This window comes from Anomaloglossus baeobatrachus, chromosome 2, assembly GCF_048569485.1.
Source record: "Anomaloglossus baeobatrachus isolate aAnoBae1 chromosome 2, aAnoBae1.hap1, whole genome shotgun sequence".
NCBI classification, from domain to species: Eukaryota; Metazoa; Chordata; class Amphibia; order Anura; family Aromobatidae; genus Anomaloglossus; species Anomaloglossus baeobatrachus.
In genome coordinates, this window is record NC_134354.1 from 794,520,420 (window position 1) to 794,808,777 (window position 288,358).

General features: G+C 53.2%; 3 protein-coding genes across 5 annotated transcripts in view; 2 read left to right on the forward strand and 1 right to left on the reverse strand.

Annotated features, from left to right (window-relative positions):
* The window catches only part of NUP98 (nucleoporin 98 and 96 precursor), an 82,672-nt gene extending 47,012 nt beyond the window's left edge, over positions 1–35,660 (forward strand). The window contains 11 exon segments of the mRNA XM_075337699.1: positions 29,383–29,806; positions 29,901–30,115; positions 30,196–30,465; positions 30,550–30,707; positions 30,785–30,928; positions 31,005–31,150; positions 31,415–31,636; positions 32,157–32,398; positions 32,565–32,719; positions 33,307–33,418; positions 35,303–35,660. Of these exon segments, the coding sequence (XP_075193814.1) occupies positions 29,383–29,806; positions 29,901–30,115; positions 30,196–30,465; positions 30,550–30,707; positions 30,785–30,928; positions 31,005–31,150; positions 31,415–31,636; positions 32,157–32,398; positions 32,565–32,719; positions 33,307–33,418; positions 35,303–35,511 (2,297 nt within the window). The 3' untranslated portion in view covers positions 35,512–35,660.
* A 40,858-nt stretch (positions 35,661–76,518) lies between these two features.
* On the reverse strand, positions 76,519–214,106 carry RHOG (ras homolog family member G). 3 transcript variants are annotated; one of them, XM_075337702.1, is made up of 2 exons: positions 213,389–214,106; positions 76,519–79,631 (listed from the first exon to the last, which is right to left on the reverse strand). In XM_075337702.1, the coding sequence occupies exon 2, from the start codon at positions 79,601–79,603 to the stop codon at positions 79,028–79,030; it is 576 nt and encodes a 191-aa protein (XP_075193817.1). In that variant the 5' UTR covers positions 79,604–79,631; positions 213,389–214,106; the 3' UTR covers positions 76,519–79,027. The 3 variants fall into 3 exon arrangements, with proteins under 3 accessions (XP_075193817.1, XP_075193815.1, XP_075193816.1); XM_075337700.1 differs by lacking the exon at positions 213,389–214,106 and adding an exon at positions 162,869–163,952; XM_075337701.1 differs by lacking the exon at positions 213,389–214,106 and adding an exon at positions 95,073–95,174.
* Positions 214,107–260,494: 46,388 nt separating this feature from the next.
* The window catches only part of STIM1 (stromal interaction molecule 1), a 56,535-nt gene continuing 28,671 nt past the window's right edge, over positions 260,495–288,358 (forward strand). Inside the window, 1 exon segment of the mRNA XM_075334035.1 lies at positions 260,495–260,924. Coding sequence (XP_075190150.1) covers positions 260,816–260,924 — 109 coding nt within the window. The 5' untranslated portion in view covers positions 260,495–260,815.

Genomic DNA, 288,358 nt, shown 5'->3' on the forward strand with positions numbered 1-288,358 from the left:
CCGCACCGAGGCCGAAGTCACTGGCGTCGGTCTGTACTACAAACGGCCGCGTGAAGTCGGCTGCCTGTAGCACGGGCGGGCTGGACAGGGCGTCCTTTAGGGCCCGGAAGGCTGTCTCGCAGTCCATTGTCCAATCGACTGCAGAGGGCAGCTTCTTCTTGGTGAGGTCCGTCAAGGGCTTTGCCAGGCTACTATAGCATGGAACAAACCTCCTATAGTACCCAGCGGTCCCCAAGAAGGACATCACCTGCTTCTTGGTCCTGGGGGTGGGCCAGGATGCGATGGCTTCCACTTTCTCAGGCTCGGGCTTCAGTGTTCTCCCACCTACCCGGTGACCGAGGTACTGGACCTCGCTCATGGCCAGCTGACACTTTCCCGGCTTGATGGTCAAACCTGCCCGGTGGATCCGCCTGAGCACCTGTGCTAGATGCTCTAGGTGGTCCTCCCAGGTGGGACTGAAGACGGCAATGTCATCCAGGTACGCGGCCGCGTACCCTTCAAGTCCCTTGAGCAGGGTGTTGACCATCCGCTGGAAAGTGGCAGGGGCATTCCTCATCCCGAATGGCATCACCGTGGACTCGTACAGTCCAAATGGGGTAATAAAGGCAGAGCGTTCCCTGGCCTTGCGAGTCAGGGGGATCTGCCAATATCCCCGGCTCAGGTCCATGATGGTCAGGTACTGAGCCCCGGCCAACTGATCGAGCAGGTCATCGATGCGTGGCATTGGGTACGCATCGGCGACCGTGACCGCATTGAGCCCCCTGTAGTCCACGCAGAACCGAGTGGTTCGGTCCTTCTTAGGGACGAGGACTACAGGCGAGGCCCAAGCGCTGTTGGATGCCTGGATCACCCCCAGCTTCAGCATCTCGTCAATCTCCTGGCGCATGTGTTGCTGCACCTCCAGGGAGACCCGATATGCTGAACGCCGGATCGGGGGATGATCCCCAGTGTCCACGTGATGGACAGCCAAGTCAGTCCTTCCGGGCTGGTTGGTAAACAACCCCCGGAAGGGGAGGAGGGTGGCCCACAGCTGGGACCGTTGGTCTTCCAGGAGCTGGTGGCCAACCTCCACATCCTCAATGGATCCGCCTGCCCTAACCTGGGCTAGCATATCCAAGAGGGTTTCCGCTTCTCCCTCCTCGGGCAGGTTGCACACGGGGAGCGCACATGCCTCCCGCTCATGATGTGCCTTCATCATGTTCACATGGAAGGGCTTCCGCCTTCCACGGGCAGGGTCCAGGGTGACCAGGTACGTCACAGGGTTGAGCTGCTGGTACACGAGGTATGGGCCTTCCCAGGCTGCCTGAAGCTTGTCCTGTGGTACGGGGACCAGTACCCACACCTTTTGACCCACTTGGTAGGTCCTCTCACAAGCGTTCTGGTCGTACCAACGCTTCTGATCGGCCTGGGCTTGAGCCATATTGTCGTGTACCAGTTGCGTCAAGGCCTGCATTTTGTCCCGGAAGCGCATGACATACTCGATAACCGACACTCCAGGGGTGGCCAAATCCCCTTCCCAAGCCTCTTTCACCAGAGCCAGGGGGCCCCGCACACGTCGCCCGTACAGGAGCTCAAACGGTGAGAATCCTGTTGAGGCCTGTGGAACCTCCCGGTAAGCAAATAACAGGTGTGGGAGATACCGCTCCCAGTCACGCCCATGGGAGTCGACCAACATCTTAAGCATCTGCTTTAAGGTGCCATTGAACCGCTCGCACAGGCCATTAGTCTGTGGATGGTACGGGCTGGCCACCAGATGTCGCACCTGGACTTGCTTACAGAGGGCCTCCATCAGCTGGGACATGAATTGGGTCCCCCGGTCAGTGAGCATTTCCTGGGGAAAACCCACTCGGGAGAAAATCTCCAGCAATGCGGTGGCCACCTTGTCAGCCCGAATGGACGACAAGGCCACTGCTTCTGGGTACCGGGTGGCATAGTCCACTACCGTCAGTATGAAGCGTTTCCCGGAGCTGCTGGGGATGGCCAGCGGGCCGACCAGATCCACAGCCACCCTCCTGAAAGGCTCATCGATGATTGGCAGAGATACTAGTGGGGCTTTGGGGCGTGGCCCCGCCTTCCCCACTCTCTGACAGGTTTCACACGAACGGCAGTAGGCAGCCACATCGGCCCCCATTTTTGGCCAGTAGAAATGCTGGTTTAACCTGGCCTTGGTCTTAGCGATCCCTAGGTGTCCGGCCATCGGAATCTCATGTGCGATCCGCAACAACTCCGTCCGGAACGGATAGGGTACCACCAACTGTCGGTCCCTGGGCCACGCCTCCGGTGAACCCTGCTGGACCGTGGCCCGGTACAGCCGTCCTTGGTCCCAGACCACTCGCTCCGGGTCCGAGTCCGAGGGAGGCTGTGCCGCCTGCTCCTTAAGAGCTTTCAGGCTGTCGTCAGCTTCTAACGCTGCCTGAAACCCCTGACTAGATGTGGCCAGAATCGACGAGACTGTCACATCTTCAGTCAGTACCCCGGGACCTGTGTCCTGGCCTCCACCTGACTCGGCTGCCACTTGGTCAGAAGGGGAAGAGCTATCGGACCTCCGGGAGGCCCCTTGGCTTCCAGCACTCCCACTGCGGGTGACAGCGGCCACAGCCGCTGCGACCGTGGGTCGTGCCTGCTCCTCCTCCGTTCCTGACCAAGTCGCCGGTTCAGGCAGACCTACCTGGCTTCCTGACACCCCGGTTGTGGGGGAACCATGCACCGAGATCTTACCTGGGAGCACTTCCGCTCCTGGACCGGCCCCAATCTCACCTGCCTGTTCCCCCCCTGCAGCAACAGAACCCCGCTGTGAAATCTCTGGGGACCCCACATTTGCTGTGGTAGCCCCCACCCCACACACTGGTCCTCCCCCTGCAGCACCCTGCTCTCTGCTTATCCCTTCAGAGGGCAACAGATCCCAGCTCACAGGCTGATTACTTGTAGAGGCATTGTCACACCTTTCTCTGACCCCCTCCCCTGTCACAGCTGCAGCTGAGTGTGTGTCTATGGTGTCTATGCAAGCAGAAATATCAGAGTTCACTCCCTCCTCCCTTACATCATTCATAGATAACACATTAACATTGTCCGGAGTCATGTCAGTACGGGCTGAAGGTTCAGCCCTTGGGGGGGGCCCAAACTGGGAGGTTATCTGCCCCAAATCTGTCCCAAGTAGCACGTTTGCAGGGATCCGATCAGTTACCCCCACCTCCCTCACCCCTCGCCCTGCGCCCCAGTCCACATAAATGTCAGCAACAGGCAGCGCCGGGTCAATGCCTCCAATCCCGGAGACAGCGAGGGTTTTTCCAGGGATCAAGTCTTGGGGGGACACCATCTCAGGCCGCACCAGAGTCACCTCCGAGGCGCTGTCTCGCAGTCCTATGGTCACAGACCGGCCGACGGTGACAGGTTGGAAGCTGTCCAGGGACCTACCACCACCCCCACCCACACAATACACCTTGGGCGGCCCTTGGGACGGGGACGGAGCCGGGGCCTTGGGACGCTGAGGGCACATGGCCTTGAAGTGTCCAGGTAGGTTGCACTGGTGGCACAGTCTTGGTTCTGCCACGGGCCTGGAGAGGGGAGTTGAGGGGGACACCCCCTGCAGTCTAGGGGCAGGTGGGGCAGTCGCAGAATTCATCTTACCCCCTCTCCAGGTGCTGCTGGTGGCTGCTCTCCTGGCTTCAGGAGCCCGATTGTTGGTGTAGACATCGGCCAGGGCAGCTGTAGCCGTGGACCCCTTTGGCTTCTGGTCTCGGATGAACTGGCGGAGATCCTCAGGGCAGTTCCACAAGAGTTGCTCCGTGATGAACAAGTCCAGGATCTCCGGTCCGGTGGAAAGCTGCAGGCCTTGGGTCCAGTGGTCGGCAGCTCGGGCAAGTGCCCGCCTGTGGTCAGCCCAGGAGTCCTTTGGTCCCTTCTGTAGGCTCCGGAACTTCTTGCGGTAGGACTCTGGAGTGAGGTTGTACTGTTGGATCAGGGCCCGCTTGATGGTGTCGTAGCCCTGATCTGCCTCAGCAGGCAAGTCCCCAAGGATATCCAGGGCCTTACCCCTTAAACGGGGGGTCAGGTATTTGGCCCACTGGTCCTTGTCCAGATGGTGCTGCAAGCAAGTCCGTTCAAAAGCAGTCAAGAAAGAGTCCAAGTCTCCATCCTTCTCCAGCACTGGGAAGTCCTCAACACGGACCTTTGGAAGTTTGGTGTCTTGAAGGTCACGTGTGGCTGATGAGGGCTGGAGCTTGGCTAGATGCAGCTGGTAGTCACGGTCTGCCTGTCGCTCCGCAGCCTCACGCTCTGCCTGGCGCTCTTCACGCGCTGCTTGCCGCTCCGCAGCCTCAGCATCACGCGCTGCCTGCCGCTCTGCCCTGCGCTCTGCCAGGAGTTCCTTGTAGCCTTTCTGGTCTCCAGCCTGGAGAAGGGCCATAGCCATTTGAAGAAGGCTATCCGAGCCTCCCAGGCTCGGTGGAATGGCACGTGGTGATCTGCGGCCCGCTGCGGAGCCTGGTGCTTCACTGTCCATTGCAGAGCGGAGGGCTGGCATCTGGCTCGTTGAGGACCCTTGGGTGAGCTGCTCCTCATCTTGTCCATAATTGCTAGGTTGTGCAATGTCCTCTGCAGAGCTGTTTTCTGGCGTCGAGCTCCTGGAGGACTCGTGGGCAACCTCCTCATTACTGTCCACAGCACCGTCCTCCCTCTCTTCGGCTCCTGCCTTAGCATTGGCCAGTTGCATAGCTCTGCTCCTGGTGCCATCAGCCATTCTTGCAGACTTTTGGTCACTGACACAGAACTGACACCTGATGCCTCCACACACCTTACAGTATCTGCACTCTGACACTCTAGTGTTGAGCTGGTCTGAAGACCCCAGCAGCCACAGCTGCTGCAGGCAGTCTTTAGTGTCTGGGAGTATGGGTCTCACACTCACACACACTATTATCTCGATCCCACCGCTATGCCACCAATATGTCACAAACCACCGGGGGGGTCACTCAGAAATCCCCCGCGCTGGCTACCAGTACGTCACAATCGGGGGGGTAACAAGTGGGGGTCACCCCTCCTTTATACCTCCCGACCGACAGACAGAGCACGTGACGCGCTCTCTAGCGCCCCTCTTATAGTCAGGCCAATTATGGAATTGCCCGACCATAAGCAAGGAGGCCGCTATACTACTTATGCCGATTATTGAAGGGTCCCCGGTGAGAGTAAGGTATATATTCCCCCGACCTCCGCGGGCGGAATATATAAAATCTCCCCGAATCTCACTGGCCTCCCCACAATAATCCTTGGCACAATTCGCTGCCACCAACCGCTTCACGGTAACTATTAGCCGAACACACAGACGTGGGATTCAAGATCGAGATAACAGAACAGCCCAAGATTAATTATATAATTTAATCAGCCTAAAGCACACTAGAAACTACAATATATACAATAGGGAATCTACAGAATATACATATGTCAGAGTACAGTTACAGATAAAGCATGGTTTACAAACAGGTATGCAATTTGATCAGTTACCTTGTGCGTCTGGCCACAGGGGGGCGCTGTAGACCAGGTTTCTAGGAACTCCCGCAGATGTTTCCTGCACGTGACCCCCAGCGAAAGAACACTGGAAAATGGCCGAAGTAGGGTTATCAAGCTGGGCAAATCCAGGTCCCCTCCTACCTTAGTGACCTCACAGGGAAGCACTGCCACTCCCCCTGCATGGATCAGAATTATCCAGCAAAGGGGATATTGGCCATAACTTTGCCTGGGAGCGTCGTAGGCAGACGCCAATGCTCTCATTGTGACAGTTATGAATTTAGCTACAGAACGAGGGGACTCATGACCTGTCTGCCAGTTCCCCATTGGCTGATATCACGCCTGGGGCATTTCCCAATGTCCTGCTCCCATAAAAAGGGTGTGCCGGCATCGTCCGCCTGCGGAGACACCATTTTTATGGTTGCCATATTTATCGGAAATATGGCTTGCGAGATATGAACCATTTTTTACTGGAGTCGTTCTGTCTGCTAGTTCCATAGCCTTGCTAATGAGATACCACTCTTGTTACAGGGTGACGGCAGGGAGTCATCCTGTGTCCATTGTTCCCACACCACCTCATTTCCATATCACAGGACATGGCCATGGAGGTGTAACACCTTCACAGATGCTGGACATTGAGAACAAGAAGGGAGGGGGCACTGCCAGGGAGTGATGAGAGATTATGACTGGAGTCATAATTCATCTTCATATCCCGGGATTTGCCTCACATATGGTGAACCCTCAAGTAACATTAAATGAAGGTCAATGGACACAGGTGGCTGAATTAAAGGAATTGCTTAATCACCCATTTACCGTGACTAAAAAATTACAAGCTGAGGATTTAACTCCTGGCATTTTCATAAGGGAGTGGAAGAACTTGCTATTTTGCCTGTCCCAAAGAGGAGGTTTAATCGCAGATGGCATTTCTGCTTCAATGAAATGGAGAGAGACACAGCTATTGGAAAATAAAATTCTTCTGGCCGGTGTTTATGTGGACCCAAGTCATCGTATACTGCTTGATGATCAACAGCTTACTAACGGAAAAGAAGCTGTGACTGAGGTAGCAGTTAGGATGTGCAGCTACAGGACTGCCAGGCGTAAGAGAACTTGGGGCCTGACAGTGCTACTGCTGCCATATCTTCATTCTCATCAGATGAGGAGTTTAACTTTGACAAGTATTTGGATGACATGGAGCAGGCAAAGTGTTGCTGCAAGGAAAAAGATGTCACTCCGTCTCCTATAGCAGCAGATTGACCAGATTTCAGCAACATTTTTCACTTGCTCTCAAAGAAATAGAAAAATTCAACCATTCATCAAAACTGATGGAGCCAATTCTATTTCTTTCAACAAAATCATAGACTGCACAAATGTTATTTAGTATGTTTTTGTTGAAAACTGTTTTTTGCCACTTACATAGTGTATTACATAGTGTTTTTTATATGTATAACACTATGTAATACACTATGTAAGTGGCAAAAAACAGTTTTCAACAAAAACATACTAAATAATATTTAGTATAATGCTTATATTTAAGTGAAAAAATTATTGTAGTGCAATGTGAATATCAGACATTTAATAATTTTTATGATACAATAATCAAGATATTTATATAGAGTATAGTGTATTACATATTTACAATTTATTAGTTTTTTGTGTTCTAAAGTTGTATCCAATAAATATATTGTATGTTCTATCCAAATATCTTGTTTATTGTATCAGGAAAATGATTAAATGTCTGATGTTCACATACACATATTCATGTATTACAATACATTTTTCACTTAACTATAAGCAATATATGTAGAAGTCGGAGTCGGTGCAAGGGAAATTTCAAGAGTCTGAGTCGGAGGTTTGGCTTACCGACTCCACAGCCCTGCCACTGGCTCCTGTTCTGTTCTGAAAATGGTGGCTGCTGACCTGCTTCTCCGCTCCCTCATACACATTCATTATGAGTCTGTACTCTACACTACCACAGGGGGCGCTGCTGGGCTCCCTCATACACATTCATTATGTCAGTACTCTACACTACGACAGGGGGCGCTGCTGGGCTCCCTCATACACATTCATTATGAGTCTGTACTCTACACTACCACCACTACCACAGGGGGCGCTGCTGGGCTCCCTCATACACATTCATTATGGGTCAGTACTCTACACTACCACAGGGGGCGCTGCTGGGCTCCCTCATACACATTCATTAAGACAGTACTCTACACTACGACAGGAGGCGCTGCTGGGCTCCCTCATACACATTCATTATGTCAGTACTCTACACTACCACAGGAGGCGCTGCTGGGCTCCCTCATACACATTCATTATGGGTCAGTACTCTACACTACCACAGGGGGCGCTGCTGGGCTCTCTCATACACATTCATTATGGGTCAGTACTCTACACTACCACAGGGGGCGCTGCTGGGCTCTCTCATACACATTCATTATGGGTCAGTACTCTACACTACCACAGGGGGCGCTGCTGGGCTCTCTCATACACATTCATTATGGGTCAGTACTCTACACTACCACAGGGGGCGCTGCTGGGCTCCCTCATACACATTCATTATGGGTCAGTACTCTACACTACCACAGGGGGCGCTGCTGGGCTCCCTCATACACATTCATTATGGGTCAGTACTCTACACTACCACAGGGGGCGCTGCTGGGCTCCCTCATACACATTCATTATGGGTCAGTACTCTACACTACCACAGGGGGCGCTGCTGGGCTCCCTCATACACATTCATTATGGGTCAGTACTCTACACTACCACAGGGGGCGCTGCTGGGCTCCTCATACACATTCATTATGGGTCAGTACTCTACACTACCACAGGGGGCGCTGCTGGGCTCCTCATACACATTCATTATGGGTCAGTACTCTATACTACCACAGGGGGCGCTGCTGGGCTCCCTCATACACATTCATTATGGGTCAGTACTCTACACTACCACAGGGGGCGCTGCTGGGCTCCCTCATACACATTCATTATGGGTCAGTACTCTACACTACCACAGGGGGCGCTGCTGGGCTCCCTCATACACATTCATTATGGGTCAGTACTCTACACTACCACAGGGGGCGCTGCTGGGCTCCCTCATACACATTCATTATGGGTCAGTACTCTACACTACCACAGGGGACGCTGCTGGGCTCTCTCATACACATTCATTATGGGTCAGTACTCTACACTACCACAGGTGGCGCTGCTGGGCTCCTCATACACATTCATTATGGGTCAGTACTCTACACTACCACAGGGGGCGCTGCTGGGCTCCCTCATACACATTCATTATGGGTCAGTACTCTACACTACCACAGGGGGCGCTGCTGGGCTCCATCATACACATTCATTATGGGTCAGTACTCTACACTACCACAGGGGGCGCTGCTGGGCTCCCTCATACACATTCATTATGGGTCAGTACTCTACACTACCACAGGGGGCGCTGCTGGGCTCCCTCATACACATTCATTATGGGTCAGTACTCTACACTACCACAGGAGGCGCTGCTGGGCTCCCTCATACACATTCATTATGGGTCAGTACTCTACACTACCACAGGGGGCGCTGCTGGGCTCCCTCATACACATTCATTATGGGTCAGTACTCTACACTACCACAGGGGGCGCTGCTGGGCTCCTCATACACATTCATTATGGGTCAGTACTCTACACTACCACAGGGGGCGCTGCTGGGCTCCATCATACACATTCATTATGGGTCAGTACTCTACACTACCACAGGGGGCGCTGCTGGGCTCCATCATACACATTCATTATGGGTCAGTACTCTACACTACCACAGGGGGCGCTGCTGGGCTCCCTCATACACATTCATTATGGGTCAGTACTCTACACTACCACAGGGGGCGCTGCTGGGCTCCCTCATACACATTCATTATGGGTCAGTACTCTACACTACCACAGGGGGCGCTGCTGGGCTCCCTCATACACATTCATTATGGGTCAGTACTCTACACTACCACAGGGGGCGCTGCTGGGCTCCCTCATACACATTCATTATGGGTCAGTACTCTACACTACCACAGGGGGCGCTGATGGGCTCTCTCATACACATTCATTATGGGTCAGTACTCTACACTACCACAGGGGGCGCTGCTGGGCTCCCTCATACACATTCATTATGGGTCAGTACTCTACACTACCACAGGGGGCGCTGCTGGGCTCCCTCATACACATTCATTATGGGTCAGTACTCTACACTACCACAGGGGGCGCTGCTGGGCTCCCTCATACACATTCATTATGGGTCAGTACTCTACACTACCACAGGGGGCGCTGCTGGGCTCCCTCATACACATTCATTATGGGTCAGTACTCTACACTACCACAGGGGGCGCTGCTGGGCTCTCTCATACACATTCATTATGGGTCAGTACTCTACACTACCACAGGAGGCGCTGCTGGGCTCCCTCATACACATTCATTATGGGTCAGTACTCTACACTACCACAGGAGGTGCTGCTGGGCTCCCTCATACACATTCATTATGGGTCAGTACTCTACACTACCACAGGGGGCGCTGCTGGGCTCCCTCATACACATTCATTATGGGTCAGTACTCTACACTACCACAGGGGGCGCTGCTGGGCTCTCTCATACACATTCATTATGGGTCAGTACTCTACACTACCACAGGGGGCGCTGCTGGGCTCCCTCATACACATTCATTATGGGTCAGTACTCTACACTACCACAGGGGGCGCTGCTGGGCTCTCTCATACACATTCATTATGGGTCAGTACTCTACACTACCACAGGGGGCGCTGCTGGGCTCTCTCATACACATTCATTATGGGTCAGTACTCTACACTACCACAAGGGGCGCTGCTGGGCTCTCTCATACACATTCATTATGGGTCAGTACTCTACACTACCACAGGGGGCGCTGCTGGGCTCTCTCATACACATTCATTATGGGTCAGTACTCTACACTACCACAAGGGGCGCTGCTGGGCTCCCTCATACACATTCATTATGGGTCAGTACTCTACACTACCACAGGGGGCGCTGCTGGGCTCTCTCATACACATTCATTATGGGTCAGTACTCTACACTACCACAGGGGGCGCTGCTGGGCTCCCTCATACACATTCATTATGGGTCAGTACTCTACACTACCACAGGGGGCGCTGCTGGGCTCCCTCATACACATTCATTATGGGTCAGTACTCTACACTACCACAGGGGGCGCTGCTGGGCTCCATCATACACATTCATTATGGGTCAGTACTCTACACTACCACAGGGGGCGCTGCTGGGCTCCCTCATACACATTCATTATGGGTCAGTACTCTACACTACCACAGGGGGCGCTGCTGGGCTCCCTCATACACATTCATTATGGGTCAGTACTCTACACTACCACAGGGGGCGCTGCTGGGCTCCCTCATACACATTCATTATGGGTCAGTACTCTACACTACCACAGGGGGCGCTGCTGGGCTCCATCATACACATTCATTATGGGTCAGTACTCTACACTACCACAGGGGGCGCTGCTGGGCTCCCTCATACACATTCATTATGGGTCAGTACTCTACACTACCACAGGGGGCGCTGCTGGGCTCTCTCATACACATTCATTATGGGTCAGTACTCTACACTACCACAGGGGGTGCTGCTGGGCTCCTCATACACATTCATTATGGGTCAGTACTCTACACTACCACAGGGGGCGCAGCTGGGCTCCCTCATACACATTCATTATGGGTCAGTACTCTACACTACCACAAGGGGCGCTGCTGGGCTCCCTCATACACATTCATTATGGGTCAGTACTCTACACTACCACAGGGGGCGCAGCTGGGCTGAGTGAGATGCATCAGATTGAACTAGGCTCTCCTGATTCATTCTCAATACAACATTGAGCTCACAGGTCACATGATGCATTTCCTATCGGCTCCTCGCAGGATAGGGTGGAGAATTATCAGGCTCTTATAGGAAGATTTTCTTTGCCCCATAATAACATGGTCAGCTTTCTGATATTGTGCTGTGACAAGTGAAATCTGAGCTGTATGCGGAAGCCATGTCATCTTCCCGGTACTCCTCATTGCTGTATGCGGGAAGCCATGTCATCTTCCCGGTACTCCTCATTGCTGTATGCGGGAAGCCATGTCATCTTCCCGGTACTCCTCATTGCTGTATGCGGAAGCCATGTCATCTTCCCAGTACTCCTCACTGCTGTATGCGGAAGCCATGTCATCTTCCCGGTACTCCTCATTGCTGTATGCGGGAAGCCATGTCATCTTCCCGGTACTCCTCATTGCTGTATGCGGGAAGCCATGTCATCTTCCCGGTACTCCTCATTGCTGTATGCGGAAGCCATGTCATCTTCCCAGTACTCCTCACTGCTGTATGCGGGAGCCATGTCATCTTCCCGGTACTCCTCACTGCTGTATGCGGGAAGCCATGTCATCTTCCCAGTACTCCTCACTGCTGTATGCGGGAAGCCATGTCATCTTCCCAGTACTCCTCACCGCTGTATGCGGAAGCCATGTCATCTTCCCGGTACTTCTCACTGCTGTATGCGGAAGCCATGTCATCTTCCCGGTACTTCTCACCGCTGTATGCGGAAGCCATGTCATCTTCCCGGTACTTCTCACTGCTGTATGCGGAAGCCATGTCATCTTCCCAGTACTCCTCACTGCTGTATGCGGAAGCCATGTCATCTTCCCGGTACTTCTCACTGCTGTATGCGGGAAGCCATGTCATCTTCCCGGTACTCCTCACTGCTGTATGCGGAAGCCATGTCATCTTCCCGGTACTCCTCACTGCTGTATGCGGGAAGCCATGTCATCTTCCCAGTACTTCTCACTGCTGTATGCCGGAAGCCATGTCATCTTCCCGGTACTCCTCACTGCTGTATGCGGAAGCCATGTCATCTTCCCGGTACTTCTCACTGCTGTATGCGGAAGCCATGTCATCTTCCCAGTACTCCTCACTGCTGTATGCGGGAAGCCATGTCATCTTCCCAGTACTTCTCATTGCTGTATGCGGAAGCCATGTCATCTTCCCGGTACTTCTCACTGCTGTATGCGGGAAGCCATGTCATCTTCCCGGTACTCCTCACTGCTGTATGCGGAAGCCATGTCATCTTCCCAGTACTCCTCACTGCTGTATGCGGGAAGCCATGTCATCTTCCCGGTACTTCTCACTGCTGTATGCGGAAGCCATGTCATCTTCCCGGTACTCCTCACTGCTGTATGCGGGAAGCCATGTCATCTTCCCAGTACTCCTCACTGCTGTATGCGGGAAGCCATGTCATCTTCCCGGTACTCCTCACTGCTGTATGCGGAAGCCATGTCATCTTCCCGGTACTCCTCACTGCTGTATGCGGGAAGCCATGTCATCTTCCCAGTACTCCTCACTGCTGTATGCGGAAGCCATGTCATCTTCCCAGTTCTCCTCACTGCTGTATGCGGAAGCCATGTCATCTTCCCAGTACTCCTCACTGCTGTATGCGGAAGCCATGTCATCTTCCCAGTACTTCTCACTGCTGTATGCGGGAAGCCATGTCATCTTCCCAGTACTCCTCACTGCTGTATGCGGGAAGCCATGTCATCTTCCCAGTACTCCTCACTGCTGTATGCGGAAGCCATGTCATCTTCCCGGTACTTCTCACTGCTGTATGCGGAAGCCATGTCATCTTCCCAGTACTCCTCACTGCTGTATGCGGGAAGCCATGTCATCTTCCCGGTACTCCTCACTGCTGTATGCGGAAGCCATGTCATCTTCCCGGTACTCCTCACTGCTGTATGCGGGAGCCATGTCATCTTCCCAGTACTCCTCACTGCTGTATGCGGGAAGCCATGTCATCTTCCCGGTACTCCTCACTGCTGTATGCGGAAGCCATGTCATCTTCCCAGTACTCCTCACCGCTGTATGCGGGAAGCCATGTCATCTTCCCAGTACTCCTCACTGCTGTATGCGGAAGCCATGTCATCTTCCCAGTACTCCTCACTGCTGTATGCGGAAGCCATGTCATCTTCCCGGTACTCCTCACTGCTGTATGCGGAAGCCATGTCATCTTCCCGGTACTTCTCACTGCTGTATGCGGAAGCCATGTCATCTTCCCGGTACTCCTCACTGCTGTATGCGGAAGCCATGTCATCTTCCCGGTACTCCTCACTGCTGTATGCGGAAGCCATGTCATCTTCCCGGTACTTCTCACTGCTGTATGCGGAAGCCATGTCATCTTCCCGGTACTCCTCACCGCTGTATGCGGAAGCCATGTCATCTTCCCAGTACTCCTCACTGCTGTATGCGGGAAGCCATGTCATCTTCCCGGTACTTCTCACTGCTGTATGCGGAAGCCATGTCATCTTCCCAGTACTCCTCACTGCTGTATGCGGAAGCCATGTCATCTTCCCAGTACTCCTCACTGCTGTATGCGGAAGCCATGTCATCTTCCCAGTACTTCTCACTGCTGTATGCGGGAGCCATGTCATCTTCCCGGTACTCCTCACTGCTGTATGCGGAAGCCATGTCATCTTCCCAGTACTCCTCACTGCTGTATGCGGAAGCCATGTCATCTTCCCGGTACTTCTCACTGCTGTATGCGGAAGCCATGTCATCTTCCCAGTACTTCTCACTGCTGTATGCGGGAAGCCATGTCATCTTCCCAGTACTCCTCACTGCTGTATGCGGAAGCCATGTCATCTTCCCAGTACTTCTCACTGCTGTATGCGGGAGCCATGTCATCTTCCCGGTACTCCTCACTGCTGTATGCGGAAGCCATGTCATCTTCCCAGTACTCCTCACCGCTGTATGCGGGAAGCCATGTCATCTTCCCAGTACTTCTCACTGCTGTATGCGGGAAGCCATGTCATCTTCCCGGTACTCCTCACTGCTGTATGCGGGAAGCCATGTCATCTTCCCGGTACTCCTCACTGCTGTATGCGGGAAGCCATGTCATCTTCCCGGTACTCCTCACTGCTGTATGCGGAAGCCATGTCATCTTCCCGGTACTCCTCACTGCTGTATGCGGGAGCCATGTCATCTTCCCAGTACTCCTCACTGCTGTATGCTGGAAGCCATGTCATCTTCCCAGTACTCCTCACTGCTGTATGCGGAAGCCATGTCATCTTCCCGGTACTCCTCACTGCTGTATGCTGGAAGCCATGTCATCTTCCCAGTACTCCTCACTGCTGTATGCTGGAAGCCATGTCATCTTCCCGGTACTCCTCACTGCTGTATGCGGAAGCCATGTCATCTTCCCGATAATTTTCAGCCGCTGTATGCGGAAGCCATGTCATCTTCCCGGTACTCCTCACTGCTGTATGCTGGAAGCCATGTCATCTTCCCAGTACTCCTCACTGCTGTATGCTGGAAGCCATGTCATCTTCCCGGTACTCCTCACTGCTGTATGCGGAAGCCATGTCATCTTCCCGATAATTTTCAGCCGCTGTATGCGGAACCCATGTCATCTTCCCGGTACTCCTCACTGCTGTATGCGGAAGCCATGTCATCTTCCCAGTACTCCTCACTGCTGTATGCGGAAGCCATGTCATCTTCCCGGTACTCCTCACTGCTGTATGCGGAAGCCATGTCATCTTCCCGGTACTCCTCACTGCTGTATGCTGGAAGCCATGTCATCTTCCCAGTACTCCTCACTGCTGTATGCGGAAGCCATGTCATCTTCCCGGTACTCCTCACTGCTGTATGCGGGAAGCCATGTCATCTTCCCAGTACTCCTCACTGCTGTATGCGGAAGCCATGTCATCTTCCCGGTACTCCTCACTGCTGTATGCGGGAAGCCATGTCATCTTCCCGGTACTCCTCACTGCTGTATGCGGGAAGCCATGTCATCTTCCCAGTACTTCTCAGCCGCTGTATGCGGGAAGCCATGTCATCTTCCCAGTACTTCTCACTGCTGTATGCGGGAAGCCATGTCATCTTCCCAGTACTTCTCAGCCGCTGTATGCGGGAAGCCATGTCATCTTCCCAGTACTTCTCACTGCTGTATGCGGGAAGCCATGTCATCTTCCCGGTACTCCTCACTGCTGTATGCGGAAGCCATGTCATCTTCCCAGTACTTCTCACTGCTGTATGCGGAAGCCATGTCATCTTCCCGGTACTCCTCACTGCTGTATGCGGAAGCCATGTCATCTTCCCAGTACTCCTCACTGCTGTATGCGGAAGCCATGTCATCTTCCCGGTACTTCTCACTGCTGTATGCGGAAGCCATGTCATCTTCCCAGTACTTCTCACTGCTGTATGCTGGAAGCCATGTCATCTTCCCGGTACTTCTCAGCCGCTGTATGCGGGAAGCCATGTCATCTTCCAGGTACTTCTCACTGCTGTATGCCGGAAGCCATGTCACCTTCCCGGTACTCCTCACTGCTGTATGCGGGAAGCCATGTCATCTTCCCGGTACTTCTCACTGCTGTATGCGGAAGCCATGTCATCTTCCCGGTACTTCTCACTGCTGTATGCGGAAGCCATGTCATCTTCCCGGTACTTCTCACTGCTGTATGCGGAAGCCATGTCATCTTCCCGGTACTCCTCACTGCTGTATGCGGAAGCCATGTCATCTTCCCGGTACTTCTCACTGCTGTATGCGGAAGCCATGTCATCTTCCCGGTACTTCTCACTGCTGTATGCTGGAAGCCATGTCATCTTCCCAGTACTTCTCACTGCTGTATGCTGGAAGCCATGTCATCTTCCCAGTACTTCTCACTGCTGTATGCTGGAAGCCATGTCATCTTCCCAGTACTTCTCACTGCTGTATGCTGGAAGCCATGTCATCTTCCCAGTACTTCTCACTGCTGTATGCTGGAAGCCATGTCATCTTCCCAGTACTCCTCACTGCTGTATGCGGAAGCCATGTCATCTTCCCAGTACTTCTCACTGCTGTATGCGGGAAGCCATGTCATCTTCCCGGTACTCCTCACTGCTGTATGCGGAAGCCATGTCATCTTCCCGGTACTCCTCACTGCTGTATGTGGGAAGCCATGTCATCTTCCCAGTACTCCTCACTGCAGTATGCTGGAAGCCATGTCATCTTCCCAGTACTCCTCACTGCTGTATGCAGGAAGCCATGTCATCTTCCCGGTACTCCTCACTGCTGTATGCGGAAGCCATGTCATCTTCCCGGTACTCCTCACTGCTGTATGCAGGAAGCCATGTCATCTTCCCGGTACTTCTCAGCCGCTGTATGCGGAAGCCATGTCATCTTCCCAGTACTCCTCACTGCTGTATGCTGGAAGCCATGTCATCTTCCCAGTACTTCTCACTGCTGTATGCGGGAAGCCATGTCATCTTCCCAGTACTTCTCACTGCTGTATGCGGAAGCCATGTAATCTTCCCGGTACTTCTCACTGCTGTATGCGGAAGCCATGTCATCTTCCCAGTACTTCTCACTGCTGTATGCGGGAGCCATGTCATCTTCCCAGTACTCCTCACTGCTGTATGCGGAAGCCATGTCATCTTCCCAGTACTCCTCACTGCTGTATGCGGAAGCCATGTAATCTTCCCGGTACTTCTCACTGCTGTATGCGGAAGCCATGTCATCTTCCCGGTACTTCTCACTGCTGTATGCGGAAGCCATGTCATCTTCCCAGTACTCCTCACTGCTGTATGCGGGAAGCCATGTCATCTTCCCGGTACTTCTCACTGCTGTATGCTGGAAGCCATGTCATCTTCCCAGTACTTCTCACTGCTGTATGCGGGAAGCCATGTCATCTTCCCAGTACTTCTCACTGCTGTATGCGGGAAGCCATGTCATCTTCCCAGTACTTCTCACTGCTGTATGCGGGAAGCCATGTCATCTTCCCAGTACTTCTCACTGCTGTATGCGGGAAGCCATGTCATCTTCCCAGTACTTCTCACTGCTGTATGCGGGAAGCCATGTCATCTTCCCAGTACTTCTCACTGCTGTATGCTGGAAGCCATGTCATCTTCCCAGTACTTCTCACTGCTGTATGCTGGAAGCCATGTCATCTTCCCAGTACTTCTCACTGCTGTATGCGGGAAGCCATGTCATCTTCCCGGTACTCCTCACTGCTGTATGCGGAAGCCATGTCATCTTCCCAGTACTTCTCACTGCTGTATGCGGGAAGCCATGTCATCTTCCCGGTACTCCTCACTGCTGTATGTGGGAAGCCATGTCATCTTCCCAGTACTCCTCACTGCAGTATGCTGGAAGCCATGTCATCTTCCCAGTACTCCTCACTGCTGTATGCAGGAAGCCATGTCATCTTCCCGGTACTCCTCACTGCTGTATGCGGAAGCCATGTCATCTTCCCGGTACTCCTCACTGCTGTATGCAGGAAGCCATGTCATCTTCCCGGTACTTCTCAGCCGCTGTATGCGGAAGCCATGTCATCTTCCCAGTACTCCTCACTGCTGTATGCTGGAAGCCATGTCATCTTCCCAGTACTTCTCACTGCTGTATGCGGGAAGCCATGTCATCTTCCCAGTACTTCTCACTGCTGTATGCGGAAGCCATGTAATCTTCCCGGTACTTCTCACTGCTGTATGCGGAAGCCATGTCATCTTCCCAGTACTTCTCACTGCTGTATGCGGGAAGCCATGTCATCTTCCCAGTACTTCTCACTGCTGTATGCGGGAGCCATGTCATCTTCCCAGTACTCCTCACTGCTGTATGCGGAAGCCATGTCATCTTCCCAGTACTCCTCACTGCTGTATGCGGAAGCCATGTAATCTTCCCGGTACTTCTCACTGCTGTATGCGGAAGCCATGTCATCTTCCCAGTACTTCTCACTGCTGTATGCGGGAAGCCATGTCATCTTCCCAGTACTTCTCACTGCTGTATGCGGGAGCCATGTCATCTTCCCAGTACTCCTCACTGCTGTATGCGGAAGCCATGTCATCTTCCCAGTACTCCTCACTGCTGTATGCGGAAGCCATGTCATCTTCCCGGTACTCCTCACTGCTGTATGCGGAAGCCATGTCATCTTCCCAGTACTCCTCACTGCTGTATGCGGGAGCCATGTCATCTTCCCAGTACTTCTCACTGCTGTATGCGGGAAGCCATGTCATCTTCCCAGTACTCCTCACTGCTGTATGCGGAAGCCATGTCATCTTCCCAGTACTCCTCACTGCTGTATGCAGGAAGCCATGTCATCTTCCCAGTACTTCTCACTGCTGTATGCGGAAGCCATGTCATCTTCCCGGTACTTCTCACTGCTGTATGCGGGAGCCATGTCATCTTCCCAGTACTCCTCACTGCTGTATGCGGAAGCCATGTCATCTTCCCGATACTTTTCAGCCGCTGTATGCAGAAGCCATGTCATCTTCCCGGTACTCCTCACTGCTGTATGCGGGAAGCCATGTCATCTTCCCGGTACTCCTCACTGCTGTATGCGGAAGCCATGTCATCTTCCCAGTACTCCTCACTGCTGTATGCGGAAGCCATGTCATCTTCCCAGTACTCCTCACTGCTGTATGCGGAAGCCATGTCATCTTCCCGATACTTTTCAGCCGCTGTATGCGGAAGCCATGTCATCTTCCCGGTACTCCTCACTGCTGTATGCTGGAAGCCATGTCATCTTCCCGGTACTCCTCACTGCTGTATGTGGGAAGCCATGTCATCTTCCCAGTACTTCTCACTGCTGTATGCGGGAGCCATGTCATCTTCCCAGTACTTCTCATTGCTGTATGCGGAAGCCATGTCATCTTCCCGGTACTCCTCACTGCTGTATGTGGGAAGCCATGTCATCTTCCCAGTACTTCTCACTGCTGTATGCGGGAGCCATGTCATCTTCCCAGTACTTCTCATTGCTGTATGCGGAAGCCATGTCATCTTCCCAGTACTTCTCAGCCACTGTATGCGGAAGCCATGTCATCTTCCCAGTACTTCTCACTGCTGTATGCGGAAGCCATGTCATCTTCCCAGTACTCCTCACTGCTGTATGCGGGAAGCCATGTCATCTTCCCGGTACTTCTCAGCCGCTGTATGCGGAAGCCATGTCATCTTCCCAGTACTTCTCACTGCTGTATGCGGAAGCCATGTCATCTTCCCGATACTTCTCACTGCTGTATGCGGGAAGCCATGTCATCTTCCCAGTACTCCTCACTGCTGTATGCGGAAGCCATGTCATCTTCCCGGTACTCCTCACTGCTGTATGCGGAAGCCATGTCATCTTCCCGGTACTTCTCACTGCTGTATGCGGAAGCCATGTCATCTTCCCAGTACTCCTCACTGCTGTATGCGGAAGCCATGTCATCTTCCCGATACTTTTCAGCCGCTGTATGCGGAAGCCATGTCATCTTCCCAGTACTCCTCACTGCTGTATGCGGGAAGCCATGTCATCTTCCCAGTACTCCTCACTGCTGTATGCGGGAAGCCATGTCATCTTCCCAGTACTTCTCACTGCTGTATGCGGAAGCCATGTCATCTTCCCGGTACTCCTCACTGCTGTATGCGGAAGCCATGTCATCTTCCCGGTACTCCTCACTGCTGTATGCGGAAGCCATGTCATCTTCCCAGTACTCCTCACTGCTGTATGCGGAAGCCATGTCATCTTCCCAGTACTTCTCACTGCTGTATGCGGAAGCCATGTCATCTTCCCGGTACTCCTCACTGCTGTATGTGGGAAGCCATGTCATCTTCCCAGTACTTCTCACTGCTGTATGCGGGAAGCCATGTCATCTTCCCAGTACTTCTCACTGCTGTATGCGGAAGCCATGTCATCTTCCCGGTACTTCTCACTGCTGTATGCGGGAAGCCATGTCATCTTCCCGGTACTCCTCACTGCTGTATGCAGGAAGCCATGTCATCTTCCCGGTACTTCTCACTGCTGTATGCGGAAGCCATGTCATCTTCCCAGTACTCCTCACTGCTGTATGCGGAAGCCATGTCATCTTCCCGGTACTTCTCACTGCTGTATGCGGAAGCCATGTCATCTTCCCGGTACTCCTCACTGCTGTATGCGGAAGCCATGTCATCTTCCCGGTACTCCTCACTGCTGTATGCGGAAGCCATGTCATCTTCCCGGTACTTCTCACTGCTGTATGCGGAAGCCATGTCATCTTCCCGATACTTCTCACTGCTGTATGCGGAAGCCATGTCATCTTCCCGGTACTTCTCACTGCTGTATGCGGAAGCCATGTCATCTTCCCGATACTTCTCACTGCTGTATGCGGGAAGCCATGTCATCTTCCCGATACTTCTCACTGCTGTATGCGGAAGCCATGTCATCTTCCCGGTACTCCTCACTGCTGTATGCGGGAGCCATGTCATCTTCCCAGTACTCCTCACTGCTGTATGCGGAAGCCATGTCATCTTCCCAGTACTCCTCACTGCTGTATGCGGGAAGCCATGTCATCTTCCCAGTACTTCTCACTGCTGTATGCGGAAGCCATGTCATCTTCCCGGTACTCCTCACTGCTGTATGCGGAAGCCATGTCATCTTCCCGGTACTTCTCACTGCTGTATGCGGAAGCCATGTCATCTTCCCGGTACTTCTCACTGCTGTATGTGGAAGCCATGTCATCTTCCCGGTACTCCTCACTGCTGTATGCGGAAGCCATGTCATCTTCCCAGTACTTCTCACTGCTGTATGCCGGAAGCCATGTCATCTTCCCGGTACTCCTCACTGCTGTATGCGGAAGCCATGTCCTCTTCCCAGTACTCCTCACTGCTGTATGCGGGAAGCCATGTCATCTTCCCGGTACTCCTCACTGCTGTATGCGGAAGCCATGTCATCTTCCCGGTACTTCTCACTGCCGTATGCGGAAGCCATGTCATCTTCCCAGTACTTCTCACTGCTGTATGCGGGAAGCCATGTCATCTTCCCAGTACTTCTCATTGCTGTATGCGGAAGCCATGTCATCTTCCCAGTACTCCTCACTGCTGTATGCGGAAGCCATGTCATCTTCCCAGTACTCCTCACTGCTGTATGCGGGAGCCATGTCATCTTCCCAGTACTCCTCACTGCTGTATGCGGGAAGCCATGTCATCTTCCCGGTACTTCTCACTGCTGTATGCGGGAAGCCATGTCATCTTCCCAGTACTTCTCACTGCTGTATGCGGAAGCCATGTCATCTTCCCAGTACTTCTCACTGCTGTATGCGGAAGCCATGTCATCTTCCCAGTACTTCTCACTGCTGTATGCGGAAGCCATGTCATCTTCCCAGTACTCCTCACTGCTGTATGCGGAAGCCATGTCATCTTCCCGGTACTTCTCACTGCTGTATGCGGAAGCCATGTCATCTTCCCAGTGCTTCTCACTGCTGTATGCGGAAGCCATGTCATCTTCCCGGTACTTCTCACTGCTGTATGCGGGAAGCCATGTCATCTTCCCGGTACTCCTCACTGCTGTATGCTGGAAGCCATGTCATCTTCCCGGTACTCCTCACTGCTGTATGCGGAAGCCATGTCATCTTCCCAGTACTCCTCACTGCTGTATGCGGAAGCCATGTCATCTTCCCGGTACTTTTCAGCCGCTGTATGTGGAAGCCATGTCATCTTCCCAGTACTCCTCACTGCTGTATGCGGAAGCCATGTCATCTTCCCGGTACTCCTCACTGCTGTATGCGGGAAGCCATGTCATCTTCCCGGTACTCCTCACTGCTGTATGCGGAAGCCATGTCATCTTCCCGATAATTTTCAGCCGCTGTATGCGGAAGCCATGTCATCTTCCCGGTACTCCTCACTGCTGTATGCTGGAAGCCATGTCATCTTCCCAGTACTCCTCACTGCTGTATGCTGGAAGCCATGTCATCTTCCCGGTACTCCTCACTGCTGTATGCGGAAGCCATGTCATCTTCCCGATAATTTTCAGCCGCTGTATGCGGAAGCCATGTCATCTTCCCGGTACTCCTCACTGCTGTATGCGGGAAGCCATGTCATCTTCCCAGTACTCCTCACTGCTGTATGCTGGAAGCCATGTCATCTTCCCAGTACTCCTCACTGCTGTATGCGGAAGCCATGTCATCTTCCCGGTACTCCTCACTGCTGTATGCGGGAAGCCATGTCATCTTCCCAGTACTTCTCACTGCTGTATGCGGAAGCCATGTAATCTTCCCGGTACTCCTCACTGCTGTATGCGGAAGCCATGTAATCTTCCCGGTACTTCTCACTGCTGTATGCGGAAGCCATGTCATCTTCCCGGTACTTCTCACTGCTGTATGCGGGAGCCATGTCATCTTCCCGGTACTCCTCACTGCTGTATGCGGGAAGCCATGTCATCTTCCCGGTACTCCTCACTGCTGTATGCGGGAAGCCATGTCATCTTCCCAGTACTTCTCACTGCTGTATGCGGGAAGCCATGTCATCTTCCCAGTACTTCTCAGCCGCTGTATGCGGGAAGCCATGTCATCTTCCCAGTACTTCTCACTGCTGTATGCGGGAAGCCATGTCATCTTCCCGGTACTCCTCACTGCTGTATGCGGAAGCCATGTCATCTTCCCACTACTCCTCACTGCTGTATGCGGAAGCCATGTCATCTTCCCGGTACTTCTCACTGCTGTATGCGGAAGCCATGTCATCTTCCCAGTACTCCTCACTGCTGTATGCGGGAAGCCATGTCATCTTCCCAGTACTTCTCACTGCTGTATGCGGAAGCCATGTCATCTTCCCGGTACTCCTCACTGCTGTATGCTGAAGCCATGTCATCTTCCCGGTACTCCTCACTGCTGTATGTGGGAAGCCATGTCATCTTCCCAGTACTCCTCACTGCAGTATGCTGGAAGCCATGTCATCTTCCCAGTACTCCTCACTGCTGTATGCAGGAAGCCATGTCATCTTCCCGGTACTCCTCACTGCTGTATGTGGGAAGCCATGTCATCTTCCCAGTACTCCTCACTGCAGTATGCTGGAAGCCATGTCATCTTCCCAGTACTCCTCACTGCTGTATGCGGAAGCCATGTCATCTTCCCGGTACTCCTCACTGCTGTATGCAGGAAGCCATGTCATCTTCTCGGTACTTCTCAGCCGCTGTATGCGGGAAGCCATGTCATCTTCCCGGTACTTCTCACTGCTGTATGCGGAAGCCATGTCATCTTCCCAGTACTTCTCACTGCTGTATGCGGGAAGCCATGTCATCTTCCCAGTACTCCTCACTGCTGTATGCTGGAAGCCATGTCATCTTCCCAGTACTCCTCACTGCTGTATGCGGAAGCCATGTCATCTTCCCGGTACTCCTCACTGCTGTATGCAGGAAGCCATGTCATCTTCTCGGTACTTCTCAGCCGCTGTATGCGGAAGCCATGTCATCTTCCCAGTATTCCTCACTGCTGTATGCGGGAGCCATGTCATCTTCCCAGTACTCCTCACTGCTGTATGCGGAAGCCATGTCATCTTCCCAGTACTCCTCACTGCTGTATGCCGGAAGCCATGTCATCTTCCCAGTACTTCTCACTGCTGTATGCGGGAAGCCATGTCATCTTCCCAGTACTTCTCACTGCTGTATGCGGAAGCCATGTAATCTTCCCGGTACTCCTCACTGCTGTATGCGGAAGCCATGTAATCTTCCCGGTACTTCTCACTGCTGTATGCGGAAGCCATGTCATCTTCCCGGTACTTCTCACTGCTGTATGCGGGAGCCATGTCATCTTCCCGGTACTCCTCACTGCTGTATGCGGGAAGCCATGTCATCTTCCCGGTACTCCTCACTGCTGTATGCGGAAGCCATGTCATCTTCCCGGTACTTCTCACTGCTGTATGCGGAAGCCATGTAATCTTCCCGGTACTTCTCACTGCTGTATGCGGAAGCCATGTCATCTTCCCGGTACTTCTCACTGCTGTATGCGGGAGCCATGTCATCTTCCCGGTACTTCTCACTGCTGTATGCGGGAAGCCATGTCATCTTCCCGGTACTTCTCACTGCTGTATGCGGGAGCCATGTCATCTTCCCGGTACTTCTCACTGCTGTATGTGGGAAGCCATGTCATCTTCCCAGTACTTCTCACTGCTGTATGCGGGAGCCATGTCATCTTCCCGGTACTCCTCACTGCTGTATGCGGGAAGCCATGTCATCTTCCCGGTACTCCTCACTGCTGTATGCGGAAGCCATGTCATCTTCCCGGTACTTCTCACTGCTGTATGCGGGAAGTCATGTCATCTTCCCGGTACTTCTCACTGCTGTATGCGGGAGCCATGTCATCTTCCCAGTACTCCTCACTGCTGTATGCGGGAGCCATGTCATCTTCCCAGTACTCCTCACTGCTGTATGCCGGAAGCCATGTCATCTTCCCAGTACTCCTCACTGCTGTATGCGGGAAGCCATGTCATCTTCCCAGTACTCCTCACTGCTGTATGCGGAAGCCATGTCATCTTCCCAGTACTCCTCACTGCTGTATGCGGAAGCCATGTCATCTTCGCAGTACTCCTCACTGCTGTATGCGGAAGCCATGTCATCTTCCCAGTACTCCTCACTGCTGTATGCGGAAGCCATGTCATCTTCCCAGTACTTCTCACTGCTGTATGCGGAAGCCATGTCATCTTCCCAGTACTTCTCACTGCTGTATGCGGAAGCCATGTCATCTTCCCAGTACTCCTCACTGCTGTATGCGGAAGCCATGTCATCTTCCCGGTACTCCTCACTGCTGTATGCGGAAGCCATGTCATCTTCCCGGTACTCCTCACTGCTGTATGCGGAAGCCATGTCATCTTCCCGGTACTCCTCACTGCTGTATGCGGAAGCCATGTCATCTTCCCGGTACTCCTCACTGCTGTATGCGGAAGCCATGTCATCTTCCCGGTACTCCTCACTGCTGTATGCGGAAGCCATGTCATCTTCCTGGTACTCCTCACTGCTGTATGCGGAAGCCATGTCATCTTCCCGGTACTTCTCACTGCTGTATGCGGAAGCCATGTCATCTTCCCGGTACTTCTCACCGCTGTATGCGGAAGCCATGTCATCTTCCCGGTACTTCTCACTGCTGTATGCGGAAGCCATGTCATCTTCCCGGTACTCCTCACTGCTGTATGCGGGAAGCCATGTCATCTTCCCGGTACTCCTCACTGCTGTATGCGGGAAGCCATGTCATCTTCCCGGTACTTCTCACTGCTGTATGCGGGAAGCCATGTCATCTTCCCAGTACTCCTCACTGCTGTATGCGGAAGCCATGTCATCTTCCCGGTACTTCTCACTGCTGTATGTGGAAGCCATGTCATCTTCCCGGTACTCCTCACTGCTGTATGCGGAAGCCATGTCATCTTCCCGGTACTCCTCACTGCTGTATGTGGAAGCCATGTCATCTTCCCGGTACTCCTCACTGCTGTATGTGGAAGCCATGTCATCTTCCCGGTACTCCTCACTGCTGTATGCGGGAGCCATGTCATCTTCCCGGTACTCCTCACTGCTGTATGTGGAAGCCATGTCATCTTCCCGGTACTCCTCACTGCTGTATGCGGAAGCCATGTCATCTTCCCGGTACTCCTCACTGCTGTATGCGGAAGCCATGTCATCTTCCCGGTACTTCTCACTGCTGTATGCGGAAGCCATGTCATCTTCCCAGTACTTCTCACTGCTGTATGCGGAAGCCATGTCATCTTCCCAGTACTTCTCACTGCTGTATGCGGAAGCCATGTCATCTTCCCGGTACTTCTCACTGCTGTATGCGGGAAGCCATGTCATCTTCCCGGTACTCCTCACTGCTGTATGCGGAAGCCATGTCATCTTCCCGGTACTCCTCACTGCTGTATGCGGAAGCCATGTCATCTTCCCAGTACTTCTCACTGCTGTATGCGGGAAGCCATGTCATCTTCCCGGTACTCCTCACTGCTGTATGCGGAAGCCATGTCATCTTCCCGATACTTCTCACTGCTGTATGCGGAAGCCATGTCATCTTCCCGGTACTTCTCACTGCTGTATGCGGAAGCCATGTCATCTTCCCAGTACTTCTCACTGCTGTATGCGGAAGCCATGTCATCTTCCCAGTACTTCTCACTGCTGTATGCGGGAAGCCATGTCATCTTCCCGGGCTGACACAGAGCTCCTGCAGCATGACATTCTGTGGACATACAGCAGCTGAGCAGTATTGGGAGACTTGAATATTTAAAAAAGAAGTAATTTCCATTTTTTAACTTGAATAAATAACGTTTGCACTTTTTTCTCCAGAGCGCCCCTTTAGCCCCTTTATCAAGAGCTTGTTATATAATGATCAGATGTATTAACTATTTCTGATCATTTTAACAAAACTATAAGGCTCTGTGCGCACTAGAAATGTGAAGTTTCTCAAGAAAATTTCTTGAGAAACTTCTGGGAGTGAAAGATTTCCGCACCTGCGGAAAAATCCGCGGCAAAAACGCATGCGGATTTGCCGCGGATTTGCCGCGGATTTGCCGCGGATTTACCGCGGATTTACCGCGGGTTTGTCCCTGCAATATATAATAAAGATAATCGATAGACAGATAATGGATAGAGGGAAAGATGGATAGATGAATAGATAGATAGATAGAGGGATAGATAGATAGATGGATGGATAGATAGATAGATAGAGGGATAGATGGATAGATAGAGGGTTAGATGGATAGATAGAGGGTTAGATGGATAGATAGAGGGATAGATGGATAGAGGGATAGATAGATGGATAGATAGAGGGATAGATAGATAGATAGATATATGAGAAAAACCTATATAATATTCCACCTCCCTGCATTTTCTAAGCTGGCACCCTTTAGTGACTTTCATGTGGCACTAAAGGGTGCTTAGCCTTGTATTTAGCCATAAAATAAATAAATAATTTAAAAAAAACGACGTGGGGTCCCCCCATTTTTTGTAGCCAGCTAGGGTAAAGCAGACGGCTGCAGCCTGCAGACTACAGCTGGCAGCTTTACCTTGGCTGGTAATCCAAAACAGAGGGCACCCCACGCTGTTATTTTAAATTATATAAATAATTTAAAACAAAAAACGTGGGGTCCCCCCCAAATTGAATCACCAGCCAAGGTAAAGCGGACAGCTGGGGTCTGATATTCTCAGACTAGGGAGGTCCACTGTTATTGGACACTCCCCAGCCTAAGAATAGCAGGCCGCATCCGCCCCAGAAGTGGCGCATCCATTAGACGTGCCAATCCTGGTGCTTCACCCCAGCTCATCCCGCGCCCTGGTGCGTTGGCAAACGGGGTAATATGTGGGGTTGATGCCAGATGTGTAATGTCACCTGGCATCAAGCCCTGGGGTTGGTGAGGTCAGGCGTCTATCAGATACCCGACATCACCAACCCAGTCAGTAAGAAATAAAAATAGACAACAAAAAAAGTTTTATTTGAAAAAACACTCCCCACATAGCCTCTTTAACCAATTTATTGAAAAGAACTATCAATCCACGTCCGGCGTAATCCAATAAGGGGGGGGGGGTCCCACGGCGATCCATACCATAGTCACTGTCCCAGTCAATGAAGAACAGAATGTTCCCCATTGGCTGGGAGAGCAATGCAGTGACCTGAGCTAACATCAATAGGTCAGCTCAGGTCACTGCAGGGGATGCCGAGCGCTGCTGTCAGGAGGATAGGTGAGATCATTACCATCTGTGATCATCTCCTGTACTGCTGACGTCACCGCTGTCACTGACTCTCACGTTGTCAGAAGTATCGCGAGAGCCCGTGACGTCACCGATAGTGACAGTCTCGGACCGCCCGCGAGACGGCCATAGACAGCAGTGACCGCGGTGACGTCAGGAGGCAGGAGATCGTCACAGCAGGTAATGATCTCACCTCCTGACAGCAGCGATCGTCATCCCCGCGGCTCCCAGCACTGCAGGGTGTCAGTGTCTGCCTGTGTCAGTGTCTGCCTGCGCTGCCGGGTGACAGGCTGCTGACACTGCGGGCAGGCACTGACACCCTGCAGTGCAGGCAGCCGCGAGGCTGGAGCGGGACACAGACTCACGGGCACCTGGAGGTCGCACGGAAGTGCTTCTGTGCGGCGTCCAGGGAGTGTGACGTCTGTGTTTACTCTCTCCGCTTCCTCTTCCTGGCATAATGACATCGCTTCCTGCAAAACCGCAGGGAGCGATGAGCATTACCGCAGGTAATTCGCGGCTATTCCGGTGGTATACCGCACATCATTGCTACCTGCGGAATACCCCCGGAATACCCCCGGTACCTGCGGAAATTAATGGACATGCACATTTTCTCAAGAAAGTTTCTCGAGAAAATTTTCTCAAGAAATTTTCTTGAGAAAAATCCGCACAGTGCGCACAGCTATTTTTTTTTCTCATAGGATTTCATGGGAAATGTCTGCACAAAGATTGCAGACATTTCTCAAGAAATTTCCGCGGCAAATCCGCGGGTAAATCCGCGGGTATTTTGCTCTAGTGCGCACATAGCCTAACTCCTCCTGGAGCCGCAGCTTCTGTGCAGCCAACTAGAGCGGATCAATGTCTTCTCCGCAGAAGATTCCGGAGAAATACTCAACTAATGAACTCCCCAAAATGAGCTGATGCCCCATCACCGGTCCTCACTGTGAAGAGAAATCCCGCTCTATTGCGGCCAATCCAAACCGCCCGTACCACAGACAGGCCGGCCAATCACAGCGCTGCTGTGCTTCTGTTACCGTGCGTCTGGATAAGGGCAGGATCTCCTCATGAGGACGCCTCATGGACACTCTGCACCTCAGTCACACACAAACCAATAATAACAAGCCTCTTATCGATTAATAGGGTCCACAATCCCACGCCACCCATCTGTAGGGCCTGTGCCATAATGGCAGTGCCATTGTGTAGTGCCCGGGCCATACACAGTGGTACCACTGTACGGAGCGGTGTCCAGTCATACACGGCGGTGCCATTTGTGTGGTAGAAAATGTTTATGTTGTGGTTAGTTGGGTCCGGCTCGTGTGGTGCGGGGCCGGGGGGTCCGGCTCATCTGTGGGGCGGGAGCGGGAGTCCTACTCGTGTGTGGTGCGGAGCAGCTTCGTGTCCTGGACTGACTATTCCTCTCTTCTTCCCTGTAGTCGGCGGTCTGCTGCAGTCACGCTTCTCCAGACCCACAGGGCTGAAGCACAAGGAGTCTCCGCTCGGCTCTCAGAGCCCCCGTTCATCCCCCGCTCCGTGGCCCGCCTCGTCCTCTGCTCCATGGCCGCCTCTGACTTCGGTTTTCGTCATGCCATCCCCGGTCCCGGAAACGCAGCTGAGGACAGTGGGGACCCGCCGGCAGCAGGGACTGGTGCCGCTGGAGACGTCTGTGTCTGCAGGCAAGGGCAAGCTGCTGCTGGACATGGCGCTGTTCATGGGGCGCTCCTTCTGTGTCGGCTGGGGCCCCAACTGGACGCTGGCCCACAGCGGGGACTTGCTGTGCGGCTCCAAGGAGTGGGCAGAGGCCAGCGACACGGAGGAAATGGACTACAGCTACCTGCCCAATCCCATCTCTGCCAAATCGTAAGTGAACCGATAGAAAAGGCCGCCGTGTTCCCCTCCCCTTGACCCTCCACCATTAGAGAATAATCCTCCTTGTCTTCTGTTTCCTCCGCAGCCTGGCAGAGTCCCCCTTTAAGGTTCATCTGGAGAAGCTGAGTCTGGAGCAGCGGGGCCGGGATCTTCAGTCCTACCTGATCCCCCTGGAGATCGCCCTGAAGAACAGCTCTGTGCAGAGTGATCGCTGCCCGCGGCTCGTGCCTAACCCCGGGAACGCCGCCATCCACGACTATGCCGGATGGGCCAGCGAGTTCTGCCAGGAGTCTGTGGAGCGTGAGTGACTGTCACCGCTGCCTCCGCCGCTCTGCTCGCTTGTCTCTGTACTCAAGCTCCTCCGTCTGTGTCCTCCGCAGCTGTGGTGAAGCAGTGGTGCCTGACGTGGACCCTGTGCCAGGCCCTGTGGGGGCAGCTCCGCGAGCTGGAGGCCCGTCTGGATGACGACAACAAGTATGTGGAGCGGCTGCAGCGCAGGAAGGCCTTCTCTCATTGGCTGGCCGACACAGCGGCGGAGCACATCGAAGAGGAGGTGGCGCTGCACCGCCACGAGCGGCCCATCCAGGCCGTGTTCAGCTTCCTCACCGGTTGTCGCATCAGCGAGGCGTGCCAGCTGGCGCAGAAGTCCGGTGAGTAGTGCTGAGCGCAGACTGTGTCCCCGCGTCCTGTGCACCTGTCCCCGACCACAGATAACAGACGCGCTGTCTCCGCAGGCGATCACCGTCTGGCCATGTTGCTGTCTCAGCTGGTGGGCAGTCGGCAGGTGGTGGACCTCAATGTCATGCAGCTGGTGGACTGGAGGAACCTGCAGGTGGACGTCTTCATCCCGGAGGAGAGGCTGAAGGTTTACGCCTTGTTGTCTGCCACTCCGGTGAGTGCAGAGAGATGCGGTGTATAGTGACCGCTGCTCGATGACCGGCCGTCATGTTACCTGTCCCCTCCCCCCAGGTCTGGCAGTCCTCTGATAAGAGGAGCATCAATGTCTGCTCGGAGCTGGACTGGAAGCGAGCGCTGGCCGTCCATCTGTGGTACATGCTACCGCCCACCGCCTCCATCCCCCAGGCGCTGCAGCAGTACCAGGCCGCCTTCCAGGTAATCACCGCTGCTTGTGGTCTTCACCGCTTCAATCGCTGCTCTCGTCCTTGACCTTTTGCTCTGTATTGATCAGGAGTCGGAGGACGGTACCCGCTATGCCGCGTACCCGCTGCCGGCCTACCTGGAGGGACACGGCCTCCGCCTGGAAGCCATCGACGCTGATACTTCCTCGATCCGGAGAGACGTCTGCTTCCACCTGCTGAAGCTTTACAGTGACCGGTAAACTGCGGGGGCACTTAGTAGCCTTTATCCCATTTTATTAGCTTGGTCCCCATCCCCCGGGCTGCCCCCTCAAGTCTCATGACCCAAAGTCGCAGCCTCAGGGGCTCATACAATGCTGCTATTTTGGGTCCGGAGACTTGTGGGTGGTCCGGACACAGTGCCCGGTACTGGAATGAGCGCCTGCACCTTCCCTCTATATGATCTGTCACTGGTCGGATCACACGGAGTTAACCCTCTGTAACCCTCCTCATTTCTCTGCAGGTGTTACGATCTCCGGCAGCTCTTAGACCCCAGAAGTGTGACCCCGGACCCCCTGGACTATCGCCTGAGCTGGCATCTGTGGATGGTGCTGCAGGCGCTGAACTACACGCACCTCTCCGGCCAGAGCCAAGGACTCCTGCACGCCAGCTACGCCGAGCAGCTGGAGAACGTGGGGCTGTGGGAGTGGGCCGTATTCGTGATCCTCCACGTCCCCGACGCCGTGTAAGTGCAGAGCGGGCGAGTACAGCTCACCGCCGCCAACATCTGTGCCATGTGCAGCCTGGCCCTGCGGGGTCATGGCCGTCCCTCCTGTCCTGCACCACAGGGGAGACTGTGTGACCCCACCTGGTCCAGCCCCTGAGGAGGTGATCCCCAACCCCCACCTGGTACAGCCCCCCCCCCTTCCCGGTACAGTCCCTGAGGAGGTGATTTTCCCCCCCACCTGCTACAGCCCCTCAGGCGGTGACCCAGCTGTTCAGACTCCTGCATGTCAGCCCTTCCCACTGCACAATTGGGGTGGGATGTGTTGTAGCCCTTTCCTCATACATTGGGCTGTATATGGGGGAAGGTTTCTGCTGTATATGGGGGGGTCTCTGCTGTATATGCGGGGTCTCTGCTGTATATGGGGGGAGGGTCTCTGCTGTATGTGGGGGGAGGGGGGCTCTGCTGTATGTGGGGGGAGGGGGGCTCTGCTGTATATCTGCTCCTTCTCGGGGAGTATAACTCCCATTTATGTGTCCAGTATACGGGAGGCGTCGGTGCGTGAGCTGCTGACCAGACACTGCGCCCTGCGGGAGACCCCCGAGACACTGAGGAAGGAGAAGTTCCTGGTGGAGAAGCTCCGCATCAACGCCGAGTGGATCTACGAAGCCAAAGCCATCCGCGCTCGGAGGGACGGAGACCGCCACAGGGAGGCGCTGTACCTACTGCGCGCCAGACACTGGAACCAGTGCCACAAGCTGGTGTGCCGCCACCTGGCGTCAGGTAAGCCCTCGCCGAGGATCCGTCCCACAGCTCAGATGGTTTGTTACAGTGTATCAGTGCAGACAGTCCGCCGTGTCAGAGGAGTGGGTCGGCCTTCTTTTTATCCGATCGGTCTTTATCTGTGAGAGCAGAGCATGCTGGGAACGTCTCCGGTTTTGTCTTCCAGACGCCATCATTAATGAGAATTACTCGTACCTGCGCAGCTTCCTGGACGAGCTGTCGAGGCCGGAGAACTGTGCGCACATCCAGGGCTGGGACACGGCCGGCCAGGTCTACCTGGACTACATCAGCGTGATCGAGATGCTGGAGCACATCCGACAGGTGAGGGGGTGCGGACCCTCAGAGCGCCACTCTAGGGTCTATAGGGGTATTGCACCGCTGGAGTGGCGCTGTAAATCTAATCCTGGCCCCCTGGATTATACTCCCCTTCCTCCATCTTCACCTTTTTCCAGCGCACTCCATACAAGTCTATGAGAGCCTCATCCTTACCTCGCTCTCTGTACTGCAATACCAAACAGTCCCAGGGTCACATCCTACAGGAATCGGAGGAGTGCGGCTCCAGCTCCGCTACATTCACTGACTATGGGACGCCCAAGAAAGCCACACACAGTTTGGGGGTATTTCTGACAATCCCTGTGACAGCAGATGGTGATGGGGGAGCACGAGCCCCTCCACTCCATGCTGCAGACTCGGGATGAAGGATCAGGGGGTCACAGGGGGGTCTTCAATAAGCCACAAGTTGTGTGATAGGTACAATGTACCAGTTTGAGGAAAAACTCCATTTCAGAGTCAATTTCTACGGCAGCTGTAGATGAATGGTGGCCGGGGAGGAGGGGGATGAAGCTGCAGGAGAGGGGGGAGACGTCTGATCTCAGAATCCTGGTGTCACATTTTATTTTCTTCCGCAGAACGAGTCCTCCGGCTGTGAACTCGAGCGGCTGCACACGAAAGTGACATTTGTCTGTAACCGGGTGGATCAGATCCACTGCTGCACCTCCAAAGACCGTTTGGCGCAGTCCGGTGAGTGCTGAGGATCATGGTTTGGGCTCTGCCTGGTGGTCCGGTCCGATCACATGTTACGTGTACGGTTCCGTGCTATTCCCTGGAGCACAGGCTCCGCCATAGAAAGGGGGGTGCAGTCCTCTGTATCCGAACATCCGCTGTACTGTAGATGCCTCCTTGTGTGTACCAGGCACAGTGTTCCCAGGATGCAGCCTGCAGTGTAAAGAATGGAGGTCCTCCATACCTGTGGAGCTTTTGTGCTTGTAACAATCCATACATCACTGAACAAAACCCTTCATGCTTTACACTGCAGGCTGCAGTCTGACAAGGTAAATGGTAGAACAAGGTGGCATTACAAGCCTTACATATTCTATTACCCGACTGCTTTGTAAAGTCCCGCGCTGAGATACAGTGAGCATTGCGTCCTGGACCAAGTGACTGCCGGCAGTGCACACTGGGTAATGGTGGGGTGACTGTCCCTTCTCCTAGGTCTGGGCTCCTCGATGGCTTATTAGTAGCGATTGGTGAGCGTGCACACACGGGGTTATGGTGTGGTGTCCCTCATAGGTCTGGACACCTCAGTGGTGATTGTCGGCAGCACACAGGGTGATTTAGCGGGGTGTCCATCTTCCTAGGTCTTGGCTCCTCTGGCGGCCGCACATATTAGGTGAAGGTGGGGCCAGTTGTCCCTCCTAGGTTTTGGCTCCTCGGCAGCTTGCGGGGTGTAGGTGGGCCAAGGTGTGTCTCCGTCTGGGTTCCTTGGTGGCACACGGTGGTGATTGGCGGCAGCAGAACACCTGGAGCGATGGTAGCCCGGGGGTTCCTCTGTCTAGGTCTTGGCTCCTCGATGCTCGTGGGTGTGGGGTGTCCCTCCACCTAGGTCTGGGCTCCTCGATAGTGATTGTCAGCAGTGAATGCGGGGGTGATGATGGCACCGGGTGTTCATCCGACTAGGTCTGGGCTCCTTGGGGGTGATGATGGGGCCGGGTGTCCTTCCGCCTAGGTCTGGGCTCCTCGGGGGTGATGATGGGGCCGGGTGTCCTTTCGCCTAGGTCTGGGCTCCTCGGTGGTGATGATGGGGCCGGGGTGTCCTTCCGCCTAGGTCTGGGCTCCTCGGGGGTGATGATGGGGCCGGGGTGTCCTTCCGTCAAGGTCTGGGCTCCTCGGGGGTGATGATGGGGCCGGGGTGTCCTTCCGCCTAGGTCTGGGCTCCTCGGGGGTGATGATGGGGCCGGGTGTCCTTCCGCCTAGGTCTGGGCTCCTCGGGGGTGATGATGGGGCCGGGTGTCCTTCCGCCTAGGTCTGGGCTCCTCGGGGGTGATGATGGGGCCGGGTGTCCTTTCGCCTAGGTCTGGGCTCCTCGGTGGTGATGATGGGGCCGGGGTGTCCTTCCGCCTAGGTCTGGGCTCCTCGGGGGTGATGATGGGGCCGGGGTGTCCTTCCGTCAAGGTCTGGGCTCCTCGGGGGTGATGATGGGGCCGGGGTGTCCTTCCGCCTAGGTCTGGGCTCCTCGGGGGTGATGATGGGGCCGGGTGTCCTTCCGCCTAGGTCTGGGCTCCTCGGGGGTGATGATGGGGCCGGGTGTCCTTCCGCCTAGGTCTGGGCTCCTCAGGGGTGATGATGGGGCCGGGGTGTCCTTCCGCCTAGGTCTGGGCTCCTCGGGGGTGATGATGGGGCCGGGGTGTTTTTCCGCCTAGGTCTGGGCTCCTCGGGTGATGATGGGGCCGGGTGTCCTTCCGCCTAGGTCTGGGCTCCTCGGGGGTGATGATGGGGCCGGGTGGTTCCTCGGGGATGATGATGGGGCTGGGTGTCCTTCTGCCTAGGTCTGTTATCCTTGGCCGGTCACGATTTGCCGGTGTGACCTGCCTCCGCACTTCACTGATGGCCTTTGTTTCCTTGCAGAAATGGCAAAGCGCGTGGCGAACATCCTGCGCGTGGTCCTGCGCCTCCAGCACTCCCCAGAATCCGATGACTCTGACCTCCTGCGCATCCCGCTCAGACTGCTGGCCCCCCACATTGGACGGCTACCGATGCCCGAGGACTATGCCCTAGAGGAGCTGCACAGCCTCACCCAGTCCTATCTACGGGAGCTGACTGTCGGCGGCCAATAGTCCGGTGCAGCTACCATGGCGGACACTTGTCTATAGCGGCGTGCTGTCCTGTGCAGGAGCCGACATGGCGGACAGTCCATCCGCAGCCTGTGAAAGGCATCAGCTTCTCCTTCATCTGCACAGAATTCTCATATGTACAGAATTTGCCCTGGGGTGGGGGTGGGGGGTGGGGGCGGGATCTCAGTAATTTTCGGTGGACACGTCTCCGGCAGGTGAGCAGCGCGATCTGTGGATTGTCGATGTCCAAGCCTCATGGTATTTCTTCTACCTGGGGGCAGCGCTGCCCTCGCACTGGCTCCTCCGCACCTCCCTGCTGATGGTTTCCCTCCTGGACTCGTCAGCAGTCGTTGGTCGAGCAGCACAGACCGGCGATGCCCCCTGCTGGCCAGCGTGTGTGTGACAGGCTGTATCCGGCGGTGTCTGAGTGTTTGCATGAATTTGGTCACGTGGTTTTTATCCAGAGATTATACAGACGCAGAATGTTAATAAAGATTCTACTTTTTTTGTTTGATTTTTTTTTTTTTTTTTTTTCCTGAGACTTTTAATAAAATGTTTATAATTTGGATTTCTGCAGTTTTTGTTTTTATTTTTGCTATTACTGAAATACTCTGCGCTGCTGGAGGGCCCTGCGCTTCGTAGTTTGATGCTTCATTTTTAGAATTCGTTGTGCCCAAAAGTTTACACACCCCTGCAGATTTTTTGCTTTCTTGGCCCTACTTCAGAGAATATGAATGATAACAATTGTTTTTTCCGCTCATGGTCCGTGTCGGGTGAAGCCATTTATTGTCATCTACTGAGTTTTCTCTATATAAATCATAATGACAACAAAAAACATCCAAATGATCCTGATGAAAAGTTCTCACACCCCGGTGATTGTGGCTGATAACATGCACAGAAGGTGACACACATGGGTGTGAATGGCTATTAGAGGTGACGTCCTCACCTGTGACCTGTCTGCTTGTGATCAGTGTGCGCATAAAAGCTGAGTGATTTCTGGGATCCAGACAGACTCGTGCATCTTTATTCCAGACACTGACGTTTCTGGATTGTGAGTCATGGGAAAAGCAAAAGAATTGTCAATGGAAAAGATAGTAGAACTGTATAAAACAGGAAAGGGATACAAAAATATATACAAGGAATTGATAATGCCAGTCAGCAGGGTTCAATCCGTGATTAACAAATGGAAAATCAGGGGCTCTGTAAAAACCAAACCACGATCAGGTAGAACAACAAAAATATCAGCCACAACTGCCAGGAAAAGTGTTCAGGACGCAAAGCAAGCCCCACAAATAACATCACCTGAAATCCAGGAGTCACTGAAAACTAGCGGTGCGGCTGCTTCAAGATGCACAATAAGGAGGCACGTGAATAAAAATGTGCTGAATGGTCGAATCACCAGAAGAAAGCCATTACTGTGGAAATGCGACAAAGTATCTCACCTACAATACACCAAACGGCCCGGGGACGGGCCTCCCGACGGCCCGGGGACGGGCCTCCCGACGGCCCGGGGACGGGCCTCCCGACGGCCCGGGGACGGGCCTCCCGACGGCCCGGGGACGGGCCTCCCGACGGCCCGGGGACGGGCCTCCCGACGGCCCGGGGACGGGCCTCCCGACGGCCCGGGGACGGGCCTCCCGACGGCCCGGGGACGGGCCTCCCGACGGCCCGGGGACGGGCCTCCCGACGGCCCGGGGACGGGCCTCCCGACGGCCCGGGGACGGGCCTCCCGACGGCCCGGGGACGGGCCTCCCGACGGCCCGGGGACGGGCCTCCCAAACTTCTGGAACAAGGTAATTTGGAGTGATGAGGCCATGATTGAAGTTTTTGGCCACAACCATAAACCTTACATTTCTGAGAGGTGTCAACAAGGCCTATAATGAAAGGAACACCATTCCTACAGTAAAACACGGAGGTGGATCGCTGGTGATGTGAGGATGTGTGAGCTGCAAAGGCACAGGAAACGTGGTCCGAAGGAAAGATGAATGCAGCACGTTATCAAAGTACTGGAGATAAATTTGCACTCATCAGCCCGGGAGCTGCACATGGGACATACCTGGACATTCCTACATGACAACGATCCAAAACACAAGGCCAAGTCGACCTGTCATTGGCTACAGCAGAACATTGTGAAGGTTCTGGAGTGGCTATCTCAGTCTCCTGACCTCAATATGATTTAGCCACTCTGGGGAGAACTCGAGTACAGTTCATGCAAGAAAGCCCAGGAATTTACAGGAACTGGAGGCGCCAAGAAGGATGGGCAGCTTAACCATTTGACCAAGAAGAATGGGCAGCTTAACCATTTGACCAAGAAGAATGGGCAGCTTTACCATCTGAGAAAATAAAGAGCCTCATTCACAACTACCATACAAGACTCAAGCTGCCATTGATGTTCCCTCTGCTACTTTTGCTAATACCTGGTATGTTTAATCAGGCACCCTACTTTCCCAATTAATCTGACCTGTTCTTTCTTTGCTTCAATATCTCTGTGATTTTATGACCCTTGTTTACTATGCCCTATGTAATGTTGCATCTGGTTTGTTTGAGCGATTAAGAGGTTCTCCCCCCCCTTCACAGCTGATTGCACTTGTATGACCATATAATGCATTGAATTCAATTATGCATTGAATTAGGCCGGAAGGTAACTGGATACATAGTCACTTTAAACAATGTTTGTGTTTTCTTCACTTTCACCCCTATAATACTTAACTTTCTTCAGCGCTCTATTGGGAGACCCAGACGATTGGGGTATAGCTACTGCCCTCCGGAGGCCACACAAAGCACTACACTAAAAAGTGCAAGGCCCCTCCCCTTCTGGCTATACCCCCCCGTGATATCACGGGTTCTCCAGTTTTAGCTTTGTGTGCGAAGGAGGTCAGACATCCATGCATAGCTCCACAGATTTTAGTCAGCAGTAGCTGCTGACTATTTCGGATGGAAGAAAAGAGGGCCCATATAGGGCCCCCAGCATGCTCCCTTCTCACCCGTGGATGGTGTTGTAAGGTTGAGGTACTTATTGCTAGTACAGAGGCCGGAGCCCACATGCTGTTTTCCTTCCCCATCCCCATGAGGGGCTCTGGGTGAAGTGGGATCTTACCGGTCTCCAGGCACAGAGACCAAGCTCCATCCACAGACCCAAAAGAACCTGCTGGATATGGAGCTGAGTATCGTCAGGGACAGGGCCCTGCTACATCAAGGTACTCTGTGTTCCCATGCACATCGCGCCCACACACACCAGCATTGCTGGGAGTGTTAGTGCGCCGGGGACAACAGCGCGGAGCGCTGGTGCTATTATTCACTGCAGCTTTGCTGAGTGAATTTATGTATTGAAAACGGCCGCGCCGGCCGCTGCTGGTTGTTTTTTACATTGTGGCGCGGCTGGGACTTGTGGTGCGCCGGGGGACTTCGGCGTCGGCCGTGCACATGGGACGGCCGCGCTTATTACTAGAGTCCCCGGCTTTGCGGCCTAGTTTTCGTTTCGTTCCCGCCCCAGCCCTGCCAGTCAGAGGAGGGGCGGGACGCTGTACAGTAGCTCAGCGCAGGGAGCTGGAGTCTGCTTTGCATTCTCCAGCCCCCTCTCACTGAACACAGTGAGACGCCGGGTTCCCGCTCTTGGCTGGGGCTCGCCCACGGCCCGCCCCTCTGCACAGGACGGGGAAGAGAAGCCGGCAGCCATTATGGTTTCCACTCTGGGAGAACGGAACCAGTCACAGGTTTTTGGGCGACCTCGCACCCGCTCTTGTGCGGGCGGTAAGCAACTGACACCACTAATGCTGAAGTGGGCTTTTGGGCTGTGTGCTGATATGCTATGCACTGTACTGTACTGTCGCTATTCTGGGCAACAGCAGCAAATAAGCAATGCTGCTGAGGCACAAGCTTTCAATGCTTCTTCGTTTGCATGTGCTGCAGTGTTTACTGTCAGATTGGGCAACAGCAGCAGTAGAGCAATTTGTGCTAAGGCACAAGCTTTCAATGCTGCTTCGCTTGCATGTGCTGCACGGTTTATTGTTATGATATACATTCACTGTATGTCGCTATTCTTGGCTAATGCGCCCAGATAAACAGACAAAAGCAGCAGTAGAGCAATGGTGCTACGGCACAAGTTTTCAATGCTGCTTGACTTGCATGGGCTGCAGTGTTTACTGTCATGCTTGTATGCTATACATTCACTGTATGTCGCTATCCTTGGCTAATGTTCCTGGATAAATAGACAACAGCAGCAGAAAGGCTAGGGTGCTAACGCGCAAGCTTTCAATGCTGCTTGGATTGCATGGGCTGCAGTGTTTACTGTCATGCTGTATGCTATACATTCACTGTATGTCGCTATCCTTGTCTCATGCTCCTAGATAAATAGACAACAGCAGCAGAAGAGCAAATGTGCCAAGCCACAAGTTTTCAATGCTGCGTGTACTACATGTGCTGAAGTGTTTATTTGTACTTCATGCTTGTATGACTATTCACTGTACGGTCGCTATCCTCGGCTAGGCTCTTAGATAGCTAGACAACAACAGCAGAAAAAGACAAGTTGCCAATGCACGGGCTTTCTATGCTGCTTGTACTGCATGTCATACGGTTCCAGGACCCCCAGTGCGTGCAATTGCTCAACCGGGGTCTCTGCTATATGTGGCCAAAGGAACCACCTGTGATCTCTGTCCAGAGACAGGGACGAAGTTGCAGTTTTTCCGCTGATATATTGTCTGTGACTATGACTGACATCTTACAGACTTTGCACCCCAAGCAGACCGTGGGCAATATGGTTGCAATGACCCTGGCCGCCCTGATCTGGAGCATCTCAAGGCGCCAGAGTGATTCCAGGCATCCCAGAGAGCAGGCATCCGACACGGTCGACAGTCCCAGATGGCCTAAGCGGGCTCGCTGGCATTAGCCCTCGACTACATCACTGGGCAAGGTCCCAGCGGGAGTACTCTCTGTACGATGAGGCAGACGTAGCTGTTCAGGACTCTGTTCCTGAGACCGCTCTCAATCCGGATACACCGGATGGTGACGCTATAGTGAATAATCTTATTGCGTCCATCAACGAAAGGTTGGGTATTTCTCCCTCAACTCCTCCAGTGGAGGGGTCAGCTTCACAGCAAGAGAAATCTCTATATATTGAGTATTTGTTTAGCACTCTGACTCCAGAGACGCAGTCCAGAAACGACACGCTTATCACGATAAGCGTTTCTCCGACCGTATTAATGAGACACGTGTCGCTCCCCCTGACGTGGTCAAGCGCTAGACCCAGTATCCAAATGTGGATCCCCCAATCTATAGTTGTAGTGGTGGATAGGACTTCACTTCAAAAGGCCATTGACAGGCAGATTGGCCTCTGGTTGCAATCTGTCTATGAAGCTATCGGCAGGTCGGCTGCTCCGGCAGTCGCAGCCGTGAAGGCACTCCAAGCTATTTCAGCTAGTATTGCGCAGAGGGTCGCTGTCACAGGTACTCTCGGTCCCAGCAGCGTCTTTAACTCGCAATGTCGGCATGGCGAATCATGCTGTTATTGCTGTCCGAGACTCTACGAGCCGGACGTCAGTGGCATCCGCCAACTCCGTGTTTTTACGCAGAGGCTAGTAGTTGAGAGATTGGAACAGAGGCTGCTTCCAACGAAGTGCTTAACCAGGTTGCCTTTATCTAGTGATAGTCTGTTGGTAAGGGTTGAATGAAATCATTCAACTATCCAAGACGACTCAAAAAGCCCAGAAGGGCATAGATTCCTAGCGGGCTCAATTCACGCCCGGGGAAGGCAGCCGGAGGATCCGCTACCAAAGCGTTTTCCTCATAATTTTCAGCCCTCTCACTCCGCAACCGCGGGGGGGCAGACTCCCCCGCTTTAGCGGCATTTACCTACCGCAGGTTGAGGGCCTGTGAGTGAGAGTCAGTTTGTTTTCAAACTACCGCACCGACCGAGCCGAGGCTCTTCTGCAGGCGGAAAGAGCCGTAATCCCTGTTCCTCTTCAGGAACCAGATACGCATTTTGCCCCGACCTGGTCGTGGTGCCAAAATAGGACGGCTCCTTCCGTCCCGTTCGGGACTTTATACTGCTTAACGAGCACGTGAAAACCAGGCGGTTCCGGATGACATCACTCCGCTCCGTCATTGCCTCTCTGTCTCAAGGAGTTTTCCTAGCTTCAATAGACATCAGGATGCTTATCTACACGTGCCGATTGCTCCGAGGCACCGGCGTTGGCTACGATTCGTTATTAAAGACGAGAATATTTCGTTTCGTAGCCATACCCTTTGGCTGGCGACAGCCCTACGGGTGTTCACCAAGTTCGTGGCAGCAGAGGGAGCAGTCCCGCGCTCTCACGGTCACTCTGTGATCCTTTACTTGGGCAATCTACTGGTCAAGGCACTCTCCTTTACAAGCATGCCAACACAACCTGAACATGGCGCTGGACCCTTCCCAGAGTTTCGGGTGGGTCTTCAACTTGTCAAGGTTGAACCCAATCGCTGGCATCTCCTGGAGAGTTTTCACACTCTCTCAGCGATAGTGAAGCTTCCGCTGGACAAACAGCGTTCACTACAGACGAGGGGACAGTCTCTCCTTCAAGGAGGCGCCTCATCCAGAGGCGAGTTTTAGCTTTTCCAGACGGTCAAAGACCATCTTCAGAGGAGTCCACTCTTCAACTCAGTGGTCTGGAGCTCTGGGCAGTGTATCTTGCACTGCAAGCCTTCCTGCAGTGGCTGGAATGCAAATAGATCCGAATTCAGTCGGACTATCCACAGTGGTGGCATACACCAACCACCAAGGCGGACTACGCAGTCGACAAGACTCCCAAGAGGTCCGGCGGATTCTGCTATGGGTAGAAGACAGAGCATACACCATATCAGCTGTTCACATCCCGGGCGTACGACACTAGGAAGCAGACTTCCTCAGTCGCCAGGGCGTGGACGCAGGGGAATGGGCTCTGCACCCGTTTGTTTGCAAGAATTCTGTAGACGCAGGATGAAGACGGACGTCGACGTCATGGCTTCTCGGCAACAACAGGGTCCCGATTTTCATGACGCGGTCTTACGATCAAAGAGCTCTGGCGACAGGCGCCTTGGCTCAGGATTGGTCACAGTTCCAGCTACCGATTGCTGCCACACCATCCTCGTCGCCCCAGACTGGCCGGGGAGGTCGTGGTACCGTGATCTGTGGCATCTCACCGTCGGTCGACCGTGAGCACGACGTCATTGCCACCATGAGACGGGCTAGCCAGCCGCGGTCTGCCAAGATCTACCACAACTCGTGGAAGATATTCTTATCTTAGTGTTCTGCTCAGGGAGGGTCTCCCTGGCCATCGGCATTGCCTACTTTGCCTTCCCTCCTGCAATCTGGTTGGGAAAGAGGTTGGTCGCTCGGCTCCCTTTAAGGGCAAGTCTCGGCGCTATCCGTGTTCTTTTCAGAAGCGTCTAGCACGTCTTCCTAAGGTGCGCACGTTACTACAGGGGGTTTGTCATATTGTGCCCCCGTACAAGCGGCCGTTAGATCCATGGGATCTGAACAGGGTACTAGTTGCTCTCCAGAAGCCGCATTTCGAGCCTCTGAGGGAAGTTTCCCTTTCGCGCCTGTCACAGAAAGTGGCCTTTCTGGTTGCGATCACGTCGCTTCGGCGAGTGTCTAAGCTGGCGGCTCTGTCATTCAAGGCTCCCTTCCTAGTGTTCCACCAGGACAAGGTAGTGCTGCGCCCTATTCAGGAGTTTCTCCCTAAGGTTGTATCCGCGTTTCTTCTTAATCGGGATATACCCTTTCCTTCCTTTTGTTCTCATCCGGTTCTCCGGTATGAAAAGGATTTACAGTTGTTAGTTCTGGTGAGAGCACTCAGAGTCTACATTTCCCGCACGGCGCCCATGCGCCGCTCTGATGCATTTTTTGTCCTTGTCGCTGGTACGCGCAAGGGGTTGCAGGTTTCTAAAGCCACCATGGCTCGATGGATCAAAGAACCAATTCTTGAAGACTACCGTTCTGCGGGGCTTCCGGTTCCTTCAGGGCTGAAGGTCCATTCTACCAGAGCCGTAGGTGCGTTTTGGGCATTACGACACCAGGCTACGGCTCAACAGGTGTGCCAGGCAGCTACCTGGTCGAGCCTGCACATTTTTTCACCAAACATTATCAGGTGCATACCTATGCTTCGGCGGACGCCAGCCTAGGTAGAAGAGCCCTGCAGGCGGCAGTTGCCTCCCCATAGGGGAGGGCTGTCTTGCAGCTCTAACATGAGGTATTTCTTTACCCACCCAGGGACAGCTTTTGGACGTCCCAATCGTCTGGGTCTCCCAATAGAGCGCTGAAGAAGAAGGGAATTTTGTTACTTACCGTAAATTCCTTTTCTTCTAGCTCTTATTGGGAGACCCAGCACCCGCCCTGTTGTCCTTCGGGATTTTTTTGTTGTTTGCGGGTACACATGTTGTTCATGTTGAACGGTTTTTCAGTTCTCCGATGTTACTCGGAGTTAATTTGTTTAAACCAGTTATTGGCTTTCCTCCTTCTTGCTTTGGCACTAAAACTGGAGAACCCGTGATATCACGGGGGGGTATAGCCAGAAGGGGAGGGGCCTTGCACTTTTTAGTGTAGTGCTTTGTGTGGCCTCCGGAGGGCAGTAGCTATACCCCAATCGTCTGGGTCTCCCAATAAGAGCTAGAAGAAAAGGAATTTACGGTAAGTAACAAAATTCCCTTCTTCGACTGCCCCCTCTGATCCCTACACCCAGTAATGAGCTATTCATCTCCCCACCCATCTCACCTTCCCCTCAGATCTGTTCCACCTACTAACACTCTCTCTGCTTCTCCTCACTGCTGGGGATATCTCTCCAAATCTTGGCCCTCCTCACCACATCCTCATTGTCACTTTGAACCCTCATCCACAATCTATGACAAATTTTCGCAACCCTTCTAACCTCATACCCAGCCCCTGCTCCCCCAGTCCCTCTAACAGCAGCTCTATGGAATGCTCGCTCTGTGTGTAATAAGCTTTCCTACATTCATAATCTTTTCATCACTAATAAACTTTCTTTCCTCAGCCTCTCCTGGCTCACCCCCTCTGACACAGCCTCTCCTGGCTCACCCCCTCTGACACAGCCTCTCCTGGCTCACCCCCTCTGACACAGCCTCTCCTGGCTCACCCCCTCTGACACAGCCTCTCCTGGCTCACCCCCTCTGACACAGCCTCTCCTGGCTCACCCCCTCTGACACCGCCTCTCCTGGCTCCCCCCTCTCACACAGCCTCTCCTGGCTCACCCCCTCTGACACAGCCTCTCCTGGCTCACCCCCTCTGACACTGCCTCTCCTGGCTCATCCCCTCTGACACTGCCTCTCCTGGCTCACCCCCTCTGACACTGCCTCTCCTGGCTCACCCCCTCTGACACTGGCTCACCCCCTCTGACACCGCCTCTCCCGGCTCACCCCCTCTGCCGCTGCCTCTCCCGGCTCACCCCCTCTGACACTGCCTCTCGTGGCTCACCCCCTCTGACACTGCCTCTCCTGGCTCACCCCCTCTGATACCGCCTCTCCCGGCTCACCCCCTCTGACGCTGCCTCTCGTGGCTCACCCCCTCTGACGCTGCCTCACCTGGCTCACCCCCTCTGACGCTGCCTCTCGTGGCTCACCCCCTCTGACGCTGCCTCTCGTGGCTCACCCCCTCTGACGCTGCCTCTCGTGGCTCACCCCCTCTGACGCTGCCTCTCCCGGCTCACCCCCTCTGACGCTGCCTCTCGTGGCTCACCCCCTCTGACGCTGCCTCTCGTGGCTCACCCCCTCTGACGCTGCCTCTCGTGGCTCACCCCCTCTGACGCTGCCTCTCGTGGCTCACCCCCTCTGACGCTGCCTCTCGTGGCTCACCCCCTCTGACGCTGCCTCTCGTGGCTCACCCCCTCTGACGCTGCCTCTCCTGGCTCACCCCCTCTGACACTGCCTCTCCTGGCTCACCCCTCTGACACTGCCTCTCCTGGCTCACCCCCTCTGACACTGCCTCTCCTGGCTCACCCCCTCTGACACTGCCTCTCCTGGCTCACCCCCTCTGACGCTGCCTCTCCCGGCTCACCCCCTCTGACGCTGCCTCTCCCGGCTCACCCCCTCTGACGCTGCCTCTCCCGGCTCACCCCCTCTGACGCTGCCTCTCCTGGCTCACCCCCTCTGATGCCGCCTCTCCTGGCTCACCCCCTCTGATGCCGCCTCTCCCGGCTCACCCCCTCTGACGCCGCCTCTCCCGGCTCACCCCCTCTGACGCTGCCTCTCCCGGCTCACCCCCTCTGACGCTGCCTCTCCCGGCTCACCCCCTCTGACGCTGCCTCTCGTGGCTCACCCCCTCTGACACTGCCTCTCCTGGCTCACCCCCTCTGATACCGCCTCTCCCGGCTCACCCCCTCTGACGCTGCCTCTCGTGGCTCACCCCCTCTGACGCTGCCTCTCGTGGCTCACCCCCTCTGACGCTGCCTCTCGTGGCTCACCCCCTCTGACGCTGCCTCTCCCGGCTCACCCCCTCTGACGCTGCCTCTCCCGGCTCACCCCCTCTGACGCTGCCTCTCGTGGCTCACCCCCTCTGACGCTGCCTCTCGTGGCTCACCCCCTCTGACGCTGCCTCTCGTGCCTTTTTTGACCATTTCACCACCTGGCTACTACACTTCCTTTCCACCGACATCCCCACCATCATCATGGGAGACTTCAACATCCCCATTGACACTTCTCACTCATCTGTCTCTAAACTTCTAACACTTGCTTCCTCCTTCGGCCTCACCCAATGGTCCTCTGCAGCTACTCACAAAGATGGCCACGCGCTGGACCTAATCTTCACTCGTCACTGTTCCTTATCTAACCTCTCTAACGCGCTTCTTCCCCTGTCTGACCACAACCTACTCACATTCTGTTCCCTCTCTTCTGCAAATACACAATCCCCCCCTTCAAAAACTTCTGCAACCTCGCAGAAATCTCAATCACCTTGATTTACACGCACTTTCTCAGTCCCTTCTCCCTCTCACAGACATTGCTTCCTTACATGACGCAGATGCTGCTGCCACTTTATACAACACCACCATCTCTGCAGCTTTCGAATCAGCTGCCCCCCCTCACACACCAAAATCCACACAATCAACAGGCAACCCTGGCACACCAGTCAGACTAAAGAACTAAGACTGGCTTCCAGAATTGCTGAGCGCAGATGGAAGAGGTCTCATTCCACTGAGCACTTCGTTACATATAAAGAGTCCCTCACCACCTTCTAGTCCACACTCACTGCTGCAAAACAAACCTACTTCTCATCCCTCATATCCGCTCTGTCTCACAACCTTAAACAGCTATTCAACACTTTCAATTCTTTCCTCCGTCCTCCAGCACCACCTTCCTCTCCTCTCCTCCGTCCTCCAGCACCACCTCCCTCTCCTCTCCTCCGTCCTCCAGCACCACCTCCCTCTCCTCTCCTCCGTCCTCCAGCACCACCTCCCTCTCCTCTCCTCCGTCCTCCAGCACCACCTCCCTCTCCTCTCCTCCGTCCTCCAGCACCACCTCCCTCTCCTCTCCTCCGTCCTCCAACACCACCTCTGTCTCCTCTCCTCCGTCCTCCAGCACCACCTCCCTCTCCTCTCCTCCGTCCTCCAGCACCACCTCTGTCTCCTCTCCTCCGTCCTCCAGCACCACCTCCCTCTCCTCTCCTCCGTCCTCCAGCACCACCTCCCTCTCCTCCGTCCTCCAGCACCACCTCCCTCTCCTCTCCTCCGTCCTCCAGCACCACCTCCCTCTCCTCTCCTCCGTCCTCCAGCACCACCTCCCTCTCCTCTCCTCCGTCCTCCAGCACCACCTCCCTCTCCTCTCCTCCGTCCTCCGGCACCACCTCCCTCTCCTCTCCTCCGTCCTCCGGCACCACCTCCCTCTCTCCTCCGTCCTCCGTCACCACCTCCCTCTCCTCTCCTCCGTCCCCCGGCACCACCTCCCCCTTCTCTCCTCCGTCCTCCGTCACCACCTCCCTCTCCTCTCCTCTCATCTGAAGACTTTGCCTCTTTCTTCAAGCAGAAGACTGACAACATCAGAGCAAGCTTTGGCCCACAATCACCACAGTCCCTCATCATCGCTACTCAGCCTTCTTCCTCCAAATCCAGCTTCTCCACCATGACAGAAAACAATCTCTCCACTCTACTCTCTAGATCACATCTAACAACCTGTGCACTGGACCCGCTCCCGTCCCACCTCATCCCCAACATCACCGCAGTCCTCATCCCAGCCCTAACCCATCTCTTCAACCTATCACTAACAAGTGGTGTATTCCCTTCATGCTTTAAACATGCTTCGATCACACCCATCCTCAAAAAGCCCTCCCTTGACCCATTCTCTGTGTCTAGCTACCGCCCCATATCCCTTCTCACCTACGCCTCAAAACTACTGGAACAGCACGTCCATCTTGAATTGTCCTCATACCTCTCCTCCTGATCCCTCCTTGACCGGCTACAATCTGGCTTCCGACCCCATCACTCCACTGAAACTGCCCTGACTAAAGTCACTAACGACCTACTAACCGCCAAAGCCAAGTGACACTACTCTATCCTCCTCCTCCTGTACTTGTCCTCTACCTTAGAACAAAACCAATAGAAAAGGTAGCCAAGGACAATACAATTTAAAATATAAAATTTTATTAAAGATAATAGTAAAAACAGTACATGCAAGGGTAAGTAATGAACAAAGTGCCGAGGCACCACAAGACTCAGCAAATGGGTTTGCAAACAGAAAATCAATAGATCACATAGGGATACAGGTATATATTACATTCTAAATAACTGTCCCCATCATGGGTATAGCAGTCATTTAGATGGATGCGATCTACAGGCAGATCATATAATATAATTAACTGTTCGCATATCACTAAAAAGCATAAACACAGGCAGAAAAAACCAAGGAGAAATACCAAGGAAATCCCATCATAGGGGTAGATTACCTGTCACCATTAGCCAATGCTGAGCCACACCAACACGTGTTTCGGCCGTAGCCTTCGCCAGGGAGGTGTGGTCACCTGTGATCCTGTGATCTGCCTGTAGATCGCATCCATCTAAATGACTGCTATACCCATGATGGGGACAATTATTTAGAATGTAATATATACCTGTATCCCTATGTGATCTATTGATTTTCTGTTTGCAAACCCATTTGCTGAGTCTTGTGGTGCCTCGGCACTTTGTTCATTACTTACCCTTGCATGTACTGTTTTTACTATTATCTTTAATAAAATTTTAGATTTTATATTGTATTGTCCTTGGCTACCTTTTCTATTGGTTTTGTTCTGGCGTAGTAGCCTGACTCCATTTTGGAGATTACTTATTCATTATTTATTAATTTTCTTTATTTATTTGCATATATCTCCTTGTGGTGACACATTTTGGTATTCATTGTCCTCTACCTTCTACACTACTCTGTCCTCCTCCTCCTGGACCTGTCCTCTACCTTCTACACTACTCTGTCCTCCTCCTCCTGGACCTGTCCTCTACATTACTCTGTCCTCCTCCTCCTGGACCTGTCCTCTACCTTCTACACTACTCTGTCCTCCTCCTCCTGGACCTGTCCTCTACCTTCTACACTACTCTGTCCTCCTCCTCCTGGACCTGTCCTCTGCCCTCTACACTACTCTATCCTCCTCCTCCTGGACCTGTCCTCTGCCTTCGACACAGTAGACCATTCCCTCCTACTACAGATCCTCTCATCTCTGGGCATCACAGACTTGGCCCTATCTTGGATCTCCTCATACCTAACCGACCGAACTTTCAGCGTCTCGCATTCTCACACCACTTCCTCATCTCGCCCTCTATCTGTCGGTGTCCCCCAAGGCTCAGTTCTTGGACCCCTGCTGTTCTCCATCTACACCTTCGGCCTGGGACAGCTCATAGAGTCCACGGCTTCCAGTATCATCTCTATGCCGATGACACACAGATCTACCTCTCTGGACCTGACATTACCTCTCTACTAACCAGAATCCCACAATGTCTCTCTGCTATTTCATCCTTCTTCTCTGCGCGATTCCTAAAACTTAACATGGACAAAACAGAGTTCATTGTCTTTCCTCCTCCTCACTCATCTCCTCCAACAAGCCTTTCCATCAAACTTGATGGTTGCTCACTCACCCCAGTCTCACAAGCACGTTGCCTTGGAGTAACCCTCGACTCTGCTCTATCCTTCAAGCCACACATCCAAGCCCTCTTCAACTCATGCCGATTACAACTCAAAAATATCTCCCGGATCCGTGCTTTCCTTAACCAAGAAGCTGCAAAAACATTAGTGCATGCCCTCATCATTTCCCGCCTCGACTACTGCAACCTCCTGCTCTCTGGCCTCCCTTCCAACACTCTTGCACCCCTCCAATCTATCCTAAACTCTACAGCCCGCTTAATCCACCTCTCCCCTCGCTACTCCCCAGCCTCGCCACTCTGCCAATCCCTCCACTGGCTTCCCATCGCCCAGCGACTGCAGTTCAAAACATTAACCATGACCTACAAAGCCATCCACAACCTGTCTCCTCCCTACATCTGTGACCTAGTCTCCTGGTACCTACCTGCATGCCACCTTAGATCCTCACAAGATCTTCTCTACTCCTCTCTTATCTCGTCTTCCCACAATCGCGTACAAGATTTCTCCCGTGCTGCCCCATTACTCTGGAATGCTCTACCTCAGCATATCAGACTCTCCCCTACCGTGGAAAGCTTCAAGAGGAACCTGAAGACCCATCTCTTCCAACAATCCTACAACCTACAATAACCCTCAGTCCAGGACACCACTGCACAACCAGCTCTGTCCTCACCTATTGTACCCTCACCCATTCCCTGTAGACTGTGAGCAGTCGTGGGCAAGTCCTTCTCTCCTCCTGTAGACTGTGAGCCCTCGCGGGCAGGGTCCTCTCTCCTCCTGTAGACTGTGAGCCCTCGCGGGCAGGGTCCTCTCTCCTCCTGTAGACTTTGAGCCCTCGCGGGCAGGGACCTCTCTCCTCCTGTAGACTGTGAGCCCTCGCGGGCAGGGTCCTCTCTCCTCCTGTAGACTGTGAGCCCTCGCGGGCAGGGTGCTCTCTCCTCCTGTAGACTGTGAGCCCTCGCGGGCAGGGTCCTCTCTCCTCCTGTAGACTGTGAGCCCTCGCGGGCAGTGACCTCTCTCCTCCTGTAGACTGTGAGCCTCGCGGGCAGGGTCCTCTCTCCTCCTGTAGACTGTGAGCCCTCGCGGGCAGGGTCCTCTCTCCTCCTGTAGACTGTGAGCCCTCGCGGGCAGGGTCCTCTCTCCTCCTGTAGACTGTGAGCCCTCGCGGGCAGGGTCCTCTCTCCTCCTGTAGACTGTGAGCCCTCGCGGGCAGGGTCCTCTCTCCTCCTGTAGACTGTGAGCCCTCGCGGGCAGGGTCCTCTCTCCTCCTGTAGACTGTGAGCCCTCGCGGGCAGCGTCCTCTCTCCTCCTGTAGACTGTGAGCCCTCGCGGGCAGGGTCCTCTCTCCTCCTATACCAGTCTGTTTTGTACTGTTAATGATTGTTGTACTAGTTTTTATGTATACCCTATTCCACTTGTAAAGCGCCATGGAATTAATGGCGCTATAATAATAATAATAATAATAATAATAATAATGTTAGAGGGGGCAATACACGATATTAAGGACCGGGGGATGTGAACTTTTCATCAGGGTCATTTGGATGTTTTTTGTTGTCATTATGATGTAGAAAAGAAAAAAACTAAGTAGAGGACAATAAATGTCTTCCCCCGACCACTAACTGTGAGTAGAAAAAAGATTGTGTTATCATTCATAATCTATGAAAAAAGGCCAAGAAAGCAAAAAATTTCCAGGGTTGTGTAAACTTTAGAGCACAACTGTACACAGGATTAGATGCAGAGTATCACATGAAGAATGGGATTAGATGCAGCCGCTCGATTTCCACAATTACCAGGAACTTGTCGCCGCTGCTGTCAGGGTAATAAGAGAACGAATCGGGAAATGAAGATTGCAGCGTCCGGTAGGAAGATGACAGCTGCGCCGCGCTGCCTCCAGCTATTGTGTAACTACAAGTCTCAGCACGATGGCGCCACACGTCCTTGCCCACTGTCAGGATCAGCACAGAGCCTGCAGTCCCCACCAGGGGGCGCTGTATGAACAGCTCTCTACACCATCTCCTGGCATGACTGCACATCTCCCCCTAGTGGTGACTGCAGTGTATGTGAGGGGGCGTCATGTAAAGGCACAGGGCCTCTTTATAATGCTTATTTCCCTCCCTACTCCATACTGACAGGGGTGATTGTTTAGGTCGCTTGTAGTTTAATTATTCCCCTCATCGGCAGAGCTGTAGTGTAAAGCATGAGGGACGTGATATACTGCAGCGGCCTAAATCTCCACAAGACATTAATGCAAACTAATACTCGAAAAAAGTGCAGCAATGATGAAGGGACTGACTTTAAGCGAATGTGCCCAAGATCAGGACTCACTGCGTCCTCGACGCAGCGGGTCCTGACCTGCGGGACCGCGAGTCTCCTCCACAGGAGAACACAGGAGACCGCAGCTGCTCGTACCCATGATCAGGGTTCAGTCCTAGGCCCCCTCCTCTTACTGTCGGGGTTCCTCAGGGTTCAGTCCTAGGTCTTCTCTTACTGTCGGGGTTCCTCAGGGTTCAGTCCTAGGTCTTCTCTTACTGTCGGGGTTCTTCAGGGTTCAGTCCTAGGTCTTCTCTTACTGTCGGGTTTCCTCAGGGTTCAGTCCTAGGTCTTCTCTTACTGTCGGGGTTCCTCAGGGTTCAGTCCTAGGTCTTCTCTTACTGTCGGGGTTCCTCAGGGCTCAGTCCTAGGTCTTCTCTTACTGTCGGGGTTCCTCAGGGTTCAGTCCTAGGTCTTCTCTTACTGTCAGGGTTCCTCAGGGTTCAGTCCTAGGTCTTCTCTTACTGTCGGGGTTCTTCAGGGTTCAGTCCTAGGTCTTCTCTTACTGTCGGGTTTCCTCAGGGTTCAGTCCTAGGTCTTCTCTTACTGTCGGGGTTCCTCAGGGCTCAGTCCTAGGTCCCCTCCTCTTACTGTCGGGGTTTTTCAAGGATCAGTCCTAGGCCCCCTCCTCTAACTGTCAAGGTTCCTCAGGGTTCAGTCCTAGGTCTTCTCTTACTGTCGGGGTTCCTCAGGGTTCAGTCCTAGGTCTTCTCTTACTGTCGGGGTTCTTCAGGGTTCAGTCCTAGGTCTTCTCTTACTGTCGGGTTTCCTCAGGGTTCAGTCCTAGGTCTTCTCTTACTGTCGGGGTTCCTCAGGGTTCAGTCCTAGGTCTTCTCTTACTGTCGGGGTTCCTCAGGGCTCAGTCCTAGGTCTTCTCTTACTGTCGGGGTTCCTCAGGGTTCAGTCCTAGGTCTTCTCTTACTGTCAGGGTTCCTCAGGGTTCAGTCCTAGGTCTTCTCTTACTGTCGGGGTTCTTCAGGGTTCAGTCCTAGGTCTTCTCTTACTGTCAGGTTTCCTCAGGGTTCAGTCCTAGGTCTTCTCTTACTGTCGGGGTTCCTCAGGGCTCAGTCCTAGGTCCCCTCCTCTTACTGTCGGGGTTTTTCAAGGATCAGTCCTAGGCCCCCTCCTCTAACTGTCGGGGTTCTTTAGAGCTCAGTCCTAGGCCCCCCTGTTGTCGGAGCTCTTCAGGGATCAGTCCTAGGTCCCCTCCTCTTACTGTCGGGGTTCCTCAGGGTTCAGTCCTAGGTCTTCTCTTACTGTCGGGGTTCCTCAGGGTTCAGTCCTAGGTCTTCTCTTACTGTCGGGGTTCCTCAGGGTTCAGTCCTAGGTCTTCTCTTACTGTCGGGGTTCCTCAGGGCTCAGTCCTAGGTCTTCTCTTACTGTCGGGGTTCCTCAGGGTTCAGTCCTAGGTCTTCTCTTACTGTCGGGGTTCCTCAGGGTTCAGTCCTAGGTCTTCTCTTACTGTCGGGGTTCCTCAGGGCTCAGTCCTAGGTCCCCTCCTCTTACTGTCGGGGTTTTTCAAGGATCAGTCCTAGGCCCCCTCCTCTAACTGTCGGGGTTCTTTAGAGCTCAGTCCTAGGCCCCCCTGTTGTCGGGGCTCTTCAGGGATCAGTCCTAGGTCCCCTCCTCTTACTGTTGGGGTTCCTCAGGGCTAAGTCCTAGAGTCCTAGGCCTCCTCTTACTGCCTGGGTTCCTTAGGGTTCAGTCATAGGCCCCCTCCTCTTACTGTCGGGGTTCCTCAGGGCTCAGTCCTAGGCGCCCTCCTCTTACTGTCAGGATTCTTCAGGCTTCAGTCTTAGGCCCCCTCCTCTTACTGTCTGGGTTCAGTTCTGGGTCCCCTCCTCTTACTGTCGGGGTTCCTTAGGGTTCAGTGCTAGGCCCCCTCATATTACTGTCGGGGTTCCTCAGGGCACAGTCCTACGCCTCCTTTTACTGTCTGGGTTCTTCAGGGTTCAGTTCTGGGTCCCCTCCTCTTACTGTCAGGGTTCCTTTTGGATTCAGTGCTAGGCCCCCTCCTCTGACTGTCGGGGTTCCTCAGGGCACAGTCCTAGGCTCCCTCCTCTTACTGTCGGGGTTCATCAGGGTTCAGTCCTATGCCTCCTCTTACTGTCGGGGTTCCTCAGGGCTCAGTCCTAGGCTCCCTCCTCTTACTGTCGGGGTTCCTCAGGGCTCAGTCCTAGGCTCCCTCCTCTTACTGTCGGGGTTCCTCAGGGCTCAGTCCTAGGTGCCCTCCTTTTACTGTCGGGATTCTTCAGGCTTCAGTCTTAGCCCCCTCCTTTTACTGTCAGGGTTCCTCAGGGTTTATGCTACACTCTCTGCGGGATCCATTAGTCGTGTCTGCTCTGTACGGGACGATGCTACACTCCCTGCAGGATCCATTAGTTGTGTCTGCTCTGTACAGGACGATGCTACACTCCCTGCGGGATCCATTAGTCGTGTCTGTTCTTTACAGGACGATGCTACACTCCCTGCGGGATCCATTAGTCGTATCTGCTCTGTACAGGATGATGCTACACTCCCTGCGGGATCCATTAGTCGTGTCTGTTCTGTACAGGACGATGCTACACTCCCTGCGGGATCCATTAGTCGTATCTGCTCTGTACAGGACGATGCTACACTCCCTGCGGGATCTATTAGTCGTGTCTGTTCTGTACAGGACGATGCTACACTCCCTGCAGGATCCATTAGTTGTGTCTGCTCTGTACAGGACGATGCTACACTCCCTGCGGGATCCATTAGTCGTGTCTGTTCTGTACAGGACGATGCTACACTCCCTACGGGATCCATTAGTTGTGTCTGTTCTGTACAGGACGAAGCTACACTCCCTGCGGGATCCATTAGTCGTGTCTGTTCTGTACAGGACGATGCTACACTCCCTGCGGGATCCATTAGTCGTGTCTGTTCTGTACAGGATGATACTACACTCCCTGCAGGATCCATTAGTCGTGTCTGTTCTGTACAGGATGATACTACACTCCCTGCAGGATCCATTAGTCCTGTCTGCTCTGTACAGGACGATGCTACACTCCCTGCAGGATCCATTAGTCATATCTGCTCTGTACAGGATGATACTACACTCCCTGCGGGATCCAATAGTTGTGTCTGCTCTGTACAGGACGATACTACACTCCCTGCGGGATCCATTAGTCGTGTCTGTTCTGTACAGGATGATACTACACTCCCTGTGGGATCCATTAGTTGTGTCTGTTCTGTACAGGATGATACTACACTCCCTGTGGGATCCATTAGTTGCGTCTGCTCTGTACAGGATGATACTACACTCCCTGCGGGATCCATCAGTCGTGTCTGCTCTGTACAGGATGATACTACACTCCCTGTGGGATCCATTAGTTGTGTCTGTTCTGTACAGGATGATACTACACTCCCTGCGGGATCCATTAGTCGTGTCTGTTCTGTACAGGACGATGCTACACTCCCTGCGGGATCCATTAGTCGTGTCTGCTCTGTACAGGACGATGCTACACTCCCTGCAGGATCCATTAGTCATGTCTGCTTTGTACAAGCCGATACTACACTCCCTGCAGGATCCATTAGTCGTGTCTGCTCTGTACAGGACGATACTACACTCCCTGCGGGATCCATTAGTTGAGTCTGCTCTGTACAGGACAATACTACACTCCCTGTGGGATCCATTAGTCGTGTCTGCTCTGTACAGGACGATACTACACTCCCTGCGGGATCCATTAGTTGAGTCTGCTCTGTACAGGACAATACTACACTCCCTGCAGGATCCATTAGTCATGTCTGCTCTGTACAGGACGACACTATGTATTCTCATGGGGTCCTTCTCCGGTATCAGAACAATCAACAGAGCGAGATTTGAGTCCCAAGAACCTTTATTCTATGCAAACAAGAAGGTCCATAACACAATCCACCACACAGAGGGTAAAATAGTCCAGGCACATGGATATGTGCCGCCCCCACATCAGCAGCCGGGCTTCTCGGATCCGGATCTGCGGTGGCTCGAGGGGCGTCCGGACCCGGGGGTCGTGCGGCCACTCAAATAAAGGGGGTATTTAAAGGGGATTGTATATTTAAAGTTCGTGATGCCACCCGTGGTGGTTGGTAAGGTGAAGTACCACCACTGCAGCTGGGAGTACCCGGGGGTGATGGAGTGGGCAACTAGGTGTTTTAACCCTTCCGATGGTGTTGGGGAGTGCCGTCGGGGGTGAAAGGGTCACTTGCGTACTCACTCAGTCCAATAACACTGACATCGACAACTGAGGTAAACCAAAGTTCTGGGCACCGCTGCCGCTGAGGGGAGCTAGTCTGGGTCCCGTCCCCACTGGTGTTGCCTGGTGATCCGTGACCTTCCTCCTGGCACTAAGTTCACTTGTCAGTTGGTCCCGGTAGTGTAGAACTAGTCGGGTCCCGCTCCCCAGTGTGGCTAACTGAGGGAGCTTGCTCTTAGGGTTCATGCTTGGGATTTTCTGGACCGTTATTGTGGAAATTCCTATCCCCCTCATTGCGCTAGTACCCCGATTTTGGAGCGGGTTGAGAGCAGATCTTGAAGGCTCCGTTCTCGTCGGGTAAATTGTCAGGTTGTCTGAAGCTACTCCCTGACCTAGAGTCCACGTACCCCGTTGTGCCCTGGTCCCAGCCTGGTGATGGTACAAGGCAGCCGGCTGTCCTCCTCGACAGTTCCGTGCCCTTTGTCACGATCCCCTGTGACCGGGGGTCCAGCTCCTACTAGGCACAGACCACCGTCTGCTACCTAGTGACTTCCAAGGAGCCCGGCTCCTAACCTCCTCTCTCCTTCACTCCTACACTTCCTTTCTCCTTCTGACCTACTCCTGATAGTCCTGACCTCACCTTACCAACCCCCCAAGTGAGCAACCCTATTCCACTGAGGCCGTCCAATGGTGTGTCTGGTGGGTGTGGTGCAGAGTGTTCCTAGGATTTTGATTGGGTGATGTTGGCAACACCATTAGTTGGGGACCTGTAACCAAGGAGATGGTGGATATTGCACAGAAGAGCAGATTGCACAATACCCTGTGACGACCTGATAGGCCAGGGCGTCACATTCCCCCTTGGTTAAACGTAGCTCGTCCTCGAGCTACAGGACATCAGATGGTTTGGTTTTTTTTTAACTGCAAAAGTGGAAAATGGAAAAAGAAACATTTTTATTTACAAATACTTCCCAAATAAGGAGGCTGGACACTTGAACATTACGCAATTTTTAGAGTTCATCGTTTCAACGATGGGATGCTACCAGTTTCAGTAGTAGCGGAGGCTCAACCTGCTCCGTTGCAGCCTCTTCCGTTCAACAGTCCAGTCCCAATGTCCCGGATCCCATTAACCCGCCACCCAAACAACCTGACCCGCTGCATACCTATGGTGGGACAGTGACCAGGTTAAGGTCCCAGGTGTTGTAGTAGATGACTCGTAGAAGTCCTGAGCCATTGCCCCTTGCGCCAACCCCCACCGGGGCCTCCTGGTGCTGTCTACCAGCACTGCATCGTCCAAGGCCCTGATGGCCTTTTTCCCAGAACAAAGGGTGGGAAAAGGTTCAACAAGGAGGGCGCAGTCTAATTATAGCAGAACTTTCCTGTCACTTTCCATCAGGAAGCCTTCAGCCGGTCCCCGACAGCCTCCTCCATTTGAACACTGGAGAACGTTCAACAAAGGTGACAGTCCATATACAGTTAGGTCCAGAAATATTTGGACAGTGACACAAGTTTTGTTATTTTAGCTGTTTACAAAAACATGTTCAGAAATACAATTATATATATAATATGGGCTGAAAGTGCACACTCCCAGCTGCAATATGAGAGTTTTCACATCCAAATCGGAGAAAGGGTTTAGGAATCATAGCTCTGTAATGCATAGCCTCCTCTTTTTCAAGGGACCAAAAGTAATTGGACAAGGGACTCTAAGGGCTGCAATTAACTCTGAAGGCGTCTCCCTCGTTAACCTGTAATCAATGAAGTAGTTAAAAGGTCTGGGGTTGATTACAGGTGTGTGGTTTTGCATTTGGAAGCTGTTGCTGTGACCAGACAACATGCGGTCTAAGGAACTCTCAATTGAGGTGAAGCAGAACATCCTGAGGCTGAAAAAAAAGAAAAAATCCATCAGAGAGATAGCAGACATGCTTGGAGTAGCAAAATCAACAGTCGGGTACATTCTGAGAAAAAAGGAATTGACTGGTGAGCTTGGGAACTCAAAAAGGCCTGGGCGTCCACGGATGACAACAGTGGTGGATGATCGCCGCATACTTTCTTTGGTGAAGAAGAACCCATTCACAACATCAACTGAAGTCCAGAACACTCTCAGTGAAGTAGGTGTATCTGTCTCTAAGTCAACAGTAAAGAGAAGACTCCATGAAAGTAAATACAAAGGGTTCACATCTAGATGCAAACCATTCATCAATTCCAAAAATAGACAGGCCAGAGTTAAATTTGTTGAAAAACACCTCATGAAGCCAGCTCAGTTCTGGAAAAGTATTCTATGGACAGATGAGACCAAGATCAACCTGTACCAGAATGATGGGAAGAAAAAAGTTTGGAGAAGAAAGGGAACGGCACATGATCCAAGGCACACCACATCCTCTGTAAAACATGGTGGAGGCAACGTGATGGCATGGGCATGCATGGCTTTCAATGGCACTGGGTCACTTGTGTTTATTGATGACATAACAGCAGACAAGAGTAGCCGGATGAATTCTGAAGTGTACCGGGATATACTTTCAGCCCAGATTCAGCCAAATGCCGCAAAGTTGATCGGACGGCGCTTCATAGTACAGATGGACAATGACCCCAAGCATACAGCCAAAGCTACCCAGGAGTTCATGAGTGCAAAAAAGTGGAACATTCTGCAATGGCCAAGTCAATCACCAGATCTTAACCCAATTGAGCATGCATTTCACTTGCTCAAATCCAGACTTAAGACGGAAAGACCCACAAACAAGCAAGACCTGAAGGCTGCGGCTGTAAAGGCCTGGCAAAGCATTAAGAAGGAGGAAACCCAGCGTTTGGTGATGTCCATGGGTTCCAGACTTAAGGCAGTGATTGCCTGCAAAGGATTCGCAACAAAATATTGAAAATAAAAATATTTTGTTTGGGTTTGGTTTATTTGTCCAATTACTTTTGACCTCCTAAAATGTGGAGTGTTTGTAAAGAAATGTGACAATTCCTACAATTTCTATCAGATATTTTTGTTCAAACCTTCAAATTAAATGTTACAATCTGCACTTGAATTCTGTTGTAGAGATTTCATTTCAAATCCAATGTGGTGGCACGCAGAGCCCAACTCACGAAAATTGTGTCACTGTCCAAAGATTTCTGGACCTAACTGTAAAACTTTAAAACATGCAGGTTCTGGTCTCTTTAGCGTCGGGCACCTCCTGGACACACTCTTGCAAAGTGCCCTGGCAAACCACAGCGACGGCAGATAGGCACTACTTCTTCCATAGTATGACACATAAACAATTGGGCAATGCACATCTCGTATTTAATGCAAATGCCACTCCATAAGGGACATTCAGAAAAAAGATTGAGAAAAGGAGTTTTCAGGCTGACTATTCATTGACTATTATTTAAAACCTTTGGTGGAGACCCTTCCATCCTATGTGAAAGACACGACCGAGGTTTTGAACAGGCTAGATGGGATCCAGGTGGACCCGGGGACCCTCTTGGTTGTGGCAGATATTGAATCCCTGTACACTTGCATTAGTCATGATGATGGCCTGAGAGCAGCTCGTTTCTTCCTTGGTATGAGCAATTGGGATGGATGAACCTGTGAGCTGGTCCTCGAGCTCCTTGACTATGTACTCACCCACAATTTCTTCGTCTTCAAGGATAGATTCTATCTGCAGAGGCGGGGGACCGCTATGGGCGCGGCCTGTGCACCTTCGTATGCAAACCTCTTTCTCGGATATTGGGAGAGGGGTTTGTTTGTTGATGGAGGCGCATGGGCCGCCCCCATGGTGTCAATGTGGGTGAGATACATTGATGATCTTCTGATCATCTGGCAGGGTACCATCTCTCAACTCGGGGAGTTCATGGATCAGCTCAATAGAAACAATTTTAATACCAAACTAACATACAATTACAGCGACAGTGGAGTTGAATTTTTGGATATTAAGATCATTGCAGATGAGTTTGGCACTTTACAGACAGATGTCTATAGAAAACCAACATCAGTTAACGCTCTACTACACGCCACCTCTGCCCATACCAGCTCCACTGTACGCGCCATCCCGATTGGTCAGTACCTTAGGGTGAGACGACTCTGCTCTCAGGACAATGTTTTTGAACACCAAGCAGATGATTTGAGAATGAGGTTTAAAAATAGAGGCTATAGTAATCGCTCCCTTAAAAGAGCTTACCAGAGAGCAAGGTCGGTGTCTAGGAATGAATTATTACACGGGAGAAGAGATGAAGGTGTACCCCCACAAAATACAAGGTTTATCTCCACATTTAACGAAAAATGGTCAGAAATGAGAGGGATTCTGACCAAGTTTTGGCCAATACTCCAATCTGATTCTGTATTAAAGTCACATTTGCCCCCCGTGCTACTTATGACTGCAAAACGATGCAGAAATCTTAAGGATTTCTTGGTTAGGAGCCATTATGTTTTACCCACGGCTCCTGGCCTATTCGGCTCCTCTGGACCCCTTAAGGGTTGCTTCCCATGTGGTCGCTGTGTCTCCTGCCCCAATGTCTCTCGCTGCTCCACCTTTCATGCCAGTGATGGCATTAAAACTTTTTCAATTAAAGAACATATCTCTTGCACCACCATGAATGTCATCTATCATGCTACATGTGGTTGCAACAAAATCTACATTGGCATGACAACAAGAGAACTTAGAGTACGGGTAAGAGAGCATGTGAGGGATATTGGGGCGGCAGTAACAGTGACCAACATGGCGGAATTAAAAACTATTCCCCGCCACTTCAAGATGGTTCATGGGTGTAACCCTAAATCTTTCAGAGTAAAGGGGATTGACATAGTCCATTGTGGCATATGAGGGGGCAACGTTAAGAAACTTTTGGCCCAACGTGAGATGAAATGGATCACGATATTAGATATAGTGACACCAAAGGGCCTTAATGAGGCATTGAATTTCGCTCCTTTTCTCTAGTTCTCTTATACAGAATGCACCATTTCTTTCTTTTTATTGCTTGATTTTAATATATATTTTTTTGTTCCCCTGTTCCCAGTTTCTAAAGTTACAATGTTTTGCCGTTTTAGGACCTTTGTCTTATTCAAATTGTGTGATGCAATTACAGTGAGGTCCAGAAATCTTTGGCCAGTGACACAATTTTGGCGAGTTGGGCTCTGCATGCCACCACATTGGATTTGAAATGAAACCTCTACAACAGAATTCAAGTGCAGATTGTAACGTTTAATTTGAAGGTTTGAACAAGAATATCTGATAGAAATTGTAGGAATTGTCACATTTCTTTACAAACACTCCACATTTTAGGAGGTCAAAAGTAATTGGACAAATAAACCAAACCCAAACAAAATATTTTTATTTTCAATATTTTGTTGCGAATCCTTTGGAGGCAATCACTGCCTTAAGTCTGGAACCCATGGACATCACCAAACGCTGGGTTTCCTCCTTCTTAATGCTTTGCCAGGCCTTTACACCCGCAGCCTTCAGGTCTTGCTTGTTTGTGGGTCTTTCCGTCTTAAGTCTGGATTTGAGCAAGTGAAATGCATGCTCAATTGGGTTAAGATCTGGTGATTGACTTGGCCATTGCAGAATGTTCCACTTTTTTGCACTCATGAACTCCTGGGTAGCTTTGGCTGTATGCTTGGGGTCATTGTCCATCTGTACTATGAAGCGCCGTCCGATCAACTTTGCGGCATTTGGCTGAATCTGGGCTGAAAGTATATCCCGGTACACTTCAGAATTCATCCGGCTACTCTTGTCTGCTGTTATGTCATCAATAAACACAAGTGACCCAGTGCCATTGAAAGCCATGCATGCCCATGCCATCACGTTGCCTCCACCATGTTTTACAGAGGATGTGGTGAGCCTTGGATCATGTGCCGTTCCCTTTCTTCTCCACACTTTTTTCTTCCCATCATTCTGGTACAGGTTGATCTTGGTCTCATCTGTCCATAGAATACTTTTCCAGAACTGAGCCGGCTTCATGAGGTGTTTTTCAGCAAATTTAACTCTGGCCTGTCTATTTTTGGAATTGATGAATGGTTTGCATCTAGATGTGAACCCTTTGTATTTACTTTCATGGAGTCTTCTCTTTACTGTTGACTTAGAGACAGATACACCTACTTCACTGAGAGTGTTCTGGACTTCAGTTGATGTTGTGAACGGGTTCTTCTTCACCAAAGAAAGTATGCGGCGATCATCCACCACTGTTGTCATCCGTGGACGCCCAGGCCTTTTTGAGTTCCCAAGCTCACCAGTCAATTCCTTTTTTCTCAGAATGTACCCGACTGTTGATTTTGCTACTCCAAGCATGTCTGCTATCTCTCTGATGGATTTTTTCTTTTTTTTTCAGCCTCAGGATGTTCTGCTTCACCTCAATTGAGAGTTCCTTAGACCGCATGTTGTCTAGTCACAGCAACAGCTTCCAAATGCAAAACCACACACCTGTAATCAACCCCAGACCTTTTAACTACTTCATTGATTACAGGTTAACGAGGGAGACGCCTTCAGAGTTAATTGCGGCCCTTAGAGTCCCTTGTCCAATTACTTTTGGTCCCTTGAAAAAGAGGAGGCTATGCATTACAGAGCTATGATTCCTAAACCCTTTCTCCGATTTGGATGTGAAAACTCTCATATTGCAGCTGGGAGTGTGCACTTTCAGCCCATATTATATATAGAATTGTATTTCTGAACATGTTTTTGTAAACAGCTAAAATAACAAAACTTGTGTCACTGTCCAAATATTTCTGGACCTAACTGTATATTGGATCTGCTATGAACAACTGAATGAGAAAATTTCTTCTGTGATTATGGATGCACTGTCACTTTAAGAAGATCACATCAAAAAGAAACTACCTCGATTATGCTTAATATGTTTTATGATGTGATATATGTATATTGGCACTTTGCCAAAACGTCTATATGTTTATATTCTGGTTCATGTTTATATTCCTCAGCCATTTGTGTGTCCCGCCCTCTAGCTGCTGTGCGCGTCTGTGCCGTGCGGTGACTTGTCCGCATCGTCAGCTCAGCATCCTTATGCGGTGAGGGGGTTGCTGGGGGGTCCCTCTCTATGAGGGGTTCCGTGCTCCTCTCCCCCCGCTGGATTGCCGGGTGACAGATGCGTACTCTTACCGCGCGGTGCGCATGCGCCGCTAAATGCAGCCCGACTGGCTGAGAGACACACTCTGGCCGGGGGGTTGTGTCCCGTCCTCTGGTCCCTGTGCGCGCCGCGCGTCCCCTCGCCCGCCCCACTGGCCTTGTTTGGTGGGCGGGGGCGCCCGGCGTCCATAGTTACTGTGGGCTCCGTGCGCCTCCTCCCATTGGACGGCTGGGGGGCGTGTGATGTGGGACGCGCTGCGCGCATGCGCCTGAGCGGTGACCCGATTGGCCGGGACACAATTGATAGGTCCCTGCAGATCCAATGCGGTCACATGACCGCTTATTTATGGTCCTTTTACTGCCTTATTTAGTATACCTTCCCTGAAGAAGCCTTTAACATCTGATAATCCGCGAAACGCGCGTTGGAGGGTCCTGTTGCTGCTGTGAGGCGTCCAGGCGACCACCTTAGCTATGTGTAAGTCCTAGGACATTATTTTTCTTAACCCTATGCTGACTCGTTTTGTTGCCTTCTGCATAGAAATAGCCTGACACTGGTCAGTGATAACCTAATTCATCTATTATCTCTTTGAATATGCATGAGGGCTCATCACCTGTCAGCTATTATGGGACTATATTGTTATTGTTATTGAGTCCTGCTTTTCTGGACTTTCCACTCCTTGGGTGTTCTTGCCTGGGCTTTCTCACTAGCATGTGGGTTTCTCACCCATTATTTTGCACCTTGATATTGTAATTATATAAACTGAATTTCTTTTAAATTTTCATATCAAATAAAGTTGTTATATTTTATAATCAGCCTGAAAACTCCTTTTCTCAATCTTTTTTCTGATTCTTCCATAGTATCAACTGAGACCTCTTCATCCGAAGTGGACTCTGCTTCCACCTCCATTATCTCTAATGCCATTAGTGATTGCAATGATAGTCATCCGACAGCCGTTTCCTCCAAAACGTGGTACCCATGCAGTTTTTGGGGTACTGGAACCTGAATCGCCTTCCTCCATCCCCTCCGGTTCCGAGTCCATGGTAACCAGGTCAATCTGGTCAGAGGCCGCAGACTGGTTATCTCTCTCAGGAGTCGAGGGATCTGCTGCCGGTATTGCGGGCAGCGCCTCGGGGTCAGCCGTGGTAGAGGGCGGAGGCGATGGTGGCTGGGTGCTTACCGTGAGCGGGGGCGGCTCGGATCCCACAGCCGCATGGGCCGGATTAGTGAAATCAACTGGGACTGGGTAACCGCTTACCCGCTCCTCTCGTGGGACTCCAATCTCACGGGTTTGCACCGCCGCAGCCATCCTCCACGTCTCCGTGAAGCTGCTCCGGGAGCTGTATCCTCTACTGCACAGCCGCGCCTTTCTGTCATCTTGACTCTGTGCTGTCCAAGAACGTTATGGCAGAGTCCTGGCGTCCCTGCTCCTCTTCCGCTGCTGCTACATGCCGTCACACCTCATCAGTTTTCACTCAGCACTCTCCTCGATGCTGTGGCCCTCTGGGAACTTCCGGTTCCGGCTTCTCTCTCAGGACAAAGGGCGGGGCTACTGCTTTGCGCGCTTTTGTGGGGAAGATGGCGTTTTGGCGCCAAAAGATGGCAGAAGATGGCGGAATTGGTGGGAAACAGGGTTTTTGACTTGTGGTTTCGGTCTTCAAGGCGCACGTCACCCAGGTAAGTGGGTCCTGCTCATATCCTGTTCGTATGAAGTGAAAGCTGCACACCAAATTCAGAGAAATATGAACAAGCAGAACTGCTTTATGATACATAAAGAATGAAAAATACAACTAGCCATATGAAAAATGGAAAAAAAAATTTTTTGTGATATTGCATAACTGCTGAGGATCATTTTGAAAAAAAAGAGATATTTAGCTAATGTATTGATCAATTTATTACTGCCCCATAACCACTTCACGGTAATCTCTTATTTATGGGGTCCCTAACCAAATGTTCATATTTCTCTAAATTTGGTGTGCAGCTTTCACTTCATATAGATTGTGTATTTTTTGGCTAGCACCCTGTTCACATTTACAATGGTGTTCCAGCAGTCATTTTGATTGTTATTCATATCCTGTTCGTGACGCCAGGAATTTGAGGTATGCCGCCCCCACATCAGCAGCCGGGCTGCTCGGATCCGGATCCGCGGTGGCTCGAGGGAGCGTCCAGACCTGGGGGTTGTGCGGCCACTCAAATAAAGGGGTATTTACAGGGAATTGTATATTTAAAATTCGTGACGCCACCGCTGCAGCTGGGAGTACCTGGGGGTGATGGAGTGGGAAGCTAGGTGTTTTAACCCCTCCATGGGTAGGGGGGATGCCCCGGGACTCGTGATGGTGTTGGGGAGTGCTGTTGGGGGTGAAAAGGTCACTTGCGTACTCACTCAGTCCATAAAGCTGACACCGACAACTGGATAAACCAAAGTTCTGGACACCGCTGCCACTGAGGGGAGCTAGTCTGGGTCCCGTCCCCAATGGTGCTGCCTGGTGATCCGTGACCTTCCTCCTGGCACTAAGTTCACTTGTCAGTTGGTCCCGGTAGTGTAGAACTAGTCGGGTCCCGCTCCCCACTATGGCTAACAGAGGGAGCTTGCTCTCAGGGTTCACGCTTGTGATTTTCTGGACCGTTTTGTGGAAAGTCCTATCCCCCTCGTTGCGCTAGTACCCCAATTTTGGAGCGGGTGGAGAGCGGATCTTGAAGGCTCCATTTTCGTCGGTTAAATTGTCAGGTTGCCTGAAGCGTTTTCCTGACCTCCACGTACCCTGTCATGCCCTGCTCCCAGCCCGGTGATGGTACATGGCCGCCGGCTATCCTCCTAGACAGTTCTGTGCCCCTTGTCACGATCCCCTGTGACCGGGGGTCCAGCTCCTACTAGGCCCAGACCAACGTCTGCTACCTAGTGACTTCCAAGGAGCCCGGCTTCTGACCTCCTCTCTCCTTCACTCCTACACTTCCTCTCTCCTTCTGACTTACTCCTGACACTCCTGACCTCCCCTTACCAACCCCCCAAATGGGCGACCCTATTCCACTCAGGCCGTCCACTGGTGTGTCTGGTGGGTGTGTTGCAGAGTGTTCCTAGGATTTTGATTGGCTGATGTTGGCAACACCATTTGTTGGGAACTTATAACCAAGGAGGAGGTGGATACTGCACAGAAGGGCAGATTGCACAATACCCTGTGACCACCTGATAGTCCAGGGCGTCACAGATATAGTCCTGGGATAAATGCGTGGAGATGAGAGTCACACTCCTCCAGATGTCTTCTCTAGAATAATCAGGGTTTCTCCCAGTCTCTCTGGGGTACAGGCCTTAGCGTCCCACAAAGGATGAATCTTATTTCTCCCCTTGTCCTCCTCAGGGCCTCTGCTTATATCCAGGGGTAGGCAGGCAGGTTGGATGGTTTTCAGACCCCCCAGACGGGTTCCTGACTGAGCGGTCAGGCTGAGAAGACCAGACGATGGCTAGCCGTGCAGTACTTAGTGATGTGAACCAGTCCCTACATAGGACTGTGTTGCTAGTGGGACAGTCTATCAATCGGCCGCTGATATTTTTGCAGTACACGTGTGTCGCTCAGTTAGAGACAGTGACAGACACAGGAGCCTGACGGCCGTGTAATCCGGGGTACTGGTAGTGTACACCGCTGTCCGCTCTATGTGTTCACATACGTGTTCATGTTTATTATACATGGAAGCCGATTCTCTGTGACCGCCATATTATATACTGATCCTGTCACAGCCGGATCCTAGGTTAACAATACATATAATTGTCAGTCTGCGCTCCCCTCCTCTGTGCTGACCGCTTTCTTCATATGTGTGGATATCTCTGTATGAAGTGTACCCCGGGATACGTCCTGATCTCCCTCTGCCCATATATCTATAGGAGCAGCTATTCCAGCGTGCGGAGCCACATTCCCGGGGTCTTCACTCTTCTGGCAGAGACGATTGTGTTATGTAGTGTTCTCTTTCTTCTGGTGCCAAGATCCGGTGGATCACACAGAGCTTCCAATGTATGGCCAGAGAAGGGCAATGCATAAGCCGGAGGGCACTGAGGCGAGGGTGCGGGCACTGAGACAAGGAAATGGGGCGGGATGGGAAGGGTCAAGGGATACAGGGAATGTAGTATCATCCCGACTAATGGATCCCGCAGGGAGTGTAGTATCATCCCGACTAATAGATCCCGCAGGGAGTGTAGCATCGTCCTGTACAGAGCAGACATGACTAATGGATCCCGCAGGGAGTGTAGCATCATCCTGTACAGAGCAGAAACGACTAATGGATCCCGCAGGGAGTGTAGCATCGTCCTGTACAGAGCAGACACGACTAATGGATCCCGCAGGGAGTGTAGTATCGTCCTGTACAGAGCAGACACGACTAATGGATCCCGCAGGGAGTGTAGCATCGTCCTGTACAGAGCAGACATGACTAATGGATCCCGCAGGGAGTGTAGCATCGTCCTGTATAGAGCAGACACGACTAATGGATCCCGCAGGGAGTGTAGCATCGTCCTGTACAGAGCAGACACGACTAATGGATCCCGCAGGGAGTGTAGTATCGTCCTGTACAGAGCAGACATGACTAATGGATCCCGCAGGGAGTGTAGTATCGTCCTGTACAGAGCAGACACGACTAATGGATCCCGCAGGGAGTGTAGTATCGTCCTGTACAGAGCAGACACGGCTAATGGATCCTACAGGGAGTGTAGTATCATCCTGTACAGCGCAGATACGACTAATGGATCCCGCAGGGAGTGTAGTATCGTCCTATACAGAGCAGACATGACTAATGGATCCCGCAGGGAGTGTAGTATCGTCCTGTACAGAGCAGATACGACTAATGGATCCCGCAGGGAGTGTAGTATCATCCCAACTAATAGATCCCGCAGGGAGTGTAGCATCGTCCTGTACAGAGCAGACACAACTAATAATGGATCCCACAGGGAGTGTAGCATCGTCCTATATAAAGCAGACACGACTAATGGATTCTGCAGGGAGTGTAGTATCGTCCTGTACAGAGCAGACACGGCTAATGGATCCTGCAGGGAGTGTAGCATCGTCCTGTATAAAGCAGACATGACTAATAGATCCCACAGGGAGTGTAGCATCGTCCTGTACAGAGCAGACATGACTAATGGATCCTGCAGGGAGTGTAGCATCGTCCTATATAAAGCAGACATGACTAATGGATCCTGCAGGGAGTGTAGTTTCGTCCTATACAGAGCAGACATGACTAATGGATTCTGCAGGGAGTGTAGCATCATCCTATATAAAGCAGACATGACTAATGGATTCTGCAGGGAGTGTAGCATCGTCCTATATAAAGCAGACATGACTAATGGATCCTGCAGGGAGTGTAGTATCGTCCTGTACAGAGCAGACACGGCTAATGGATTCTGCAGGGAGTGTAGTATCGTCCTGTACAGAGCAGACACGGTTAATGGATTCTGCAGGGAGTGTAGTATCATCCTGTACAGAGCAGACACGGCTAATGGATCCCGCAGGGAGTGTAGCATCGTCCTGTACAGAGCAGATACGACTAATGGATCCCGCAGGGAGTGTAGTATCGTCCTGTACAGAGCAGACATGACTAATAGATCCTGCAGGGAGTGTAGTATCGTCCTGTACAGAGCAGACACGGCTAATGGATCCTGCAGGGAGTGTAGCATTGTCCTGTACTGGGCAGACACGAATAATAATGGATCCCGCAGGGAGTGTAGTATCATCCTGTACAGAGGAGATACGAATAATGGATCCTGCAGGGAGTGTAGTATCGTCCTGTACAGAGCAGACACAACTAATAATAGATCCCGCAGGGAGTGTAGCATCGTCCTGTACAGACCGGACACAACTAATGGATCCCGCAGGGAGTGTAGTGTGACGATCTGCGGTAACCAGGTGTCAATCAGCGTATTCCCCTGTGTATCAACACATCCACTGCTGTGTAGGAAGCCTGAGATAGGAATGTATGAAGAACGGTATATAGTATTCATGGACGTCGTAAGTGTGTCCTCATTACACAGCAGGGGAGGTGGGAAAAGGATTCAGATTGGAGCTGGCCAGTCCAATTAGAGCACTGTGTATACATAAAGAAAAAAAAAACGGGGAAGAAGAAATTGTTTTTTTCCTGCAGGAGCTGAAGGATTGTAAGAAGTTGTGTAAAGTTGTCTGGTTACCTCTGGGAGGAAAAGTTGCAGCCCAGTACGATGGACATGGGTAGTGTAAAGAATCTATGATGAGATTGTGGAGTGATCACTCCTTAGTTTAGTTTTTAAAATGCTCGTAACAGGGATCATTCTAACAAAGAAATGCTGAAGCAAAAACAGACATCACTGCCCCCACATGTGGAAAGGTGGGGGCTAGGCAGCTGAGGAGTTGAGGAGGGAAAAAAAACTTTGACCGAGTGTTGAATGTACATGTAATTGTGCTAGATTTTCTATCTTAAAGCACTTTTTGATAATTGGAAGATTTTTGAGATTCTTTTAGCCTGGTGAAAATTGAGAGTTTACAAGTACATAATTTGTTACTTTGAACCCCAGAAGTGTGGACCCTTATTTTGTCTCGCGTAGGAATCATGCATAAATGTAGGATTTTATTAAATAGTAGCCAATTAGCAAAGCGCATAAATGCATAACAATGTAGACACTCCCAGTATACACCCAGCTTAGCCAGGCCTCTCTCAATGGTTTTTTGTTCCAAAGTTTAAACCCCATCCACTTTTAAACTTTTTTTTTTTCTTTTTAGGGGAAAGAGGTGTATTCTGGTATAAACGTCTAATACATTTAAATAAGTATAAAATAGTATATTTGCCTACTCAGCTATCCAATAAATGCAAGTCAGAGATAAATTAGTGAACATCTTGAAGAATTGGTAAATAGAAAGATGTAACTACCCACATAAAACAATTGGTATTTTAGAAGTCCAGCAGCATTATATCTTAAAATAGAATAGAGGCAGGTAAATACATATCTTTGTACCGTGTTAGTTCATCTAAAAATCTTAAAATACTTACCCCAATGATGTCAGAAGGTGTTATATCCATTTGTGAAAGAATTAAAGAATACATCCAACAGAGATGTGTATTATAGAAAGCAAAGTTCCAGAGCCGCTCTCGGACTTCTCAGGTAGTATCCCCCTTTTGTACTGATAAGGATGGAATGTGGCAGCTCCCAAATGTTGAAGCAAGCTTTGTTTAACCCTTAAGGCCGCTTTACACGCTACGATTTATCTGACGATATGTCTTCGGGGTCACAGTTTTCGTGACGCACTTCCATCATCGTTAGCGACGTCGTTGCGTGTGACACCTACATGCGACTCCGAACGATCGCAAATAGGGTGAAAATCGTTAATCGTTGACACGTCGTTCAGTTTCAAAATATTGTTTGTCGTTTGGAACGCAGCAGACACATTGCAACGTTTGACTCCCTGCTGACGAACAACATCCACACGACCGCCTTGGTCAAACAATATATCGCTGAACGATGTTGCGTCGTTTCTGAGATGTGTACGTGTGACCGCTACAAAATGACCTATGAGCGATCTCGGCAAATCGTAACAACGATCTGGGCGTGTCACATCGCTAACGAGATCGTTGTGTGTAAAGCAGCCTTTAGAGTTCAGGATTTCACAAATAAAATTATTTTGTTCCAGCTCATACCTAAATGATTAAATTAACTTTGCAAGGAAAATTAGATTTCTTAAGATATGCAAATTAGTTTTTTCTCTTTTGTTTTTATGGTGATTTATTTGGACAATATATTTTTACTTTGTAACTCTGCATACAGACTGCCAGTATTTTATTAACATTTTATTTGGGTTTTCCTTTTTTTCATGGATATTAGTGTACAGTATATACTAACCGTGTTATGTATCGTAAGGTCTCAAAATTCCCTAGCTGTGTATATTGTTGCAGGGACATAGGTTATATCCAATGTTTTTCTTGTTCGAGTTTTATAGTAATTTATTGCCTGCTGTTTTATTTTCCTTTTAGTGAGTAACAGCATAAAACTGAACTTTGCTAGATTGGTACACAAAAAACAAAAACAAAAAGAAAAAAAACGGGGAAGAAGTCATCTATTATATTTTTCCAGCAGTAGAGGGCGCAGCAGACCTATTAGATAAGCTCTGAAGCTGGCCTTCCCCAGTAAAAGTCATACTCACTGGATTACACTGGATTACTATGAAGCATCTCTGCTAACTGAAGCAGGAAAATCTTGTCCCATATGTTATTTATTTATTTATGTATTTAGTATTTTCAACCATGTAAGGTATAGATGACCACTAACTGTATCATGGTCAGAGTTAAAGTTATAAGAATGATCTAATGTATATTTTTAGTTTTTGTTTTCATAGATGGAAAAAGATGTTGGTTGGTTCTACACTGGATATGCTATGGTTTACACAACACGAGGTAATGAAAATTTAAACCACTCCCTCCCCTCCTATCGGTACAGGAGGCAGTGATGTATTGATGCCCTCTCTGGATGGGTAGAACAGAAGTGGGTAAGATAGTCAAATGTGTATGCAGGTTGTAGATCTTTCCTGTTGTCAAATGAGCCAGGTATACTGAAGATAAAGTCTCATGTACAGCACCATGGAATCAATGGTGCTCTATAAATAAATAATAATATTGTCCATCTTGAATTGTCCTCATACCGCTCTTCAAGCTCCCTCTCTGACCGGCAACAATCTGGCTTCCGACTGCATGATTATACTGAAACTGCCCTAACTAAAGTCCCCAATGACCTACTGACCGCCAAAGCCAAATGACTCAACTCTGTCCTCCTACTCCTGGACCTGTCCTCTGCCCTCTACACTACTCTGTCCTCCTCCTAGACCTGTCCTGTGCCTTCTACATTACTCTGTCCTCCTCCTCCTGGACCTGTCCTCTGCCTTTGACACAGTAGACCATTCCCTTCTACTACAGATTCTCTCATCTCTGGGCATCACAGACTTGGCCCTATCTTTGGATCTCCTCATACCTAACAGACCGAACTTTCAGCGTCTCCCACTCTCACACCACTTCCTCATCTCGTCCCCTATCTGTCGGGGTCCCCCAAGGTTCAGTTCTTGGACTCCTGCTGTTCTCCATTTACACCTTCGGCTTGGGACAGCTCATAGAGTCCCACGGCTTTCAGTATCACCTCTACGCTGATGATACGCAGATCTACCTCTCTGGACCTGACATTACCTCTCTACTAACCAGAATCCCACAATGTCTGTCTGCTATTTCAGCTTTTTTCTCTGCTCGATTTCTAAAACTTAACGTGGACAAAACAGAATTCATTATCTTTCCTCCTCCTCACTCAACCCCCCACCTGACCTATCCATGAAAGTCAATGGCTGCTCACTCTCCCCAGTCCCACGTGCTCGCTGCCTGGGGGTGACTCTCAATTCTGCTCTCTCCTTCAAGCCTCACATCCAAGCCCTCTTCACCTCCTGCTGCCTCCAACTCTAAAATGTTTCCTGGATCAGTACATTCCTTTCCCAAGAAGCTGCAAAACCATACTGCATGCCCTTGTTATCTCCCACCTGGACTACTGCAACCTCCTGCTCTGTAGCCTCCCTTCTAACAGTCTCGCACCCTTACAATCTATTCTACACTATGCTGCCCGGCTAATCCACCTGTCCCCCCACTACTCCCCGACCTCTCCTTTCTGCCAATTCCTTCACTGGCTTCCCATTGCCCAACGACTCCAGTTCAAAACACTAACCATGACCTACAAAGCCATCCACAATCTGTGTCCTCCATACATCTGTGACCTACAGTAGTCTCCCAGTACCTACCTGCATGTGACACGCCCGCACTGGGGCCTGGGGGTTACTCGTTACCGGGCCGGCTCTGTCCTGCTTGGAGGATATCATGGTGACAGGGCCTGGTTCCATGACCCTGGCGGTGTCATTATTTAAATTGCAGTGGGGATATTTATATGGGATATGCCGTGACGCCACCTGTGGTATGCGGCAAGATGGGTGCCGCCGCTGACGTTCAGTTCCTCTGGGGGTCAATGGTAATGCAGCTGAGTTGGTACACCTCTCCATAGGTAGAGATGGGCCCCAGGGCTGTTGGGAGTAGTAGTCTTTACAGATGACGGAGGGACTTAATGTTGGGGTGCAGGACTGAGGAAACCGGCAATAACTGGACAACAGCTGTAGTTTCCTTTACCTTTTAAATTTCAAATAAGAAGGATTGGCGGCAACTCACTGGTGAAGATTATTGGCAGGTTTATTGCATAATCTGCGGCAAGATTACAGCATGCACGGGAGGGGGGAGTGCAGGGGCGCCGGACAACAGACATTTCGCACCGTAGCAGGTGCTTCCACAGGGACCTGTGGAAGCACCTGCTACGGTGAAAAACGTCCGTCGTCCGGCGCCACTGCACTCCCCCCTCCCCGTGCATGCTGTAATCTTCTCGCAGATTATGCAATAAACATGCCAATAATCTTCACCAGTGAGTTGCCGCCAATCCTTCTTATTTGAAATTTATACCGGATTCCTGCATCCTGGCAGAGCACCACATCGGCTGGAGGTCCATGATCCACGTGAAAATCACAAACCCGTGAGTACACACCTGGGCTCGCAGTGCCTAGCTCCCTTCTTTTATGGTTGTTTCCTTTACCTTTTACTTGGTATTTGATGGTACAGGGCCGGGAGACTGGTGCAGCAGGTAACGGAAGTCCGGTCAGCCTGGAAGCAATTGAGGGGAGCCACCTTGCCAGGTGGGTTCAGAGGCCTTCCTGCTTGCGCTCTAATGTGTAGGTCCCTGTGGCTAGAAGCTACGCTGTGACCCTCTTCCTTGTGTTGGTTTTGGTTCTCACCCGTATGGAAGGCAGCACGAGTCCTTTATTGGTGCCGCTCCTCCGGTCACAGCTCCTGGCTCTACTATGCTGCTGTGCCCCGGGCACTCTATGGGCCAAAAGACCTGCCCTTCGGTTTCAGCTGCGGGAACTTCAGTACCCTCGCAGCCTCGGACTCAGGTGTCCTGTTCGGCCTTGAGGAAGCTATAGCGCAGCTCCTTTTTCAGCAACCGTCTTCTCTTCACTCCTGACTTGTTCTGCCCTTTCAGTTTCACTTGTATGTGTGTGTGTGTGTGTGTGTGTGTACTAACCCCTCCTCCAGGCCAGAATGCATAGGGAGCTCCCCTCACACCGGATTCTTGAGCTCCCCCTTCTGGTCTGGAGTTAGGAAGTGTTGAGTGCTGGTGCACCTAGCATGGGAGAACCCCCTCTTGCTTTCAGGTATAACGTCACCCCCTGTGAGGAGGGCAATGTTACTGTGGCAACCGGACCACCAGGGTGCCACACACACACAACCTTCAATCCTCACAAGATCCACTTCTCTACTCCTCTCATATCGCCTCATCTCACAATCGCATCCAAGATTTCTCCCGTGCCTCCCCCATAATGATCATTACCCCAGACCCTTAGGAAACATGAGATCACTTTTCCATACCCCACATCCGTTTTCCAAGGTGACAGGTTCCTTTTAAGTCAGTCACTACCCCAGTCCACTCAGGATCATTAACCCTTCACTACGTTGCCCAGACTCCTGGAAGCCCGATATTACAACCTGGTTCCGCTATCTGATATGGATCCACGGATTGTCAGTGTCCACAGTGGATGTGTTAGGAAGGGTTAAGATGTGACATCACCAGCCTCTGGTGTTGTAGGGGTTAATTAGGCAGCATCCCTAACACAGGACCAGAGCCGTCCTCATCTATAGGACATTTGTTACTGCGGCCGGATGAGGCGGGAGGCAGACAATGGTGCCAGTGTCAGCAGCGGGCACAGAAGCAGCACGGACACGATGACACGATGAGGGCGGGGGAGGGTGCAGATGGCAGCGAGCCCGGGAGTGACACAATGAGAAGATTCTCTCCGCCCGTCCAGTGCAGGGAACGGAGCCCAGCGCCGTGTAAACACTGGAGTAAGGTCCTGACTATGACCTCAGTGACCAGCGATATACGGGGAACTCAGCATCACAGCACGCAGCAAAGGACCCCCAAAGTGACACTCGCAATATGCACCTCAGCTGCTGCAGAACATCATCATACAGCTTCAGAACATCATTGTACGCTCATCAGCTGCTGCAGAACATCATAATAAACACTTCAGCTGCTGCAGAACATCATCATACAGCTTCAGAACATCATTGTACGCTCATCAGCTGCTGCAGAACATCATAATAAACACTTGAGCTGCTGCAGAACATCATCATACAGCTTCAGAACATCATTGTACGCTCATCAGCTGCTGCAGAACATCATAATAAACACTTGAGCTGCTGCAGAACATCATCATACACTCACCAGCTGCTTCAGAATATCGCAATGCACACCTCAGCTGCTGCAGAACATCATCATACACCCCTCAGCTGCTTCAGAATATCGCAATGCACACCTCAGCTGCTGCAGAATAGCATAATACACTTCAGCTGCTGAAGAACATCATAATTCACGCCTCAGCTGCTTCAGAACATTGCAATACACACTTCAGCTGCTTCATAACAATATAATACACACCTCAGCTGCTGCAGAACATTGCTTTATGCATTTCAGCTGCTGCAAAACACCACAATGCACACCTTAGCTGCTGCAGAACATCATCATGCATCACATCTGCTGCAGAATATCATAAACACCTCAAATGCTGTGGAACAGCATAATATACCTCAGCTGCTGGAGAACCTCATAATACATCTCATCTGCTGCAAAACCTCATAATAAACCACATCTGCTGCAGAACATTGCAATCCACTCATCAGCTGCTGCAGAACATCATCATACACAGTTGAGCTGCTGCAGAACATTACAATGCACACCTCAGCTGCTGCATAACATCATCATACACCTCAACTGCTGCAGAACATCATTATAGACACTCCAGATGCTTCAGAACAACATCATACACACATCAGCTGCTGCAGAACATCATCATACACACCTGAGCGGCTGAAAAACATCATCATAAACACCTCAGCTGCTTCAGAACAATAATATTATATACTTAAGCTGCTGCAGAACCTCACAACACACAAAATTTCTTATAGAACCTCATTGCACAAACCTCTTTTGCTGCAGAACTTATTTTTGAAGAATACAGTCGAGCTTGTGCCGGTCACTGTTCACACCCTGGAGCAATTAGGAAGCTTACCTTTATAAATGTGCAGCACTGCGGGGGAGGTCTAACATCGCCCCGCCCCCGCAGAGCCAATGAGTTCACTAGGAGGATCATTAATGGTCCTGGTGTGCAGAGGGTGGTATGGACAGAAGCATAACACCTAATGGGCCACCTGGTGATGTTCTTGTAGTCGCCCTCATTTGTTCTGGAATAGACAAGGTCATAGTTTGTAGCAAGGTCATCAGAATGAAGGATGAAGGCAGTGAACGATGGACGAGCCGCGGCCCTTCATTTATATTTATTCAATAAAAAAGCAACAGAAATAACAGATAATTCAGCGAAGAAGTAAATAATATAATGAGCCGTGTGCAGCGTAATGTGTAGAAGAGCTGGGGCTGAGGGGCAGGAGGACCCTCCACCATTAGTGACCTACAGAGGACATGTGAGTCCCAGCTCAGGAGGCCCCAAGTTCTGACTGCTCCTCCTGCCAAGTACAGGGGTTCATTAATCATTACTAATATAAGAGGGAGGTGGCATTTGCCAGGGACTCAGGGTGGGTGACAGCCCATGGGAGCAGTCATGGTGATGAAGGATGACTGACTATGGCAGCAGTCATGGTGATGAAGGATGACTGACCATGGCAGCAGTCATGGTGATGAAGAATGACTGACCATGGCAGCAGTCATGGTGATGAAGAATGACTGACCATGGCAGCAGTCATGATGATGAAGGATGACAGCCCATGGCAGCAGTCATGGTGAGAAAGGATGACAGCCCATGGCAGCAGTCATGGTGAGAAAGGATGACTGACGATGGCAGCAGTCATGGTGATGAAGGATGACAGCCCATGGGAGCCGTCATGGTGATGAAGGATGACAGCCCATGGAAGCAGTCATGGTGATGAAGGATGACAGCCCATGGGAGCAGTCATGGTGATGAAGGATGACAGCCCATGGCACCAGTCATGGTTATAAAGGATGACAGCCCATGGGAGCAGTCATGGTGATGAAGGATGACAGCCCATGGGAGCAGTCATGGTGATGAAGGATGACAGACCATGGCAGCAGTCATGGTGATGAAGGATGACAGCCCATGGGAGCAGTCATGGTGATGAAGGATGACAGCCCATGGGAGCAGTCATGGTGATGAAGGATGACAGCCCATGGGAGCAGTCATGGTGATGAAGGATGACAGCCCATGGGAGCAGTCATGGTGATGAAGGATGACAGCCCATGGGAGCCGTCATGGTAATAAAGGAGGACAGCCCATGGCACCAGTCATGGTGATGAAGGATGACTGCAGTGGCTGAGGCCAGAGATGGGCAACCCTCACATCTCTAGGACACCATATCACGGTCATGTGGAGACATGTTCACAGCACTGACCACAACCCAGAAGATATGTCATCCACAGGTCAGCCATGATGCACCTTCTCACTCCAGCCTAATAACTATCATTTTTGTGGTCACGTTAAGTTTCCACCTATTTCTGGATCACAAATATCAATTATTTTGATACCAGTCCTCACATGTAATATCTGGCCTTCCGGGGGCGCTCACACTCTACATGTCTTTATTACAAGGAGAAACCCAACCATTCTCATAGATTTCCAGAGTTCAGGTGATGATCGACTGCAGCTGACGGGATCCTCACTCTCAGGGTTAGACATGGAGGTCTCCAAGTTCTCAATAGAAGGAGACACGCAGGGAGACGTCTTTCATCTTCTGCTCTTCTGTGGCCATTGACCATGAATTATCGCACATATTAGGTAGAAATGGGCTGATGATTGCACAACTACAGTATCTTACAAATGATGATGTTATAGTCATTTTCTGACACAGCCATTCACATTTCAGTCCATATTGGCCCTTAGAGTCCTTCTACCTGGCCTTATGAATTCAGTGACTCCAGAAGAGAGATGAATAAACTTTTTGAGGTCATTATGGCAAGGAAATATCATTAATTGACTGCAGCCTATCAGATGAAAATTTCAAACATGGACGCCTTGTTTCCAGACGATTACAGTGTATCACGAGTGAATTATTGATGGTTGATATGGTCCTTCTTCTTCCATTTTAGACTAATTTGTACTTCCATCTTTAGAAATATCCCCCTTTACCTAATTTTAAGTTTCTGTCCGTTGTTGACCTCCGATTAATGAGTTTGTCTCTGGTCTAATCTTCCATATGACGGTGGATGATGAAATGCTCATTTGTAGACTTTCTTTAATCAGAAATCTCCTTGTCTTCTTGCATAGTCTCGGGTTATTGTTTAGACATGGATTCACCATATTTTTGTGCCTTTGGAAGGTGGAGGAACAGACTTCTCAGATCTTCTATCAATAGGTTCTTCCTAATTTAAGTTGGAGGAAGACCATGTAGATCCTGAGGGTTTGGCATGAAGACTACAGTGGTGGAACCTCTATCTGAAAGCAGACCTTCACTGTATGGTTCTTCTGACATACACGCCATCAAAATAATGAGTTTGAACTGGAATTGCTGTTGCATTCATCGCTGGTCCCAGTACAGGAGCCTTTCATTTCTTCATAGCCACACAGACTCATAATAAGCAAAAATCCTCATCAGAAGCTCAAGAGGGGGAAAGTCTCGAATAACACAAAAATCCTATATTCTGCACCATTAGAGGTCCTCATGGTGGTCTCCAATGACACAGGTGCATTTAGATTCACAGTATCGCGACATCGTATGAGTGGGCTTCAGAAGGTATCACTCAGCAAAGCCAAGTCTGTGAATTGTGGGGTCTCCATGAATTCAGGAGGGTGACATCACAGTATGAAGCATGGGCTCTTCTTTTTGATCGGGTTTGGGTTGAGGACGGCTCTCACGGACTCACTGAAAACTTCTTTGATACCTTCTTGGTTCAGGGCTGAGCACTCCATGTACTTGAAGGCATGAATATGCTTTGACAAGCTGACGCCTTGTTGATGGGTCACTGGCACCTGGTTTTGCTCCTTTAATTTTTTGATGACATCTTGGTTGGTCCTGAGATCTTTTTTGGTTCCCACCAGAAGGATCGGCACATTGGGGCAGTGGTGCCCCACCTCTGGATACCATTTATGTTTGACATTCTCATAGGACGAGGGACTGGCAATCGAGAAGCAGATGATGAAGACGTTAGTCTGGGGGTAGGAAAGTGTCCTTAGCCGGTCATATTCCTCTTGCCCCGCCGTGTCCCATAGATTTAGGCTAATAGTTCTCCCATCCAAAGTACTTTGAGCACTGTAGTTGTCAAAGACGGTGGGGATGTACTCCTTGGGGAAGGCATTGGTTGTGTAACAGATGAGAAGGCAAGTCTTCCCCACAGCTCCATCGCCGACAACCACGCACTTAATGGTCTGCATCCTGGAGGTTTTGTTCTCGATTAGCAATCTGAAAAACACAAGTGGACAATGTCAGCACCCACTACTCGTCTGTATCATGCACCAATGTTGAGACATTATCTTAAAACCACTATGGTTGGCCTTAATCCCTCTCCTTTCTATTAATGTCCAAGCCCACATGCTCAGCATAAGGTCTCTCTCAGGAAGTTCCTGTCCTGGATGGTGGCAGGTGGCGTGGCGTGCTTGGTGGTATGGTCATTATTGTTCCCAAGAAATTGAGAAATATTGGGGTGAACTTGGACTAAGGTCCAATAGGATTCTAGTATATATGAATAAAGCGCTGTGGAGGACACGGTGGAGGGGTGAGCTCCTCTCAGATGTTCTTTGTGCCATCATTATGTGGACTCACAGAAGGCTCCCCCCAAACAAATGGCAGAAAATGGAAAGTTGACCTGTCCGGGGATCATGTCCCTCATGAACTGGGGGAGGGTAAGCACCAGACCCTCTTACAAGGGGATGGACGCATGAGAATGACTAAAGGAAAGGTGGCCTCCGAGAAATGCTAGTGGCGAATCAAGAATATACTGAATAATGATATTACACAATTGCGTGGACTACTGATTGTGAGAGACCTACTGCTATATTCTCTGGTGTCATCACATTCAATTTCCAGTAATGAGTTATCAGTAAAGAAATTGTGGAAATTCACTGTCGAGTTCCCTGCAGACCACAGAAGAGGAAGCTTCATCTGAAATCCTCACACCTCATCCTTCTTTTCTGCTACTACCCAATGGCTGCTTCCTCCTACGAGGGGTCAACGAGAGCAGGACAATCACACCCAACGGAAAAAGGACTCCACGAAGTTCTGGGGAAAATGGCAGGAGATGGTACTGAAGGATGGTGAATAGTAATGACTGGTCGTGAATGGTAGTGACTGGAGTGACTGGTAATGACTGGTGGTGAATGGTACTCACTGGAGTGACTGGTAATGACTGGTGGTGAACGGTACTGACTGGTGTGACTGGTGGTGAACGGTACTGACTGGAGTGACTGGTAATGACTGGTGGTGAATGGTACTCACTGGAGTGACTGGTAATGACTGGTGGTGAATAATACTGACTGGAGTGACTGGTAATGACTGGTGGTGAACGGTACTGACTGGAGTGACTGGTAATGACTGGTGGTGAACGGTACTGACTGGTGGTGAATGGTGGTGACTGGATTGACTGGTAATGATTGGTGGTGAATGGTACTTACTGGTGATGACTGGTAATGATTGGTGATGATTTGTGGTGAATAGTAGTGACTGGTGGGGACTGGTAGTTACAGGTGGTGAATGGTAGTGACTGGAGATGACTAGTGATGATTGGTGGTGATTAGTTACTACTATTCATAAACTGTAATAACCAATGATAGTAATTGGTAATGACTGGTACTAACTAGTAGTGATTAGTAGTTACTGGTTGTGACTGGTAGTGATTAGTAGTTAGTGGTGGTGTCTGTTGGTGAATGGTGGTGACTGGTAGTGGCTGCTGGTGAATGGTAGTGACTGGTAGTGAATGGTAGTGACTGGAAGTGACTACTGGTGAATGGTGGTGACTGGCAGTGACTGGCGGTGACTGGTGGTGACTGGTGGTGACTGGTGGTGACTGGTGGTGACTGGTGGTGACTGGTGGTGACTGGTGGTGAATGGTGGTGAATGGCGGTGAATGGCGGTGAATGGCGGTGAATGGCGGTGAATGGCGGTGAATGGCGGTGAATGGTGGTGAATGGTGGTGAATGGTAGTGAATGGTAGTGAATGGTGGTGACTACTGGTGAATGGTGGTGACTGGTAATGACTGGTGGTGAATGGTACTGACTGGAGTGACTGGTAATGACTGGTGGTGAACGGTACTGACTGGTGTGACTGGTGGTGAACGGTACTGACTGGAGTGACTGGTAATGACTGGTGGTGAATGGTACTCACTGGAGTGACTGGTAATGACTGGTGGTGAATAATACTGACTGGAGTGACTGGTAATGACTGGTGGTGAATGGTAGTGACTGGAGTGACTGGAGTGACTGGAGTGACTGGTGGTGAATGGTAGTGACTGGTGGTGAATGGTAGTGACTGGAGTGACTGGTGGTGAATGGTAGTGACTGGAGTGACTGGTGGTGAATGGTAGTGACTGGAGTGACTGGTGGTGAATGGTACTGACTGGAGTGACTGGTGGTGAATGGTACTGACTGGAGTGACTGGTGGTGAATGGTACTGACTGGAGTGACTGGTGGTGAATGGTACTGACTGGAGTGACTGGTGGTGAATGGTACTGACTGGAGTGACTGGTGGTGAATGGTACTGACTGGAGTGACTGGTGGTGAATGGTACTGACTGGTGTAACAGGTGGTGAATGGCAGTGATGGGTAATGACTGGTGTTGAACGGTAGTGACTGGAGTGACTGGTGGTGAATGGTCCTGACTGGTAATGACTGGTGGTGAATGGTACTGACTGGTGATGACTGGTAATGATTGGTGATGATTTGTGGTGAATAGTAGTGACTGGTGGGGACTGGTAGTTACAGGTGGTGAATGGTAGTGACTGGAGATGACTAGTGATGATTGGTGGTGATTAGTTACTACTATTCATAAACTGTAATAACCAATGATAGTAATTGGTAATGACTGGTACTAACTAGTAGTGATTAGTAGTTACTGGTTGTGACTGGTAGTGATTAGTAGTTAGTGGTGGTGTCTGTTGGTGAATGGTGGTGACTGGTAGTGACTGCTGGTGAATGGTAGTGACTGGTAGTGAATGGTAGTGACTGGAAGTGACTACTGGTGAATGGTGGTGACTGGCAGTGACTGGTAGTGACTGCTGGTGACTGGTAGTGACTGGTGGTGACTGGCGGTGAATGGCGGTGAATGGCGGTGAATGGCGGTGAATGGCGGTGAATGGCGGTGAATGGCGGTGAATGGTAGTGAATGGTGGTGAATGGTGGTGACTACTGGTGAATGGTAGTGACTGCTGGTGAATGGTGGTGACTGGTAGTGACTGGTGGTGAATGGTAGTGACTGGTGGTGAATGGTAGTGACTGGTGGTGAATGGTAGTGACTGGTGGTGAATGGTAGTGACTGGTGGTGAATGGTACTGACTGGTGTGACTGGTGGTGAATAGTAGTGATGGGTAATGACTGGTGGTGAATGGTACTGACTGGAGTGACTGGTGGTGAATGGTACTGACTGGTGTGACAGGTGGTGAATGGTACTGACTGGTGTGACAGGTGGTGAATGGTGGTGACTGCTGGTGAATGCTGGTGACTGCTGGTGAATGCTGGTGAATGGTGGTGACTGGTGGTAAATGGTGGTAAATGGTAGTGACTGGTGGTGACTGGTGGTGACTGGCGGTGACTGGCGGTGACTGGCGGTGACTGGCGGTGACTGGTAGTGAGTGGTGGTGAATGCTGGTGACTGGGAGTGACTGCTGGTGAATGGTGGTGACTGGTGGTGACTGGTAGTGAATGGTGGTGACTGGCAGTGACTGGTAGTGAATGGTGGTGACTGGTAGTGAATGGTGGTGACTGGTAGTGAATGGTGGTGAATGGTGGTGACTACTGGTGAATGGTAGTGACTGCTGGTGACTGGTAGTGACTGCTGGTGACTGGTGGTAAATGGTGGTGACTGGTAGTGACTGGTAGTGACTGGTAGTGACTGGTAGTGACTGGTAGTGACTGGTAGTGACTGCTGGTGACTGCTGGTGACTGCTGGTGACTGCTGGTGAATGCTGGTGAATGCTGGTGAATGCTGGTGAATGGGAGTGACTGCTGGTGAATGGTGGTGACTGGTAGTGACTGGTAGTGAATGGTGGTGAATGGTGGTGACTACTGGTGAATGGTAGTGACTGCTGGTGAATGGTGGTGACTGGTAGTGACTGCTGGTGAATGGTGGTGACTGGCGGTGACTGGCGGTGACTGGCGGTGACTGGCGGTGACTGGCGGTGGTGAGTGGTGGTGAGTGGTGGTGAGTGGTGGTGAGTGGTGGTGAATGCTGGTGAATGCTGGTGAATGCTGGTGAATGCTGGTGACTGGGAGTGACTGCTGGTGAATGGTGGTGACTGGTAGTGAATGGTGGTGACTGGCAGTGACTGGTAGTGAATGGTGGTGACTGGTAGTGAATGGTGGTGACTGGTAGTGAATGGTGGTGAATGGTGGTGACTGGCAGTGACTGGTAGTGAATGGTGGTGACTGGTAGTGAATGGTGGTGACTGGTAGTGAATGGTGGTGACTACTGGTGAATGGTAGTGACTGCTGGTGAATGGTGGTGACTGGTAGTGACTGTTGGTGAATGGTAGTGACTGCTGGTGAATGGTTGTGACTGGTAGTGACTGGTGGTGAATGGTAGTGACTGGTGGTGAATGGTAGTGACTGGTGGTGAATGGTGGAGACTGGTAGTGACTGGTGGTGACTGGTAGTGACTGGTAGTGACTGGCGGTGACTGGCGGTGACTGGCGGTGACTGGCGGTGAATGGCGGTGAATGGCGGTGACTGGTGGTGACTGGTGGTGACTGGTGGTGACTGGTGGTGACTGGTGGTGACTGGTGGTGAATGGTGGTGAATGGTGGTGAATGGTAGTGATGGGTAATGACTGGTGGTGAATGGTACTGACTGGTGTGACAGGTGGTGAATTGTTATGAGGGGGACCCGGGGAAGCGTGCCAAGACGGTATATGGACAGCTTCCGCCGGTCAAGGTCCACTGTGCGGTGTAAGGGACCGCTGCTATGGTGGGAGAAGAGTGAGCGGGTTGCTGCTAGCGATCGTCTGGAATGTCACAGACGATCTATGTACACCGGTCCGCCCTAACCCGTGAGGGTTGTATGGCTCGGGGCTTCTCGTACGGTGTACCTGTTGCACGGGCTGTGACTTGAGGCCCGAGGAACACCTTTCTCATGGCCTCAAGATAAACTGGAAGGTGATTCACCACTCGATCTCCGCGCTCCCACAACGGCGTGGACCATTTTAGCGCTCTCCCTGTGAGCAGGGACTGGACGAATGCTACTTTCGCCTTCTCAGTAGCATAAAGAGTGGCGGACATCTCCAAGTAGGTGGTAACCTGGTTTATGAAACCACGGCACTCAGAGCTGTCCCCGTTGAAGCGCTCTGGGAGCGCAAGGCGAGGCGACTTTCCGCTCAATTCCACAGCCTGAGTAGCCGCTTGGGTGGCAATTGTCGCTAGAGCAGCCTTATCGGGGGAAGACCGCTCCACTGCTGCCAATCGTGACTCCAACTGCTGCACATAACGCAGCAACTGCTGCTGCTCGTCTGCCATAGCCAGACCTTTGGCGCGACCGTAATGTTACGAGGGGGACCTGGGGAAGCGTGCCAAGACGGTATATGGACAGCTTCCGCCGGTCAAGGTCCACTGTGCGGTGTAAGGGACCGCTGCTATGGTGGGAGAAGAGTGAGCGGGTTGCTGCTAGCGATCGTCTGGAATGTCACAGACGATCTATGTACACCGGTCCGCCCTAACCCGTGAGGGTTGTATGGCTCGGGGCTTCTCGTACGGTGTACCTGTTGCACGGGGATGCACAGAGGTGCCTACGCACGTGTGCCAGCGGGAGTCACAGGAATATGGCACGAGGGTAGCACAGAGGTGCCCACGCACGTGTGCTTCAGAAACCAGGTGAGTCCGACAGAGATTCAAGGACCTCACCTGGGACAGGAACACAGCCTGCTAAACGGGATACTGCCAGAGCAGCAAGGCAGGGGCAAGACCTGCAAAATACAATGACGTCTGTACAGTGGCATGGCAGCACGCTGCCAGACATCCAAACATAGAAGGACGGTCGCGCGCCGCCATGATGGCAGGAGGGGTTTTTAAGGAGATGTAGCTCCAGCCAAGGGCGGGCGCGAGACGGATGTGACCCAATCATGATCTGTGACGTCCTGGCCCAGCCAGTCAGGATTCAGAACATCACCAGCCTCGCTATCTGGCCGTGTGATACCAGTGAGCGAATCAGAAGACGTCACGTGGGGCACATGCTCAACCTCCTGCCTCTGGGTCATAAAGGCGGGATCTTCGGTTTCACAATGTGCAGAGCTAAGGGAAGTCTTGCTGCTTCCCTGAGCATCTATCCTTTGCACACTGTGCAACCACTCCGACCCTCTGCGATGCCGAGCAGGAGGGCACGTGGCAGGCAAGGGATGGGAGACCACTCCATTCCTTACAAGGAGTAAACCACTAGGTGTCACCCTTCTGCTGCATCTAGGAGGAGGAAACTCCTGCAGTCTCCCAGACCTTTGGCGCTGCTGAGCAGGAGGGCTCGCGGCAGACAAGGAATGGGGGACCACCTCATTCCTTGCAAGAGGAGAGCCACGAGATGTAACGGTGACTGGTAGTGAATGGTGGTGACTACTGGTGAATGGTGGTGATTGGCAGAGACTGGTGGTGACTGGTGGTGAATGGTGGTGACTGGTAGAGACTGCTGGTGACTGGTAGAGACTGCTGGTGAATGGCGGTGACTGGTGGTGAATACTACTTGATGACGGTGACTTGTGGGGACAATGATGGTGAATCACAGGGTCGGCGGGTGATATGAGGTGGTGATCAGTGGTAAGTCTTGGGGATGTGGTATGTCGGCCGCCATCTTTAGCCGCCATCAGTGATGAGGGTCACTGCACAGATGGCCGTATTGGATGATGCCGAATACGTCTTATAGAGATCTGAGAGCCGGATCCCCGCCTTCCTGTATACACACATGAGACACTTGTAAGCATCCCCCTTATACACGGTGACTTCGGCACAGGACCCGGACAGAGAAGAAGACGCTTTCTTGACTTCTAGGAAGGACACGAACTTCCCAAAATATTTCATACAGGAAATCCGAGTTTCCTAAAGAAAGAAGAAACCGTCAGCAGTGACGCCGGAAACTGGAGCGGCCGGCGTCAGAGGGTGAAATCAGCCGGACATTATCCCCGAAACGGGTCCACAGTTATACCATCTACTAGAAACTATGGCCGGACCTGAAAACTATAGCGGGAAGAAGCTTCAGATCACGACAGAATGTCCCAATCCGCTGACAGCAAGCAGAGATATTGAAAAGGTAAGAAGTAAAGGCCAGAAGTGTGGAGGAAGGCCGCGGAGACCGTTATTATGCAGCCATTGTGCTGATTACACCCCGTGTGCAGAATTATTGGGTCATTGAACCTCTCCAGAGCTGCCGTCAGTGCAAAGGGTTAATAAACCTGAACGCTGAATATCGGAGACGCCACAGGGCGGTTTTATCTTCAGAGAAGATCTGTCTGCAGAATTATTATGTAACGACATGAGAAACGTCTCATCTCGCTAGCAGGGAACCGGGCCTCCTAAACTGGCCCTCAATCTAGGGGCCCTAGAATATCACTAATCTCAGGGATACTCCTGATGCTGGAGATGCCTGCGTCTCCTTCCTGGCCCTGCTCCTGACCACTCCTGATCTGATTCCCCCTCCATCCAGGGAGGGATGGGGCAGGAATGTGATGAAACCCACAGATAAAGACAGACAGGGGTAAACCAAAACTGTCACACAACACGCACACACAAAGGTAAAGACAATAAGAGGTTCAGGAGGAAAACAAGAGCAGGGGGGAAGCTATTAAACAACAGGGTAAGCTCCACAACTGCACCAAGCAAAGAGAACAACTTTCACCAGAAATTCTGGGACACCCCACCTTACAGTCCAACAAAGACAAACTATAGCTGGCATGGGTGGAAGGAATCAACCAGCATAAACAGGAGGAGGGCAGATGTGATAGGCCTCGGCACAACATGTGATCAAAGTAGCAAGTAGACCAGCAAAGATTAACTCTTGCAATCCTGCCTATGAAACAGCACACAGCAGGTCGACGCCTGAGTCTGCCTGTGCTGATCCCAGACACCAGAGAAACCATCGGGCAGAGTTTCTGAATGTGCAATCTGAACAGCGCCCAACGCCATCATGAAAGTCAGCGAAGTGTGTGCAAAACGTTTTGTGACAGATAACTTAATCCCTAAGTGAGGGCAGAAAGCCCTCCAAACAAGTCGGCAATAAACGGAGTTCCTCTATCAGAGACGATATTAAAGGAGACCCCATGAAGTTTGGCAAACTCATGGACAAACACCTGGGCTAAGGTTTTGGTATTAGGCAAGGTGATAAAATGTGTCAGCTTAGAAAACCCATCACCACCACCAAAATGACCGGATTACCAGCAGATCAAGGTAAATCAATAATAAAGTCCATGGGCATGTCTGGCTGAGAACACTCAAAGGCTGCAAACATCCCGAAGGACGAGAGTGAGATGTCTTTGAGTCCGCGCAGATGGCGCAGACACATAGGACACCATGTCCCTCTGGATCTTGGGCCATAAAAAGTGATACAATATGAGATCCAAAGTACCTATAACACCAGGGTGGCCAGCCAGGGCAGAATAATGATGCTCCCCTAGAACCTAAAGATGATGATTCAGAGGAATAACAACCTGTTCACCGAATCCCCAGATGGTGCATCATTTGGGCCTCCGCGATTTCAGACTCAAAATCTGTAGCGCCAACACCACCACTTCTTCTGCAGAATGGGGACAGGTTGCTCACAGGATTCCCACCCAAAAAACTCCTGGTTTTAGTGTTCTTAGACCCCGAACGATGAGTTACGAAAAAATTAAACCTATTTAAAAAACAATGACCATCGAGCTTGTCTCGGTGTAAGACGTTTAGCCGACTCAAGGTAAAGAAGGGTTTTATGGTCGGTAATTACTGTGACAGGATGGATAGATCCCTCCAGAAAGTGTCGCTGACGAGAAGCATTTTTAAAGACAGTCAAATGCCTACGAAGCATCCTAAGACTATTTTGAGAGGTCTGTTCCTTTTTTCGTCAAGTCAGTCAAAGGTCTTGGCAGGGAAATTCTTAATAAACTTCCTGTAATAATTTGCAAAACCTAAGAAATGTTTCAGAGCTTTAAGATTTTAAGGAACGTCTCATTTCAAAATAGCCTGTAACTTAGAGGGATCCATCCTAAAATCAGAAGCAGAAATAATGTAACCCAAAAACGTCTTCAGTTTAGCGTACGACTTATTCTCTCTGAGAATTTGGAATACTTGTCTGACATGTTCCAAATGAGACCCCAAATCCCGTGACTATATGAGGATGTCATCCAGGTAAATGATTACAGCTTTCCCTAACAGACGAGAAAACAAATCCTTAACAGAATGCTGGAATTCAGCAGGCATGTTGGTTAGACCAAACAGCATCACCAGATTTTCAAAGTGCCCCTCCGGCATATTGACTCGGATCAGATTATAGACCCCCCTAAGGTCAAGCTTAGAGAACCAGTTAGCACCGGCAATCTGATTAAATAGGTCAGGAATGAGCGGCAACGAATACAGATCATGAACCATTATCTGGTTCTGCTCACAAAAGTCCACGCATGGCCATAGTCCACCATCCTTCTTTTTGACAAAGAAGAATGCTGCAGCCACTAGCGACGAGAATGGCCTAAGGTGCCCCTCAGCCAAACTTTCCATTATATACTCTTTTAGCGCTGATCTCACAGGGCCTGACAAATTATACAGTCTGCACTTGGGCAGCTTGGCCCCTGACTTCAACCTTATGGTGCAGTCATAAAGTCTATGAGGTGGCAACTCCTGACAACCCTTCTTGGAGAAAGTATCACCAAAATCTAAGAGGGGATCCAGAAGACTAGAGGTTCTCGCAGAGATACAGGTCCCTAGACAATTTTCCTTACAATATGTGCTCCATTTAATTATGTCCTGGGTTTCCCAGGCAACAGTGGGGTTGCGTAATGTAAATCAGGGAAAATCTAATACAATTTAGAAGGTCCATAAGTACATAACAGGATATGAGGTCCAAATGGAGGACCCCTATATGGAGCTCAAGCCCCTGTACACACTCAACAAAATCCCCCTGAGAAAGAGGTGACGAATCAATGGCAAAAATCTGCAACTCCTTCAACTCCAGCCCTGAGGAACGAGAAACTGTTCATCAATTATGTTTGCTCCTGAACCACGATCTAGAAAGACCGTAATAGGCCCCAACCTGAACCCTTGTGGGTATTAAACATTGACACACCATAGTGGAGGAAATGTGTAGACCCAGGTTGGGATCCCCCAACCCACCTGAGTCTAGGAGTTTTTGTGACTGCCGTCTTCCCTTGGGCACGGAGAGGCAGGTACTGACAAAGTGTCTCTAAACAAACTCTGCCCCTTTTTGGAGGAGTGGAGGTTTTCCCCACATGGAACACCCCTCCAAGCTGCATGGGTTCAGGTGAGACCTCTGCAGGTAATGCCGGAACAGAAACACCTTCCCAGAAAATTTTAGTTACCTGGGACCTCTGCAGTAATTGGCGATAAATACGTAGTACCAGAGACATGGCACACTCCAGAGAAGAAAGGGTCTGCTACGTCGCCACCGGAGTCTGCTCCAGCGACTTCTGCTCCGATCGCCAGGCGACACCTTGTTCCTGCCGTGGATGGTGATGGGAGAGGAGTCGATGGGTGGGTGCACGCTCCGATCATCCACTGGGCTGGGTTATCTTGGGATCTGCAGTACCGCTGGCTGACTGTGGGTGGCGCGTGTCTTCCAGCTGAAGTTGCAAGCGTTCAGCTACAGCCAATGGGAAGACACCACACCCTTCTTATTCCCCTTCCTGTCACATGACCTCTGCCAGCGATAGTTCTGATTTCCTGGCTCCTGTTCTGCCCTATTCTGTTTTGTGATTCCTGTGTGCTGACTTCTGCTTGTTTCCTGACTACCCTTCTGCCTACTGTTTTTGTACCTTGCTGCCCGATCTGGATTTGACCTCTGCTACTTTTCTGATTACGTCCTTGTCTGCTGATTCTGTCCCTGTTCTGCTATTCCTGGTTTGACCCTGCCTGACGACTACTCTGATCGGACTGCAGCCTTCCACAGGTAGTGATCTCCAGGGCCCTGTGTAATTCCAAATCCCTGTATAGGGGTTAAAGGGTTTCAGGGTTCTGGGGGTCCTGCTTGGTGAGTGGCTTCCCTCTAGTCTGTCCATTACAGCCCGTCTGAGTCTGTTGATCCAGGCAGGCGTTACAGGGTCTCATACATCACCAATGCCTCTTTCACCCTCTTGGACAAACCCTGGAAAAACTAGCTTTTGAGCACAGGGTCGTTCCACTGAGTGTCCGTGGACCAGCGCCGGAATTCAGGTCCATGCTTGTGGGTCCCCACTGAGAAGTGAGCCAATAATTCCCACTGTACTTCACAACTAGAGGTGTGGAGACGTAGACGGAAGTATAACTTATACACCTCTCTAAAAGTAGCAAACCAGCTGCGCTAAAATCTTTCCGGGAGAGGGAGTTTGGGTTCAGATGATCCAGGGACCAGGAAAGATTGGTCCGGTGTGGCGATCTGAGCCCGTTCCTGTACCACCCCCTTTAATTCAGCCGCCTGGAGAGAAAAGGTCTGCAATCATCTCGCTAGTGCAGCGACCGGGTCCAAGCTGGAGTATAAAGTGTGGCCCCTCACGCTAGGGGACCCTAGACTGTCACTAACCTCAGGGTTACTCCTGATAGTGGCAATGCCTGAGTCCCATGCCTAGCTATACTTTTGACCAGTACTGCTCTGATTCCCCCTTCCCACCAGAGAGGGACAGAGCAGGAGTGTGATGGAAAACAGATAAAGACAGACAGGGGAAACCAAAACTCAGACACACACAGGAATAGACAATGAGAGACTCAGGAGAAAACAAAGAGCAGGAAGGTATCAACAAAAATTCAACAAGGGTTAAATCCACTATTATACTGAGCAACAGGTATCACACCAAATAGTCTGGACTACTATACCTCACCAGATCAGCTAAGATAAACTATATCTGGCAGAGGTGGCAGCATCTAGCCAGCATATATAGGAGGGGAGCATGTTGTGAACGTCGTCTGTGTGGGTGATGTTTTGAAGCTCCTTCTGGTGGCCAGGAATGGTAGTGGAGCTAAATCTGAGCCATTGACTCAGACAGGTGTCGGTGTTAATTGGGAATTAGGGAAGTCCTATTGCAGATAAGTCTGGTCTATATAGGAGAGCACTTTCAGCTGATGCCAGTTGTAATTGTATAATCCTTGTCTCTGTTCCTGGCCTGGAGATTTGTCTTTCCCTGTATCCCTGAGCAAGACTTGCAGATAAGTTTCAGTTTTGCCTTGCTTTCTGGTTTACACCTTAGGGTGTTGTTTTGCTTTGTATCTGTTTCCTTGCAGGTGAATTTTTGTTTCTCTTGTGTTGTTAGCATGGGGGTTTTCCCTGTGCAGACTTTCCTGCAGGAAAAGGGATTTTTATCTCTGTCTGATTTGATGATTTGCTCTTCTGTATTTTTGTAGAAAAAATGAAGTCTCCAGCGGAAAAAACTCCAGGATTTCAATATTTTGTTCTTAAAAAATTTCTTCTTGCTGAGCAAGTTTTCTATTTAAATATTAGCATAAAATCGGGTCCACAAATTCATGGTCAGGTCAGGACCATGTAGAAGGCGCATATACGCCAAAACGCGTAGTCCGAGAGGCTACCACTCTCCATTTGGACCTTATTTATTGCCTGAATTTGTGGACCCGATTTTATGCTAATATTTAAATAAAAAACTTGCTCAGCAAGAAGAAATTTTTGAAGTACAAAATATTGAAATCCTGGAGTTTTTTCCGCTGGAGACTTCAACTTTTCTACATTTATCCTTGGAGGCTGACTCCTGCCCTAGCATCCGTACGGTAATCTCTTGATGATACTAAGGATCCCACATATCAGGAGGTACTGTTAAGCTGGCTGAAGGATTTATATTTTGTATATTTTTTCTGTATTTTTGTGTTCTTTTTTTTGGTATTTTGTCTCTCCCATTATTTACAGGAGTACTTGATATAGTGGGGGTGAGGCCTTTGTTACTATCAGGTGTTTGGTATTTTTCTATAGGGATTTTGTATTGACCACACTCAGTTTCCTTTCCTTTTCTTTGTATCAAGTTCGTTGGGCCTCGCCTTTGCTAAATCTATTTTTCCTATCTGAGTATTGTGTTTTTCTATGTCACCATAATCTTTATATGTCGGGGGCTGTCTACTCCTTTGCGCACTGTTCTGAGGCAAGGTAGATTTCCTAATTTCATTCTGTGAGGCGTAGCTAGTTTCTCAGGCTGTGACATGGCGTCTAGGTTTTTAGGAACGCCCTACAGCTACTTCTAGTGTGGTCTGATAGTTAGGGGATTGCGGTCAGCTCAGGTTACAACTACTCCTGTTTCTTGGTGTTTTTTCACCAATGGGAGTTTTTTGTAATCTTCCACGGTTACCGGATCATAACAGGAGCAGATGTGATTGGCTCCCACATAACATGTGATCAAAGGAAACTAACAAGCAGATTAGCAGAGATTAACTCCTACTAGTCTGCCTATGAATTACCAGTCTGCAGATCGATGCCCGAGTCTGCCTGGGTTCATCACAGACACTAGAGAAGTTATCAGGCAGAGTGTCAGAATCAGTATCTGAACAGAATCTGCCGCCAAGACAGTCTGCGAAGTGTGTAGCAATCTCCGTGGGACGCCGCCCTTCTCCACAGTGCGATATAGTAATACAGTGGAACCTTGGTTTACGGGAACAATCCGTTCTGGGAGTGCGCTCATAAAGCAAGTTACTCGTCTAGCAAAGGAAGATTTCCCATAGGAAATAAGGGAAGCTCAGACGATTCGTTCCACAACTTGTGCAATGTCCCCTATTGTGCCACTCCACACACGCACAAACACGCACAAACACACACACAAATACACAAACACATACACACACGCACAAACACACACACACAAACACATACACACACGCACAAACACACACACACAAACACATACACACACGCACAAACACACACACACAAACACATACACACACGCACAAACACACACACACAAACACATACACACACGCACAAACACACACACACAAACACATACACACACGCACAAACACACACACACAAACACATACACACACGCACAAACACACACACACAAACACATACACACACGCACAAACACACAAACACATACACACACGCACAAACACACACACACACGCACAAACACACACACACAAACACATACACACACGCACAAACACACACACACAAACACATACACACACGCACAAACACACACACACAAACACACACACACGAACAAACACACACACACAAACACATACACACAAACACACACAAACACACACGCACAAACACACACACACAAACACATACACACACGCACAAACACACACACACAAACACATACACACACGCACAAACACACACACAAACACATACACACACGCACAAACACACACACATACACACACACGCAGAAACAAACACGCACAAACACACAAACATACACACACGCAGAAACAAACACGCACAAACACACAAACATACACAAACACGCACAAACACACACACATATTATGCTCACCGTACCCTCCGTGCTCTCGCCAGCCTCCTGGTTCTTGTAGTCCGCAGGTATGTGTATCCGGTTACCATTGCGATGATGCAGGAGCTTCCACTGTTAGCGTCAATGTCAGGAGCTGCTTGCCTCTGATTGGCCAGCCTTTGAGAAGCGCTGACAGCGGAAGTTCCTCCATCGTCGCGATGGTTACCCGGCGAGGCCGGCGAGGGAATGGAAGGTAAGGTGAGCATAATATGTGTGTGCGTGCGTGTTTGTGCGTGTGTGTGCGGACTGCAAGAACGGGTCGAAGCGCGGTGAAAGTACGGAACCGGAAGTGTGTGCGGTGAGGATTTGCTCGGACAGCAAAGATTTCTCGTAAACGGAGTTACAAATATACAGCAAGCTTTGCTCGTATAGCGAAATACTCGCACACCAAGTTACTTGTAAACTGAGGTTCCACTGTATATATATTGATAATTCCACATACAATGTAGTACAGTGACTGCACCAGCAGAACAGTGAGTGCAGCTCTGGAGTATAATACAGGAGGTAACTCAGGATCAGTAATGTATGTACACAGTGACTGCACCAGCAGAATAGTGAGTGCAGCTCTGGAGTATAATACAGGAGGTAACTTAGGATCAGTAATGTAATGTATGTACACAGGGACTGCACCAGCAGAATAGTGAGTGCAGCTCTGGAGTATAATACAGGAGGTAATTCAGGATCAGTTATGTAATGTACACAGTGACTGCACCAGCAGAATAGTGAGTGCAGCTCTGGAGTATAATACAGGAGGTAACTCAGGATCAGTAATGTATGTACACAGTGACTGCACCAGCAGAATAGTGAGTGCAGCTCTGGAGTATAATATAGGGGGTAACTCAGGATCTGTACAATACATGATACATATACACAAATTCCCAAACATATGCAGTGAAACAAGTGTGATCCCAGCAATCTGCCATAACTGGTGTAAGACCCTGTCGTACTCCTGTGGGGTTAGGGGGTCGTCCTATGTGTCTCTGGTCTCTGGGGTGTTAGATTGTAAGCTCACTCACCCAGGTCTATTGATAGCATTTGGACAATGTGATCGGCTGCCTGTTGCGGTCCGGGTGTCATGATGCTTAGATCTCCGGCCTCAGGAGACGCCCAACAGAGAAGCTCCAGAGATGAGTTATTACCACAGTTTCGTGTGACAAGCGCCTCACCGCCCATTGCTACAACTTCCTCATCATCACCGCCACCGTGCAATAACCCCTTCACCACCACAGTGAGGCGGAAGCATTGCGATTACAGAGAGAAACATATCAAACCCACTTACCACCTAACCTGAGCCCAAACCCATTCCTTCTCCTTCTAGCTCCAGTTTATTCGCTACACTCCATCCATATTCCTGCCCCAACAACACCAGACCCCTGCTTTCTGCTGTCCCCACCTAAATTATGCCCAACCTTTCATTCTTGTCTACTCGGCCATTTTATCTCCAACCAAATCCATGACATTCCACTTTGCCATCTGCAACCCAACTGGACCCAGACGTCTACCCTTCCTTCTCCAATTAAACCCAACCCCTTCACCCTCCATTTTCAACGTAAACTATTCTCAACCCTTTAAAACTACCATCTCCACCAAAACATTCCCCAATCGTTACCCTGCCATCTCCAGCTCCAGCTCCACCCAACACGTCCATCCCTTCCATCACCAGCCCTTATGTCATCTCCAGCCCAATGTTTAGAACTCTTCAATCACATTACACCAAACCCAACTGTATTCAACTTCACTGACATGTCATCTCCAATTCCAACTATAGACAACCCCTCTGCCTTCATTGCCAAACCAATCCATAGCCATGTACTAGGCCATTCCATCGTCAACCCAATCTTCACCCATCTACTATGCAATTTCTAACCCAACAGTATCCAAACCATCTATTATGTCATCTTGTATCCAACAATACTCAACTCCTGTTCCATTTCCAACCCAACCATACTCAACCCGCCAACTGTGTCATCTCCTACAAAGCCATACCCAACCCATCTACTATGTCATCTCCTACAAAGCCATACCCAATCCATCTACTGTGTCATCTCCTACAAAGCCATACCCAACCCGTCTACTATGCCATCTCCTACAAAGCCATACCCAACCCGTCTTCTATGCCATCTCCTACACAGCTATACCCAACACGTCTACTATGCCATCTCTTACAAAGCCATACCCAACCTGTCTTCTATGCCATCTCCTACAAAGCCATACCCAGCACACCTACTATGTCATCTCCTACAAAGCCATATCCAACCAGTCTACTATGTCATCTCCTACAAAGCCATACCCAACCAGTCTACTATGTCATCTCCTACAAAGCCATACCCAACCAGTCTACTATGTCATCTCCTACAAAGCCATACCCAACCAGTCTACTATGCCATCTCCTACAATGCCATACCCAACACACCTACTGTGTCATCTCCTACAAAGCCATACCCAACCCATCTACTATGTAATCTCCTACAAAGTCATACCCAACACGCCTACTATGCCATCTCCTACAAAGCCATACCCTACACGCCTACTATGTCATCTCCTACAAAGCCATACCCAACCAGTCTACTATGCCATCTCCTACAAAGCCATACCCAACCAGTCTACTATGTCATCTCCTACAAAGCCATACCCAACTAGTCTACTATGCCATCTCCTACAATGCCATACCCAACACACCTACTGTGTCATCTCCTACAAAGCCATACCCAACCCATCTACTATGTAATCTCCTACAAAGCCATACCCAACACGCCTACTATGCCATCTCCTACAAAGCCATACCCAACACGCCTACTATGTCATCTCCTACAAAGCCATACCCAACCAGTCTACTGTGTCATCTCCTACAAAGCCATACCAAACCAGTCTACTATGTCATCTCCTACAAAGCCATACCCAACCCGTCTACTGTGTCATCTCCTACAAAGCCATACCCAAACCGTCTACTGTGTCATCTCCTACAAAGCCATACCCAACCCGTCTACCGTGTCATATCCTACAAAGCCATACCCAACCCGTCTTCTATGCCATCTCCTGCACAGCCATACCCAACACGTCTACTATGCCATCTCCTACAAAGCCACACCCAACCCGTCGTCTATGCCATCTCCTACAAAGCCATACCCAACACGTCTACTATGCCATCTCCCACAAAGCCACACCCAACCCGTCTACTATGCCATCTATTATAAAGCCATAGCCAACATGTCTACTATGTCATCTCTTACAAAGCCATACCCAATATGTCTACTGTGTCATCTCCTACAAAGCCATACCCAACACGTCTACTGTGTCATCTCCTACAAAGTCATACCCAACACGTCTACTGTGTCATCTCCTACAAAGCCATACCCAACACGTCTACTATGCCATCTATTATAAAGCCATACCCAACATGTCTACTATGTCATCTCTTACAAAGCCATACCCAATACGTCTACTATGTCGTCTCCTACAAAGCCATACCCAACCCATCTACTATGTAATCTCCTACAAAGCCATACCCAACCCATCTACTATGTAATCTGCTATAAAGCCATACCCAACCCGTCGTCTATGCCATCTCCTACAAAGCCATACCCAACACGTCTACTATGCCATCTATTATAAAGCCATACCCAACATGTCTACTATGTCATCTCTTACAAAGCCATACCCAATATGTCTACTATGTCATCTCCTACAAAGCCATACCCAACCCATCTACTATGTAATCTCCTACAAAGCCATACCCAACCCATCTACTATGTAATCTGCTATAAAGCCATACCCAACCCTTTTGACTATGTAATCTCCTACAAATCCATACCCAACCCGTCTTCTATGTCATCTCCTAGAAAGATATACACAACACGTCTACTATGTCATCTCCCACCCAACAATATCCAACCCGTCTACTGTGTCATCTCCTACAAAGCCATACCCAACCCATCTAATATGTCATCTTCTACAAATCCATACCCTTTGACTAGGTCATCTCTTACTAAACTGAACCCAACTTCTCAAGCTTGCCATCTAAAAACCCAGCTATGCTGAACTCTTTACTCTGCCATCTTAATCACAAAGTATTCTTGACTCGTTACTAGGGTCTTTACCCCAACACAACTACCGCCAATGCTTCTCCATCCTCTACTGTCCAGGGCTTTGTACACATGGAGAATATGTGACAAACGTCCTCTTATCGGCAGAGAAGGAACATAAAAAGGAGAACAGAAACAATCTATAGGAAACAGACTATTGAAGGAGGAAACCTCTGTGGACGCAAGCGATCAAGTTAGTCAAGAAGAGATTATCCCTTTAAACCGCAGCGTTCTCACCGTTGAGGACTTGACGTGACCGTGTATTACATGACATCAGTTGGAGCCTACAGTGGAAATGATGGCGTTACATAACAGCTGGACACAGCGGGGAGAGCAGTTGTCGATCAGCCCAAGTCCTGTACGATGACCTAATTCCTACAGATTCTAAGACTGGAGACCTAGCAGCGCAGAATACAGACTGCAGCAGGGTCTCCGGAAAGACAGGAATGTGACTTTCCCTTCTGTTCTGTGTCTGTCTACCTCCTCAGCCTCTGTATACAGACAATGAAATTCCCGAAACAGACAAATATAGAACCAGCGCATGAATGGAGGTTACCCCAGACTAACAGTATCACCGGAATCCGAGAACTTATTCTACAGGGAAAGGGGTCTCCAAACATCGCACAAGACCAGATGCTTCCTGTCCATACAATGCAAGAATACAACCGCTATAATACTGCCCCTATGAACAAGAATATAACTACTATAATACTGCCCCCTATGTATAAGAATATAACTACTATAATACTGCTCCTATGTACAAGAATATGACTACTATAATACTGCTCCTATGTACAAGAATATGACTACTATAATACTGCTCCTATGTACAAGAATATACATTTGCGTCACAATATGGACTCTGCTGTGAGGACAATATGGGCTCTGCTGTGGCGGTGTACCCGGCTGATGACTGTACAAAAATTACTTTAGAGGATGATGGTGAGGCGGGTGCAGTACAATTTGTTGTACAGGACTTCCCCTGATTGTTACTGGAGCAGTGGTGGCCCCCCCATAGTGCCAACGGTCAGCGGCAGGAGAGTGGTGCTCCTTCTGGGAACACATGGAGTCGTGAGTCCCCTTTCACATCAGGCAGTAGTTATACCGGCCAGGCCTTTAACAGGAGAATGTCGAATGGTTCAGACACCGAGGTGCCAAGGACGCACTGCCTGACCGAAGTGTTGTCATCAGAGAGCTCTGTCTGTGTAGCCAGAAGGGCGTCCTGCCCATCTACATCCTGGAGGTTGTAGAGCTGGCAGTGCAGCATTCAGAGGGGGCTTCACCTGCCCCAGTGTCCACCAGTGAGGATACAGAGTAAGAGAAAGATAAATCCACCAGAAACTCTGAGGGTGAGGGGATTCCTCCTGACCAAAGACCCGCCAAAAAGAAAGCAAATAGAGAAACCGAGGTGGAAACAGAACCAGAATCTGGTCACCATGTCCTGACCAATACAGAGGCCAAGGAGGAGATGGAGAGTTATAGGGGTAGAGGAGCAGTAGGGCCACCGAATGAACACGGGTGATCAGCAGCTCGGACTGACTCAGATCTGTGATGACGGGGAACGCCTCTGCTCCTTTGATTCTACGTTGATCCATGTTGATGAACTTGAGATCTTCGTCAGTGACCCAATCAATGTTGGTCTATATTACACGTCCAACCTTATTACCAACCGATCACAAATTATTGAGATGGTCCCATCTCCGATGAGTCCAATCTTCATAACTCGCTCAGAGTCAGACCATCTCCCTGAAATGTTCTCCTGATGTGAGACTATAGGAGAATACTGAGCAGAGGCGGGAAGGACAAGGAGGATGGATGAAAAAGAGGGAAGAAAGTAAAAAAGAATGAACATAAGAACGCAAGGTCCAGAAATATACAGTGGTCTACCGGGCATCTCAGAAAAAGAATGAACAGAAGAACCCAAGGTCCAGAAATATACAGAGGTCTACCAGGCATCTCAGAAAAAGAATGAACAGAAGAACCCAAGGTCCAGAAATATACAAAGGTCTAGTGGGCATCTCAGAAAAAGAATGAACAGAAGAATCCAAGGTTCAGAAATTTACAGAGGTCTACCCGGCATCTCAGAAAAAGAATGAACAGAAGAACCCAAGATTCAGAAATATACAGAGGTCTACCAGGCATCTCAGAAAAAGAATGAACAGAAGAACAAAAGATCCAGAAATATACAGAGGTCCAGTGGGCATCTCAGAAAAAGAATGAACAGAAGAACCCAAGATTCAGAAATATACAGAGGTCGACCGCGCATCTCAGAAAAAGAATGAACAGAAGAACCCAAGGTCCACAAATATACAGAGGTCTACCGGGCATCTCAGAAAAAGAATGAACAGAAGAACCCAAAGTCCACAAATATACAGAGGTCTACCGGGCATCTCATAAAAAGAATGAACAGAAGAACCTAAGGTTCAGAAATATACAGAGGTCTACCGGGCGTCTCAGAAAAAGAATGAACAGAAGAACCAAAGGTCCACAAATATACAGAGGTCTACCGGGCATCTCAGAAAAAGAATGAACAGAAGACTTAAGGTTCAGAAATATACAGAGGTCTACCGGGCATCTCACAAAAAGAATGAACAGAAGAACCCAAGGTCCACAAATATACAGAGGTCTAGGGGGCATCTCAGAAAAAGAATGAACAGAAGAACCCAAGGTCCAGAAATATACAGAGGTCTACCGGGCATCTCATAAAAAGAATGAACAGAAGAACCCAAGGTCCAGAAATATACAGAGGTCTACCGGGCATCTCAGAAAAAGAATGAACAGAAGAACCCAAGGTTCAGAAATATACAGAGGTCTACCGGGCATCTCAGAAAAAGAATGAACAGAAGAACCCAAGGTCTAGACATATACAGAGGTCTACCGGGCATCTCATAAAAAGAATGAACAGAAGAACCCAAGGTCCAGAAATATACAGAGGTCTACTGGGCATCTCAGAAAAAGAATGAACAGAAGAACCCAAGGTCCAGAAATATACAGAGGTCTACCGGGCATCTCATAAAAAGAATGAACAGATGAACCCAAGGTCCAGAAATATACAGAGGTCTACCAGGCATCTCAGAAAAAGAATGAACAGAAGAACCCAAGGTCCAGAAATATACAGAGGTCTACCCGGCATCTCAGAAAACGAATGAACAGAAGAACCCAAGGTTCAGAAATATACAGAGGTCTACCGGGCATCTCAGACATGGAATATACGCAGATTACAGGGAAATGATCCCATATAGACAGGCGTATACTGTATTCTGTGTATTCTCTCTTACAATAAATATATAAATTGTGTGTAAATTCAGCACCAAAGGCCAGCACCGTCTCACTCAGTGTGCGCAGGGAAAGTGAAGTGGAAGAATCTAAATCCATAATCCATCTGATTATATGGGATATGTGTTCATTTCCCTATCATCTGTATATAGTGCCTTGCCAAAGTATTCACACCCCTTGAACGTTTCCACATTTTTTCATGTTCCAGCCACAAACTTCAATGAATTTTATTGGGATTTTATGTGATACCAGCACTGAGCACAAGGACTTGTGAAGTGTAAAGGAAATGATACCTCGTTTTCCAAAAATCTTAAAAACATAAATCTTAAGATTGTGAGATGCATTTGTATTCAGCCCCCTGAATGATATTGTGAGAGACCAGTCGCTCCCATAAGTCACATAATCGGTACATTGCCTCCTCCTGGGTGATTTCTTCTCAGTATAACTACAGCTGTTCTCTGGAGGCCTCAGAGGTTTGTGTGAGAATATCAGAGATCAAACATCATGGAAACCAAGGAACCCACCGGAGAGGTCAGGGATAAAGAGGAGTAAAGCAGGGTTAGGTTATGAAAAAAAGCTGTGAACATCTCACAGAGCCCTGTTCAATCCATCATCCAAAAATTAAAGGTGTATTACATAGCTGCAAACCTACAAGACATGGCCGTCCACTGAGAATGACATCCCAAGAAGGAGAAGCAGCCAAGAGGCCCATGGTCACTGGAGGAGCCGCAGAGATCACAGCCCAGGGAGGAATAGGACGACTATTAGTCGTAGACTCCACAAGTCTGCCTTTTATGTAACATAGGCAAGAAGACAGACATGTAAGGGGCACAGCGAGCAGTGGAGGAAGGGGCTCTGGTCAGATGAGATTAAAGGAGAACTTTTTGGGCCAAATGCAAAATGCTGTGTGTGGCTGAAAACTGACCCTACACATCACCCTGAAAACACCGTCCTCACTGTCACACATGGTGGAGGCTGCATTCTGCTGGGAGGCTTTTCTTCAGCAAGGGCAGGGAACCTGGCCATAGGTGATGGGTGTCACGAGTGCTCAGAAGTCATCTGGCAGCTGTAAGTGTATGAAGCAGTCAGTTATGTTTATCCTTTTTCTTTATTCCTTTTGTTCCTTGTTTTTGGTACCACAATGTGGTACATTGACTAGTAAACATGTTCCAGTTGCAGGTTCTGAGAATATCCAGAGCCGCTTCCACCATTACACTCACTATGGGCCACAAAGTACTGGCCCAGAGCAGAGATATGAGGCACATGGCAAGTGATGGAGGGAAATATCAGGAGAGGTCACTAGGTGAACATGATAAAACTGCGGCTTCTAAGACAAGCCCTAAAAGTCTAAAGGATACAGACGAGACCCCACAAGACCCTACACACATTACAGCACCATTTGTGGTGGGATCCAGGGACTCCACCAGCCCACCCAGCAGATGCAGATGGCAGGACCATGGGTGGGGATCATGGAGGAAAGTGATTATTCTGATAATCACAAGAGCAGTAGAGGTGATCGGTGCAGATCAGGAGGAGGCCTATCACATTGTGGGGGGCACTAATGATAGTGAGGGAAGTAGGAGATTTGTCATTATTCATTATTACTAAGCTGTGGTGATAGTACAGATGATGATGGCAGTGGTGGAAATGATGGTGGTGGTGGTGGAGATGATGATGGTGGTGGTGGAGATGATGGTGATGGTGGTGGAGATGATGATGGTGGTGGTGGAGATGATGGTGGTGGTGGTGGAGATGATGGTGGTGGTGGTGGAGATGATGATGGTGGTGATGGTGGTGGTGGTGGAGATGATGATGGTGGTGGTGGAGATGATGATGGTAGTGGTGGAGATGATGGTGATGGTGGTGGAGATGATGATGGTGGTGGTGGAGATGATGATGGTGATGGTGGAGATGATGGTGGTGGTGGATGTTACGAACCGGTGCCACCATAGCCGCAAGCAGCCTGCTGCGGTTCCTGTTGCACCCAGGCGCCGGCTGCCGTTCTTGGCCGTGCCTCGGGTCATCCAGTTGGCTGCTCCTTCCACCACATCTAAGTGTGGAGAGGCGGCTAGTTCGCATACACGCGCCGATTTACCCCAGCCAGAGTCTAAGCCCGGTGTTTTGCCTAGTGAGTATGCTCAGCCTGATTGTGTCATTTCTGAGACTAAAGCCCGCTTTACACGCTACAAGATATCTTACGATGTGTCGGCGGGGTCACGTCGTGACGCACATCCGGCATCGTAAGGTATGTTGTAGCGTGTGACAGCGACGTGCAATTGCGATTGAACGAAAAACCGTTCATCGCATGCACGTCGTTCTTTCCTGACAGATTGAACGTCAGATTGTTCATCGTACCCGGGGTAGCACACATCGCAGTGTGTGAAATCCCGGGAACGATGAACAGATCTCACCTGCCTCCTGCGGCTCCTGGCCCACAATGCGGAAGGAAGGAGGTGGGCGGGAAGTTTACGTCCCGCTCAGCTCCTTCCCTCCGCTTCTATTGGCCGGCTGCCACGTGACGTCGATGTGACGCCAAACGTCCCTCCCACTCCGGGAAGTGGACGTTCGCCGCCCACATTGAGATCGTATGGAAGGTAAGTACGTGTGACGGGGGTTAATCGTTTGTGCGGCATGTTCAACAAATTGAACGTGCTGCACATACGATGGGGGCGTTGCAAATCGCGTACGATATCGTATGCGAAATTGCAACGTGTAAAGCAGGCTTTAGTCCTCAGTTCAGGCTACTGAGCATGCTCCCACAATTAATCCTAACAGCCTCTTTGCACAGGTACTTGGACTTCATGCTGTGTCTAAGTCCTGTGTTGTGCCTACTGAGCATGCTCAGGCAGATAGTTGGATTTCTGAGTCTGTTGCTCAGGCTACTGAGCATGCTCAGGTACTTAGTGCATCAGAGGCTAGGTCCGGTAAGGACCTCACTGAGCATGTCCGTGAGGTGGCAGGCCCTGATAGGGCAGTGGGTGTCAGGTGTCCTCTTGACGTGGCCACTCTGGATTGGCTCGCAGAGGCCCGCCCCTATGATCTGGCACCTCACCATTGGTCGTCAGACGATGACTGGTGAAGTGTTTGGGGCGTGGCTGCCATGAGGTCATCATTGACGTGGCGGTACCGGATAGGCCGCTGGTGATGTCACTGATGATATGGCACTCTGCTATTGGACCTTAGTGGTTCCACCCTGGGTTTGGGGCGGACCTAGGTTATAAAAGGGGCTGGAGACAACATGGAGGTGCGCAGTCTTCACTCATATTCACTTAGCGTTCATGGTGGCATAAGCTTTGTTGGAAGCAGTAGGTAGGGCTAGGCGACCGGTGCCTGTCACGCCAAGATTCGTGGCTCAGCACATGAGGGTCAGGCGCCGTGCTTCCTTGCTACCGGTACTGTTGTGCTATAGCAGTCCAGTGGCGTTAACTGGGCTGCGGCTGCTGCGTCACCTGTCCAGTTGTGCCTCCTACGCACACGGACAGCATACCTGCTGCGTCACCTGTCCGGTTGTGCCTCCTACGCGCACGGACAGCATACCCCAGGACCCCTGTAGACTTACCAGGGTGTTCCAGGATTGGGTGTGTGAACCTATTATCCTCCTTGGCTTCCCAGTCAACGCTACTGGTGTGATCCCATGGCCTGACGTTACGCTACCTGATCACCATCCGGCCTGACGTGTTCTCTGCACACGTGGTCGGGGTTGCGCCAATTCCACCGAAACGCTAACTGGGTTGTCGTCCGGTCTGACGTGTCTCTACAGACATGACCGGTTCCCAGGTCTCCTGGGTTATCTCTGAGTCCTCAGTCCTACATCCTAATCTGCCGGTCCCCCCGCAACAGTGGAGATGATGATGATGGTGGTGGTGGTGGAGATGATTGTGGTGGTGGAGATGATGATGATGATGGTGGTGGTGGTGGTGGAGATGATGGTGGTGGTGGTGATGATGGTGGTGGAGATGATGGTGGTGGTAGTGGAGATGATGATGATGGTGGTGGTAGTGGAGATGATGGTGGTGGAGATGATGATGATGGTGGTGGAGATGATGGTGGTGGACATGATGGTGGTGGTGGTGATGATGATGGTGGTGGTGGGGATGATGGTGGTGGTGGAGATGATGATGATGGTGGTGGTGGAGATGATGATGGTGGTGGTGGAGATGATGGTGGTGGAGATGGTGGTGGACATGATGGTAGTGGAGATGGTGGTGGTGGTGGACATGATGGTAGTGGAGATGGTGGTGGTGGAGATGATGATGGTGGTCTTTTTCAGCATTCCTATATTATAATGTTGGGGGCCATTATTTAGTATCTGAGGGCCACATACAGTGAGGGCCACGCAGGAGCATGGTGATGGCGGTGGTAAGGTGTAACAGAGCTGACGGGGATGTTGTTGGCGTTCTCTGTCCTCACTGTGAGCGCAGCTGCTGCTTCTGTGGTTTCTTCATGTCAAAGAGGAAAAGAGAAAACAAAAGCCGCCCGGGCTCCGTGTTATGGCGCCGACTTCCTGCAAACACCACAGGGTGTATACACGGATGTGCTACAAAGACAGGGCCCGGGGTAAAGACTCCATCCTGTGCACACCGATGGCAGAGTCTGCCCCAAATCTACCATGAACACGGCCGCAGGGAGTGCAGACGTCACAGGGGGACACGGCCGCAGTGTGATGTCATCACGTCTGATGTCACTGAACATACAGGGTGGTCTGCACAGACGGCCCCGTTTGGTGATCGAAGGATGACAATTATTGGGCCGCAACTTTCTGCACATAAAAAACAATCAGAGAACAGCTTATGTGATGTCCTGGGCAAGCCAGGGGTCACAGGTAATGACACCACCACACCCTACACCCCGGATAGGTACACCAAAGCTACACCAGAAATCCTTGTTGCCTTCCTCCAGGGGCTGATGTCCACACCAGGGGGTGGGCCAGGCGGTTGGCTCCGCCCACCGAGGAGTTCACAGCCCTGGAGGCGGGAAAACCAGGCATATTAGAGTTGAGTGGTAGAGGAGCAAGAGAGAGGAGTTAAGGTGGAAGAGAAAGTGACAGTTGAAAGCCTGAAGTTGGTCCGGGTGTGTGCCCCGGACTGAGACAGCAAGGTTAGCAGACGGTGGTGACCGTCTGCAGGAGAGGCTGATCGGAGGTTGCCGAAAGGACCGTGGACGGGTGGTGGCCCGGCGGTACCGGAACGATATACGAAGAGAAGCCAGCACCATTGGCAGGGGCCTTTCGGATCCCGGCAAGGCTAGGAGTCGCCATGAATTTGCCAAATCCGTCAGTGAAGGGGACCTCCGGGTCTCCGAACAGCTAAGTCCCGATTGAAGGCAACAGTCCAACCGTAGGAGAGAGACACCGCCACCGCCAAGGCACCAGTTTCTCAGGGCCAGCGCCTGCGGGCAAAGAGGGGCTCCTCCGGCCCATATCCAAGTCGGGAGCGGGTAACCGGTGGGAATCCATCGCTACCAACATTACACTAGGTGCAGGGACAGAGACCGTCACCGCCAACTACCGGGGAAAAGCAACAGCAGCTGTCCGTGGGAACCGTCTTTCCAGTCGTGTGTTTTACCGAGAACTGTGTCAACGTCTCAGACTAAGTGAGTACCACCGTGCCGTACGGCACAGCGCTGCCCCCGCGACCCTGCACCTCACCAGGCCCCGCACCCGGCCTGCCATCCATCCCTACCCCATCACCGGGCTCCGGGACAACCAACCCCCTACCCACGGAGGAGAGGAATAACAACAAAGCTGCTCCCTGTCACCGCTCCCGGGATCCCCATACAGAGCAGCGGTGGTGTCCACACAATCACCACAACCGTGGGTGGCGTCACGGACAACAATAAATCCCCAAAACCAATCCCCTTTTCACTTATGGGCGAGGAGCGCCGCTCGAGTCCCCGGGATCCGGCCCATCGCTCGAGCCACCGAGCAGCGGAGGCCGCAGCAACAGCGGCAGCCGGACCCGAGCAGTGGGAGAGCGCAGCGTCCCCTCCTCCGCCCGCGACAACTTGGTGTCACGAACAGGATCTTACCGCTCTGCCGTTGGGTAGAGGTGCGCCTTGTTACCGCCGGAGGTGTACGGCCGGAAAATTTCAGAAGCCGCCATCTTTGGCGCGAAAAGTTCCCGCTCAAGCGTCTTCTCGAGTAGCGGAGGCGCGAAGGCCAAAACCCCGCCCCGATAGAGGAGGGGCCGGAAAGAGGCTAAGGGGGACGAAATGGCGACTGGTCGCATGTAGCCGTGGCTGTAAAGGCAGGGACGCCAGGACTCTGCAGCCATCTTGTTCCTGGGAGAGGCCGCCAGCAACATGTGGATGCCGTCCCAAAGCACCGTAGCCCCCGCGCCTGGAACCGCGGCGTGGGTGGAGATCCGGACCACGCAGCTCTACCAGAGGCTGCAGGTCAAAATGCAGCTCCTCATGGAGGAATGGGAGACCGACATGGCGGAGGTTATAGCGGCCGTGCGGAGACACGTGGAGGAAGCTGCGGAAGGGAGGGTGAATGACCCACGCCCCGATGCCCTTGAAGGGCCGGTCATCGCGGCTGCGGGACCCGGTCTGAACCCTCTCGCCCTGCTACCTCCCTCGGCACCCGTCCCGGAAGCCGTGACCCCGCCACTAGGCCCGCTACCACCGCAACCGGTAGCGGTAGCCCAGGCGGACCGACCTGTAGCCGGAGCCCGTAGCCGACCAGAGGTGCTGCCGTGGAAATCCCCGAAGTCAGAACCGGAGGCGTCCCCCGAGAAACCTCTCGAGCCGGAGCCGACAGTCCGCTCCATGCCGAAGGCCCAGCAGAGGAAAGCCCCTGTGCCCATTCCCCACACCTCGGCTGAGGTTGCGCCGGGTTGCCGCTGCAAGGTGGCGTCCAAGGCCAAGTCACCGCGGGACCTGCCGCCCAGATCAACAGTAGTGGGCAGTGTCCGAGAGGTCTCGCGGAGCCCGACCCGTGCGCCGGAGCTCGCAGCAGCGCCGTACTGGGACAGGGAGCCGGTACTGCTGAGCCTGGAAATCGAGGAGAGAGAAAGAAGGAAGGCGGAGATGGTGGCCCGTACGATACGGGAGAAGGAGAGCCTGAGACAAGCGACCTTCCGTGTCCGGGGACCGCTGTACGAGGGGTAGGTGAGGCGGTTTGATGTCCGCCGGGGCTATGGATTCATTTATGAACCGGGCCTGGAGGCCGAAGTGTTTATAGCCCGGCGGGATGTGAATGCTCACCTGCCAGAAGAGCACCCAGGCCGCAACCTGATGCCAGGGGACCTTATACAGTACACCCGGCACTGCGGGGAGAGGGGGTGGTTTGCGCTGGATGCAAAGTTGAGGGGCAGCCAGGAGGCCCGTGTGAGCGCCGCACCCCCTCCCCCAGGTGATGTTGAAGAATCAGAGTGATGGCAGCGGAGCACCGTTGCACCCTCCCCGTTGGGACCACCAGTGTGTGTTTTAAAGTTCTGAAAGTTATGAGAAAGATGAAAATGATCACCGAAGTCTCATCTGATTGTCTGCAACCGTGATTTGAACCCGGCCGTTGCTGGCACTGTTGTCCCCGTGGGGACCGTTTGAAAAGTTGCGTAAGGGACTCCTTACGGACAAGCCCGTGAACTTGCAGGGCAACCACAAACGTTAGTGGCTTGTAAATAAAAATGTTGTTGTTGCAGCTTACCGTTACCGCCTCCGGAGAGGCAGGTTGGAGGGAGGGCCCGCAGTAGAGCAGGCTGGGGCTCAGCCACCACAGGAACCGGTGGCTACCCTCTGGAGGGGAAGGACACATCCCGCTCGGGTGACTTGGTTCAGGACTGGGGTCAAGGGGTGCTGCCTGTTTCTTAGGGGCAGCATCAGGGCCAGGTTACTTGGGTGGGAGAGAGCGGCAGCCGCAACCGTTACCGTAACGTTTAAGAAAAGTGCCTCCCGTTGTGGGATGATGTTCTTCTATTTGTATTATGCTTTATCTTTTTCAGAAAAATAAAACCGGTGTTGGACGGGCAGCCCGCGGACGGTCTGCATTTTGCTAAGGGGGAATGTGACACCCTGGGCAAGCCAGGGGTCACAGGTAATGACACCACCACACCCTACACCCCGGATAGGTACACCAAAGCTACACCAGAAATCCTTGTTGCCTTCCTCCAGGGGCTGATGTCCACACCAGGGGGTGGGCCAGGCGGTTGGCTCCGCCCACCGAGGAGTTCACAGCCCTGGAGGCGGGAAAACCAGGCAGATTAGAGTTGAGTGGTAGAGGAGCAAGAGAGAGGAGTTAAGGTGGAAGAGAAAGTGACAGTTGAAAGCCTGAAGTTGGTCCGGGTGTGTGCCCCGGACTGAGACAGCAAGGTTAGCAGACGGTGGTGACCGTCTGCAGGAGAGGCTGATCGGAGGTTGCCGAAAGGACCGTGGATGGGTGGTGGCCCGGCGGTACCGGAACGATATACGAAGAGAAGCCAGCACCATTGGCAGGGGCCTTTCGGATCCCGGCAAGGCTAGGAGTCGCCGTGAATTTGCCAAATCCGTCAGTGAAGGGAACCTCCGGGTCTCCCAACAGCTAAGTCCCGATTGAAGGCAACAGTCCAGCCGTAGGAGAGAGACACCGCCACCGCCAAGGCACCAGTTTCTCAGGGCCAGCGCCTGCGGGCAAAGAGGAGCTCCTCCGGCCCATATCCAAGTCGGGGAGCGGGTAACCGGTGGGAATCCATCGCTACCAACATTACACTAGGTGCAGGGACAGAGACCGTCACCGCCAACTATCGGGGAAAAGCAACAGCAGCCGTCCGTGGGAACCGTCTTTCCAGCCGTGTGTTTTACCGAGAACTGTGTCAACGTCTCAGGCTGAGTGAGTACCACCGTGCCGTGCGGCACAGCGCTGCCCCCGTGACCCTGCACCTCACCAGGCCCCGCACCCGGCCTGCCATCCATCCCTACCCCATCACCGGGCCCCAGGACAACCAACCCCCTACCCACGGAGGAGAGGAATAAGAACAAAGCTGCTCCCTGTCACCGCTCCCGGGATCCCCATACAGAGCAGCGGTGGTGTCCACACAATCACCACAACCGTGGGTGGCGTCACGGACAACAATAAATCCCCAAAACCAATCCCCTTTTCACTCACGGGCGAGGAGCGCCGCTCGAGTCCCCGGGATACGGCCCATCGCTCGAGCCACCGAGCAGCGGAGGCCGCAGCAGCGGCAGCCGAACCCGAGCAGTGGGAGAGCGCAGCGTCCCCTCCTCCGCCCGCGACACTTACTACCAAAGTATTCAATCTGAGATCACCTTTTATATTATCAGTAAAAGATCAGATTTCATACTACCATAGCAACCAATCATAGCTCAGCTTTCATTTTACCTCAGCAGTTCTCTGGTGCTCTGTGTTTTTTATCATGGAGGTGATGTGCACACAGATGCACGTGACTTTTTTGATGGTCGGTGCCCTCATCAGTAATACACCGCGTATACGGTTTGGTGCAGAGGTGACGTCACACAGGACCGATGCCAATAATACACAGCCACGTGTCCGGACCCCGATTGTGCTGCAGATGATTCTGAGGAGCCTGAAGAAGTCACCGTGGCCATGATCCCTGCAGAACAAGATGTCACCGTGCACTGAAGTCACTTCATCTAACGCCACCAAATGTCAGCAGTGAAAGGTTAAAGAAACGAGATTCACAGCAGCATGCGGAAGATGGCGGACACCATGTGAACCGTCAGGATATTCCGTAACAGCTGAGGAACTCGTACATCCACCATGATGGATGGACCTCAGGTCTCACCCCCCGCCACAGACCACATAGTAAGAGGACTCTCCCCCAACACTGACCCCACAATAAAAAGACTCACCCCCGCCACTGACCCCATAGAAGAGGACTCTAACCCCACCACTGACCCTACAATAAGAAGACTCACGCCCTGCCACTGACCCCATAGAAGAGGACTCTACCCCCACCACTGATCCCACAATAAGAAGAATCGCACCCCGCCACTGACTCCACAATGCGAGTACTCGCCTCCCGCCACTGACAGCATAGTAAGGGGACTCTACCCCCAGCACTGACCCCACAACAAGAGGACTCCACCTCCACCACTGACCCCACAATAAGAAGACTCGTTCCGTGCCACTGACCCCACAGTAAGAGTACTTGCACCCCGCCAATGACAACATAGTAAGAGGACTCAACCCCCGGCACTTACCCCACAGCAAGGGGACTCAAACCCCTCTACTGTTCCCACAGTAAGATGACTCGCTCCTGACACTGACCCCACAGTAAGAGGACTCGCCCCGATGTACTGACCTCACAGTAAGAAGGCTCTCCCCGATGTACTGACCCCACAGTAAGATGACTTACCCCTCGTCACTGATCCCACAGTTAGTGGACTCGCAACCCCTGTACTGATCCCACAATAAGAGGGCTCGCTCCCTACCACTGACGCCACAGTAGGAGGACTCGCCCCCTGTCACTGCCAGCACGGAGACCCTTCTACTGATCCCACAGTAAGAGGACTCGCTCCCCCTCTACTGACCTCACAGAGAGAACTTGTCCCCCCCACTGACCCCACAGAGAGAGAACTTGCCCCCTCTACTGACCTCAAAGAGAGAGAACTTGCCCCCCTACACTGATCTCTCAGAGAGAGGACTCGCGCCCCCCTCCCCCCCCCCCGACCCCACAGAGAGAGGACTTGCCTCCCGCCACTGTTGCCACAGGGAGAGGACTCGCTCCTGCCATTGACCCAAAAGGGAGAGGACTCGCCCGGGCCAGTGACCCCACAGAGGATTTCCCCCCCACCCCGCCACTGACCCCACAGAGAAAGAACTTGCCCTCACCCCTAATCCCATAGTAAGAGTGTAAGTGAAGCTTGAGGAAGGTAATTTGCATATTTCCAGTGCATTCTGGGAAGAGTGAAGCGTCCCGCTATTCTGAAGATCTTTGGATGTAGCTGGATCAAGCTACTCGAAGGAAATCCTCGAAGCTTTACAACAGCTCAACAACAATTCATTTTGTTGAGCTTAGAAAAGGAGATTACCCATATGGGGAGCTGCCATGTCTGCTATATGTTTATGTACCGCCCCGCGCTCGGTTGCAGCCGAGCGGCTCGGGTCCGGGCTCGTTTGGTGGGTGGTTCGAGCGCCTCCAGACCCGGGGGTCACGTTGCTCTGCAAGGGGTTGCTGGTGATCTCGATGGGGGTGGTTAGGTAGGTGTATGGCCGGAGCCGTGTTTTGAGTTCGTGACGCCACCCACGGGACGTGGTGAAGGTGTAGACACCACCACTGGAGTTACGGGGGTACCCGGGGGAGATGGTCGTGCAGCAAGATGTTAACCCCTCCGTGGGCAGGGATGGTGGCCCCTGGACCCATTTGGGGATGGTGGTAGTTGGGCGGTGCAGGGCGGTGCACGGCCGGATGGCACTGTTGTACTCACGATTATAGACATGCGCAAGTCTCTGTAAACAAAGTTGATGGTGGTCGGTGCCCGCAGCCGGCTGCGTCTTGTCCCCCTCCCGGGTTGGTGGTCTTGGCCTTTCTCATGCACCTTGTTATGTTCGTGTAGACTGCCTATGCCTCAGCAATGGGAGTCCGCTCCCCGGCTGTATATGTGTCGGTGGAGTCCGTTTGCCCGCAGGCGCTGGCCCTTGGGATCTCTCTGCCAGTGCGGTGGCTTTCTATCCCCCTCGGTTGGCTGTTGCCTTCTTTCGGGACTTGGGATGGGAATGGACCTAAAGTCCAGACCTCAATCAGTAAATTCGACGTGGTCCAGTGGCTTCTGGGCCTCGATCTGGGTCTGAGTACCCGCCTGGTGCTCCGGTTTCAAGTCGGTTCCCTGGTTAGGTACCGGCGGGCCACTACCCTGTCCTGGTCCCTTACGGTTCCACCTGGCCGTCTTCCCGGCTCCTGCAGGCGAGGCCACTGCCTGCCTCCTAGCCAAGGTACCAGGGCTACGACCCTGGCACCTGTCAGTTTCCGCTGCAGACCTGGGCACAGGCCTGCTGCACTCTACTCCTCTCTCCACTCACTCACTACTCACTGACTACTGTCAACTGCCTGAACTTGACTGACTGTTTCTCGTGCCTCAGGCCCTCTGGACTCCTTGGTGGGCGTGGCCAACCGCCTGGCTCCGCCCCTGGTGTGTCCATCAAGCCCTGAGGGAGGTGACTAGGTTTTAAAAGGTTGGCTGCTGTTACCTTTTTAGGTGGTCGGATGTTTGTGCAAGGGCCTGTCTGTGACTACCTGGCTAGTCCAGGGCGTCACATTTACAGACTTGCCAAAGGAAAAGACAAACTTTACGTGTCAGAAATGCACTGAGCTCATCAAAGAGCAAGAGGGTTTCCTTGAAAGAGCAGAAGAATCTCTTCAGAATGTTGCAAGAGAAGAACTTTTCCGCGTTCCTACAGACTGTAATAACAGAGCAGAAATAACTCCTCAGAATGTTTGAGGAAACGCACCTTAAAGAATCTGCAGAAGTAGAGAAATACAAGCATGTGACCAAAGGAAGCAGGAGGATGAGGAAGCAGTCAGCACCCATACTGCTGAAGAACCACTACCAGGCTCTCACGTAAGACAACTATGAAGATAAACATCAAAAAAGTTCATTAAGCAACCAGAAGGAGAAAAAGAAGAGCTGTGGAGAAGAAGAAAAGAAAAGTGGTGGTCGTGGAGGATTTCCAACTAAGAGAAACGGACATCACCTCACAAGAAGTGCGCTGTCGTCCAGGGGCGGCTCAAAACAAAGATGTGTCTGATAGGGTATGAAGACTCTTCAGTGCTACAGACAGCTACCCAGTTCTACTAGTACACGTAGGAACAAATGTGTAACGCTCGCCGCTGCATGTGGTAAAGTGGCGAGCTAGAGTGGACCCACTGGACCACAGGGGGAACCCAGTCCTATCCTTTTACGTGGGAGAGGCTTGACTAAGCGACCACCATGAGGCAGACATCAGGTGCTACACCCAAGGCAGGGAACGGTACTGTGGCAGCTTACCCCTAGGGCAAGGACAGACACAGGAGCACACAGGCTGGGGCAAGTGCCACAGCCTGGATGAACAGGTAGTCAATGATGTGGCTAGGACCACTTGGTAGCTGAGGCTGGAAGCACTGCTGGGGCGGACAGGCACAGTCTCTAGTGTGGCATAAGCCACCGGGGTGGCTAAGGCTCGCGGCACAGCGTGGTGGGATAGGCACAGTCTTTGGTGTAGCAAGGACTACAGAGGTAGCTGAGGCTCGAGGTATGGCCAGGTGGTATGGGCACAGTCTCTGGTGTGAGCCACCGGGGTAGCTGAGGCTGGAGACAAAGCCAGGGTGGACAGGCACAGTCTCTGGTGTGGCTTAAGCCACCGGGGTAGCTGAGGCTCAAGGCACGGTGGACAGGCACAGTCTCTGGTGTGGCGTAAGCCACTGGGGTAGCTAAGGTTGGACGCACGGCCAGAGCAGACAGGCACAGTTACTGGTGTGGCGTAAGCCACTGGGGTAGCTGAGGGAAATAATAAACTGTAAGACACAATGGACAAGGGAAACTGACAACTAGCTGGCTAGGGCACAGGAACTCCAGCTAACTAAACACATTGATCTGGAACTCTCCTGGTAGGAGCTGGCCTTATGTACCCAGTGCTTCTCAGCGATAGGCTGAGAGGCACTTCGTGGGAGTCACGCGCAGACCCTTTAAGAAAGGATCAGTGGCATACGCGCGCTCCCAACGAACACTCCCGGAGAACCTGCTCTGCATGCACAGGCCTCGGGAGGGGGAAGCAGGGAGCGCACATGTGGAAGGAGGAAGACACTGGGACACATGTGCGCACTGGCCACAGGGGTGAATGTGAAGCGTCCCCGCGGGAGGAGGAAAGCAGGGACACCAGCGCTACAAAATGACACAGCAAAAAAGGAACTGGGAACTATATGCAGAGACTTTGAAGAGCTAGGCCGGAAAGTGAAGACACTGGGAGTTCTGGTTGTCTTCTCATCCATACTCCCAGTAGATGGACATGGAACAAGGAGATTGAAGAGGATTCTACAGGTGAACAACTGGCTACGTCAATGGTGTCGTCAGCAACGTTTTGGTTGTCTTGACCATGGAGTGAATTACCTCTATGATGTACTCTTCGCTAGAGATTGATTGCATCTTCCAAAAACTGGAAAATACATCTTTGGTAGACGCCTTGCTCTACTCATCAGGAGAGCTTTAAACTAGAGCAGTATTGAATTTGAAATATATGGCTAGGAGAAAGTATGCCGCTAAGTAATCCTTTTGAGAACCTGCTATTAGAAGTGGAAATAAAGAACAAGAGCAAGAACAAAGAACAAAGACAACAAATTTTAAATGAAAATAAAGGAGCAAGAGAAACCAACTAAAAACTAAAATGTGTCCATATGTAGCGCCCCTAAAACCATCAGGGTGCTACAAGGTTCTGCATCCCCACCAGGATGCAGGGCCTGCCCCTCTAGGTGCCCAGAACCCCAGAGCCGTTACCACCAAAAACCCAGGTAATCTCAGTTTTCCCCAACAATCCCCCATACAATGGTACTTAGCTAGGGTGGGACCAATGGATGGCCGCCTAGAGGTGTAGCCACTCCAGTCCACTAGTTGACCAGGTGGGAGGGGCAGACTGTGGAGAGTGGTCAGTGAGGTGACAGCGGTAGAGGTGTGAAGGTGGAAGCAAAGTGACATCCTGACTCGGGTTAACGGTGACCTGGTACCCAGGAGAGGTGGTTGCCGGTGGAGTATGGTGGAGTACTACCAGAACTACGCACCGACGGGGTACAGGACCCTAGGACAGGAAAGAGCTTGAAGCCGACCTGTTAACATCTGCACAGCAAAGGGGACCATCAAAGAACTTGCTGGCCTTCAAGAATCCGAAGACTCAGTAGCAACGGGAGAACTGGGGACAGGACCAGAGACTCCAAGCCCACAGGGTTCATGCTACCGTCAGGCGGACAGAAGTGGAAAAACCACAGAGCGGGGAACCCTGGTGTTCTATACCACGGGGACCCACTTACCAGAGACAGGTGCAGGGGAAGAAGGTACCAAAGAACCAGACTGGCACTGGGACGAAGGGAACCTGGAGGCGAAACCAGCCGGCCTCGGGCAACCAGTTACCACCAGAAAGTGAGTAAACCTGTTGCACTGAATACCTGTGTGGACTCCTTCTTCCGACGCCCACCGCACCATACATCCGTGGGGCAAAACCCTACTTGCGGAGGGACTACCATACTAGCTGCCAATACCACCAGCCCCAGTAGAGACATTCTGTAGTGCTCCCTACACTTAGCCGCAACACCGCAAGTGGCGTCACATATAAAATTTATTCACAAATCCCCTGTAAATATACCCATTACAAAAAGGGCCCAGAGCACGGAACTAGGTAACGGCCACCACTGTGACATTCCCCAGACGTACACTGCCCGGAACCGAGTACTCCATATCCCTGTGTGCTACACATACAAATGCACATAGCATGGGAATAAAATAAGGAGAACCGAAGCTGCTAACACAGAAAGAGAGATGTGATGTCATAGGCATCACTGAGACTAGGGGGATGACACAGGAGGAGAGATGTGATGTCATAGGCATCACTGAGACTAGGGGGATGACACAGGAGGAGAGATGTGATGTCATAGGCATCACTGAGACTAGGGGATGACACAGGAGGAGAGATGTGATCTCATAGGCATCACTGAGACTAGGGGGATGACACAGGAGGAGAGATGTGATGTCATAGGCAGCACTGAGACTAGGGGATGACACAGGAGGAGAGATGTGATGTCATAGGCATCACTGAGGCTAGGGGGATGACACAGGAGGAGAGCTGTGATGTCATAGGCAGCACTGAAACTAGGGTGATGACACAGGAGGAGAGATGTGATGTCATAGGCATCACTGAGACTAGGGGCATGACACAGGAGTAGAGATGTGATGTCATAGGCAGCACTGAGACTAGGGGGATGACACAGGAGGAGAGATGTGATGTCATAGGCAGCACTGAGACTAGGGGGATGACACAGGAGGAGAGATGTGATGTCATAGGCATCACTGAGACTAGGGGCATGACACAGGAGTAGAGATGTGATGTCATAGGCAGCACTGAGACTAGCGGGATGACACAGGAGGAGAGATGTGATGTCATAGGCATCACTGAGACTAGGGGATGACACAGGAGGAGAGATGTGATGTCATAGGCATCACTGAGGCTAGGGGGATGACACAGGAGGAGAGCTGTGATGTCATAGGCAGCACTGAAACTAGGGTGATGACACAGGAGGAGAGATGTGATGTCATAGGCAGCACTGAGACTAGGGGGATGACACAGGAGGAGAGATGTGATGTCATAGGCATCACTGAGACTAGGGGGATGACACAGGAGGAGAGATGTGATGTCATAGGCAGCACTGAGACTAGGGGGATGACACAGGAGGAGAGATGTGATGTCATAGGCATCACTGAGACTAGGGGGATGACACAGGAGGAGAGATGTGATGTCATAGGCAGCACTGAGACTAGGGGGATGACACAGGAGGAGAGATGTGATGTCATAGGCAGCACTGAGACTAGGGGGATGACACAGGAGGAGAGATGTGATGTCATAGGCATCACTGAGACTAGGGGGATGACACAGGAGGAGAGATGTGATGTCATAGGCATCACTGAGGCTAAGGGTATGACACAGGAGCAGAGATGTGATGTCATAGGCATCACTGAGACTAGGGGGATGACACAGGAGGAGAGATGTGATATCATAGGCAGCACTGAGACTAGGGGGATGACACAGGAGGAGAGATGTGATGTCATAGGTATCACTGAGACTAGGGGGATGACACAGGAGGAGAGATGTGATGTCATAGGCATCACTGAGACTAGGGGGATGACACAGGAGGAGAGATGTGATGTCATAGGCATCACTGAGACTAGGGGGATGACACAGGAGAGATGTGATGTCATAGGCAGCACTGAGACTAGGGGGATGACACAGGAAGAGAGATGTGATGTCATAGGCATCACTGAGACTAGGGTGATGACACAGGAGGAGAGATGTGATGTCATAGGCAGCACTGAGAGTAGGGGGATGACACAGGAGGAGAGATGTGATGTCATAGGCAGCACTGAGACTAGGGGGATGACACAGGAGGAGAGATGTGATGTCATAGGCATCACTGAGGCTAGGGGGATGACACAGGAGGAGAGATGTGATGTCATAGGCATCACTGAGACTAGGGGGATGACACAGGAGGAGAGATGTGATATCATAGGCAGCACTGAGACTAGGGGGATGACACAGGAGGAGAGATGTGATGTCATAGGTATCACTGAGACTAGGGGGATGACACAGGAGGAGAGATGTGATGTCATAGGCATCACTGAGACTAGGGGGATGACACAGGAGGAGAGATGTGATGTCATAGGCATCACTGAGACTAGGGGGATGACACAGGAGGAGAGATGTGATGTCATAGGCAGCACTGAGACTAGGGGGATGACACAGGAAGAGAGATGTGATGTCATAGGCATCACTGAGACTAGGGTGATGACACAGGAGGAGAGATGTGATGTCATAGGCAGCACTGAGACTAGGGGGATGACACAGGAGGAGAGATGTGATGTCATAGGCAGCACTGAGACTAGGGGGATGACACAGGAGGAGAGATGTGATGTCATAGGCATCACTGAGACTAGGGGGATGACACAGGAGGAGAGATGTGATGTCATAGGCATCACTGAGACTAGGGTGATGACACAGGAGGAGAGATGTGATGTCATAGGCAGCACTGAGACTAGGGGGATGACACAGGAGGAGAGATGTGATGTCATAGGCAGCACTGAAACTAGGGGGATGACACAGGAGGAGAGATGTGATGTCATAGGCAACACTGAGACTAGGGGGATGACACAGGAGGAGAGATGTGATGTCATAGGCAGCACTGAGAGTAGGGGGATGACACAGGAGGAGAGATGTGATGTCATAGGCAGCACTGAGACTAGGGGGATGACACAGGAGGAGAGATGTGATGTCATAGGCAGCACTGAGAGTAGGGGGATGACACAGGAGGAGAGATGTGATGTCATAGGCAGCACTGAGACTAGGGGGATGACACAGGAGGAGAGATGTGATGTCATAGGCAGCACTGAGACTAGGAGGATGACACAGGAGGAGAGATGTGATATCATAGGCATCACTGAGACTAGGGGATGACACAGGAGGAGAGATGTGATGTCATAGGCAGCACTTAGACTAGGGGGATGACACAGGAGGAGAGATGTGATGTCATAGGCAGCACTGAGACTAGGGGATGACACAGGAGGAGAGATGTGATGTCATAGGCAGCACTTAGACTAGGGGGATGACACAGGAGGAGAGATGTGATGTCATAGGCAGCACTGAGACTAGGGTGATGACACAGGAGGAGAGATGTGATGTCATAGGCAGCACTGAGACTAGGGGGATGACACAGGAGGAGAGATGTGATGTCATAGGCATCACTGAGACTAGGGGGATGACACAGGAGGAGAGATGTGATGTCATAGGCAGCACTGAGACTAGGAGGATGACACAGGAGGAGAGATGTGATGTCATAGGCAGCACTGAAACTAGGGTGATGACACAGGAAGAGAGATGTGATGTCATAGGCAGCACTGAGACTAGGGGGATGACACAGGAGGAGAGATGTGATGTCATAGGCAGCACTGAGAGTAGGGGGATGACACAGGAGGAGAGATGTGATGTCATAGGCAGCACTGAGACTAGGGGGATGACACAGGAGGAGAGATGTGATGTCATAGGCAGCACTGAGACTAGGGGGATGACACAGGAGGAGAGATGTGATGTCATAGGCAGCACTGAGACTAGGGGGATGACACAGGAGGAGAGATGTGATGTCATAGGCAGCACTGAGACTAGGGGGATGACACAGGAGGAGAGATGTGATGTCATAGGCAGCACTGAGACTAGGGGGATGACACAGGAGGAGAGATGTGATGTCATAGGCAGCACTGAGACTAGGGGGATGACACAGGAGGAGAGATGTGATGTCATAGGCAGCACTGAGACTAGGGGGATGACACAGGAGGAGAGATGTGATGTCATAGGCAGCACTGAGAGTAGGGGGATGACACAGGAGGAGAGATGTGATGTCATAGGCAGCACTGAGACTAGGGGGATGACACAGGAGGAGAGATGTGATGTCATAGGCAGCACTGAGACTAGGGGGATGACACAGGAGGAGAGATGTGATGTCATAGGCAACACTGAAACTAGGGGGATGACACAGGAGGTGAGATGTGATGTCATAGGCAGCACTGAGACTAGGGGGATGACACAGGAGGAGAGATGTGATGTCATAGGCAGCACTGAGACTAGGAGGATGACACAGGAGGAGAGATGTGATATCATAGGCATCACTGAGACTAGGGGATGACACAGGAGGAGAGATGTGATGTCATAGGCAGCACTTAGACTAGGGGGATGACACAGGAGGAGAGATGTGATGTCATAGGCAGCACTGAGACTAGGGGATGACACAGGAGGAGAGATGTGATGTCATAGGCAGCACTTAGACTAGGGGGATGACACAGGAGGAGAGATGTGATGTCATAGGCAGCACTGAGACTAGGGTGATGACACAGGAGGAGAGATGTGATGTCATAGGCAGCACTGAGACTAGGGGGATGACACAGGAGGAGAGATGTGATGTCATAGGCATCACTGAGACTAGGGGGATGACACAGGAGGAGAGATGTGATGTCATAGGCAGCACTGAGACTAGGAGGATGACACAGGAGGAGAGATGTGATGTCATAGGCAGCACTGAAACTAGGGTGATGACACAGGAAGAGAGATGTGATGTCATAGGCAGCACTGAGACTAGGGGGATGACACAGGAGGAGAGATGTGATGTCATAGGCAGCACTGAGAGTAGGGGGATGACACAGGAGGAGAGATGTGATGTCATAGGCAGCACTGAGACTAGGGGGATGACACAGGAGGAGAGATGTGATGTCATAGGCAGCACTGAGACTAGGGGGATGACACAGGAGGAGAGATGTGATGTCATAGGCAGCACTGAGACTAGGGGGATGACACAGGAGGAGAGATGTGATGTCATAGGCAGCACTGAGACTAGGGGGATGACACAGGAGGAGAGATGTGATGTCATAGGCAGCACTGAGACTAGGGGGATGACACAGGAGGAGAGATGTGATGTCATAGGCAGCACTGAGACTAGGGGGATGACACAGGAGGAGAGATGTGATGTCATAGGCAGCACTGAGACTAGGGGGATGACACAGGAGGAGAGATGTGATGTCATAGGCAGCACTGAGAGTAGGGGGATGACACAGGAGGAGAGATGTGATGTCATAGGCAGCACTGAGACTAGGGGGATGACACAGGAGGAGAGATGTGATGTCATAGGCAGCACTGAGACTAGGGGGATGACACAGGAGGAGAGATGTGATGTCATAGGCAACACTGAAACTAGGGGGATGACACAGGAGGTGAGATGTGATGTCATAGGCAGCACTGAGACTAGGGGGATGACACAGGAGGAGAGATGTGATGTCATAGGCAGCACTGAGACTAGGGGGATGACACAGGAGGAGAGATGTGATGTCATAGGCAACACTGAAACTAGGGGGATGACACAGGAGGAGAGATGTGATGTCATAGGCAGCACTGAGACTAGGGGGATGACACAGGAGGAGAGATGTGATGTCATAGGCAACACTGAAACTAGGGGGATGACACAGGAGGAGAGATGTGATGTCATAGGCAGCACTGAGACTAGGGGGATGACACAGGAGGAGAGATGTGATATCATAGGCATCACTGAGACTAGGGGATGACACAGGAAGAGAGATGTGATGTCATAGGCAGCACTGAGACTAGGGGGATGACACAGGAGGAGAGATGTGATGTCATAGGCAGCACTGAGACTAGGGGGATGACACAGGAGGAGAGATGTGATGTCATAGGCATCACTGAGACTAGGGGGATGACACAGGAGGAGAGATGTGATGTCATAGGCAGCACTGAGACTAGGGGGATGACACAGGAGGAGAGATGTGATGTCATAGGCAGCACTGAGACTAGGGGGATGACACAGGAGGAGAGATGTGATGTCATAGGCAGCACTGAGAGTAGGGGGATGACACAGGAGGAGAGATGTGATGTCATAGGCAGCACTGAGACTAGGGGGATGACACAGGAGGAGAGATGTGATGTCATAGGCAGCACTGAGACTAGGGGGATGACACAGGAGGAGAGATGTGATGTCATAGGCAACACTGAAACTAGGGGGATGACACAGGAGGTGAGATGTGATGTCATAGGCAGCACTGAGACTAGGGGGATGACACAGGAGGAGAGATGTGATGTCATAGGCAGCACTGAGACTAGGGGGATGACACAGGAGGAGAGATGTGATGTCATAGGCAACACTGAAACTAGGGGGATGACACAGGAGGAGAGATGTGATGTCATAGGCAGCACTGAGACTAGGGGGATGACACAGGAGGAGAGATGTGATGTCATAGGCAACACTGAAACTAGGGGGATGACACAGGAGGAGAGATGTGATGTCATAGGCAGCACTGAGACTAGGGGGATGACACAGGAGGAGAGATGTGATATCATAGGCATCACTGAGACTAGGGGATGACACAGGAAGAGAGATGTGATGTCATAGGCAGCACTGAGACTAGGGGGATGACACAGGAGGAGAGATGTGATGTCATAGGCAGCACTGAGACTAGGGGGATGACACAGGAGGAGAGATGTGATGTCATAGGCATCACTGAGACTAGGGTGATGACACAGGAGGAGAGATGTGATGTCATAGGCAACACTGAAACTAGGGGGATGACACAGGAGGAGAGATGTGATGTCATAGGCAACACTGAAACTAGGGGGATGACACAGGAGGAGAGATGTGATGTCATAGGCAGCACTGAGACTAGGGGGATGACACAGGAGGAGAGATGTGATGTCATAGGCAACACTGAAACTAGGGGGATGACACAGGAGGAGAGATGTGATGTCATAGGCAGCACTGAGACTAGGGGGATGACACAGGAGGAGAGATGTGATATCATAGGCATCACTGAGACTAGGGGATGACACAGGAAGAGAGATGTGATGTCATAGGCAGCACTGAGACTAGGGGGATGACACAGGAGGAGAGATGTGATGTCATAGGCAGCACTGAGACTAGGGGGATGACACAGGAGGAGAGATGTGATGTCATAGGCATCACTGAGACTAGGGTGATGACACAGGAGGAGAGATGTGATGTCATAGGCAACACTGAAACTAGGGGGATGACACAGGAGGAGAGATGTGATGTCATAGGCAGCACTGAGACTAGGGGGATGACACAGGAGGCGAGATGTGATGTCATAGGCAGCACTGAGACTAGGGGGATGACACAGGAGGAGAGATGTGATGTCATAGGCAACACTGAAACTAGGGGGATGACACAGGAGGAGAGATGTGATGTCATAGGCAGCACTGAGACTAGGGGGATGACACAGGAAGAGAGATGTGATCTCATAGGCAGCACTGAGACTAGGGGGATGACACAGGAGGAGAGATGTGATGTCATAGGCAACACTGAAACTAGGGGGATGACACAGGAGGAGAGATGTGATGTCATAGGCAGCACTGAGACTAGGGGGATGACACAGGAGGAGAGATGTGATGTCATAGGCAGCACTGAGACTAGGGGGATGACACAGGAGGAGAGATGTGATGTCATAGGCATCACTGAAACTAGGGGGATGACACAGGAAGAGAGATGTGATGTCATAGGCAGCACTGAGACTAGGGGGATGACACAGGAGAGATGTGATGTCATAGGCAGCACTGAGACTAGGGGGGTGACACAGGAGGAGAGATGTGATGTCATAGGCAGTACTGAGACTAGGGTGATGACACAGGAGAGATGTGATGTCATAGGCAGCACTGAGACTAGGGGGATGACACAGGAGGAGAGATGTGATGTCATAGGCATCACTGAGACTAGGGGGATGACACAGGAGGAGAGATGTGATGTCATAGGCAGCACTGAGACTAGGAGGATGACACAGGAGGAGAGATGTGATGTCATAGGCAGCACTGAAACTAGGGGGATGACACAGGAAGAGAGATGTTATGTCATAGGCATCACTGAGACTAGGGTGATGACACAGGAGGAGAGATGTGATGTCATAGGCAGCACTGAGACTAGGGGGATGACACAGGAGGAGAGATGTGATGTCATAGGCAGCACTGAGAGTAGGGGGATGACACAGGAGGAGAGATGTGATGTCATAGGCAGCACTGAGACTAGGGGGATGACACAGGAGGAGAGATGTGATGTCATAGGCAGCACTTAGAGTAGGGGGATGACACAGGAGGAGAGATGTGATGTCATAGGCAGCACTGAGACTAGGGGGATGACACAGGAGGAGAGATGTGATGTCATAGGCAACACTGAAACTAGGGGGATGACACAGGAGGAGAGATGTGATGTCATAGGCAGCACTGAGACTAGGGGGATGACACAGGAGGAGAGATGTGATGTCATAGGCAGCACTGAAACTAGGGGGATGACACAGGAGGAGAGATGTGATGTCATAGGCAGCACTGAGACTAGGGGGATGACACAGGAGGAGAGATGTGATGTCATAGGCAACACTGAGACTAGGGGGATGACACAGGAGGAGAGATGTGATGTCATAGGCAACACTGAAACTAGGGGGATGACACAGGAGGAGAGATGTGATGTCATAGGCAGCACTGAGACTAGTGGGATGACACAGGAGGAGAGATGTGATGTCATAGGCAACACTGAAACTAGGGGGATGACACAGGAGGAGAGATGTGATGTCATAGGCAGCACTGAGACTAGGGGGATGACACAGGAGGAGAGATGTGATATCATAGGCATCACTGAGACTAGGGGATGACACAGGAAGAGAGATGTGATGTCATAGGTAGCACTGAGACTAGGGGGATGACACAGGAGGAGAGATGTGATGTCATAGGCAGCACTGAGACTAGGGGGATGACACAGGAGGAGAGATGTGATGTCATAGGCAGCACTGAGACTAGGGGGATGACACAGGAGGAGAGATGTGATGTCATAGGCAACACTGAAACTAGGGGGATGACACAGGAGGAGAGATGTGATGTCATAGGCAGCACTGAGACTAGGGGGATGACACAGGAGGAGAGATGTGATGTCATAGGCAACACTGAAACTAGGGGGATGACACAGGAGGAGAGATGTGATGTCATAGGCATCACTGAGACTAGGGGGATGACACAGGAGGAGAGATGTGATGTCATAGGCAGCACTGAGACTAGGGGGATGACACAGGAGGAGAGATGTGATGTCATAGGCAGCACTGAGACTAGGGGGATGACACAGGAGGAGAGATGTGATGTCATAGGCAACACTGAAACTAGGGGGATGACACAGGAGGAGAGATGTGATGTCATAGGCAGCACTGAGACTAGGGGGATGACACAGGAGGAGAGATGTGATGTCATAGTCATCACTGAGACTAGGGGGATGACACAGGAGGAGAGATGTGATGTCATAGGCAACACTGAAACTAGGGGGATGACACAGGAGGAGAGATGTGATGTCATAGGCAGCACTGAGACTAGGAGGATGACACAGGAGGAGAGATGTGATGTCATAGGCAGCACTGAAACTAGGGGGATGACACAGGAGGAGAGATGTGATGTCATAGGCAGCACTGAGACTAGGGGGATGACACAGGAGGAGAGATGTGATGTCATAGTCATCACTGAGACTAGGGGGGTGACACAGGAGGAGAGATGTGATGTCATAGTCATCACTGAGACTAGGGGGGTGACACAGGAGGAGAGATGTGATGTTGTAAGGGGGTGGTCGAGCCCCCGTGAGAAGAAAACCCCCAGAAGACATAACATGGTTCTAAAACGTGTTTATTACTTTACAGTATTTTATAAGGATGTATTAGAGTTTTATGCATATTGTAATGTATAAGATGTAGCAGAGTACAGAATGTTACTATGTAGAGGTGTAGCAGTGCTGATGATGTAATGTACAGTATGTGTATTGGTATAAGGTGTAATGTTATGTAGTATATAATGTATAATGCTTAATAAGGTATTATTGGTGTTACTAGAAGGTGGCCCGATTCTACGCATCGGGTATTCTAGAATTTACGTATTGTGTAGTTCATGTATGATTTTTGTTTTATGTATATATAGATGTTGTTGTGTGTAGTTACCAAGTGTTTGTGTAGGGGCTGTACATGTTCTGGGTATTGTCTGGGTGTGGCGGGGGTGAGAGCGGTGTTGTATGTGTGTTGCGTGTGTTGCGTTGTTTGTGGAGCGCTGTGTGTCTGTAGCGTTGTGTGTGTGTGTGTTGCGCGGTTTGTGTGTGTGTGGTGTGTTTTGGGGGGAGGTATGTTTTGTGCAATGTGTGTGTTGTGCGGTATGTGCTGTGAGGTAGCGACCACCAATGTTGTGGATGGTCGCAGTGGAGAAGGATCCCCCTGTGATATTGAACTGAAGGTGTGACAGTGGGACTTGTAGTTCTACAGAACTTGGGTTGTAATTAAGGGTTAGGTTCCCTTTACACTGTGACCAGTGTGATGGACAGAGCTGGAGAATCACATACCTCCACCTGTGGGTGTATCCGGTTGGGTTTTAAGAGACTGTTAGTTTTAGAAACAGGGGGAAGCCTGAGAGTGCTGCACATGGAGGATGTGTGCTGGAGAGAAGCCTGAGAGTGCTGCACATGGAGGATGTGTGCTGGAGAGAAGCCTGAGAGTGCTGCACATGGAGGATGTGTGCTGGAGAGAAGCCTGAGAGTGCTGCACATGGAGGATGTGTGCTGGAGATCTCAGTCTGTGTGAAGACTGAAGAGAGACTCCTGGAAATCAGTCCCGGTGATGACTGGGGAAAATACTGCAGCCTGGCTGGAGAGGGCTGGAGGCTGCAGGAAGCAACCACAGTGACTTGTGTTCGCTGGCTGGAGCCAGAGTGTGGAGAATCCACTATGGACACTTAAATGGACTGGAAGCCCACGGTATGTGGATGTTATATTTTCCTTTAAGCCAGGAGAGGCTTCATTGTGTTTTGGAAGGGCAGTTTATGTTGCTTACTAATAAACTGCTGCATTTTTGAGAGAGACTGTGTTGCCTGTGTATGCCTAAACTACCCTGCACCGCTGCAAGCGAGTAAAACCCTCGGGTTGCGGTAAGCAACGTTCACATATGGTGGAGAATGCGGGCAGCAATCCAGGCAGCACGTCTAGCAACTGCAGAAGTGTTGTTCCTGTGGATCAGCCGGGTCCACGAAGGTTGTTTTTTTTTTTTTTTTCTGCTGTCTACACACTGCAAGGAAGTGTTGCCTGTGGATTGGCGGGTCCACGAAAACAATTTTCGAAGCTGTCTGCAGTGGATCGGCGGGTCCACGAAAATCGTGTTGGCGCACTCAAGTAGCTGGCGGTGGATCGGTGGGTCCACGAACAGGGACAGCGTACTCCAGCTGCTGGCGGTGAATCTGCGGGTCTGCGGGGTTCCGTGCTGCAGTGGCGAGAGACCAGTGACTGGAGGTTCCAGGCCAACCCAGAATTGCGGGGCCCTGTTTGGTGAGCAGTGATACACCACAGGCTGGAGACCCAGGTTGTACGGCGGTACAACCTGGAAAGGTTAGTGGTTCTCTAACCCCCCCCCTTCCCCCTCTTTAGACCACCAGGTATTACCCATTGGAGCGCCCCTCCTGTTTGTTTTCTTGTTTCAGCATGGAGGGCGCACAAATGGATGGTATGGAGGAGCTGTACCAGTTCCTTGTGCGTGGACAGCAGGAGCCGTCAGTGCGCACTGATGTGGCAGCAGTGGACCAGTTGATGAACTCCCTTCTGGGGCCAATACGAACACAGGGTGCCCAGCGAGATAAAGGGGAACTGTGTGAATTCGGGTCTAAAGACACTGCAAGGAAGCCACAGAAACCCCAAAAGGGGGCGGAGTCCCGGAAAGGGGCGGTTACCCAAACGGGGACAGAGGCCCGGAAAGGGGTGGTTACCCAAAAGGGGGCGGGGTCCCAGAAAACGGTGGTGACACAAAAAGGGGCGGAGCATCCCAAATTCGAAGGTGTAGTGGCACCAATGGACAGTAGCCAAGGACAATGGTGTTCATGCTATTCGTGTCCGGTCTGCAGTACAGACTGCCCAGCTGACGAGAAGTCACGTCTGTGTTCTGTGGAAGTTGATGGCAAATGTGTGACTGGGCTGGTAGACTCGGTGAGCTTGGTGTCCCTGGGGAGGGCCACGCTCGATACCTACCCGATTCTTGGAAGGATGGAAGCCCGCTGCAGACATGGGAACATTGGAGAGCATCCACGGTCCCGAGTGGTCGTTGAGACGGATGGGGTGTTTGGATCCGTTAATGTTGGGGTAGTGCCTGACTTACCGCATCCCATTATAATAGGCCGGGACTTTAATTTTTTTGAGGACTTGTGGTCGATGGCAGAAATGGCCAGCTGCTTGTGTAAAAGCCGGAAAGGCTCAAAGGAAGCCCTATCACAGCGGGAGGCTGAAAGTGTTCCTAGTAGTATGATATTGTGTAATAAGGGGAAGACCGTTAAAAATGGGAGAGCTCCAGACAGGGGGTTCAACACTTGGTTAAGTGGGGGCTTGTTAGTCCAGGACACCAGGGGGAGTGACACTGACTCTAGTAACCTGACGACTGAGTACAGTGAGGTACAGACAGTTGAGAAAGATAAAATCTCCTCTCGACGCCGAAGACGTAATAAGCGCCGAGGGGTAGTACAATGTATATCGTCTGAGTGGGGAGAGAAGGTTGAGGAAGGCACGTTGACAGTAGCAACCGCTAATGTAGAGTCAGACAGTGAAATCCTGAAAAAGAAAGAGTCAGAAACTGAACAGACACACTGTAACGACAGAAATCAGCAGGGTGAAAGTGCAAAAAAGGAGCCGACTAAAACAGTATTGGTGATGTCCCCTATGATTTCCTGGTGTGAAGCTGATGGTCTGTTGAGTGAAAACACTATAGGAGAAGAAATCCTGGAGGCTGTTGGTGGAGGAAAAATCCACAAAGGTCATGGTGAGCAGACCAGTGATCCACCCAGTGCTGGGGTGAATAATAGTGCAAACGGCACAAAAGCTGTTGTAGACCCCAGAGAATCTGAGGTTGAAGGTATGGAGTGCAAGAAAGCCTCTGAAGTTGCAGAGAATCAAGAGGAAATTGAGGGAGATGCTGCAGAGTCCCAAGAGATGGCTGAAGCTGCAGAAATTGAGAGAACCCTTAAAGTAGGGAAATCTAGCCCAGAAGTCCCATCAGCAGCTGAGAGCTTAACTGAACTTACCGGTAAGACCAAGATGGAGGCCATAAAGATGGACTTGGTACAGAAGATTGAGAATCTTGAGGCCAAAGATGAGGAAAAATTCAAAGGCTCTGAGGCTATGGAAAAACCTGAGGAGAATGTGTGAAGCCCCACAGGTGTTGTGTCGGTGCATTACCTTCAGGGACTCCACTCGGCTGGATCTTGTCACTGGTAGGAGATCTTCTATTTGTCGTGACGCCACTCTCAGTATTGCGGTCAGTGGGGACCGCCACTGCAGGTTGAGGGACGCCTGGGGCTGATGGTGAGTGCAGTTAGTTGGAATAGCCTCCTGAGAGTGAGGCAAGCCCCAGGGCCCTGTGTAGGTGCGTAGAACCACAAGGCGCAGAATAACTCCACACAGGCAGAATGTCTTTCAGGGTTTTTACTCACTTCAGGTGGCAGGGTGAGTAACCCGGGCGTAGCTGGGATGAACCAGGCGGGAACCAGGTATCCTTCAGGCTGACTTCTGATGGTGACTACCAACTTGCCTTCCTTAGCCCTTGGTGGTTTGGGGTGACCCCGACTTTTAGTCCCTATGGGGGTCACCCAGGGAAGTTGCTGAAGCCTCACTCCCCTTCGTTTGCCGTTTGCTTGTGGCCTGGACCAGCTCACTCCAGCTGCTTGCCTCCTGTGAGCTATGGGCCCTAACTGTGGCTACGTGGCTGCGGCTTTTGTGGTGTTGTGGTGTGGGCTTTGAGGGCCCCACACCGGCAGGTTTAGCAGGGAAAGGTGGATCTATCCCCGCTCCGGGATCTGCCGCCCGTTTGGGCCTGGTTCTCCCTAGCAGTCTCCTTACTTCCCACTCTGTGCTCTCTCTCTAGCTGGAGATGGGTTTCGGGTAGCACTCCTAGGTGACCGTTCTCCCCCGTCGGTAGCCACTGCGCGGACGCTGTCAGACTACAGCAGCCCAGGGGAAGGGATCAGCTCTCCTCGGAGCTCCCTGGACTCTGCTCTGAACCGGCTCACATCTGGGACCTTCACTGCTGCTCCTGTCAGAGCCTCACTTTCCTGCTCCTCACTCCTCCACACTCTGCTGCAGACTCTTTACTCCTCCTTCTCTTTTCCCTTTTGTGCCTGCCTACGCCACCTAGCAACCAGATTCTCTTACCACACCCCTTGAGAGGAGATGGAGGCTTTTGGCCCCCTCCACTATTCCAGTGGAGGCGAAGGCTTTTCCCCCTCCTGGGATCCCCAGGGGTCCTCTCATAGGTACATGTGTGAGACCTGATCACTATGCGCCTGTGTAGTCACACCTCGGTCAGCCTTCTGGATTACCTGTTTTGTACTGTCCCCAGCATGGGTGCAGTACTCAGTGGTGCCTGACCAGGTCAGGGGCGCCACATTCCCCCTTAGTTATCACCAGCACGTCCTCGGGCTGCAAGACAACATTTTAAAATGCATAAAACATTAAAACATGTAAAACATTTTTAAAAGCACCAGGTACCATACATCACCACCCTCCACCCACAAGTCCGTTAACCCACCCAAAACCCTCTCACGTCGGCCGCGCCTTCAGCCACTTCTGGCAGGATGTAGAGGCGGCTTTCATGGGCTGGTGGTTTCAGGGTATACCTGGCCTGGTGAAGCCTTCAGCCACTTCTGGCAGGATCCAGAGGCGGCCTTCACAGTTGGTGCTGACCAGGTACCCTCTTTGTGGTGGAGAGCCAGGCCCCATAAACAGGCATGCTCTCTGGTTGCAGGTGAGCCAAGGCCCTATATACGGACGTGCTCCCTGGTTGCAGACGAGCCAAGCCCCTAAACAGGCTGACTCTGGTGGTGGTGGTGCCCTCTGGTGTAACTATTTACACTGCGAGAGTTTGTGGCTATAGCCAGTTCATAGCCTTAAGGTTCATTTCTCACATCAGTTTATGTGGGCACATTCTTAAACTTGTAAAACGTTGCAAAACAAACTTTTTCAAACTGGTAACTTCTTTGCTTCTCTGTACTTTATGTGGATTCCTCCATACCAGGGCTTGGGCCTGTAGGGCTGCGGCACCTGTTGCTTCCTTGACCTTTTTCTTCATCTGTGGTAGTCTCATCAGTAGGTCCTTTGTCTTTTCTTTCCTCTGTATCTTCTGTATCTGTTTCTTTCTCTGTATCTGTTTCTTTCTCTGTAGGACATGGTGTTACGTCTAGCGCATACCACCCTCTTTCTCCTTGATGCATTGTAAATTGTACGGAGTCTCCTGTACGCAGGTTCCTTCCAGGATGTCCTCTGGGCAGATGAGCTCTCACATCTCTTCTATTGACGAAGATACCTTCCTTTATGCCAGGTGCAACGATGAATCCGTATCCTGACTTCAGGCTAAAGTCTTCCACAATTCCTCTACAAAGGGGTCCTCTGACCTGGGCTTTGGCTCTTCTCAGGAACCGTTTCTCTTGTAGGTCTCTGGCCGTGACTTCTCTCTGCTCTGGAGATGGCGGTGCAGGGAAAGACTGGGTTCTGCTACGGCGCCGTGTCTTGCGGACTGGATTCTGCGAGGTACAGCTTACCAGCTCCCAGGTGAGGCTTTTGGGTAAATCTTCTTCCGCAGACGGTGTCAGGTCTTCCTCGTCCCAGCGGGAATAGGGCAACATCTCCGGCTCTGGGCATGGATCCACTGCTGGTATCTCCTGAGTCAGCTCCTCAGCTTCCTGGCCTCCCCTCCCCCTTAGTTCTTCTGAGCACTCCTTTGGTGGTAGTGCTGGGGATGGACTTTCTTCAGCAGGCCCAGGCGGGGGACTCTTTGGCGTGGTTGCTGCAGGGGTTGCCGGAATCCTCTTGGGGGTGTGCGGAGGTAACATGTACTGATCCACCATCTCCTGTGGAAACTTGGCCTCCATGTCAGCCTTCAGCTGCCAGTATGCAGGGTCCTCCCCCAGCGTGGGCTTCCTAGCAGGGACCTCCTTGGACTGGGGAGCAGTGTCTGCTCTGGCCTTGCAGGCCGGGGAAAATGGTGATGCAATCTTATCTTGGCGGGCCGCGCCCGGCATGGCGGCGGCCTGGTCTTGGCGGGCCGCGCCCTGCATGGCGGCGGCCTGGATCAGCGTCGCGGTCGCGATGGGATCTTTGCAGGCTGGGCTGGGCGTCGCTGCAGCGATCGGAGCTTGGCGGGCCGCACCTGGCGTGGCTGCGGCCTGGTTCAGCACCTCACTTGCGGCGCGGACGAGCGTCGCTGCTGCGGTAGGGTCTCGGCGGGCTGGGCCTAGCAAGGCGGCGGCCTGGGTCAGCGTCACACCTGCGGCGTGGATGAGGGTCGCGGTGGCTGCCGGTTCTCTGCGGGCCGGACTGGGCGTTGCTGCAGGGACCGGGTCTTGGTGGGCCGAGCAGGGCATCGCTGCGGCGGCCGGGGCTTGGCGGGCCGCACCTGGCGTGGTTGCGGCCTGGCTCAGCGTCGCCGCACCGGGCGCCTCTTCAGGGGCCGCGGACGTGGCAGCAGGGGTCGGGGCACTCGCGCCGGCAGGGGCATCACTGGACTCACCCATCGGTGGCAGCATCGGGGTCTGAGTCGTCACCGCCCGGTCTGGCACTCGGCGCGCGGCTCTCCCCTCATAGGCCTGAACCGCGGCAGCCATCTCCAGAAGTTCCATGCGTTCTTCTCTGATCTGCTCCACGACCCGGGTCTCCAGTCGGTCGCAGAACTGGGCCAGCTCCCGATACCACCAGGCAGCGGAGCCCGGTTCTGGGTTTCTGCGGTCAGACGCCATTTCTTCTGCGCCCTCTTCTGTACGATTTCCCAGCAGTGGACTCGTCGTTGCCTCTAGTAGCAAGCTGTTCAGTTTCCGCTCTGCCTCTTTCAGCAGCTCCTCTCCCAGCAGCAGGCTTCTGGCTCCCTTTCTGTCCCGACGTCTCTGGACGCTTCCGCTCTCTTCACAAGCGAGGTCAGAACTCTGCAGGGGATCTCTGGGTAGCCACACCTCTTCGTGGGCGGTAACTTCTCCCAGCGCGGGCTGCTGTTGTTTTTCAGCGCGCTTTTCATGGTGGCAATATGGCGGCGCTTCCAATTTTTCAAGCGGACCGCCCAGGCACATGGTCACCTGTCTGAACAGGTCTAGTCCTTATCCTGTTCGTGACGCCAGATGTGAAGCCCCACAGGTGTTGTGTCGGTGCATTACCTTCAGGGACTCCACGCAGCTGGATCTGGTCACAGGTAGGAGATCTTCTTCTTGTCGTGACGCCACTCTCAGTATTGCGGTCAGTGGGGACCGCCACTGCAGGTTGAGGGACGCCTGGGGCTGATGGTGAGTGCAGTTAGTTGGAATAGCCTCCTGAGAGTGAGGCAAGCCCCAGGGCCCTGTGTAGGTGCGTAGAACCACAAGGCGCAGAATAACTCCACACAGGCAGAATGTCTTTCAGGGTTTTTACTCACTTCAGGTGGCAGGGTGAGTAACCCGGGCGTAGCTGGGATGAACCAGGCGGGAACCAGGTATCCTTCAGGCTGACTTCTGATGGTGACTACCAACTCGCCTTCCTTAGCCCTTGGTGGTTTGGGGTGACCCCGACTTTTAGTCCCTATGGGGGTCACCCAGGGAAGTTGCTGAAGCCTCACTCCCCTTCGTTTGCCGTTTGCTTGTGGCCTGGACCAGCTCACTCCAGCTGCTTGCCTCCTGTGAGCTATGGGCCCTAACTGTGGCTACGTGGCTGCGGCTTTTGTGGTGTTGTGGTGTGGGCTTTGAGGGCCCCACACCGGCAGGTTTAGCAGGGAAAGGTGGATCTATCCCCGCTCCGGGATCTGCCGCCCGTTTGGGCCTGGTTCTCCCTAGCAGTCTCCTTACTTCCCACTCTGTGCTCTCTCTCTAGCTGGAGATGGGTTTCGGGTAGCACTCCTAGGTGACCGTTCTCCCCCGTCGGTAGCCACTGCGCGGACGCTGTCAGACTACAGCAGCCCAGGGGAAGGGATCAGCTCTCCTCGGAGCTCCCTGGACTCTGCTCTGAACCGGCTCACATCTGGGACCTTCACTGCTGCTCCTGTCAGAGCCTCACTTTCCTGCTCCTCACTCCTCCACACTCTGCTGCAGACTCTTTACTCCTCCTTCTCTTTTCCCTTTTGTGCCTGCCTACGCCACCTAGCAACCAGATTCTCTTACCACACCCCTTGAGAGGAGATGGAGGCTTTTGGCCCCCTCCACTATTCCAGTGGAGGCGAAGGCTTTTCCCCCTCCTGGGATCCCCAGGGGTCCTCTCATAGGTACATGTGTGAGACCTGATCACTATGCGCCTGTGTAGTCACACCTCGGTCAGCCTTCTGGATTACCTGTTTTGTACTGTCCCCAGCATGGGTGCAGTACTCAGTGGTGCCTGACCAGGTCAGGGGCGCCACAAATGCAACTCCAAAGGTGGAGCCTGTGATAAGAAAAGAGGATGGATATGGAAGACCCAAGGAACGGTCCGATGGCCTTATGTCGCGGGCGGGGAGGAGGGTGTCAGCACACCGCGCTCACCCCTTCTGCTCGGGTCCGGCAGTTGCTCCTGGTGGCTCGAGCTGCGGGCCGGATCCCGGGGTGTCTCGAGCGACACTCCTCGCCCGTGAGTGAAAGGGGGGGTGTTTGTTGGGATTATAGTTCGTGACGCCACCCACGGTTGTGGTGATGGCACCACCGCTGCTCAGTGTGGGGGTCCCGGGGATGGTGATGGGAGCAGCCAGGTGTTGTGTTGCCCCTCCGTGGGTAGGGGTTGGTGATCCCGGGGCCCGGTGAAGAGATGTGAAGTGTAGGGCCTGGAGGGCGCAGGGACGCGGGGGCAGCGCTATGCCTTGCGGCACTGTGGTACTCACTCAGCCTGAGACACGAACACAGTTTGTACGGTAAACCAACGGCTGGTAGGACGGTCCCACAGACGGTTGCACCTGCACTCCCGGTAGGTGACGGTGACGTCTCTCTTCCTTGCACCTGTTTGACTGATGGTAGCGGTGGATTCCCTCCGGTTACCCGCTCCCCGACTGCAATCTGGGCCGGAGGAGCTCTACACTTTGCCCGCAGGCGCTGGCCCTGGGGAAACTGGTGCCTTGGCGGTGGCGGTGTCTCCCCGGTAATGGTCGGGCTGTTGCCGTCAATCGGGACTTTGTTGCTGGGGGATCTGCGTCCCCTTCACTGACGGATTCGGCAAATTGGGCAACTCCTAGCCTTGCCGGGGTCCGAGAGGCCCCTGCCCTGGTGCTGACTGTCCTTCGGAACACTGCTCCAGACCACCGGGCACACAGCCAACGGGGTCCTTCCAGGAACTTCCGAACGGTCCCACTCCGGACAGTCACCGCCGTCGCTGACCTTGCTGTTCTAGCCCTACACACAGCTGGGCTCTCAGGCTTCTCCTTCTCTCGGCTCTGTCACCACTTCTTGCTTTCCTCCTTTTTCCACTTTCCTTTCCTTCACTTTCACTTCTGGTTGTTTCCTCTAGCCCCTGCCTGGGCTACTCTGCTTCTTTACTTAAGCCCTGCCTGGGCTAATCTGCTATTCACTCCTTCATGTCTTTGACAGTTCTGCCTGGTAACTTCCTGCCTCCAGAGTTGTGAGCTCCTTGGTGGGCGGAGCCAACCGCCTGGCCCACCCCCTGGTGTGCATCACAGACTCCTGGAGGGAGGCAACAAGGATTTCTGGTTAGCAGGTGTGCCTACCTGGAGTGTGGGGTGTAGTGGTGTTGTTATCTGTGTCCCCTGGCTTGCCCAGGGCGACACATTCCCCCTTAGCAAAATGCAGACCGTCCGCGGGCTGCCGTCCTACACCGGTTTTATTTTTCTGTAAAAGGGGATAACAAGGGTTAATCAAACATAAATAACATTTTTAATCATAAACTCTTCCCAAGACGGGAGGCACATTTTCTTTTTAACGTTTCAACGGTGTACGGTCACGGTTTCCGCTCTCTCCCACCCAAGCAACCTGGCCCTGATGCTGCCCCTAAAACCCAGGCAGCACCCCTTGACCCACAGTCCAGCACAAGTCACCCGAGCGGGATCTGTCCTTGCCCTCCAGAGGGTAGCCACCGGTCCCTTTGGTGGCTGGGCCCTGGCCTGCTCTGCTCAGGGCCCTCCCTCCAACCTGCCTCTCCGGAGGCGGCATTGCGGAAACGGTAACGGTACCCAACATATTTACAAGCCACTTAACGTTTGTGGTGCCCTGCAGAGTTCACGGGCTTGTCCATGGATAGTTCCCATGCATTTTAAACGGTCCCCACGGGGACAACGGTGCCGGCTCCTGCCGGTTGCAAACTAGACGTTTACATATACAAATACATAGCCGGCTGCAGCAAATCAGGTAACAAACTCGGGTAATCATCTTTCATCATTGCAGAACTTTCAAAAACTTTCAAACTTTTTCAAACAACACTCTTTTACATTCGCGGACCCTCTTCATTCATAGAACGGTCTCCCTGTACCTAAGTGGGGGTCTACCTAGGTTGGAACGGGTGGACCTTCGGGGCCCGGTGTCAGTGGTACTAGACAGTGGGGTAGAGGGAACAATCGGTTCCTCCTCCCTGCTACAGTGTGGGGCAGGCGGAGGTGCAGGGGAGCTGGGTACAGGTTCATCCCTGGGCACTGGCACTAGTTCTGGCTCACGGTTGACCGCTTCCACTACTTCTTCATCCACGGGTTGTGGGAACAGTATCACTGGAAGTATCACCGCGCCGTTCTGTGTAGGCCAGTTTGCTGGGAAGTCACCCATTACAGTGTGGATTACCTCTGCTGCCTTTTCCACTGGTGGAGGAACCGGTACTTCGGCCTCTGCCTTCAGCGCTGGGGGGCATTTCTTTAGATGGTCCCGAGAAACTGTGGCCAGGGTGTCCCCTTGGTCACGACTGATCAGGTAGGTCTTCCCATTGTCCCACTCAGTGGGTTGTATGACGTAAGGGACTTGCTCCCACTGGTCATCCAGTTTGTGGGCTTTTCTCTTCCGTTTCAGCACCACATCTCCTGGCTGGAAAGGACCTGCAGGCGCCTTCTGGTTGAACCGGTGCTCTTGCTGTTCTCGACTTCGACTGAGGTTTTTCTCCACATACTCCTGGATTTGCCGGTACTGGGCCCTCCTCTGACTTTCCCATTCTGCTGTTGAAGGGAGTGCTTCCGGGGCTTCCAACCCCATCTCCAGATCCACCGGCAGGCGGCCAGGCCGAGCCCTCATCAGATACGCTGGGGTACACTTCGTCGAGCTGGTTGGGATGTTATTGTACATGTCGACCAAGTCGGGTAACTTTTCCGGCCACATGTTCCGTTCTTCCAGCGGTAGCGTCTTGAGGAGCCCCAGGACCAAGTGATTCATTTTCTCGCACATGCCGTTGGTTTGGGCGTGGTACGGAGTGGTCCGGATCTTCTTGCAGCCGTACAACTGGCAGAATTCGTGAAACACCTCTGCTTCAAAAGCCGGGCCCTGGTCAGTCAGCACCTTCTCGGGGTACCCATGAGGTCGGCAGAAATAAGCCTGGAACGCACGAGCAGCAGTTCGACCAGTCAGGTCCTTGACGGGGACTACCACCATAAACCTTGAGTAGTGGTCTACCATGGTCAATGCGTAGGTGTACCCACTTCGGCTAGGGGTGAGCTTAACATGGTCTAGGGCGACCAGTTCCAGCGGCTGATGGGTGACGATGGGATGTAACGGCGCCCTCTGGCTAGTCTCGTCCTTTCTCCTCAGCGTACAAGGACCGCACTCTCGACACCAGGCTTCCACCGATTCACGCATTCCACTCCAATAGAACCGCTCCCTCAACAGCATCTCCAGCTTCTTCCACCCGAAGTGGCCAGCACCATCATGGTATGCCCGCAGTACAGTAGCGACATCAGCCTGAGGAACGATTAACTGGCATATTTTCTCATGGGTCTTCGGGTTGATCAGCTCACGGTACAGCCTCCCTTGGTGTAGGTAAAGCCGTTTCCGTTCTTTCCACAAGCGTTGGGCTTCGGCTGGAGCGCTGGGGTCCATTCCCATGGCGCCTTGTTCCACCAGAGTCTTGACAAGGCGGACAGCCGGCGCTTGGTCCTGGGCGTCCTGCCACTCTTGACTGGGCCGCGGGTCCAGATCCACCCTTTGCTGACATACCTGTATCCTCTCAGTAGGCGGCTGGTGAAACGCAGGTAACTCAATCTCCTCGAGGTCGTCGTCCTCACACCCCTCTTCTGACAAATGGGGCATCCGGGAGAGTGCATCTGCATTGATGTTGACACGACCAGCTCGGTACTTTATGGTGAAATCATAGTTGGCTAACCGAGCTACCCACCGCTGCTCCAGCGCGCCCAACTTGGCCGTGTTCAGGTGAGTTAACGGATTGTTGTCCGTAAACGCGGTGAATTTTGCTGCCGCCAGGTAGTGGCGAAACCGCTCGGTGATAGCCCACACCAACGCCAATAGCTCGAGCTTGAAGGAGCTATAGTTCTCAGGGTTCCTTTCGGTCGGCCGGAGTTTCCGGCTGGCGTAGGCAATCACCTTCTCCTTTCCATCCTGGAGCTGGGACAAGACCGCTCCTAGCCCCACGTTACTGGCGTCCGTGTGGAGAATGAACGGGCGCCCATAGTCGGGGTACGCCAAGACCTCTTCTCCGGTCAAGGCCGCTTTCAACTGGCCAAAGGACTCTTCATGCTGGTCCTCCCACAACAGTGGGGCTACAATGGGTCTACCACCTTTGGTCTGTCCCACGAGGAGATCTTGCATGGGGGCAGCCATCTTCGTGTACCCCTTTATAAAACGCCGATAGTACCCCACCAGGCCCAGGAACTGCCTTACTTCCCTCACTGTGGTTGGTCTCGGCCAGCTCTGGATGGCAGTGATCTTCTCAGGGTCGGGGGCAACACCATCCGCACTCACCACATGTCCTAGATACTGTACCCTGGGTTTCAGCAGATGGCACTTCGAGGGCTTCAACTTCATCCCGAACTTGGCAAGGGACGCGAACACCTCGGCCAGGTGCTCCAGATGGGCTTCATACGTCTGGGAATAAACAATCACATCATCCAAATACAGCAGGACGGTCTCGAAGTTTAAATGTCCCAAACAGCACTCCATCAGCCGTTGGAAGGTCCCGGGGGCATTGCACAGCCCAAACGGCATGCTATTGAATTCGCAGAGCCCCATCGGGGTGGTGAAGGCGGTCTTCTCCCGGTCCTCGGGGGCCACGGCCACTTGCCAGTATCCGCTGGTGAGGTCAAGGGTCGAGAAGTAGTTTGCAGTTCTCAGTGCAGCCAAAGATTCTTCGATACGAGGCAAGGGATAGGCGTCTTTATGGGTTATCTGGTTGATCTTCCGGTAGTCCACACACATCCGCATGGTACCATCTTTCTTCTTGACCAGTACCAACGGAGCGGCCCAGGGACTACAACTGTCCCGAATAACCCCTGCCTCCTTCATATTCTTCAACATATCTTTGGCACACTGGTAATGTGCAGGGGGAATAGGTCTATACCTCTCTTTGATAGGGGGATGTTCACCCGTGTGAATGTGGTGTTGGACCCCCTTGATCTGCCCAAAGTCTAGGGGGTGCTTACTGAAAACTTGTTCGTACTCCTGCACTACCCTGTGTACCCCTGCCCTGTGATGTGTAGGGGTATCATCAGTGCCCACATGTAGCTGTTGGTGCCACTCCTTGGTGTCCCCCTGGGGTGGGGAAGTGCTGGTGGTAGGTGGGAGTGTGGATGGACGGGCTTCCTGGATAGTGTGAGGGTCTAGGGTGAGCAGTTTGGCAATGGTGGCATACCGGGGGAGCCTGACTTCTTCCTCCCCACAGTTCAACACTCTCACAGGCACTCTCCCTTTCTTCACATCTACCACCCCTCGGGCGGCCACTACAGTGGGCCAGTGCTCGGAAGGCATGGGTTCCATCATCGCAGGGTAGTCACGCCCCTGAGGCCCTACTGCTGCCCTACACCAGATCATCATCTCACTCCTAGGGGGCACAGTCAATGGAGCAACATCCATCACTCGCACTCCACCAATCTCCCCTCCGGTTGAGCTTACATGCTGGCGGTACATCAGGGCGCGGATCTCACGCTGCACAGCCCTCTGCCGGCTCCCCGCCGCCGTGGCGGCTAGCCGTTGCAAAAGGTTCAACACATCAGCCATGCAGTGTTCCATCACATTGGTTCCCAGCACTATTTTCGGGTTATGATCACTGGGTTCATTCATGATCACAATCATGCCCTGATGTTGCAGTTCAGCTTGCCCCACTGTCATAGCCACTTCTTTATACCCCACCTGGGTCAATGGAAGTTCATTAGCGGCAATCAAATTTATACTAGGGTCTGGAGGCGCCAGCTCGTCTGTGGCCCAATACTGCTGGTACAAGGTATACGGTATGGTAGTTACCTGTGATCCAGTGTCCAGGAGAGCCATCACGGGTATGCCGTCCACAGCCACAGGGATGATAGGGCGGGCCCCGACATATCGGTCTCGCCAGTCCGGGGGGCCACGGTGTTCTACTCCTGAGGATTGGCCCGGGGCCCCAGGGGTTGCTCGTTTAACGGGCACTGTCGGTAAACATGGCCCGGCTTACGGCACTTGTAGCAGATTGGAAGTCTGCTCCGCGGGTTGGTAGTGCTTCTCCGCTGCATCCAGGGAACATCCTCGGGACTGTCAGCAAGCTGTATCTGTGCTGGGGGTTGAGGTCTGGTCAGAGGTTGTAGTGCAGCAAGGATTTTGGCAAGGTCCCCGTCCAGGCGACGGACCTGGGCTGCCAGTTCTTCCACTGTACTGCTCGAGGCTGCAGGTAGTAAGGAGGTTGGTTTGGCTGGGGCCGCCACAACGGGAGCTGTTTCGACGGGCCACGGGACGGGTTCCAGAATTTCAGCAGCTGGGGGCTGTAGTGCTTTGATAGCCCGCTCCTTTAACACGGCAAAGTCCACATCAGGGTGTTCCAGGGCCCACAGCCGGAGTTGTTTACGATCCTCAGGGGACCTCATCCCCTGCGCAAATTGCTCCACTAACATCTTGTTGCTATCCGCCTCATTAATAGAGTTCACCCGCTTCAGCGTGCGGAGGGCGGTCTGCAGACGTAGAGCATAGTCCCGAATGCTATCCCCAGCTCGCTGCCGGCACTGGTAAAACTGCATCCTCAGCTCAGCTTCTGTCCGGGTCTCGAAGGCAGTCTGTAGCTTCTCGAAGATGGTGGCTACAGAGAGCCGGTCCCCCTCGGCCCAGGTCTCCGCTTCCTGTTCCGCCGCACCGGTTAACTGGCCTAGCACTATCGCTGCACGTTGCTTATCAGTCAGGGGGTACAGCTCTAGCAACGGGTTAAGCTTTTTCCGGAAGGCCTGTAGGGCATCCGGTTTCCCGTCATACTGCGGTAGCCAGGCAGCTCCGGGCGCATAGGGCAAGGAAAACGGCATGACCTGAGCGAGCGCGGGGGCCGCGGCACCTCCCGCCAGTACGGCCGGGACCTGGGCAGGCCCATTCCCATCCGCGGGTGCCGCTGCGGCTGCGACCACCGCTCCTCCAGCGGCTCCGTCGGGCGCAGACATCTTGTTTCCGTCCCCCTTAGCTCTTTCCGGCCCCTCCTCTCTCGGGGCGGGGTTTTGGCCTTCGCGCTTCTACTGCTCGAGAAGACGCTCGAGCGGGAACTTTTCGCGCCAAAGATGGCGGCTTCTGAAATTTTTCTGCCGGATATCTCCGGCGGTCACAAGGCGCACCTCTACCTGACGGCAGAGCGGTAAGATCCTGTTCGTGACGCCAAGTTGTCGCGGGCGGGGAGGAGGGTGTCAGCACACCGCGCTCACCCCTTCTGCTCGGGTCCGGCAGTTGCTCCTGGTGGCTCGAGCTGCGGGCCGGATCCCGGGGTGTCTCGAGCGACACTCCTCGCCCGTGAGTGAAAGGGGGGGTGTTTGTTGGGATTATAGTTCGTGACGCCACCCACGGTTGTGGTGATGGCACCACCGCTGCTCAGTGTGGGGGTCCCGGGGATGGTGATGGGAGCAGCCAGGTGTTGTGTTGCCCCTCCGTGGGTAGGGGTTGGTGATCCCGGGGCCCGGTGAAGAGATGTGAAGTGTAGGGCCTGGAGGGCGCAGGGACGCGGGGGGCAGCGCTATGCCTTGCGGCACTGTGGTACTCACTCAGCCTGAGACACGGACACAGTTTGTACGGTAAACCAACGGCTGGTAGGACGGTCCCACAGACGGTTGCACCTGCACTCCCGGTAGGTGACGGTGACGTCTCTCTTCCTTGCACCTGTTTGACTGATGGTAGCGGTGGATTCCCTCCGGTTACCCGCTCCCCGACTGCAATCTTGGCCGGAGGAGCTCTACACTTTGCCCGCAGGCGCTGGCCCTGGGGAAACTGGTGCCTTGGCGGTGGCGGTGTCTCCCCGGTAATGGTCGGGCTGTTGCCGTCAATCGGGACTTTGTTGCTGGGGGATCTGCGTCCCCTTCACTGACGGATTCGGCAAATTGGGCGACTCCTAGCCTTGCCGGGGTCCGAGAGGCCCCTGCCCTGGTGCTGACTGTCCTTCGGAACACTGCTCCAGACCACCGGGCACACAGCCAACGGGGTCCTTCCAGGAACTTCCGAACGGTCCCACTCCGGACAGTCACCGCCGTCGCTGACCTTGCTGTTCTAGCCCTACACACAGCTGGGCTCTCAGGCTTCTCCTTCTCTCGGCTCTGTCACCACTTCTTGCTTTCCTCCTTTTTCCACTTTCCTTTCCTTCACTTTCACTTCTGGTTGTTTCCTCTAGCCCCTGCCTGGGCTACTCTGCTTCTTTACTTAAGCCCTGCCTGGGCTAATCTGCTATTCACTCCTTCATGTCTCTGACAGTTCTGCCTGGTAACTTCCTGCCTCCAGAGTTGTGAGCTCCTTGGTGGGCGGAGCCAACCGCCTGGCCCACCCCCTGGTGTGCATCACAGACTCCTGGAGGGAGGCAACAAGGATTTCTGGTTAGCAGGTGTGCCTACCTGGAGTGTGGGGTGTAGTGGTGTTGTTATCTGTGTCCCCTGGCTTGCCCAGGGCGACACACTTACAGGTAAAGAAATTCGGCCAGTCTTTACGTGCATGGTAGAAGTCCCTGCAGACTTGAGAAAAGCCTGTGCCAGTGAGGCGGTACATGAAAAATTCAAGACGGCCGTAGGAGCCTATAAAGTGTACTTTGCCCCAGAGTCTTGTCGGTTGCTGGTGTGCTCTGTAAGTGATGTCACAAAGAAGCGGGTGGCTATCCTGAGTGGCATGCACCTACAGTGTCTTCGCACGAAGTGGCTCATCTCTACAAAGATGGAAGAAGACACCAGACGATTGGAGCATATGAAGCGGCTCACCGCAGCGTTTCAGGAAGTGGTGGTTGTGAAGAAACCATTAATTGGGCTTGCAATAAGAGCGCTGAGAAGTAACATTCAGCAAGCCAGGAAGGTTCCAGGTGTTACAGCTATTGAATTGGAAAAAAACAAACAGTGGAACATTCCGAATCTATGGGAAAACTGCAGGAGCAGTCAAGACAGCTCGGAAGTTGTTGGAGTTTGTGGAGGAGGTTACACAAGTGCCCAGAGAACTGGTTAAGAAGCTGATTGGAAGAAATGGAAGAGTCATGCAGGAGATGGTTGACAAGTCCGGTGTGACGAGAGTAAGAATTAATATTCATAATGAAGCCAAGATACTCTGTGAAGTCGGTATGGTTCCATGTGTCATTGTGGGAACAAAGGAGTGTGTTGAAAATGTACGAGTCCTCCTAGAGTACCGCCTGGGTTACCTGGAAGAACTAAGGCAGTTGAACCTAAAAAGGCAGAATATTGCAGAACAACTCCATCAAGTGGGTATGAGGTGGAGACCGCTTTCAGGCTGGGGCCAGGAGAAGGGTTGCCCACCTGATAAAGGTGTTGCTTCAGTTGGCACAGAAAGTAGGTCCTATAATGAAAGGAACCAAGGTCATGGAAGACCTAACTACACTTTGGGCTATAGCATAGACTCTGAATGGTCCAAGTCCTCTACTCTAAACTCCAAAGGAATGGATGAAGGGAGTGATGTATCTACAGCGAAGGATGGTCTTGAAAGAACACACCAACAGAGCGATGACAACCGAAGACGCCATGGCAGAACAAGCCATAGTATATCTGCAAAAAGAGAATGCAGACGGTCTAGATATAGCAGATCGTCTATCCGCTCAGTGCTGAGGTGCCCAGACAGTAGCCCTTCTAGTGGATTAGATAGCTCAGAGTCAGACCAGACAGTAGTTTCGACTGGAAGAGACTTTCGCTACTACACTAGCCGTTGGAGACAGTCATGGAGAGATAGGTCTGACCGGGGGGCGTACCTGACAAGTAGGTTGACTGAGACGAGTCTGGTGACAATGACCGACTTTCTGTCAGGAGCTAAAGCTCAAATTTATCAGAGAGGGCCCTCTCAACTTGTAGGGCAAGGTAACACTAATGCCCTGTCTCAGGGCCCCTGTGGGTTATCAAATGTTCAACCCTACAAGTTTGAACAGAGGGGGGGGATATGTGAGGTAGCGACCACCAATGTTGTGGATGGTCGCAGTGGAGAAGGATCCCCCTGTGGTATTGAACTGAAGGTGTGACTGTGGGACTTGTAGTTCCACAGAACTTGGGTTGTAATTAAGGGTTAGGTTCCCTTTACACTGTGACCAGTGTGATGGACAGAGCTGGAGAATCACATACCTCCACCTGTGGGTGTATCCGGTTGGGTTTTAAGAGACTGTTAGTTTTAGAAACAGGGGGAAGCCTGAGAGTGCTGCACATGGAGGATGTGTGCTGGAGAGAAGCCTGAGAGTGCTGCACATGGAGGATGTGTGCTGGAGAGAAGCCTGAGAGTGCTGCACATGGAGGATGTGTGCTGGAGATCTGAGAGTGCTGCACATGGAGGATGTGTGCTGGAGAGAAGCCTGAGAGTGCTGCACATGGAGGATGTGTGCTGGAGATCTGAGAGTGCTGCACATGGAGGATGTGTGCTGGAGATCTCAGTCTGTGTGAAGACTGAAGAGAGACTCCTGGAAATCAGTCCCGGTGATGACTGGGGAAAATACTGCAGCCTGGCTGGAGAGGGCTTGAGGCTGCAGGAAGCAACCACAGTGACTTGTGTTCGCTGGCTGGAGCCAGAGTGTGGAGAATCCATTATGGACACTTAAATGGACTGGAAGCCCACGGTATGTGGATGTTATATTTTCCTTTAAGCCGGTAGAGGCTTCATTGTGTTTTGGAAGGGCAGTTTATGTTGGTTACTAATAAACTGCTGCATTTTTGAGAGAGACTGTGTTGCCTGTGTATGCCTAAACTACCCTGCACCGCTGCAAGCGAGTAAAACCCCCGGGTTGCGGTAAGCAACGTTCACATATGGTGGAGAATGCGGGCAGCAATCCAGGCAGCACGTCTAGCAACTGCAGAAGTGTTGTTCCTGTGGATCAGCCGGGTCCACGAAGGTTGTTTTTTTTTTTTTTCTGCTGTCTACACACTGCAAGGAAGTGTTGCCTGTGGATTGGCGGGTCTACGAAAATCGTGTTGGCGCACTCAAGCAGCTGGCGGTGGATCGGTGGGTCCACGAACAGGGACAGCGTACTCCAGCTGCTGGCGGTGAATCTGCGGGTCTGCGGGGTTCTGTGCTGCAGTGGCGAGAGACCAGTGACTGGAGGTTCCAGGCCAACCCAGAATTGCGGGGCCCTGTTTGGTGAGCAGTGATACACCACAGGCTGGAGACCCAGGTTGTACGGCGGTACAACCTGGAAAGGTTAGTGGTTCTCTAACCCCCCCCTTCCCCCTCTTTAGACCACCGGGTATTACCCATTGGAGCGCCCCTCCTGTTTGTTTTCTTGTTTCAGCATGGAGGGCGCACAAATGGATGCTATGGAGGAGCTGTACCAGTTCCTTGTGCGTGGACAGCAGGAGCCGTCAGTGCGCACTGATGTGGCAGCAGTGGACCAGTTGATGAACTCCCTTCTGGGGCCAATACGAACACAGGGTGCCCAGCGAGATAAAGGGGAACTGTGTGAATTCGGGTCTAAAGACACTGCAAGGAAGCCACAGAAACCCCAAAAGGGGGCGGAGTCCCGGAAAGGGGCGGTTACCCAAACGGGGACAGAGGCCCGGAAAGGGGTGGTTACCCAAAAGGGGGCGGGGTCCCAGAAAACGGTGGTGACACAAAAAGGGGCGGAGCATCCCAAATTCGAAGGTGTAGTGGCACCAATGGACAGTAGCCAAGGACAATGGTGTTCATGCTATTCGTGTCTGGTCTGCAGTACAGACTGCCCAGCTGACGAGAAGTCACGTCTGTGTTCTGTGGAAGTTGATGGCAAATGTGTGACTGGGCTGGTAGACTCGGTGAGCTTGGTGTCCCTGGGGAGGGCCACGCTCGATACCTACCCGATTCTTGGAAGGATGGAAGCTCGCTGCAGACATGGGAACATTGGAGAGCATCCACGGTCCCGAGTGGTCGTTGAGACGGATGGGGTGTTTGGATCCGTTAATGTTGGGGTAGTGCCTGACTTACCGCATCCCATTATAATAGGCCGGGACTTTAATTTTTTTGAGGACTTGTGGTCGATGGCAGAAATGGCCAGCTGCTTGTGTAAAAGCCGGAAAGGCTCAAAGGAAGCCCTATCACAGCGGGAGGCTGAAAGTGTTCCTAGTAGTATGATATTGTGTAATAAGGGGAAGACCGTTAAAAATGGGAGAGCTCCAGACAGGGGGTTCAACACTTGGTTAAGTGGGGGCTTGTTAGTCCAGGACACCAGGGGGAGTGACACTGACTCTAGTAACCTGACGACTGAGTACAGTGAGGTACAGACAGTTGAGAAAGATAAAATCTCCTCTCGACGCCGAAGACGTAATAAGCGCCGAGGGGTAGTACAATGTATATCGTCTGAGTGGGGAGAGAAGGTTGAGGAAGGCACGTTGACAGTAGCAACCGCTAATGTAGAGTCAGACAGTGAAATCCTGAAAAAGAAAGAGTCAGAAACTGAACAGACACACTGTAACGACAGAAATCAGCAGGGTGAAAGTGCAAAAAAGGAGCCGACCAAAACAGTATTGGTGATGTCCCCTATGATTTCCTGGTGTGAAGCTGATGGTCTGTTGAGTGAAAACACTATAGGAGAAGAAATCCTGGAGGCTGTTGGTGGAGGAAAAATCCACAAAGGTCATGGTGAGCAGACCAGTGATCCACCCAGTGCTGGGGTGAATAATAGTGCAAACGGCACAAAAGCTGTTGTAGACCCCAGAGAATCTGAGGTTGAAGGTATGGAGTGCAAGAAAGCCTCTGATGCTGCAGAGTCCCAAGAGATGGCTGAAGCTGCAGAAATTGAGAGAACCCTTAAAGTAGGGAAATCTAGCCCAGAAGTCCCATCAGCAGCTGAGAGCTTAACTGAACTTACCGGTAAGACCAAGATGGAGGCCATAAAGATGGACTTGGTACAGAAGATTGAGAATCTTGAGGCCAAAGATGAGGAAAAATTCAAAGGCTCTGAGGCTATGGAAAAACCTGAGGAGAATGCAACTCCAAAGGTGGAGCCTGTGATAAGAAAAGAGGATGGATATGGAAGACCCAAGGAACGGTCCGATGGCCTTACAGGTAAAGAAATTCGGCCAGTCTTTACGTGCATGGTAGAAGTCCCTGCAGACTTGAGAAAAGCCTGTGCCGGTGAGGCGGTACATGAAAAATTTAAGACGGCCGTAGGAGCCTATAAAGTGTACTTTGCCCCAGAGTCTTGTCGGTTGCTGGTGTGCTCTGTAAGTGATGTCACAAAGAAGCGGGTGGCTATCCTGAGTGGCATGCACCTACAGTGTCTTCGCACGAAGTGGCTCATCTCTACAAAGATGGAAGAAGACACCAGACGATTGGAGCATATGAAGCGGCTCACCGCAGCGTTTCAGGAAGTGGTGGTTGTGAAGAAACCATTAATTGGGCTTGCAATAAGAGCGCTGAGAAGTAACATTCAGCAAGCCAGGAAGGTTCCAGGTGTTACAGCTATTGAATTGGAAAAAACCAGTGGAACATTCCGAATCTATGGGAAAACTGCAGGAGCAGTCAAGACAGCTCGAAGGCTGCTGGAGTTTGTGGAGGAGGTCACACAAGTGCCCAGAGAACTGGTTAAGAAGCTGATTGGAAGAAATGGAAGAGTCATGCAGGAGATGGTTGACAAGTCCGGTGTGACGAGAGTAAGAATTAATATTCATAATGAAGCCAAGATACTCTATGAAGTCGGTATGGTTCCATGTGTCATTGTGGGAACAAAGGAGTGTGTTGAAAATGTACGAGTCCTCCTAGAGTACCGCCTGGGTTACCTGGAAGAACTAAGGCAGTTGAACCTAAAAAGGCAGAATATTGCAGAACAACTCCATCAAGTGGGTATGAGGTGGAGACCGCTTTCAGGCTGGGGCCAGGAGAAGGGTTGCCCACCTGATAAAGGTGTTGCTTCAGTTGGCACAGAAAGTAGGTCCTATAATGAAAGGAACCAAGGTCATGGAAGACCTAACTACACTTTGGGCTATAGCATAGACTCTGAATGGTCCAAGTCCTCTACTCTAAACTCCAAAGGAATGGATGAAGGGAGTGATGTATCTACAGCGAAGGATGGTCTTGAAAGAACACACCAACAGAGCGATGACAACCGAAGACGCCATGGCAGAACAAGCCATAGTATATCTGCAAAAAGAGAATGCAGACGGTCTAGATATAGCAGATCGTCTATCCGCTCAGTGCTGAGGTGCCCAGACAGTAGCCCTTCTAGTGGATTAGATAGCTCAGAGTCAGACCAGACAGTAGTTTCGACTGGAAGAGACTTTCGCTACTACACTAGCCGTTGGAGACAGTCATGGAGAGATAGGTCTGACCGGGGGGCGTACCTGACAAGGAGGTTGACTGAGACGAGTCTGGTGACAATGACCGACTTTCTGTCAGGAGCTAAAGCTCAAATTTATCAGAGAGGGCCCTCTCAACTTGTAGGGCAAGGTAACACTAATGCCCTGTCTCAGGGCCCCTGTGGGTTATCAAATGTTCAACCCTACAAGTTTGAACAGAGGGGGGGGATATGTGAGGTAGCGACCACCAATGTTGTGGATGGTCGCAGTGGAGAAGGATCCCCCTGTGATATTGAACTGAAGGTGTGACTGTGGGACTTGTAGTTCCACAGAACTTGGGTTGTAATTAAGGGTTAGGTTCCCTTTACACTGTGACCAGTGTGATGGACAGAGCTGGAGAATCACATACCTCCACCTGTGGATGTATCCGGTTGGGTTTTAAGAGACTGTTAGTTTTAGAAACAGGGGGAAGCCTGAGAGTGCTGCACATGGAGGATGTGTGCTGGAGACAAGCCTGAGAGTGCTGCACATGGAGGATGTGTGCTGGAGAGAAGCCTGAGAGTGCTGCACATGGAGGATGTGTGCTGGAGAGAAGCCTGAGAGTGCTGCACATGGAGGATGTGTGCTGGAGATCTGAGAGTGCTGCACATGGAGGATGTGTGCTGGAGATCTCAGTCTGTGTGAAGACTGAACTATGGGGAGATATTTTAGGTTTTTGCACCCAGTTCAGACTTAGAATGGTGTTCCAAACGTTATTCGTTATTGTGTGAAGACTGAAGAGAGACTCCTGGAAATCAGTCCCGGTGATGACTGGGGAAAATACTGCAGCCTGGCTGGAGAGGGCTGGAGGCTGCAGGAAGCAACCACAGTGACTTGTGTTCGCTGGCTGGAGCCAGAGTGTGGAGAATCCACTATGGACACTTAATTGGACTGGAAGCCCACGGCATGTGGATGTTATATTTTCCTTTAAGCCGGGAGAGGCTTCATTGTGTTTTGGAAGGGCAGTTTATGTTGGTTACTAATAAACTGCTGCATTTTTGAGAGAGACTGTGTTGCCTGTGTATGCCTAAACTACCCTGCACCGCTGCAAGCGAGTAAAACCCCCGGGTTGCGGTAAGCAACGTTCACATATGGTGGAGAATGCGGGCAGCAATCCAGGCAGCACGTCTAGCAACTGCAGAAGTGTTGTTCCTGTGGATCAGCCGGGTCCACGAAGGTTGTTTTTTTTTTTTTTCTGCTGTCTACACACTGCAAGGAAGTAAAACCCCCGGGTTGCGGTAAGCAACGTTCCCAGTGCGTATATTTGTGTGTGCCGCGGTGTTTGTGTGTTGGGTGTTGTGTGTGTGTGTGCAGCGTTGTCTGTGTGGGTGTCTGTGTAGGGCAGTTGTTTGTGGTTCCCAGTGTGTGTGTGTGTGGCGTGTTGTGCAGTGCGCGCGCGTGTGTGTGTGTGTGTGTGTGTTGGGGGGAGGTGTGCACTTCCCATCGTGCTCCATCCCCCATGCAGCGCACCCCCCATCGTGCTCCATCCCCCACGCAGCGCACCCCCCATCGTGCTCTATCTCCCATGCTGTGCACTCCCAAACGTGCTCCATCCACCATGCTGCGCACTCCCAAACGTGCTCCATCCGCCATGCTGCGCACTCCCAAACGTGCTCCATCCGCCATACTCCGCACTCCCCATCGTGCTCCATCCCCCATGCAGCGCACTCCCCATCGTGCTCCATCCCCCTATGCTGCGTACCCCCCATCGTGCTCCATCTCCCATGCTGCACACTCCCAAACGTGCTCCATCCGCCATGCTGCGCACTCCCAAACGTGGTCCATCCGCCATGCTGGGCACTCCCAAACGTGCTCCATCCGCCATACTCCGCACTCCCCATCATGCTGCATCCCCCATGCTGCGCTCTCCCCAACGTGCTCCATCCACCATGCTGCGCACTCCCAAACGTGGTCCATCCGCCATGCTGCGCACTCCCAAACGTGGTCCATCCGCCATGCTGCGCACTCCCAAACGTGGTCCATCCGCCATGCTGCGCATTCCCAAACGTGGTCCATCCGCCATGCTGCGCACTCCCAAACGTGGTCCATCCGCCATGCTGCGCACTCCCAAACATGGTCCATCCGCCATGCTGCGCACTCCCAAACGTGGTCCATCCGCCATGCTGCGCACTCCCAAACGTGCTCCATCCCCCATGCTGCGCACCCCCCATCGTGCTCCATCCCCCATGCTGCACCAGCATCAGCCTCTCTACCCGCAGCATCAGCCTCTCTGCCCGCAGCATCAGCCTCTCTCCTCCCAGCATCAGCCTCTCTACCCGCAGCATCAGCCTCTCTCCTCCCAGCATCAGCCTCTCTCCTCCCAGCATCAGCCTCTCTCCTCCCAGCATCAGCCTCTCTCCTCCAAGCATCAGCCTCTCTGTCCCCAGCATCAGCCTCTCTGTCCCCAGCATCAGCCTCTCTATCCCCAGCATCAGCCTCTCTCATCCCAGCATCAGCCTCTCTCATCCCAGCATCAGCCTCTCTGTCCCCAGCATCAGCCTCTCTGTCCCCAGCATCAGCCTCTCTGTCCCCAGCATCAGCCTCTCTCATCCCAGCATCAGCCTCTCTGTCCCCAGCATCAGACTCTCTCATCCCAGCATCAGCCTCTCTGTCCCCAGCATCAGCCTCTCTGTCCCCAGCATCAGCCTCTCTGTCCCCAGCATCAGCCTCTCTGTCCCCAGCATCAGCCTCTCTGTCCCCAGCATCAGCCTCTCTGTCCCCAGCATCAGCCTCTCTGCCCCCAGCATCAGCCTCTCTGTCCCCAGCATCTGCCTCTCTGTCCCCAGCATCAGCCTCTCTCATCCCAGCATCAGCCTCTCTGTCCCCAGCATCAGCCTCTCTCATCCCAGCATCAGCCTCTCTGTCCCCAGCATCAGCCTCTCTGTCCCCAGCATCAGCCTCTCTCATCCCAGCATCAGCCTCTCTGTCCCCAGCATCAGCCTCTCTCATCCCAGCATTAGCCTCTCTGTCCCCAGCATCAGCCTCTCTCCTCCCAGCATCAGCCTTTTCTGTCCCCAGCATCAGCCTCTCTCCTCCCAGCATCAGCCTTTTCTGTCCCCAGCATCAGCCTTTCTCCTCCCAGCATCAGCCTTTTCTGTCCCTAGCATCAGCCTCTCTCCTCCCAGCATCAGCCTCTCTCCTCCCAGCATCAGCCTCTCTCCTCCCAGCCTACCCCAGCCTCAGCCTCCCCCAGCCTCAGCCTCTCTCCTCCCAGCCTCAGCCTCTCTCCTCCCAGCATCAGCCTCTCTCCTCCCAGCATCAGCCTTTTCTGTCCCCAGCATCAGCCTCTCTCCTCCCAGCCTACCCCAGCCTCAGCCTCCCCCAGCATCAGCCTCTCTCCTCCCAGCATCAGCCTCTCTCCTCCCAGCATCAGCCTCTCTCCTCCCAGCCTACCCCAGCCTCAGCCTCCCCCAGCATCAGCCTCCCCCAGCATCAGCCTCTCTCCTCCCAGCATCAGCCTCTCTCCTCCCAGCATCAGCCTCTCTCTTCCCAGCATCAGCCTCTCTCCTCCCAGCCTACCCCAGCCTCAGCCTCCCCCAGCATCAGCCTCTCTCCTCCCAGCATCAGCCTCTCTCCTCCCAGCCTACCCCAGCCTCAGCCTCCCCCAGCATCAGCCTGTCTCCTCCCAGCATCAGCCTTTTCGGTCCCCAGCATCAGCCTCTCTCCTCCCAGCCTACCCCAGCCTCAGCCTCCCCCAGCATCAGCCTCCCTTCTCTCAGCCTCCCCATCCCAGCCTTCCCCAAGAACAGCCTCTCTCCTCCCAGCCTCCTCCAGCACGCCGTGCTCCTCTGCCGACACTCACAGATCCGATCGCATACACACTCACAGATCCGATCGCATACACTCACACACACCCGATCGCATACACTCACACACACCCGATCGCATACACTCACACACACCCGATCGCATACACTCACACACACCCGATCGCATACACTCACACACACCCGATCGCATACACTCACACACACCCGATCGCATACACTCACACACACCCGATCGCATACACTCACACACACCCGATCGCATACACTCACGCGCACACACATTGACGATATTGCACATACGCGCTCATACTCACAACATCCGGAGATACCACATGCTTCTGGCCATGTGATCCTCCGGCAGGTCCTGGAAGATCACAGCACAGTATCGCCGCCGAGAAGCAAGCGATATCCCAGGATGTTGTGAGTATGTGGATGCGATGTGATGTGTGTGTGTGATGTGTGTGTGTGTGTGTGTGTGTGAGAGTGAGTGTGATCTGATGTGTGTATGTGTGTGTGTGTGCTGTTATGTGTGTGCGGGTGTGTATTTTCCGCCGCTGCAGGACCTTGATGCGCTGGTAACTATCCTACCATGGTTACCAGCGTATCTCGTCCCCCGCTCGCACGGGAGCCCACACCAGCATACGCCGGCCAGCCCCAGCAATGCGAGGGTATGTGTCGGCTGGGTTGGCGGCGTACGCTTATGTGGGCTCCCGGGGGTACAGTACTCACCTGGTAGTCGTGGCTCCGTGACCGTGTCGGTTCGGGGAATGCGTGGGGGGGGCGGGGCCAGAGCTAGCATGCATTGCGTGAGGGGGGCAGGGCGTGGCCGAGTTGCCAATGCCTGCAGGGTGCCGGGGCGAGAGGCCAATCTGTGGGGGGGGCAGAGCCTGGGCGAGCGGCCAGCCAATCCGTGTGAGGGCGCAGCCTGGGCGAGCGGCCAATCCGTGCGGGGGGGCGGGGCCATGGCGAGCCCAGCGGCCAATCAGCTTTGTGTCACCGTAAGGACACAATTTTGGAGCAAGACAGACAGACAGAATAAGGCAATTATATATATATAGATAGGTGCAGGTGAAAAGTGAAATCTGCCCGGTGACAGACAGGTGACAGCTGGGATTCTAGGATTAGCCAATAGGGAAAGAGCTACTGCTGAGGGAGAGAAACGGTTGCTGTGGAAACGTCAGTTAGGGCCCAGCCTGTGACAGGAACAGACGTCAGGTCTGAGGAGAAGCAGAGCCGCATGATATGGGTGACAAGAAAAGAGGGAGACCATTACATAGAATAGTGTGACCGAGGAAAAGAAGGAACGACTGACAGAGAATGACAAGTCTGGTGCAAGACAGAGCGGGACAAGGAACGACGTGAGGGTCTTAAGTAGGTGTCCCTGAGGCGTCTTGAGGAGCTTATAGCTCTGTCCAGCCATATTGGCAAAATCTCTCTAAGAGGGAAAAGACGTGGAACTGCTTGAGGAGGAGAAAGTCTTCCAAGGACTGTGATGTGGTGCTAGGCTGGGTTGTGAAGGGAAGAAAAGGCCTCATGGAGGTTGGAACAACTGAACGGAAGGTTGTATGCTCCTCTGTGACACTGACACATGTAAGAAGACTTATGTCCACTATCTAATGTACATTGGTGTTGACAAGTTTATGTTCAGTAAAATGACATTTTTTATGAACTTGTGGTCTCCCTCAATGAGCTGTGCACCATCTGGTCCTGGCCAGCCCAAACCATCGGCAACATGCGGCCTGCAAAGGCGCATCGCCTCCAGAGTGCAACACCACACACCCAGCCAGGACCTCCATTTTCATGTAGCGTGCCGGGGTGCGGCAGACAAATACTTCGCCCACGACTACCACCCCGTGCCACGTTACAATGTCATAGGCATGACTGAGACTAGGGGGATGACACAGGAGGAGAGATGTGATGTCATAGGCAGCACTGAGAGTAGGAGGATGACACAGGAGGAGAGATGTGATGTCATAGGCAGCACTGAGAGTAGGAGGATGACACAGGAGGAGAGATGTGATGTCATAGGCATCACTGAGACTAGGGGGATGACACAGGAGGAGAGATGTGATGTCATAGGCAGCACTGAGAGTAGGAGGATGACACAGGAGGAGAGATGTGATGTCATAGGCAGTACTGAAACTAGGGGGATGACACAGGAGGAGAGATGTGATGTCATAGGCATCACTGAGACTAGGAGGATGACACAGGAGGAGAGATGTGATGTCATCAATATCACAGGACTATGGGGATGACACAGGAGGAGAGATGTGATGTCATAGGCATCACTGAGACTAGGGGGATGACACAGGAGGAGAGATGTGATGTCATAGGCAGCACTGAGACTAGGGGGATGACACATGAGGAGAGATGTGATGTCATAGGCAGCACTGGGACTAGGGGGATGACACAGGAGGAGAGATGTGATGTCATAGGCAGCACTGGGACTAGGGGGATGACACAGGAGGAGAGATGTGATGTCATAGGCATCACTGAGACTAGGGGGATGACACAGGAGGAGAGATGTGATGTCATAGGCAGCACTGAGACTAGGGGGATGACACAGGAGGAGAGATGTGATGTCATAGGCAGCACTGAGACTAGGGGGATGACACAGGAGGAGAGATGTGATGTCATAGGCATCACTGAGACTAGGGGGATGACACAGGAGGAGAGATGTGATGTCATAGGCATCACTGAGACTAGGGGGGTGACACAGGAGGAGAGATGTGATGTCATAGGCAGCACTGACACTTGGTGGGACAATACTCGTGATTGGAATACAAGCCTTGAAGGATACAACTTATTTTTCAGAAGTGGCTTAACAAGAGGGGAGGAGGTGCCATATTATCTGTTAGGAAAGCGGATATCTCCACAGAAATCAAAGCTTCAGAGAATGGCGGCTCTGTAGAAACTCATAGGTAAGAATACAAGGAGGGAAGGACAGAAAGGACACTATAGTAGGTGTTTACTCACCGGACAGATTGAATGTGGGACATAGTGATTATGGGAGATGTTAACTATCCAGATATTTGTTGGGAATCTCTCTCAGACAAAAGTAATGGATACAGAAAGCTCTTATCTTCTCTCGTTATCTTTCAAAAGGTAGAAGAGAGGACAGGTGGATCTGCCATCTTGGGCCTAAATGTTACCAACAGGGAGGAAATATCTGAGGAAGTAAAGGTGACTGGGGATTTAGGAGGCAAAGATCATGCTATCCTCGAATTGTGGATTACAAGAGGAGGAAGACCTGCGAGGACTCAGAATTTAAGATTGGACTTCAGAAAGGAAGATTTTAATGGACTCAGCAAGAGGGTAGGAAAGGTTCAATAGCCGATGATCTAAAGGGCAGAAATGTCCAAGAAGGATGGGTAATTTTGTTAAATGATATTCTCACTCAACAATCAGCAACAATTGCTAAAAGAAGGAAGAATTGGAAGTATTTAAGGAGACCGGGATGGTTGAACTCAGAAATTAAAAAAGTTATTTAGTACCCTAACTCATTCAATTTGGTATTATGTGCTACTAAATGCATCCATACTATTATTATAGTAATATAAAAAAAATTCATGCAGATAGCATCACTTAGTGTCTGCAGCTGCAGCTCTGATGTTTACATCCATCACTTCTCCTCCCCAGGTTTACTGTGATCTATTACTACAAGTTCCATCATGCATTGCAGTGGCCTGTGAGACAGCACTTAGCACGCCTCCTCCATTATGAACCCAAACTTATTGCAATAGAAACAATATCTGCCAAAGATATTGGCAGATACTAAGTATCAGAGAAGCCCAGGGTAGGTACCAGCCTATCTGGCAATTGCCAGATAACCAGTACAGCCCTGTCACTGTGTTTGTTATGAACATTTAGGTGCTTTTCAGCTGTCCACATCAGTGATTGGATTACTTAAACCCTTAGTTTTTATAATGCAGATTGCAGCACTTCACTAGCAAAGGTGGCGGCCTCTGCTGTTACTGCTGATTTAAACTGTCAGCTCAGCGTGTGTGAGGCAGACTAATTATGTCTTCAGGAGGCATGCTCAGGCAGCTGTCATTCACTCCTTATCATTCATCAGCAGCCCAGTGACACTTTCCTTTCATTTGGTCTGATTTCTGTGCTGGAAAATCAAGACATAACAGAGGAGAAAGAATGATGTGACTAACAATACAGTACTATGTGATCCCTTCTGAGATGTGTGACGCCCTGGACTAGCCAGGTAGTACCAACACACACACACTCCCACCCGAGGCAGTTACAGCAGCCAAACACAAAACCCTTGTTGCCTCCCTCCAGGGTCTGATGTCCACACCAGGTGGGGTGGAGCCAGGCAGTTGGCCCCACCACCGAGGAGTTCACAGGCCTGGAGGCGGGAAAAGGGACAGTTTAGTCTTGGAGGTGAAAGTGAGAGGTCACGAACTGCAAGTGTCTGGGTTGGAGCCCGGACACTGACAGCAAGGTTGGGAGACGGTGGTGGCCGTCTGCAGGAGTTAGTGGAACTCCGCAGAGCCGTAAGGACCGTGGTCGGGCGTCGGCCCGCCGGTACCGGATCGGGGAATGGAGTGAAGCTAAGCACACAGGCAGGGCCATCGGACCCCGACCAGGCTTGGAGCCGCCGTCAATAGTCAAATCCGAATGTGACAGGAACCCCAGGGGTTTCCCAACTACCAAGTCCCGATTGAAGGCAACCGTCCACCCAGAGAGGATATACAGCCACCGCCACAGGCTAGAGATCCAAGGGCCAGCGCCTGCGGGCAAAACGTGCTCCTACGGCACCTATACTCCGGGGAGCGAACTACCGGTGGGCAACCACAGGAGTCAGAACATTCTAAAAGGTGCAGGGAAAGACAGCCACCATCAGCCGTCCGGGGAGAGCACAACAACAACACTGCAGCCGGCTGCGGGACCCGTCCATCCGGCCGTTTTGGTTTACCAGAGACTCTGTCAGTGATTGTCTGAGTGAGTACACCAGCGCCGTCAGGCACCGCGCTGCCCCTGCACCCTGCACCCCAGCCATCCGGCTTCCCCATTACACCTTCGGGCCCCGGAATCACCAACCCCTGCCCACGGAGGGGACAACATCTCAGCTGCACCCTACCATCTCTCCCGGGATCCCCGTTACCAGCAGCGGTGGTGACATTATCACCACGACCCGTGGGTGGCGTCACGAACAATCTCCCTAACCAAACCACCCTCTTTTCACTCACGGGTGAGGAGTGCTGCTCGAGTCCCCGGGTCCGGTCCACCGCTCGAGCCACCTAGCAGCAGCAGCAGAAGCCCCGGACCCGAGCGTGGCGAGCGCGTCCTCTCCGCCCGCGACAACTTGGCGTCACAAACAGGATCGAGCCGATCTACTTACCAGTAGAAGTGCGCCTTGCAGTCTTCGCCGGCGGCGTGCGGCCAAAAAATTGAAAGCGCCGTCATCTTTGGCGCGAAAATCTCCCGTTCGAGCGTCTTCCCCGAGCAGGGAAGGCGTGAAAGCGAAGCCCCGCCCCCAACAAGCGGAAGTGCTAGAAAGAACCAAGGGGGGGCGGGTGAAAGCCTGCCTAATGTAGCCGAGGGCATAAAAAGCGGGGATGCCAGGACTCTGCAACATATCCGGTTCCTGGAAGCCTGCCAGCAAGCATGTCCGTCCCGTCCGGTCATGCCGAGATTCCCGAGCCCACACCAGGAACGGCGGCATGGGTGGAAGCCCGGACCGCACAGATGTGCTGTCGCCTTCAAACCCAAGTCCGGTTCTTGATGGAGGGCTGGGTGGCCGAGATGGAGGAAGTGGCGGCGACCGTGCAGAGACGCGAGGTGGAGGCAGTGTTGGAGGAGCGGGTAAGCGACCCACGCCCCTGTGTCCGAGAAGGACTGGCCGCTGCGGCTGAGGGGCCCGACCTGCGCCCGCTCACCCTCCTGCCTCCCCCGCCATCCGTACCGGTTGCTGTTGCCCCTCCGCTCGGTCCACTACCCCCAACACCGGTAGCGGAATCAAACCCATCCGCCCTAGAGGACCGACCTGGGGGCGTTGTCTGTGAACGGCCCGCATCCCTCCCGCTGCCATGGAAGATCCCGCGGGAGGTGCCCATCCGCGACAAGAAGCCGTCGGCCCCGGAAGTGGCCGCACCCGAGACTGTCCCGGCTCCGGCAGTCCACCCCGGCCGTGGAAGCACCATCCGCTGCGGGCCCGAAGGTCCAATCGGTGAGGCCAGCTGTCCATGAGTCCCACGCCTCGGCTGAGGCTGCGCCGGGCCGCCACTGCAAAGCAGCAGTCCAGGCCACGTCACCGCAGGACCCCCACAAGAGAGTACCGGTTGTGGCCGGTGTGGGGGAGGTCCAGCGGGGCCCGACCCGAGCACAGGGGTCTTCCAATGCCCCCTATTGGGACAGGGAACCAAGCCAGTTGTGCCGAGAGATTGCCGCCAGGGAGCAGCAGAGGGCCGAAGTGATGGCGCGAGTGATTAAGGAGAAGGATGCACTCCGCCATGCCACCTTTCGGGTGCGGGGCCCGGTGTATGAAGGCAAAGTCCGGCAGTTTGACACACGAAGGGGGTTCGGTTTCATCTACGAGCCGGGCCTGGAGGACGAAGTGTTTGTGGCCCGCCGCGATGTAAACTCACACCTTCCCACGGGCCACCCAAGTCGCGATCTGTTGCCTGGCGACCTGGTAACCTACACCCGACACTGCGGGGAGAGGGGCTGGTTTGCCCTGGACGTTAAGCAGTGGGAAAGCCGCGGTGTGCAGATGCGGCCCCAGACCCCTCCTCCACCGTGCCATCCGGATATCGAGCTGGGGAGGTCCTGGATGAGTGCGACCTCAAATAGTGGCAGCGGTCCTCCGTTGCAACCAAGTTGTCCCCGTTGGGACCCTCAGCAGTTTGAATGAATGAAAAATAATCCAACCGAAGCTTCATCTGATTGTCTACTTGATTATTCCGGCCGTTGCCGGCAAGTTGTCCCCGGAGGGACCCTATGTGTTAACCGTATGCATGAGAAACTGCTCATGGACATGGCCGAGAACTGGCAGGCCACCCACGAACTTGTGGGCCTGTAAATAATGTTGTGGGATGGATACTGTTGCCGCCTCCGGAGAGGAAGATTGGAGGAAGGGCCCGCAGCAGAGCAGGCTGGGGCTCGGCTGCCACCAGGACCGGTGGCCATCCTCCGGGGGTCAGGGGTCCCCCTGGATGTGGGGTCCCCTGAAGTGACAGCCGGGTGCGAGACACCGTACCTGTTCCCGCTTGGGTAACCTGGACCAGGACTGGGGTAAAGGGGTGCTGCCCGTTTCTTAGGGGCAGCATCAGGGCTAGGTTGCTTGGGTGGGAGAGCGGAAGACTATCTATGCACAGAGAGATGGTGAGGGAAGAGAAGAATCCAGGCGATCTATAAACAGAGAGATGGTGAGGGAATAGAAATAGGTGACAGGAGGATACAGTGTGATGGATATAGGTGACAGGAGGATACAGTGTGATGGATATAGGTGACAGGAGGATACAGTATAATGAATATAGGTGACAGGAGGATACAGTGTGATGGATATAGGTGACAGGAGGATACAGTGTGATGGATATAGGTGACAGGAGGATACAGTATAATGAATATAGGTGACAGGAGGATACAGTGTGATGGATATAAGTGACAGGAGGATACAGTGTGATGGATATAGGTGACAGGAGGATACAGTGTGATGGATATAGGTGACAGGAGGATACAGTGTGATGAATATAAGTGACAGGAGGATACAGTATGATGAATATAAGTGACAGGAGGATATAGTGTGATGAATATAGGTGGCAGGAGGATACAGTGTGATGGATATAGGTGACAGGAGGATACAGTATAATGAATATAGGTGACAGGAGGATACAGTGTGATGGATATAGGTGACAGGAGGATACAGTGTGATGGATATAGGTGACAGGAGGATACAGTGTGATGGATATAGGTGACAGGAGGATACAGTGTGATGAATATAAGTGACAGGAGGATACAGTGTGATGAATATAAGTGACAGGAGGATACAGTGTGATGGATATAGGTGACAGGAGGATACAGTGTGATGAATATAAGTGACAGGAGGATACAGTGTGATGAATATAAGTGACAGGAGGATACAGTGTGATGGATATAGGTGACAGGAGGATACAGTGTGATGAATATAAGTGACAGGAGGATACAGTGTGATGAATATAAGTGACAGGAGGATACAGTGTGATGAATATAAGTGACAGGAGGATACAGTGTGATGAATATAAGTGACAGGAGGATACAGTGTGATGGATATAGGTGACAGGAGGATACAGTGTGATGGATATAGGTGACAGGAGGATACAGTGTGATGAATATAAGTGACAGGAGGATACAGTGTGATGAATATAAGTGACAGGAGGATACAGTGTGATGAATATAAGTGACAGGAGGATACAGTGTGATGGATATAGGTGACAGGAGGATACAGTGTGATGAATATAAGTGACAGGAGGATACAGTGTGATGAATATAAGTGACAGGAGGATACAGTGTGATGAATATAAGTGACAGGAGGATACAGTGTGATGGATATAGGTGACAGGAGGATACAGTGTGATGGATATAGGTGACAGGAGGATACAGTATAATGAATATAGGTGACAGGAGGATACAGTGTGATGGATATAGGTGACAGGAGGATACAGTGTGATGGATATAGGTGACAGGAGGATACAGTGTGATGAATATAAGTGACAGGAGGATACAGTGTGATGGATATATAGACTTTCTTGTTTGCTTTGCAGTCTGGCTTTTTCTTTATTCTTTTGTCTGTCATTGTGTTTGGGGATAGGACATCCCAGTCCATCAGTGGAGACCCCAGGGCAGTTTTCTCTGAAGAAGGAGTCTGTTTTCTTGAGTAACTTCCGCCTGCTGTGGATCCGTTACATGAGAACGCAGGGCGTTCCGGGCTTTGCTTCCCCATTCTGCATGTGTGAACTGTATCAGTAGAACTCCCACCATTGCTCTCCTCTAATGTCACAGTGGGAACCCTTCATATTTGCAGTTTACCCTTCCCCCTCCCTTATTTTCACGGATTAATCTCCACCATGTTTATCCCAGTTGGCTCCCAGACGTGATAACTGTATTTCTATAGCGGTGAGATATTCCACAGCCCTTTATAACCCAGGCACCTGGAGCCGTTCTAAGCTCCTTATCCCCAAACATCCTAATAACCGGACCAATCCCCTCATCTCGCAATGGTCTTCCCAAGGATACTACTAAAGTTTCAGTAGGCCGTGACTCTACCATGAAATAGTTCCCTCTCCTCTCATTTCACAAGGGTAACCTTCATAAGGCCAAAGTCTCAATTCATCACACAGTTTCCCAACATCACCCATGACCCCTGGCTGCCCACACGCACACTTGACGGGCCCCAACACTACTCATCATTGTTCACAATTGTGCCATACATCAGCTGCCACATTATTTACATTGTACTTCTATATGGAGCATAGTCCGGTGGAAGAGCTAAGATTAGGATAAGATTAGCCGGAGACTCCACTACATTGCCCATCCAACTGGTCAGTGCTCATCTAGAGAGGTTGTAGGTTGACCTTTAATTTTTGTGGTATTGCTCTTCTCCAAGATTAATAACTCCTCAGTTAGACGCATCATTCTGGCACTTACCTCTCATATCTCTGGACAGTACGGCAGATGTCTTCTGGATTACTTAAGACGTCCTCCAAATGCGGACCAGATGGGTTGTATAGATCTTGGGAGGTAGTCCCTCAGTGGTCAGACTGGCTGCAGTTCTTGGGTCTGTTGATTTCAGGAGCCTTCAGTATCTCAGAAATGATCTCTGTTGGCACGGGATAGTCTTGGGTGGCAGGAGATTCTTTGCCTTTCAGATATGGTCTTTACTTAAAAGAATTGGATCTGGGTGGCAGTGACTTAGTTTCTGGAAGGAGAAAATGGTCTTGGATGCCAATGAAGAGTCTTCTGGATCTCAGACTTAACTTATTCTACCAGAATGTGATTTCAGGGAAGTTGCAGGTGGATCTAGTGACAGGAGATAGATCCAAGTGGCAAGAGTTGGTCCTTGATGGTGGGAACTAATTAGGTGAGGAGGCAGGAGCTGTTTTCTGGAGTCAGAAGTGATGCTTGGTGTCTGGAGATGTCCTCAGGTGGTACAAGATGTCTTCTGTTACAGGCAGGAGCTACTTTCTGATGGCAGGTGCAGCTCTCTGGTATGGGGACCTCTTGTTTCCTGGTGTCAGTAGCTGTTTCGTGGTGGCCGGATACGTTCCCTGATGTTGTGAGCTGTTGTTCTCTGGTGGCAGAAGCTTTTCCCTGGTGGGCCGGAGATGTTCCCTGATATTGAGAGCTCTTGTTCTCTGTCGATAGAGGGTGCTGTACTCTGGTGTCATGAACTTCTCCTGGGTGTCTCTGGCCAGTATGTGCTGCGAGAGATTGCGGAGATGCTGGTAATAAGTCCAGGGCGTTCCAGGCTGGGAAAGTCAGTGTGTAATATTGTGTAGAGCAGAAGGAAGTGAGCGAGAGGAGGAAGTTAAGAAAGAGAAGTAGTTGAGAGCCGCCAGCAGCCTCAGCTGCTCCAGAGCCCCTTCCTCCTCTGCCCATTACATCTGGAGGGGTCCAGGCTGCAGAGATTAACTCCTTCTGTGGCTGACATTCCAGGGGCAGCAGAGAAGATTCCGGGGGCTCCTCAGCCAGGTCACATCTGGAAGGGATCTGCGGAGGTCATGCAGTAAGCTGCTCCCCAGCAGCCATTACACTTCACTTTTTCATCATTGCACTGTACAGATGGTGGAGGAGGATGATGCTCTGGACTGTTTTCAGGGTTGGCTTCGACCCATTAGTCATAGAAAAGGGAAATCTTATTCTTCAGCACAAGACATTGTGGACAATTGTAGCTCCAGCTTTGTGGGAACCATTTGGGGAAGACCCTTTGTGTTGCGTGACTGGTCCATGCAATATATCCGATGAGGGACCTAGTTCAGGACTGAACACCATTTCATTTTTAAACATTTCTTAAGTGTGTGTATACAGAATAGAGTAATACATTCAAAGGAATAGAAAAAAACTTTTATTTCACAAAAAAAAATTACATAAAAAAACATTAAAAAGGGAACATTTTTGAGGAATTCCGTCTGCACGACCTGGAAATACATTAGTATGTAGACTGGCATGCAAACGTTTGGGCACCCCTGGTCAAAATTACTGTCATTGTAAACAATTAAAGGGACGCTGTCATCAGGATTCTGCAATACAATCCAAAGACAGCATGCTGCAAGAGTTAAAACAGAGAATTCAGCCCTGTGTGTCTTATCACAAAGTTTGTTTTTGTTTATTTACAATGTTAGTTTAAGCCTCTTAGCTTTATCATTAGTGGCTCTGAGGAGCCTGTGAGCGCTAGTCCGACTCCGATCCCTCTGTGATTAGCATCTCCTGTGTATAGAAATGTACACTGAAAGCCTGGTGTGGACGGGGGCAGCTCTCCCAGCACTGCTACATACAAAATCTAAAATCTTGGCTTGTGTCAAAACGACTGCACCCAGTAATCTAAGCGAAACATTGTTGAACTCAGGGCCTCTTTGCCTACATCATGCTGCTCTCAGATGAGGTGACAAAAACCTGCTGACAGATTCCCTTTAGGCAAGATAAAGATCAAATGATCTCTAAAACGCATAAAGTTACAGATGACACATTTATTTTGTATTTTAGGCAATATATATATATAAATGTTACGAGGGGGACCCGGGGAAGCGTGCCAAGATGGTATATGGACAGCTTCCGCCGGTCAAGGTGCACTGTGCGGTATATGGAACCGCTGCTATGGTGGGTGAAGAGTGAGCGGGTTGCTGCTAGCGATCGTCTGTTGAGGTCACAGACGATCTGCGTACACCGGCCCACCCTAACCCGTAAGGGTTGTATGGCACGGGGCTCACAGCTCGGTGTACCTGTTGCACGGGGGAAGCACACAGGTGCCCACGCACGTGTGCCAGTGGAAATCACGAGAATATGGCACGAGGGTAGCACAGAGGTGCCCACGCACGTGTGCTTCAAGAACCAGGTGAGTCCGGCGGAGACTCGAGGAGCTCACCTGGGACAGGAACACGGCCTGTTAAACGAGATACTGCCAGAGCAGCAAGGCAGGAACATGGCCTGCAGACCAGGTACTGCCGGAGCAGCAAGGGCAAAGCCCACAAGAAGACAACAAATGACTGTACAGTGGCGTAGCAGCACGCTGCCAGTCATCCAACAATAAAGGACGGTCACGCCATGATGGCAGGGGGAGCTTTTAAGGAGGTGTAGCTCCACCCAAGGGCGGGCGCAAGGCGGAGATGACGGACTTGACCCAATCAGGGTCCACGACGTCCCAGCCCGGCCAGTCAGGATTCACCACGTCACCAGCCTCGTCATCATGCCGTGTGACGTCAGTGGGCGAATCAGGACACGCCACGCATTGCACATGCTCACCCTCCTGCCTCTGGGAAATAGAGGCGGGATCCTCGGTCTCACAATGTGCAGAGATAACGGGAGTCTCACTGCTTCCCTGAGCAGCAAACCTCTGCACATTGCGCAACCTCGCAGACCTTCGGGGCCACTAAGCAGGAGGACCTGCAGCAGGGAAGCAAGAAATGGGAGACCGCCTCACTCCCTGCAACAGGAGAACCACTAGGTGTCACCCTTCTGCTGCCTCTCTGAGCAGGTATCTCCTGCACACTGTGCAGTCTGCCAGACCTTTGGAGCTGCTGAGCAGGAGGGCTCGTGGCAGGCAAGGAATTGGAGACTGCCTCATTCCTTGCAATAGGAGAGCCACGAGGTGTAATATATATATATATATCTTTTTTCATCTTTTACATTTTAGAACTTAAAAAATGAATATGGGACAATGCAAAAGTTTGAGAACCCTCAGATAACTTTGACCAAGATTTCAGACCTTTATTAGCCTATTAGGGTTATGGCTCGTTCACTTTCATCATTAGGAAAGCCGGTGATGCAAATTTCACAGCTTTATAAAAATCCAGCTTCTTCTAACCTTGGGCCAAAAAACAGCAGCCATTGGTTCTTCTAAACAGCTGCCTAGCACTCTGAAAATGAAAATGGTGGTGGCCCACAAAGCAGGAGAAGGCTACAAGAAGATAGGAAAGAGTTTTCAAGTTGCCCTTTTCTCAGTTTGAAATGTAATTAAAAGATGGCCGTTACCAGGAACAGTGGAGGTCAAGATAAGGTCTGGAGACTGAGCAAAATTTCTGTGAGAGCTGCTGGTAGGATTGCTAGAGACAAATCAGAACCCCTGTATGACTGCAAAAGACCTTCAGAAAGATTTAGCAGACTCTGGAGTAGTGGTACATTGCTCAGAGAAACCTACACAAATAAGTTCTTCATGGAAGAGTCATTAGAAGACAACCTCTCCTGCACCATAAAATTCAGCGTCAGATGTCTGCAAAAGAACATCTAAGCAAGCCTGAGGCATTGTAGAAACAAGTGCTTTAGACTGATGAGGTTAAAATAGAATTCTGGTCTCAATGACCAAAGGTATGTGTGGAGAAAAAAAGGGCACAAAAGTTCAGGAAAAGAACATTTCGCCAACCATTAAGCATGGAGGTGGATCAATTATGCCTTGGAGTTGTGTTGCAGCCAATGGCACAGAGAACATTTTACAGGTAGAGGGAAGAATGGATTCAATTTGTATTGTTAATGAATGTTGTGCGTATACCCTCTTTCACTTGGAAAGCGCCATGGAATAAATGGCGCTATAATAATAAATAATGATAATAATAATTCAATGAAATTTAAACTAATTCTTAATGCAAACATAACACCACCTGTAAAAAAATACTGAATTTCAAAAGAGGAGAAAAAAGGAGAAAGGAAGATGGCTGCTACAAATGGATAATGATCCTAAAAACACATCAAAATCTACAATAGACGACGTCAAAAGGCACAAGCTGAAGGCTTTACAATGGCGTCACAGTTCCCTGATCTGAACATCTTTGAAAATCTGTAGCCAGACCTGAAAAGAGCAATGCATGTGTGATGCCCTGACATTGCAGGTAGTCACACAATAGGCCCCCGCATAACACCTTCCCTCACCTAGGTTACATACAGCCGACCTGAAACCCTAGCCACCACCCTCAGGGCAAGACAGGCACACCAGTGGGCGAGACCAGGCGGTTAGGAAACGCCCACCTAGGGGTCTAGACAGACCAAGGTGGGAAATCAAGCAGATCAGTTGAGATTAGATCAGATTAGATTGAGTCTGGAGTTCAAGTTGAGAGGAGCGTGGGCTGGAGTTAGGTGTAGCTCCAGTGGAGATGAAGCTCAAGTTGACAGGCGCCAGGGTCGGAGCCCTGGTACCTTGGCTAGGTGGCAGACGGTGGTCTCCGTCAGCAGGCGATGGGAAGACGGCAGCCGGAGATCCGAGTTGGACCGGGACAGGGTTGGAGTCCGCCGGTACCGACACCGGAGAACCGACCCGGAAACCGTGCACAGAGGGGGTACTTGGACCCTGAAGCCAGGATCAGAACCAACGGCCTAGCTAATTAACCAATTGAGCGCAGGATTTTAGGTCCTGTCCCAATCAAGGTCCCAAAAGCAGACAACTACCCACAGAGAGGGATAGGGCAACCACCAGGGCCCGATAGATCCCACGGGTCAGCGTCAGTGGGCACGGCTCCTCAGGTACACAACAAGCCGAGTGCGGACTCACGTGTTCCATACCGGAAAGTCCAATACAAGCAAACACAGTGCAGAGGGAAAAGATGGCGACCACCAGCCCGGGTGGGGAACCACAGTACAACTGACTGCTGCAGCCAGCCACCAGCACCTTGGTTTACTAAAAGACTCGTGTGATTTATTCAACTGTGAGTAACCAAACATCCCCTGGTACGTCCGGGCGCGCAGGCCCCTGCCATCGCCATTCCCTACACAGAACCACTGGACCCCGGGCAACCATCCCTACCCACGGAGGGGTTAACATCCAGCTGCCATTACATCTCCCTTGGGGTGTCCCACAACAGCAGCGGTGGTGCCACCTTTCACCACACACCGTGGGTGGTGTCACGAACTGAATATGGCCAAGCCCATACAACTACGCCCCCCTTTTCATTTGGCTTGTCGGCGTGACCCCCGGGTCCGGAGGATCCCTCGAGCCACACAGCGGGTTCGGATCTGAGCAGCCCGGCTGCTATAGGCGTGGGGGCGGCACACATGCAAGACGAGCCAGGAATCTAACAGAACTGGAAGACTTCTCCAAGGAAGAGCAGAGCATCCAAGACAACCAGGAATCTCACAGAATTGAAAGACGAGCCAAGAATCTCACAGAACTGGAAGACTTCTCCAAAGAAGAGCAGTGCATGCAAGACGAACCAGGAATCTCACAGAACTGGAAGACGAGTTAGGAATCTCACAGGACTGGAAAATGTCTCTAAGGAAGAGCAGTGCATACAAGACAAGCCAGTAATCTCACAGAACGGGAAGATGTCTCCAAGGAAGAGCAGTCCATGCAAGACGAGCCAGGAATCTCACAGAATGGGAAGACATCTCCAAGGAAGAGCCGTGCATGCACGGGCTAGGAATCCTTCAAAACTGGAAAATGTCTCCAAGGAAGAATGGATAAAAATCCATCAAACAAGAATTGAAAGACTTTTGGCAGTTACAAAAAGCGATTACAAGCTGTGATACTTGATGGGGGTGGCTTGTGCCCCCTCATATGCTAATCTGTTCCTGGGGCTGTGGGAGAGTAGTATTTTTCTCACTGAATCTGTCCTCTTAATTGACCTTTAGTTTTGGGGCAGGTACATTGATGATGTTCTTTGCACATGGCAGGGATCTATGACGGATTTACATCTGTTCTTGAAAACTCTTAACAAAAACAACATCAACCTGAAACTCCCCTATCATGCCAGGAGGAAGGGCATGGAGTTCTTGGATGTCGATCTTAATGTGGATTATCATTGGTACATTTATACAGATCTACATCGAAAACCAACGTCGACAAATTCCATACTTCATCCGCTCACCAATCCAGCCTGATTAAAGGTTTTCTGATAGGGCAAGAAGGGTGAGAGAACGTCTTAGACATTACAGCAGCTCGAGCAATTGATGTTATGTAAATGTTAAAAACAATACGCAAACATTTCACTCTGTATCCTGACTAAAGAGTCTGAATTCAAGGCGGGGGCATCGACCTCGTTGTATTGAGTTACAGAGGGGGTGACATTGAGAAACGCCTAGCTCAAATTGAGGCAAAATGGATTTATCGATGAAATACGATGTCACCTCATGGACTCCATGAGCAAATCAGCTTTTCACCGTTTTTATTATCATCCTTCACTCTGTATTTGTAATCAGTTTTTATAGGTCTTTGTGGTGTTTTAAATATTTTTTTATGTGTTTAATATTTTTTCTTTTTCTGTTGTTGTGGTTGTCAGGGGTTTTTTCATTCTCATCTGCACCTTACATGCAACTACGAAATCAAAACTTTGGCGTCTTTTCCCTTGTTTCATTATTTGGACTATTTATTCATGTTTTTGTTTTGATAGTCTAGGTTTTCACTTTACCTCACTGTGCACACGAGTGTTCACTGATTTTTAAATGTTTGGCTATCGTTTTACCTTTTGATTTATTCATTATTTATACATAATGTATTCACTTAGTTATTAATATTATTATTTATTATTATAGCGCCATTTATTCCATGGCGCTCTACAAGTGAAAAAGGTATACATAAAAACAAGTACAACAATCATGAACAATACAAGGCACAGACTGGTACAGGAGGAGAGAGGACCCTGCCCACGAGGGCTCACAGTCTACAGCAGGAGAGAGGACCCTGCCCACGAGGGCTCACAGTCTACAGCAGGAGAGAGGACCCTGTCCACGAGGGCTCACAGTCTACAGCAGGAGAGAGGACCCTGTCCGCGAGGGCTCACAATCTACAGGAGGAGAGAGGACCCTGCCCACGAGGGCTCACAGTCTACAGGAGGAGAGAGGACCCTGTCCACGAGGGCTCACAGTCTACAGCAGGAGAGAGGACCCTGTCCACGAGGGCTCACAATCTACAGGAGGAGAGAGGACCCTGCCCACGAGGGCTCACAGTCTACAGGAGGAGAGAGGATCCTGCCCACGAGGGCTCACAGTCTACAGGAGGAGAGAGGATCCTGCCCACGAGGGCTCACAGTCTACAGGAGAAGAGAGGACCCTGCCCATGAGGGCTCACAGTCTACAGGAGGAGAGAGAACCCTGTCCACGAGGGCTCACAGTCTACAGGAGGAGAGAGGACCCTGCCCGCGAGGGCTCACAGTCTACAGGAGGAGAGAGGACCCTGCCCGCGAGGGCTCACAGTCTACAGGAGGAGAGAGGACCCTGCCCGTGAGGGCTCACAGTCTACAGGAGAAGAGAGGACCCTGCCCACGAGGGCTCACAGTCTACAGGAGGAAAGAGAACCCTGCCCACGAGGGCTCACAGTCTACAGGAGGAGAGAGGACCCTGCCCGCGAGGGCTCACAGTCTACAGGAGGAGAGAAGACCCTTCCCGCGAGGGCTCACAGTCTACAGGAGGAGAGAAGACCCTGCCCACGAGGGCTCACAGTCTACAGGAGGAGAGAGGACTCTGCCCACGAGGACTCACAGTCTACAGGAGAAGAGAGGACCCTGCCCATGAGGGCTCACAGTCTACAGGAGGAGAGAGAACCCTGTCCACGAGGGCTCACAGTCTACAGGAGGAGAGAAGACCCTGCCCGTGAGGGCTCACAGTCTACAGGAGGAGAGAGGACCCTGCCCGTGAGGGCTCACAGTCTACAGGAGAAGAGAGGACCCTGCCCACGAGGGCTCACAGTCTACAGGAGGAGAGAGGACCCTGCCCGCGAGGGCTCACAGTCTACAGGAGGAGAGAGGACCCTGCCCGCGAGGGCTCACAGTCTACAGGAGGAGAGAGGACCCTGCCCGTGAGGGCTCACAGTCTACAGGAGAAGAGAGGACCCTGCCCACGAGGGCTCACAGTCTACAGGAGGAGAGAGGACCCTGCCCGCGAGGGCTTACAGTCTACAGGAGGAAAGAGAACCCTGCCCACGAGGGCTCACAGTCTACAGGAGGAGAGAGGACCCTGCCCGCGAGGGCTCACAGTCTACAGGAGGAGAGAGGACCCTGGCCACGAGGGCTCACAGTCTACAGGAGGAGAGAGGACCCTGCCCACGAGGGCTCACAGTCTACAGGAGGAGAGAGGACGCTGGCCGCGAGGACTCACAGTCTACAGGAGGAGAGAAGACCCTGCCCACGAGGGCTCACAGTCTACAGGAGGAGAGAGGACTCTGCCCACGAGGACTCACAGTCTACAGGAGGAGAGAGGACTCTGCCCACGAGGACTCACAGTCTACAGGAGGAGAGAGGACTCTGTCCACGAGGGCTCACAGTCTACAAGGGGAATGAGGACCCTGCCCACGAGGGCTCACAGTCTACAGGAGGAGAGAGGACCCTGACCATGAGGGCTCACAGTTTACAGGAGGAGAGAGGACCTTGTCCACGAGGGCTCACAGTCTATAAGGGATGAGTGAGGATACAGTAGTTGAGGACAGAGCTGTTCGTCCAGCGGTATAATGGACTTGAGGGTTACTGCAGGTTGTAGGCTTGTTGAAAGAGGTGAGTCTTTAGGGTTCATTTTGAAGGCATCCACAGTAGGCGAGAGTCTGATATGCAGGGGTAGAGTGTAACAGAGTGTGAGGGAGGCACGGGAGACATTTTGGATGTGATCGTGGGAAGAGGAGATAAGGGGGCAGGAGAGAAGGAGAGCTTGTGAGGATTGGAGGTTACGTGCAGGTAAGTATCGGGAGACTAGGTCACAGATGTAACTATTTAAGATGTAACTATTTATGTGTATATTTTTATATGATCTTTTTCATATTACCATACTATAGTGTAACTTAGGGATTTTTGTGTTGTGTGGTGTTTGGGGTGGATATAAGGTTTTAATCCCTTTTTCATATTCATAGTTTTTTTTGGGTTAATTGTGCTTTATAAGCGATGTTGTGCTCCACGGGCAGAGATTTGTCCGTGACGCAGAACCGACGGGGGCGGGTACGCTCGCTAGCGATATCGATACCGATTCCTGTGGAATGAAATACTTAACAAAAAGTGTGAAACAACTGAAAATATGTCTTATATTCTAGGTTCTTCAAAGTTGCCACCTTCTGCTGTGATTACTGCTTTGCACACTCTTGGCATTCTCTTGATGAGCTTCAAGAGGTAGTCACCGGAAATGGTCTTCCAACAGTCTTGAAGGAGTTCCCAGAGATGCTTAGCACTTGTTGGCCCTTTTGCCTTCACTCTGCGGTCCAGCTCACCCCAAACCATCTCGATTGGGTTCAGGTCTGGTGACTGTGGAGGCCAGGTCATCTGGCGTAGCACCAATCACTCTCCTTCTTAGACAAATGGCCCTTACACAGCCTGGAGGTGTGTTTGGGGTCATTGTACTGTTGAAAAATAAATGATGGTCCAATTAAACGCAAACCGGATGGAATAGCATGCCGCTGCAAGATGCTGTGGTAGCCATGCTGGTACTGTATGCCTTCAATTTTAAATAAATCCTCAACAGTGTCACCAACAAAGCACCCCCACACCATCACACCTCCTCCTCCATGCTTCACGGTGGAAACCAGCCATGTAGAGTCCATCCGTTCACCTTTTCTACAAAGACACGGTGGTTGGATCCAAAGATCTCAAATTTGGACTCATCAGACCAAAGCACAGATTTCCACTGGTCTAATGTCCATTCCTTGTGTTCTTTAGCCCAAACAAGTCTCTTCTGCTTGTTGCCTGCCCTTAGCAGTGGTTTCCTAGCAGCTATTTTACCATGAAGGCTGCTGCACAAAGCCTCCTCTTAACAGTTGTTCTAGAGATGTGTCTGCTGCTAGATCTCTGTGTGGCATTGACCTGGTCTCTAATTTGAGCTGCTGTTAACCTGCAATTTCTGAGGCTGATGACTCGGATAAACTTATCCTCCGCAGCAGAGGTGACTGTTGGTCTTCCTTTCCTGGGGCGGTCCTCATGTGAGCCAGTTTCTTTGTAGCGTTTGATGGTTTTTGCCACTGCTCTTGGGGACACTTTCAAACTGTTCCCAATTTTTCGGACTGACTGACCTTCATTTCTTAAAGTAATGATGGCCACTCGTTTTTCTTTACTTAGCTGCTTTTTTCTTGCCATAATACAAATTCTAACAGTCTATTCAGTAGGACTATCAGCTGTATCCACCAGACTTCTGCACAACACAACTGATGGTCCCGACCCCATTTATAAGGCAAGAAATCCCACTTATTAACCCTGACAGGGCTCACCTGTGAAGTGAAGACCATTTCCGGTGACTACCTCTTGAAGCTCCTCAAGAGAATGCCAAGAGTGTGCAAAGCAGTAATCAAAGCAAAAGGTGGCGACTGTGAAGACCCTAGAATATAAGACAGATTTTCAGTTGTTTCACACTTTTTTGTTAAGTATTGCATTCCACATGTGGTAATTCATAGTTTTGATGCCTTCAATGTGAATCTACAATTTTCAGAGTCATGAAAATAAAGAAAACTCTTTGAATGAGAAGGTGTGTCCAAACGTTTGGTCTGTACTGTATATGGATATTTTTTTAATCAGCTTATACTTAATATTTAATGTTTGCACTCTATTGATTAATATTAGTTTATTTTACTCTTTTTTTACCTTATTTAATGTGCCACATAGATCTACGAATGTGCAATCCTGTTGCGCTGTGCGTTCCACTTTGAGCATCACAAGCAGTGACTTCCGGTTTTGTCTTAGTATAATGTACCTGAGCTCCATGCGCTCTGCGTTTCACGCTAGAACGCGTGCGCATGTTTTATCATAATTTCCGTCCGCTCTTTATTATGTATATTCGGTCTCTGTGTATGCTGGACTTGTTCATCGGGCTGCACTGTGCGGTCCACTGTGGAACACATATGCAGGATTTCTCTCCATAGCTTACTCCGGTGAGCAAGCACATAGGCCTTCTCACGGGACAGGGTAACCTATACTGGCCCTAAGGCTGGAGCCCCTGAGCTCACCCTCACACCCAGAGGTACCTTTGAAGGTAGGGAGGTCCAAGCCCCCAATCTGGCCCTATCTCCTGTCCTGGTCCCTGATGGTAAGATCCCCTCCACAACCCACCAATTGGGGGGAAGGGGCAAGAACAGAAGTCAACAGCCCCACTGACAAGTAAAGACTAACAGGGGCGACAACAACAACTCATACACACAGCAACCACACACAAAAGAGACCCTAATAGTGCCCAAGGGGAAACAACATGATAGGGGGGGAAGTGAAAAGACTACAGGGTAACTTCCATACCATAACAAGCACATCATGAACTGCTGCAGCAAGCACCAATGCTGCAGCCCACAAAGCAGAACAGAAAGAGGGATCCACCAGCTCCTTACACCTCCTGGCCAAGCTTCCCAATGATTGAAAATAACCTGCACCCTCTGCTGGAAGTAGAGGGTATATATAGGACCTCGGCGTGGTACCAACTAGAAATACCTGACCAGGTAAACTGTCATTAACACTCTTCTCACCAAAGGAAAGGGAATCCATTTAATCAGCAGAGTCTCATATGGTAAACTGAGACTGTGACCCAGAAACGTCCGCTAAACTCTGCAACAGATAGAAGACCATGACAGGCCTGGTGTGTGACCTTATTATCAGGTAAGCATATGTTTTATTATGGAACACATGCAGTTTACTTCCTGCTAATTTGCGATACTCGATTTGAAATATAATCATTTAATGACACTCGGCTTTCCCTATTACACTTTGTAAGGTGCATTATGTTCCCTGACACCTTTTGTGCCCTATTGTTCTTTTTCTTTACGTTGATTGTATATGTATCTGGTGTGCTGCTTGGTAGCTGTGTGGTGATTGGCTCAGACATAGTTAAATACCTTGGTGTCTGAGCTTTCAGGATACTCCTTGATAAAGCTCAATGCGAAACGTACGTCGGAGCCTGGGGGTGGCTTATGTTCTGTTATAGGTTTGCTATTCACATAATTTATTTCCTTTGTCATATTATTATTTTGATGTCACTATGAATTTATTTTAGTGTGGGCTGATATTTATTTAATCATTTATATGGTTATGAAATAAATATCCCCTTCCACATTTGTAAACATTTTGTGACTCTAATTTGGTTAGTATTTTTTTTGCACTATGATTTATATTTGCCCTCGCCTACACGCTGTCTGTGCTTGGTTGTATCTTATCCCCTGATACCATTTGTTTTTATAGTATTTTATTATTTAATTCTCTAATAAAGATTTATATTCTTTTACATATGATTTTCACCTATTTCTCGTGGTGTTTAAGCTGTGATGCTGGCAATGAGGGCGCTACGAGCTACTAACCATGCAGGGTGCCGAAACTTTTGTATTGGCCCATTTTCCTTTTTTGTTAATTTAAATGTCAAAGATGAAAATATTTTTTTAACTTTTTGCCTTTTAGAGATTATTTCATCTTCAACTTGCTTAACAGTTCACGATAACAGTAATTTAGATTGGGGGTGCCCAAACTTTTGCATGCCACTGTATATATTATTTATCCACAGCCATCAAAGGTGGAATAACATCTATAAAATATTACTGTATAATTTATCTGCGAGGATATCAAGCCGATATATACAATGCTAGATCAAAATGGATATATTTAGAGCAGGCTGATGCGCCTGTCATATACATGTGAATATATATATACAGTAATATCATACTGAGTAGTATATGGTACATAACGTGTAATGACATGAATGATATCACCTCAATTATATCTCAATGTGAGCACAGAATACATCTAGCAGGTAATCAATTCCCGTACAGAATGGGATGTAAGAAGTGCAGTGCATGGGTAACGAAAATATTAGAATAGCTGACCCCATAGACCCAAGGCATAAAGTGCAAATGAAGTGAGTAACTCATATTGAGTGGATGGATAAATGATGAAATAAAGTGCTGATGCCAGGCCGGGGGACTGCCCCGATGCACGTTTCGGATTTGCTTTCTCAGGGGGAGAGGTTTCAGCAGAGTATTTCCAGGCATATATAGAGGAGAAATGTAAGTCATAGAGTGAATCACTAGCTTTATGGGCGCACTCGTTATGAGTGCGATCTGGTAAGTGCGTCCCGCCAGTGGCATTCTAGGGGAACGAGCATGTCGGGAAAAATCTCCCACTGACATTACTAAGATATGCGTCCTGCAATAGAAACTCACCAAGGGGTATGCAGCAGTATTGCATTCAAGAGGGGCACACGCCAAGTGGTGGCCATTTTCTAGGAGTCCCAAAGATGGTGCCATATTTAAAGACATATATAGAAAACAAATCATATTCAATATGGTATTAGGCCGCCATCTGTAAGGAGTCTTATGGAAAGCGCCATTATGAATGAAAGATCAATTGAGAGACTGGTGACAATTCTGGGACTGGAGCTTCACATTTCTCTGTCATTTTAAATGTGTTTTGCTTTATGTTGCTGCAGCAAGGGTTAATTACATTTTTGTTGCTTGTAACTCTTGGTTAGTTCACCTCAGTAGCAGGTGGTTTGTGACTATTCCCATCTCCTTTAAATAGTCACATGATCCATCAACTGATGCCGATAATAGAATCTCATTCTGCTTTTGGCCACTGTGGAGGGAGGACGTTCTCTATGAGCTGCTGGTGCTTTGCTGTTGCACGTTTTTGGAGTCTAGTTGGCTGCAGCCTTGGTGTGTGGCTACAGCAGTGAAGTTTTTATATCCTTTTGTCCATGTGCCCCTGTTTTTCTTCCTTCCCCTGTGTCTTTTTAACATAGTGGCGATGTCTACACTCCCTTACAGACGTTCTGTCGCTTATCCATGTTATGTAAATAAAAGCTTATAACCTGACTTTAAATTCATCCATTGGTTTTATAAATTACTCTTTTGAAACCTGAAACCCTCCCAAATTTGGTTTAGGTTATGAAAATAAAGTTGCTGCAAAGCTGAAATATTGATCATTTAATGAACACAGAAAGGTCAGATTTTGGCAAGACAAATGTTTTGGGCCCACAGAAAGTAATGTGAAATTAAAAAAAAAAATTAACTTCTAATACAAAGATATGTTGCATAACATTGGTGAATGAAGCTGTGGTGATATTAGAGCCATATTTAATATTTTGTGTGACTTCCATGAGCTTGAAGGACTGCATCCATGCGGTTCCACAATGATTCATACAAGTTATTGCTGAAGTCATCAGGAATAGCAGAGAATGCATCTTACATGCCTCCCAGAGCTCATCCAGATTCTTTGGTTTTGTCTTCCAAGCTTCCTCTTTCACCCTACCCCAAACATGCTCAATGATGTCCATGTCTGGTGACTGTCCTGGCCAGTTCTTGAGCCCCTCGATCTTCTTTGCCAGGAGGAGCTTTGTTGTAGAGATGGATGTATGAGATGGAGACCATCCTGCTGCAGAATGTGACCCCTTTTATGATTGGGAATGTAAGAGGTCGCTAATACTTCTTGATATTTTAGGCTATTGATATTGCCTTCCACCTTGCAAATGTTTCGCACCCCCCCATACTGAATGTAACCCCAGACCATGATCTTTCCTCCACCAAACTTAACTGTTTTCTGGATCCATACGGGCTCCAGTAGGTCCTGCAGTATTTGCGGTGGCTGTGGTGTAATTCAACTGAAGATTCATCAGAGAAATCCACCTTCTGCCACTTTTCCAGCGTCCATCTGTTTAGCAAGCTGTGGGACTTGGCAAATGCCACACGGGTTTTTAATTGCCTTTTGTTTAGTGCTGGCTTCTGGGCACTGATTCAACCATGGAAGGTATTTCGAGACAGAATCCTACAAACTGTTCTAGTTGACACAGGGACTAGAGGTGACCAGGCCTGTGGGAGCTCTGCTGCAGTGGAAGAGGGGCTGGCTTTGGATTTTCTAACCAACAAAGGTTCCTCCTGAGCAATTGTCGTGCGGGGTCTGCCGGACCTGGGCTTGTCAAAAACATCTCCAGTCTCTTCAAATCTTGTTTTAATTTTTTGTACTTGATGCTGAAACACATTAAAGATGCAGCCACCTCTACAGTGGATCTGGTCTTCAGACTCTTGATAATCAAAGCTTTGGTCGCAGGGTGGATTTTTGGCATGTTGTCAGAGGTCAAGTTGCAGTTCAAGTGAAGGTCTGGGGTGCTGGTTTTTTTTTATACACACCCACTAATTAACCGATCATTTAGTGAGCACAGGTGAGGATGTAAACTAGGATTGGGTGCATTATATGAAGAGGCGTCAAAACTTTTCTCTTGCCAAAATCTGACCTTTCTGTGTTCATTAAATGATCAATATTTCAGCTTTGCAGCAACTTTATTTTCATAACCTAAACCAAATTTGGGAGGGTTTCAGCTTTCAAAAGAGTAATTTATAAAACCAATGGATGAATTTAAAGTCAGGTTATAAGCTTTTATTTACATAACATGGATAAGCCACAGAACTTCAGTCAGGGAGTGTAGGGTACTCATCAGCCTTGTCGCTATCCAGGGCGAGTGGAGAGACAATAAGGGACTAGGCACGTGATGGCGACAGGGGGAAGGACTCATATAGGGACATTGGGGGAGCTCACGGTCCAGACACAGGTTAGTGTCAGGAGGTGGCCCATCTTCTTTTTCCATCCCTGTTGATACCCATGTACTTCACCGTGAACTGGACAGTCGGTCGGTGAGCATCCGTCACGCCGTGTGTCAGGCACTCGCCAGTCTGAGCGTGAGCACCTCATCCCCAGGAATTATCCAAATGCTATGGCTTTAATAGTGGAATTTGAGTGGTTGATGCATAAAATAAAGAACTAACAGATGTGTCCTTTCGCTGCACATCGGTTCGTAAAGTGCTATCACTCCCATCTTCGAGTGTGATATCCAGGAATTCAATTCTTTTCTGATGTGCCCGGCTCTTTTCCCCTATTCTGTGTGTAATTCTCAATAGCAGAATGATTGCGATTTCAGGAACCGCTAATGCACCAGGTCCAGGGCTGCAGGGGGCCCGCCGGCCACAGCCCCTGCTTCAGCTGGAGGTGTGCCCACTGCGGAGCAGAGACCTGTTGGGTCCTTGCACTACAGTACAAGCTGCCGACTGTCTGCCTGGACACTGACATCGGCATCCCCGTGAATGACGGAGGCGCATGGCAGTAACGTCATGCGTCACCATAGCAGGGACGCCAGTGTCAGCTACCTGCCACCAGCAAGCTGGCTACATAGGAGGATGCCGCATGATGTGGGAGCCGGGGAGGGGAGTACAATGATTTTTTTAATTTTTGCCATAAGACACAGAAAGGAGACATATTTATCAGGATGGGAATATATGCCGAGAGGGGGGCATACATACCAGGAGGGACCCAGGAGGAGAACAAATAAACTAGGAGGAGACATATATACCATAAGGTACCCAGTGTGGGGACATACATACCAAGAGGGGGACATATATACCAGAAGGGGACATGTATACCAGGAAGGGGAAAAATAAACCAGGAGGGGGACATGCATACCAAGAGGGGACATATATACCAGAAGGGGACATGTATACCAGGAAGGGGAAAAATAAACCAGGATGGGGGCATGCATACCAAGTGGGGACATATATACCAGGAGGGTCCCAGGATGAGCACATATATACAAGGAGGGAGACATTTACCAGGATGGGGACATATATATTAGGATGGAAACATATATTCCAGGATGGATGACATTTTTACCAGGATGGGGGGCATATATACAAGAATGTGGCCTAGGATGGGGATATATATATACAATATATATATATATATATATATATATATATATATATATATATCAGGATGGGGGACATAGATATTAGGATGGGGACATATGTACCAGGAAGGAACCTAGGATAGGGGATGTATATTGCAGGACGGAAGACATATTTACCAGTATGGGGACAGTACCACTTCTCCTGTCCTGTATACTGGGTGTAATCCTCAGTATCTGTATTATTCTGTATATATACACTGCACAGTACCACTTCTCCTGTCCTGTATACTGGGCGTAATCCTCAGTATCTGTATTATTCTGCATATATACACTGCACAGTACCACTTCTCCTGTCCTGTATACTGGGTGTAATCCTCAGTATCTGTATTATTCTGTATATATACACTGCACAGTACCACTTCTCCTGTCCTGTATACTGGGTGTAATCCTCAGTATCTGTATTATTCTGTATATATACACTGCACAGTACCACTTCTCCTGTCCTGTATACTGGGTGTAATCCTCAGTATCTGTATTATTCTGTATATATACACTGCACAGTACCACTTCTCCTGTCCTGTATACTGGGTGTAATCCTCAGTATCTGTATTATTCTGTATATATACACTGCACAGTACCACTTCTCCTGGCCTGTATACTGGGTATAATCCTCAGTATCTGTATTATTCTGTATATATACACTGCACAGTACCACTTCTCCTGTCCTGTATACTGGGTGTAATCCTCAGTACCTGTATTATTCTGTATATATACACTGCACAGTACCACTGTCCTGTATACTGGGTGTAATCCTCAGTATCTGTATTATCCTGTATATATACACTGCACAGTACCACTTCCCCTGTCCTGTATACTGGGTGTAATCCTCAGTGTCTGTATTATTCTGTATATATACACTGCACAGTACCACTTCTCCTGTCCTGTATACTGGGTGTAATCCTCAGTATCTGTATTATTCTGTATATATACACTGCACAGTACCACTCCTCCTGTCCTGTATACTGGGTGTAATCCTCAGTATCTGTATTATTCTGGATATATACACTGCACAGTACCACTTCTCCTGTCCTGTATACTGGGTGTAATCCTCAGTATCTGTATTATTCTGTATATATACACTGCACAGTACCACTTCTCCTGTCCTGTATACTGGGCGTAATCCTCAGTATCTGTATTATTCTGTATATATACACTGCACAGTACCACTTCTCCTGTCCTGTATACTGGGTGTAATCCTCAGTGTCTGTATTATTCTGTATATATACACTGCACAGTACCACTTCTCCTGGCCTGTATACTGGGTGTAATCCTCAGTATCTGTATTATTCTGTATATATACACTGCACAGTACCACTTCTCCTGTCCTGTATACTGGGTGAAATCCTCAGTATGTGTATTATTCTGTATATATACACTGCACAGTACCACTTCTCCTGTCCTGTAAACTGGGTGTAATCCTCAGTATGTGTATTATTCTGTATATATACACTGCACAGTACCACTTCTCCTGTCCTGTATACTGGGTGTAATCCTCAGTACTTGTATTATTCTGTATATATACACTGCACAGTACCACTTCTCCTGTCCTGTATACTGGGTGTAATCCTCAGTATCTGTATTATTCTGTATATATACACTGCACAGTACCACTTCTCCTGTCCTGTATACTGGGTGTAATCCTTAGTGTCTGTATTATTCTGTATATATACACTGCACAGTACCACTTCTCCTGTCCTGTATACTGGGTGTAATCCTCAGTATCTGTATTATTCTGTATATATACACTGCACAGTACCACTTCTCCTGTCCTGTATACTGGGTGTAATCCTCAGTATCTGTATTATTCTGTATATATACACTGCACAGTACCACTTCTCCTGTCCTGTATACTGGGTGTAATCCTCAGTGTCTGTATTATTCTGTATATATACACTGCACAGTACCACTTCTCCTGTCCTGTATACTTGGTGTAATCCTCAGTATCTGTATTATTCTGTATATATACACTGCACAGTACCACTTCTCCTGTCCTGTATACTGGGTGTAATCCTCAGTATCTGTATTATTCTGTATATATATACACTGCACAGTACCACTTCTCCTGTCCTGTATACTGGGTGTAATCCTCAGTATCTGTATTATTCTGTATATATACACTGCACAGTACCACTTCTCCTGTCCTGTATACTGGGTATAATCCTCAGTATCTGTATTATTCTGTATATATACACTGCACAGTACCACTTCTCCTGTCCTGTATACTGGGTGTAATTCTCAGTATCTGTATTATTCTGTATATATACACACTGCACAGTACCACTTCTCCTGTCCTGTATACTGGGTGTAATCCTCAGTATCTGTATTATTCTGTATATATACACTGCACAGTACCACTTCTCCTGTCCTGTATACTGGGTATAATCCTCAGTATCTGTATTATTCTGTATGTATACACTGCACAGTACCACTTCTCCTGTCCTGTATACTGGGTGTAATCCTCAGTATCTGTATTATTCTGTATATATACACTGCACAGTACCACTTCTCCTGTCCTGTATACTGGGTGTAATCCTCAGTATCTGTATTATTCTGTATATATACACTGCACAGTTCCACTTCTCCTGTCCTGTATACTGGGTGTAATCCTCAGTATCTGTATTATCCTGTATATATACTCTGCACAGTACCACTTCTCCTGTCCTGTATACTGGGTGTACTCCTCAGTACCTGTATTATTCTGTATATATACACTGCACAGTACCACTTCTCCTGTCCTGTATACTCGGTGTAATCCTCAGTATCTGTATTATTCTGTATATATACACTGCACAGTACCACTTCTCCTGTCCTGTATACTGAGTGTAATCCTCAGTGCCTGTATTATTCTGTATATATACACTGCACAGTACCACTTCTCCTGTCCTGTATACTGGGTGTAGTCCTCAGTATCTGTATTATCCTGAATATATACACTGCACAGTACCACTTCTCCTGTCCTGTATACTGGGTGTAATCCTCAGTATCTGTATTATTCTGTATATATACAGTGCACAGTACCACTTCTCGTATACTGGGTGTAATCCTCAGTATCTGTATTATCCTGTATATATACACTGCACAGTACCACTTCTCCTGTCCTGTATACTGGGTGTAATCCTCAGTATCTGTATTATTCTGTATATATACACTGCACAGTGCCACTTCTCCTGTCCTGTATACTGGGTGTAATCATCAGTATTTGTATTATTCTGTATATATACACTGCACAGTACCACTTCTCCTGTCCTGTATACTGGGTGTAATCCTCAGTATCTGTATTATTCCGTATATATACACTGCACAGTACCACTTCTCCTGTCCTGTATACTGGGTGTAATCCTCAGTGTCTGTATTATTCTGTGTATATACACTGCACAGTACCACTTCTCCTGTCCTGTATACTGGGTGTAATCCTCAGTATCTGTATTATTCTGTATATACACACTGCACAGTACCACTTCTCCTGTCCTGTATACTGGGTGTAATCCTCAGTATCCGTATTATTCTGTATATATACACTGCACAGTACCACTTCTCCTGTCCTGTATACTGGGTGTAATCCTCAGTGTCTGTATTATTCTGTATATATACACTGCACAGTACCACTTCTCCTGTCCTGTATACTGGGTGTAATCCTCAGTGTCTGTATTATTCTGTGTATATACACTGCACAGTACCACTTCTCCTGTCCTGTATACTGGGTGTAATCCTCAGTATCTGTATTATTCTGTATATACACACTGCACAGTACCACTTCTCCTGTCCTGTATACTGGGTGTAATCCTCAGTATCTGTATTATTCTGTATATATACACTGCACAGTGCCACTTCTCCTGTCCTGTATACTGGGTGTAATCCTCAGTGTCTGTATTATTCTGTATATATACACTGCACAGTACCATTTCTCCTGTCCTGTGTACTGGGTGTAACCCTCAGTATCTGTATTATTCTGTATATATACACTGCACAGTACCATTTCTCCTGTCCTGTATACTGGGTGTAATCCTCAGTATCTGTATTATTCTGTATATATACACTGCACAGTACCACTTCTCCTGTCCTGTATACTGGGTGTAATCCTCAGTATCTGTATTATTCTGTATATATACACTGCACAGTACCACTTCTCCTGTCCTGTATGCTGAGTGTAATCCTCAGTATCTGTATTATTCTGTATATATACACTGCACAGTACCACTTCTCCTGTCCTGTATACTGGGTGTAATCCTCAGTACCTGTATTATTCTGTATATATACACTGCACAGTACCACTTCTCCTGTCCTGTATACTGGGTGTAATCCTCAGTATCTGTATTATTCTGTATATATACACTGCACAGTACCACTTCTCCTGTCCTGTATACTTGGTGTAATCCTCAGTATCTGTATTATTCTGTATATATACACTGCACAGTACCACTTCTCCTGTCCTGTATACTGGGTGTAATCCTCAGTATCTGTATTATTCTGTATATATACACTGCACAGTACCACTTCTCCTGTCCTGTATACTGGGTGTAATCCTCAGTATCTGTATTATTCTGTATATATACACTGCACAGTACCTCTTCTCCTGTCCTGTATACTGGGTGTAATCCTCAGTATCTGTATTATTCTGTATATATACACTGCACAGTACCACTTCTCCTGTCCTGTATACTGGGTGTAATCCTCAGTATCTGTATTATTCTGTATATATACACTGCACAGTACCTCTTCTCCTGTCCTGTATACTGGGTGTAATCCTCAGTATCTGTATTATTCTGTATATATACACTGCACAGTACCACTTCTCCTGTCCTGTATACTGGGTGTAATCCTCAGTATCTGTATTATTCTGTATATATACACTGCACAGTACCACTTCTCCTGTCCTGTATACTGGGTGTAATCCTCAGTATCTGTATTATTCTGTATATATACACTGCACAGTACCCCCTCTCCTGTCCTGTATACTGGGTGTAATCCTCAGTATCTGTATTATTCTGTATATATACACTGCAGAGTACCACTTCTCCTGTCCTGTATACTGGGTGTAATCCTCAGTACCTGTATTATTCTGTATATATACACTGCACAGTACCACTTCTCCTGTCCTGTATACTGGGTGTAATCCTCAGTGTCTGTATTATTCTGTATATATACACTGCACAGTACCACTTCTCCTGTCCTGTATACTGGGTGTAATCCTCAGTATCTGTATTATTCTGTATATATACACTGCACAGTACCACTTCTCCTGTCCTGTATACTGGGTGTAATCCTCATTACCTGTATTATTCTGTATATATACACTGCACAGTGCCACTTCTCCTGTCCTGTATACTGGGTGTAATCCTCAGTATCTGTATTATTCTGTATATATACACTGCACAGTACCACTTCTCCTGTCCTGTATACTGGGTGTAATCCTCAGTATCTGTATTATTCTGTATATATACACTGCACAGTACCACTTCTCCTGTCCTGTATACTGGGTGTAATCCTCAGTATCTGTATTATTCTGTATATATACACTGCACAGTGCCACTTCTCCTGTCCTGTATACTGGGTGTAATCCTCAGTATCTGTATTATTCTGTATATATACACTGCACAGTACCCCCTCTCCTGTCCTGTATACTGGGTGTAATCCTCAGTATCTGTATTATTCTGTATATATACACTGCAGAGTACCACTTCTCCTGTCCTGTATACTGGGTGTAATCCTCAGTACCTGTATTATTCTGTATATATACACTGCACAGTACCACTTCTCCTGTCCTGTATACTGGGTGTAATCCTCAGTGTTTGTATTATTCTGTATATATACACTGCACAGTACCACTTCTCCTGTCCTGTATACTGGGTGTAATCCTCAGTATCTGTATTATTCTGTATATATACACTGCACAGTACCACTTCTCCTGTCCTGTATACTGGGTGTAATCCTCATTACCTGTATTATTCTGTATATATACACTGCACAGTGCCACTTCTCCTGTCCTGTATACTGGGTGTAATCCTCAGTATCTGTATTATTCTGTATATATACACTGCACAGTACCACTTCTCCTGTCCTGTATACTGGGTGTAATCCTCAGTATCTGTATTATTCTGTATATATACACTGCACAGTACCACTTCTCCTGTCCTGTATACTGGGTGTAATCCTCAGTATCTGTATTATTCTGTATATATACACTGCACAGTGCCACTTCTCCTGTCCTGTATACTGGGTGTAATCCTCAGTATCTGTATTATTCTGTATATATACACTGCACAGTACCACTTCTCCTGTCCTGTATACTGGGTGTAATCCTCAGTACCTGTATTATTCTGTATATATACACTGCACAGTGCCACTTCTCCTGTCCTGTATACTGGGTATAATCCTCAGTATCTGTATTATTCTGTATATATACACTGCACAATACCACTTCTCCTGTCCTGTATACTGGGTGTAATCCTCAGTATCTGTATTATTCTGTATATATACACTGCACAGTACCACTTCTCCCGTCCTGTATACTTGGTGTAATCCTCAGTATCTGTATTATTCTGTATATATACACTGCACAGTACCACTTCTCCTGTCCTGTATACTGGGTGTAATCCTCAGTGTCTGTATTATTCTGTATATATACACTGCACAGTACCACTTCTCCTGTCCTGTATACTGGGTGTAATCCTCAGTATCTGTATTATTCTGTATATATACACTGCACAGTACCACTTCTCCTGTCCTGTATACTGGGTGTAATCCTCAGTATCTGTATTATTCTGTATATATACACTGCACAGTACCACTCCTCCTGTCCTGTATACTGGGTGTAATCCTCAGTATCTGTATTATTCTATATATATACACTGCACAGTACCACTCCTCCTGTCCTGTATACTTGGTGTAATCCTCAGTATCTGTATTATTCTGTATATATACACTGCACAGTACCACTTCTCCTGTCCTGTATACTGGGTGTAATCCTCAGTGTCTGTATTATTCTGTATATATACACTGCACAGTACCACTTCTCCTGTCCTGTATACTGGGTGTAATCCTCAGTATGTATTATTCTGTATATATACACTGCACAGTACCACTCCTCCTGTCCTGTATACTGGGTGTAATCCTCAGTATCTGTATTATGCTGTATATATACACTGCACAGTACCACTTCTCCTGTCCTGTATACTGGGTGTAATCCTGTATTATTCTGTATATATACACTGCACAGTACCACTCCTCCTGTCCTGTATACTGGGTGTAATCCTCAGTATCTGTATTATTCTGTATATATACACTGCACAGTACCACTTCTCCTGTCCTGTATACTGGGTGTAATCCTCAGTACCTGTATTATTCTGTATATATACACTGCACAGTACCACTTCTCCTGTCCTGTATACTGGGTGTAATCCTGTATTATTCTGTATATATACACTGCACAGTACCACTTCTCCTGTCCTGTATACTGGGTGTAATCCTCAGTATCTGTATTATTCTGTATATATACACTGCACAGTACCACTTCTCCTGTCCTGTATACTGGGTGTAATCCTCAGTGTCTGTATTATTCTGTATATATACACTGCACAGTACCACTTCTCCTGTCCTGTATACTGGGTGTAATCCTCAGTATCTGTATTATTCTGTATATATACACTGCACAGTACCACTTCTCCTGTCCTGTATACTTGGTGTAATCCTGTATTATTCTGTATATATACACTGCACAGTACCACTTCTCCTGTCCTGTATACTGGGTGTAATCCTGTATTATTCTGTATATATACACTGCACAGTACCACTTCTCCTGTCCTGTATACTGGGTGTAATCCTCAGTACCTGTATTATTCTGTATATATACACTGCACAGTACCACTTCTCCTGTCCTGTATACTGGGTGTAATCCTCAGTGTCTGTATTATTCTGTATATATACACTGCACAGTACCACTTCTCCTGTCCTGTATACTGGGTGTAATCCTCAGTATCTGTATTATTCTGTATATATACACTGCACAGTACCACTTCTCCTGTCCTGTATACTTGGTGTAATCCTGTATTATTCTGTATATATACACTGCACAGTACCACTTCTCCTGTCCTGTATACTGGGTGTAATCCTGTATTATTCTGTATATATACACTGCACAGTACCACTTCTCCTGTCCTGTATACTGGGTGTAATCCTCAGTACCTGTATTATTCTGTATATATACACTGCACAGTACCACTTCTCCTGTCCTGTATACTGGGTGTAATCCTCAGTATCTGTATTATTCTGTATATATACACTGCACAGTACCACTTCTCCTGTCCTGTATACTTGGTGTAATCCTCAGTGTTGCTCTCTCTGTGAGGGTCTTGGTATATATAGTATATTGCGGCCCCTGTAGCCCCCCATGCAGTCACCTCGCCCCGCTCCTCAGTGCTTTGCTCTCGTGATCTTGTGCTGCCCTCTTGTGGTCACTCACAGTCGGTTTTCTCCTTTAATGCTCCATCTCCTTCAGTTATGATACTTGCAGGTGGAGCGGTGCAGGACAGGGGGGGCTCGGTGCAGTACAGGGGGGGCTCGGTGCAGGACAGGGGGGGCTCGGTGCAGGACAGGGGGGCTCGGTGCAGTACAGGGGGGGCTCGGTGCAGGACAGGGGGGGGGCTCGGTGCAGGACAGGGGGGGGCTCGGTGCAGGACAGGGGGGGGCTCGGTGCAGGACAGGGGGGGGCTCGGTGCAGGACAGGGGGGGCTCGGTGCAGGACAGGGGGGGCTCGGTGTAGGACAGGGGGGGCTCGGTGCAGGACAGCGGTGGCTCGGTGCAGGACAGCGGTGGCTCGGTGCAGGACAGCGGTGGCTCGGTGCAGGACAGCGGTGGCTCGGTGCAGGACAGCGGTGGCTCGGTGCAGGACAGGGGTGGCTCGGTGCAGGACAGGGGTGGCTCGGTGCAGGACAGCGGTGGCTCGGTGCAGGACAGGGGGGGCTCGGTGCAGGACAGGGGGGGCTCGGTGCAGGACAGGGGGGGCTCGGTGCAGGACAGGGGGGGCTCGGTGCAGGACAGAGGTGGCTCGGTGCAGGACAGCGGTGGCTCGGTGCAGGACAGGGGGGGCTCGGTGCAGGACAGGGGGGGCTCGGTGCAGGACAGGGGGGGCTCGGTGCAGGACAGGGGGGGCTCGGTGCAGGACAGGGGGGGCTCGGTGCAGGACAGGGGGGGGCTCGGTGCAGGACAGCGGGGGCTCGGTGCAGGACAGAGGTGGCTCGGTGCAGGACAGTGGTGGCTCGGTGCAGGACAGCGGTGGCTCGGTGCAGGACAGGGGTGGCTCGGTGCAGGACAGGGGGGGCTCGGTGCAGGACAGGGGGGGCTCGGTGCAGGACAGAGGTGGCTCGGTGCAGGACAGGGGTGGCTCGGTGCAGGACAGGGGTGGCTCGGTGCAGGACAGGGGTGGCTCGGTGCAGGACAGGGGTGGCTCGGTGCAGGACAGGGGTGGCTCGGTGCAGGACAGGGGTGGCTCGGTACAGGACAGGGGTGGCTCGGTGCAGGACAGCGGTGGCTCGGTGCAGGACAGGGGGGGCTCGGTGCAGGACAGGGGGGGCTCGGTGCAGGACAGAGGTGGCTCGGTGCAGGACAGGGGGGGCTCGGTGCAGGACAGGGGGGGCTCGGTGCAGGACAGAGGTGGCTCGGTGCAGGACAGAGGTGGCTCGGTGCAGGACAGAGGTGGCTCGGTGCAGGACAGCGGTGGCTCGGTGCAGGACAGCGGTGGCTCGGTGCAGGACAGGGGGGGCTCGGTGCAGGACAGAGGTGGCTCGGTGCAGGACAGGGGGGGCTCGGTGCAGGACAGGGGGGGCTCGGTGCAGGATAGGGGTGGCTCGATGCAGGACAGGGGGGGCTCGGTGCAGGACAGGGGTGGCTCGGTGCAGGACAGGGGGGGCTCGGTGCAGGACAGGGGTGGCTCGGTGCAGGACAGGGGTGGCTCGGTGCAGGACAGGGGGGGCTCGGTGCAGGACAGGGGGGGCTCGGTGCAGGACAGGGGGGGCTCGGTGCAGGACAGGGGGGGCTCGGTGCAGGACAGGGGGGGCTCGGTGCAGGACAGGGGTGGCTTCGTGCAGGACAGCGGTGGCTCGGTGCAGGACAGGGGTGGCTCGGTGCAGGACAGGGGTGGCTCGGTGCAGGACAGGGGGGGCTCGGTGCAGGACAGGGGGGGCTCGGTGCAGGACAGGGGGGGCTCGTAGTCACTGGACTGATGTTACATTCCCATGTTACACTTTTGGCTGCTTATACTTCTCCACAGCCATCATCCTCCATCTTCCCCGGGCTTCCCGCTTCCTCCACATTGATATTCCCCCCTTCCATACATTATGGAGGTGTGCTCAGCGTGTCTGGGTGAAGTAGTGTACAGCTTGCTGATGGTTTCTGACCGTTCATAACAGAATTATGAATGCAGCTCTGGATGTGACTCCTGCTGTTGAGCATTAATGAAAAGTCAGTGAAGCTTGCTGGAAGTGAATGGAAACATTCACTGTTTATAGCCTCTAATTCCTCTGAAATGGCGTATCGTGCGCCCGTGTGGATGACCGGTGCGCTGGAGGAAGCCGCGTCCCAGAACTGTTCCTCCAATGATTGATAGACAGCTCCCCTTAGTCATGAATGATGATGGATTTGTGATCTGATCTCGGCTTCACTTCCCCCTGGATCGCTTCCTCTTGGATTCGCTTCCACACGGCCTTGCTTCCACCCGGCCTCACTTCCTCTTTGATTTGCTTCCTCCTGGCCTTGCTTCCTCTTGGATTCACTTTTTCCCGGTTTCACTTCCTCTTGGATTCGCTTCCTCCCGGCCTTGCTTCCTCTTGGATTCGCTTCCTCCTAGCCTCGCTGCCTTTTGGATTCCCTTCTTCCTTGCCTCACTTCCTTCCGGCCTCGCTTCCTCCCGGCCTCCCTTCCTCTTGTATTCGCTTCCTCCCAGCCTCGCTGCTTTTTGAATTCCCTTCATCCCAGCCTCACTTCCTCCCAGCCTCGCTTCCTCTTGGATTCGCTTCCTCCTGGCATCGCTTCCTCTTGGATTCGCTTCTTCCCGGCCTCGCTTCCTCCTGGCCTCACTTCCTCTTGGATGTGCTTCCTCCCGGTCCCGCTTGCTCCAAGCTTCACTTCCTCCCAGCCTCGCTTCCTCTTGGATTTCCTTCCTCTTGGATTTGCTTCTTCACAGCCTTGCTTCCTCCCGGCCTCACTTCCTCTTAGATTTGCATCCTCCTGGCCTTGCATCCTCCTGGCCTCGCTTCCTCCCAACCTCGCTTCCTCTTGGATTCGCTTCCTCTTGGATTCGCTTCCTCCCGACCTCGCTTCCTCTTGGATTCGCTTCCACCCGGCCTCGCTTCCTCCCGGCTTCACTTCCTCTTGGATTCGCTTCCTCCTGGCCTTGCTTCCTCCTGGTCTCGCTTCCTCCGAGCTTGACTTCTTCCCGGCCTCGCTTCCTCTTGGATTCGCTTCCAACCCCGCCTCGCTTCCTCCCGGTCTCGCTTTCTCTGAGCTTTACTTCCTCCCAGCCTTGCTTCCTCTTGGATTTGCTTCCTCCTTGTCTCGCTTGCTCCGAGCTTCACTTCCTCTTAGCCTTGCTTCCTCTTGGATTGCTTCCTCCCGACCTCGCTTCCTCACGGCCTCGCTTCCTCTTGGATGCGCTTACTCCTGGCCTCACTTCCTCACGGCCTCGCTTCCTCTTGGATTCGCTTCCTCCTGGCCTCACTTCCTCACGGCCTCGCTTCCTCTTGGATTCGCTTCCTCCTGGCCTCACTTCCTCACGGCCTCGCTTCCTCTTGGATTCGCTTCCTCCTGGCCTCGCTTCCTCTTGGATTCGCTTCCTCCTGGCCTCGCTTCCTCCCGGTCTCGCTTCCTCCCGGTCTCGCTTAATCATGGCCTCGCTTCCTCTGAGCTTCACGTCCTCCTGGTCTCGCTTCCTCACGGCCTCACTTCTTCCTGGCCTCGCTTCCTCACGGCCTCACTTCGTCCTGGCCTCGCTTCCTCCCGGCCTCACTTCCCCCGAGCTTCACGTCCTCTCGGCCTTACTTCCTCCCGGCTCCACTTCATTGACTTTTTATTTTTTAGTCTTGGATTCTGGCGTAAAAGATCTTAAGTTGCAACATATTTTGCGTAACTACAAGTTTTGCAAAAAGTTTACAACATTTGCTGCTGTTTACGCCATCAGGTCTGCACACGGGGCCGGGTTCCTACAGCTGAGGGCTCGGTGCAGTTCCTCCAGTCTGACACACTGTGACAAGACCATCAGCTGCGAGAAGAACTGGATCAGGATCTATTCAGCGATTCCAGTGACAGCAAACAGAGATCTTATAATTGGGAGGGTGAGTGGAAATGTATTATGTAGTGCCAGCCACGGAAACCCCATATATAGCACCAGACACGGGCGTCCCTCATATAGCACCAGCCACGGAAAGCCAATATAGAGCAGCAGCCACGGAGGCCCCTCATATAGTGCCAGCCACTGACACTCCTCATATAGAATCAGCCACAGAGGCCCTCATATAGTCCCAGCCACGGAAACCCCATATATAGCATCAGCCACGGACACCCTTCATATAGCACTAGCCATGGAAAGCCAATATAGAGCAGCAGCCATGGAGGCCCCTCATATAGTGCCAGCCACTGACACCTCTCATATAGCATCAGCCACAGAGGCCCCTCATATAGTGCCAGCCAAGGAAACCCATATATATAGCATCAGCCACAGAGGCCCTCGTATAGTCCCAGCCACGGAAACCCCATATATAGCATCAGCCACGGAGGCCCCTCATATAGCGCCAGCCACAGAGTCCCCTAATGTGGCGCCCTGGACAAGCCAGGTCGTCACAGGTACTGCAACAACACACCCCACAACCCGGCTAGGCACACCGAAGTCAGACAAAAATCCTTGTTGCCTCCCTCCAGGGGCTGATGTCCACACCAGGGGGTGGAGCCAGATGGTTGGCCCCACCCACCGAGGAGTTCACAGTCCTGGAGGCGGGAAAAGGAAGTCAGATTAGTTTGGGAAGTGAAGAGTGAAGTGGCAGTAGAGGAGCCTGCCGTGTCCGGGTGCATGGCCCGGGCACATACAGCAAGGTTGGCAGACGGTGGTGACCGTCTGCAGGAGGGGCTGATTGACGTGAACCATAAGGACCGGGGACGGGCGGTGAGCGAAGAGAAGCCAGCACCATTCGGCAGGGCCTACGGACCCCGACCAGGCATGGAGTCGCCGTAAAACCGGTCAAATCCGTTAGCGAAGGGAACCTCCGGGGTTTCCCAGCAGTCAAGACCCGATTGAAGGCAACAGCTCACACCTTAGAGGGAAACACAGTCACCGCCAAGGCTACAGTTCCCAGGGCCAGAGCCTGCGGGCAAAAGGGGCTCCCTCAGCCTCCATCCAAGCTGGGGAGCGGGTTACCGGTGGGAAGCCACCAGAACCGAGAACACAACACAGGTGCAGGGAAAGGCAGTCACCGCCAACCTACCGGGAGGAGAACAACCGCAGCCGTCTGTGGGACCCGTCCATCCAGCCGTTTGTTTTACCGGAGACTTTGTGTTCATCATTGGCTGAGTGAGTACCACTGTGCCGTGCGGCACAGCGCTGCCCCCGCGACCCTGCACCTCACCAGGCCCCGTAACCCGCCTGCCATCCCTCCCTCACCGGGCCCCGGGACAACCAACCCCCCTACCCACGGAGGAGAAAAACAACATCCAAGCTGCTCCCTGTCATCGCTCCCGGGATCCCCGTCCAGAGCAGCGGTGGTGTCACAACCTCACCACAACCGTGGGTGGCGTCACGGACAATAAATCCCCACAACCATTCCCCTTTTCACTCACGGGCGAGGAACGCCGCTCTAGTCCCCAGGATCCGGCCCACCGTTCGAGTCACCACCGAGCAGCAGCAGCCAGACCCGAGCAGTGGGTGAGCGCAGCGTCCCCTCCTCCGCCCGCGACAACTTGGCGTCACGAACAGGATCTTACCACTCTGCCGTCTGGTAGAGGTGCGCCTTGTAACCGCCGGAGGTGTCCGGCCGAAAAATTTGAGAAGCCGCCATTTTGGGCGCGAAAAATCCCCGCTCGAGCGTCTCCTCGAGCAGTGGAGGCGCGAAAGCCGAAACCCCGCCCCTGTAGAGGAGGAGCCGGAAAAAGACTAGGGGGACGGATGGCGTCTGGCTGCATGTAGCCCGCGGCTATAAAAACAGGGACGCCAGGACCCTGCGGCCATCTTGTAGTTCCTGGAAGAGGCCGCCGCAGCAATGTACCAACCGTCCCGCAGCACCGTAGCCCCCGCACCCGGGACCACGGCGTGGGTGGAGGTCCGGACCGCCCAGCTACAACAATGGCTGCAGATCCGGGTGCAGCTCCTCTTGGAGGAGTGGGAGGCCGACATGGCGGTGGTGGTGGCGGCCATACGGAGACGTGAGGCGGAGGGAGTTCTGGAAAGGCGGGTAAGTGACCCATGCCCCTGTACCCCTAGCGGGTCAGTCATCGCGGCCGAGGGGCCCGGTCTACGCCCGCTTGCCCTGCTACCTCCCTTGCTACCCGTGTTGGCTGCCGCTGCCCCGCCACTAGGCCCGCTACCATCACAACCGGTAGCGGTACCCCGCCAATCCGCCCCAGCGGACCGGTCTGCAACAGAAGTCCATGACCGCCCGGAACCGCTTCCGTGGAAGAAGCCAAATGCTAGGCCCGTTAGCAAAGATCTACCGGAGGCACCTGAGACCGTGCCTGGCCCCGCACCGCCCCCGGCAGCCCGTCTCGTGCAGGAGGAGGCGGAGGCTCAGCGGGAGAGGACCCCTGTACCCGTTCCCATGCCTCGGCTGAGGCTGCGCCGGGTCGCCGCTGTAAGGCAGCACCCCAGGCCATGACACCACGAGACCTGCCACCCAGAACACTGGCGGTGGCCAGCGTGAAGGAGGTCTCGCGGGGCCCGACCCGTGCGCAGGGGCCTACCGTAGCCCCTTACTAGGACAGGGAACCGACCCCGCTGGGCCAGGAAATTGCAGAAAGGGAGAGGAGGAAGAGGAGGAAGGCGGAGCTGGTCGCCCGCACGATTCGAGAGAAAGAAAGCCTCCGCCAGGCCACCTTCCGTGTACGGGGCCCAACCTATGAGGGGCAGGTGAGGAGGTTTGACGTCCGTCGGGGGTACGGATTTATATATGAGCCGGGCCTGGAGGCTGAAGTCTTCATAGCCCGACGGGACGTCAATGCTCACCTGCCGGAGGACCACCCGTTCCGCAACCTGATGCCGGGGGATTTGGTCCAATACACTATGCACTGCGGGGAGAGGGGTTGGTTCGCTCTGGACGCTAAGCTGAGGGCCCCTCCTCCGGCCGACACCGTGGATTTGAAGTGAGTTAGCGGTCCACCGTTGCCGGCAGTTGTCCCCGTTGGGACCACCTGTAGAGTTAAGAAAGTTTGAATGATAAGATTGATCAACCGAAGTTTATCTGATTGGAACCTTGATTGAACCGGCCGTTGCCGGCAACTAGTCCTCGTAGGGACCTTCTGCAACCGTTGCGTAAGGAACTTTTTACGGACAAGCCCGAGAACTTGCAGGGCAACCACAAACTGGTAAAATGTAAATAATATTGGGCTTGAACAGTTACCGCCTCCGGAGAGGCAGGTTTGGAGGTTGGGCCTGGAGGAAAGGGATGGCCCAGGCCCGCCACTACCGTAACCGGTGGCGATCCTCCGGGGGTTCAGGGGTCCCCATGGACGCGGGTCCCCTGAAAGAGACAGAACTCGCTCGGGCAACTTGGTTCTGGACTGGGGTCAAGGGGTGCTGCCCGTTTCTTAGGGGCAGCATCAGGGCCAGGTTGTTTGGGTGGGAGAAGAGCGGAAGCCGTACCGTTGTGAAATGTTATGATGTTTACATGTTTTTACCATTTTCTATCTTTTGCAGTTAACAAAAATAAAACCGGTGATGGACGGGCAGCCCGCGGACGGTCTGCATTTTACTAAGGGGGAATGTGGCGCCCTGGACAAGCCAGGTCGTCACAAGTACTGCAACAACACACCCCACACCCCGGCTAGGCACACCGAAGTCAGACAAAAATCCTTGTTGCCTCCCTCCAGGGGCTGATGTCCACACCAGGGGGTAGAGCCAGGCGGTTGGCCCAACCCACCGAGGAGTTCACAGTCCTGGAGGCGGGAAAAGGAAGTCAGATTAGTTTGGGAAGTGAAGAGTGAAGTGGCAGTAGAGGAGACTGACCGTGTCCGGGTGCGTGGCCCGGGCACATACAGCAAGATTGGCAGACGGTGGTGACCGTCTGCAGGAGGGGCTGATTGACGTAAACCGTAAGGACCGGGGACGGGCGGTGGCCCGCCGGTACCGGATCGGAGAGCGAAGAGAAGCCAGCACCATTCGGCAGAGCATACGGACCCCGACCAGGCTTGGAGTCGCCGTAAAACCTGCCATCCTCCCCTCACCGGGCCCCGGGACAACCAACCCCCTATCCATGGAGGGGAGAACCAACATCCAAGCTGCTCCCTGTCATCGCTCCCGGGATCCCCGTCCAGAGCAGCGGTGGTGTCACAACCTCACCACAACCGTGGGTGGCATCACGGACAATATCCCTAAACCAAACCACCCCCTTTCACTCACGGGCGAGGAGTGCCGCTCGAGTCCCCGGATCCGGCCCACTGCTCGAGCCACCACCGAGTAGCAGCAGCAGCAGCCGGACCCGAGCAGTGGGTGAGCGCAGCCTCCCCTCCCCGCACCAGCCACAGAGGCCCCTCATATAGCGCCAGCCACAGAGGCCCCTCATATATAGCACCAGCCACAGAGGCCCCTCATATATAGCACCAGCCACAGAGGCCCCTCATATATAGCACCAGCCACAGAGGCCCCTCATATATAGCACCAGCCACAGAGGCCCCGCATATATAGCGCCAGCCACAGAGGCCCCGCATATATAGCGCCAGCCACAGAGGCCCCTCATATATAGCACCAGCCACAGAGGCCCCGCATATATAGCACCAGCCACAGATGCCCCTCATATATAGCACCAGCCACAGAGGCCCCTCATATATAGCACCAGCCACAGAGGCCCCTCATATATAGCGCCAGCCACAGAGGCCCCTCATATATAGCACCAGCCACAGAGGCCCCTCATATATAGCACCAGCCACAGATGCCCCTCATATATAGCACCAGCCACAGATGCCCCTCATATATAGCTCCAGCCACAGAGGCCCCTCATATATAGCACCAGCCACAGAGGCCCCGCATATATAGCGCCAGCCACAGAGGCCCCTCATATATAGCACCAGCCACAGATGCCCCTCATATATAGCACCAGCCACAGAGGCCCCTCATATATAGCACCAGCCACAGAGGCCCCGCATATATAGCGCCAGCCACAGATGCCCCTCATATATAGCTCCAGCCACAGAGGCCCCTCATATATAGCACCAGCCACAGAGGCCCCGCATATATAGCACCAGCCACAGAGGCCCCTCATATATAGCTCCAGCCACAGAGGCCCCTCATATATAGCGCCAGCCACAGAGGCCCCTCATATATAGCACCAGCCACAGATGCCAGCAGACAGCAGCTGATTATCAATATGGAAACACAAATTATATGGCTGCCCCCGACCACCTCTATCATCCTCTACTCTTATTAGACAATTGCTTAAATAACAATCCCTGATAGATTCTTATGGTTAGAATAATTCTTCCAATCTGACGATGGAGGAAGAAGCTGGAGAATGAATCCCCGTCCTCTGTCCACACCACGCTGCACCATACACGGCTTCACACAACCCAACACCGTCCATTATTCTGCCTCAGGCTGGAGGCCGACGCCATAAACTGAAGAATGTCACCACGGAGACGGCCAGGTCTGTCCTGTGGAATGAGGCCGGGAGCTAAGAAAGCTGGGCCACAGACAGGTATACACAGGCAGGGGCCCCGTATACAGCGTCAGCCACAGGCAGGTATACACACGCCGGGGCCCGGTATACAGCATCAGCCACAGGCAGGTATACACACGCCGGGGCCCGGTATACAGCATCAGCCACAGGCAGGTATACACAGGCAGGGGCCCGGTATACAGCATCAGCCCAGGCAGATATACACATGCTGGGGCCCATATACAGCTTCAGCCACAGGCAGATATACACAGGCAGGGGCCCGGTATACAGCATCAGCCACAGGCAGGTATACACAGGCAGGGGCCCGGTATACAGCATCAGCCCAGGCAGATATACACATGCTGGGGCCCATATACAGCTTCAGCCACAGGCAGATATACACACGCCGGGGCCCTGTATACAGCATCAGCCACAGGCAGATATACACACGTTGGGGCCGGGTATACAGCTTCAGCCACAGGCAGGTATATGTACCGCCCTGTGCTCGGCTGCAGCCGAGCCACTCGGATCCGGGCTCATGTGTCGGTGGCTCGAGCGCCTCTGGACCGGGGGTCACGTCGCTCTGCAAGGGGGCTGGCGCTTTGAAAGGGGGGGTTTAGATTTAAAGTTCGTGACGCCACCCACGGGTTGTGGTGAACGTAGGCACTACCGATGCTGTTTACTAGGCACCCCGGGGGAGATGTTGGTGCAGCTTGTGATGTTAACCCCTCCGTGGGCAGGGGTGGTGGCCCCGAGACCCGTTTGATGTGGTGCGATGTTGGTGCTCGGCGGGGCAGGGCGGTGCGTGGCCAGAGGGCACTGTAGTACTCACTCTGATAGATACACGGGAGTCTTTGGTAAACCAAAAAGATGGTGGTCGGTGCCCGCAGCTGGCTGCTTCAGGTTCCTCAAACAGGCTGGTGGTGTCCGCCTTTCTCCTGCACCTCTTTGTAGCTGTGGATAGCCATGCCTTAGCAACGGGAGTCCTGCTCCCCGGCGTGTATGTCGGGAGAGCCCGTTTGCCCGCAGGCACTGGCCCTTTGGATCTCTTGGCCTGAGCAGTGGCCGTTATCCCGAATCGGTGGGCTGTTGCCTTCTTTCGGGACTTGGGTGGGAAAGGACCTAGAGTCCAGACCTCAATCAGTTAATTAACGGGGTCCGGTAGTTTCGGGACCGCGTTTCAGGGTCTGAGTACCCCCTCGTGTGCTCCGGTTTCCAGTCGGTTCCCCGGTTCGGTACCGGCGGGCCACTACCCTGTCCCGGTTACCTACGGTTCCACCAGGCTGTCTTCCCAGCTCCTGCAGAAGGCCACCACCGTCTGCCTCCTAGCCAAAGTGCCCGGGCTCCTATCCAGGACACTGGACAGATTTACTCCTGTCACTTCCACTGTCACCACTGCTCTCCTCCTCTCCCTAAACTGATCTGTCTGGGTTTTCCTGCCTCTGGGCCTGTGAACTCCTAGGTGGGCGTGACCAACCGCCTGGCTCCGCCCCCTGGTGTGGACATCAAACCCAGAGGGAGGTGACTAGGGTTTAGTAGGTTGGCTGGTGTCACCTTATTTGGGGATGGGTGTAGTGCAAGGGCCTAACTGTGACTACCTGGCTAGTCCAGGGCGTCACATATACACATGCTGGGGCCCGTATACAGCGTCAGCCCAGGCAGGAATACACACGCCGCCGGGGCCCGGTCTATAGCATCAGCCACAGGCAGGTATACACACACCGGGGCCCAGTATAATGCATCAGCCACAGGCAGGTATACACACGCCGGGGCCCGGTATACAGCATCAGCCACAGGCAGGGCCACAGGCAGGTATACACATGCAGGGGCCCGGTATACAGCGTCAGCCCAGGCAGGAATACACACGCCGCCGGGGCCCGGTATACAGCATCAGCCACAGGCAGGTATACACACGCCGGGGCCCGGTATACAGCATCAGCCACAGGCAGGTATACACACACTGGGGCCCGGTATACAGCATCAGCCACAGGCAGGTATACACACGCCGGGGCCCGGTATACAGCATCAGCCACAGGCAGGTATACACACGCCGGGGCCCGGTATACAGCATCAGCCACAGGCAGGTATACACAGGCTGGGGCCCGGTATAAAGCATCAGCCACAAGCAGGTATACACAGGCAGGGCCACAGGCAGGTATACACACACTGGGGCTCGGTATACAGCATCAGCCACAGGCAGGTATACACACGCCGGGGCCCGGTATACAGCATCAGCCACAGGCAGGTATACACACACTGGGGCCCGGTATACAGCATCAGCCACAGGCAGATATACACATGCCGGGGCCCGGTATACAGCATCAGCCACAGGCAGGTATACACAGGCAGGGCCACAGGCAGATATACACACTGGGGCCCGGTATACAGCATCAGCCACAGGCAGATATACACACACTGGGGCCCGGTATACAGCATCAGCCACAGGCAGGTATACACAGGCAGGGCCACAGGCAGGTATACACACGCCGGGGCCCGGTATACAGCATCAGCCACAGGCAGATATACACACACTGGGGCCCGGTATACAGCATCAGCCACAGGCAGGTATACACAGGCAGGGCCACAGGCAGGTATACACACGCCGGGGCCCGGTATACAGCATCAGCCACAGGCAGGTATTCACAGGCAGGGCCACAGGCAGGTATACACACGCCGGGGCACGGTATACAGCATCAGCCACAGGCAGGTATACACACGCCGGGGCCCGGTATACAGCATCAGCCACAGGCAGGTATACACAGGCAGGTATACAGCATCAGCCACAGGCAGGTATACACACGCCGGGGCCCGGTATACAGCATCAGCCACAGGCAGGTATACACACGCCGGGGCCCGGTATACAGCATCAGCCACAGGCAGGTATTCACAGGCAGGGCCACAGGCAGGTATACACACGCCGGGGCACGGTATACAGCATCAGCCACAGGCAGGTATACACACGCCGGGGCCCGGTATACAGCATCAGCCACAGGCAGGTATACACAGGCAGGTATACAGCATCAGCCACAGGCAGGTATACACACGCCGGGGCCCGGTATACAGCATCAGCCACAGGCAGGTATACACACGCCGGGGCCCGGTATACAGCATCAGCCACAGGCAGGTATACACACGCCGGGGCCCGGTATACAGCATCAGCCACAGGCAGGTATACACAGGCAAAAGGAAAGGTAACCGCTCATGGAGAGGAGTGGCTGCCCGAGCTTGGAGGGAGCGCTCTGACACAGTGAAAGCAGAAGATGGGGGCGGATCTGTCCCCGACTGCGGGAACGTCCCAGTCCAAAGGGAGGAGAACAACCAAAAACGAAACTAAGACTGAAGCGTGACCAGAACCTGAGGAGCAACGACAGAGATAAGATGGCGTCTGCAGGAGGTGACCGGGGAGAGCAGGGATGGACCAGGCCCATGACCGCAGAGGAGCTGGAGGCAGAAGTGGGAAGAATTGCCGATGATATGGAGGAGCAGAGCAGGCGACAGATAGCCGCTTGGAAGAAGAAGATGATAATGGCAATTAGAAAACTGCGGTTGTCGATGCAGCGAGGCCTGCCTGGAGGTGCCGCCCACACTCAACTGGAGTCATCATCAGCAATAGCGACCCTGCTACGGGATGACTATAGCACGGATCTGAGTGAGTTTACAACTGCCCCCCCTGCCCGACCTGGCATGCTGATCCCACCGGCATTAACATCCGAGGCTGGTGCGACGTCCGATGCGATGCCTGATGCGATGCCTGATGTGATGCCTGATGCGATGCCTGATGCGATGCCTGATGCGATGTCCGATGCGATGCCTGATGCGATGCCTGATGCGATGCCTGATGCGATGCCTGATGCGATGTCCGATGCGATGCCTGATGCGATGCCTGATGCGATGCCTGATGCAATGCCTGATGTGATGCCTGATGCGACGTCCGATGCGATGCCTGATGCGATGCCTGATGCGATGTCTGATGCGATGCCTGATGCGATGCCTGATGCGATGTCCGATGCGATGCCTGATGCGATGCCTGATGTGATGCCTGATGCGATGCCTGATGTGATGCCTGATGCGACGTCCAATGCGATGCCTGATGCGATGCCTGATGCGATGTCCGATGCGATGCCTGATGCGATGCCTGATGCGATGTCCGATGCGATGCCTGATGCGATGCCTAATGCGATGCCTGATGCGATGCCTGATGCGATGCCTGATGCGATGTCCGATGCGATGCCTGATGCGATGCCTGATGCGATGTCCGATGCGATGTCCGATGCGATGCCTGATGTGATGTCCGATGCGATGCCTGGTGCGATGCCTGATGCGATGCCCGGTGCCATGCCCGATGCGATGTCCGATGCGATGCCTGATGCGATGCCCGGTGCCATGCCCGATGCGATGTCCGATGCGATGCCTGATGTGATGCCTGATGCGATGCCTGGTGCGATGCCCGGTGCCATGCCCGATGTGATGTCCGATGCGATGCCTGATGTGATGTCCGATGCGATGCCTGGTGCGATGCCTGATGCGATGCCCGGTGCCATGCCCGATGCGATGTCCGATGCGATGCCTGATGCGATGCCCGATGCGATGTCCGATGCGATGCCTGATGCGATGCCTGATGTGATGCCTGATGCGATGTCCGATGCGATGTCCGATGCGATGCCTGATGCGATGCCTGATGTGATGCCTGATGCGATGCCCGGTGCCATGCCCGATGCGATGTCCGATGCGATGCCTGATGCGATGCCCGATGCGATGTCCGATGCGATGCCTGATGCGATGCCTGATGTGATGCCTGATGCGATGTCCGATGCGATGCCTGATGCGATGCCTGATGTGATGTCCGATGCGATGCCTGATGCGATGCCTGATGTGATGTCCGATGCGATGCCTGATGCGATGCCCGGTGCCATGCCCTATGCGATGTCCGATGCGATGCCTGATGCGATGCCTGATGCGATGCCTGATGTGATGCCTGGTTCGATGCCTGATGCGATGCCTGATGCGATGCCTGATGCGATGCCTGATGCGATGCCTGATGCGATGCCTGATGTGATGCCTGATGTGATGCCTGGTTCGATGCCTGGTTCGATGCCTGATGCGATGCCTGGTTTGATGCCTGGTTCGATGCCTGATGCGATGCCTAATGCGATGCCTAATGCGATGCCTGGTGCGATGCCTGATGCGATGCCTGATGCGATGCCCGGTGCCATGCCCGATGGGATGTCCGATGCGACGCCCGCAACCAGACCAGGCCGCAATGCCTTCTGTCCCAGTTGCCCGACCAGAGGTGGTCACAGCGCCCCAGTCGCTGACAGAGGAACCAGCACCTGCGCTTCGACCTGAAGTGGACGAGGAAGTGGCACAGCTAGAGAGAGAACTGAAAGCTCGGTTCCCAGCACTACCTGATCCCCAGGCTGCCATCTCGACCTGAAGCGGTCACAGTACCCTCTCCACAGGAGAGGGATTCATCATCTTACCTGGCTGCTGAAAACTCATCCCCAGAGCTGCTGCCCAGCCGACCAGAGGAGGACGCAGCACCCTTTGAGAGAAAGGGAGGCCAGGAGGTCGCGCTGCTGTTCCCCCAACGACCGGAAGAGGTCGCAGCAGCCTCCGCCAGGGAGATTGAAGAGGTCTTACAGCCATCATTGCTGATCCCCAGCCGACCGGAGGAGGTCACAGCACCCTCTGAGAGAGAGGGAGGCCCTGAGGTCGCGCTGCTGTTCCCCCAACGATCAGAGGAGGTCGCAACACCCTCTGCCAGGGAGGAAGACCTGGTTGCATATAGCCCCAGCATGTATGTGACCTGGTTACCTGCTGATAACCAGGTGACGGTAATGCGGAGACCAGCCCGCAGAGAGCAGCGTCGTGTGAGACCCAGACACCCCGTTGAGAAGCCCACCCCAGAGAGAGAGCAAGTGGAGGCCAGGGACCTGCAGGAGAAGCAGTCCCTGCGGCGGGGAAGGCACCAGGCCAGAGGTCCCCTCCACCGTGGGGTAGTGGAAGCATTCAACTGCTGAACGGGGTGTGGGTTCATTGTAGAGGCCGGGGTTAAGGAAGGCATCTTTGTGTCTCGGTGGGACGTGCAGTCACATCTGCCAAGGGGTCACCCTGGTCGTGATTTGCATATGGGGGATGTGGTGAAGTTCACCAGGCATAAGGGTGGTTTGCCTTGAACGTGGCGCAGTGTCCAAAGGAAACCGTGGTAAGCCCAAGTTCCATCCCCTGCGCTCCAACCAGGTCCCCAGAGTCATCACCACCAGGGGACGCCCCAGACACAACCTCCAAGGATCAGTGCGCTGAAGACCAAGCACTGGTTCTGGGAGACGGAAGACTATTTAAATTCTTTAGTAAAAAGAAAGTCAATATAGTTTTCAGAGAATGTTTGTTACCAGTTAAACAAGTTTAAATGTTTAAGAATGAGCCCGCAAGGACTTTTGCGAGAACCCTTGAAGTTTTTCCTATTTAGCACCAGGTTATGTGCACTTTAAAAATGGACCACAGGCTATGAACTGGCTATAGCCACAAACTCTCGCATTGTAAAAAGTTACCCCAGAGGTACCAACGTTAGAGCACGCCTGTTTATGGGGCCTGGCTCTGCACCACCAGAGAGCACGCCTGTTTATGGGCCCTGGCTCTGCACCACCAGATAGCACGCCTGTTTATGGGGCCTGGCTCTGCACCACCGGAGAGCACGCCTGTTTATGGGGCCTGGCTCTGCACCACAAGAGAGCACGCCTGTTGATGGGGCCTGCTCTCCAACACGCGGAAGCTGGCACGCCTGTTTATGGGGCCTGCTGTCCAACACAGGGAGCGCGCCTGTTTATGGGGCCCGCTCTCCAACACGCGGAAGCTGGCACGCCTGTTTATGGGGCCTGGCTCTGCACCACCAGAGAGCACGCCTGTTTATGGGGCCTGGCTCTACACCACCAGGGAGATTGCCTGTTTATGGGGCCTGGCTCTGCACCACCAGAGAGCACGCCTGTTTATGGGGCCTGGCTCTGCACCACCAGAGAGCACGCCTGTTTATGGGCCCTGGCTCTGCACCACCAGAGAGCACGCCTGTTTATGGGGCCTGGCTCTGCACCACCAGAGAGCACGCCTGTTTATGGGGCCTGGCTCTGCACCACCAGAGAGCACGCCTGTTTATGGGGCCTGGCTCTGCACCACCAGAGAGCACGCCTGTTTATGGGGCCTGGCTCTGCACCACCAAAGAGCACGCCTGTTTATGGGGCCTGGCTCTGCACCACCAGAGAGCACGCCTGTTTATGGGCCCTGGCTCTGCACCACCAGAGAGCACGCCTGTTTATGGGGCCTGGCTCTGCACCACCAGAGAGCATGCCTGTTTATGGGGCCTGGCTCTGCACCACCAGAGAGCACGCCTGTTTATGGGGCCTGGCTCTGCACCACCAGAGAGCACGCCTGTTTATGGGGCCTGGCTCTGCACCACCAGAGAGCACGCCTGTTTATGGGGCCTGGCTCTGCACCACCAGAGAGCACGCCTGTTTATGGGGCCTGGCTCTGCACCACCAGAGAGCATGCCTGTTTATGGGGCCTGGCTCTGCACCACCAGAGAGCACGCCTGTTTATGGGGCCTGGCTCTACACCACCAGGGAGATTGCCTGTTGATGGGGCCTGCTCTCCAACACAAGGAAGCTGGCACGCCTGTTTATGGGGCCTACCCTATGTGACGACATGGACACTCAGTGCCTAGCATGGGTTAACTTTCTTAAAATTCAGCCAGACATGGAGACAGTTTGTTTATAGATGGGGGATAATCCCTCATTGTTCTACAAGACTCTGGGAGTTTAGTATTGAAGTTTTTGTTGACTCATGTAATTGTTTTGGCCACTGAAGGCCAGACACCCATTGTATTACGATGTGCATTGCTGGATGTGATGTAACTTAGCTGTCTCTCCCTCGTCTCTGCCATTGACCATTATTACTGGGATATTCTGTATACGGCTTGAAATCTAGCCAATAAGAGCCCAGTCTTATCCACCAATCATGAAGACCCCAATGGTCTGAATGGAGAGCTCGGGGGTATAAGAAGGAGGACTGTCCATTGCCCGGTAGACTCTTGCTACATGATACAATCTAGGATCTGCGGATCTGATTGGCAAGCCATAACCAAACCTGGATTATAATACTACATGGACTCGAATGCAAGGATTTGGCTGAGACATCAAGGACTACCTAAGGAAGGAATCCAGGTTGGGACAATCCAGTCACCTGACCACAGACTTTGCGGACCTCAGCCAGCTTCCTAAATCTGGCGTTATTCCAGTCTCGGTGGGTGCCCGCTGAAAGCGGTGTGCTGCTGGATTGGAGTAAGTAGCCCTGGAACCTCTGAGGCACGGACCTTCTAATCCCTGGTGAGCAGCGGAAGGGGGAGACTCTGTTGCCGGTTACATTTGTGTGTTTTGCTGGTTATGTGTTATGTGCTGTTAATTGTTTGGGGATCCAATAAAGTCTAATTATTCTGGTTCCCTCACCCTGTGTTGTCTGAGTAGTGTTCTGCCCACGGGTAAGGAGGCCGGCGTTCAGTTGGGATGAGCCCTGAGCCACGCTGTCTTTCTAAAGGCGGCCGGGCCAGCGGACGAGAGCACCCACTGACCCCCGTGTCTCCACAGGAGAGCACCCACTGACCCCCGTGTCTCCACAGGAGAGCACCCACTGACCCCCGTGTCTCCACAGGAGAGCACCCACTGACCCCCGTGTCTACACAGGAGAGCACCCACTGACCCCCGTGTCTCCACAGGAGAGCATCCACTGACCCCCGTGTCTCCACAGGAGAGCATCCACTGACCCCCGTGTCTCCACAGGAGAGCACCCACTGACCCCCGTGTCTCCACAGGAGAGCACCCACTGACCCCCGTGTCTCCACAGGAGAGCACCCACTGACCCCCGTGTCTCCACAGGAGAGCACCCACTGACCCCCGTGTCTCCACAGGAGACCACCCACTGACCCCCGTGTCTCCACAGGAGACCACCCACTGACCCCCGTGTCTCCACAGGAGACCACCCACTGACCCCCGTGTCTCCACAGGAGACCACCCACTGACCCCCGCGTCTCCACAGGAGTGCACCCACTGACTCCCCGTGTCTCCACAGGAGAGCATCCACTGAGGCCCGTGTCTCCACAGAAGAGAATCCACAGACCCCCGTGTCTCCACAGAAGAGAATCCACTGACCCCCGCGTCTCCACAGGAGAGCACCCACTGACCCCCGCGTCTCCACAGGAGTGCACCCACTGACCCCCGTGTCTCCACAGGAGAGCATCCACTGACCCCCGTGTCTCCACAGAAGAGAATCCACTGACCCCCGTGTCTCCACAGGAGAGCACCCACTGACCCCCGTGTCTCCACAGGAGAGCACCCACAGACCCCCGTGTCTCCACAGAAGAGAATCCACTGACCCCCGTGTCTCCACAGGAGAGCACCCACTGACCCCCGCGTCTCCACAGGAGTGCACCCACTGACCCCCGTGTCTCCACAGGAGAGCATCCACTGACCCCCGTGTCTCCACAGAAGAGAATCCACAGACCCCCGTGTCTCCACAGAAGAGAATCCACAGACCCCCGTGTCTCCACAGGAGAGCACCCACTGACCCCCGTGTCTCCACACTCTACGCCACCCTCCTCAGGAGAGGAAGATTGGAGGAAAGGTCTGGGATACAGATGGCCCAGACCTGGTCACCAAAGGGACCGGGGACCTGCCTCCTGGAAGTTTCTGGGTGGGACCAGGACTTGTGGGTGGTGGTGGAATGGTACCTGGTATGTTTTAAATGTAAATATATCTCCTGTGTGGGAAAGTTTGTATTAAATTTTTCTTGTCTTTGCAGCCCGAGGACATGCTGTTGATAACCAAGGGGGAATGTGGAGCCCCTGACCTGGTCAGGCACCACTGAGTACTGCACCCATGCTGGGTCAGTACTTTCAGGTAATCCAAAGGCTGGAATAGGGTGTGTACGCACAGACACATAGCAACCAGGTCTCCCACACCTTAGAGGCGACCCTTGGGCAGACCCAAGAGGGGGTGTTCCTCCACATCTCATCTAGGGGTGTAGCGGAGAGGCTGGAAGCTAAGATGGCAGCGGCTGTAAGGAAAGTAGGAGGAGTTAGCCAGCCTGAAAGCAAGAGAGAAGCTGTGAGGCAAATCCCGGGATATGAAGATGAATTATGACTTCCAGTCATAATCGCTCATCACTCCCTGGCAGTGCCCCCTCCCTTCTTGTTCTCAATGTCCAGCATCTGTGAAGGTGTTACACCTCCATGGCCATCTCCTGTGATATGGAGATGAGATGATGTGGGAACAATGGACACAGGAGGACTCCCTGCCGTGACCCTGTGGTAGGAGCTGCTATCTAATTAGCAAGCTTGGAAGTATCCAGACAGAACGACTCCAGTAAAAAATGGTTCATATCTCGCAAGCCATATTTCCGATAAATATGGCAACCATAAAAATGGTGTCTCCGCATGCGGACGATGCTGGCACACCCTTTTTATGGGAGCGGGAGCTTGGGAAATACCCCAGGCGTGATATCAGCCAATGTGGAACTAGTAGACGAGTCATGAGTCCTCTCGTTCTGTAGCTAAATTCATAACTGTCACAATGAGAGCATTGGCGTCCGCCTACGACGCTCCCAGGCAAAGTTATGGCCCATATTCCATGTTGTGGATTGTCCATAACTCCAGCCAGGGGTGGAGCAGTGCTCCCTCTGAGGTCACTAAGGTAGGAGGGGACCTGGATTTGCCCAGGTTGATAACCCTACTTCGGCCATTTTCCAGGGTTCTTTCGCTGGGGGTCACGTGTAGGAAACATCTGTGGGAGTTCCTGGAAACCTGGTCTACAGCGCCCCCCTGTGGCCAGACGCAACAAGGTAACTGCTGGAACTGTGTATGCCTGTTTGTAAACCATGCTTTATCTGTAACTGTACTCTGACCTATGTATATTCTGTAGATTCCCTATTGTATATATTGTAGTTTCTAGTGTGCTTTAGGCTGATTAAATTATATAATTAATCTTGGGCTGTTCTGTTATCTCGATCTTGAATCCCACTTCTGACACCAATATGTCACGAACCACCGGGGGGGTCACTCAGAAATCCCCCGCGCTGGCTACCAGTACGTCACAATCGGGGGGTAACAAGTGGGGGTCACCCCTCCTTTATACCTCCCGACCGACAGACAGAGCACGTGACGCGCTCTGTAGCGCCCCTCTTATAGTCAGGCCAATTATGGAATTGCCCAACAATAAGCAAGGAGGCCGCTATACTACTTATGCCGATTATTGAAGGGTCCCCGGTGAGAGTAGGGTATATATTCCCCCGACCTCCGCGGGCGGAATATATAAAATCTCCCCGAATCTCACTGGCCTCCCCACAATAATCCTTGGCACAACTCGCTGCCACCAACCGCTTCACGGTAACTATTAGCCGAACACACAGACGTGGGATTCAAGATCGAGATAACAGAACAGCCCAAGATTAATTATATAATTTAATCAGCCTAAAGCACACTAGAAACTACAATATATACAATAGGGAATCTACATAGGTCAGAGTACAGTTACAGATAAAGCATGGTTTACAAACAGGTATGCAATTCAATCAGTTACCTTGTGCGTCTGGCCACAGGGGGGCGCTGTAGACCAGGTTTCTAGGAACTCCCACAGATGTTTCCTGCACGTGACCCCCAGCGAAAGAACCCTGGAAAATGGCCGAAGTAGGGTTATCAACCTGGGCAAATCCAGGTCCCCTCCTACCTTAGTGACCTCAGAGGGAGCACTGCTCCACCCCTGGCTGGAGTTATGGACAATCCACAACATGGAATATGGGCCATAACTTTGCCTGGGAGCGTCGTTGGCAAGAGAGAAGGACGTGCGCGGACACGCTAGTCAGACCCTGCACGTGGAGTAGACGTTAGTGGGGGAGAACGTTACCAGAAAGTCAGTCAGAGAGATGCTGAGGAAGTTAGCTGTTCGAGTACAGGGACTCCTAGTGACTAGGCACGCACGGGGAACAGGTCCCTAGAGTAGGCATCCATTTACTGATCTGCTAAACCTGCCGGTGAGGGGAACCACAAGTCCCTCTCCAACCAACTAGAGTCCGAGCCTCAGCAGCAACGAGGGGGCCCATAAGGGGGATCGAGCCTGAAGCTATCCACCTTGGTCCATGCTGTCAGCAAACGGGCTAAAAAGGGGAGAAATGGCAGTAACGACTTCCCTGGATGAATCCCACGGTACTTCAAGTCAGGGGTTATCCGAAACAAGAAGTGCTGGGAAGACGAGCTAATGGTTACCCTCAGACCGGCCTGAAGGATCCCTGGTTCCACCTGATTTATCTCAGCATCGCCCGGGTTACCTCACGATAACAGCAAAAGTGAGTAAACAAGTTGAAAGCCATGATTTATTCTGAGACCTGTTGTTCTCTACACCCGAGCCCCTGGGGCCAGCTTCACTCTCGGGAGGCCACAACATCCAGCTGCTGACACCATCAGCCTCAGACGCTCGTTAAATCTGCAGTGGCGGTCACCCATATCCCTGACCGCAAACCGTGAGTGGCGTCATGACTGCCATATAAATAAACCGCCAGAAGTACCAAGGTGAAGACCCTGTGGCGTCCCCAAAGGTGGAGTGAAGTCCCTGGGGCATCACAACAGCAGTGGAGTCAGGGGTAGGGGCCCCTGGACTACCTGGCTAGGTGGCAGACAGCAAACAGGGCCACAGGCGACAGAGATCTGGTCGTGGGAAACCTTAAGTGGACCGGGGCAGGGTTGTAGCCCGCTGGTGCCAAAGGCAGATGTCTGCAGATGTATCTCCATAGAAAGTGGAGGGAAAACCTGCAGATGTGTCTGTATAGAAAGCAGAAGGAAAAACCTGCAGATGTGCCTTTATAGAGAGTGGAGGGAAAAACCTGCAGATGTGTCTGTATAGAGAGCAGAGGGAAAACCCTGCAGATGTGTCTGTATAGAGAGTGGAGGGAAAAACCTGCAGATGTGTCTGTATAGAGAGCGGAGGGAATAACCTGCAGATGTGTCCGTATAGAGAGTGGAGGGAAAAACCTGCAGATGTGTCTTTATAGAGAGGAGGGAAAAACCTGCAGATGTGTCTGTACAGAGAGAGGAGGGAAAAACCTGCAGATGTGTCTGTACAGAGAGCGGAGGGAAAAACCTGCAGATGTGTCTGTATAGAGAGCGGAGGAAAAACCTGCAGATGTGTCTGTATAGAGAGCGGAGGGAAAACCTGCAGATGTGTCTGTATAGAGAGCGGAGGAGGGAAAAACCTGCAGATGTGTCTGTATAGAGAGCGGAGGAGGGAAAACCTGCAGATGTGTCTGTATAGAGAGCGGAGGAGGGAAAAACCTGCAGATGTGTCTGTATAGAGAGCGGAGGAGGGAAAAACCTGCAGATGTGTCTGTATAGAGAGCGGAGGAGGGAAAAACCTGCAGATGTGTCTGTATAAAGAGCGGAGGAGGGAAAAACCTGCAGATGTGTCTGTATAGAGAGCGGAGAGAAACTAAGGGTTTACACTGTACTGTATATACAGCTTTCGCATAAATTCAGACTCCGCTGCACAATTGTGATTTTTTCAGATTTTTCTCTATTTCTGAGTAAAATGTAAATTGTTCTTTATTCTATAATCTACTGACGACGTCTCTGAATTTCCAGCAATAAATTCTGTATTTATTTCCTGTAAATGAGAAATGGTGAAAATAACAGAACAATGCACAGACTGCACAGCGCTCTCACCTCACATAATGCACAGACTGCACAGAATGCACAGCGCTCTCACCTCACATAATGCACAGACTGCACGGAATGCACAGCGCTCTCACCTCACATAATGCACAGACTGCACAGACTGCACAGACTGCACAGAATGCACAGCGCTCTCACCTCACATAATGCACAGACTGCACAGAATGCACAGTGCTCTCACCTCACATAATGCACAGACTGCACAGAATGCACAGCGCTCTCACCTCACATAATGCACAGACTGCACAGAATGCACAGCGCTCTCACCTCACATAATGCACAGACTGCACGGAATGCACAGCGCTCTCACCTCACATAATGCACAGAATGCACAGACTGCACAGCGCTCTCACCTCACATAATGCACTGACTGCACAGCGCTCTCACCTCACATAATGCACAGACTGCACAGAATGCACAGCGCTCTCACCTCACATAATGCACAGACTGCACAGACTCCACAGACTGCATAGCGCTCTCACCTCACATAATGCACAGAATGCACAGCGCTCTCACCTCACATAATGCACAGAATGCACAGCGCTGTCACCTCACATAATGCACAGCGCTGTCACCTCACATAATGCACAGAATGCACAGCGCTGTCACCTCACAGAATGCACAGAATGCACAGCGCTCTCACCTCACATAATGCACAGACTGCACAGAATGCACAGCGCTCTCACCTCACATAATGCACAGAATGCACAGACTGCACAGAATGCACAGTGCTCTCACCTCACATAATGCACAGACTGCACAGAATGCACAGCGCTCTCACCTCACATAATGCACAGAATGCACAGACTGCACAGCGCTCTCACCTCACATAATGCACAGACTGCACAGAATGCACAGCGCTCTCACCTCACATAATGCACAGAATGCACAGACTGCACAGAATGCACAGCGCTCTCACCTCACATAATGCACAGACTGCACAGACTCCACAGACTGCACAGACTGCACAGCGCTCTCACCTCACATAATGCACAGAATGCACAGACTGCACAGAATGCACAGCGCTCTCACCTCACATAATGCACAGAATGCACAGCGCTGTCACCTCACATAATGCACAGACTGCACAGAATGCACAGCGCTGTCACCTCACATAATGCACAACACTCTCACCTCACATAATGCACAGACTGCACAGCACTCTCACCTCACATAATGCACAACACTCTCACCTCACATAATGCACAGACTGCACAGCACTCTCACCTCACATAATGCACAGAATGCACAGCGCTGTCACCTCACATAATGCACAGACTGCACAGACTGCACAGCACTCTCACCTCACATAATGCACAACACTCTCACCTCACATAATGCACAGACTGCACAGCACTCTCACCTCACATAATGCACAGAATGCACAGCGCTGTCACCTCACATAATGCACAGAATGCACAGACTGCACAGCACTCTCACCTCACATAATGCACAACACTCTCACCTCACATAATGCACAGACTGCACAGCACTCTCACCTCACATAATGCACAGAATGCACAGCGCTGTCACCTCACATAATGCACAGAATGCACAGACTGCACAGCACTCTCACCTCACATAATGCACAACACTCTCACCTCACATAATGCACAGACTGCACAGCACTCTCACCTCACATAATGCACAGACTGCACAGCACTCTCACCTCACATAATGCACAGAATGCACAGCGCTGTCACCTCAAATAATGCAAAGAAAACAAGGTCATCATCATTTACACACAACAATATAATAATGTGTTACCTCAGGAAGATTCAGGAATCAGTATTCTGTGGAATAACCATGATGTGTAATCCCAGCTTTCATGCGTCGCTTTCCTCCAGTCTTCAGACGGCTTTTGGGTGCCCTTATGCCACTCCTGGTGCAGACAGGTAAGCCGCTCTTCTTTGATGGCTTGTGACTATCCATCTTCCTCTTGATTTCATTCCAGGGGTTTTCAATGGGGTTCAGGTCTGGAGATTGAGTTGGCCATGACAGGGTTTTGGTGCGGTGTTCCTTCATCCACACATTGATGACCTCGCTGTGTGGCATGGCGCATTGTCCTGCTGGAGAAACCAGTCCTCACAGTTGGGGAACATTTCCTGAGCACTGGAGGCCGCTGGTTTCCAGGATAACCTTGTGTGCGGCTTGAGTCATCGTCTGTAGCAAAGTTTAACCTGTTATTTTCACCATTTTTCATTTTCAGAAAATAAATAATTTATTGCTGGAAATTCAGAGACGTCGTCAGTGATTATAGAATAAAGAACAATTCACATTTTACTCAGAAATAGAGAAAAATCAGAAAAACTGACAATTGTGCAGCGGAGTATGAATTTATGCCAGAACTGTGTATACCGGGATGAGGGATATATACTGAGATGGGGATATATACACACATATGATATGATAACACAGGATGGAGCAGCAGAATCTTGCTCGCAGCTCTGGAGGTGACTGGAGCAGCAGAATCTTGCTCGTAGCTCTGGAGGTGACTGGAGCAGCAGAATCTTGCTCGCAGCTCTGGAGGTGACTGCAGCAGCAGAATCTTGCTCGCAGCTCTGGAGGTGACTGGAGCAGCAGAATCTTGCTCGCAGCTCTGGAGGTGACTGGAGCAGCAGAATCTTGCTCGCAGCTCTGGAGGTGACTGGAGCAGCAGAATCTTGCTCGCAGCTCTGGAGGTGACTGGAGCAGCAGAATCTTGCTCGCAGCTCTGGAGGTGACTGGAGCAGCAGAATCTTGCTCGCAGCTCTGGAGGTGACTGGAGCAGCAGAATCTTGCTCGCAGCTCTTGCGGTGACTGGAACAGCAGAATCTTGCTTGCAGCTCTGGAGGTGACTGGAGCAGCAGAATCTTGCTTGCAGCTCTGGAGGTGACTGGAGCAGCAGAATCTTGCTTGCAGCTCTGGAGGTGACTGGAGCAGCAGAATCTTGCTCCCAGCTCTGGAGGTGACTGGAGCAGCAGAATCTTGCTCCCAGCTCTGGAGGTGACTGGAGCAGCAGAATCTTGCTCCCAGCTCTGGAGGTGACTGGAGCAGCAGAATCTTGCTCGCAGCTCTGGAGGTGACTGGAGCAGCAGAATCTTGCTTGCAGCTCTGGAGGTGACTGGAGCAGCAGAATCTTGCTTGCAGCTCTGGAGGTGACTGGAGCAGCAGAATCTTGCTCGCAGCTCTGGAGGTGACTGGAGCAGCAGAATCTTGCTCGCAGCTCTGGAGGTGACTGGAGCAGCAGAATCTTGCTCGCAGCTCTGGAGGTGACTGGAGCAGCAGAATCTTGCTCGCAGCTCTGGAGGTGACTGGAGCAGCAGAATCTTGCTCGCAGCTCTGGAGGTGACTGGAGCAGCAGAATCTTGCTTGCAGCTCTGGAGGTGACTGGAGCAGCAGAATCTTGCTCGCAGCTCTGGAGGTGACTGGAGCAGCAGAATCTTGCTTGCAGCTCTGGAGGTGACTGGAGCAGCAGAATCTTGCTCGCAGCTCTGGAGGTGACTGGAGCAGCAGAATCTTGCTTGCAGCTCTGGAGGTGACTGGAGCAGCAGAATCTTGCTCGCAGCTCTGGAGGTGACTGGAGCAGCAGAATCTTGCTTGCAGCTCTGGAGGTGACTGGAGCAGTGGTGACTTCTCAGCGCGTTCCTCCCTCTCTGGGACATTTCTCTTCCGGCCGCGGTTTCTGCTCCTCGTATTTCGTGTTTTGTCGTCTCCAGATTAAACGCAGGAAATGACAGAAGAAAGAAACCGGAAGAAGATACAGAACAAAGCGACGGCGCACACAGAAAAAGCAGCAACACCAGGAGACCATGGGCAGGAGATTATTACACACGCTGCTGTTCTCTGTTATCAGCTGTTCCATGCTGTGGAGTTACTGATTGTAGAGCAGAAGGATACATTACATTATGCATCATCCACAGATCCCCCATAACAGAGCGTCCTCCACAGATCCCCCATAACAGAGCGTCCTCCACAGATCCCCCATAACAGAGCGTCCTCCACATATCCCCCATAACAGAGCGTCCTCCACAGATCCCCCCATAACAGAGCGTCCTCCACAGATCCCCCATAACACAGCGTCCTCCACAGATCCCCCATAACAGAGCGTCCTCCACAGATCACCCCATAACAGAGCGTCATCCACAGATCCCCCATAACACAGCATCATCCACAGATCCCCCATAACAGAGCGTCCTCCACAGATCCCCCATAACAGCATCTTCCACAGATCCCCCATAACAGAGCGTCCTCCACAGATCCCCCATAACAGAGCGTCACCCACAGATCCCCCATAACAGAGCGTCACCCACAGATCCCCCATAACAGAGCGTCCTCCACAGATCCCCCCATAACAGAGCGTCATCCACAGATCCCCCATAACAGAGCATCCTCCACAGATCCCCCATAACACAGCATCATCCACAGATCCCCCATAACAGAGCATCCTCCACAGATCCCCCATAACACAGCGTCATCCACAGATCCCCCATAACAGAGCGTCATCCACAGATCCCCCATAACAGAGCATCCTCCACAGATCCCCCATAACACAGCATCATCCACAGATCCCCCATAACACAGCATCATCCACAGCTCCCCCATAACAGAGCGTCCTCCACAGCTCCCCCATAACAGAGCGTCCTCCACAGATCCCCCATAACAGAGCGTCCTCCACAGATCCCCCATAACAGAGCGTCCTCCGCAGATCCCCCCATAACAGAGCGTCCTCCACAGATCCCCCATAACAGAGCGTCCTCCACAGATCCCCCATAACAGAGCGTCCTCCACAGATCCCCCATAACAGAGCGTCATCCACAAATCCCCCATAACAGAGCGACCTCCACAGATCCCCCATAACAGAGCGACCTCCACAGATCCCCCATAACAGCATCCACAGATCCCTCATAACAGAGCGTCCTCCACAGATCCCCCATAACAGAGCGTCCTCCACAGATCCCCCATAACACAGCGTCATCCACAGATCCCCCATAACACAGCGTCATCCACAGATCCCCCATAACAGAGCGTCCTCCACAGATCCCCCATAACAGAGCGTCCTCCACAGATCCCCCCATAACAGAGCGTCCTCCACAGATCCCCCATAACACAGCGTCCTCCACAGATCCCCCATAACAGAGCGTCCTCCACAGATCCCCCATAACACAGCGTCATCCACAGATCCCCCATAACAGAGCGTCCTCCACAGATCCCCCATAACAGAGCGTCCTCCACAGATCCCCCCATAACAGAGCGTCCTCCACAGATCCCCCATAACACAGCGTCCTCCACAGATCCCCCATAACAGAGCGTCCTCCACAAATCCCCCATAACAAAGCGTCCTCCACAGATCCCCCATAACGCAGCGTCCTCCACAGATCCCCCATAACAGAGCGTCCTCCACAGATCCCCCATAACAGAGCGTCCTCCACAGATCCCCCATAACAGAGCGTCCTCCACAGATCCCCTGTCACAAACCACCGGGGGGGGGTCACTCAGAAATCCCCCGCGCTGGCTACCAGTACGTCACAATCGGGGGGTAACAAGTGGGGGTCACCCCTACTTTATACCTCCCGACCGACAGACAGAGCACGTGACGCGCTCTCTAGCGCCCCTCTTATAGTCAGGCCAATTATGGAATTGCCCGACAATAAGCAAGGAGGCCGCTATACTACTTATGCCGATTATTGAAGGGTCCCCGGTGAGAGTAAGGTATATATTCCCCCGACCTCCGCGGGCGGAATATATAATATCTTCCCGAATCTCACTGGCCTCCCCACAATAATCCTTGGCACAACTCGCTGCCACCAACCGCTTCACGGTAACTATTAGCCGAACACACAGACGTGGGATTCAAGATCGAGATAACAGAACAGCCCAAGATTAATTATATAATTTAATCAGCCTAAAGCACACTAGAAACTACAATATATACAATAGGGAATCTACAGAATATACATAGGTCAGAGTACAGTTACAATCAAAGCATGGGTTACAAACAGGCATACACAGTTCCAGCAGTTACCTTGTTGCGTCTGGCCACAGGGGGGCGCTGTAGACCAGGTTTCCAGGAACCCCCTCACAGGTCTTTCCCCACCAGGCCCCCGAGCAGAAGAACACTGGAAAATGGCCGAAGTAGGGTTATCAACCTGGGCAGATCCAGGTCCCCTCCTACCTTAGTGACCTCACAGGGAAGCACTGCCACTCCCCCTGCATGGATCAGAATTATCCAGCAAAGGGGATATTGGCCATAACTTTGCCTGGGAGCGTCGTAGGCGGACGCCAATGCTCTCATTGTGACAGTTATGAATTTAGCTACAGAACGAGGGGACTCATGACCTGTCTACGAGTTCCCATATGGCTGATATCACGTTTGGTGTGTTTCCCAATGTCCTACTTCCATAAAAAGGGTGTGCCAGCATCGTCCACATGCGGAGACACCATTTCTATGGTTGCCATATTTATCGGAAATATGGCTTGCGAGATATGAACCATTTTTTACTGGAGTCGTTCTGTCTAGCTAGTTCCAAGCCTTGCTAATGAGATACAACTCTTGTTACAGGGTGACGGCAGGGAGCCATCCTGGATCCATTGTCCTCACATCATCTCATCTCCATATCAGAGGAGATGGCTGTTGGAGGTGTAAGTGGGATGTGACACCTTCACAGATGCTGGACATTTGGAACAAGAAGGGAGGGGGGCACTGCCAGGGAGTGATGAGAGCAATTATGACTTCTCGTCATAATTCCTCTTCATATCCCAGGCTTTACCTCACACCTCCCCCCTTTTGAGGGCGCTAGGGGGCAGCACCCTCCGGTGTTCCCCCGTGCGCCCGTCCGCGACCTCTCCTTGTCGGGACAGCCCGTCTGCGTTACCGTGGTCACGGCCCCTTTTGTGGCGAATGGTGAAGTTGTATTGCTGGAGCGCAAGGCTCCATCGCAACAATCGCCCATTCGTCCCAGAGACGGTGTGCAACCAGCTGAGGGGATTGTGGTCCGTCTCCACGATGAAGTGGCGCCCGTATAGATAGGGTTGCAGACGCTGCAGGGCCCACACTATGGCCAGGCACTCCTTCTCCATTGTAGAATAGGCCACTTCCCTTGGTAACAGCTTCCTGCTCAGGTACAAGACTGGGTGCTCTTGGCTCGCAGAGTCCACCTGGCTGAGCACCGCACCGAGGCCGAAGTCACTGGCGTCGGTCTGTACTACAAACGGCCGCGTGAAGTCGGCTGCCTGTAGCACGGGCGGGCTGGACAGGGCGTCCTTTAGGGCCCGGAAGGCTGTCTCGCAGTCCACTGTCCAATCGACTGCAGAGGGCAGCTTCTTCTTGGTGAGGTCCGTCAAGGGCTTTGCCAGGCTACTATAGCATGGAACAAACCTCCTATAGTACCCAGCGGTCCCCAAGAAGGACATCACCTGCTTCTTGGTCCTGGGGGTGGGCCAGGATGCGATGGCCTCCACTTTCTCAGGCTCGGGCTTCAGCGTTCCCCCACCTACCCGGTGACCGAGGTACTGGACCTCGCTCATGGCCAGCTGACACTTTCCCGGCTTGATGGTCAAACCTGCCCGGTGGATCCGCCTGAGCACCTGTGCTAGATGCTCTAGGTGGTCCTCCCAGGTGGGACTGAAGACGGCAATGTCATCTAGGTACGCGGCCGCGTACCCTTCAAGTCCCTTGAGCAGGGTGTTGACCATCCGCTGGAAAGTGGCAGGGGCATTCCTCATCCCGAATGGCATCACCGTGGACTCGTACAGTCCAAATGGGGTAATAAAGGCAGAGCGTTCCCTGGCCTTGCGAGTCAGGGGGATCTGCCAATATCCCCGGCTCAGGTCCATGATGGTCAGGTACTGAGCCCCGGCCAACTGATCGAGCAGGTCATCGATGCGTGGCATTGGGTACGCATCGGCGACCGTGACAGCATTGAGCCCCCTGTAGTCCACGCAGAACCGAGTGGTTCGGTCCTTCTTAGGGACGAGGACTACAGGCGAGGCCCAAGCGCTGTTGGATGCCTGGATCACCCCCAGCTCCAGCATCTCGTCAATCTCCTGGCGCATGTGTTGCTGCACCTCCCGGGAGACCCGATATGCTGAACGCCGGATCGGGGGATGATCCCCAGTGTCCACGTGATGGACAGCCAAGTCAGTCCTTCCGGGCTGGTTGGTAAACAACCCCCGGAAGGGGTGTAGGGTGGCCCACAGCTGGGACCGTTGGTCCTCCAAGAGCTGGTGGCCAACCTCCACATCCTCAATGGATCCGCCTGCCCTAACCTGGGCTAGCATATCCAAGAGGGTTTCCGCTTCTCCCTCCTCGGGCAGGTTGCACACGGGGAGCGCACATGCCTTCGCTCATGATGTGCCTTCATCATGTTCACATGGAAGGGCTTCCGCCTTCCACGGGCAGGGTCCAGGGTGACCAGGTACGTCACAGGGTTGAGCTGCTGGTACACGAGGTATGGGCCTTCCCAGGCTGCCTGAAGCTTGTCCTGTGGTACGGGGACCAGTACCCACACCTCTTGACCCACTTGGTAGGTCCTCTCACAAGCGTTCTGGTCGTACCAACGCTTCTGATCAGCCTGGGCTTGAGCCATATTGTCGTGTACCAGTTGCGTCAAGGCCTGCATTTTGTCCCGGAAGCGCATGACATACTCGATAACCGACACTCCAGGGGTGGCCAAATCCCCTTCCCAAGCCTCTTTCACCAGAGCCAGGGGGCCCCGCACACGTCGCCCGTACAGGAGCTCAAACGGTGAGAATCCTGTTGAGGCCTGTGGAACCTCCCGGTAAGCAAATAACAGGTGTGGGAGACACCGCTCCCAGTCACGCCCATGGGAGTCGACCAACATCTTAAGCATCTGCTTTAAGGTGCCATTGAACCGCTCGCACAGGCCATTAGTCTGTGGATGGTACGGGCTGGCCACCAGATGTCGCACCTGGACTTGCTTACAGAGGGTCTCCATCAGCTGGGACATGAATTGGGTCCCCCGGTCGGTGAGCATTTCCTGGGGAAAACCCACTCGGGAGAAAATCTCCAGCAATGCGGTGGCCACCTTGTCAGCCCGAATGGACGACAAGGCCACTGCTTCTGGGTACCGGGTGGCATAGTCCACTACCGTCAGTATGAAGCGTTTCCCGGAGCTGCTGGGGATGGCCAGCGGGCCGACCAGATCCACAGCCACCCTCCTGAAAGGCTCATCGATGATGGGCAGAGATACCAGTGGGGCTTTGGGGCGTGGCCCCGCCTTCCCCACTCTCTGACAGGTTTCACACGAACGGCAGTAGGCAGCCACATCGGCCCCCATTTTTGGCCAGTAGAAATGCTGGTTTAACCTGGCCTTGGTCTTAGCGATCCCTAGGTGTCCGGCCATCGGAATCTCATGTGCGATCCGCAACAACTCCGTCCGGAACGGATAGGGTACCACCAACTGTCGGTCCCTGGGCCACGCCTCCGGTGAACCCTGCTGGACCGTGGCCCGGTACAGCCGTCCTTGGTCCCAGACCACTCGCTCCGGGTCCGAGTCCGAGGGAGGCTGTGCCACCTGCTCCTTTAGAGCTTTCAGGCTGTCGTCAGCTTCTAACGCTGCCTGAAACTCCTGACTAGATGTGGCCAGAATCGACGAGACTGTCACATCTTCAGTCAGTACCCCGGGACCTGTGTCCTGGCCTCCACCTGACTCAGCTCTTCCCCTTCTGACCAAGTGGCAGCCATCGGACCTCCGGGAGGCCCCTTGGCTTCCAGCACTCCCACTGCGGGTGACAGCGGCCACAGCCGCTGCGACCGTGGGTCGTGCCTGCTCCTCCTCCGTTCCTGACCAAGTCGCCGGTTCAGGCAGACCTACCTGGCTTCCTGACACCCCGGTTGTGGGGGAACCATGCACCGAGATCTTACCTGGGAGCACTTCCGCTCCTGGACCGGCCCCAATCTCACCTGCCTGTTCCCCTCCTGCAGCAACAGAACCCCGGTGTGAAATCTCTGGGGACCCCACATTTGCTGTGGTAGCCCCCACCCCACACACTGGTCCTCCCCCTGCAGCACCCTGCTCTCTGCTTATCCCTGCAGAGGGCAACAGATCCCAGCTCACAGGCTGGTTACTTGTAGAGGCATTGTCACACCTCTCTCTGACCCCCTCCCCTGTCACAGCTGCAGCTGAGTGTGTGTCTATGGTGTCTATGCAAGCAGAAATATCAGAGTTCACTCCCTCCTCCCTTACATCATTCATAGATAACACATTAACATTGTCCGGAGGCACGTCAGCACTGGCTGAAGGTTCAGCCTTTGGGGCGGGGCCAAACTGGGAGGTTATTTGCCCCAAATCTGTCCCAAGTAGCACGTTTGCAGGGATCCGATCAGTTACCCCCACCTCCCTCACCCCTCGCCCTGCGCCCCAGTCCACATAAATGTCAGCAACAGGCAGCGCCGGGTCAATGCCTCCAATCCCGGAGACAGCGAGGGTTTTTCCAGGGATCAAGTCTTGGGGGGACACCATCTCAGGCCGCACCAGAGTCACCTCCGAGGCGCTGTCTCGCAGTCCTATGGTCACAGACCGGCCGACGGTGACAGGTTGGAAGCTGTCCAGGGACCTACCACCACCCCCACCCACACAATACACCTTGGGCGGCCCTTGGGACGGGGACGGAGCCGGGGCCTTGGGACGCTGAGGGCACATGGCCTTGAAGTGTCCAGGTAGGTTGCACTGGTGGCACCGTCTTGGTTCTGCCACGGGCCTGGAGAGGGGAGTTGAGGGGGACACCCCCTGCAGTCTAGGGGCAGGTGGGGCAGTCGCAGAGTTCATCTTACCCCCTCTCCAGGTGCTGCTGGTGGCTGCTCTCCTGGCTTCAGGAGCCCGATTGTTGGTGTAGTCATCTGCCAGGGCAGCTGTAGCCGTGGATCCCTTTGGCTTCTGGTCTCGGATGAACTGGCGGAGATCCTCAGGGCAGTTCCACAAGAGTTGCTCCGTGATGAACAAGTCCAGGATCTCCGGTCCGGTGGAAAGCTGCAGGCCTTGGGTCCAGTGGTCGGCAGCTCGGGCAAGTGCCCGCCGGTGGTCAGCCCAGGAGTCCTTTGGTCCCTTCTGCAGCGTCCGGAATTTCTTGCGGTAGGACTCCGGGGTGAGGTTGTACTGTTGGATCAGGGCCCGCTTGATGGTGTCGTAGCCCTGATCCGCCTCAGCAGGCAAGTCCCCAAGGATATCCAGGGCCTTACCCCTTAAACGGGGGGTCAGGTATTTGGCCCACTGGTCCTTGTTCAGATGATGCTGCAAGCAAGTCCGTTCAAAAGCAGTCAAGAAAGAGTCCAAGTCTCCATCCTTCTCCAGCACTGGGAAGTCCTCAACACGGACCTTTGGAAGTTTGGTGTCTGGAAGGTCACGGGTGGCTGATGAGGGCCGGAGCTGAGCTAGCTGCAGCTGGTAGTTACGCTCTGCCTGGCGCTCTTCACGCGCTGCTTGCCGCTCACGCTCGGCCATGAGTTCCTTGTAGCCCTCCCGGTCTCCAGCCTGGCGTAGGGCCATAGCCATTTGAAGAAGGCTATCCGAGCCTCCGAGGCTCGGTGGAATGGCACGTGGTGATCTGCGGCCCGCTGCGGAGCCTGGTGCTTCACTGTCCATTGCAGAGCGGAGGGCTGGCGTCTGGCTCGTTGAGGACCCTTGGGCGAGCTGCTCCTCATCTTGTCCAGCAGTGCCCGGTTGTGCAATGTCCTCTGCAGAGCTGTTTTCTGGCGTCGAGCTCCTGGAGGACTCGTGGACAACCTCCTCATCGTCTCTGGCCTGAGCATCGGCCATTCCTTTGGCTTTGCTCCTGGTGCTCTCAGCCATTCTTGCAGACTTTTGGTCACTGACACAGAACTGACACCTGATGCCTCCACACACCTTACAGTATCTGCACTCTGACACTCTAGTGTTGAGCTAGTCTGAAGACCCCAGCAGCCACAGCTGCTGCAGGCAGTCTTTAGTGTCTGGGAGTATGGGTCTCACACTCACACACACTATTATCTCGATCCCACCGCTTGCCACCAATATGTCACAAACCACCGGGGGGGGTCACTCAGAAATCCCCCGCGCTGGCTACCAGTACGTCACAATCGGGGGGTAACAAGTGGGGGTCACCCCTACTTTATACCTCCCGACCGACAGACAGAGCACGTGACGCGCTCTCTAGCGCCCCTCTTATAGTCAGGCCAATTATGGAATTGCCCGACAATAAGCAAGGAGGCCGCTATACTACTTATGCCGATTATTGAAGGGTCCCCGGTGAGAGTAAGGTATATATTCCCCCGACCTCCGCGGGCGGAATATATAAGACCTCCCCGGATCTCACTGGCCTCCCCACAATAATCCTTGGCACAACTCGCTGCCACCAACCGCTTCACGGTAACTATTAGCCGAACACACAGACGTGGGATTCAAGATCGAGATAACAGAACAGCCCAAGATTAATTATATAATTTAATCAGCCTAAAGCACACTAGAAACTACAATATATACAATAGGGAATCTACAGAATATACAGTTATGTCAGAGTACAGTTACAATCAAAGCATGGGTTACAAACAGGCATACACAGTTCCAGCAGTTACCTTGTTGCGTCTGGCCACAGGGGGGCGCTGTAGACCAGGTTTCCAGGAACTCCCTCACAGGTCTTTCCCAACCAGGCCCCCGAGCAGAAGAACACTGGAAAATGGCCGAAGTAGGGTTATCAACCTGGGCAGATCCAGGTCCCCTCCTACCTTAGTGACCTCACAGGGAAGCACTGCCACTCCCCCTGCATGGATCAGAATTATCCAGCAAAGGGGATATTGGCCATAACTGTGCCTGGGAGCGTCGTAGGCGGACGCCAATGCTCTCATTGTGACAGTTATGAATTTAGCTACAGAACGAGGGGACTCATGACCTGTCTACGAGTTCCCATATGGCTGATATCACGCCTGGGGCATTTCCCAAGCTCCCCCTTCCATAAAAAAGGTGTGCCAGCATCGTCCGCCTGCGCAAACACCATTTTTATGGTTGCCATATTTATCGGAGATATGGCTTGCGAGATATGAACCATTTTTTACTGGAGTCGTTCTGTCTGGCTATTTCCATAGCCTTGCTAATGAGATACAACTCTTGTTACAGGGTGACGGCAGGGAGCCATCCTGTGTCCATTGTCCGCACAACATCTCATCTCCATATCAGAGGAGATGGCTGTTGGAGGTGTAAGTGGGATGTGACACCTTCACAGATGCTGGACATTTGGGAACAAGGAGGGAGGGGGCACTGCCAGGGAGTGATGAGAGCAATTATGACTTCTAGTCATAATTCCTCTTCATATCCCAGGATTTACCTCACATCCCCCATAACAGAGCGTCCTCCACAGATCCCCCATAACACAGCGTCCTCCACAGATCCCCCATAACACAGCATCCTCCACAGATCCCCCATAACACAGCGTCCTCCACAGATCCCCCATAACAGAGCGTCATCCACAGATCCCCCATAACAGAGCGTCATCCACAAATCCCCCATAACAAAGCGTCCTCCACAGATCCCCCATAACACAGCGTCCTCCACAGATCCCCCATAACAGAGCGTCATCCACAGATCCCCCATAACAGAGCGTCCTCCACAGATCCCCCATAACACAGCGTCCTCCACAGATCCCCCATAACACAGCGTCATCCACAGATCCCCCATAACACAGCGTCATCCACAGATCCCCCATAACAGAACGTCCTCCACAGATCCCCCATAACACAGCGTCCTCCACAGATCCCCCATAACAGAGCGTCCTCCACAGATCCCCCATAACAGAGCGTCCTCCACAGATCCCCCATAACAGAGCGTCCTCCACAGATCCCCCATAACACAGCGTCCTCCACAGATCCCCCATAACACAGCGTCCTCCACAGATCCCCCATAACAGAGCGTCCTCCACAGATCCCCCATAACAGAGCGTCCTCCACAGATCCCCCATAACAGAGCGTCCTCCACAGATCCCCCATAACAGAGCGTCCTCCACAGATCCCCCATAACAGAGCGTCATCCACAGATCCCCCATAACAAAGCGTCCTCCACAGATCCCCCATAACAGAGCATCCTCCACAGATCCCCCATAACAGAGCGTCATCCACAGATCCCCCATAACAGAGCATCATCCACAGATCCCCCATAACAGAGCATCATCCACAGATCCCCATAACAGAGCGTCCTCCACAGATCCCCCATAACAGAGCATCATCCACAGATCCCCCATAACAGAGCGTCATCCACAGATCCCCCATAACAGAGCGTCCTCCACAGATCCCCCATAACAGAGCGTCATCCACAGATCCCCCATAACAGAGCGTCATCCACAGATCCCCCATAACAGAGCATCATCCACAGATCCCCCATAACAGAGCATCATCCACAGATCCCCCATAACAGAGCGTCCTCCACAGATCCCCCATAACAGAGCGTCATCCACAGATCCCCATAACACAGCGTCCTCCACAGATCCCCCATAACAGAGCGTCCTCCACAGATCCCCATAACACAGCGTCCTCCACAGATCCCCCATAACAAAGCGTCCTCCACAGATCCCCCATAACAGAGCATCCTCCACAGATCCCTATAACACAGCGTCCTCCACAGATCTCCCATAACAGAGTGTCCTCCACAGATTCCCCCCATAACAGAGCGTCATCCGCAGATCCCCCCATAACAGAGCGTCATACACAGATTCCCCCATAACAGAGCGTCCTCCACAGATCCCCCCATAACAGAGCGTCATACACAGATTCCCCCATAACAGAGCATCCTCCACAGATCCCCATAACACAGCGTCCTCCACAGATCCCCCATAACAGAGTGTCCTCCACAGATTCCCCCCATAACAGAGCATCCTCCACAGATCCCCCATAACAGAGCGTCATACACAGATTCCCCCATAACAGAGCATCCTCCACAGATCCCCCCATAACAGAGCGTCATACACAGATCCCCCATAACAGAGCGTCCTCCACAGATCCCCCATAACAGAGCGTCATCCACAGATCCCCCATAACAGAGCGTCCTCCACAGATCCCCCATAACAGAGCGTCATCCACAAATCCCTCATAACACAGCATCATCCACAGATCCCCCATAACAGAGCGTCCTCCACAGATTCCCCCCATAACAGAGCGTCCTCCACAGATCCCCCATAACAGAGCGTCCTCCACAGATCCCCATAACAGAGCATCATCCACAGATCCCCCATAACAGAGCGTCATCCACAGATCCCCCCATAACAGAGCGTCCTCCACAGATCCCCCCATAACAGAGCGTCCTCCACAGATCCCCCCATAACAGACCGTCCTCCACAGATCCCCCATAACAGAGCGTCATCCACAAATCCCCCATAACAGAGCGACATCCACAGATCCCCCCATAACAGAGCGTCCTCCACAGATCCCCCATAACAGAGCGTCATCCACAGATCCCCCATAACAGACCGTCCTCCACAGATCCCCCATAACAGAGCATCATCCACAGATCCCCCCCATAACAGAGCATCCTCCACAGATCCCCCATAACAGAGCGACATCCACAGATCCCCCATAACAGAGCGACATCCACAGATCCCCCATAACAGAGCGACATCCACAGATCCTCCATAACAGAGCGTCATCCACAGATCCCCCATAACAGAGCGTCATCCACCGATCCCCCATAACACAGCATCCTCCACAGATCCCCCATAACTGAGCGTCCTCCACAGATCCCCCATAACTGAGCGTCATCCACAGATCTCCCATAACAGAGCGTCCTCCACAGATCCCCCATAACAGAGCATCTTCCACAGATCCCCCATAACAGAGTGTCCTCCACAGATCCCCCATAACAGAGCGTCCTCCACAGATCCCCCATAACAGAGCATCATCCACAGATCCCCCATAACACAGTGTCCTCCACAGATCCCCCATAACACAGCGTCATCCACAGATCCCCCCCATAACAGAGCGTCATCCACAGATCCCCCATAACAGAGCGTCATCCACAGATCCCCCCCATAACAGAGCGTCATCCACAGATCCCCCCCATAACAGAGCGTCCTCCACAGATCCCCCATAACAGAGCGACCTCCACAGATCCCCCATAACAGAGCGTCCTCCACAGATCCCCCATAACAGAGAGTCATCCACAGATCCCCATAACAGAGAGTCCTCCACAGATCCCCCACAACAGAGCGTCCTCCACAGATCCCCCATAATAGAGCGTCATCCACAGATCCCCCATAACAGAGCATCATCCCCCATAACAGAGCATCATCCACAGATCCCCCACAACAGAGCGTCCTCCACAGATCCCCCATAATAGAGCGTCATCCACAGATCCCCCATAACAGAGCATCATCCCCCATAACAGAGCATCATCCACAGATCCCCCATAATAGAGCGTCATCCACAGATCCCCCATAACAGAGCGTCATCCACAGATCCCCCCCATAACAGAGCGTCCTCCACAGATCCCCCATAACAGAGCGTCCTCCACAGATCCCCCATAACAGAACGTCATCCACAGATCCCCCATAACACAGCGTCCTCCACAGATCCTCCCATAACAGAGCATCATCCACAGATCCCCCATAACAGAGCGTCATCCACAGATCCCCCATAACAGAGCATCCTCCACAAATCCCCCATAACAGAGCGTCATCCACAAATCCCCCATAACACAGCGTCCTCCACAGATACCCCATAACAGAGCGACCTCCACAGATCCCACATAACACAGCGTCATCCACAGATCCCCCATAACAGAGCGTCCTCCACAGATCCCCCATAACACAGCGTCCTCCACAGATCCCCCATAACAGAGCGTCCTCCACAGATCCCCCATAACAGAGCGTCCTCCACAGATCCCCCATAACAGAGCGTCCTCCACAGATCCCCCATAACAGAGCGTCCTCCACAGATCCCCCCATAACAGAGTGTCATCCACAGATCCCCATAACAGAGCGTCCTCCACAGATCCCCCATAACAGAGCGTCCTCCACAGATCCCCGCATAACAGAGCGTCCTCCACAGATCCCCCCATAACAGAGCGTCCTCCACAGATCCCCCATAACAGAGCATCATCCCCCATAACAGAGCGTCCTCCACAGATCCCCCACAACAGAGCGTCCTCCACAGATCCCCCATAACAGAGCGTCCTCCACAGATCCCCCATAACACAGCGTCCTCCACAGATCCCCCATAACAGAGCGTCCTCCACAGATCCCCCATAACAGAGCGTCCTCCACAGATCCCCCATAACAGAGCGTCCTCCACAGATCCCCCATAACAGAGCGTCCTCCACAGATCCCCCATAACACAGCATCATCCACAGATCCCCCATAACAGCATCCACAGATCCTCCATAACAGAGCGTCCTCCACAGATCCCCCATAACAGATCGTCCTCCACAGATCCCCCATAACACAGCGTCCTCCACAGATCCCCCATAACACAGCGTCCTCCACAGATCCCCCATAACACAGCGTCATCCACAGATCCCCCATAACAGAGCGTCCTCCATAGATCCCCAATAACAGAGCGTCCTCCACAGATCCCCCATAACAGAGCGTCCTCCACAGATCCCCCATAACAGAGCGTCCTCCACAGATCCCCCATAACAGAGCGTCCTCTAGAGATCCCCCCCATAACAGAGCATCCTCCAGAGATCCCCCCCATAACACAGCGTCCTCCACAGATCCCCTATAACAGAGCGTCCTCCACAGATCCCCCATAACAGAGCGTCCTCCACAGATCCCCCATAACAGAGCGTCATCCACAGATCCCCCATAACAGAGCGACCTCCACAGATCCCCCATAACAGAGCGTCCTCCACAGATCCCCCATAATAGAGAGTCATCCACAGATCCCCCATAACAGAGCATCATCCCCCATAACAGAGCGTCCTCCACAGATCCCCCATAACAGAGCGTCATCCACAGATCCCCCATAACAGAGCGTCATCCACAGATCCCCCATAACAGAGCATCATCCACAGATCCCCCATAACAGAGCATCCTCCACAGATCCCCCATAACAGAGCGTCCTCCACAGATCCCCCATAACACAGCGTCCTCCACAGATCCCCCATAACACAGCGTCCGCCACAGATCCCCCATAACACAGCGTCCTCCACAGATCCCCCATAACACAGCGTCCTCCACAGATCCCCCATAACAGAGCGTCCTCCACAGATCCCCCATAACACAGCATCATCCACAGATCCCCCATAACACAGCATCATCCACAGATCCCCCATAACACAGCATCATCCACAGATCCCCCATAACAGAGCATCATCCACAGATCCCCCATAACAGAGCATCATCCACAGATCCCCCATAACAGAGCGTCCTCCACAGATCCTCCATAACAGAGCGTCCTCCACAGATCCCCCATAACAGAGCGTCATCCACAGATCCCCCATAACAGAGCGTCATCCACAGATCCCCCATAACAGAGCGTCATCCACAGATCCCCCATAACAGAGCGTCATCCACAGATCCCCCCATAACAGAGCATCCTCCACAGATCCCCCATAACACAGCATCCTCCACAGATCCCCCATAACAGAGCGTCATCCATAGATCCCCCCATAACAGAGAGTCCTCCACAGATTCCCCATAACAGAGCATCCTCCACAGATCCCCCATAACAGAGCGTTATCCACAGATCCCCCATAACAGAGCATCCTCCACAGATCCCCCATAACACAGCGTCATCCACAGATTCTCCATAACAGAGCGTCCTCCACAGATCCCCCCATAACTGAGCGTCCTCCACAGATCCCCCCATAACAGAGCGTCAGCCACAGATCCCCCCATAACAGTGCGTCCTCCACAGATCCCCCATAACAGAGCGTCAGCCACAGATCCCCCCATAACAGTGCGTCCTCCACAGATCCCCCATAACAGAGCGTCCTCCACAGATCCCCCATAACAGAGAGTCCTCCACAGATCCCCCATAACAGTGCGTCCTCCACAGATCCCCCATAACAGTGCGTCCTCCACAGATCCCCCATAACAGTGCGTCCTCCACAGATCCCCCATAACAGATAACAATCAATACTGAAGAACATCTCAAGACATCAGCCAGGAACTTACAGCTTGGGCAGAAATGGGTCTTCCAAATGGACAATGTCCCAAAGCTCCTGCCAAACTGGTTACACAGGGGCTTAAGGAGAACACAGTCAATGTTTTGCAGTGGCCATCACAAAGCCCTGATCTCAATCCTATTGAATATTGATAGCCAAAGCTGAAAAGGCCGATGCGAGCGGTGACCTCCAAACATGGCTCAGCTCCACCAGATCTGTCAGGAGGAATCACCCAAATTCCACCAACTATGGTGAGAAGCTTCTGGAAGGATCCATAATGTTTCCCCCAAGTCACACAGTGTAAGGGCAATGCCACCGAATACTAATGACCTGGAGGGAACGTCACTGTGCAGAAAGAAGAAACATGCCTGAAAACCTCTATCTCTCTCTCTCTCTCATTATTCTGGAGAGCGGAGGAAAAACCTGCAGATGTGTCTGTATAGAGAGCAGAGGGAAAAACCTGCAGATGTGTCTGTATAGAGAGCGGAGGGAAAAACCTGCAGATGTGTCTGTATAGAAAGTGGAGGGAAACACCTGCAGATGTGTCTGTATAGACAGCGGAGGGAAAAACCTGCAGATGTGTCTGTATAGAGAGTGGAGGGAAACTAAGTGTTTACACTGTATGTCACTCATTCTGGTATACACTCCCTGACAGAAGTTCTGTTGCTTATCCATGTTATGTAAATAAAAGCTTATAACCTGACTTTAAATTCATCCATTGGTTTTATAAATTACCCTTTTGAAAGCTGAAACCCTCCCAAATTTGGTTCAGGTTATGAAAATAAAGTTGCTGCAAAGCTGAAATATTGATCATTTAATGGACAAAGAAAGGTCAGATTTTGGCAAGACAAAAGTTTTGTCGCCCACAGAAAGTAATGTGAAATTCACACAAATAATTACCTTCTAGTACAAAGATATGTTGCATAACATTGGTGAATGAAGTTGTGGTGCTATTAGAGCCATATGTAATATTTTGTGTGACTTCCATGAGCTTGAAGGACTCATCCATGCGGATCAACAATGATTCATACAATGTATTGATGAAGTCATCAGGAATAGCAGAGAATGCATCTTACATGCCTCCCAGAGTTCATCTAGATTCTTTGGTTTTGTCTTCCAAGTTTCCTCTTTCACCCTACCCCAAACATGCTCAATGATGTTCATGTCTGGTGACTGGGCTGGCCAGTTCTTGAGCACCTTGCTCTTCTTTGCCAGGATGACCTTTGTTGTAGAGATGGATGTATGAGATGGAGACCATCCTGCTGCAGAATGTGACCCCTTTTATGATTGGGAATGTAAGAGGTCGCTAATACTTCTTGATATTTTAGGCTATTGATCTTGCCTTCCACCTTGCAAATGTTTCGCACACCCCATACTGAATGTAACCTCACACCATGATCCTTCCACCACCAAACTTACCTGTTTTCTGGATCCATACGGGATCCAGTAGGTCTCCTGCAGGATTTGCGGCAGCTGTGGTGTAATTCAGCTGAAGATTCATCAGAGAAATCCACCTTCTGCCACTTTTCCAGCGTCCATCTGTTTTGCAGGCTGTGGGACTTGGCAAATGCCTCATGGTTTTTTAATTGCCTTTTGTTTAGTGCTGGCTTCTGGGCACTGATTCGATTGTGGAGGCCATTTCCAGACAGAATTCTACAAACTGTTCTAGTTGACACAGGGACTTGAGGTGACCAGGCCTGTGGGAGCTCTGCTGCAGTGGAAGAGGGGCTGGCTTTGGATTTTCTAACAAACAAATGTTCCTCCTGAGCAGTTGTCTTGCGGTGTTTGCCGGACCTGGGCTTGTCAAAAACATCTCCAGTCTCTTCAAATCTTTTTTTTAATTCTTTGTACTTGACGCTGACACACAGCTGCAGCCACCTCTGCAGTGGATCTGGTCTTCAGCCTCTTGATAATCAAGGCTTTGGGCGCAGGGTGGATTTGTGGCATGTTGTCAGAGGTCAAGTTGCAGTTAGTGAAGGTCTGGGGTGCTGGGTTTCTTTTTATACACACCCACTAATTAACCGATCATTAATGAGCACAGGTGAGGATGTAAACGAGGATTGGGGGCATTATATGACAAGGCGACAAAACTTTTGTCTTGCTAAAATCTGACCTTTCTGTGTTCATTAAATGATTAATATTTCAGCTTTGCAGCAACTTTATTTTCATAACCTAAACCAAATTTGGGAGGGTTTCAGCTTTCAAAAGAGTAATTTATAAAACCAATGGATGAATTTAAAGTCAGGTTATAAGCTTTTATTTACATGACATGGATAAGCCACAGAACTTCTATCAGGGACTGTATATATCCCCATCCTGGTATATATGTCCCCATTCTTTTCACCTCCCCCCACGTCCTCCTCTGTATACAGCACGCAGTGGCTGGCAGCTGACATCGCAGTGCTCATCATGTCACTGTCATGCGCCCCCAGTCACGGTACTGCTGACATCAGCTGCCGGCCTCTTCTTGGTGGGTATTTTGTATTGCAGTGCGGGGACCCGGCCGGTCTCTGTCCCGTGATGCATTTCATCTAGAGGAGCCGTCAGACACACTTGCAGCTGGTGCAGGCGCTGGGGTCTCCGGCCCCCCACCCTCGGCCTGGTTGTTCTGCCCCCGAACATACGTACAATAAGCAACAAAGAAACGTTTAAAATAAATACTACTTGATACAGTAAATCTGGCGCTGTGTGTAACCTTCTACCCCGCCGCGCGTCACGCGGGAACAGTTTCCAGATTTCTCCCTTCTGGGATTTTTAACCTTTTTTATTCTAAAGAAATCTAAGATCTGAGTTATTCCCTCCATGAAGACTGACACAATATTGTGCTGCCCCAAATATGACGGGCCATTATTCCTGATATTGTATCCAATGTATTCACCCCACATTCTGCGCAGCACACAGCACCATGCGGCACAGCACACAGCACCATGCGGCACAGCACACAGCACCATGCGGGACAGCACACAGCACCATGCGGCACAGCACACAGCACCATGCGGCACAGCACACAGCACCATGCGGGACAGCACACAGCACCATGCGGCACAGCACACAGCACCATGCGGCACAGCACACAGCACCATGCGGGACAGCACACAGCACCATGCGGCACAGCACACAGCACCATGCGGCACAGCACACAGCACCATGCGGCACAGCACACAGCACCATGCGGCACAGCACACAGCACCATGCGGGACAGCACACAGCACCATGCGGGACAGCACACAGCACCATGGGGCACAGCACACAGCACCATGGGGCACAGCACACAGCACCATGCGGCACAGCACACAGCACCATGAGGCACAGCACACAGCACTATGCAGCACAGCACACAGCACCATGCGGCACAGCACACAGCACCGTGCGGCACAGCACACAGCACCGTGCGGCACAGCACACAGCACCATGCGGGACAGGACACAGCACCATGCGGCACAGCACACAGCACCATGCGGCACAGCACACAGCACCATGCGGGACAGCACACAGCACCATGCGGGACAGCACACAGCACCATGCGGGACAGCACCATGGGGCACAGCACACAGCACCATGCGGGACAGCACACAGCACCATGCGGCACAGCACACAGCACCATGCGGCACAGCACACAGCACCATGCGGGACAGCACACAGCACCATGCGGGACAGCACACAGCACTATGAGGCACAGCACACAGCACCATGCGGCACAGCACACAGCACCATGCGGCACAGCACCATGCAGCACAGCACACAGCACCATGCGGCACAGCACACAGCACTATGACGCACAGTACACAGCACCATGCGGCACAGCACACAGCACCATGGGGCACAGCACACAGCACTATGAGGCACAGCACACAGCACCGTGCGGCACAGCACACAGCACTATGTGGCACAGCACACAGCATCATGCGGTGCAGCACACAGCACTATGAGGCACAGCACAAAGCACCATGCGGCGCAGCACACAGCACTATGAGGCACAGCACCATGCGGCACAGCACACAGCATCATGCGGTGCAGCACACAGCACTATGAGGCACAGCACCATGCGGCACAGCACACAGCATCATGCGGTGCAGCACACAGCACTATGAGGCACAGCACCATGCGGCACAGCACACAGCATCATGCGGCACAGCACACAGCACTATGAGGCACAGCACAAAGCACCATGCGGCGCAGCACACAGCACCATGCGGTGCAGCACACAGCACCATGCGGCGCAGCACACAGCACTATGAGGCACAGCACCATGCGGCACAGCACACAGCATCATGCGGCACAGCACACAGCACTATGAGGCACAGCACAAAGCACCATGCGGTGCAGCACACAGCATCATGCGATGCAACACACAGCACTATGAGGCACAGCACACAGCACCATGCGGCACAGCACACAGCACCATGCAGCACAGCACACAGCACTATGAGGCACAGCACAAAGCACCATGCGGCGCAGCACACAGCATCATGCGGTGCAACACACAGCACTATGAGGCACAGCACCATGTGGTGCAGCACACAGCACTATGAGGCACAGCACCATGCGGTGCAGCACACAGCACTATGAGGCACAGCACCATGTGGTGCAGCACACAGCACTATGAGGCACAGCACCATGCGGTGCAGCACACAGCACTATGAGGCACAGCACACAGCACTATGAGGCACAGCACCATGCGGCACAGCGTGAGATTGTTCCTATTTTCAGCAGAGCCACACACGCAGCACAAAGTGCCGCCACTTGTAAAAGCCTTTCTAGGAAGGGCGGGTGGAGCCTGGGAGACGGAAGGTGCCGCAGGAGACCCCTCCTGGCGATGTTTCTGCAGAATCTCTGAGTGTCTCATCTCGATGAATGACAGGTAAATAAAATTCTAAATATTTGGAAAATATTGTCATCCATGTAAGAAACAAATCAGGGTATGGCGACGTGTCACCGGCAACAAAACAGGTCGTCTACGTACCTGCCGCACCACGAGACGCTCACACAAAGGTGTCACCGGTGACCACACGGCTCTACCCCACCAGGACACAAATCTGCAGATGAAGGGGACGAGGTCCAGACCACGGGGCTCCGTCTACAGGGAAAACATCACTGGGCACTCACCCTCCCATCACTGGACACTCACCCTCCCATCACTGGGCACTCACCCTCCCATCACTGGGCACTCACCCTCTCATCACTGAGCACTCACCCTCTCATCACTGGGCACTCACCCTCTCATCACTGGGCACTCACCCTCTCATCACTGAGCACTCACCCTCTCATCACTGGGCACTCACCCTCTCATCACTGGGCGCTCACCCTCTCATCACTGGGCACTTACCCTCTCATCACTGAGCACTCACCCTCTCATCACTGGGCACTCACCCTCCCATCACTGGGCACTCACCCTCCCATCACTGGGCGCTCACCCTCTCATCACTGGGCACTCAACCTCTCATCACTGGGAACTCACCCTCTCATCACTGGGCACTTACCCTCTCATCATTGAGCACTCACCCTCTCATCACTGGGCACTCACCCTCCCATCACTGGGCACTCACCCTCCCATCACTGGGCGCTCACCCTCTCATCACTGGGCACTCACCCTCTCATCACTGGGCACTCACCCTCTCATCACTGGGCACTCACCCTCTCATCACTGGGCACTCACCCTCCCATCACTGGGCACTCACCCTCTCATCACTGGACACTCACCCTCTCATCACTGGGCACTCAACCTCTCATCACTGGGCACTCACCCTCTCATCATTGGGCACTCACCCTCTCATCACTGAGCACTCACCCTCTCATCACTGGGCACTCACCCTCCCATCACTGGGCACTCACCCTCCCATCACTGGGCGCTCACCCTCTCATCACTGAGCACTCACCCTCCCATCACTGGACCCTCACCCTCTCATCACTGGGCACTTACCCTCTCATCACTGAGCACTCACCCTCTCATCACTGGGCACTCACCCTCCCATCACTGGGCACTCACCCTCTCATCACTGGGCACTCACCCTCCCATCACTGGACACTCACCCTCCCATCACTGGACACTCACCCTCTCATCACTGGGCACTCACCATCCCATCACTGGGCACTCACCCTCCCATCACTGGGCACTCACCCTCCCATCACTGGGCACTCACCATCCCATCACTGGGCACTCACCCTCCCATCACTGGGCACTCACCCTCCCATAACTGGACACTCACCCTCTCATCACTGGGCACTCACCCTCCCATCACTGGACACTCACCCTCCCATCACTGGACACTCACCCTCTCATCACTGGGCACTTACCCTCTCATCACTGAGCACTCACCCTCTCATCACTGGGCACTCACCCTCCCATCACTGGGCACTCACCCTCTCATCACTGGGCACTCACCCTCCCATCACTGGACACTCACCCTCCCATCACTGGACACTCACCCTCCCATCACTGGACACTCACCCTCCCATCACTGGGCACTCACCATCCCATCACTGGGCACTCACCATCCCATCACTAGACACTCACCCTCTCATCACTGGGCACTCGCCCTCCCATCACTGGGCACTCACCCTCCCATCACTGGACACTCACCCTCCCATCACTGGACACTCACCCTCCCATCACTGGACACTCACCCTCCCATCACTGGGCACTCACCATCCCATCACTGGGCACTCACCCTCCCATCACTGGGCACTCACCCTCCCATCACTGGGCACTCACCATCCCATCACTGGGCACTCACCCTCCCATCACTGGGCACTCACCCTCCCATAACTGGACACTCACCCTCCCATCACTGGGCACTCACCCTCCCATCACTGGGCACTCACCATCCCATCACTGGGCACTCACCCTCCCATCACTGGGCACTAACCCTCCCATCACTGGGCACTCACCCTCTCATCACTGGGCACTCACCCTCCCATCACTGGGCACTCACCATCCCATCACTGGGCACTCACCCTCCCATCACTGGGCACTCACCATCCCATCACTGGGCACTCACCCTCCCATCACTGGGCACTCACCCTCTCATCACTGGGCACTCACCCTCCCATCACTGGGCACTCACCATCCCATCACTGGGCACTCACCCTCCCATCACTGGACCCTCACCCTCTCATCACTGGGCACTTACCCTCTCATCACTGAGCACTCACCCTCTCATCACTGGACACTCACCCTCCCATCACTGGGCACTCACCCTCTCATCTCTGGGCACTCACCCTCTCATCACTGGGCACTCACCATCCCATCACTGGACACTCACCCTCCCATCACTGGGCACTCACCCTCTCATCTCTGGGCGCTCACCCTCTCATCACTGGGCACTTACCCTCTCATCACTGAGCACTCACCCTCTCATCACTGGGCACTCACCCTCCCATCACTGGGCACTCACCCTCTCATCACTGGGCACTCAACCTCTCATCACTGGGCACACACCCTCCCATCACTGGGCACTCACCCTCTCATCACTGGGCACTCACCCTCTCATCACTGGGCACTTACCCTCTCATCACTGAGCACTCACCCTCTCATCACTGGGCACTCACCCTCCCATCACTGGGCGCTCACCCTCTCATCACTGAGCACTCACCCTCTCATCACTGGGCACTCACCCTCTCATCACTGGGCACTCACCCTCTCATCACTGGGCGCTCACCCTCCCATCACTGGGCACTCACCCTCTCATCACTGGGCACTCACCCTCCCATCACTGGGCACTCACCCTCTCATCACTGGGCACTCACCCTCTCATCACTGGGCACTCACCCTCTCATCACTGGGCACTTACCCTCTCATCACTGAGCACTCACCCTCTCATCACTGGGCACTCACCCTCCCATCACTGGGCACTCACCCTCCCATCACTGGGCGCTCACCCTCTCATCACTGGGCGCTCACCCTCTCATCACTGGGCACTCACCCTCTCATCACTGGGCACTCACCCTCTCATCACTGGGCACTCACCCTCTCATCACTGGGCACTCACCCTCCCATCACTGGGCACTCACCCTCTCATCACTGGACACTCACCCTCTCATCACTGGGCACTCAACCTCTCATCACTGGGCACTCACCCTCTCATCATTGGGCACTCACCCTCTCATCACTGAGCACTCACCCTCTCATCACTGGGCACTCACCCTCCCATCACTGGGCACTCACCCTCCCATCACTGGGCGCTCACCCTCTCATCACTGAGCACTCACCCTCCCATCACTGGACCCTCACCCTCTCATCACTGGGCACTTACCCTTTCATCACTGAGAACTCACCCTCTCATCACTGGGCACTCACTCTCTCATCACTGGGCGCTCACCCTCTCATCACTGGGCACTCACCCTCTCATCACATGGCACTCACCCTCCCATTACTAGGCACTCACCCTCTCATCACTGGGCACTCAACCTCTCATCACTGGGCACTCACCCTCTCATCACTGGGCACTTACCCTCTCATCACTGAGCACTCACCCTCTCATCACTGGGCGCTCACCCTCTCATCACTGGGCGCTCACCCTCCCATCACTGGGCACTCACCCTCTCATCACTGGGCACTCACCCTCTCATCACTGGGCGCTCACCCTCCCATCACTGGGCACTCACCCTCTCATCACTGGGCACTCACCCTCTCATCACTGGGCACTCACCCTCTCATCACTGGGCGCTCACCCTCCCATCACTGGGCACTCACCCTCTCATCACTGGGCGCTCACCCCTCCCATCACTGGGCACTCACCCTCTCATCACTGGGAGCACTCACCCTCCCATCACTGGGCACTCACCCTCTCATCACTGAGCACTCACCCTCTCATCACTGGGCACTCACCCTCCCATCACTGGCACTTCACCCTCCCATCACTGGTGCGCTCACCCTCTCATCACTGAGCACTCACCCTCCCATCACTGGACCCTCACCCTCTCATCACTGGGCACTTACCCTTTCATCACTGAGCACTCACCCTCTCATCACTGGGCACTCACTCTCTCATCACTGGGCGCTGTGAGACTGTGACCGGGGTTATCTATGACGGCCGGTATGTCTCGCCCAGGTTGTGCTCACTCCATGATAGAAAGTAAATCCACTATAGGGTTAATGCTGTTTCCCTACAGGCTTAAGGAAGGGTTAAAAGAAACAGGAACGAGGGCAGGGGTGCCGGGTGTGGGGGAAGTGACCAGAACTTCCTGAGCCCTCTGCTGGAGAGGCACATGTATTTTGTTATGGACTTTTTGTTTGGACATTAAAACCGTGTGCTGTGAACCTTGATGCCTGGATCCCGTGTCTTCTGCTGCGCAGCCGACCGCGCTACCTCACATATGGTGGAGAATCGGCGGGCATGACAGCCGGTGAGGTGTAGCATCCATCCCTGGTGACCCAGCTGCGCATGTCCTGGATTCGAGCGGCTATACTACAGCCCAAACCCGGCGACGCCATGGAGGACATACTAAAGCATTTGGCTCAGGCTAATGCACAGCAGCAACAGACCAATGCACACCTGCTCCAATCCTTGCAAGTGCAGGAAAAAAAACTCCAAGAACAGTTGGATCAGGCCAATGCACGTCAGCAGCAATCCTTGCAAGTGCAGGTCAAAATGCACCAAGAACAGATGGAGCAGGCCAATGCACGTCAGCAGCAATCCTTGCAAGTGCAGGACAAAAGGCACCAAGAACAGATGGAGCAGGCCAATGCACGTCAGCAGCAAGCCTTACAATTGCAGGAAAAAAGGCACCAAGAACAGATGGTTCTCCTGGCCAAGTCGATCCGTGCCGGACCGGCAGCAACAACCCCGGGACCGGGTGACGACGGCAGCGTCCGGAAAGCGGTGAGACAAGCGTTGCAAAAGATGACCCCGGGTGATGATGTGGAAGCGTTCCTGGCGGTGTTTGAGCGGGTGGCCGAGCGGGAAAAGCTGCCGACCCCGCAGTGGGCTGAGGTATTGTCGCCCTATCTGACGGGGGAACCCCAAAAAGCGTACCTGGACCTCGGTACCGAGGACGCCATTGACTATGTGACCCTGAAAGCCGAAATACTGGCTCGGTTGGGGGTGAATACCTATGTACGGGCTCAGCGGGTAAATCAGTGGTTCTATGAGGAAGCCAAACCCGTACGCTCCCAGGCCTATGACTTATTACATCTTGTAAAAAAGTGGTTGCAGCCTGACACTCTGAGCCCGGCGCAAATGGTGGAAAGGGTAGTAGTGGATCGTTTTGTGCGCACTTTACCCGTCACCGTTCAACGGTGGGTAGGACAGGGTGACCCGAGTACCCTGGACCAATTAGTGTCCCTGGTAGAGCGGCATGTGGCTACGCAGGACTTGATACAGGACACTGAGACTTTGCGTACCGCCCGTCGGTCCGGCCCCTCCAAGCCTAGGGCCAAGGACCCACCGCTGACAACGGTACAGGAGTCCCCTACCGTCCCGTCTGAGGCCGCGGCCGCCATTCCTGAGGTCCGGAAGGTTCTGTACCCTAAACGACAACCCGTCAAGGGGGTTTCCGTCCCCATTAGATGTTGGCGGTGCCAGCGGGTGGGACATATGGAAGCCCAGTGTCCACTCACCACGGAGCCCATGGATTGTGGGGTTACCCGGCGGGGTTCAATGTATGCTCAGGTGGTGTGTACCGCTGACCTGGTCTCCCCAGAGACAGAGCCCCACTTGTGCCAAATACAGGTGAATGGATGTCCGGTTACAGGATTGTTGGATTCCGGAAGCTTAGTGACCCTTGTGCGATCCACCTTGAGAGCTAAAGTAAAGGCCACAGGACGCACTGTGGGGGTGGTTTGCATACATGGGGACCGCCACGACTATCCCACGGGGATTGTCACCATCACAGCACCTTGCGGTCAGGTGCAACATGAGGTGGGACTTCTTAACACTCTTCCTTATGACGTGATCCTAGGAAGGGATCTGCCCTATTTTTGGACTTTATGGAGGGGACCCCCTAAGTCCCCTCAGATATTGGTCGGTCCGGGACCTGAGCCCTACAATCCTGAATCCGGGACACCTGCCGTAGGGGTCACGATGATAGGGACAGAGTGTGAACCCGATAGGTCACCCCTAGAGGTATTGGCAGGAGAGGCTGAGACGGTCGAGCCCATCCCGGAGTTGGAGGCGTCCCCGGATACGTTTGGGACAGCCCAACTCCAGGACCCTACGTTAATACATGCCCGGAGTCGGGTGACAGTAGTTGACGGGGTGGCACAGCTGCCCAGTGCCCAGGTAAGGTACCCCCATTTCGCTCTTAAGCAGGATTTACTCTACCGGGTAGATGAAATACGGGGCGTAGGGGTAGAACAGTTGGTGGTGCCCCAGCCGCATCGCCGGCGGGTCCTCGACTTGGCTCATAAACACCTGATGAGTGGCCACCTAGGGGTCAAGAAAACGCAGGAGCGAATATTGCAAAGGTTCTATTGGCCCGGGGTCTTTGGGGAGGTAAAACGGTTCTGCGAAACCTGCCCGGAGTGTCAGCTTACTGCACCCCTGACCCATTTTCGCAGTCCGTTGGTACCGTTACCCATTATAGAAGTCCCTTTTGAACGGATAGGGATGGATCTGGTGGGGCCCCTCGTAAAGTCCGCTCGAGGGCACCAACACATCCTAGTGATCGTTGACTATGCCACCCGGTATCCCGAGGCGATACCTCTCAGACATACTGCAGCAAAGCTTATAGCTCGGGAGTTGTTTGCTGTGTTCTGCCGGGTGGGATTGCCCAAGGAGATCCTTACGGATCAGGGGACCCCATTCATGTCTAAAGTGACCAAAGAGCTATGCCGGCTACTCCAGATCAAGCAGTTGCGTACGTCTGTGTATCATCCGCAAACGGACGGTTTAGTCGAGCGTTTCAATAAAACCCTGAAAACCATGCTAAGAAGGGTGATTTCAAAAGACGGGAAAGACTGGGATATGATGCTTCCCTATTTGATGTTTGCCATACGAGAGGTGCCACAGGCATCCACGGGGTTTTCGCCTTTTGAATTGTTATACGGGCGACATCCCCGGGGATTGTTGGACCTGGCAAAGGAAACATGGGAACAAGAGCCCACCCCCCATAAAAGTGTGATTGAACACATTTTGGGTATGCAGAACCGCATAAGCGCGGTCATGCCAATTGTGAAGGAGCACTTACAGGAGGCTCAGGCCGCGCAAAGCGGCCGCTACAATAGACAAGCCACCGTGCGGACCTTTAAACCCGGGGATCGGGTGTTGGTATTGATCCCCACGGCGGAGAGCAAATTCCTGGCTCAGTGGCAAGGCCCCTACGAGATAAAGGAAAGAGTAGGGGTGGTTAACTATAAAGTATTGCAGCCCGGTAGGCGGAAACCTGAACAAATATACCATGTCAACCTATTAAAACCTTGGCAGGAACGGGAAAGCCTGATGGCTGTTTTTTCCCCACCTCCCTCCTCTTCGGGTCGTTCACATCCGGCTCCAGCGACCTCCGGAGAGGACGAACCGGAAGTAAGGATTGGAGAAGCCCTCACCAAGCAACAGAGGCGAGAGGCCAGACGGTTGGTTCAGCAGAACCCCGATGTCTTCTCCGAGCTGCCCGGTAGGACCAGTCTGATACGACATGATATTGTCACCGAGCCCCACCTGAAGGTACGCCTGAAGTCATACCGGGTACCGGAGGCTCGACGACAAGCCATATCGGAGGAAGTAAAGACAATGTTACGCCTGGGGGTCATCGAAAAATCCCGGAGTGAATGGGCTAGTCCGATTGTCCTAATACCAAAACCCGATGGCTCCTTAAGGTTCTGCAATGACTTTAGGAGATTGAACGAAATATCCAAGTTCGATCTCTACCCCATGCCCCGGGTGGATGAGCTGATTGATAGGCTGGGACAGGCGCGATATTTTACCACGCTCGACCTGACCAAAGGGTACTGGCAGGTGCCACTAACGGAGTCCGCCAAGGAGAAAACCGCTTTTGTTACGCCGGAGGGTCTCTTCCACTATGTTGTCTTGCCTTTTGGGTTACATGGCGCTCCGGCCACGTTCCAGAGGTTGATGGACTTAGTGCTGGAACCCCACCAGGCGTATGCATCAGCGTACCTGGATGACATCATTATTTACAGCTCCGATTGGCAGACCCACTTGGAACAGGTACAAGCGGTGGTGGACGCGCTTCGATCAGCCGGATTGACAGCCAATCCCAAGAAATGTGCATTGGGACTCACGGAAGCCCGCTACTTGGGCTACGTGATAGGCCAAGGAGTGATTAAGCCCCAAATTAACAAGGTTGAGGCGATCCAGAAGTGGCCTAGACCCCTGACCACGAAGCAGGTTAGGGCCTTCCTGGGTATCGTGGGGTACTACAGGAGGTTTGTAAAGGATTTTGCGGGACTATCAGCCCCCTTGACGGACCTTCTCAAAGGCAAGAAGTCCGTCATGGTGCGGTGGACTCCGCAGGCCGAGGACTCCTTCCGGGCCCTGAAGGGGGTCCTGTGCGGACAGCCCGTTCTGGTCAACCCTGATTTCCGGAAGGAGTTCATTGTACAGACTGACGCCTCGGAGGTCGGCCTGGGGGCAGTGCTGTCTCAGGTGGTTCAGGGGGAGGAACACCCCGTCACCTTCTTAAGTAGGAAGCTCACCCCTCCCGAGCGGAATTATAGCGTAGTGGAGAAGGAGTGCCTGGCGATCAAGTGGGCCTTGGAGTCCCTACGCTATTACCTGCTGGGACGGCAGTTTCGCTTGGTGACGGATCACTCTCCACTGGTCTGGATGAGGTCCGCCAAGGAACGGAATGCCCGGGTTACCCGGTGGTTCCTTTCTCTGCAGAACTTCCGGTTTACGGTTGAACACCGGGCCGGTAGGTTGCGGGGCAACGCCGATGCCTTGTCCCGCGGCCCGTGCTTGCTGGCTGGAGTTCAACCCCGCACGCTTGAACTGAGGGGGGGGGTATGTGAGACTGTGACCGGGGTTATCTATGACGGCCGGTATGTCTCGCCCAGGTTGTGCTCACTCCATGATAGAAAGTAAATCCACTATAGGGTTAATGCTGTTTCCCTACAGGCTTAAGGAAGGGTTAAAAGGAAACAGGAACGAGGGCAGGGGTGCCGGGTGTGGGGGAAGTGACCAGAACTTCCTGAGCCCTCTGCTGGAGAGGCACATGTATTTTGTTATGGACTTTTTGTTTGGACATTAAAACCGTGTGCTGTGAACCTTGATGCCTGGATCCCGTGTCTTCTGCTGCGCAGCCGACCGCGCTACCTCACAGCGCTCACCCTCTCATCACTGGGCACTCACCCTCTCATCACTGGGCACTCACCCTCTCATCACTGGGCACTCACCCTCTCATCACATGGCACTCACCGTCCCATTACTAGGCACTCACCCTCTCATCACTGGGCACTCACCCTCTCATCACTGGGCACTTACCCTCTCATCACTGAGCACTCACCCTCTCATCACTGGGCGCTCACCCTCTCATCACTGGGCGCTCACCCTCCCATCACTGGGCACTCACCCTCTCATCACTGGGCACTCACCCTCTCATCACTGGGCGCTCACCCTCCCATCACTGGGCACTCACCCTCTCATCACTGGGCGCTCACCCTCCCATCACTGGGCACTCACCCTCTCATCACTGGGCACTCACCCTCCCATCACTGGGCACTCACCCTCTCATCACTGAGCACTCACCCTCTCATCACTGGGCACTCACCCTCTCATCACTGGGCACTCACCCTCTCATCACTGGGCGCTCACCCTCCCATCACTGGGCACTCACCCTCTCATCACTGGGCACTCACCCTCCCATCACTGGGCACTCACCCTCTCATCACTGGGCACTCACCCTCTCATCACTGGGCACTCACCCTCTCATCACTGGGCACTTACCCTCTCATCACTGAGCACTCACCCTCTCATCACTGGGCACTCACCCTCCCATCACTGGGCACTCACCCTCCCATCACTGGGCGCTCACCCTCTCATCACTGGGAGCTCACCCTCTCATCACTGGGCACTCACCCTCTCATCACTGGGCACTCACCCTCTCATCACTGGGCACTCACCCTCTCATCACTGGGCACTCACCCTCCCATCACTGGGCACTCACCCTCTCATCACTGGACACTCACCCTCTCATCACTGGGCACTCAACCTCTCATCACTGGGCACTCACCCTCTCATCACTGGGCAGTCACCCTCTCATCACTGAGCACTCACCCTCTCATCACTGGGCACTCACCCTCCCATCACTGGGCACTCACCCTCCCATCACTGGGCGCTCACCCTCTCATCACTGAGCACTCACCCTCCCATCACTGGACCCTCACCCTCTCATCACTGGGCACTTACCCTTTCATCACTGAGCACTCACCCTCTCATCACTGGGCACTCACTCTCTCATCACTGGGCGCTCACCCTCTCATCACTGGGCACTCACCCTCTCATCACTGGGCACTCACCCTCTCATCACTGGGCACTCACCCTCTCATCACTGGGCACTCACCCTCTCATCACTGGGCACTCACCCTCTCATCACATGGCACTCACCCTCCCATTACTAGGCACTCACCCTCTCATCACTGGGCACTCAACCTCTCATCACTGGGCACTCACCCTCTCATCACTGGGCACTTACCCTCTCATCACTGAGCACTCACCCTCTCATCACTGGGCGCTCACCCTCTCATCACTGGGCGCTCACCCTCTCATCACTGGGCGCTCACCCTCCCATCACTGGGCACTCACCCTCTCATCACTGGGCGCTCACCCTCCCATCACTGGGCACTCACCCTCTCATCACTGGGCACTCACCCTCCCATCACTGGGCACTCACCCTCTCATCACTGGGCGCTCACCCTCCCATCACTGGACACTCACCCTCCCATCACTGGACACTCACCCTCCCATCACTGGGCACTCACCATCCCATCACTGGGCACTCACCATCCCATCACTGGGCATTCACCCTCTCATCACTGGGCACTCACCCTCCCATCACTAGACACTCACACTCTCATCACTGGGCACTCGCCCTCCCATCACTGGACACTCACCCTCCCATCACTGGACACTCGCCCTCCCATCACTGGACACTCACCCTCCCATCACTGGACACTCACCCTCCCATCACTGGGCACTCACCATCCCATCACTGGGCACTCACCCTCCCATCACTGGGCACTCACCCTCCCATCACTGGGCACTCACCATCCCATCACTGGGCACTCACCCTCCCATCACTGGGCACTCACCCTCCCATAACTGGACACTCACCCTCCCATCACTGGGCACTCACCATCCCATCACTGGGCACTCACCCTCCCATCACTGGGCACTCACCCTCCCATCACTGGGCACTCACCATCTCATCACTGGGCACTCACCCTCCCATCACTGGGCACTCACCCTCCCATCACTGGACACTCACCCTCCCATCACTGGGCACTCACCCTCCCATCACTGGGCACTCACCATCCCATCACTGGGCACTCACCCTCCCATCACTGGGCACTCACGCTCTCATCACTGGGCACTCACCCTCCCATCACTGGGCACTCACCATCCCATCACTGGGCACTCACCCTCCCATCACTGGGCACTCACCCTCTCATCACTGGGCACTCACCCTCCCATCACTTGGCACTCACCCTCCCATCACTGGACACTCACTCTCCCATCACTGGACACTCACCCTCCCATCACTGGGCACTCACCCTCTCATCACTGGGCACTCACCCTCCCATCACTGGGCACTCACCATCCCATCACTGGGCACTCACCCTCCCATCACTGGGCACTCACCATCCCATCACTGGGCACTCACCCTCTCATCACTGAGCACTCACCCTCTCATCACTGGGCACTCACCCTCTCATCACTGGGCACTCACCCTCCCATCACTGGGCACTCACCATCCCATCACTGGGCACTCACCCTCCCATCACTGGGCACTCACCCTCTCATCACTGGGCGCTCACCCTCTCATCACTGGGCGCTCACCCTCCCATCACTGGGCACTCACCCTCTCATCACTGGGCACTCACCCTCTCATCACTGGGCGCTCACCCTCCCATCACTGGGCACTCACCCTCTCATCACTGGGCACTCACCCTCTCATCACTGGGCACTCACCCTCCCATCACTGGGCACTCACCCTCTCATCACTGGGCGCTCACCCTCCCATCACTGGACACTCACCCTCCCATCACTGGACACTCACCCTCCCATCACTGGACACTCACCCTCCCATCACTGGACACTCACCCTCCCATCACTGGACACTCACCCTCCCATCACTGGACACTCACCCTCCCATCACTGGGCACTCACCATCCCATCACTGGGCACTCACCCTCCCATCACTGGGCACTCACCCTCCCATCACTGGGCACTCACCATCCCATCACTGGGCACTCACCCTCCCATCACTGGGCACTCACCCTCCCATAACTGGACACTCACCCTCCCATCACTGGGCACTCACCATCCCATCACTGGGCACTCACCCTCCCATCACTGGGCACTCACCCTCCCATCACTGGGCACTCACCATCTCATCACTGGGCACTCACCCTCCCATCACTGGGCACTCACCCTCCCATCACTGGACACTCACCCTCCCATCACTGAGCACTCACCCTCTCATCACTGGGCACTCACCCTCATATCACTGGGCGCTCACCCTCCCATCACTGGGCGCTCACCCTCTCATCACTGGGCACTCACCCTCCCATCACTGGGCACTCACCCTCTCATCACTGGGCACTCACCCTCTCATCACTGGGCACTCACCCTCTCATCACTGGGCACTCACCCTCTCATCACTGAGCACTCACCCTCTCATCACTGGCCACTCACCCTCCCATCACTGGGCGCTCACCCTCCCATCACTGGGCGCTCACCCTCTCATCACTGGGCACTCAACCTCTCATCACTGGGCACTCACCCTCTCATCACTGGGCACTTACCCTCTCATCATTGAGCACTCACCCTCTCATCACTGGGCACTCACCATCCCATCACTGGGCACTCACCATCCCATCACTAGACACTCACCCTCTCATCACTGGGCACTCGCCCTCCCATCACTGGACACTCACCCTCCCATCACTGGACACTCACCCTCCCATCACTGGACACTCACCCTCCCATCACTGGACACTCACCCTCCCATCACTGGACACTCACCCTCCCATCACTGGACACTCACCCTCCCATCACTGGACACTCACCCTCCCATCACTGGACACTCACCCTCCCATAACTGGACACTCACCCTCCCATCACTGGGCACTCACCCTCCCATCACTGGGCACTCACCCTCCCATCACTGGGCACTCACCCTCCCATCACTGGGCACTCACCATCCCATCACTGGGCACTCACCCTCCCATCACTGGGCACTCACCCTCCCATAACTGGACACTCACCCTCCCACCACTGGGCACTCACCCTCCCATCACTGGGCACTCACCATCCCATCACTGGGCACTCACCCTCCCATCACTGGGCACTAACCCTCCCATCACTGGGCACTCACCCTCTCATCACTGGGCACTCACCCTCCCATCACTGGGCACTCACCATCCCATCACTGGGCACTCACCCTCCCATCACTGGGCACTAACCATCCCATCACTGGGCACTCACCCTCCCATCACTGGGCACTCACCCTCTCATCACTGGGCACTCACCCTCCCATCACTGGGCACTCACCATCCCATCACTGGGCACTCACCCTCCCATCACTGGACCCTCACCCTCTCATCACTGGGCACTTACCCTCTCATCACTGAGCACTCACCCTCTCATCACTGGACACTCACCCTCCCATCACTGGGCACTCACCCTCTCATCTCTGGGCACTCACCCTCTCATCACTGGGCGCTCACCCTCTCATCACTGGGCACTTACCCTCTCATCACTGAGCACTCACCCTCTCATCACTGGGCACTCACCCTCCCATCACTGGGCACTCACCCTCTCATCACTGGGCACTCAACCTCTCATCACTGGGCACACACCCTCCCATCACTGGGCACTCACCCTCTCATCACTGGGCACTCACCCTCTCATCACTGGGCACTTACCCTCTCATCACTGAGCACTCACCCTCTCATCACTGGGCACTCACCCTCCCATCACTGGGCGCTCACCCTCCCATCACTGGGCGCTCACCCTCTCATCACTGAGCACTCACCCTCTCATCACTGGGCACTCACCCTCTCATCACTGGGCACTCACCCTCTCATCACTGGGCGCTCACCCTCCCATCACTGGGCACTCACCCTCTCATCACTGGGCACTCACCCTCCCATCACTGGGCACTCACCCTCTCATCACTGGGCACTCACCCTCTCATCACTGGGCACTCACCCTCTCATCACTGGGCACTCACCCTCTCATCACTGGGCACTTACCCTCTCATCACTGGGCACTCACCCTCCCATCACTGGGCACTCACCCTCCCATCACTGGGCGCTCACCCTCTCATCACTGGGCGCTCACCCTCTCATCACTGGGCGCTCACCCTCTCATCACTGGGCGCTCACCCTCTCATCACTGGGCACTCACTCTCTCATCACTGGGCACTCACCCTTTCATCACTGAGCGCTCACTCTCTCATCACTGGGCGCTCACCCTCTCATCACTGAGCGCTCACCCTCTCATCACTGGGCACTCACTCTCTCATCACTGGGCACTCACCCTTTCATCACTGAGCGCTCACTCTCTCATCACTGGGCACTCACCCTCCCATCACTGAACACTCACCCTCCCATCACTGGACCCTCACCCTCCCATCACTGGGCACTCACCCTCTCATCACTGGGCACTCACCCTCTCATCACTGGGCACTCACCCTCTCATCACTGGGCACTCACCCTCCCATCACTGGGCGCTCACCCTCCCATCACTGGGCGCTCACCCTCTCATCACTGGGCGCTCACCCTCTCATCACTGGGCGCTCACCCTCCCATCACTGGGCACTCACCCTCTCATCACTGGGCACTCACCCTCCCATCACTGGGCACTCACCCTCTCATCACTGGGCACTCACCCTCCCATCACTGGACACTCACCCTCCCATCACTGGACACTCACCCTCCCATCACTGGACACTCACCCTCCCATCACTGGGCACTCACCATCCCATCACTGGGCACTCACCATCCCATCACTGGGCACTCACCATCCCATCACTGGGCACTCACCATCCCATCACTGGGCACTCACCATCCCATCACTGGGCAACCACCCTCCCATCACTGGGCAACCACCCTCCTATCACTAGACACTCACCCTCTCATCACTAGACACTCACCCTCTCATCACTGGGCACTCGCCCTCCCATCACTGGACACTCACCCTCCCATCACTGGACACTCACCCTCCCATCACTGGACACTCACCCTCCCATCACTGGACACTCACCCTCCCATCACTGGGCACTCACCATCCCATCACTGGGCACTCACCCTCCCATCACTGGGCACTCACCCTCCCATCACTGGGCACTCACCATCCCATCACTGGGCACTCACCCTCCCATCACTGGGCACTCACCCTCCCATCACTGGGCACTCACCCTCCCATCACTGGACACTCACCCTCCCATCACTGGGCACTCACCATCCCATCATTGGGCACTCACCCTCCCATCACTGGGCACTCACCATCTCATCACTGGGCACTCACCATCTCATCACTGGGCACTCACCCTCCCATCACTGGGCACTCACCCTCCCATCACTGGACTCTCACCCTCCCATCACTGGGCACTCACCCTCCCATCACTGGGCACTCACCATCCCATCACTGGGCACTCACCCTCCCATCACTGGGCACTCACCCTCTCATCACTGGGCACTCACCCTCCCATCACTGGGCACTCACCATCCCATCACTGGGCACTCACCCTCCCATCACTGGGCACTCACCCTCTCATCACTGGGCACTCACCCTCCCATCACTGGGCACTCACCCTCCCATCACTGGACACTCACCCTCCCATCACTGGACACTCACCCTCCCATCACTGGGCACTCACCCTCTCATCACTGGGCACTCACCCTCTCATCACTGGGCACTCACCCTCCCATCACTGGGCACTCACCATCCCATCACTGGGCACTCACCCTCCCATCACTGGGCACTCACCCTCCCATCACTGGGCACTCACCCTCCCATCACTGGGCACTCACCATCCCATCACTGGGCACTCACCCTCCCATCACTGGGCACTCACCCTCTCATCACTGGGCACTCACCCTCCCATCACTGGGCACTCACCCTCCCATCACTGGACACTCACCCTCCCATCACTGGGCACTCACCCTCTCATCACTGGGCACTCACCCTCCCATCACTGGGCACTCACCCTCCCATCAGTGGACACTCACCCTCCCATCACTGGGCACTCACCCTCCCATCACTGGGCACTCACCATCCCATCACTGGGCACTCACCTTCTCATCACTGGGCACTCACCCTCCCATCACTGGGCACTCACCCTCCCATCACTGGGCACTCACCCTCCCATCACTGGACACTCACCCTCCCATCACTGGGCACTCACCATCCCATCACTGGGCACTCACCTTCTCATCACTGGGCACTCACCATCCCATCACTGGGCACTCACCCTCCCATCACTGGGCACTCACCCTCCCATCACTGGACACTCACCCTCCCATCACTGGGCACTCACCCTCCCATCACTGGGCACTCACCTTCTCATCACTGGGCACTCACCATCCCATCACTGGGCACTCACCATCCCATCACTGGGCACTCACCCTCCCATCACTGGGCACTCACCCTCCCATCACTGGACACTCACCCTCCCATCACTGGACACTCACCATCCCATCACTGGGCACTCACCCTCCCATCACTGGGCACTCACCCTCCCATCACTGGACACTCACCCTCCCATCACTGGACACTCACCATCCCATCACTGGGCACTCACCTTCTCATCACTGGGCACTCACCCTCCCATCACTGGGCACTCACCATCCCATCACTGGGCACTCACCTTCTCATCACTGGGCACTCACCCTCCCATCACTGGGCACTCACCCTCCCATCACTGGGCACTCACCATCCCATCACTGGGCACTCACCCTCCCATCACTGGGCACTCACCCTCCCATCACTGGGCGCTCACCCTCTCATCACTGGGCGCTCACCCTCCCATCACTGGGCACTCACCCTCCCATCACTGGGCGCTCACCCTCCCATCACTGGGCGCTCACCCTCTCATCACTGGGCACTCACCCTCCCATCACTGGGCACTCACCCTCCCATCACTGGGCGCTCACCCTCTCATCACTGGGCACTCACCCTCCCATCACTGGGCGCTCACCTTCTCATCACTGGGCACTCACCCTCCCATCACTGGGCACTCACCCTCTCATCACTGGACACTCACCCTCCCATCACTGGACACTCACCCTCCCATCACTGGGCGCTCACCCTCTCATCACTGGGCGCTCACCCTCCCATCACTGGGCACTCACCCTCTCATCACTGGACACTCACCCTCCCATCACTGGACACTCACCCTCCCATCACTGGACACTCACCCTCCCATCACTGGGCACTCACCCTCTCATCACTGGGCACTCACCCTCCCATCACTGGGCACTCACCCTCCCAGCACTGGGCGCTCACCTTCTCATCACTGGGCGCTCACCCTCTCATCACTGGGCGCTCACCCTCCCATCACTGGGCGCTCACCTTCTCATCACTGGGCACTCACCCTCCCATCACTGGGCACTCACCCTCCCATCACTGGGCACTCACCCTCCCATCACTGGGCGCTCACCTTCTCATCACAGGGCGCTCACCTTCTCATCACTGGGCGCTCACCCTCTCATCACTGGGCGCTCACCTTCTCATCACTGGGCGCTCACCCTCCCATCACTGGACACTCACCCTCCCATCACTGGGCACTCACCCTCCCATCACTGGGCACTCACCCTCCCATCACTGGGCACTCACCCTCTCATCACTGGGCACTCACGCTCCCATCACTGGGCGCTCACCTTCTCATCACTGGGCACTCACCCTCTCATCACTGGGCGCTCACCTTCTCATCACTGGGCGCTCACCCTCCCATCACTGGACACTCACCCTCCCATCACTGGGCACTCACCCTCCCATCACTGGGCACTCACCCTCCCATCACTGGACACTCACCCTCCCATCACTGGACACTCACCCTCCCATCACTGGGCACTCACCCTCCCATCACTGGGCACTCACCCTCTCATCACTGGGCACTCACCCTCCCATCACTGGGCACTCACCTTCTCATCACTGGGCACTCACCCTCCCATCACTGGGCGCTCACCCTCCCATCACTGGGCACTCACCATCCCATCACTGGACACTCACCCTCCCATCACTGGGCACTCACCCTCCCATCACTGGGCACTCACCCTCTCATCACTGGGCACTCACCCTCCCATCACTGGGCGCTCACCCTCCCATCACTGGGCGCTCACCTTCTCATCACTGGGCGCTCACCCTCTCATCACTGGACACTCACCCTCCCATCACTGGGCGCTCACCTTCTCATCACTGGGCACTCACCCTCCCATCACTGGACACTCACCCTCCCATCACTGGGCGCTCACCTTCTCATCACTGGGCGCTCACCCTCTCATCACTGGACACTCACCCTCCCATCACTGGGCGCTCATCTTCTCATCACTGGGCACTCACCCTCCCATCACTGGGCGCTCACCCTCCCATCACTGGGCATTCACCCTCCCATCACTGGGCACTCACCCTCTCATCACTGGGCACTCACCCTCCCATCACTGGGCACTCACCTTCTCATCACTGGGCACTCACCCTCCCATCACTGGGCGCTCACCCTCCCATCACTGGGCACTCACCATCCCATCACTGGACACTCACCCTCCCATCACTGGGCACTCACCCTCCCATCACTGGGCACTCACCCTCTCATCACTGGACACTCACCCTCCCATCACTGGGCGCTCACCTTCTCATCACTGGGCACTCACCCTCTCATCACTGGACACTCACCCTCCCATCACTGGGCGCTCACCTTCTCATCACTGGGCACTCACCCTCCCATCACTGGACACTTACCCTCCCATCACTGGGCGCTCACCTTCTCATCACTGGGCGCTCACCCTCTCATCACTGGACACTCACCCTCCCATCACTGGGCGCTCATCTTCTCATCACTGGGCACTCACCCTCCCATCACTGGGCAGTCACCCTCCCATTACTGGGCACTCACCCTCTCATCACTGGGCATTCACCCTCCCATCACTGGGCACTCACCTTCTCATCACTGGGCACTCACCCTCCCATCACTGGGCGCTCACCCTCCCATCACTGGGCGCTCACCCTCCCATCACTGGGCACTCACCCTCCCATCACTGGACACTCATGCTCCCATCACTGGGCACTCACCCTCTCATCACTGGGCACTCACCCTCCCATCACTGGGCACTCACCTTCTCATCACTGGGCACTCACCCTCTCATCACTGGGCACTCACCCTCCCATCACTGGGCACTCATGCTCCCATCACTGGGCACTCACCCTCCCATCACTGGGCACTCACCCTCCCATCACTGGGCACTCACCTTCTCATCACTGGGCACTCACCCTTTCATCACTGGGCACTCACCCTTTCATCACTGGGCACTCACGCTCCCATCACTGGGCACTCACCATCCCATCACTGGGCACTCACCTTCTCATCACTGGGCACTCACCCTCCCATCTCTGGACACTCACCCTCCCATCAGTGGGCACTCACCCTCCCATCACTGGGCACTCACCCTCCCATCACTGGGCACTCACCATCCCATCACTGGACACTCACCATCCCATCACTGGACACTCACCCTCCCATCACTGGGCACTCATGCTCCCATCACTGGGCGCTCACCCTCTCATCACTGGGCACTCACCCTCCCATCACTGGGCACTCATGCTCCCATCACTGGGCACTCACCCTCTCATTACTGGGCACTCACCCTCCCATCACTGGGCACTCACCTTCTCATCACTGGGCACTCACCCTCTCATCAGTGGGCACTCATCTTTCATCACTGGGCACTCACGCTCCCATCACTGGGCACTCACCATCCCATCACTGGGCACTCACCTTCTCATCACTGGGCACTCACCCTCCCATCTCTGGACACTCACCCTCCCATCACTGGGCACTCACCCTCCCATCACTGGGCACTCACCCTCCCATCACTGGGCACTCACCATCCCATCACTGGACACTCACCATCCCATCACTGGACACTCACCCTCCCATCACTGGGCGCTCACCCTCTCATCACTGGGCACTCACCCTCCCATCACTGGGCACTCACCCTCTCATCACTGGACACTCACCCTCCCATCACTGGACACTCACCCTCCCATCACTGGACACTCACCCTCCCATCACTGGGCACTCACCCTCTCATCACTGGGCACTCACCCTCCCATCACTGGGCACTCACCCTCCCAGCACTGGGCGCTCACCTTCTCATCACTGGGCACTCACCCTCTCATCACTGGGCGCTCACCCTCCCATCACTGGGCGCTCACCTTCTCATCACTGGGCACTCACCCTCCCATCACTGGGCACTCACCCTCCCATCACTGGGCACTCACCCTCCCATCACTGGGCGCTCACCTTCTCATCACAGGGCGCTCACCTTCTCATCACTGGGCGCTCACCCTCCCATCACTGGACACTCACCCTCCCATCACTGGGCACTCACCCTCCCATCACTGGGCACTCACCCTCCCATCACTGGGCACTCACCCTCTCATCACTGGGCACTCACGCTCCCATCACTGGGCGCTCACCCTCTCATCACTGGGCACTCACCCTCTCATCACTGGGCGCTCACCTTCTCATCACTGGGCGCTCACCCTCCCATCACTGGACACTCACCCTCCCATCACTGGGCACTCACCCTCCCATCACTGGGCACTCACCCTCCCATCACTGGACACTCACCCTCCCATCACTGGGCACTCACCCTCCCATCACTGGGCACTCACCCTCTCATCACTGGGCACTCACCCTCCCATCACTGGGCACTCACCTTCTCATCACTGGGCACTCACCCTCCCATCACTGGGCGCTCACCCTCCCATCACTGGGCACTCACCATCCCATCACTGGACACTCACCCTCCCATCACTGGGCACTCACCCTCCCATCACTGGGCACTCACCCTCTCATCACTGGGCGCTCACCTTCTCATCACTGGGCGCTCACCCTCTCATCACTGGACACTCACCCTCCCATCACTGGGCGCTCACCTTCTCATCACTGGGCGCTCACCTTCTCATCACTGGGCACTCACCATCCCATCACTGGACACTCACCCTCCCATCACTGGGCACTCACCCTCCCATCACTGGGCACTCACCCTCTCACCACTGGACACTCACCCTCCCATCACTGGGCGCTCACCTTCTCATCACTGGGCGCTCACCCTCTCATCACTGGACACTCACCCTCCCATTACTGGGCGCTCACCTTCTCATCACTGGGCACTCACCCTCCCATCACTGGACACTCACCCTCCCATCACTGGGCAGTCACCCTCCCATCACTGGGCACTCACCCTCTCATCACTGGGCACTCACCCTCCCATCACTGGGCACTCACCTTCTCATCACTGGGCACTCACCCTCCCATCACTGGGCGCTCACCCTCCCATCACTGGGCACTCACCATCCCATCACTGGACACTCACCCTCCCATCACTGGGCACTCACCCTCCCATCACTGGGCACTCACCCTCTCATCACTGGACACTCACCCTCCCATCACTGTGCGCTCACCTTCTCATCACTGGGCGCTCACCCTCTCATCACTGGACACTCACCCTCCCATCACTGGGCGCTCACCTTCTCATCACTGGGCACTCACCCTCCCATCACTGGACACTCACCCTCCCATCACTGGGCGCTCACCTTCTCATCACTGGGCGCTCACCCTCTCATCACTGGACACTCACCCTCCCATCACTGGGCGCTCATCTTCTCATCACTGGGCACTCACGCTCCCATCACTGGGCAGTCACCCTCCCATTACTGGGCACTCACCCTCTCATCACTGGGCATTCACCCTCCCATCACTGGGCACTCACCTTCTCATCACTGGGCACTCACCCTCCCATCACTGGGCGCTCACCCTCCCATCACTGGGCACTCACCCTCCCATCACTGGACACTCATGCTCCCATCACTGGGCACTCACCCTCTCATCACTGGGCACTCACCCTCCCATCACTGGGCACTCACCTTCTCATCACTGGGCACTCACCCTCTCATCACTGGGCACTCACCCTCCCATCACTGGGCACTCATGCTCCCATCACTGGGCACTCACCCTCTCATCACTGGGCACTCACCCTCCCATCACTGGGCACTCACCTTCTCATCACTGGGCACTCACCCTCTCATCACTGGGCACTAACCCTTTCATCACTGGGCACTCACGCTCCCATCACTGGGCACTCACCATCCCATCACTGGGCACTCACCTTCTCATCACTGGGCACTCACCCTCCCATCTCTGGACACTCACCCTCCCATCACTGGGCGCTCACCCTCTCATCACTGGGCACTCACCTTCTCATCACTGGGCACTCACCCTCCCATCTCTGGACACTCACCCTCCCATCACTGGGCACTCACCCTCCCATCACTGGGCACTCACCTTCTCATCACTGGGCACTCACCCTCCCATCACTGGGCACTCACCCTCCCATCACTGGGCACTCACCCTCCCATCACTGGGCACTCACCATCCCATCACTGGGCACTCATGCTCCCATCACTGGGCACTCACCATCCTATCACTGGGCACTCACCTTCTCATCACTGGGCACTCACCCTCCCATCACTGGCCGCAGATTCTCACGCTTTTCATTGATGGACCCAATTTCTGAAATAATAGGAGGTATAGGCAGAGGAAATACATTTTTGCCGGATTAGCAGCCTTCTGATTTGAGAATTTCCAGTGCTCCTGCTTTACACTGCAGCTCTGCTTTACACTGCAGCTCCTGCTTTACACTGCAGCTCTGCTTTACACTGCAGCTCCTGCTTTACACTGCAGCTCTGCTTTACACTCCAGCTCTGCTTTACACTGCAGCTCTGCTTTACACTCCAGCTCTGCTTTACACTCCAGCATTGCTTTACACTGCAGCTCCTGCTTTACACTGCAGCTCTGCTTTACACTCCAGCATTGCTTTACACTGCAGCTCTGCTTTACACTGCAGCTCTGCTTTACACTCCAGCTCTGCTTTATACTGCAGCTCTGCTTTACACTCCAGCTCTGCTTTACACTCCAGCTCTGCTTTACACTCCAGCTTTGCTTTACACTCCAGCTCTGCTTTACACTCCAGCTTTGCTTTACACTTCAGCTCTGTTTTACACTGCAGCTCCTGCTTTACACTCCAGCTCTGCTTTACACTCCAGCTCTGCTTTACACTCCAGCTTTGCTTTACACTTCAGCTCTGCTTTGCACTCCAGCTCTGCTTTACACTCCAGCTCTGCTTTACACTCCAGCTTTGCTTTACACTGCAGCTGTGCTTTACACTGCAGCTCTGCTTTACACTGCAGCTGTGCTTTACACTCCAGCTCTGCTTTACACTCCAGCTCTGCTTTACACTCCAGCTCTGCTTTACACTCCAGCTTTGCTTTACACTGCAGCTCTGCTTTACACTGCAGCTGTGCTTTACACTGCAGCTCTGCTTTACACTGCAGCTCTGCTTTACACTGCAGCTCTGCTTTACACTGCAGCTGTGCTTTACACTGCAGCTGTGCTTTACACTGCAGCTCTGCTTTACACTGCAGCTGTGCTTTACACTCCAGCTCTGCTTTACACTCCAGCTCTGCTTTACACTCCAGCTCTGCTTTACACTCCAGCTCTGCTTTACACTCCAGCTTTGCTTTACACTGCAGCTCTGCTTTACACTGCAGCTGTGCTTTACACTGCAGCTGTGCTTTACACTCCAGCTCTTCTTTACACTGCAGCTCTGCTTTACACTCCAGCTTTGCTTTACACTTCAGCTCTGCTTTACACTGCAGCTCTGCTTTACACTGCAGCTCTGATTTACACTGCAGCTTTGCTTTACACTCCAGCTTTGCTTTACACTCCAGCTCTGCTTTACACTGCAGCTTTGCTTTACACTGCAGCTCTGCTTTACACTCCAGCTCTGCTTTACACTCCAGCTTTGCTTTACACTTCAGCTCTGCTTTACACTGCAGCTCTGCTTTACACTGCAGCTCTGATTTACACTGCAGCTCTGCTTTACACTGCAGCTTTGCTTTACACTGCAGCTCTGCTTTACACTCCAGCTCTGCTTTACACTTCAGCTGTGCTTTACACTGCAGCTCCTGCTTTACACTCCAGCTCTGCTTTACACTCCAGCTCTGCTTTACACTTCAGCTCTGCTTTACACTGCAGCTCTGCTTTACACTGCAGCTCTGCTTTACACTGCAGCTTTGCTTTACACGGCAGCTCTGCTCCATTAATCAATTGCTGCATGAAATGATGCCACCCAGCAGATGCATGACATGTCGCTCCGCCTCTTCCCTGCCAATCTCGCTGTGACACGCCTCTCTTTGTAGTGAGGCTCCTCCCTCGCCGTGTGGCACCCCGCCCTTTAGGAGATTTACCTATACGGTACTGATAAACCCCGCCCCTGTACTGACCTCTGGCCCCGCCCATCTGATGTCACCTCTCATTACCATACCTGGTTACCCCTCCCACTTCTCTTTGCCGCCGTCACTCTCCCGCAGGCTCCGCCCTCTGCGTGCTTGGCGCGGTGACGTCATTTTCCGTCCTCCGGGCTGTCAGTGTGTGGGCGGAGCCTGTTGTGAGGAGAGTCAGTGCTGGAGAGCGGCCGCCGGCGGAGGAGTGGATGTGGCGCCGGCCGGTGATGTGAGCGGCGGCAGTGACCGGACACAGCGCGGGCCCGGACCACCGGACACAGCTGCGGGCAGCGCCCCCCGGCGGATGTGACTGCTATGGACTGGCCCCTGTGGACACCGCCGGGCATGGCACGTACACAGCGCCCCCTGCTGCGCCTCTGAGCTACTGCGGCCCCCACAGCGGTGAAGTGCGAGCTCCTGGGCCCAGACACCGGCAGCGGCGGGACATGGACGTGTGCTCCCGCCTCGTACTGTGGGTGCTGTGCGCCTCCTTCCTGCAGCATGGCCAGGCGGAGAGAGCCCCGGGAGCCCCGGCCGAGGAGCCGCTGCATGCAGGTGAGACCCCCGGGGAGAGGGGAAACCAGGGGGGAGAGACCCCCGGGGAGAGGGGAAACCAGGGGGGAGACCCCCGGGGAGAGGGGAAACCAGGGGGGAGAGACCCCCGGGGAGAGGGGAAACCAGGGGGGAGAGACCCCCGGGGAGAGGGGAAACCAGGGGGGAGAGACCCCCGGGGAGAGAGGAAACCAGGGGGGAGAGACCCCCGGGGAGAGAGGAAACCAGGGGGGGAGAGACCCGGCCGAGGAGCCGCTGCATGCAGGTGAGACCCCCGGGGAGAGGGGAAACCAGGGGGGAGAGACCCCCGGGGAGAGAGGAAACCAGGGGGGAGAGACCCCCGGGGAGAGGGGAAACCAGGGGGGAGAGACCCCCGGGGAGAGAGGGGAGAGCCCCCGGAGCCCCGGCCGAGGAGCCGCTGCATGCAGGTGAGACCCCCGGGGAGAGGGGGGAGAGACCCCCGGGGAGAGGGGAAACCAGGGGGGAGAGACCCCCGGGGAGAGACCCCCGGGGAGAGAGGGGAGAGACCCCCGGGGAGAGGGGAAACCAGGGGGGAGAGACCCCCGGGGAGAGGGGAAACCAGGGGGGAGAGACCCCCGGGGAGAGAGGGGAGAGACCCCCGGGGAGAGGGGAAACCAGGGGAGAGACCCCCGGGGAGAGGGGAAACCAGGGGGGAGAGCCCCCGGAGCCCCGGCCGAGGAGCCGCTGCATGCAGGTGAGACCCCCGGGGAGAGACCCCCCGGGAGAGGGGAGAGACCCCCCCGGGAGAGGGGGGAGTGGGGAGAGAGCCCCCGGGAGAGGGGGGAGAGACCCCCCGGGAGAGGGGGGGAGAGACCCCCCGGGAGAGGGGGGGAGAGACCCCCCGGGAGAGGGGGGGAGAGACCCCCCGGGAGAGGGGGGGAGAGACCCCCCCGGGAGAGGGGGGGAGAGACCCCCCCGGGAGAGGGGGGGAGAGACCCCCCCGGGAGAGGGGGGGAGAGACCCCCCGGGAGAGGGGGGGAGAGACCCCCCGGGGAGAGGGGAAACCAGGGGGGAGAGCCCCCGGAGCCCCGGCCGAGGAGCCGCTGCATGCAGGTGAGACCCCCGGGGAGAGACCCCCCGGGAGAGGGGGGAGAGGGGAGAGACCCCCCCGGGAGAGGGGGGGAGTGGGGAGAGAGCCCCCGGGAGAGGGGGGAGAGGGGAGAGACCCCCCCGGGAGAGGGGGGAGTGGGGAGAGAGCCCCCGGGAGAGGGGGGAGAGGGGAGAGACCCCCCCGGGAGAGGGGGGAGAGGGGAGAGACCCCCCGGGAGCCCCGGCCGAGGAGCCGCTGCATGCAGGTGAGACCCCGGGGGGAGAGGGACAAGGCAAATACTGGGAACCCAGAGCCTGTGGTCAGCGGACAGGAGAGACCCTGGAGGAGGGGGCAGATCATGGGAACCAAGAGACCGGAGGAGAGGCCGCACCGCGGGTCTGGGGGGGCTATTTTCTGGTCTGGGGGGCTATTTTCTGGTCTGGGGGGGCTATTTTCTGGTCTGGGGGGGCTATTTTCTGGTCTGGGGGGGCTATTTTCTCGTCTGGGGGGGCTATTTTCTCGTCTGGGGGGGCTATTTTCTCGTCTGGGGGGGCTATTTTCTGGTCTGGGGGGCTATTTTCTGGTCTGGGGGAAGAGGATCACGTTGTACTTAGGCCACACTCGGGCCCTGTGCGCACTAGAAAAAGGAGTTTTTTCAAAAGATGTCTTACGTCTGAAAGATGAGTGCTTGTGTCCACAAAACGCACTGAGAAGCGCCCGACCCCGCAGCCGCCTGCAGAGAGGAGCCGCTGGTTCTTTCTCAAGAAATCGTGCAGAAGGAATCTTCCTGTGAAGTGACCGCGCTGCACGGACACTTTCTCCATAGGTTTGGCCGGGAATGTGCAGAAAGTACAAGCATCTCTCAAGAAACGTCTGCAGCAAAACCGCACAGAAATGTGTAACACCGCAATGTGTGCGCCTGATACTGCGCTACAGAATGGGAAATGTTAATGCTATTAACCCCTCGTACATGTGCCGCAGACCCCCGATAGACCCCGGCAGCGGCAGACCCCCGATAGACCCCGGCAGCGGCAGACCCCCGGTAGACCCCGGCAGCGGCAGACCCCCGGTAGACCCCGGCAGCGGCAGACCCCCGGTAGACCCCGGCAGCGGCAGACCCCCGGTAGACCCCGGCAGCGGCAGACCCCCGGTAGACCCCGGCAGCGGCAGACCCCCGGTAGACCCCGGCAGCGGCAGACCCCCGGTAGACCCCGGCAGCGGCAGACCCCCGGTAGACCCCCGGCAGCGGCAGACCCCCGATAGACCCCAGCAGCGGCAGACCCCCGGTAGACCCCCGGCAGCGGTAGACCCCCGGCAGCGGCAGACCCCCGATAGACCCCGGCAGCGGCAGACCCCCGATAGACCCCGGCAGCACGTTGTAGATCTGGATTTTATACATTGAAGCGATCGCTATAAACATTTGCTATTAATTTACTAAACGTCTGATGGAAGCAGAAGCAGGACGATAACACCGAGTGTGCCCGAGCCGCGGAAAGTGCCCCCTGCCCCCAGTGTATGTGGTGACTGCGGCCAATCAGGGGGGGCGTGTTATCACTGGTGTACACAGGTATCTGCACACAGCGATGGCTGATAGACTGTGCACATGTGGCCCCTGATCTCCTCTGGGCCCCGGCCTCCTCCTGTGCGACCCCTCATCTCCTCTGGTTTTTACTCCAGCTATGACAGCAGCAAACAGTGTGCGCTCCGGCATGGTGGCAGACAGTGTGCGCTCCGGCATGGTGGCAGACAGTGTGCGCTCCGGCATGGTGGCAGACAGTGTGCGCTCCGGCATGTTGGCAGACAGTGTGCGCTCCGGCATGTTGGCAGACAGTGTGCGCTCCGGCATGTTGGCAGACAGTGTGCGCTCCGGCATGGTGGCAGACAGTGTGCGCTCCGGCATGGTGGCAGACAGTGTGCGCTCCGGCATGGTGGCAGACAGTGTGCGCTCCGGCATGGTGGCAGACAGTGTGCGCTCCGGCATGGTGGCAGACAGTGTGCGCTCCGGCATGGTGGCAGAGTGTAGAAGTGAATTGTTGGCTTCTGTTAGTGGTCTCTTAATACTGGGCATAGAGTGGATTATTCCCCCCCCCATTATATGTTGTGTGACCCCCGTAGTTTGGGCGCTGTGCACACTTGCAGCGGTGGTCAGTGATTTTTTTTTTTCTGTGTGACCTTGCTGAGGCCGATTCTGGGGTCGCCGGCCCTTTAGGGTCATGCACTTGCTCCTCCTGCTTCCGGGGGTCCCCGCTTTCTGGCCATAGGGGGTGCGGTGCAGAGGGCAGGACAGATCCCAGTGGATATTTGACAGTTTGCCATCAGGTGCCCTCACTGCCCAGAGCCAGATGTTCCCCATAGAGGTCACTGACCGCTTGTCCACCCCCGCCCCCCCCGCCCCACCCCCGGGCCAGTGTCTGATTTTTAGTTTTTATTTTTTGTTTTCTATTCTGGGACTGGAGATAAAGGGACGTTAAGTAGAGATCATGGGGGGCCGGTGGGATTAATCACATTCATTCACCACAATCAACAGCTGGGTCATTGGGGACGGGGACCCCGCATGTGGATCATCGGCAGACGCTCTGCTTCTGTAGACTTTGACCTCCTCTTCCGCAGCCCCTGATCTCCTCTGGGCCCCGGCCTTCTCCTGTGCGGTCCCTGATTTCCCCCCCCTTTCCACCTGGGCCCCTGACATCCTGTGCAGCCCCTGATCCCATCTGCTGGGCCCTGACCACCTCCTCCGCGGCCCCTGATCTCCTCTGGGCCCCAGCCTCCTCCTCCGCGGCCCCTGATCTCCTCTGGGCCCCGGCCTCCTCCTGCGCGGCTCCTGATCTCCTCTGGGCCCCGGCCTCCTCCTGCGCGGCTCCTGATCTCCTCTGGGCCTCGGCCTCCTCCTGCGCGGCCCCTGATCTCCTCTGGGCTCCGGCCTCCTCCTGCGCGGCCCCTGATCTCCTCTGGGCTCCGGCCTCCTCCTGCGCGGCTCCTGATCTCCTCTGGGCCCCGGCCTCCCCCTGCGCGGCTCCTGATCTCCTCTGGGCCCCGGCCTCCTCCTGCGCGGCTCCTGATCTCCTCTGGGCCCCGGCCTCCTCCTGCGCGGCTCCTGATCTCCTCTGGGCCCCGGCCTCCTCCTGCGCGGCTCCTGATCTCCTCTGGGCCCCGGCCTCCTCCTGCGCGGCTCCTGATCTCCTCTGGGCCCCGGCCTCCTCCTGCGCGGCTCCTGATCTCCTCTGGGCCCCGGCCTCCTCCTGCGCGGCTCCTGATCTCCTCTGGGCCCCGGCCTCCTCCTGCGCGGCTCCTGATCTCCTCTGGGCCCCGGCCTCCTCCTGCGCGGCCCCTGATCTCCTCTGGGCCCCGGCCTCCTCCTGCGCGGCCCCTGATCTCCTCTGGGCCCCGGCCTCCTCCTGCGCGGCCCCTGATCTCCTCTGGGCCCCGGCCTCCTCCTGCGCGGCCCCTGATCTCCTCTGGGCTCCGGCCTCCCCCTGCGCGGCTCCTGATCTCCTCGCGGCCCCGGCCTCCCCCTGCGCGGCTCCTGATCTCCTCGCGGCCCCGGCCTCCCCCTGTGCGGCTCCTGATCTCCTCGCGGCCCCGGCCTCCCCCTGTGCGGCTCCTGATCTCCTCGCGGCCCCGGCCTCCCCCTGCGCGGCTCCTGATCTCCTCTGGGCCCCGGCCTCCCCCTGCGCGGCTCCTGATCTCCTCTGGGCCCCGGCCTCCTCCTGCGCGGCTCCTGATCTCCTCTGGGCCCCGGCCTCCTCCTGCGCGGCTCCTGATCTCCTCTGGGCCCCGGCCTCCTTCTGCGCGGCCCCTGATCTCCTCTGGGCTCCGGCCTCCTTCTGCGCGGCCCCTGATCTCCTCTGGGCCCCGGCCTCCTCCTGCGCGGCTCCTGATCTCCTCTGGGCCCCGGCCTCCTCCTGCGCGGCTCCTGATCTCCTCGCGGCCCCGGCCTCCTCCTGCGCGGCTCCTGATCTCCTCTGGGCCCCGGCCTCCTCCTGCGCGGCTCCTGATCTCCTCGCGGCCCCGGCCTCCTCCTGCGCGGCCCCTGATCTCCTCTGGGCCCCGGCCTCCTCCTGCGCGGCCCCTGATCTCCTCTGGGCTCCGGCCTCCTCCTGCGCGGCTCCTGATCTCCTCTGGGCCCCGGCCTCCCCCTGCGCGGCTCCTGATCTCCTCGCGGCCCCGGCCTCCTCCTGCACGCAGGAATGCAGCCGCCTGGAGTGGGTGGTTTTCCTGGTGGCTTCTGGTTGGGCCGCTCGGTCCGGAGCTGCTGACTGCAGTGGAATCGTCCCCGGCGCGGTCAGACTCGTCTAAAGATGACATCACCGAGCCCTGCACAGCCACGCCGCTGGCCACGAGTATTCAGCTCCTTCACATCCAGAGCTGCACTCACCTCTCCTCTGCTCCAATCAGGGCCAGAGCTGCTGCATAATCCAGGACAGTGTGCAGCCCTGGCGGGGGGCCGCAGTGCGGCTGGGGGGCTGCTCCCGCACTGTCTGCTGCAGAGCATGGCTGGAGTAGTCCCTGTCCTTGTGTGTGGTGTCCTGGGAGGTGATGGTGCGCCCCGCCGGGTGCAGCTCCTGTGCAGACTCATGCGTCTCCTTGGTAACTGTAGTCTCATCTGTGCCTGATGGAGGAACACGTGACTGCGCGGATTGTTTGTAGTCTGTAACCACGGAGACGTTTAGGAGAGCTGTGTACATAGCGGAGGTAGTCTGTAACCACGGAGACGTGTGGCTCTGCCTCAGAGCTGTGTACATGGCGGAGGTAGTCTGTAACCATGGCGACGTGTGGCTCTGCCGCAGAGCTGTGTACATAGCGGAGGTAGTCTGTAACCATGGCGACGTGTGGCTCTGCCGCAGAGCTGTGTACATAGCGGAGGTAGTCTGTAACCACGGAGCCGTATGGCTCTGCCTCAGAGCTGTGTACATAGCGGAGGTAGTCTGTAACCATGGAGACGTGTGGCTCTGCCGCAGAGCTGTGTACATAGCGGAGGTAGTCTGTAACCACGGAGACGTGTGGCTCTGCCTCAGAGCTGTGTACATAGCGGAGGTAGTCTGTAACCATGGAGACGTGTGGCTCTGCCTCAGCTGTGTACATAGCGGTGGTAGTCTGTAACCATGGAGACGTGTGGCTCTGCCTCAGCTGTGTACATAGCGGAGGTAGTCTGTAACCACGGAGACGTGTGGCTCTGCCTCAGCTGTGTACATGGCGGAGGTAGTCTGTAACCATGGAGACGTGTGGCTCTGCCGCAGAGCTGTGTACATAGCGGTGGTAGTCTGTAACCATGGAGACATGTGGCTCTGCCTCAGCTGTGTACATAGCGGAGGTAGTCTGTAACCATGGAGACATGTGGCTCTGCCTCAGCTGTGTACATAGCGGAGGTAGTCTGTAACCACAGAGACGTGTGGCTCTGCCTCAGCTGTGTACATAGCAGAGGTAGTCTGTAACCACGGAGACGTGTGGCTCTGCCTCAGCTGTGTACATGGCGGAGGTAGTCTGTAACCACGGAGACGTGTGGCTCTGCCTCAGCTGTGTACATAGCGGAGGTAGTCTGTAACCATGGAGACATGTGGCTCTGCCTCAGCTGTGTACATAGCGGAGGTAGTCTGTAACCACGGAGACGTGTGGCTCTGCCTCAGAGCTGTGTACATAGTGGAGGTAGTCTGTAACCATGGAGACATGTGGCTCTGCCTCAGCTGTGTACATAGCGGTGGTAGTCTGTAACCATGGAGACGTGTGGCTCTGCCTCAGCTGTGTACATAGTGGAGGTAGTCTGTAACCATGGAGACGTGTGGCTCTGCCTCAGAGCTGTGTACATAGCGGAGGTAGTCTGTAACCACGGAAACGTGTGGCTCTGCCTCAGAGCTGTGTACATAGTGGAGGTAGTCTGTAACCACGGAGACGTGTGGCTCTGCCTCAGAGCTACGTACATAGCGGAGGTAGTCTGTAACCATGGCGACGTGTGGCTCTGCCTCAGAGCTGTGTACATAGCGGTGGTAGTCTGTAACCACGGAGACGTGTGGCTCTGCCTCAGAGCTGTGTACATGGCGGAGGTAGTCTGTAACCATGGCGACGTGTGGCTCTGCCTCAGCTGTGTACATGGCGGAGGTAGTCTGTAACCATGGAGACGTGTGGCTCTGCCGCAGAGCTGTGTACATAGCGGTGGTAGTCTGTAACCATGGAGACGTGTGGCTCTGCCTCAGCTGGGTACATAGCGGTGGTAGTCTGTAACCATGGCGACGTGTGGCTCTGCCTCAGAGCTGTGTACATAGTGGTGGTCTGTAACCATGGAGACGTGTGGCTCTGCCTCAGCTGTGTACATGGCGGTGGTGGTCTGTAACCATGGCGACGTGTGGCTCTGCCTCAAAGCTGTGTACATAGCAGAGGTAGTCTGTAACCATGGAGACATGTGGCTCTGCCTCAGCTGTGTACATAGCGGTGGTAGTCTGTAACCATGGAGACATGTGGCTCTGCCTCAGCTGTGTACATAGCGGTGGTAGTCTGTAACCATGGAGACATGTGGCTCTGCCTCAGCTGTGTACATAGCGGTGGTAGTCTGTAACCATGGAGACATGTGGCTCTGCCTCAGCTATGTACATAGCGGTGGTAGTCTGTAACCATGGAGACGTGTAGCTCTGCCTCAGCTGTGTACATAGCGGTGGTAGTCTGTAACCATGGAGACATGTGGCTCTGCCTCAGCTATGTACATAGCGGTGGTAGTCTGTAACCATGGAGACATGTGGCTCTGCCTCAGCTGTGTACATAGCGGTGGTAGTCTGTAACCATGGAGACATGTGGCTCTGCCTCAGCTGTGTACATAGCGGTGGTAGTCTGTAACCATGGAGACGTGTGGCTCTGCCTCAGCTGTGTACATAGCGGTGGTAGTCTGTAACCATGGAGACGTGTGGCTCTGCCTCAGAGCTGTGTACATAGCGGTGGTAGTCTGTAACCATGGAGACGTGTGGCTCTGCCTCAGAGCTGTGTACATAGCGGTGGTAGTCTGTAACCATGGAGACGTGTGGCTCTGCCTCAGCTGTGTACATAGCGGTGGTAGTCTGTAACCATGGAGACGTGTGGCTCTGCCTCTGCACTGTGTACATAGCAGAGGTAGTCTGTAACCACGGAGACGTGTGGCTCTGCCTCAGCTGTGTACATAGCAGAGGTAGTCTGTAACCATGGAGATGTGTGGCTCTGCCTCAGCTGTGTACATAGCAGAGGTAGTCTGTAACCATGGAGACATGTGGCTCTGCCTCAGCTGTGTACATAGCGGTGGTAGTCTGTAACCATGGAGACATGTGGCTCTGCCTCAGCTGTGTACATAGCGGAGGTAGTCTGTAACCATGGCGACGTGTGGCTCTGCCTCAGAGCTGTGTACATAGCAGAGGTAGTCTGTAACCATGGAGACGTGTGGCTCTGCCTCAGCTGTGTACATGGCAGAGGTAGTCTGTAACCATGGAGACGTGTGGCTCTGCCTCAGCTGTGTACATAGCAGAGGTAGTCTGTAACCATGGAGACATGTGGCTCTGCCTCAGCTGTGTACATAGCGGTGGTAGTCTGTAACCATGGAGACATGTGGCTCTGCCTCAGAGCTGTGTACATAGCAGAGGTAGTCTGTAACCATGGAGACGTGTGGCTCTGCCTCAGCTGTGTACATAGCAGAGGTAGTCTGTAACCATGGAGACGTGTGGCTCTGCCTCAGCTGTGTACATAGCAGAGGTAGTCTGTAACCATGGAGACGTGTGGCTCTGCCTCAGAGCTGTGTACATGGCGGAGGTAGTCTGTAACCATGGAGACGTGTGGCTCTGCCTCAGCTGTGTACATAGCAGAGGTAGTCTGTAACCATGGAGACGTGTGGCTCTGCCTCAGAGCTGTGTACATGGCGGAGGTAGTCTGTAACCATGGAGACGTGTGGCTCTGCCTCAGAGCTGTGTACATGGCAGAGGTAGTCTGTAACCATGGAGACGTGTGGCTCTGCCTCAGCTGTGTACATAGCAGAGGTAGTCTGTAACCATGGAGACGTGTGGCTCTGCCTCAGAGCTGTGTACATGGCAGAGGTAGTCTGTAACCATGGAGACGTGTGGCTCTGCCTCAGCTGTGTACATAGCAGAGGTAGTCTGTAACCATGGAGACGTGTGGCTCTGCCTCAGCTGTGTACATAGCAGAGGTAGTCTGTAACCATGGAGACGTGTGGCTCTGCCTCAGCTGTGTACATAGCAGAGGTAGTCTGTAACCATGGAGACGTGTGGCTCTGCCTCAGAGCTGTGTACATGGCGGAGGTAGTCTGTAACCATGGAGACGTGTGGCTCTGCCTCAGAGCTGTGTACATGGCAGAGGTAGTCTGTAACCATGGAGACGTGTGGCTCTGCCTCAGCTGTGTACATAGCAGAGGTAGTCTGTAACCATGGAGACGTGTGGCTCTGCCTCAGAGCTGTGTACATGGCAGAGGTAGTCTGTAACCATGGAGACGTGTGGCTCTGCCTCAGCTGTGTACATAGCAGAGGTAGTCTGTAACCATGGAGACGTGTGGCTCTGCCTCAGCTGTGTACATAGCAGAGGTAGTCTGTAACCATGGAGACGTGTGGCTCTGCCTCAGCTGTGTACATAGCAGAGGTAGTCTGTAACCATGGAGACGTGTGGCTCTGCCTCAGAGCTGTGTACATGGCGGAGGTAGTCTGTAACCATGGAGACGTGTGGCTCTGCCTCAGCTGTGTACATAGCAGAGGTAGTCTGTAACCATGGAGACATGTGGCTCTGCCTCAGCGCTGTGTACATGGCGGTGTTCTCGGAGCGGTGCTGACGTGGGTGACATCCTGCTCTGTGGTTTGGGCGCTGCTTCCGGTGGACGGATGTGACATGTGTCAGTACAGCGGTGTCTACCGGGGGCTGCCTGTCACTGGCATCTGGGTGTACAGGGGGCGCCGATCTGACCGGCTCCCATCATGCACTGCTCTCCGGACGCACGCAGCTCTGGAGGTGACTGCAGTCTAAGGCAGGGGACGCTGCCATCTGCTCATGATTGTGTCCAGACCACTGCGTCCGGTCACTGCGGGGGCTGCAGACGATCCCTCTCCCCATCTTGGGTTGTGTGGGGCGCGGAGTAATGCTGACCCTGATATTGTGTGCACCAGGGTGGGCCGCGCTCCCTCAGGAGCCTGTGATGTAGCCCCCCTCATATTACACCCCTGATATTGTGTGCACCAGGGTGGGCCGCGCTCCCTCAGGACCCTGTGATGTAGCCCCCCTCGCTCCGGCCCCCCGTGCCCCCCTCTGGCGCTGCTTTCTCCGCGGTGCACGCTCCTGGCAGCCGCCTCCAGTGGATTAATGTCAAGTGGTGTCTGCAGCCACATGCCAGTGTAAGCGGATCCGAGGCTCCGGCCTGTGCTCAGCCGCCACTACCACCGCGTGTGATGGCCGTACAGGAGGCGGGGGGGGGGGGCCGGGGGTCCTGAGGTCAGGACGAGGGGCAGAGGATGTGGCTGAGGGTGGAAGAGGTCAGGAGCAGGGTGATGGCTGGGGGCGGTGGTGTGGGGGGTCCTGATGTCAGGAGCAGGGTTGTGTCTGGGGGCGGTGGTGTGGGGGGGGGTCCTGAGGTCAGGAGGAGGGTGATCGCTGGGGGCGGTGGTGTGGGGGGTCCTGAGGTCAGGAGGAGGGTCGTGTCTGGGGGCGGTGGTGTGGGGGGGGGGTCCTGATGTCAGGAGCAGGGTGATCGCTGGGGGCGGTGGTGTGGGGGGGGGTCCTGAGGTCAGGAGCAGGGTGATGGCTGGGGGCGGTGGTGTGTGTGGGGGGGTCCTGAGGTCAGGAGGAGGGTCGTGTCTGGGGGCGGTGGTGTGGGGGGGTCCTGAGGTCAGGAGCAGGGTGATGGCTGGGGGCGGTGGTGTGTGTGTGGGGGGTCCTGAGGTCAGGAGGAGGGTGATCGCTGGGGGCGGTGGTGTGGGGGGGGTCCTGAGGTCAGGAGGAGGGCCGTGTCTGGGGGCGGTGGTGTGGGGGGGGGGGGTCCTGAGGTCAGGAGGAGGAGGGTCGTGGCTGGGGGCACTGACTCCCCCCCCCCCCCCCCTCAATAGTGTTGAGCACTAGTAAGGGTCCGTCCATCACTGTAGAGGGTGGGGGATGTGGGGTCACCCGCTTTCACACTCACTGGTTTTCAGTCTTGTGTTTTGGGGGGCATAGGTTGCTGTGGGGTCTCGTGGTGATGCTTAGTTGGGGGGTCTTCTCGGCAGCCGCCCCTCACCGTCCCCCCGGGGCTGCAGCTGGTGGATTTTTCTTGTGCTATTCTCAGCCTCCTCCACTAACAAGGTGAAATGTCTGAGATGCCTCCGGGCGGCCGCAGCCTGCACAGCGAGGCTCAGGGGAGCGGACCCCCGGTATACGGATGTCTGGAGGGGCACACACCCTGCACAGCGAGGATCAGGGGAGCGGACCCCCGGTATACGAATGTCTGGAGGGGCACACACCCTGCACAGCGAGGCTCAGGGGAGCGGACCCCCGGTATACGCATGGCTGGAGGGGTACACCCTGCACAGCGAGGATCAGGGGAGCGGACCCCCGGTATACGGATGTCTGGAGGGGCACACACCCTGCAGTACGAGGTGTCTGCGCTCCCCCCGTGCACAGAACAATCAGCCGCTGTTCTCAGCACACACCTGTGTTTATACCGCGCCAGATAATAGTGTGCCAGCCTCACCGCCTCCACATCTGCTCCACTCACAGCCAAAGCTGCGTCCAGCCCAGAGCAGCTCACAGGGGGTTTCCACTCCTGGTCACACAGCGGAGGGGTTGTTACAATGTATCAGCGCTTGTAGTCCAGCAGAGTCTTGTGCAGCCGTGTGGTTTACAGCTGTAGGAGCTGTGTGTGTGTGTGTGTGTGTGTGTGTGTGTGTGTGTATAGAGCGGTGTGTGTGTATAGAGCGGCGTGTGTGTGTAATATCTATATATATAATTGCCTTATTCTGTCTGTCTGTCTGTCTGTCTGTCATGCTCCGAAATTGTGTCCTTACGGTGACACAAAGCTGATTGGCCGCTGGGCTCGCCATGGCCCCGCCCCCCCACACGGATTGGCCTCTCGCCCCGGCTCTCTGCAGGCCCCGCCCCCCTCACGCAATGCACGCTCGCTCTAGCCCAACTGACACGGAGCTCCGATTCCCAGGTGAGTACACACACACATCAGATCACACTCACTCTCACACTCACACACACCTCACACATCACAACATGCTGGGATATCGCTTGCTTCTACACCGGCTCCGTCAGGATCCCAGCAGCGCCAGACATAACCTTGCGATGCTGGGATCTTCACGGAGGCCGTGAAAGCTGGTAACCATTATACACATCGGGTAACTAAGGTCCCTTAGTTACCCGATGTGTATCATAGTTACCAGTGTACACCGGCTCACACTCACTCTCACACACACCTCACACACACATCACATCGCATCCACACATCAAGGTCCTGCAGCGGCGGAAAATACAGACACATAACAGCACACACATAACAGCACACACATAACAGCACACACATAACAGCACACACATAACAGCACACACATAACAGCACACACATAACAGCACACACATAACAGCACACACATAACAGCACACACATAACAGCACACACATAACAGCACACACATAACAGCACACACATAACAGCACACACATAACAGCACACACATAACAGCACACACATAACAGCACACACATAACAGCACACACATAACAGCACACACATAACAGCACACACATAACAGCACACACATAACAGCACACACATAACAGCACACACATAACAGCACACACATAACAGCACACACATAACAGCACACACATAACAGCACACACATAACAGCACACACATAACAGCACACACATAACAGCACACACATAACAGCACACACATAACAGCACACACATAACAGCACACACATAACAGCACACACATAACAGCACACACATAACAGCACACACATAACAGCACACACATAACAGCACACACATAACAGCACACACATAACAGCACACACATAACAGCACACACATAACAGCACACACATAACAGCACACACATAACAGCACACACATAACAGCACACACATAACAGCACACACATAACAGCACACACACATAACAGCACACACACATAACAGCACACACACATAACAGCACACACACATAACAGCACACACACATAACAGCACACACACATAACAGCACACACACATAACAGCACACACACATAACAGCACACACACATAACAGCACACACACACAACAGCACACACACACAACAGCACACACACACAACAGCACACACACACAACAGCACACACACACAACAGCACACACACACAACAGCACACACACATAACAGCACACACACATAACAGCACACACACATAACAGCACACACACATAACAGCACACACATAACAGCACACACATAACAGCACACACATAACAGCACACACATAACAGCACACACATAACAGCACACACACATAACAGCACACACACATAACAGCACACACACATAACAGCACACACACATAACAGCACACACACATAACAGCACACACACAACAGCACACACACACATCACATCGCATCCACATACTCACAACATCCTGGGATATCGCTTGCTTCTCGGCGGCGATCCTGTGCTGTTGTGATCTTCCAGGACCTGCGGGAGGATCACATGGCCAGAAGCATGTGATATCCCCGGATGTTGTGAGTATAAGCGCGTATGTGCGATATCGTCAGTGTCTGTGTGTGTGAGTGGATGCGATCGGGTGTGTGTGAGTGGATGCGATCGGGTGTGTGTGAGTGGATGCGATCGGGTGTGTGTGAGTGGATGCGATCGGGTGTGTGTGAGTGGATGCGATCGGGTGTGTGTGTGTCGGCAGAGGAGCACGGCGTGCTGGAGGAGGCTGGGAGCAGAGAGGCTGATCATGGGGAAGGCTGGGAGGAGAGAGGCTGATGCTGGGGGAGGCTGGGAGGGGGAGGCTGGGACGAGGGAGGCTGATGCTGGTGGAGGCTGATGCTGGGGGAGGCTGGAAGGAGAGAGGCTAATGCTGGTGGAGGCTGATGCTTGGGGAGGCTGATGCTGGGGGAGACTGGGAGGGGAAGGCTGATGCTGAGGGAGGCTGGGAGGAAGGAGGCTGGGAGGAGAGAGGCTGATCCTGGGGAAGGCTGGGAACGGGAGGCTGATGCTGAGGGAGGCTGGAAGGAGAGAGGCTGATGCTGGGGGAGGCTGGAAGGAGAGAGGCTGGAAGGAGAGAGGCTGGAAGGAGAGAGGCTGATGCTGGTGGAGGCTGATGCTTGGGGAGGCTGATGCTGGGGGAGACTGGGAGCGTAAGGCTGATGCTGAGGGAGGCTGGGAGAGGGAGGCTGGGAGGAAGGAGGCTGGGAGGAGAGAGGCTGATCCTGGGGAAGGCTGGGAAGGGGAGGCTGATGCTGGGGGAGGCTGGAAGGAGAGAGGCTGGAAGGAGAGAGGCTGATGCTGGTGGAGGCTGATGCTGGTGGAGGCTGATGCTGGTGGAGGCTGATGCATGGGGAGGCTGATGCATGGGGAGGCTGATGCTGGGGGAGACTGGGAGCAGAAGGCTGATGCTGAGGGAGGCTGGGTGGAAGGAGGCTGGGAGGAAGGAGGCTGGGAGGAGAGAGGCTGATCCTGGGGAAGGCTGGGAAGGGGAGGCTGATGCTGAGGGAAGCTGGAAGGAGAGAGGCTGATGCTGGGGGAGGCTGGAAGGAGAGAGGCTGAGGCTGGGAGGAGAGAGGCTGATGCTGGGGAAGGCTGATGCTGAGGGAGGCTGGGAGGGGAAAGCTGATGCTGGGGAAGGCTGGGAGGACGGAGGCTGGGAGGAGAGAGGCTGATCCTGGGGAAGGCTGGGAGAGGGAGGCTGATGCTGGAGGAGGCTGGAAGGAGAGAGGCTGATGCTGGGGAGGCTGATGCTGAGGGAGGCTGATGCTGAGGGAGGCTGATGCTGAGGGAGGCTGGGAGGAGGGAGGCTGGGAGGAGGGAGGCTGGGAGGAGGGAGGCTGGGAGGAGGGAGGCTGGGAGAGGTAGGCTGAGAGAAGAGAGGCTGATGCACACACACACACACACACACACACACACGCGCGCGCGCACTGCACAACACACCACACACACACACACACACTGGGAACCACAAACAACTGCCCTACACAGACACCCACACACACAGACAACGCTGCACACACACAACACCCAACACACAAACACCGCGGCACACACAAATATACGCACATACCGCACAACACACACATTGCACAAAACATACCTCCCCCCAAAACACACCACACACACACAAACCGCGCAACACACACACAACACTACAGACACACAGCGCTCCACAAACAACGCAACACACGCAACACACAAACACCGCTCTCACCCCCCGCCACACCCAGACAACACCCAGAACATGTACAGCGCCTACACAAACACTTGCTAACTACACACAACAACATCTCTCTCTATATATATATATAACAAAAATCATACATGAACTACACAATACGTAAATTCTAGAATACCCGATGCGTAGAATCCGGCCACCTTCTAGTATATATATATATGTCTACAAAGCGGGTGTGTGTGTATATGTGTATATATTATATGCATACATGTATACAAAGGGGGGGTGTGTATATATATATATATATATATATATATATATATATATATGTGTGTGTGTATATAGAGCGGGTGTATAATTTTATATATATATATATGCATATGTGTGTGTGTATAGATAGATAGATAGATAGATGGAGAGATATATAGATATATATGTATACAAAGCGGGGAGATGTGGAGATGTGGAGATATATATGTATACAAAGCGGGGGTATATATATATATATATATATATATATATATATATATATATATATATATATATATATATATATATATATATATATATATATATATATATATACATATACACACACACACACACACACACACACACACACACACACACACACACACACACACACACGCATATATATAATTATACACCCGCTCTATATACACACACATTATATATATATATGTGTGTGTATGTATAACGGGTGTATATAGTCCCGTGTCCTCCGTGGCTATGCAGCGTGCTGAGCGTGGCTGTCCCGGCTTCTCCATGGTTACGCTGTACACAGTAAACGCGGCGTCTCCAGGAGGCTGTAATCCTCCACAATCCCCTCATACACAGGCTGCAGCCTTAAAGGGGCCCACCCTGGAAATACATGTCTGTGCACCGGGACCAGGGGTCTTCTGTCAGAAGACGGCTCAGTGTAGGGATGTGGTGGTCTCTGGACTCGGTCAGTGTAGGGATATGGTGGTCTCTGGACTCGGTCAGTGTAGGGATGTGGTGGTCTCTGGACTCGGTCAGTGTAGGGATGTGGTGGTCTCTGGACTCGGTCAGTGTAGGGATGTGGTGGTCTCTGGACTCGGTCAGTGTAGGGATGTGGTGGTCTCTGGACTCGGTCAGTGTAGGGATGTGGTGGTCTCTGGACTCGGTCAGTGTAGGGATGTGGTGGTCTCTGGACTCGGTCAGTGTAGGGATGTGGTGGTCTCTGGACTCGGTCAGTGTAGGGATGTGGTGGTCTCTGGACTCGGTCAGTGTAGGGATGTGGTGGTCTCTGGACTCGGTCAGTGTAGGGATGTGGTGGTCTCTGGACTCGGTCAGTGTAGGGATGTGGTGGTCTCTGGACTCGGTCAGTGTAGGGATGTGGTGGTCTCTGGACTCGGTCAGTGTAGGGATGTGGTGGTCTCTGGACTCGGTCAGTGTAGGGATGTGGTGGTCTCTGGACTCGGTCAGTGTAGGGATGTGGTGGTCTCTGGACTCGGTCAGTGTAGGGATGTGGTGGTCTCTGGACTCGGTCAGTGTAGGGATGTGGTGGTCTCTGGACTCGGTCAGTGTAGGGATGTGGTGGTCTCTGGACTCGGTCAGTGTAGGGATGTGGTGGTCTCTGGACTCGGTCAGTGTAGGGATGTGGTGGTCTCTGGACTCGGTCAGTGTAGGGATGTGGTGGTCTCTGGACTCGGTCAGTGTAGGGATGTGGTGGTCTCTGGACTCGGTCAGTGTAGGGCTGTGGTGGTCTCTGGACTTGGTCAGTGTAGGGCTGTGGTGGTCTCTAGATTCGGTGTAGTGATGTAGGGGTCTTCGGCTAGGTTTATAGTATAGGGATGTTTTGGCACAGGGGCCGTCATCAGATGCATTCCCGGGGGTGGGGACGAGAGGTGTCTGATGCTCTTCATACAGTGCCCCATTTCTCCCCGGTGTTCGGTCCATCAGTGGTCCGCAGGGCACTGCTCACACTTCTGCCCCCAGTGTGCGGTCATCAGTGGTCCGCAGAGCACTGCTCACACTTCCCCCGGTGTGCGGTCATCAGTGGTCCGCAGGGCACTGCTCACACTTCCCCCGGTGTGCGGTCATCAGTGGTCCGCAGGGCACTGCTCACACTTTCCCCGGTGTGCAGTTATCAGTGGTCCGCAGGGCACTGCTCACACTTTCCCCGGTGTGCGGTCATCAGTTGTCCGCAGGGCACTGCTCACACTTTCCCCGGTGTGCAGTTATCAGTGGTCCGCAGGGCACTGCTCACACTTTCCCCGGTGTGCAGTCATCAGTGGTCCGCAGGGCACTGCTCACACTTTCCCCGGTGTGCGGTCATCAGTGGTCCGCAGGGCACTGCTCACACTTTCCCCGGTGTGCGGTCATCGGTGGTCCGCAGGGCACTGCTCACACTTTCCCCGGTGTGCGGTCATAAGTGGTCCGCAGGGCACTGCTCACACTTTCCCCGGTGTGCGGTCATCAGTGGTCCGCAGGGCACTGCTCACACTTTCCCCCCGCCCCCCCCCCCCCGGTGGTCTTCCATTGTGATCGGAGCTCCTGAGTATACGGCGTATCCCTCCTCAGGTGTAATCCGGAGGAGACGAGGCGTGAGATCAGTAAACAGCAGCCGCCACCCGCTCTGTACACGGAGAAGCCGCCAATGTAAATGTCATACAGGAAGTAGATCCCCCGGTCCACCAGGACATCAGCACCGGGCTCTGATCCCTGCAGGCGTCCTGCGCACCCCTCACTGCGGCCTCCGGGGGTCATTTTACCCACACACCCCGCAGACCATCAAACAGATCGAGATAGGAGAATCCTACCCATGATGCTCTGGGCCCCCCGATGCCTCTCTCGCAGTCTGTCCGGTGGTCTCCTCTCCTCCGGTCTGTGCGCTCTGATGCCTCTCTCTCGCAGGCTGTCCAGTGGTCTCCGGGCTGTGCGCTCCGATGCCTCTCTCTCGCAGGCTGTCCGGTGGTCTCCTTCGGTCTGTGCGCTCTGATGCCTCTCTCTCGCAGGCTGTCCGGTGGTCTCCTCCGGTCTGTGCGCTCTGATGCCTCTCTCGCAGGCTGTCCGGTGGTCTCCTCCGGTCTGTGCGCTCTGATGCCTCTCTCTCGCAGTCTGTCCGGTGGTCTCCTCCGGTCTGTGCGCTCTGATGCCTCTCTCTCGCAGTCTGTCCGGTGGTCTCCTCCGGTCTTTGCGCTCTGATGCCTCTCTCTCGCAGGCTGTCCGGTGGTCTCCTCCGGTCTGTGCGCTCTGATGCCTCTCTCTCGCAGGCTGTCCGGTGGTCTCCTCCGGTCTGTGCGCTCTGATGCCTCTCTCTCGCAGGCTGTCCGGTGGTCTCCTCCGGTCTGTGCGCTCTGATGCCTCTCTCTCGCAGGCTGTCCGGTGGTCTCCTCCGGTCTGTGCGCTCTGATGCCTCTCTCTCGCAGGCTGTCCGGTGGTCTCCTCCGGTCTGTGCGCTCTGATGCCTCTCTCACAGGCTGTCCGGTGGTCTCCTCCGGTCTGTGCGCTCTGATGCCTCTCTCTCGCAGGCTGCCCGGTGGTCTCCTCTCCTCTCTGTGCTGCGCCCCCTGATGCTTCTCTCTTGCCGGCTGCCCGGTGGTCTCCTCTCCTCTCTGTGCTGCGCCCCCTGATGCCTCTCTCTTGCCGGCTGCCCGGTGGTCTCCTTCCCCCGCGGATCTTGTCGCCGGTTTTGCCCCCTTCTCCGGTCACAGATGGTGAGCTTCCTCTGTTCTCATCATGCGGTGGATCAGTGTGGGGAGTGCGGGGTTAATGAGACGTGTTGCGGCGGGGGCCTCTAAGGAGGTGACCCGGATAGCGATGATGAGGGGTGATCCCCGGGGGGCCGGCACAGATTCCGGAGATGGCGGCTGCAGAACACAATGTCCCGGACAGGTCCCAGCAGACGACTATTACAGAACTATTTACTGTGGTGAGCGGACGTCGCCCCGGGCGAGAACCCAGACCTCACCCCACTCTCCCAGGATCCTGAGTGGCTGATGGCTCCCCGCCGTGATGTCACCGGGTGCAGGTGTCAGACCTCACCCCACTCTCCCAGGATCCTGAGTGGCTGATGGCTCCCGCCGTGATGTCACCGGGTGCAGGTGTCAGACCTCACCCCACTCTCCCAGGATCCTGAGTGGATGATGCCTCTCGCTGTGATGTCACCGGGTGCAGGTGTCACACCTCACCCCACTCTCCCAGGATCCTGAGTGGCTGATGGCTCCCGCCGTGATGTCACCGGGTGCAGGTGTCACACCTCACCCCACTCTCCCAGGATCCTGAGTGGCTGATGGCTCCTGCCGTGATGTCACCGGGTGCAGGTGTCACACCTCACCCCACTCTCCCAGGATCCTGAGTGGCTGATGGCTCCCGCTGTGATGTAACCGGGTGCAGGTGTCAGACCTCACCCCACTCTCCCAGGATCCTGAGTGGCTGATGGCTCCCGCTGTGATGTCACCGGGTGCAGGTGTCACACCTCACCCCACTCTCCCAGGATCCTGAGTGGCTGATGGCTCCCGCTGTGATGTCACCGGGTGCAGGTGTCACACCTCACCCCACTCTCCCAGGATCCTGAGTGGCTGATGGCTCCCGCCGTGATGTCACCGGGTGCAGGTGTCACACCTCACCCCACTCTCCCAGGATCCTGAGTGGCTGATGGCTCCCGCCGTGATGTCACCGGGTGCAGGTGTCACACCTCACCCCACTCTCCCAGGATCCTGAGTGGCTGATGGCTCCCCGCCGTGATGTCACCGGGTGCAGGTGTCAGACCTCACCCCACTCTCCCAGGATCCTGAGTGGCTGATGGCTCCCGCCGTGATGTCACCGGGTGCAGGTGTCACACCTCACCCCACTCTCCCAGGATCCTGAGTGGCTGATGGCTCCCGCCGTGATGTCACCGGGTGCAGGTGTCACACCTCACCCCACTCTCCTAGGATCCTGAGTGGCTGATGGCTCCCCGCCGTGATGTCACCGGGTGCAGGTGTCACACCTCACCCCACTCTCCCAGGATCCTGAGTGGCTGATGGCTCCCGCTGTGATGTAACCGGGTGCAGGTGTCAGACCTCACCCCACTCTCCCAGGATCCTGAGTGGCTGATGGCTCCCGCTGTGATGTCACCGGGTGCAGGTGTCACACCTCACCCCACTCTCCCAGGATCCTGAGTGGCTGATGGCTCCCGCTGTGATGTCACCGGGTGCAGGTGTCACACCTCACCCCACTCTCCCAGGATCCTGAGTGGCTGATGGCTCCCGCCGTGATGTCACCGGGTGCAGGTGTCACACCTCACCCCACTCTCCCAGGATCCTGAGTGGCTGATGGCTCCCGCCGTGATGTCACCGGGTGCAGGTGTCACACCTCACCCCACTTTCCCAGGATCCTGAGTGGCTGATGGCTTCCGCTGTGATGTCACCGGGTGCAGGTGTCAGACCTCACCCCACTCTCCCAGGATCCTGAGTGGCTGATGGCTCCCGCTGTGATGTCACCGGGTGCAGGTGTCAGACCTCACCCCACTCTCCCAGGATCCTGAGTGGCTGATGGCTTCCGCTGTGATGTAACCGGGTGCAGGTGTCAGACCTCACCCCACTCTCCCAGGATCCTGAGTGGCTGATGGCTCCCGCTGTGATGTCACCGGGTGCAGGTGTCACACCTCACCCCACTTTCCCAGGATCCTGAGTGGCTGATGGCTTCCGCTGTGATGTCACCGGGTGCAGGTGTCAGACCTCACCCCACTCTCCCAGGATCCTGAGTGGCTGATGGCTCCCCGCCGTGATGTCACCGGGTGCAGGTGTCACACCTCACCCCACTTTCCCAGGATCCTGAGTGGCTGATGGCTTCCGCTGTGATGTCACCGGGTGCAGGTGTCGGGAGCGGCGGTGACCTCACTTCTGATCTCAGCCCTCACCAGAGCCGCTCCCTGCACCGATCACATATCACCCCGACTGCAAAACCAGCGAGGACCAGAAGCGGGAAATGCAGGCGCCTGCATGCGGGGCTGACATACCGCAAACACAATGTCACCGGCAGCTGCTCCACTCACCTCCAGAGCTGCACTCACTATTCTGCTGTTACATCATGTGTAACCCTCCACTCACCTCCAGAGCTGCACTCACTATTCTGCTGTTACATCATGTGTAACCCTCCACTCACCTCCAGAGCTGCACTCACTATTCTGCTGTTACATCATGTGTAACCCTCCACTCACCTCCAGAGCTGCACTCACTATTCTACTGTTACATTGTGTCTTATCCTCCACTCACCTGCAGAGCTGTGGTCACAGTACTGGTCTCCAGTTGGCTCTCCTGGTGGATGCGGGGTGTGTGGACTTTGCAGAGCGTTTCCTTCTTTTTTTGAAGTGTCATTGTCTCTGTTATCAGCTCTGCTGGTGGAGGGTCTGACATTAGAGGCACCTCTGCTTTTCCTCAGGAGCAGCGCTCCTTCTGTCCATGGATGTGACTTGTGTTACAGGAGCTCTAACGTCAGTCAGTTCTAAAATATAGTGATGGAGTACAATCTATTACTCCCTGTTATCAGCCATTACTGGGGGAAGAGACTGTAGGACAGGTGAGTACAGTCTATTGCTCCCTGTTATCAGCCATTACTGGGGGAAGAGACTGTAGGACAGGTGAGTACAGTCTATTGCTCCCTGTTATCAGCCATTACTGGGGGAAGAGACTGTAGGACAGGTGAGTACAGTCTATTGCTCCCTGTTATCAGCCATTACTGGGGGAAGAGACTGTAGGACAGGTGAGTACAGTCTATTGCTCCCTGTTATCAGCCATTACTGGGGGAAGAGACTGTAGGACAGGTGAGTACAGTCTATTGCTCCCTGTTATCAGCCATTACTGGGGGAAGAGACTGTAGTACAGGTGAGTACAGTCTATTGCTCCCTGTTATCAGCCATTACTGGGGGAAGAGACTGTAGGACAGGTGAGTACAGTCTATTGCTCCCTGTTATCAGCCATTACTGGGGGAAGAGACTGTAGGACAGGTGAGTACAGTCTATTGCTCCCTGTTATCAGCCATTACTGGGGGAAGAGACTGTAGGACAGGTGAGTACAGTCTATTGCTCCCTGTTATCAGCCATTACTGGGGGAAGAGACTAGGACAGGTGAGTACAGTCTATTGCTCCCTGTTATCAGCCATTACTGGGGGAAGAGACTGTAGGACAGGTGAGTACAGTCTATTGCTCCCTGTTATCAGCCATTACTGGGGGAGGAGACTGTAGGACAGGTGAGTACAGTCTATTGCTCCCTGTTATCAGCCATTACTGGGGGAGGAGACTGTAGGACAGGTGAGTACAGTCTATTGCTCCCTGTTATCAGCCATTACTGGGGGAGGAGACTGTAGGACAGGTGAGTACAGTCTATTGCTCCCTGTTATCAGCCATTACTGGGGGAAGAGACTGTAGGACAGGTGAGTACAGTCTATTGCTCCCTGTTATCAGCCATTACTGGGGGAGGAGACTGTAGGACAGGTGAGTACAGTCTATTGCTCCCTGTTATCAGCCATTACTGGGGGAAGAGACTGTAGGACAGGTGAGTACAGTCTATTGCTCCCTGTTATCAGCCATTACTGGGGGAGGAGACTGTAGGACAGGTGAGTACAGTCTATTGCTCCCTGTTATCAGCCATTTCTGGGGGGAGACTGTTGTAGCCTCCCGTGTGATGGGTGGTCCGGTTGTCGGCGCTGTACACTGGTCGTCTGGAGTTTGTCGTCTGTTGATCTCTTGTCTGATCAGTAAATGAGGTTGATGTGGAAGCGGGAAACATGGGCAAGCGCAAGGCTGTGAGTGACTGTGGCACATTGTGTAGACTGGGTCAGAGGGCCTATAAAACGTGGTCCTATGGGGGCTTCCGCTGTGTGCTGGGTCTAGTGGAGGGTCTTCTTGGTGGTCCGGGGCTTTATACATATGGGGCGGGGGCAGCACACGCGGCTTATTGCCAGGCGGGACTTGGTGTTTGCCCTCTACTTTGTATGATGCGGTATAGCTGGACCGGGGCAGAAGGTGGGGGGGCGGCAGCAGTTCGGGCGGTCGGACCTGTTTGGTGACACCTGGCAGTGACACTGATCATTTTGATAACGGGCGTGTGGGGCGAGGTCGGCTCCACCCATTTCCGGGCACAATCCCAAATTAGCAGCTGTGTGCCCCCTCACACCGGGGCTGCATGTGTATCACCAGGGCGCCAGATTTATATCCGGTGACGCTACCAGACTTCACTGCAGCCACCAGACTGTCCATGCATCAGGAGGAGCAGGATGAGCAGTGCAGCCACCAGACTGTCCATGCATCAGGAGGGGCAGGATGAGCAGTGCAGCCACCAGACTGTCCATGCATCAGGAGGGGCAGGAAGAGCAGTGCAGCCACCAGACTGTCCATGCATCAGGAGGGGCAGGATGAGCAGTGCAGCCACCAGACTGTCCATGCATCAGGAGGGGCAGGATGAGCAGTGCAGCCACCAAGACTGTCCATGCATCAGGAGGTGCAGTTTGAGCAGTGCAGCCACCAAGACTGTCCATGCATCAGGAGGAGCAGGATGAGCAGTGCAGCCACCAAGACTGTCCATGCATCAGGAGGGGCAGGATGAGCAGTGCAGCCACCAAGACTGTCCATGCATCAGGAGGGGCAGGATGAGCAGTGCAGCCACCAGACTGTCCATGCATCAGGAGGGGCAGGATGAGCAGTGCAGCCCTGGGACTGTCCATGCATCAGGAGGGGCAGGATGAGCAGTGCAGCCACCAAGACTGTCCATGCATCAGGAGGGGCAGGATGAGCAGTGCAGCCCTGGGACTGTCCATGCATCAGGAGGCGCAGGATGAGCAGTGCAGCCCTGGGACTGTCCATGCATCAGGGGGGCAGGATGAGCAGTGCAGCCACGAGACTGTGCATGCATCAGGAGGGGCAGGATGAGCAGTGCAGCCACGAGACTGTGCATGCATCAGGAGGGGCAGGATGAGCAGTGCAGCCACGAGACTGTGCATGCATCAGGAGGGGCAGGATGAGCAGTGCAGCCCTGGGACTGTGCATGCATCAGGAGGGGCAGGATGAGCAGTGCAGCCCTGGGACTGTGCATGCATCAGGAGGGGCAGGATGAGCAGTGCAGCCCTGGGACTATCCATGCATCAGGAGGCGCAGGATGAGCAGTGCAGCCCTGGGACTGTGCATGCATCAGTAGGGACAGGATGAGCAGTGCAGCCCTGGGACTGTCCATGCATCAGGAGGTTCAGGATGAGCAGTGCAGCCTTGGGACTGTCCATGCATCAGGCGGCGCAGGATGAGCAGTGCAGCCCTGGGACTGTGCGTGCATCAGGAGGGTCAGGATGAGCAGTGCAGCCACCAGACTGTGCATGCATCAGGATGCGCAGGATGAGCAGTGGAGCCCTGGGACTGTCCATGCATCAGGTGGCGCAGGATGAGCAGTGCAGCCGTGGGACTGTCCATGCATCAGGAGGCGCAGGATGAGCATTGCAGCCCTGGGACTGTCCATGCATCAGGGGGGCAGGATGAGCAGTGCAGCCCTGGGACTGTGCATGCATCAGGAGGGGCAGGATGAGCAGTGCAGCCCTGGGACTCTCCATGCATCAGGAGGCGCAGGATGAGCAGTGTAGCCCTGGGACTGTCCATGCATCAGGAGGTGCAGGATGAGCATTGCAGCCCTAGGACTGTCCATGCATCAGGAGGGGCAGGATGAGCAGTGCAGCCCTGGGACTGTCCATGCATTAGGAGGGGCAGGATGAGCAGTGCAGCCCTGGGACTGTCCATGCATCAGCTGGCGCAGGATGAGCAGTGCAGCCCCGGGACTGTCCATGCATCAGGTGGCGCAGGATGAGCATTGCAGCCTTGGGACTGTCCTTACATCAGGAGGGGCAGGATGAGCAGTGCAGCCCTGGGTTTGTCCATGCATCAGGAGGGGCAGGATGAGCAGTGCAGCCCTGGGTTTGTCCATGCATCAGGAGGCGCAGGATGAGCAGTGCAGCCCTGGGACTGTCCATGCATCAGGGGGGCAGGATGAGCAGTGCCGCCCTGGGACTATCCATCCATCAGGGGCGCAGGATGAGCAGTGCAGCCCTGGGACTGTCCATGCATCAGGGGGGCAGGATGAGCAGTGCAGCCCTGGGACTGTCCATGCATCAGGAGGGGCAGGATGAGCAGTGCAGCCACGGGACTGTCCATGCATCAGGAGGCGCAGAATGAGCAGTGCAGCCCTGGGACTCTCCATGCATCAGGAGGCGCAGAATGAGCAGTGCAGCCACGGGACTGTCCATGCATCAGGAGGGGCAGGATGAGCAGTGCAGCCCTGGGACTCTCCATGCATCAGGAGGCGCAGGATGAGCAGTGCAGCTCTGGGACTGTGCATGCATCAGGAGGGGTAGGATGAGCAGTGCAGCTCTGGGACTGTCCATGCATCAGGAGACGCAGGATGAGCAGTGCAGCCCTGGGACTGTGCGTGCATCAGGAGGCGCAGAATGAGCAGTGCAGCCCTGGGACTGTGCATGCATCAGGAGGGTCAGGATGAGCAGTGCAGCCCTGGGACTGTCCATGCATCAGGGGGGCAGGATGAGCAGTGCAGCCACGAGACTGTGCATGCATCAGGAGGGGCAGGATGAGCAGTGCAGCCACCAGACTGTCCATGCATCAGGAGGGGCAGGATGAGCAGTGCAGCCCAGGGACTGTGCATGCATCAGGAGGTTCAGGATGAGCAGTGCAGCCTTGGGACTGTCCATGCATCAGGCGGCGCAGGATGAGCAGTGCAGCCCTGGGACTGTCCATGCATCAGGAGGGGCAGGATGAGCAGTGCAGCCACCAGACTGTGCATGCATCAGGAGGCGCAGGATGAGCAGTGGAGCCCTGGGACTGTCCATGCATCAGGTGGCGCAGGATGAAAAGTGCAGCCGTGGGACTGTCCATGCATCAGGAGGCGCAGGATGAGCATTGCAGCCCTGGGACTGTGCATGCATCAGGAGGGGCAGGATGAGCAGTGCAGCCCTGGGACTGTCCATGCATCAGGAGGCTCAGGATGAAAAGTGCAGCCGTGGGACTGTCCATGCATCAGGAGGCGCAGGATGAGCATTGCAGCCCTGGGACTGTCCATGCATCAGGAGGGGCAGGATGAGCAGTGCAGCTGTGGGACTGTCCATGCATCAGGGGGGCAGGATGAGCAGTGCAGCCCTGGGACTCTCCATGCATCAGGAGGTGCAGGATGAGCAGTGTAGCCCTGGGACTGTCCATGCATCAGGTGGTGCAGGATGAGCATTGCAGCCCTAGGACTGTCCATGCATTAGGGGGGGCAGGATGAGCAGTGCAGCCTTGGGACTGTCCATACATCAGGCGGCGCAGGATGAGCAGTGCAGCCCTGGGACTCTCCATGCATCAGGTGGCGCAGGATGAGCAGTGCAGCCCTGGGACTGTGCGTGCATCAGGAGGCTCAGAATGAGCAGTGCAGCCCTGGGACTGTGCGTGCATCAGGAGGGGCAGGATGAGCAGTGCAGCCCTGGGTTTGTCCATGCATCAGGAGGGGCAGGATGAGCAGTGCAGCCCTGGGTTTGTCCATGCATCAGGAGGCGCAGGATGAGCAGTGCAGCCCTGGGACTGTCCATGCATCAGGGGGTCAGGATGAGCAGTGCAGCCCTCGGACTGTCCATGCATGAGGAGGGGCAGGATGAGCAGTGCCGCCCTGGGACTATCCATGCATCAGGAGGCGCAGGATGAGCAGTGCAGCCCTGGGACTGTCCATGCATCAGGGGGGCAGGATGAGCAGTGCAGCCCTGGGACTGTCTATGCATCAGGGGGGCAGGATGAGCAGTGCAGCCACGAGACTGTGCATGCATCAGGAGGGGCAGGATGAGCAGTGCAGCCCTGGGACTGTGCATGCATCAGGAGGGGCAGGATGAGCAGTGCAGCCCTGGGACTGTCCATGCATCAGGAGGCGCAGGATGAGCAGTGCAGCCCTGGGACTCTCCATGCATCAGGAGGTGCAGGATGAGCAGTGTAGCCCTGGGACTGTCCATGCATCAGGAGGCTCAGGATGAGCAGTGTAGCCCTGGGA

Coding starts and splice junctions, on each gene's coding strand:
- RHOG (XM_075337702.1), bottom strand. CDS start 79,603: ATGCAGACCATTAAGTGCGTGGTTGTCGGCGATGGAGCTGTGGGGAAG.